The following is a 258,802-nucleotide window of genomic DNA, read 5'->3' as shown; positions in this document are numbered from 1 at the left end:
TCATCCACACTCCTGTCTCACCCTCCCCTCTTCTGTTCTCTCTTTTCTTACTGTCTGTCTCTCAGTGAGGAGTGTGGATGTTGACGGAGCAGCGCTGACGTCAGTGCATTGTCCAGATGCCTGACCTGAGGTTGTTTACCACTTTTTTGGGGGGTCTTTTTTATCACATGCACACACACAGAGATCATTAGGATGGAGAGGAGGCGGGTGGTTGCTGTGGCGACAACAGTTGTGTAACTTAAGAGATACTTGCAATGGATCTGGTGTGTTGTTTTTGTCTGTTAAAAGAGGACGCAGGGAAAACAGGACGTATGTACACACTCACTGATACACAAACATGCTCAAACAACAGTCCTTTAGTGTAAGTAGAGCTCTCATGATCTGCTGAGTGGCCCGTCGCAGGGTCAGGATCTTAAGAACAGTGTGAACAGCCATGTGTAACTAACCCTTCTCGTGCCATTATCCCCTCACTCTGCAGCCCCTAGCAACCCCACAACACTGTCTATTCACATACACACAAACACACACACGCACAACGTCTTGGCAAACCAAACACAGGCCCACTTTCCACAGACGTATCGACCAAAATAGCCACATTGACACATTGAAAGCTATATTTAGAGTCAAACTGACTGCACTTTTAGACCTCTTCAAGAAAATAAACGTCACGACTCTCAAAAGGAATAAAAACAAGCCGCCTTTAAGTCTCTTTGTGTGAGTGTCTCATGCTCCTAATGCTGCTTTCAAAGAGACTGAAGAGCTCTGATGTAAATTGTATGAGCTGTAACGTCACCAGTTGCTTTGTGAACGAGTGAATGTGTATAACTGACAATTATATCCCATTTTTCACCTTTTTTCATTCTCTGTTCATATGTGTATCCCCACTGTTATTAAATGAAATGTTTAAAAACCTTTTTTTGGACAAAATGTGGCAGTCACTGCACAATAGAGACGAGTATGTAATATATAAATACCAAGCATCACAGGTGTTGCAGGTATGATGATTACAGTGCAGAAAGAAGTGCTTAAGCAAGAGTGGAAGTTTCATTTCAACACATGGGGGGATGCATATGATAATAATAATAATAATAATAATATATTTGTATACCAGGAGGAGGAGCTTAAAATTAAATCTAAATGTAACAGGAAGCCAGTGCAGGGCAGCTAAGATGGGCCTCTGGTTCAGAAGTCTCTTGATGGTGTTTTTTTGGAGGCCAGTAAGAAGTGCGTGACAGTAGTCATGTCAGCTTGAAATAAATGCGTGAATCAATTTCTCGGCATCTTTTTCATTTAGAAATGGTCGTACCTTAGCTATGTTTCTGAGGTGGAAAAATTATGTTTTGGTCACCTTGTTAAGGTGGGACTTGAAGCTTAGATCTGATGCAAGGATCACGCCAAGACTTGTAACTCCACATTTAATCCAGGGAGTTTAATTTCCCAGATTATTAAGAAGCATTTGGTTGGTTGGTTCAGCAGAGATGTACAGTTAGTTGCGTGTCATCTGTGTAGCTACACGGACACAAACGTTGTGTTCTCTGTACAGTCAGAATAATGATGGACCAGGGCAGCTTCCTTGCGCAATCCCAAAACAGAGGTCATGTTTCTCAGACACATGATCTCCAAGACTGACATAAAAAACTTCCTCCTTTTGATGTATGTTACGCACACACAGTCACCCACACATTGCATCATCAACACACAGCTTTTCCTTGACCCGTCTTTCACATTAGGCCACGAACCAGTTTAACATATGAATATGAAATGAGAGGCTTGGGGGTCCTCAGCCTCTGCATTATGATTCATTTTTCCTTCAACAATTTGAGCCTTTTTGGATTATTCAGTTGTGTAAATCCTTTAATTTTTGTCAAAATAAAAGTCCTCTGCTACTTTCATGTTTTAATTTGGGGTGGGGGGAACACATGCATATGTTCTAAATATTGAGAGGAGATATTCCCCTGTGTGTCCCCAATTTTCCCCTAAGGATAATACAATTAAATGTTTTTATGCTTGAATCATGTACTCTATATTGAGCTGTGGTGCTGCTAATTGGTTGTTTTATTGCTACAATATTTGTGTTTGTTCTTTTAACTTTGTTCCTTTTGTACACACATTGCAAATATAGAAAACTGTACTTACTGACTTAACTTACTTACATTATGATTATTTATTTGTTGATAATGTTTTGTGTTATTATTATGGATCTGCAAAGTTACTTAAGTTATCAGATAAATGCACCTGAGCAAAAAGTACATTATTCACCTCTGAAATGTTGGAGTTTCAGTATAAAGTAGCATTAAATGGAAAATACTGACTTAAAGTAGCTCCAACTTTACGAGTTTACACCAAAAACATACAGTAAATGTTGGTCCAAAATCTAAAAAAACCCCACAAATATCTACATGACAAATAATAATACTAACATAGGCTATTAATTGGATTGGATTGGATTTTTAAGACCTTCTTTCTCATGACAGAGGTGTAGTACATGGGACTTGCTGTATAAAGTTCATTGTCTCCACCTTGTGGTACATTGTGGAAGCAAACATTAACAATTCCTGTCTGTCTGTCAGAGCTGCAGAGATTATCAAACCGTACAGTGCATTAGGACCATTCATTCTTTTAGTGGATTTCTCTACAGCCTAAACTGGAAACATTATAATTACTTAAAGCCTGCTGAACATGTGTTCTGGCATGTTGAACACTGTTTTGTCATTTTGTTTTACAAACCTTGAGGTGGGAATGAGTGTATCATCTCACCATGTGATTTCAAAACCACTGATATGATTCTTTAATATGGAAGTATAACATACAAAATGTCCAGATGTTTTTTTTAAACGTTAAAAATATGTTTGTGTTTTTTCCTACGAAAGAAAGTTACATTTCCAAGTTACAAAGTCTTAAATCACACCGTCCTCTTCTCCCTTATTAAAAACAATCTAGTGATATTATTTTAAAGTTTAAGTGTTGGAAAAAAGTGTGAGCCTGTGTATCCATCTGTCTCACAAACTACTGGACCAATCAGCCTCATATTTTGTGTGCACAAGGACAATTATAAGCTCAGGGACCTTTGATAGTTGTGGTGGTGATTCCTAATTGTTGGAAAACCTGTTTTATACGGTCATCAACTGCTGGCCCCTCGTCATTAACGTGTTTTAATCGGCCGGTAGGAGCTGCATGTTTTCCAGAAATTGGCACAGCGAAAAGCAACAAGCCTGACCTAGTCTGTTACAGGACACATTTTTGATCATTGTTGTGGCTCAGAAACTGACATCCATGGGAAAGTCTGGTCTCATTTACATGTGCAGATTAATTCCATACCTGATATATTATGATACACTAAAGTTAACACGATAAGAAATGAAACGATACCAGTCTAGCCAGGTTAGTGCCATTTGCTGGCTGCATCTGTGCCAACATAAAGGATGCACCAAAGTATGAAGGCAGCGACGTTTACAATGTTTGAAACGGACATATCTATTTGGGGGAGTATAAATGAGGCTTAACAGTGCTAATTTGGCTAATTCTGGACTACTGTGACTGACATGGACTCAGCCTAATATTTTTTCCCAAGACATTTATTTAGTTTTGAATTTTGAACATTACCCAACAACAACAAAAAACAAACAAAAAAAATCCACATGACAGCAGAGATTGAAAAAAGAAACCATCAGAGGGCAGCAGCATCACATAAAGGCAAACACATTACATGGAAAATCATTGTGTCAACATCACAGAGCCTTGATAGAATCACAGTTCAGGAGGAACACAACTATTTCAGAAAACCAACATACACAGGAGAGAGATTTAGACATTCACAGGGGTACTCAAAGGGTGCCAATCTACAGTGCCATGTCCCCTATATACTAGGTTTGCTGTGCTATTTGGAGGGTAGTTCAGGAAAGGTGCCCAAAGCTTATCAAAAGCCCCCATGTGCCCCTTTAAAAGTGAGCTGAGGCGCTCCATCTGCAAAATTTTAAAGATTTCTCCATGCCACTGGTTGACAGTGGGAGGTCTGGGCTTAATTTACTGAAAAAGAACACACCTTCTTGGTTAAGGGTTTCTGCTGGACACTTGTTAAGGGAGTGCCTCATCTGGAACATTCAACAAAAACAGACAGGGATCCATTTGAATTCCCCTATCAAAAACAGAGTTCCTTTGAGACTTTATCCCAGAAATTAAGTATTACAGGACAGTGCCAGATGCACTTGACACATAGGGGAGAAATTCTAGGTTAAAAAATGTTAAGTGACTGGGGGTGTGCTGTAATCTGTGGAGGGGAGGCCGGGGTAAGATGAGCCACTTTTCATATTCAGGATCACTACATCAAGACTATTATAGCTTTGTTGCTAACTAATATACAGTATGTGCATATATTTCAGGATGTTGTGCATCCCTACAAACAAACAGAATTGGTGTAAACATAACTGTTTTGATAATATAGCATGTCCAAAAAAAGTGGTCTCATGGCACAACTTACCCTGTGTCTGGGGTAAGTTGAGCATAGGAGTGGGGTAAGTTGAGCCATTTCCATCCTTCCTCCTTCATTTTTCTGCCCATGATGAATTTTATGAACAAATCTGTGACTGAAATGTTTGAGTTCCAGGAAATAGTCGTGTCCTTCCCCCTGATGATGTCATCCTGTTTCAGGAGGAAAACTGAAGATATTCAACGACTGAGTGTTGATTTTTATCCCTCATCTTTCTCCTTGAAAGTAAAGCTTGGTTTACCATATCCAGCTTTGCCTCTTCTCAGAAACTTACAGCTCAACTTACCCCTGTTGAAATTGCTCAACTTACCCCATAGCTACCATAGTGACTTTATTAGCCCCCACAGCTAAAATGGTGCACTTTCATGCTAGCTGTACTACCTCATTTTGTAGTTAATAGATACCACAATTGATGTATAAAACAAATTAAAAATTATCTATTTTGGTCTAAACACAATCCCCATGAAACTTATGACAGACTAAATTCACTTTAATGAGTGAAAAATGCTTTTTTGGACATAAATCTCTAACCACTTAACCCATGTGGTTCTTACCTTCACAGACTCCATAAAATGATGCCTTCCTCCTAAATATTTGGTCACATGCTCAATTTTATTTATGGTTTCCGAGCAACAAAGGGTGGCTCAACTTACCCTTTGGCTCAACTTACCCCAGTCTCCCTACTGACACTCTGTTAACCTGTTGCACCAAAAGATTTTCCCTATTGACTCCAAGCCCCCTCCACATCCCTCTCCCACGTGACTTTAATTCTGTCAGTGTTGAATGTGTTTAGGGTTTACAATTTTCCATAGAAGTGGGATATAAAATTTTTGTTACCGTGAAATTGTAGTAAAAATGAACCAATAGTTGGGACTACTGGTTGAGCGTTAAGTTGTTCAAATGTGAAAATGAAAATTTCCAGCAGATTGCTAAGAATCCTGATGCCCTGGTCTTACCTGAAACATGCTCTATTTTTAAGTGACAAAAACACAAAAAAATGTCTGTAATATTCCACAGTTGCACACAATAGCATGACTCATGATTTTATTGCACCTTGTGACCTAAAAACCTGCTGGTTTCACTCCAGAAACATGTCCCATTGTAGCATTTTTCCCCCATTTCACCTCAATGAATCTTGCAAAACTATTTCCGAATCAAAAGTTAAGTGTGTTGAAGATATTTTTATTTCCAGTCAAACAGCCAATAAAATACAACATCATATACAATCATTTTTGGTGTTCTGCCCTTCCTGTTCAAGCTGCAGAAACTCATCATCATATCTCAAAACAATGACAATGATTGTTTCAAATAGAGCACACTAATAGTGACAATGCCATAACATGTGTGATGAGTATCTGCTGAAGAGCCCAAGATTTAAAATGTGAAGATTTGTCCCATTTTACCTGATGTTTTCAACTTATCTTTCACACCTTTAAGCAACTGTTTTGACTAAAAAGTAGATTTTATCTAAAATAATGACATTAAGATTGTTTTATGTTAACAGATGAGGACGTCAGAGCCACTGATGAATGGCCATGTGATTACTCACAGTGAGCGCACGGCACACACTGGTTTGATAATCACAGAGTGCCGGCTGCTCACAGGAGGTGGGCGGGTCCCGTATGAGTAGATTTTGGCAGGCTGAACAACCAAGTGTACCTCCCGATTCTGATGAGCCGTGTGCACACCAATAACTAATAAAGTGAATGTATCAATCTTGAGGGCTGCATTCAAGTCAATATGAAAGTGATGACTTGCTGTGGGCCTCCATGTTGCTCCCCTCACTAGCCTTTTGCTCACAGATTTGGTTTCTTCTCCATCAACATCTCTACTCCTCATCCTCCCATGTCATCACTTTCCTCTCCTGCAAGCGTTGCAGGCGGCCTTGCATTTGCACACGGTGCAAACAGCGGTGGTCACAAGGCAGCATCACATATTTGTTTGCACCCTGTCTGGTTTTAGAGGATGTTCAGCCGGCGTCTGTTAACACTTCCCCAGAGGAGATTACAAGGAGGGCACGACAACAAATAGACATTAAGTGTGAGCAAACAGAGGGCAGCATCAGAAGTCTTTTTTAAATTACATTTTTTTTTTTTTTTTAGCATGTTTTTGTTTTAGTCAGGGCATTTTATCGACTTACATCTGATACTCTCCAAGAAGTCAACCATGTTCAAAAAGAAGAACGACCCAGAGAGAGTGATCCTGGTGTCAGATGTGAGGAGCTCATACACCACTCTGAGAAGGTAAAGCTTTATATTCATGTGTCAGTCAAAATTAAACAGAAAAATATGTAATTGTCTCTTTACCATGCTATTAAGAAATTCTTTCTCTATTTATGTTTATCTGAAATTGTTCAGTGAGTTTTAGTCAATTAAAAAGTTTGTCAAACCAAAGTATCCAATGTGAAAAGAAAATACTTCTAGTTTTGCTGTGGGCACTTTCTTTGCTCACGTTCCCTTGTTTGTGAAATAGTGGTTTTCCACACAGGACTGATCTGATCTGATTAGCAGTGCGCAAACCTGCAGTTTCACTCCTAAAACAACACAGGGCATCGTGCCCTAATATTTAATCACTTAAATTCTTCGCATGTTTCTCTGTATTATACGCAGTCTGTGCTTTAAGGTAGGGCGCCACACATCATAAATCAATCAGAAATTTTAGTGTTTGTATTGATTACCTATTGATTTCACTTCCCAGCCCAACATAGCTAGTGAAGGGAATCACAGAGGAGGAGCTGATCAATATATATGGTTATTAAGTTAAAAACATAGCCTATATACAGCAGGGTAATTGTCTGATTTAAACAACTGTCTGTGCAGATTAGGGGAGACTGGGTCTGGTTGGCACACTTTTAACTCCCTGCTGTATCTCTGGCATAATAAGTGGAAGAATATTTTAACCAGCAACAAATGAAAGGTTAGGGGCCGTACACATGCCGCGTTTTTTACACCCTCATATTCATTGTTTTCAATGAAGAGGTGCGTTAACATTTTTCAGAGTGCTATGGCTGTGCACTGAGATAAACAGAGTTCAACTTTGGGAATGCAGCAGCAGGCACCGCATGTCATGTGACTAGGAACAACCAATCAGAGCCGGCAGATATATTTCCCTTCTTTCGTAAATGTCAGTCTGTGAAGAGAAGTTAATCATTTTTGTGCAGGGCTACCAAGAGCGTTACGATCTGTCAATATTTTTGGCCTAATACACAAAACAGCACCTGAAAGAAAATCAGCTCTGCACTCAGGATTTCTGGTAAGTAGGCTATGGTACGGTGCTGGCTATGTTCACTTAGCAACCTCTCAGATGCAACCTGCCCCCATGCCCTTAAAATTGGCACAGAGTAAGCACAGGAGTAGCGCCCAACGCCAAACCTTGCGTTTTCTAGGTGGTTAAAGATGCGGAATATGTACAGCCCTTTTAGGATGTTTTCACACCTGGTCCTTTTCAGCCCTCTAAGCGGACTCAGAGTGGTGACTCAGCATTTTTTTTGGGCATGTGAACACTCCAAGAGTACTCAAGACCCCTCTAAAGTGACCACCTTGGGGAGTGTTTTTAAACAAACCAAAATCAGTCCTCTTAAAATGAACCAAAAAGTAGACCAACAGAAAAGGGACTCAGATCTCTCTATGGTTAACTTCAGGTTAACAGGGTTTTGTCTGTTTTTCCACTTGCCCAGGTCAACAGCATGTGCTTTAGAGGACTGAATACACTGTGAAGAGCAAAGCGAACCTGGAGCGCTTTGTGTTCACAAGGCACAGGTTAAATGAACCACACTGTAGACTTGAAGCGAACCAAACTCAGATCACCTCCAGAGGTAGAGCTAGTTCGCTTCAGAGGGGTCTGGGTTCTCCTGAAGTGTTCACGTATGTGCAAAAAATGCTGAGTCACCGCTCTGAGTCTGTTTAGAGGGCTGAAAAGGACCAAGTGTGAAAACACCCTTAAGGTCTCAGCTATAGGTGTGCTTTAATATACACAAATGTTTCCAGAATTTAGGTGATTTGTGATTAAAACCATGATGTGCATTTGTGCCATCCTGCCACATGAGGGGGTTGATTGTTGCAGTGATAAAAATACTACTAAATGAAACAACCAACTGAAACAAGTTGAACATTTAATTCAAACCAGAACCAGAAAACATGAACATTTAATAGATTATCTGCCCGTTTTTAAAACCAAACATCAATTTAAAGCAATTCATTAGTAAGAATATTTGAATAACTTTGCCATAAACATTGTATGTTATCTTTAAAAATAGTTTTAATCTCTCAAAAAGCAGTTACAATTACAACTGTTAATTTCACAATTGGTTTTTCACTCACATTTGAACCAACTTAGTGATGAAACTATGTTAGCCAGCTACAGTCATTCATCACAAACTTTTCCAATATCTCTGTCGAATACAGATTTATATGTCCACTGACCACTTATTTACTTTTGGTACTATAAAACTGAAATGTTACCCTCACTAATAAAGTTAGTCTCTAGATTAGAGCAGGTGAAGAAAGCAAACTTTTATATGTTACATTTTTGTTTCTGCAACCTTCAAAAAGCCAGAAAATTTTGCCAACTAACTTTGGTCTCCCCTACACTCCACTAAACATGACAGAAATAGGCTTGGATCATAAAAAACACAGGGGATCTCTGGTTAACAGAGATGACTGAATGAACACATCGCGCTGCTCTTTGAGCGGAAGTCTTCAAAAGTGTTGAGCGCCACACCATAAGTCAAGCTCTAGTCTTGCTGTCTGTGGCGGTATTGACTTAACCTTTACATTGGATAAATATTTATGTAAATATTTGGTGTTGAAAAGTGGGCACTTTTAAGTCACTCAAGCTGTACAGGTGCCCAACAGCAGTTTTAACAAACTCTAAGTCCAACCATGAACACTGAGCTGACTAACCTTGAGATGGTTAACTTTGAGTTTTCGGCTCCAGAACAGCGAAGCAGAGTTATTTCAGTCAACTCTGAGAATGCTTACTCTGATTTAAGCTTGTGCGAAAAAAGCCATCATCAATGGAAGTCTGATACTACGATTGACCATGGCGACAGGTAAATAAAAGGCAGAGCCTCCATTTTAATCCAAATGTACGTAGAAGTATTAATGAATAGGTGAGAGCAGGGTTGGTTGGGACATTTTTGTACTGACATGAAATAACCTTCCATTACTCTCAGACTACTTGAACAGTAATGCAAATAATTTGATCCTTGGACAGATAGAGGTGTTTGGTGACAATTTACCAAGTTTTTTAGAGCTCAACTCAAACATAACACCTTATATTTACAATGTTGCTTGTTCACACATTTCTTTGTAAAATTATTGTATTTTCCTAAATTACTGAGATATGAAATTTGATGGTCTTTCTTTAGTTGCACATAGCTCAGTGTGACTACTACAGGCTACATGTAGCCTACAAGTTAATAAAATGCGAAGAATTGTCAGATGATCTCCATTTGAAGGTTGAAAATGAAGAAGGTGTGGCTGAGTGTGAGCATGGTGAATAAAATTGTTGCTTTCTAACTTCCCACCAAGGCACTGTCCCAGCTGTCCCAACTGACCCCGCTCTCCCCTATGTGGACTGTACATATTTACCATAAAAGAGCGTGAATCAGAGCAGGGAGAAGTGTCAGTAAAGTTAACACAACGTTTTAGTAAGTGATATACATTAATTAATCACTTACCATACTTACACTTCCTTATTGGATGATTAAATGGAATCTGACTGTGAATCAGGCCTACATTACATTTTAAATATATTTGTTAAGCTAAATGATTGTAAGCTGTTTTGTAACTATGAGTTTGGGAGTCGCTGTTCGTGTCTAAAACTGTACAAAAGTTTCAGTCCCTGATCATGGCTGTGCAAAAACAAAAACGCCTTAGTATTTGTACTGTTTTGTAACTCTGTATGAACTTTCCTTACTCCATATACTCAAAGATTGGAATATCCTTTTTGTCTGAAAGAACAGTCTGTTACATCTAATTGGTCTGTGTGAAACACTACTAATGTCCTTTAACGAGTTCTTTCTAATCAACAGAATCTTAGCGTGTTGCTTTTGCTAAAATTGGTCAGATTTGTTGCCATATTAAACTAAAAACTTTATTAAGCATAAATAAGTTTATAAGTTTTGATTAGGTTTTTATCCACTTTTGTGTCGGGATCAGCTTAGAATGAGTTGACAGAAATGGCGGCCATCTTGTTTTTACATAGATTAGTGTATTGTGTGTCTGCTACCACTAGATGGCACGTAAAAGTGTCAGCAATTGAGGATAACGGGCAGAATGAAGTATAAGGTGCAGCAGTCCCAAAATGTAATGTCCTCCTATGAGGACGCAGGGTCGCAGGTGGATACAGTAAACTGCTGCTAATTAGTGCGCTTCGATTCGCACTTTGATAGGGACTGAATCAACAAGAAAATAAAACAGTGTGTCTGGTTCTGTAAGAGGGAGGAGCCAGAGAAAAACTCAGGGTTTGTTTAAGAAAACTTGCCAGCGAGCAGGTGACTCAGCAACTGACTCAGAGTTTCAGTTACCTCCCTCTCTGCAACGGAAAACCCAGAGTTTCCCTCATTTCAGGTTTTACTAGCTCTCAGTTTTTACTAAACCCACTCTAGAATACACCCCAGCTCTGACCATCTTCTGCTCGTTTATCTGCCAATTTTGCAGATTGTTATGCTGTTCTACTTCTTTAATGAACAGACATTCACCTGGACAAATAAAGTAAAGCAGAATTAGTCATCACCAACAAATCTGAGAAAAGGATATAGTCATCTGTCAAACAAAAACGCCAAATGTTTGCTTGTTCCAGCCCCTCCCTTGTTAGGACCTGCCCCCTTTTCTCAGTTTTATTGTTACTGTAAATTGAATATCTCTGAAATGTTCTGTCTGAACTTTTGATGGGCATGTTTTATAACCATTTTTTAAAAACTCTACTATTTAAAGGCTGAGCACACCCAGCCAGGAGGCATTACAGATCGACGGCACTGGTGGCATCAAGCATTGCCATGACAACAGCCGTGCCCAGGAGGAACGTGAACGAGAGAAGAAAGTCGCCAGGAGGAGGTTGTATGTGGCCTCTGCCATCTGTCTGATTTTCATGACCGGTGAAATCCTTGGTGAGTCATTGTGGGATTTTTTTCTTTTCTTTAATCTTTAACCCCTGAATCACATCTTTAGTGCCCATTTTCCATAACGAGATCATGTACTAGCACTAGCATTACTGTAGTACTAGCATTTTTTCTTTTTAGTCAAAATTCAATACAGACATTCACAGTTCCTCGATGATGATTTGTAATGACTTTGGTGGTCTTTTAAGTTTTTCCTTTAGCGCCACCATGTGGTTTTGAAAGAAGTGTCTACTATTGGATGGATTTTAATGAAGTTGGGTACAGTCACTCGTGTACATCCTGTGCTCTTGAATGCAATATCTCAAGAATGCTCAAACATACACTTGGACTCAAAAAATTAACTGTGAACTGCTGTGACCTTGCACCCATCTCAACTTTGGCACAATGACCACTTTGAGTCAAGGATAAACTGATTAGATTTTGGTGGTAAAAGGTCACTGTGACCTTGCTTTTTTCTCAGTCTCGTGAATGTGATATCTCAAGAGGGCCTTGAGGGAATTCCCTCAAATTTGGCACAAACGTCCACTTGCACTCGAGAATAAACTAATTAGAATTTGTTGGTCAAGGGTCAAGGTCACTGTGACCTCACAAAACATGTTTTTGGCCATAACCCAAGAACGTATAACCTAGTGATGACAAGATTTCCCATACTTAGAACCTCTAATATAATTAAAAAAGGCAGTGATGACAGTTTCTATCCTAAAGGTAAAAGGTCAGTGTCACTGTGACATCATAATGTCCTGCAAAAACACTTCTCTGGCTATTATTTAACTTCAGGAACAGAAGGAGAGACATTTGGATAGATACTGAATTACTGACTCTCATCTTGGGTGTTCATCTTTAACCTGAGGTGTTGTGAATTTTCTGTCATTTGTTTTTTTCAGTACTTTCCACACAAGTATCAATATATTTAAGTCATATTATCGTATAATATTTAAACAAAATCATTGCCTCTCTTTCTGCAGGTGGGTATTTTGCAGGCAGCCTTGCAGTGATGACAGACGCTGCCCACCTGCTTGTTGACTTCATCAGCTTCATCATCAGCCTGGTATCCCTCTGGCTCTCCTCCAGGCCTGCCACACACAAGCTCAGCTATGGTTGGCACCGTGCAGGTAAAGTACTGACAACATTTTTCTTTCAGTAGCTGCAGTCAGATTTTAAAGCTGCACCAGAAAAAAAATCTCATAAAAAATCTCATACTCATCATTTAAAGATACAATAGTGTAACATTTCTGCGTTAAAATGTCTAAAAAATATATATGTTGTTGACTTGCATACCTAAATTATCCCAGATGTTTCTAACAGTGTTCAAACACAGAGAAATCTTTAATGCTGTTCACAGTAGACTCTGTTTACTAATATCAAATAACAATTGACAATCAACAATGACTCATGAAATATTTATTAACAAAATGATTCAAGAATTCATTTTAAACTTTTAAAATTACACCAAAGCATCAGTGACACATCTATTTAAATTGGAAATAATATGAGATAATGCAATGTGTTACACACTCCCTCGCACGTACGTTGACAAGTATGTTCCCTGAGAAGGTTTTTTAAATTAAATTAATTTTTTTTTTTTTTTTTGGGTAGAGTTCATCTCTTTGTTAGGAAATGGATGTGCACAACATATCGATATAGTCAATTAAAAATTCAGTTGAATATTGCAATGATAATGTGTGGTTATCACAAAATCCCATGGCACACCAGTGTGCCACGGCACACCATCTGAGAACCACTGCTCTAACCTGTGTAATGGCAGCAACAGAAAGTTTGCATATCAGGCAGGACGTCCAAGCAGTCTGGGATCAAAATCCTGGCACTGCTTTTGGCTGGCTCAATTTGAATTGCTACAGGGTACGAACCAAACTGTGTACTGGATTTCAAGCAATGGTCAGGTTCACCTTCTTTATGTTATTTGAAGTTGGGAAATATGTTATAGAGCAGTGTCCTGTCAGTATATGACTAAAGTTCGTGTTGTGCATCTCCTGATTTATTTCCCTCCTCATCTCTTTTCCCATGCAGAGATTCTGGGTGCGCTGGTGTCAGTCTTCACCATCTGGCTGGTAACAGGCATTTTGGTTTACCTGGCTGTGGAGCGCCTCATCAAAGATAACTACACCATCGAGGGCACTGTCATGCTCATTACCTCTGGTTGTGCTGTGTTGGCTAATATTATGTGAGTGAAATACACATTCACCTCTCATTTATACTGCTTTCATCAGTGCACAGTGTGTCTTTGAATATTTATGATTTAATTAAAGCTAATACAGAGATAGGGTTGCAGTGATATACTGGTTTTAAGGTATATTGTCGTATGAAAATTGACGGTTATTATACTGCGTACATTTTCTTATGCAGTATTTAATTAAGGCAACTGAATGGAAAATCTAAGCTGCTGATGCACATTTAAGTCCCAATTATAGTAAAGCATTTGCTCAACCAAAAAAACCTTCTGTTTTCATTCTGATAATGATAATAGTAACTGTGTAATAATGAAATACCGTGAAACGGTGATACCCATACGGTTATTGTTCTGTAAAAATCTCATACCGTTGCAGCCCTATACAGAGAGGACGGCAAAACTGAGTACACTTTCATGGACTCTTAAAGAAGTCTGTGTTGTTGTTGTATGTTGTATCTGAGCTGTTAAGTGTCATACTTTGAAAATACTTTGCTCCTCCTCTCAAAAGCATGGCCCTCACCCTTCACCAGTCCGGCCACGGCCACAGTCACGGGGGTCTCAGCTCACACGGCCACGGCCACAGTCACGGGGGCCGCAGCTCACACGGCCACGGTCACAGTCATGGGGGTCACAAGCATGACCATAGTCACAAGAATGGAACAGGACACAATCATACCTCAAACCACTCAAACCAACATGATGATCATGCAGACGTGGAGCAAAGCGGGGCTGGTCATGGTATGTTATTTGTATTCAAGTCATTATTTGGTCACTTTCTTCTCAAATATGATTAACGTTGGCCATGAAACAATGAAATATTAATTGTTCAATCACCCAAGCACATTCTGTAGTTTGGCTGCATTTTGATGTAATATGTAATGGATTATAAGCTAATGTATTATTATCTTTAGAGCATGGATCTCACTGAACTTCTTTATTTCAGGACGGAAGGCTCAGCAGAACAACGCCAGTGTGCGAGCGGCCTTTGTCCATGTGTTGGGAGATCTTCTCCAGAGCATCAGCGTGCTTATCAGCGCCATCATTATCTTCTTTAAGGTTAGGAGTCTCTCTGGGTGTGCATAAGGTGTGGAAAGTCTTACAGAGTGAAACTCAAATCCATGAGGAGACGTGAGGAGTGTAGAGTCGGTGTGAAAGACATTTTACAAAATGACATTTTTTTTCTCATAATTACGATGATTTTAGAAATAACCTAAAATGTTCAGTAATAAATTATCTATTGCACTACTTAGTGATTATCCCAAAACAGAGTACATAACATTGTTTATTAAGGTCTGGCTGGTGGCTTGATCACCAAAATGGTTTTCCCAGATTATTTTTAAAATTGAAATAGTAACCTCAATATGAATTATACTGCATCAGTTCATGGGTGACCAATGAAGTAATTAGTTATAGCAGATTATGAAATAAATTGTCAAAATGTTTTTTTTATTAAACCTGGGGGAGGCAAAAATTTGGAAAAGGCAACAAAACAGCAGAATATGAATAATACATCCTTTTCCTTCAGCTCGCCCTTCTCTGTCCTAAGCCCCTCCCAACAGATGGTCATAGGCATATACACATGCTTTACATGGCAACCCAGTGTTTCCCAAACATTGATTTATTCAATTTTATTATTATTATTATTATTATTATTATTATTATATTGTACAGTGCACATTTGCTCAGCTCGTCCTTGCCGCCGCTGTTTATCAGACCACATATCACACAAGAGTTAGCTAGCTAGCCCATGGTTGCTCACTCACCGCTGCTGTGGACTGCTTCCCTGGAGGAGAGTGGGCAGCAGCTCTGGAGATGGACCTTCAAGCTTGAATTCAGCCAGAACAAACCCCCAAACTCCCGGTGTCACAGTGAGCTGGTGGCCATCAGCAATGCAGGATCTCACCTGTGTAATGGCAGAACCAGAATGTTTGCTGTTCTGGTGGTGAGGCTGGGTGTTTCGGTTGTCTTGAAATGGGGTTTGTGTTGGCTGAATTTGGGTTGCTGTGGCCACTCACTGGGGGTCTGTCTCTGCTGCTGCTGCCTACTGTCCTCTGTAGTGGTGGTCTGTAGTGGCAGGGAGTGAGGCGGAGAACACACTCTCTCGCTAATGTTTGCTACATAAACGTGAACTTGAAGCTGCAACTGTGAGCCTTTAGCTTCGGTAAGCAGAAGACTAAACTAGTAACGATATTTATTCTCCATCTTTAAAATGCTTTGCCAATACTGACGTGTTTTGTCGCACTCTTTTTGGGCTCTCTTTGATAAGTTCATCTTCCTTTTTTGGGTTGCTTTGCCGTGTAGGCAGTTACTGCCCATGCTGGAATAGCAACATTTTCTGCAGGATTCTCCGTCATTTCAAACAGGCCTTCACCAAAGGGAAGGCATCTGCTTTTTTACAACAGCCAACAGGAAGGCCCTCTCTGAAATGACCTGTGATTGGTCAACATGTCCCATCACAGACTAGATTTTCTAAAGCCTGAAAACAGACACAAGAGCAGGTGCAGAAGTCTAGTTTTCTCTCAGACCAGTAAAAACACAATGCACCATAATACAACATATTACAGTAAATCAATGAAGAACAGGTAACAAAAAAAAATCTTGACACATAAGTAATATAGTAATAGTCATTCATCCATATCAAGTAAAATAAGCCAAACCAATCAATTTAAGGAAAACAGAGACAAAAGATCAAATATGGACACAAAATTAAGACAAACAAACAAACAAAAACCCCATATAAATGCAACATAAATGAGGTGTCATATTCATAAAACTTCACTTTGTAATTAGTATTGGTGATTAAAAAGTCCGCTTAGATTAAAAAGGAGGCTTTGAAAAAATCTAAAAATTATTTAAATTATTTTAATTATTAGTGTTTTGGCTTAAATCTCGTTTCTGTTGGTGTGAGGCGACTGCAGCAAACAGTCCTGTAGCTCTCACTTATTAATTCCTGCATTATTTTTAGCTTACGCTGCTGTGTATTTCTCAGAGCTAAAAACACACTCACCCTTGAGGAATGTCGAACACAAGGCTGTTTGTGCAGGAAAGATGGTGCCGTATTTTCTGTCCACAAGCTGTTTTGCTGCTCAGTGTCTGCCTGCAGAATGCTCAATGATTTTCCCCGCCCCGGGCAGCAGTTACAGCAAAATGATTAGCTTCTCTTACATAAGAAATGCTAAATTAATTGTCAGTGTTCTATATCCCTTTATTATTATAACCATTACTGATAAAGTACTTACAGATTAGTCAGCCTTATTCTTTGATGCCTTGGCCAGGATCAAATATAGGTCTGTACAGATACTGTGCTGTCTGAGAGATAAGTACAGCCCCAAGACCAGACTGATTATTTATTCACTCAGATGATTAATATGTCATTAACTTTCTGCGGTTTGTGTTGCTTCCAGCCAGAATATAAAATGGCTGACCCCATCTGCACCTTCCTGTTCTCCATATTTGTCGTGTGCACCACCTTCACCATCATGAGGGATATTATTCTTGTCCTGATGGAAGGTGAGGTTCTTATTCTCAAAAACAACATACAGTGTTTGCAGCTCTCTGTCTTGCTCGTTATGACTCCTTTATCATCATGTGAAGTTTTATATTTTCCTCTTTTTCATTTATGACTTAGGTACTCCAGTAGGAATGAGGTACGGCGAGGTGCGGGATAGTCTGCAAGCAGTAAAGGGGGTGACAGCGATCCACAACCTTCACATTTGGGCCCTAACCATGAACCAGGCTGTACTGACTGCACACGTAGCCATAGGTGAGAAGAAACTGCCAGGCTAAAATGCAAACATATGAGCTGTCTGCACAATTGAACCATTTTATACTGTCTGAATTGGTGCCACTTGCTATATGCATAGCGTGCATATCAACTAACTAAGTTTCCTTATCATTCATATTGCAAGAAATTCTTTAACACTAACATCAGGCTACAATATGAATGACAGCGCGAAATAGCCTTGTTGTATAAAGTATATAATGCAAATATACATATAAATGAGCATTACAACCTCAATGGGCTGCCAGCGTGCCACGATAGCTGTGGCCAGAGGCATTATATTTTTGGATTGTCAAATTTGGCACAAACGTCCACTTGGACTTAACAATGAACTGATTAGAATTTGCTGGTCGAAGGTCACTGTGTCCTCGTCTGTGGCATTCTAATGAACAGGATATCTCAAGAACACCGTGAGTTTATTTCTTCAAACGTGGCACAAACGTCCACTTGAACTCAAGAAGGAACCGATTGGACTTCGGTGGTCAAAGGTCACTGTGACCTCACAAAACATGTTATTGATCATAACTCAAGAATTCATACATTAATCATGACAAAATTTCACACAAATATCTAATAAAATGATAAAGTGATGACATTTTATAACCCAAAGGTCAACTTCATTGTGACATCTTAATGTTTTGCAAAACAATTTGCTGTCCATTATTCAATGTCATGTCTCAGGAACAGAAGGGGAGATATTTGTTCAGATACTGAATTGGTGACACTAATCTTGGACTCTTTACTCTGACAGAAACCAGATTTGTTTGCGTAAATCTGTGTGTTTCTAAAGACGAGATGATAGAATAGGTCGGAGGATCAGGTCAAACTGGATTTCAGACGGCAACACATCATTCAGCATTGCAGAGCGCCAAAGTGTTGCAGAAGTGTTGCAAGGTGTGGCAGCGCAGAGGACCCATGACCCTTAAGTCAGAATGAGAGTTGCTTTATGCACAACAGGAATTTGACTTGGTGATACAGCATAGCACAGGCATTGGCGATGAGGCATGATGGGCGGTCGGGAGATGAAGGAAGGAACTAGGATGGGTTGTTGAGGAGAGGGATGGCCTGAGGGAAAAATCTATTGAAGTGTCTGGTGGTTCTGATGGAGCCAAACCTGTGGCTGGATGGGAGCTGAGCCAGGTGTAATGGGTCAACCATTATGCTACTGACCTGCTCTCTGGCTCTCTGGCATTGTGCAAAACACTCAGAGTCACATTTTGTTGCCCTGTGAGCTGCCTGGCTGTTTTTAAATATTCAACTTAAGAATTGTGTGCTGACATTTCACTTTACTGCTATTTAGTAAAGTTTGAAAAGTGAGTCAGATACATTTGTAGGTGAAGAAATCTTTTTATCTATCTTGGTACCGTTACAACACCAAACTGGAAGGGGTTCATCTGCAAAAACTAATGAAAAAGTAAACAACAATATTCGGTATTCGGTACTCGGTATTTGGCCAAGCGTTTAATATTATTCGGCTTCGGCCACAAATTTTCATTTCGGTGCATCCTTATTATTTGCTCATGTTTTGATTGTTTTAGTATTTACATCATCTCATCCACACTCATCACATTTTGCTGCTTGGACAGAAGCCCTGGCGTTATAATGAAGCCGGCAGCAGCCTTTTGCATTGTATCTTGATGCAGAAGGGGTCGGTGAATAGAAGGGCTCAACGGTTAGGTTTAGGCAACAAAACTACTTGTTTATGGTTTGGGAAAGAAAACGGATGTTGCTAAAAAACACCCGGCTTTGAGTTGCACAAACGCGGCTGGAAAGACAGCAGTGTGTTTAACCCTATGGGCCCTAGGCATTTTTGGGGTATTTTTACTGCCTTTACTTTTAAGCTCATATCGCAGTCATTATAAAGGCTACATACACATGCTATATCTTGTTTTTTTCAGGACAATGTGGGCTATCCAGATTTCATTCCATGTCCTTCTATGTGCCTGTATTTTATATTAATTTTTATATCAATGAAAAAAACAAATCCATGTGTCCATGTTTTTTTTCTAAATTCTTACATTTTTACATGTATCTCACCATAGCAAGTTGGAAAATGACATATACTGCCATATATGAAGTGGGGAGACTCTCTGGAATCTGGCAATATAAGAACCATGATGGTGGGACATTCTGTCACTTCACAGCTGTCCAAAACATGTGGTTTGTGCCAGGCGGACATGATTGCCAGTATTTTTTCATTATTGCAAGAAATTCCATTGACTCATTCACAAGTCAAAAATAAGTTTTATCTGAAAGAAACATGCAATATTTACATCTAAGATCATAGAAAAGTAGTCAACCAAGTGCAGTGATGTCCTCCAAGATAATATTTGCCACTTTGTTTGCAGTAAACAAAGTTTGTTGTTGTTTTTCAGTTTCATTTATATATTGGGGGGGCATTTTGGGCATTGGGGGGGACACATGTCCCCCTCAATGTATATGGTGACTACAGCCCTGTGATGCATGCATAATTAGGCTGCAGTTGTCTGGGTGCGCAAAGGTGAAGTGGCTGGTCTTGTCATACAAAGTTTGATCGAGTGTCAACTGGACAATATGGAGATATTTGCATCTCGAAAGCCGGACTACAAATTTGGATAGACAGGGAGAAACATACGCAAGCCTAAGATGTGGCAAGATACGATATTCCTCACTATATGAAGTGACAGATAACAAGATCTGTATAATGGGTTGTAAAGAAATTCGTCAGGTTTTTATTTTGTAGACAATTAATCTGTATTTGTAGCATGATGGGATGACAGCACAATGATGTGTGTGGTATCACTGGAAAGCTCTGCTCCCGAGCTTTCAGGTGATATGTGTGGCATTTCTGTGCGACCCTGCATTTGCGAGTAATCCATCCAAGAGTAATGTGTGTGCAAAGCTGTATGGAAGCTCTGTTATACATAATTTTAGTGTAACTTTATCATTGTTTTTCGCTGTGACAGCGAAACATTGGACTACTGACAAGTGTTGTCTTGTCGGAAAGCTACAATTCCGCTGTTTCACATGATATGTGTGGCTTCTCGCTATGACGCACGGTCGCGGAGAAAATCAATAGAGAAGAACAGGTGTGAATTTGGATGCACTACGCGTCATTCGGGCCCATAGGGTTAAAAAAAACTCCTCAAGAAACAGGAACGTCTATAAAACTTGTTCTAAAGAAAACTGGCCGGTGTGACAGCAGAGTGACCTTACTGGTTGGGTTAACATTTATTTTGTTTGGATCATGTCCATAGTGTTGTTTAATCAACTTTAAAATAATAGAGCAGGCTTGGGCAGTATCTATTTTTTTCATACCTTCATACCTTCCTAAAATTTCACCGGGATATACAGTACATGATGGTGTTTGTGTAAAAAAAAAAAAAAGACCAATTATAAATACATAAGGCCCATAGAACAATGCAGAGATAGGAAATTAGCGTCCTTCTTGCCGGAGGACCTGATGACACTTATTGCTGTGGTGGATACTGGCACATCAGTGGGCTGAACGGAGATGATGTATTGAATAAAATCATGTGGCTACTAAGTTGTTTTTGTATTTGGAAGAACTCATCTTAGGATTAAGTTATTTGTGGCAATACTAACAAAGGGCAAAGACACTTTTCTTTTTTAATAGTCCTGTAATGTTATCCCCACCACCTGCAGACAGCATTTTTCTCAGCTTCTCTGCTCCACCAGTAGAGACTGACCTCTGGTGGCACATGCTGTACACTACATCACCTCGATACACCATCTTCATATCAGTTTAATAGAAAGAGGAGCATCTGTATTTTTACCATTACCGAAAATTGTATAATTTCTAAATACCCCAGTATGACATAATAATTTGATACCACCCAGGCCTATAATGGAGGGCTTGTTTTTCTGTTTTTCTTTGCTGAAACTGTGTTGAAACAGTTTTTAAGGCACATTTATATACAACATAAACACACAGGGTGACTAACTTTTGTTTACTGACATTTCCCTTGCCTTTCTCTCCCCTCCACAGATGAGACAGCGGATGCTCAGACTGTCCTGAGAGAAATGACGCAGGCTTGTTTCTCCTCCTACAGCTTCCACTCTGTTACCATTCAGATGGAGAGACAGGCCGACCTGAAGCCTGGATGTACCCTGTGTGAAGAGCCCAAGTTGTGAGAACCTGATCTTAATCTGATCAGCAGAATAAGGCCAAAGTGTGCTTTAGCTGCTGTAACCTCTGCTGACAATAATATTTAGTTGTTCTGTACTGCTCGTTGGATCCAGAGGTCTTAAGTTTTTACTGTGACATTAATGCGAAAGTCATATGACTGTGCCTTTGGTGTCTTTTGTGATGACACTCCCAAAGAAATATTTATACTGAATTAAGAATGAGCATGTGGTGAATGAAATCAACCTGCTCGTGATTTAAATGATTTTAGAAGAAAAGTTCCTCCTGTGTGTGGTTTTAACTTTAAACAAGGAAAATACTCCTGAGTTGTCTTTGCTTGTGAATATATTCATGTTGAAGCAGGAATACAATGTACTGTATGAACTAAATGGTCATCCTTTATGAATCTATACCGGTTATATGACTGGGTAACTGTTAATGTTAATGTTTATCTTAAATGACATTTTACTGTGTACCATGGCACTGTACACGAAACATTCGGGCCGATGCAGAAGTACTGTTTGTTTGAGCATTATCAACCTAAGTCATACGATAGAGCCACAGTCTAGTGTGTGAATATAGATTATTAAATCTTTCTATGCATTGACTTTTACACCAGCAACCTCAGAAGCACTGTATGTTGACAACAAAAGGTATATTTTAATACAAATGTCTTTTCACTGCCTTTTGTACAGTTGTAAGGTGAAATGAATTATTCAATAAAATATTCCCTTTTTCAAATACTCTGTCCTATGAGTCTCGCTTTCAAAGTCTGATTTACAGTGTCATAAAAATCCTTCATGATGAAGCACTATCAGTTTAACCCCTCACTGCCCACTCCAGCTCCTTGTTGCTGGGCAACAAGCTCACAAATGGAGCCATTGTCTTGAGGGGCAAGTTGATCCCCATTAAGAGTCCCCCACCTCCTTGACCTTGAGGCAGTTTGTTTGATTTTTTTTATTTTTTTTTTTTTTAAATGTACCTGTGTGGCCATTTTGAGGTACCAGGGGCCTCTGACATGTTACTTGACATTGAAGTGTTTACGGCTCGTTTGAGTCTGACCTTCTTCTCCCCCGGCTGTTTTCTGCAGGAGGAGCTCTGGGTGTACTGAGCTACAGTATCCAGTCAAGGGCGTCATTAATAACAACTGACAGCTGGCTGGAGCCCACTTACTTTAAGTCTTTTATTTTGAAAATATCTACATTTTAGCAGTGGTGGATTGTAACTAAGTGCATTTTCTCAAAATTGTACTTAAAGGGTAATTTAAGTATTTTTCAACTGGACCCTGTTTTCCCATGATTTTGTGACTAATGGAGATTAATGGAGACAATTTTTGAAACTGGTCCAGTATTAGGAGAGAGTGCTGCAAAGGCCGGATCGAAACAGGCTGCAACGTAACCACCTGGGGCATGTTTGACCTTTTTAGACCTTTTTTATTGAGTAAGATGCTTTTTTTCCAGAAAGTGCCTGAAATTGCAATTGCCAAACCCATCAGACTCCATTTGAATAAAGAGTAATTTAGCGTGCATAGATCTGGCATTTTTGACATCTAACTGGGTAAATTAAAGGTTTATTTAAGGGTTTGTGTATGACTTGTAAACAAGTAGGTCCTTTTTGCAGTAAAAACAATTAAGCAACATTTTGTAATGGCATGTGGCTTTTTGGGGTTATAGCCTTCTTTGTTATAATTTCATATCACTTGCTCATTGCCAATTTGATAATTGTTATGCCACGGTTCATGGTTCCATCCCTCTGTCCTTCTGTTCCATTCTCATGAACACTATGTCCAAGAATGCCTCAAGGGAATTTCTTCAAATTTGGCAAAACGTTTACTTGTACCCAAGAATAAACTGATTAGAATTTGATGGTCAGAGGTCATTGTGGCCTTGCATCCATCTCATTCTCATGAACATGATATCTCTAGAAGACCTTGAAGGACTTTCTTCAAATTTGGCACAAACGTTCACTTGGACTGTGTTGCCCCTCCCACTGTCCTGGAGGATGTTCCTGCCAGCCTCATCAGGCACTTGGCTAACATGGGACGGTCGTTGCTTTGATTAAGCTCACCTGGGTCTTCCAGGCTATAACAGCTGCCTCATGTTTTCACTCGCTCTCTCCTTCCTGCAGCAGACGTCCACCTGGCATCATTGCTTTTTGGTTTGCACCTTCAGCACTTCCACAGCACACCTGATACTCATCCATGCATGGCTTTCATGACTGACTTTGCTGACCTACAAACTCCATTGTTTCTTTAAGTTAATCTTAGTTTAATAAATTATGTTTGTTTTAACAAAGTCTTTTGTGTGGACTCCCTACTTGTCACATTCACTGAGCCAGTTTGTGACAGGACTGATTGGAATTTGGTGGTCAAAGGTCACTGTGACCTCACAAAACATATTTTTGGCCATAACTCAAGAATTCATATGCTAATCGAGACAAAATTTCACACAAATGTCTAATAAAAAATAAAATGATCAAATGATAACATTGTATATCGAAAAGGTCAAAGGTCAACTTTACTGTGACATCACAATGTTCTGCAAAAAACACTTCTGACACTAATCTTGAAACTGTGCTGATTGTATAGCTCTTCTGCGCTGCCGGGTTGAAGATGTGTCTGAAGCATCCATGCTTTCACAGACATGGATGTAAACTATTACTGCAACTTGACTGGTTCACAGAAGCATACAACCATGAGGTGACAATTCTAGGTTGTATTATACTTTGTTATAGTTTCATATCTCATGTACATTGTCAGTTTGACTATTTTTATTACAAAGTACATAGAACTACATTTTCTAAGTAGCTTTAGTTACCAAAGTATACTTCTCCCTCCCTCCCCAGTACAAATCACATATTGAGAATAACTATAGAATTAATTTATAGACACACGTTTATGTACTATACAAGTGATTAATAGTCCAACGCACACACCAATGTCATCAAGCTACCATGCAAGGTGCATGAACATATGGTATTTACATAATACTTACGCACACTAACACTTAGCTTGCCGTCCCACCTAGTATGCACTTATGCCGCTGCCTTCAGAGCAGACCATTGTACACCCTTCTCTCTCCATCTGAACTTAGCCCTGGAGGGACCAGATCAGTGCGTATTTAATTAAAGCATGAGTAATGCACTAGGTGGCTAGATAATCCGTTTTAGTCCTGATACCCCCTCAGCTAATAATTATTACATGGTTTGTGTTTCCTCACAAGGGGTGTTCTCTGTCTGTTTTTACAGGTTTTTTGTTACTGTTTGCTCTCCAACTTTTTTCCTAGTTTTCCTCTCTGCTTTACACTTCAGCCTTCTGTCTCTCCCTGTCTCATTCTTGCTGTCTCACAATCTCATGTTCAAGGTTCACACCCATGCAGCATTGATGAGAAGATGCAGTGCCGTCAGTTTCAAGGCAATCTTTGCTGCCTGATGGGGTTTTTTTTTAAGCAAGAGGTGTCAGTGACACGCAACAGCACATGATGTAGAGTATGCGGCACGAGACACACAGAGGTAATCAGATTCATTGCCTTGTGATGAATGAAGGTCTTTGACTTAGAACTTTGAATTTACAGGAATGTTTTGTCTCAATGAGGCCTGATTACATTACCACAAAAAGTCAATGCATTTTCCATCAGCTTGCCTTGATGTGATCAATACATTCTGTTGTTCCTCTATTCACTTTGATCAGTGATGATAGATGGCCTCTCAAGTAGCTAAGGGCCTGTAGACCGATGCCTTCTCAGCCCTGCTTCCATGATGAACACACACACACACACACACACACACACACACACACACACACACACACACACACACACATATTTTCCAGCCTTTTCCATGAATATGACATGTGAATGAACTTGGTTATTGTTTAAATTCTTTCTTAATGTCAAATGTATAATTCAGCCACAGAGCAGGGATATCCATCTCACTACCTGCCACCACCCACTCACCATCACTACTCTCCCGTCCCAATTATACACACCAAGACAGGCTGGATGATTATGGAGAAACTCATTTCCAAATGGCATGCCTCAGTTGGTCTGGCTGTAAGGCAGATGGGGATTGTAAGAGTAACGCTCATTCATCCTGGCAAGCTAACCACCACTTCTTCTGCAATTAGGAAGTTGTGGGCAGTCAAGTGAACTTGACACGTTTTTTTTTTTTCCACATCAGTATTGCATGTTGCAGACAGGATGTTTTTTAGAGAAGGAGAATAAGTGAAAAGAAATGACTACAGGTTATTACTACACAAAATGTGTTCCAGATAAAAGGAAATTGAAATCCAGCCTGTAACCCCAAATTTGAATGAATAATGTAAATTAAGTAATAGGCATCCTAATCTACTTTTTCAGCCCCACTCAAGCCTGAAGGCAAAGCCTTTCTTTTTTCAATAAAGCTCTTATTTCCAGTCCCTGTAAGTTAGAGCAGTAATTCTGCTGCATGGCAGAGTGCATGCTGAGGAAGCAGCCTTGTGCAGTCATTTTCTGACACCTCTTGTATTTCAAATTTAATTTGAATTCTGATGGCTCACAAAATAATCCAAGCACAGCTGTACAGTATAAGTAATAAATAGCTGGATGGATGGATGGAGGGATGCATTGAAGGATTTAACACCAAGTAGACAACATATCCATTTATGGGATGAATTTGAATTATGCTCACTAAAAAAAAGTTATAATGACCCATGAGAAGCAATCATGTGGCGTAAATTGGCCTGAGGGCTGATGAAGTCAGATGTGTAAGACTGGACTGTTATATAAGAGCCGACCAGCATATGGCGCTGTTACCCTAAATAGCCAGAACAAATTTGCAGCGCGCTTTGCTTTACCGTAATATTTTCATTAATAGCGTCATTTGGAGGGAAGTGGGCAATTTCAAAGTTAAATACAGATTAATTTTAATCTTGAGGATTATGACAGTTCAGTCCGTGTTGATTATAATATCTTCTTCGGTCCAAAAAAAAGCATATTAATGACCAAAAACTACATTTTTGACTTGCACCCCTACTTCATCATTTACCGTAATCAGTTGCAGTTTCAGGGGGAAGCCTCGCGATAGTTGCGGTAGCTGAAATCCTAGGAGCAGAGCAGGGAACTTGACATGTCAACAAAACAGATAAATTATCACCACACAGGTAACATTACACATTATCTACTGTGCTATTTAATAAATATGAACACTCACTGTGGTGTAAAGCCTCACGTCGTGCCGGAATAACTAAGCGACACATACAAACGAATGGAGAAAAGCTGAAGTGTCGTGTGTGTGGTGTGGCTGTCCACCTAGCTTTGGTGTCAGCCGCTTCACTTTTACATGTTTGCTAATTAACCCGTTATCAGGCTGAATGCTTTTGGGTGTGGTATATAAAGTCCTGGACAGCACCTAACGGACCTGTACTGATGTAAAGGCACGTTAAACTGTATCTGAAACCCCGGTATACAACTTATATGACAGGCTACAACGTTAGCTCAAAGACTTTGACAGTGTTTAGCTAGGCAGCGCTTCTGTTCAGTTGATTTGTGACAGCTGTGAAGCTTTTAGCTGTGCTGCACTGCAGGAGTGTATAAAAGGTGTTGTACTCTATTAACCAAACTACTGTGGCTGACTTACGTCTTTGTATACTGCATTCCTGCTTATATTACAGTTTATTCCTTTTGCAATTCCTGTACACCTGTCAACCACAAATAGATAGTATTCTGTAGTTTAGATATGCTATATTTTAACTCTGTGCTGAACTTCCTCACTATTCTGTGTCTTACGTTTTCATTTTACATCATTTTCTTACTTATTTATTTGAGAAGTGTTAGAGGGAGCCTGAGATTTAGGATTTTCATAACCAACAACTGCTTGTCTGCAATTGTGTAAATGACAATAGATAAACCTGACCTTGACAGATGATACAAGCTAAACGTTATGCCATTTTTCTTTGACATTAAAGGTCCAGTGTGTAAGATTTACAAAGTGAGAAATGGAGATTGCAACCAGCTGAAAAAGCTGCAAAGGTCTCTTCCTCACCAAACCAAACAGATCATGTCATTAACATTGACACAAACACAGAATAAAACAGTTTCACATTACAAACCAGTGCCTAGCCTGAGCTGCAAGCCAGACACCTACTATTGTGTGCTCACCGTTTTTTCTGATCCAGGCATCGAAGAGGTTCTTACTGTGAGCTGAGTTATCCGCAGAGGTCTCCTCCTCTCCAAAAACACAAAAAACAAAACAATAAGCGGACCAGGTGATTTAAATTGGTAAGAATACTGAATGAAGCTCTTTCACGTAAAGAAAATTAGTGTTTTTACAATGTTGCTTGTCACTTAGGGGCTGCTAACTACAGTAACTGATGCGAAATTGCAGTTGGCCTTGTTTAGAGCCAGTGTTTGTCCATTTTGGGCTTCTGTAAAAACATGGTGATGCAACAAGTACCCACTCCTTATGTAGATATAAACAGCTCAATCTCAGGTAAGGTAAGGTTTTTGGTGATTATACATTAAAAAACACATGTACCATATTCCATGTCTGCCAATATATCCTCCTAAATACCACACACTGGACCTTTAATATGACTGCTGTTTTTATTTAGACACTCATGTCAGAGGAAACGCTATGACTTCCATGAACTTGTCCTTTTTTCCTCCTCATTGACATTTCTTCTCCTGCTCCTGTAAAACACTTCCTGTAGGCATGTAAGGGGGTGCCCGGTGTGGAATAGCCTGATAGGTAACCTCACCTGGACCTAGACCTCCTCCACCAGCATCTTCGTCTGCTGTCTCCATGACAACCCCTCCGCTAGTGTCGCCTTTTGGCGGGCAGCCTCCGCCTCCACAGCAGCAGCAGCAGCAGCAGCAGCAGCAGCAGCAGGCCCAAGCAGCACGTGATGTCAACACGGCCTCGCTGTGTCGCATCGGCCAGGAGACGGTCCAAGACATTGTCCTCAGGACCATGGAGATCTTTCAGCTCCTCAGGAACATGCAGGTTTGTCTCTCTGCCTACGTGTCTATTAAAAATGTTCACAGTCCCCCTTCACGTTCTGTTTGCCTCTCTTTTTTTCTTTCTTTCCGACTTTTCGCAGATTTTTTTTTTTACCCATAACAGTAACACCCTAACAAGAGACTTAATACCATAAGAACAATAGTATGAGAGCAGTAAAAAGTGCAACTTGATACATCATGACTAGACAGATCTGTACAAAAGATAAAATTGCAAAATATAATCATGCAATGCCAAAAGACTGTAAAAGAATATGTTAAAATGGTAATAATAGGTCTGATGGTAACACAACAGAGTGCTATTATGCAAATAACAAAACAGCTGTCATTCAGGAAGACAATTCTTTTATATTGTGTTTTGATGCAGGATTTAAAAACACGTCAGTGCCAGCAGATTGAATGCTTAATGGAAAACTGTTCCAAAGCCGAGACATCAGTACAGTCAAACAGCCAAAAGCTTCATCAACCCTTGATTTTTAACTTTAACTCAAGAATGCCTCAAAAGTTTACACCAGTGGAGAAAACAAGCAGTTGGGATTAGTAGAGAGTCTAGATTGCGTAAGGCTCTATATATATTGAGAAATAAATTTGCAACAAGTGCATAGAGGTTTAAATAGTGGGTAATTTAAGAGAAAAATGTGGTGTTAGTCAGCAGAATTCTGCTCAGGGTCCTTTTAAAATTGCTTGAGCATCACGTCAGGCAAAGAATGAGTTTTCGGTGTAAAGATTTGACCTAAATTCTCAGTAGAAAGGACAAAATTGACAAAATTGAATCTTGTATACTCCTGAAGTGGTTAAAACATAGCCACTGTCACAAATAACACCAAAAATCTTATGAGAACAATTGATGTTAGCAGTGGTTGCATTTGTGTGTGTGCATTTCTGTGTAAATACATGGGAGTAATGCGTCAAATTCCTCATATACGTACACATACCTGGCCAGTTAAGATGATTTGGATTCCGAGGGGATGCTGAAGAATAGCACCTCTTCTGTTTCGGAGTAGAACAGCAATATCCAATCTGTTACATATTCTGTACCAGGCAGCTATTCAATGTGGCCAGATTGTTGGAATCAAAGTTTTCGGCTGAATTTTATAAATGTGTGTCATCTACCTACCAGTGATAAAGTAATGTCACCTGTTTTGAGTGTTTATGATAACAATACCATCACTAGCTAACAAAGGTTTTGCTCGCTTAGGTTTCCATTGATTTTTCTGTGTTGGAAGGGGCACTACTTTCTCTCTTTGTTGTCAGAATGTAAGGAGCAATGATCGAAGCCACTGACTAACTTTGGTTCTACATTTAGTGAAATGTAGTTGGTGAAACTAAATGTCTTGTTCAAGACTACAACACACACTTTGGAATATTATTGATGTACAGTCTTTAGGAGTTAGCCTGGGAACCAGACGAATCTGCAAGCTCGTGTTTAATTTGCTCTGGCAGGTACTTTGGTCTCCCTCCTGTTCAGAGGAGATTTCCAGGGACAACTGCTCATCTTGACTGACAATCTTTGTAGCCTTTGCACTTTATGCAAAATACATGATGACATAATATTTGGGTCGTGCACCCTCAACCTGGGGACCAAGCTTACTGAAGAGGAACACTGCTGGGGTATTTTCAGAAACAACCTTTCTGTTGAAGGACTGTTTGCCAGTTCTTCTCCAAAAATTCAATTTGATCTATTCAGTTCAATAACATTTGGAAAGTCTAGAATAACCCAATGACTGAATCATTTTACCCCCATTCAGGTTAGTAGAGTGCTAAACTGGAGTGACAAAGCAGTGCCAATCATTCTGGTAGTTTTATATGTGGCAGTTGAACTTTTTTGTCCTCATAAGTCACTGTGCAACTTTAATTGAAATGAAGGGGCCCGGCCTCCAACAGTGTATCCATTTGTCTTTATACATCCATGCTCTGCACACTGTAGTCTGTGTACATTGGCCCATTGCTCAGTGCTATGTCACATGTTTCATTGCTAGGACTGGTTGTAGGTTTATCAAGTTGCGTCCAGAGGCATTTTGGTTGATTCATTTTGAAAATGAATCGAGAGGTTCCAGGACTGACTCACATCTGCAAATTGCTCTGGAGATGCCAGGCAACTTACGAGTCATTCTGATAGTATGTTTCTTACTTTTTACAAGGTAAATTAGTGCAATCAAGTGATGGTGGAAAGTTGTTGAATTACTTTCAAAGTTAAGCCAGTGGATTCCTTAAGCTTATATTCAGGATATGAGGAGTATATATCAGTTTGTTTTGCAAGTCACATGTAGTTAAGCTCTGAAGGTGTCCTGAAGACGAGGTCAGCATGAGTTTATCATGGATGTCTGCCTGCTCCTCTGAGATGCTTCTCTTGCACCTTGTTAAAATCACAGCCAGAGACGGGCCAAACAAGCGCGCCTCAGCCACAGAATGCACAAACAGCATTGTTGTGACTTGTTTTTTAGATCACAGGCTGTTTTTATACTCATAAAAATTCTTCATTTATCTTGCCTTCCCTGCCTCTCTCCCTCGGTCTGTCTGTCTCCCCCCTGTTTCTCTGTGTCTCTCTCTTCACTTTGCCTGCCCTGAAGGCAGGCTTGTTTCATGTTATGTAGGATGTTTATAATCAGACAGTGCTGCCCCAGAGGCTTGTCGATTTTCTCAGTAAAAACATGTCTTGTTACTCTTTAACATCCATTGTAGTTAAAAGCCAGTGATGCCGCCTCAGTAAGAGAGTGAGGGAAAACATTCAAAGTGCAGCAGCTGAAGCAGTTAACCTTTGATGCAGCTGAGGTTTTGTTTTGCTAGCTTAAACTGGGATTTTATTATATATTATTAAGACTAGTCACCATATTGTTGCATGAGCACAGACACATTTTTAAGGTTTCTCTACAGCTAGGTTGCTCTCATTCCTAAGTAGAAAGGAAACTATCACTTCATTCAAATGAAAGTGCTGTGCATTAGTAAGGCCTCTAATCAACTATTACCAGTTAAAGAGCAAAGGGTTTGCAGTGCAGTTAGTGGGAATCAATGGCTGTTTTTTTTTATTAGCACTAGCCAAATTGTAGGCTTGTTCTTTGCTTAACAAAATGCTTCCTCTGTGGTGTTCCTCAGCTGCCCAATGGAGTCACTTACCACCCCAACACCCACCAGGACAGGCTGGGAAAACTCCAGGAGCACTTGCGGATGCTTTCTGTGCTGTTCCGAAAGCTGCGCCTCGTCTATGACAAATGCAATGAAAACTGTGCTGGGATGGACCCCATACCTCCAGAGGTGAGACATGGTGACACTGACACTATAAAGTCTAACTGACAGCTGAGAGTCAACGAATCACGCTCACTGTCAGTGGCACCATGTTTATGTCACATAAACCCCATTAAGTAAGTGTCTGAGGATGCTGCATACAAATGAAGATCAATGAGTTTTGATTCCAAAACCTAAGCAGGAAAAATCACCCCTTCCTAAAATGTTGATTTGGACTCAAACACTTAACGTCAGACCACCACACCAACAGCATTTAGCATGTAAAAGGGTATTAATCTGAAGTCATGTGGTAAAGAGGATCGCGTACATTCAGCACAAATTAACGGAAACAGTCTTCACTAATTTACTCATTTATGTGTGCGAATACAAGAAGTGTAGCAACTTAAAAAGTAGCAGCTTTTTACAACAGAGTAGAAATGTCCCATGAAATGGATTGAAATGTCATCATGTAACAAAATAAAGAATATTTCATCAGCTTATTTAGATTATTACGTAAAACTGTTTTTTTAATGATATTGACCACTTTTTATTTTTACATATACACTGAACAAAAATATAAACGCACCACTTTTGTTTTTGCTCCCATTTTTCATGAGCTGAACTCAAAGATCTTAAACATTTTCTATACACACAAAAGACCATTTCCTCACAAATATTGTTCACAAATCTGTCTAAATCTGTGTTAGTGAGCACTTCTCCTTTGCCGCAATAATCCATCCCACCTCACAGTGTGGCATATCAAGATGCTGATTAGACAGCATGAATATTGCACAGGTGTGCCTTAGGCTGGCCACAATAAAAGGCCACTCTGAAATGTTCAGTTTTATCACACAGCACAATGCCACAGATGTCGCAAGTTTTGAGGGAGCGTGCAATTGGCATGCTGATTGCAGGAATGTCCACCAGAGCTGTTGCCTGTGAATTGAATGTTCATTTCTCTACCATAAGCCATCTCCAAAGGCGTTTCAGACAGTTTGGCAGTACATCCAACCGGCCTCACAACCACAGACCACGTGTAACCACACCAGCCCAGGACCTCCACATCTAGCATGTTCACCTCCAAGATCATCTGAGACCAGCCACCCGGACAGCTGCTGCAACAATCGGTTTGCATAACCAAAGAATTTCTGCACAAACTGTCAGAAACCGTCTCAGGGAAGCTCATCTGCATGCTCGTCGTCCGGTCTTGGGGGTGAACATGCTGGATGTGGAGGCCTTGGGCTGGTGTGGTTACACGTAGTCTGCGGTTGTGAGGCCGGTTGGATGTACTGCCAATTTGTTTGAAACGCCTTTGGAGACGGCTTATGGTAGAGAAATGAACATTCAATTCACAGGCAACAGCTCTGGTGGACATTCCTGCAGTCAGCATGCCAATTGCACGCTCCCTCAAAACTTGTGACATCTGTGGCATTGTGCTGTGTGATAAAACTGAACATTTCAGAGTGACCTTTTATTGTGGCCAGCCTAAGGCACACCTGTGCAATAATCATGCTGTCTAATCAGCATCTTGATATGCCACACACCTGTGAGGTGGGATGGATTATCTCGGCAAAGGAGAAGTGCTCACTAACACAGATTTAGACAGATTTGTGAACAATATTTGTGAGGAAATGGTCTTTAGTGTGGATAGAAAATGTTTTAGATCTTTGAGTTCAGCTCATGAAAAATGGGAGCAAAAACAAAAGTGGTGCGTTTATATTTTTGTTCAGTGTACATTTACAATTTTATTACATCATCACTTGACATACTTTAAAATAGCTTACTCTAATTCTCTTTTATTTATTTTACCTTTATTTAAACAGGGTAGGTCAGCTGAGCATACACACTCTGCAGTTTAGCAGAATAATAAAAAACAAAACTAGAAGGGCACTTGAGGACCGCAGACCTCCGCCAATGCCAAATGCCCTATGTAATATAGATGAAAGTGAAAAATACTTTGTGTATCCGCCCTGTGAGTTGGATCTGCTCCAAAATCTAATGGGTTCATGATGCACCCTTGGACTAAGTTTCATGAAAATCAGGCCAGTAGTTTTTTTTGGTAATCCTGCTGACAAACGAACAAATCAAAATCATAACTTCCGAGGCGGCGGTGATAACAACAACAGACTTACCTTACAACTGGCATCTTTGTGCTGTCAGTGCTGTTGGCCAGCACCCACAATATGTAAGTAGCACTTATACCCATCTGTGCACCCATGGACGTAATGGTCTTAAAATGCGGTGTAGTCTGGTGCATGGTTATTTGGAGGCAGCAAAAAGCAATTGTGCCATTGACCAGCAAAAACCTGGTCTAAAGTCAATGGCTGAGTATTTTCCTGCTATTTAAAGGGCGCATTATTCAGACAGTAAGATATGCCTATAGGTGGGTTCACGACTCGCATACACACTACTTGCTACACCCACAGGGACGTGCAGATGGGCTGCTTGTGAGTGAAATAAAACATGTTATGTGATTGATATTACGCCCAAAACACACCTATGTTTAATTAAAGGACTAAATAGAACGTCTGTACTCCTTGCGCTTTACTTTTCACCCAGATTATGCACCATTTAACTAACAAAAGTGGAGTTGGACACACCCTAAATTCACTTGCGCCATGCACTTCCTTTAAATAGGGCCTAGAGTCAGTAAATAAAACGTAAACCTGACAGTAAAGACGGTTCAGGCTCAGTGAGAACAATCACAGGCAGGCAGAGGAGACTGTTATATGGAGGTGATTGCATTAACAATACTTTATTTTTGACCCATTTAGAAGATCATGTCCTGAGGTTTTATGTTTATCTGTTGATTATTATATTCTTGGTTGCTACTGAGATGTTATCGTACGTCACTCAAACTCAAATAAAGTTATGTGTAAAACACATATGCAGTACATCTACTTCTGCAATTACATGATGTAGTTGAAACTACAATTTTAATTGCGTGATTGATTGATCCTTCCAGATGCATCAACTTGTGCCGTTTAGTTGTCAAGATTTTATTTTTTGTGTGTGTGCTTCCAGCCTCCGCCTCTTATAGCCCAGCTTTTCACACAAACTGCCTGCTAAATTAGGAAGCTGTTAGTTTAAAGGAAGTAGGCCATTGTTACTGCCACACACACCCCTTGCTCACACACACACTCACACACATCTTTACCCTAGGGGACTCTTATCTCACCTACTCCCTCTAGGTCTGTCTTTTCTCCGCTTGCAGCAGATTCATTGGTTGCTTCAGGTGAGTCTCCAGAGTCTCTTTACCGCTGGTTACGATCGCCATCCACCTTCAGGAACAACAGCACTTGAGCTCAGCCACTATCCATCCCCGCCTGCCTGCACACACACACACACACACACACACACACACACACACACACACACACACACAAGTACACAAACATGCATGTGGTGCACTGTGGCACGCCACAAAGGCATGTGCACTAACACACACACACGCACAGCGGCTCACTGGGCATGCTGTTTGAGGCTCCATGCAGGGCTACAGCTAGGCTATCCACCACTGTTTGATTGGATTTATGACTGCGGCAGTCCCTTCCCAATTTCTACAGATTGGCTCGGAGCTAATCTCTCTCACCAGACTCCTACTGAGGATAAAGCAGGATGTGGGAGGAGACCAGTCTTAAATTGGAACAAATTTGTGATGGCTGCCACCGTGTACATTTTCCACATTGAATAATACAGTTGCTCAGAAGCATTTCGAATGATCTATCCACTGGTTGCTCAGAATGACTCTCGTCTGCAGTTCCGCCCTTAAATCAAAGCCTATGAGGGGTTCAGTTTGACATTTTCCTCTGCTGTAATGAGTCATTACGCCATCTAGCTATTTTCCCCCCTTCTTATTTCCACCTTATTTAAATGTTTATTCATTTTCCCCTTGAGGCTGAGACCCAGTCCAGTGCTGACCAGCCAATAGCTCAGCTCACCATGTTTGTCTGGGGCTGAGGGTTGTTGATTTTGGCCCCAGCACGCATGCCATTTATCATCCCGCAGAATTCAGGTGCCCGCCTGACAGCCGCTCACTATTGGCTGCCCGAAACAGGAAGCGGAATCAATGACTCGGGCAGTGTGACCTCATCGCAGCCTAATTAGCAACAGACCCATTTAATGAACAGCTGGATCAAGTGCACACATCAGCGCTTTTCTCTTTTTCTTTCCAGCTGTCGTCCATTGCAGCTTTTTCCTCCCCTCTTTTTCTCAAACTCTCACACTTTCTCTGTTTGTTTTCCCGTCCTCCTGTCCCTCTTTTTCCACCTTTCGTCTTCTTTCTCACTCTGATAACTGCTCAATATTTGCTCACTCTCCATTTCCCTCTTTCTCTGTCTTTTTTCTCTGAATCTATTTGTTCACATTGGCTTTGTTTCACTCTCTTTCTCTGCTACTTTCCCCTCTGTTCCTCTTTCTCTGCCATTTCCTGCACTGTTCAGCCATGCTGTTTAATTTCCCTCTACTCTCACACGCTCGCCCCGCTATTTTGTTGTTATTTTTTTTCCGTTTGTCTCTTCTACCCTTTTCCTTTTTGTCTCAGTGAGGCAACCTGGAGAACTTCATTAGCCCATTCTTCTCTGTCAGGCAGGAAACCACATCCATCTTTCTGTGGAAGAGGCAGAGGTTATGACTCACACAGGCACACTCACTCACACACACACGCAATACACTCTCCATCCATGTTTCCCACCCTACTCAGCACATTTTATTTTCCCTCCAGATGCTGCCAAAATCAGCCCGCTACCTTTAAAATTCAATATGTCATTGGCTTTGGTTTGAAATTATCAAATGAAAAACGTTCCCTTTTTCCTTCTTAAAGTTTCCTTGAGCCAGAGACAAACTCATAGTTTGTCTGATATAATATCCTGCACATGTCCTTTCTGTCTTTTCTCCCTCCAGCTGTCTAGAGTTTGCACTTTGGCGTGAAGCTCGGCCTGGAAACTGACAGGAGTGCAGCAAGCGATCCAGATTTTTACATCTTTCTGTCGTTCTCTGTTTTCTCTGTTTTGACCTCTTTCTTGCTCCTTTCCCAGTCGTCTCCCTGCTCACTTCAACCTTAGCTTTTTTTTCCTCTCTGGCTATCTGACATTTTGCACATCATCTTCTAGTCCTCTCCTCTCTTTTCATCTGTTTGTCAACATTTCTCTCCGTCTATCTTCAGATTTTTTATTCCTTCTCATATTAGTCTTGACGTTGGCCAGCTCCAGTCGCACTCAAACACCAGTCAGTCATTGCTTCCAGACCAAGCAGCTTTCTCCAATCATTGTCTAGTGTCCACAGGGCCTCCGCTCCAGCTGCACAACCTCAGGTCAAACAGTGTGGAAAAGCAGAATAATCCAAAAAAACTTTGCATGATTTAGATTAGCGTTGTGCCAAGTCGTTATTGGAGCAAGGTGTGTTTTCTCACTGTGTGGCAGTTTTTATTGGCCTTTAGTTGTTTGGAGAGTCTCCTACCTAATCTGTATTTGTGATCTTGTCTGGTATGACAGTTTTTGTTTTGGAAAGGAAACTTTGGAGATAGCTTTTGGAGATGTTATTTTTTCCTTGCAACAGGAACTCCTCGCTACCAGTGTTATAAACGACCACAGTTTATTTTTGCAGTGTTAATGGTACACTGTGCAGGATTTTTGGTTACTATTTGCAAACACGGTGGTTTGGGTAATTTTATCAGGAAATATTGAGTTGCAGGCGTGCAGGTCATTAAATGGCAAAGCAGCGTTCTGAGTAGATTATTTAAAACGTGCACCTCTCTTCGCCTCTCTGCCAGTTGTGTTTGGGTCATTAATTAATGGGCGGGGCGGCTTGGCTCTCCTAACGGGCCAGGTTAGTGTGGGTTTTAAAAAAACCCTGACCTGCACATCATTAGTAAACACGCTCACCAATGAAAGTGGAAGTAAAAGTTAAGTCTCTTGGATGCCTGCTGCTTATGGTTTGGCACCCGGTTGCTACCTTTTTATAAAGCCCTGACCTCCCCTGAGCGCCGTGGAGGTACACACCCATAAATGTCCTGAACACAAAAATTAAGAAGAAAATAAGACCGGCACAGGCAGATGGCAGAGTCTCTGCAGAAAAATACACTGCCTCACACTTCCAGCAGTGATGATTGAGAAGTATTGCTTCGTGTTGCATGAGTCAACACGTTGTTTTTTTTTTTTTTTTTTTAGGAAAATCCTGCATAGTTGAACCCCAATAAAAATGGTGTCACATGTCTGAAAACAGTTTGTGGATTTTTGAGAGTGAGAAACTATAAAATTGACTTTATGTCAACATAACTGATACCATGTATTTCCTGGAAACTCTGCACAATAGCACAGGCATTTGTCTGCATTTACACTGTGTGTCCATTCAGCACCTCTACAAAGATCATCAAACTTATCATCAATCACACATTTTCCCAGTAGAAGACCCTTTACGTCCTTGTTTTACATTGTACCAGGAACAGTGTGTTCTCAAGACATCCACACACTACTGATGTGCGACTGCAGCAAGCCTCCCGCTCACCTCCTCCCCGAGGTGACCACTAGGGGGCAGTGTGATGTAAAGGAGCAGTTGGTGACCCTGTCGGCTCTCAGGAGCGCCGCCTTGCTTGAAGGCTCTCTCGCACATCAGCCTCACTGTAATGTCAAGCAGACAAGGTCAAGCACACAGAGCGTTTAAAAATGAATTAATCTCCCACTCGCTTTCTGTCTCCGTCTCTGCACTGTCTCTCTCCACGTTGAAGAGAGACGGGCGAGACTCAGCCTGTGTTTCGAGAGCTTACACAAAATCCCCATTTTCACCACTTCATGGGAACAAGATTATGAGACAGCACAGGGAGAGCTTCAGTATAGGATAGCACTCATAGGTTGAGATTGCCCATACGCACATAATTCTGACCTAACAGCACTCAGTGGGCATATTGGAAAATTGTGAATATGCAGCAGCTTGCCTTTAATGTATTTGGATCATGGTCAGAATAAGAGGGGAGAGGAACAAGAGGAAAGTGCATCAGTGAGAGAGTTTTATTCCAAACGACTGCTCTTAAAACAGAGCTGATTGCCTCAAATGTAAAACTGTTATAATACTTTCACAGTGCAGATTCTGTATACACTGTGTTACTGTAATTGATAAACCTAATGCAATCCAAATCAGTTGAATATGTCAGCATTCTGGACAGTGATCCTCTTGCAGTCATCTTGCTTACAGTAAACAGCCAGATTTTTTTTGTTTGCTGTCCCTTCCAGCAACTGATACCCTTTGTGGAGGATGACAGCTCTAAACACGAGGATCGCTCAGCCGGCCAGAGCCGCCCTGTCACCGAGGAGAGGAGAGAAATCCTGGAGGTCAACAAGGTATTGTGTTCTGTCTCTCAATAGCACGACGCCGTTAAGGTTACAGGTTTGATTCCCAGCCAGCGGTAATGAAATGAGAAGGTAGAGCTAATAAAAGAAAAATGGAAAAAAGGGATATCATGAGATTATATCACAGCTTAACATGATGTTATTTCAGACCAGTGAAGTTTCAGTTCACCTCTGAGATCCATGAGCCTGCAGACATTTCAAATCTACCCGAGCTCGAGGGAAAACACTGAGTCTAATATCATCTTAACGATAAGAAATAATAATTAGGCATGAAATTCATTACGGATTAGTAATTTTACTCACCATCATTAACCTGAAGCTTTAATAGCCCACTTCTCATTATTTGGATAGCAACCATCCGGGCTGTAAAGACGAGGTTTGTACAAAACAAAATTAAAAGGCTACACTTGATAAACTTTATTGTCTGCTGATAGAGTTTGTGTGTTTAAGGGGGGCAGCATGCTGGTGGGAAATGCTATTGTAATATCCACAGGGCTTTGGAGTCACATGTGCTGGTGTGAGAGGGTCTTATTTGTTTCCTAAGGACACCTGCCCATCTCTCCAACAGAGGTCATTAAAAGTCAGAAAGTGGCATGGTATCAGGGGTGGATGAGGTGGATGCTGAAGGCTGTGGATACTGTCGGGTGAAACTCGTCCTTAGTATCACATAGAGATTGGGCAGAGTAACTATGGACTGGCTGACTGGGCCAGTGGTTCCCAGTTTTAAAGGGTACTGGAGGATGTGCTCCCTCATCAGTGTATCACTTAGTCTTCTTAAAGCTATAGTGCGTAACTTCTGTCGCCTCCCAGCGGATAATGCGTTATTCCAATAATAAGCTTCAATAAGCGTCACTTCCACAGACAGAGAGTAACACTCACCAGTCGCCACACACCGTGTAAACAGAGTAACACTCGCTTCACACCGTGTACACAATGCTACACAACGTGGCGAACACCAGGCTGCTAACATTACATTACGTTCATAGCACCATTTCCAAGAAAATAATAAAGTACTAGGTCCAGTACATGTAACAGCAACACATACTACTCATAATATAATTATAAACCAAGTCACTTACTTATCCAACAGCAGCAAGGCAACATGCGTGTCTGCCCTCAGCCCAATTTCTTCCTTCAGGGCTCTCCACCGAGGAAAAGCGATGCCAATACAAATCCTTGTTTGCCTTCTCTGTCAGTCACTTTCCTTCTTTGCTAATAGACCTTCAGCCGAACGTCCAGGCTTTTTCTTTGTGGTAGGATCCACTTCTGAACCCTGTCTCGGCCGCTTCTCCGCCATGTTACTTTCTCTTTCTACCTGCGCTCTACCTCTTGCTATGACAAGTGAAGAAGCATTTCCTGTGCGCCAGCGCAGGAATGTCGCCGGTCGACACGCAAACTAAAAATGATATATATTGAAAAATACCGCGAGATGTTAGAGGAGCCGATCGGCTTAATCAGCATTGTGTCATCTCCTCTAGTAGTGGCTTGGGTGAAACGGACATTTACGGACCTGTAGAAGTTATGCACTATAGCTTTAAACCTTATGCCAGTGTGACAGAAAGGAGGCTCCGGTGGATTGTTGAACTTCAGATTCAGGACCTGGTAATGGAACAGTGGATCACATGGTTTCCTCTGCTAACATCAGGGGCAATCATTACATGTTTATTGAAATACAACATTAGACCAATTTCAGAGGACCTATTAAGCTCTGTCAGAGCCTGCTTTGTTTTGTGTCAATAGTTAAAGAATATTGCCACCCAGCTGTGGCCTCAGTAAACCATATAAAATGATAGGACTATGATTTCCGTGATGCTTTAGCCAGTTGATAGAAACAGGTGTGCACACTTTGAAGCTGGAGTATGCTGAGGAAAGACAATTCATTTTATTTGAGTTTGCTTTTAGGTTTTGATTGGGTTGTAAGTATTGTAAAGGCCTGTTTTCTTTGTTAAATGTGTTGGAACAATTTTGATTTATTTTGATTAACTGCATTGGACCTGAAGCCAGCTTGACCAGCCAAACAAATCATCACAACTGTGTGGAAAGCAAGCTAAATAACTTAAATAGATAATGCCCTGGAAATGTCCATACCTACAAGTCAATTTTAGAAAGCATGTATATGGAAGTCTCAACATGCTTATTTTCAGGTTCATACTTGTATTTTGGGTTTCTACCAGACTATATTTACATCCTTAAATGGTAAAAAAAAAAAAAAACAAGTCTATTTTCCTCATAATAGCTTTTTGTGTGTCTCTGTCTGTCTCTGTCTTTAAGCCCCCCTCCCGAAAAAGCCCAGTCTGCTCTGATTGCTCAGAATTTTCAGGTCTTCTAAATCTTGTCTTCCCTGTTTTTGATGATCGGGAATGACTGTAAAAGACTATTGCGGCACTTTCTACTGTGAAAAATCACCAGTAAAAACCTCTAAACCAAAGTCTATACAACAAGGTGTGTTCCAGCAGGAATATGATCCAAAATCGGGGTGAAAATAACAAAATCGTCAACCTTTTTCTTTGACGTTACCATGTAGCTACAAGTAGCAGTGTTGGCTATGTAATGTCAACACTTTCAGTAGATACATGTGGCAGTGTATGTAATGTAAACATTTGCAGTAGCGTGCCTGGAGCAGATAACCATATAATGAAATCTGTCACGAGCTGACGTCAGCTTATGTCGGAAAGAGCTTCGAAGTATTCAGAACGGTCTGAAGACGGAGGTTTAGCTCATAGGAATTACTTTTACATACATTTACCTCATTATTTGAAACTTTGGCCACGTTTAATTTGAACATCTGACGATGACAATGTCCCTTTGAAGCCTCATGGAAAACAAACTGTGGTGCTGCATCACACAGGAAGGGTCATGTATTTAATGAATAAGGCGGTTGTTTAAACTCTCTTCTAGTTACTATATCTATAAACCAAACCATCATGTAGTACAGTACCTACCTCTGCTCACCAATTTCCTGGGGATAGTGGAGGATCATGGGAGTTTTAGGGAGGACTCAAGGCATCCATCACAGTGTGCTGTGACAGGTACTGCTTAACTGGGGAATGCTGAGGTGTTTTGGTTTCAAGTCGGTATGAGTAAAAGCTTTGTTACCTATTTTTAGGGACAAAATCTCAAGGTGGAGCTGAGGATTATAGTTTGGTATTCTCAGGATTTCATTTCTGCCTTTTGCTGATGATGTAGTTTTGTAGGCCTCACTGGGCCTCGACCTCCATGACTGAATTTAGCAGCAGAGTGCTAAGTGGTGGGAATGAGAGTCACTAAAATCAAAATCTGAGGTTGTTGTACTTTACCATGAACCCGTGGATGGTTCCTGCCAGGTTGGGCCTAAGTCGTGGCCCCACGTGAGAGCTTTATGAAGTGTGAGATTGACATTCAAATTGGTGTAATGCAATCAGTGATTGGATGATATAGGCATTTGTGGTAAAAAATGTGACCTTAGCCTTAAGGTGAACCGCTCACTTCACCAGTTTATCTGTCTCAGCCCTCATGTATGGTCAAGATGATTGCGGCATATTTGGTTTATGTCACTGAGCACAGATTATAAAATGCTTGTTTTGTGTTGCCAGTATGCATAAAAGTATTCAAATCTTACTGTAAATGAGCTTACCTTTGTAGTATATATATAAAATGCACATTTCTAAGAGAATTAGCTGACCATTGGCTACAAAGAGCTTGAGCTGATGGTGTTTTGAATAGTAACACAAGGAAAGAAGAGTTGACTTTGTTTCATACCTTTTGAGTGAGGTGTTCACTTCCAGAGTGGTTTAAAGTGGCGGACATCAAACACACCTAAGAGCTTTTTCAAATGTATTCGCTGTCAGATATATTTTTTGCCCAGCTCTGATAGAGAGGCTGTTTTATGACACTCTGAAGTACAGAGCAGAGAGCTTTTCTTCAGACTGACACACTATGTTGTCACTCAAAGTCTGAAAGTTTGTTGCAGAAAGATTTAATCCTGAGTCATGGTTTAGCAACATGCCACAGACAGACATGGCGAATTTCAGCATGGAGATGCATGGAAAGCTGCTCTCTCTCAGATGTTAATTAACCATAAATAAATAAACATCATATTGTTTAATAAATCAATCCTCTCACTGCAAAAAGTTAATTGTATTTTAGTGTCATATTTCATTTTTAAAATTATAAATCCTGGTTAATTTGGTAGCTTTCGTGGTTACTGTGGCAGCAGTATGTGCACTGTCAAAAAAATGCCCAAAAATATTACATCTACATCTAACCTCGGGCACATGTAACATTGCATTTCTGGTGAGTGCTCCACAATAAAAGCCACCCTGTGTTTCAGATGCTTTGAATGTGAAGCAGCAGCAATAGGAGGTGTTCAGTTTGCACTGAATGTAAATATGACTCCAAACGGTCAACTACTCAAAGATTCGATCTGAGGAGCCTAATTTGACTGTCAGTCTTACAGTCAAATCAACGCAGGAAATGTTATGAAAAAAGGATCATACCATTTGGGCTATATGGGAGTGCTAAATATTTGATTTTACATAGAACTGCCTTCTCCCAATGAATCATGATATATAACCTGTTTTGGTATACATTTTTTGATCAGAGCAAGGGGTGGGCGATATAATGAATTTACGTGATGTATCATAGCTTGTTTCATGTGGGATATACACTGATCAGCCAAAACATTAAAACCACTGACAGGTGAAGTGAATAACTTTGATTATTTTGTTCCAGTACATGGTGTCGACCTGGCTTCTAAATTTCCCAGGTCCCAATCTGCTCAAGGATTCTTGTGATGTGCTGGTACCTCAGATGTACCCCTAATCCAAGGTGAGGCCTCCTTGGATCGGACTTGGCTCTGACCTGTCAAGGCATGGACACAGGATCTCTGGGAGTGTCCTGTGGTGCCTGGCACCAGGGCGTTGGCAGCAGATTCATTTAGTCCAGTGGGTTGTGAGGTGGGTTAATGGCACATGCCACAGATGCTCATTCAGATTGGGATCTGGGGAATCTGGAGGCCAGGTTGACACTTTGAGGTCTTTGTCACATTGCTTGGTCCATTCCTGAGCAATGTTTGCAGTGTGGCATGGTACATTATCCTGCTGGGGGGCCACTGCCAGAACAATGCATTGGAACAAAATAATCAATGTTATTCACTTCACCTGTCAGTGGTTTTAATGTTTTGCCTGATCGTTGTATGAAATGATTATATCACTAACATCGAGTATAAATGGTCACATTTTTTTAAGCCAACGCCATTAGACTTGTTCTGCTGTTTCAGCTCTCACTCTTTCCTGTGGCTCTGTCACTCTCAAAGAAACACACACTTAGAGAAAGACTCACAAACATGATTAGTCGCACACACTCCTCCGACCATTCAGACCACTTTCTCCCAAGCAACAGTGTGAGCAGGCGAGGTGTGCTTGTAATCTGCAGGACTCCAAATCACTATTATTTAGGTGCACTATGTGACCATGGAGCACCAGTGCGTCTTTTAAATGTTATTAATATGGAGAGGAGGACAGTGAATAAATCATCACTTTTAACAGTGCCATGGTAACAGTTTAACTTAATGAGATTTATGATAGCTTGAGCAGAGGAAGTGTGTGTCCTTGTACCTGTAGGGCTCCAGACTGCGACTATTTAGTCACATTTTGCCACCATGGAGCACCAGTGCAACTTAGAAATGCTATTAATATATGAACTTCCGGCTTTGATTCATTAGTTATAATAATACTTTATTCAACTTTATTATAACAGTATTTCATTTAACTTTATTATAACAATACTTTATGTAACTTAATTATTACAGTAGCTACTTTAGTTAACTTCATTGTAACGGAGTTCATTAAATTAAAATTCATTATTTTTGATATAAACTAAGCACAAAAAGTAAGAAAATTTGTGTTTGGGAGATTATTTCTTTGTTGTAACAATGCTTCTTGGCAATAAATCTTATACCGTTGGAAAGCCTGTTTATTTCACTATTAAATGGTGCCACATTTGTATGGAACATGCATTTGTGGGATGAGCAGCAGAGCTGAGTATGTGGGTTGCGCCTATGGAAAATTTGCCAAATCTTCTCTGCCAATGCCAAACAGCTTTTTTTTTTTGCTCTTTCCATCTATCAATCTCCTCTGCTCCTTTTCAGTACTGAGGACAGAGCTGCTACTGCGCCTACAAAGACACACCTACATATGCACCCCAGACACACAACAATAAGAGCTGAATGGAATATATCCTATTGTAAAATAAGTTCTGATGCCAAGTGAAGACGACAAATTGTTTAAATGCATGTTGCAGCTCTTTTGTCTGTTTCTAAAAAATGGAAACTGATGTGAAAATATGGATTAATGAGCAAAAAAAAAAAAAAAAGGGAAAGTATCATTAGCTATTAGTTGAAGACAGGCGAGACTCAACAAAATTTTTATCAGGGACACCCCTGGTAGTCTGATGAGGAGAAACACTGAGATAAAATTACAAACTGTAATGCTGGTTTACACATATGCATACTTTCTTGTGAATTCCTTGTGCATAGGAAGGAAATTTAAATCCAGTGTGATGGAATGGAAAACCCCACCACTTACCATGAGAACTATAATATTGGCTGGTAATTACTGTAATACATTGAGTGACTGTGGCAGAACATAGCAGACCATTAATAATATCACAATGGGGTTTTCATACAAGTGGAATGAGATAATCCCTTTTACTTTACTATTGCAGTTTAGGTACAGTTTATACTTGTATCATTGAAAAGAAACTTAACAGATCAATTTAGTATTATCAAGACAAAGACAGGATAAATGACATTAAGGCTGCACAATATCTTTTTTCTGACCTTCATAGCAATGTCAAATTGCGTGATAAATAAATAAATAGGGGTGGGAATTACCAGAGGCCCCATGACATGATATTATTATAATTTGGACTCATCAGACCAAAGCACAGATTTCCACTGGTCTAATGTCCATTCCTTGTGTTTCTTGGCCCAAACAAATCTCTTCTGCTTGTTGCCTCTCCTTAGCAGTGGTTTCCTAGCAGCTATTTGACCATGAAGGCCTGATTCGCGCAGTCTCCTCTTAACAGTTGTTCTAGAGATGGGTCTGCTGCTAGAACTCTGTGTGGCATTCATCTGGTCTCTGATCTGAGCTGCTGTTAACTTGCGATTTTTGAGGCTGGTGACTCGGATGAACTTATCCTCAGAAGCAGAGGTGACTCTTGGTCTTCCTTTCCTGGGTCGGTCCTCATGTGTGCCAGTTTCGTTGTAGCGCTTGATGGTTTTTGCGACTCCACTTGGGGACACATTTAAAGTTTTTGCAATTTTCCGGACTGACTGACCTTCATTTCTTAAAGTAATGATGGCCACTCGTTTTTCTTTAGTTAGCTGATTGGTTCTTGCCATAATATGAATTTTAACAGTTGTCCAATAGGGCTGTCGGCTGTGTATTAACCTGACTTCTGCACAACACAACTGATGGTCCCAACCCCATTGATAAAGCAAGAAATTCCACTAATTAACCCTGATAAGGCACACCTGTGAAGTGGAAACCATTTCAGGTGACTACCTCTTGAAGCTCATGGAGAGAATGCCAAGAGTGTGCAAAGCAGTAATCAGAGCAAAGGGTGGCTATTTTGAAGAAACTAGAATATAAAACATGTTTTCAGTTATTTCACCTTTTTTTGTTAAGTACATAACTCCACATGTGTTCATTCATAGTTTTGATGCCTTCATTGAGAATCTACAATGTAAATAGTCATGAAAATAAAGAAAACGCTTTGAATGAGAAGGTGTGTCCAAACTTTTGGCCTGTACTGTATACTGTGATGTATTGCAATTTATTACCTTTTTTTTCAACTGCAATTTATGTCCCCAAAGGAAAAAATTGTCAACATCTGTTTTATCTAATAAGATAAGGTTTTCAGTCTGTTAATTTCTCTTCAACCATTTTCATTGCAGACAAATGTGTCTAGTGAACTGAAAAAACAATTAATTGTATTATTGTAGTAGGCTACCAAAAGTTTAATTTGTATTAGCAATATTGGTAAGTTAAATGATATGAAAATAAATGCTTGGTGTCGGTGTGTTGATACAATATTACCAAGCAAAAAACTTGTGACACTATGCTGTATTGATTTTAGTATTCAGTAGAAAACTGCACTTTAAAATCTTTATGTTCAATTTGTTCAATTAAAGAATATTTAAAATATTTTCCCTTAATTTTTTGATCTGGCAAGCGATGTGTTGTATTTTTAGTGTACTGAAAGCAGCAGAAAGGCAGAACTAAGTACACTTTAATATCTGTTTATTTTACTAAGTGATGTAATTATCACAGTATTCAACAACGTTATCCTATATTTTCCTCACACCATGCAGCTCTAAACTGAAGCCTCCAAATTAAATGGAAAAATAAATGTTTAAAGTGGTTTAAGCTTTGCTGCACTGACTTTTTTGTCCCATGCGATACAGGTTCTCCTAACACTGACAAACCCTGCCCCTTGATGTTTTGGCATTTGGCTTCATAGATTATTTTTTAGTCCAGGATTAGGTTTAATCTCTCCCTGGGAAACGGGCCCATCAAGATGACATTAAAGCGCTGTGTGCTAAAATCAGCCTTGGGTCGATGAAACCTAGATCCCGCATAGATGCAGGTGAGGTATACAGCCAGAAGTCAGACACAGTACCTCCCAGCAGTTCCCATATCTCACCCCTGAGTACAGTAGTTATGGACAGTGGAGCGTGGCAAAGGTTCAGGTAAAACACATCATGCATTATTTAGGAGGCCTTTTTAGTTTGCTTCGTCTGTCACGGATTTATTTTGTTTGTGTGCGTATATTGAGTTGGAGAGAGTGAGAAAGCTTTTGTTCTTTCTTCAGAGAGAAAAGATTGTGTTTGTATTTGCTCTCACACATGCTTTCAGCGTGTGCGCGTGCTGCTGGCTGAAGCCCTTCTCTGTTTCCTCTCTTTGTATGTGCATTGTGCTGGCTCTGTACAGATTGTGCATGCCAAGCCGTCTGAGTGTGCTGCAATGATAATGGTCCAAGGTCAGGAGTGTCAGCAGCAGAGATGAGAATTGGTTATTTTTAAGAGCGCAGCACAGCTCCCCTGGCTGCTTTTAAATGTTAACACTACAGTGAAACATTGCAGTGAACCCTGCGCTCAACTGCACTCAGCCCCATCCAAAACAAACTGCATTGCCTTTTCACACAAAGCCTCCAAACCCGCAAAGAGTACGGTTAAAGCCTGCTGATATTGTGGCAGATAAATAACTGAGTGCTTATTTCACCTCTTTGAATGCAATACCAGACTGAAATACAGAAATTTAGCATTCAAAAAAACACAAGAGAAACCCTTTTCTCAGTTTTCTGTGTGAGTTTCAGTGACAGTGCATTACATACTGCACTTCAAAGTGAGTGTGGTTTTGTCCTGTTAGAGACCTGCGTATGGATGTGATAAATAACCTTGTTTATAATATGACCTTCCCCCTATGCAAAACATCAGCATGCAAATTGAGTTCCATCAAATGATCCAAGTATATAGAGATTGAGAAGACAGGCTACCATAATACGCTGAGTGCAAGCTTTCCTCACATCCTGCGATCCTTAACACATAGCGAGACCTTGTTATGCAGTATATCTAAAAAACAGCTCATTATACAGTACAGTGTGTGCAGTACATTTCAGTTATTTTAAAGTGAAATAAAAAAGGATGTGTTGATGTTGATTTTAGCCACATATCAGTTCTGAAACTAGTTTGTTAAGTTCTTATCTACATCTTTATGATTGATCTTGATTTAATAAGGAACTTTTTAAGGCATGGTATTTGTTCGCTGTTTCTTTAAAGGTGCTTCTGTGGAGTTTACATTCAGTACACACTACACACTCGTGTATCCTTGAGGCTTAACGAAAGAATTGATGTCTCCTAACACATTTGCAAAGCTAATTTTTGAAACCTGTATTGTTAACATGCATGTTTATCAGCTCGCAGTCATCTTCTTCCTTACCTGACTTTGTTGCCTCGGTGCTGCATGTTTTTTGCTGCATTACTGCCACCCGAGGAACAGTGAAGTTTCATGAAACCATTGGCGAGAATGTGTATCATGTCACCTGCATGCCCAACAACAAATAAAACTGTGATCCAATTAGTGATAAAAAACAAACAAACAGGTCTTGCCAGTCTAAATTAAGTACTAAATCAAGGGTCTTAAACATTTTTATAGGGATTTAGTAGCTTATATAAGACTCCGTATGCTTCACTGGATGGTGATCCTTCAGGCTTATTTAACAGGCTACGTCATCTATCTGTTTTGTGTCAGACTTACAGTAATCTATCTATCTAGTCTAGAATTGTCTCATTCACTCATTCACATTTAATGTGCGACTCTATTTTTCAACTTGAAACCTATTTTCCCATGTTTTTGTGTCTAAGTGACTAATGGAGACAGCAATTTTAGAAAATGGTTCCGTATTGACAGAAAGTGCTGGGGCTGGCAGCAGCAAACCAGGCAACAATTTAAACATATTTACGTCCACTAGAAGTGCTTGTTTTTGTCACTGACAGGTTCCGATTGTTATTACAAGTGTCTGACAACATTATGGAATGGATGCCTACAGAGATAGACCTTTTTGTTTACCCAGAAACAGCCTGGAAATCACTACCAAACCAATTAAACTCTATTTAAATAAACAGGAATTTTATCATCATAAAACACACTTTATTCAGAAACAAAATCAAGCTCAGAGACACCGTCTTACTGTTCCAGCAATCATCAGCTCTGGTTTAGTTGAAGTAAACCCTTCATTCACCCATTTAGATGTGAAATTATGCTCGCTCCATACACGCTGTTTTCCCCCGCAGCTTCTCTTATGTTTGACCTCCCTCTCACTCCTCTCCTGATAATTTCACAGCACTTTAAGTGGATGTACATTGAGGGTGCAAATGCCCTGAGTACTTAAATTACAGCCTGTTTTGCTGCTGTCAGTTGCAGGGGTCTCGCTCAATACTCGACCAATTTAAAAATTGTTACCATTAGACACTTCCGCACAAAAACATGGGAAAATAGGGTCCAGACTGAAACATACTGAAGTCACCCTTTAAGACAGTTGTGACAGTTGAGCTCCTTCCAGTCTAACTGTTTGACTTTTGATATCGAAACATTAGCCATATGACCGCCTTCATTGTTAGTAAGTTGTCAAGCAATGTAGCTAATCAACAGTATATTGATATTTCTAGTTTTCTTATTAAGGAGATTTTATGTCAGCAGTGTTTATTTTGTTCACATTGCCCAGCCATGCCCAGAGGCTAAAACTTGAACTTATTTGAAACACAGCTTTTCAGTCTGGCTGCCGGATATCCAGTGTATGCCTCATGTGTTTGCAGCATATTTAGCTGTGATTTTGCCCAGGCTGCCCAGCTGCACATTAAGGCCGCAGTAAGGACAGCAAGCTTTGGGGAGTTAAAGCGGTTAGTCTGATCAGCAGAGTAGAGATGCGGCAGTACAGGGGAAGCAGATGTTTGTGGCCTGGCTACATCTGCTGCAGTCACTCCAGCCAGAGAGGATAGTTCTGGATGAGAGGGGGATGATTGGGAGGAGGGTGAGGTGGCAGGAAAGAGGAAGGGAGATACATAAAAGAGGGAGAAAAGGGTAGGAAGGGAGCTAAATGGCAGAGAGATGTTAGCATGAAAAGGTTGATGGAGTGATAGATTTGTGATGAAGGGGGAAAAAGAACAGAAAGCATCCGTTGAGTTAAAGGAGAGAGAGAAATGGACTGTTGAGGTGGGAAAGGTGTTTGAAGATGGATGGGTGACCAGACAAATAGGTGTGTTGTCACACAGAATAGACGTGTGAAGCGGAGGGTGAAGGACAAAGAGGACACCGAGAGAAACAAACAGGTAGCGAAAACGCAGGTAAAAAACAGACGTGTGGTGTTTTGATATGAATTAAAATGTGTGGCAGAGAGTCAGGGATGTGCAGAAGAGAAGAGACAGGTAAAAAGATTGATGAAAGGGTGGATTGACAGATGTGTCGACAGCAGTGGATTGTCAGAGTTAAGCCTTTCCCATTCAGATAGGGTCTTCAAAAGGAATAACAGAAGACTGATGAAATTCAGCTGCAGCAGGGAAAATGGGATGCCGTCTGTAACAGGATGCAGAGGGAAAGAAAAGGAAAGAGAGAAGATTGATGCATAAGTGAAAAGATAAGTCCAAGCATGCCTCAAACTCTCCAGCTGATATGTCACACTGGTTTAGGATTGCTAGGATCATATTTCCCCTCTGAAAAGCCCAAAGTGGATATTTTTTTCTTTTTTTTTTTTCAAAAAACGACTTCTATCAAAATTTAAATTCACTCACTGCTGTAAATAAAGAAAAAAATGCATCTTCATGGGTAGAGTGTGATAGGCAGAGTGATAGCATGGCAGGGTAATAGGATTCTAAATCCATGGATGGGGATTTTTGTACGCTCTGTTCGGAGTGGAATAACCTTGGAACAGACACCACCCTTGTTACCACTTGACAGAAGAGAGTGATCTGAAGAGACCCACTGAAGTGCGTGTTCTGTGCTCACAAGAGGGAATCATGGAAAGTAGAAGTGTTGGCCCAACCCAAATGTTCACACTGTTCAATCCCTATGTAATCCTTGTCGACAGCCACGTCCCAAGTCCGCTATAGACTGAAGAAATATTGACATTGCATCTGTGACGTCAGCCTGATGTTTGCTACCATAGCCACAGAATCCAAATTACGGCTGTCACTTTTTCCAAAAAATTAAGATGAATGATTTTGATATGACATGCAATACACGCCCCCAAAAAACATATTTTGAAAAAGTTATTTCATAACATTACATTACTTGTTATTACATGCATATGACATTAGCATAGTTTAGAGCACTCTCTGTGACAACAGCTAAAACAGCTTCATGGGAGATGTTAGATTCTGCCAGCAATGCTGCCGATGCTTTCTGCAATATGGACAGCTGCGTAGCTTCTTCTGAGTCACCTGGGGCGCATTCACACCAGGATAGTCCGGGGGAGTCGGTTCGATTGGGTGGGGAATGCCAAAAAATTTCACACCTTCATTTGGTTCGGTTCACTTTCCCACTGCACTTTTTAAAGCAGACCAAACCGCCTGGACAACGTCACACAGTTACAACAGCTGCTCGTTTGGGGGCAGTTTTGCCCAAAACGACCACTGACTAGGAAGAAAAAAAGCATGAAGAAGAAGAAAATCCGGCTCATCGATTGGCCAGGACCAATCCCCTTCAGCCGGCTTGGTCACCACAGAAACACCAAAATGCACTGTGCTCCATGTCACTTCCTCTTTTTGGTTCGCTGGATAGATCGTTTGCATTTCCCACTGTAAGCAAACCGCACAAGGGTTCACTTGCACGTGAGCCGAGACCCCCAGTTTTCAAGCAGACCAGCGTTTGCTCATTTGGTCCACACCAGAGTCCAAATGAGCATTCACACCACTCCAAATGGACCGAACTATCTTTGGAAGCAAACCAGGGTTCGTTTCGGACCAAATGGCGCCAGTGTGAACATGTCCTTAGTGCACCAAACATAATTTTCAAGTTCCCATGAGTCTGAAATACAGTGAGCTTTGACTGTCTCATTAGCATGTGTTGCTAGTAATGTCTATCTGTCTGTGGTAAGAGCATCTCATCCTTAAGTATGGTCTTTATTTTCTCCCATGTCATACAGTTGCACTATGTGTTTTGAGAATGTGGTGCGACGTGGAATTTTATATCGTAACTCCAGTTCCATCATGAAATCCTGAACCCCCTCTCCCGAAACAATACCAATGGGCCGCATATCCTTCCATATAAATCTTGCTATCTTAGCAGTGATGGCATTTTTATGAGTTTCTGGCAAGGGGCCTGCTGAAGCTGTGGGTGCTGAATAGTAAGCAGTCAGACAGGGTGGTACACTTTCTGTCACTCTGCACGTCTTTGGCACCTCCGCTGCCTCACTGGAGTGTCAAGCTAACATTAGCAGCTGCTTTGTACAAAGTTGACAAACAGCCTTATATTTACTACTTACTTTTGCATCTGTGGTGCAGCACCTAAAAAACTTCCACACCCTGCTTCTCAGATGCTTTTGTGTCGTTATTGTCTACTCAGGACAGCTTTGCTCACCTGTGTCCTCCATTTTCGTAGCAAATAACAGCATTAGTGTCTTTGCTAAAGCTTAGTTTACTGATAGGTCAAGCAGGCATGCAACACTGCACACACGACACTACTGCTGCCTGTCGACAGTAAATTTAGAACTCAGACAGGTTGGTACAGCTTGAAAATGATCTACGTTCAACAGGCTCTCAAATCCAGAATAAAAAGTAACAGCTATAATCCAAATCTGTGGAGCGGGATGGAGCCATAGTGAAGTTTAGATTAGTGCTTCTGTGTTTGATAAGTCAATTAAAGCAACAATATGTAACATTTTTACCTTGAAATAACAGCTTCAACATCATTTAGATGGTACATTGACTTGTGATAGGGAGAATGGCATCTCTGTCATTCCCACAATGTGCCTTGAATACCTGTTCTTCTATGCTATGTTATGGCACACATCACCATCTAGCTGTAAGAAGCTAGCTTGGCTTTTTTACTACAACCTGTAGTCCCCTTGGTGTATTTGTAATTGTGGACTCAAGTTGTATACACAAAGTCTTGTTAGCTTGTTTTCTAAAAGAAGCTAACTTTAGCTTGGTATTCTCAGTACGACCATCACAGCAGAGGTGAAGGGACTGGAGAGGATACTGATGGAAGAACCGCTGGTGTAAAACTCCAAATCTCATACACTGTTAGCGATGCATGAATTATTCCTTATAATTGAGCAAAATGGTGCAGGTTGCAAAATGCTTATATGTCCTAATGTAGTGATTGGGAAAACCACGACAGTCCAACAGCAGAGTTCACATCCCTGCAAATGTTATTAATAAAAGATTGGGATGTAGGCTGTAACCTTATCTCATAGCATCATCCCTGTCTCGAAGAGTTCTGTAGATGATCCGGATGCCAAAAGTCACATTCGAACACTTGGCAAACCTGCAGGTGTAATTTGTATTTACAACAGTGGTTCACCACTCTTAAACTGTATGGGTGCCAGTTGCGATAATGCCAATTATTTCTTAGGAAACATGCTCAAAAACATGTTCCTGTTTAAGCGCTGATAACCTCTTGATGAAACAATAACCTTTGAGAATGCCACCAAGACACTCATTAGAACCAGTGAAATTAAGTAGTGAGACTCTAACGTCTGGTGGAAACACACTATTGATTGCTGAAGAGTAATTGGGGGTGTTCCTATTGCCATTAAGGCTGCAACTAAAGATTATTTTCATTATAGATTAATCTGCCTATTGTTTTATTTATTAATTGTATTGTCAGAAAACAGTGAAAATGTTCAGCAAAGTTTCACAGAACCTAAGGTGACTATCATGCAAGTGTACTATCATAGAAGCCCAAGAAAATTAGAAAAATATTCACAATTTAAAAGATGGAATGACTGTTTTTGATTTTGATTTAATTTTTAGCAACAGTCCACTGATTATCAAAATTGTAGCAGAGTAATTTTATTTGACTGACCAAACAATTAAGTGGCTTACCATTTCAGCTCTAATTAGTAGGTTTCCATCCAAATATAGCGCAAATTTTGAAATGTGAATTAATGCGTCGACGACTGCTATGTAAGTATCAGTGGTTGTGCACAACAAATAAATAGCGGGTGGTGCTAATTCTCCAGTCAGGTGCCATGAAATAACTGTAGAGGAAGAGCCCACAATGAGATAACATATTTTAAAGAGTTGTAGAAGTAAGGGTGTACAAAACATGATGATTTATATGGCTTTGACTTGTGTAAAAACACATCTGTTCTCACAGCAGAGGAGCAGCAGAGCAGTGCGCCCCTAAAAGTCAACAAAACATGCCAGAAACTGTCAGCACAATGTTTTATTACATAACTATTCCGGTACCTGTCAGTGTGTCGGATAGCCAGACTTGTTCTGCTGAACAGAAAATCTACCCAAATTTGGTGCTCGGCAGTTGGTAATTTCAGACCCTGGATCCAGTTGTCTTTGCCACAGCAGCGCCAACAATACCACTTGGAAACGCTAGGAGAGGAATAGTTGAAAAGTTTCCATTTTAGGTCAGAAAGGTCGTGACCTCGATCCCTTATGGTAGCTGTCACATCAGTCCAGTGTCATCCCACTCCTTAAAACCCCAGGCCCATAATCCTACCTCTTTTCAGATGAAGCCTGAAGCCCACCCCCAGAGCTGGGCGTCGAACAGGTAGTAGAAGTAAAGATCAGCGTGTGGTGGAGAGGTGGTAGAAGGGGGGAGATGGCTGGAGGAAAGGCAGATAAATGACTCCTCCATGGTAATGTCTGGCTGCTTTATGGGGTGTCCTGGCTGTGAGTGATAGCCTTGCTCTCGTTATCTGTCGATTGGGGTAATTGCTGTTTGTCGGAGTCTGGCTGACGGATGGTGATGCAATCTGCCCAGCGTTGGAGGGGGAGGAGGAGGGAGGCATCTTTCTCATCACTCTCCACAAGTGTCTTTACTTGGAAGCATGCTGTGTGTGACAATATGTATTTAAATTTGTTTGAATGTGTATATCCCCCCAGTGTCTAAATGTGATTGTGCGCCTCTTTGTCCTTGTACCCTCCACGCAGGACTCTTACACTGTATGTCATGCGTCCCCTCTCATGCATATAGTATGTACGGAGTTGCAATTTATGCAAATGTGATTGTGTGTGTATGAAAAAGTAAAGTTTATTTGAGCATGTGTGAAAGTCAACAGTGTTTGCATAAATGTTTAAGATGCATTAGCCATAATTCATTGGTGCCTAATGGGTTGCGATTGCTCAATCTCTGTGCTGCAGACCTCTGGTGCTGTAGAATGTGATTTTGCATATCAATTCAGGGTCCCCAGTCATCCACACTGTTTCTACTCCAATAAAAAAGACCGCAATTCTGTGGCACCCAAGTGACCGCAAATTACAGCCCTAATGAATATCCTACATTACTGGTCACACGCCAATTAATGAAGGAAAACAAAAAATATGACAAGCAAATTTGCCAGCAGAATCTTTCACCGAGCGCTTATTTGGACGGCAGTTTCTGTTTTCAGCGGCTTCCATTTTCGACCAGCTGTCTGCAGCAAGTGCCATCCAAGTCGGTGGGAATCAGCCTCCTTTCTGCCTGCCTGACTGACTGATTGACTGGCTGGCCGTCTGGCTGAGTGACGGTGCATTTTGCAGAATGGAGGAAGGATGATTCATAGCGGCTCTCTGGACTACTTGATAATCATTCCATCTGGGGCGTGGGACAGGCTGTCTTGTCATCGGCACATCACTCATCGTTTGTTCTCTTCATATGGCCCTTGTCCGCTCTATCTCTCCATTCTTCTGTCTGTCCCAGGGGCCTTGGTGATGACCCTCTACCCTGGTAGGGAGGTTGTAATGCTGGACCTGTGCGACACAGCAGACCCCCGCCGTTTTCTCTGCTGCACCTGCCCCCCTCCCGCCCAACCCCTCTGCTGCAGCCTGCCACTGCCACTCGCCTCGCGTTTGATTTAATACCAGCCTAAGTGTGAATAAATTCCTGTCACAGCCCATTAAGGAGGCCTTGGAGAGATCTGGCCTGTTATTAATTCTCCACAGCTCCTCTCTTTCTCTCCCCTCTTTTAGTTACTATCTCTCCCACTCTGCTGCTGCTGCTCTCTCTCCCATGCCCCGTCGCCCTCCTTCTCCTCTTCTCCCTCCCTCACTGCACACTTCTTGCTTTTTTAATACCCCGTTAATTACCGCGTCTGTCCTCTTTATTCAAATGAGAAAGGGAGAAATTAAAAGCAGGGGGATGTTTGTAATTTCAAATAGAAAAGCCATCCACTGTCTGGCTTTGCTCCCCTCTCCTCTCCAGACCTGTGCGAGCTTGCTGCCGGCTCGGCGTGTATAATGAATTCCAGTGGCACTAGCGGTTAGTTTTATCTGAAGAGCAGGCGGGGAGTCTGCCGAGGCCTGATGATAAACAAACGCAACCTCCTAACTGTAATAAGACCGGGAGAGAGGGATGCAGCTTGGTTGGCAGATGCTCTCTCTCTGTTTCATTCCATCTCTGATTCCCAGCCTCCCTTCTTCATTCTGTTTCTCTCCTCTGTTTGTCTCTCTCTCCACTCCCACAGACGTTACCCCCCTGCTGTGCTCTACTTCCTCTCCCTTTCTTTCTCCCTTCCTCCTTACACCTCCCATTCTTCCATCCCTCTTTCTCTCTACTGCTACCTTCCTATCTCCCACTGCTATGTTCAGGCTCCAGAATTAGTAGTCTGAGCACAGCAGGTGGCTGTACCTCTGTCTTATTAGCAGCCTCATATGTGGCCCATTAGAGGCTCCCTGTATGCCAAGGGCTTTTTAATTGTTTTGCGGGGGTCAGAGGGGCAGTGTAGCCGCAAAGCTCTTGCAGAGGAGGTATCAGAGCTCCCTTTTTTTTTTTGGGAGAGTACGTGTTTTCTGAGTATTGTGCTGCATTTAGTGTCAAGTGCAACCCCAATTATTTCTGTTTTGTGTTACAGTGTTTAAGGGCTATGTAAGCAATTAGTTTTTTTAAACCATTGTCTGACTGCGGCGGTGTTTAGGACTGTTGTTTACATGAAAGTAATACGTGATGCAAGTTGCTGTTTTGTGCTCAGGCTGTGCCGTGCACATAAAGCGACATAGGGAGGTCGCTTGTGTAACATAAGTAAAAGACACATCAAGGCAAGCTTTATATTTTTCTGATGCTTTTGAGACTGTGATAAAGAGGAGCAGAACTGTAGGATACAGACTTGTATTCACAACAAACCAGAGGTGAGTTCATATAAAACACCAAAGGTTTCAGTGAAGAAAGATGTTTTTAATTTAGTTTTAAAGGAACCAAACCCTTGAGCACCCGTGGGTCATCAGGCCTCCACTGGGAGCATGAGCAGTTGTGTCTGATCATAGGTTTTCACAGTAAAGAATCCACCATCTGTACATTACTGTAGAATATTTCTTCAAGGCTTTACTTGTTAGTTTATTTGTTTTAAGTCATTTCCAAGCAAAATTTTGAACCTTGCTCCAGCTTCTCAAATGTGAGGATTTTCTGATTTTCTTCATCTTTTTGAATAGACTCGATATCTTCGGGTTTTGGACTGTTAATTGTACAAAACTAGCTATTTGAATACATCACCTCCAGGTTTTAGGAAGTTGCCAGTTACTATTTCTGGACTGAATGACTAATCGATAATGACACTAATTGTTTCTTTCAGCCCTAGTGAAATGTAAAATGGCATGTTCCTAAGGTCGTGACAAAAGAAAGGTATGAAAGTAAGGTTCAGAAATACATGTAAACCAGAAAAGTGCACTCTAGACAATGCAGCAGCACAGCGATGTCCAGCAGTAATGTCCCTCCCAGCTCCCTTACAGTCAAGATGGCAGCAAAGATAACAAAAACTAAGATGTATTCGTCTTGCATCGTTCCTAACGTAAGTGGATAATAACATATCTGGTATGGAATTAATCTGCAGATGCTCCAGTTCATAATAATATCCAAACTCTTCTATTGATGTAAGTTTTAAAGCCACGACAAAGGCATTAGATAACTGGGTAAGGCATGTTGTTTTTAGCCTAGACAATTGCCTGGAATTCCTTTTTGCTCCATGCTTTTGCTACATGGTTTATTTGAGGACTTGCAGCCTCTACCAGCCAGTTAAGAGGAGTGAAGTGTCAGCAGTCAATAACGGTGTCAATAACAGTTGATAAAACAGGTTTTTCAATTGTGACTAACCATGACCATGACCATAAATGTGCTCACAAAATAATTGACCAATTGGTCCAGTTGAATGCGTAATGCTGTAATTCACACACACAGACATGCACGCACCAGACGTGACCAAACACATGATCCCCTCCATGCTTACCCTGGCAAAAGTCAAATCTACTCATATCACAGTTGCAGAAATGCTATGTGCAGAGCAGTGTAAAGGATTCACTGAAAACAATGTGCAAGACAAGGCAGGAGACAAACAGAGGTTAATGAACAGATTCAGCATCCTGATGTCCTGAGGACTGAAGCTCTGTCTTAGTCTCTTTGCCTGAAAGAAAATGCAATGCAAAGCACAAGATGTTCTAAATCAGCGTTCGGCTACATGCTAGAGAGGATAAAACACTTTTTGCAGGTTAGCGGACCCATCAAAATCCATCATATATGAAGTCTTACTGTAGTTTTTTTGATTTTCACACTTGATATTACTTATGTGTCCTGCATTGAAGATAGTGGCTTAAACATAAGGCTTTATATTGAGGTTGCCATGGTAGTAGATGTGGTGCAGCAGATGTAGAGGAGGTGGGATTGTAGAGTCGGGTGCGTGAAACATACCACGCTTTCTTCTCACTTCCTAACACAATCTGGAGTCCAAGTCTTTGTGGAAGAGGTCGGGGTCTCTGGCTTCTCTCCAGGTCTCATCCAGGGATGTACCACCTCCACTGGAGCAGTGTCAGCCAGAGTTGCATGCTCGCCTTTGTACAGTATGTATCTGCAGTGGCACTCAGCCAAGGAATTTTCAGTTAAATGCATCCTGTGGAGTTTTAAGTTGAAGCAAATGCTGTTTAGTTGAATGATTCTCACCAAAACAAACAGCATGTATCCTTGAGTTTCAACAAGCAAAGTCATGTGCCTCAGGAGTTGCAAGTTTAGTCCGGTAAAAACAATGCCACCTCTACACTGATGCAAAATGTTCTGTCTTTTTCTCTGTCCACGGAGGAAAACCCTCACTATATGTGTTTTTCTCTGCGCTTGTTTTGTTTTCTTCATTCAGTTCTCTCTTAGATCTAGTTCTGTCACACTGAGCTTCAGTGCAGAACAGTGACAGCTTAACACTGTCTTATGAGTTACTCCATCTCCCTGCTGGCTGCTGTGAGCAGCAAAATGAAGACCACTGGCTTTGGCATGTTATCACTTAACCACAGCAGATATTTTAGGAATTTTGAGGGGGTGACAATTTCAGAAATTTCAATTTCATAGCTTTGTGATGCCACAAAAGGGAGTAAAACCTTGACCACGAGACTTTACAGATATGACCCTCTTGACTCTGTAGAAATATGTGTTGTAACACATTCAACTATGGAATCGTTTTAGGATTAGGCTGCGTAGTTATTAAATACATGACATATTTGAGCTTAAAGGTGATTTTATTCCTTCACTACCATGTCACAGGATTGGCTGAACATTAGGGGTGTGATAGCACACAAAGGTCACAGTTTGGTTCATACCTCAGTTTAGAAGTCACAGTTTAATGACAGTTCGGCAAAGTGGTAGAAAAACTAAATGCATAAGGACACTTTTTTCTTTGATTTAATTTGAACAGACAGTGGTGTCTCATTTGTTTTTTGTTTTTATAAAGATTATTTTTATGCCTTTTATTAGATAAGACAGGTTTAGTGTGAAAGGGGGAGAGAGAGGGGGGACAACATGAGTTACTTGGCGCCCTGATTAATGGGATTCTATTATAAAATAAGGAACATTTCAAACACTTTTGTATAACACCATACAAACACAGACCACTTTCCTAAAAGTGTTTCAGTTAGATCCATCTCAGCTGTTTTTAAATATTCAAAGCACCAAAACATTTATCGTCCTGGTGATCGGCACATCTGGGTGATGCCGTCGAATGTACAGTCATATTTCCTACAAGAAGGAGGAGCAACACCAACAAGCTTGTCTTATACACAACTCTCTCTCCATTGCTGTTGTACCTGACTGGTAACCTGCAGTTGGGTCTTCCAGCTGTGGTGTGTCATTTGCACTCTATTTAGTGTGGCTGTATCCCACGCTGATCTGCTTTTTGTGCTCACCTCAGCATATGATGCTAACGGCATACAGCTAAAAGTTTTTGTGCAGAACTTCCACTATTCATCATGCACCAGACCGGTGGTTCGGTACGTATGCACCAACAGAAGCCCTACTGGACATAGTATCAGGTATTTGTTTTGCATTCTGCATTGTGGGTTATTGGCAGTATCTTGGATGCTCAGTTCAAATCATATGGGTTCAGGGTTTAGCATCGAGCAACAATATATATATATATATATATATCAGAACAATGCAAACAGGGAGTACACAAACAATAACAAGCTTTGTTGTGTGTTGTGTAAGGGATGTGAATGAGGCGCATTTGTTTCCAGATTTAGCTGTGGTCAGGGTTTGTTGTCAAGAGGTGATTGAGGATCCTATTTTTTATGTTTTTGATGCATTATGTAAAGCACATTGAATTGCCTTTGTGCACGAAATGTGCTATACAAATAAACTTGCCTTGCCTGTGATGTGACTGCCAAAGGGCATGTTACATCAGCTGAAAGCCCGCTATGGTTTTTTGCTTCAAAACCTGTCATCACTTTTCATTCTGCTTTTATATTCAGTAAAGGGAAAGCTGCTTGCTCAGGTGTTGGCAGGAATATTTACATTTGAACTTGAGAAAGTGCTTTGTGTGTAGGTGAAGCACAAGTAACATGCTTGTTTTCTTTTCAACCTTGCACTCAAACATATCCTGCGAGTGGTTTGGAGGCTTTAAATTGGAATTACCTCTCTTTTATCTTTAGAGAAATCTGCCTGCCTGTCTCTTTTTCCTTCTTCCCACCTACAGTACCGCTGCCTTCACTCTTAAAACGATAGAGGTAATTAGTACCAATATTACTTCGTTGGAGAGGTGCCATAGGGGAGCTGATTTAAGTGTGTGTGAGTGATTGTACCAATTTAACACATCACTGAGTCACAAGATGCTTTTTGACGTCTGAAAACTGTTGTTGGCACCTGAAGAACGTTTAAATCACAGGTTTTTTCAACCTCACAGGAAGTCTCCACTGCCCATTAAAAAAAACCCCTTGAAGTATCATGTTTACTTAGAGTGTGAGAGGAGGTGTTCATCTTGGCCTCAGATGATATAAGCTCCTGACAAACATCTCAGAGAGATGAAAGAAAGATGTCCTGTCTGCTCTGAGTTAGAGACGGCGGGGTATTGCTCTGCAAATGCTGACTTCAAGCTCTCGGCGCTCACACATACAAGTGCACAGGACATGCACAATCATACCTACGGCACACACAGATAAACAAATACACACACACTCTTAACGCTCACACATCATCTGCTCCAATCTACAAATCAGCTCTTCACTCTCTGCAGCTACTTTCAAACTGAGGGCTGCTCTCTGCTCTCTTTAGTCCCTTGCCATAAGATAGCTAGTTAGCAGCACAGATGTCAAAAAGGAAAAGACCTCTAATTAAGCAGGAAGCCTCAGCCGTTTGACACTGTTTAATACTGACTGATGTAGAGTGCAACGTGTTACAAGAGCCCGACCGGTATATCTGCAGGCTGATGTTATTGGCTATGTAAGAAATATGCAAATAGAAATTACATCATGGCTGCATTTTCAGGCATTTTTATCCTCATTTTATTGACTTTTATCCATATAAATTTGAAGGTATTTTACAAAGACAAATCAACAAAACGGGTAAGCCAGTGGGATATGGTCTAAATTGTGCAATTATTGTTTGCGGTGAGGATGAGCCATTTGTCGTTGGGGGAAAGTTAGTTAGTTTTTCAGTCACTATTTCAACTGTTTCTCTTTTTATTTTTCATAATTTAAGTTTTTTTAAAGGCTATACTAACTAGGGATGTCAGTTTTGGTTTGTATTGCACTTTATGGCTGCACAACCGTTAACAGAAAACCTGTCATTTTTAAGAAAGAAAAAAAAATAGCATGAAGTACAAGAGGCCTTTCCTTTCAGTCTGGCACTCCTTTGACTCAATGAGCTTTAGTACCACATTTTCAAGCCACTTTCAATTTCGAAGTGGTGACATTTTAATGTGTGATGTAAATGTCTTGTGTTTTGTTTTTTGTCTGTCGGCTTTACTGACAAACAGCTAGTTAGCCACGTTTACATGCACAAACATGCCGCTTACTGTCCACGCTCCATTGGTAAGCAAGCCTCTCTGCACTGCACACCGCCTGGGCACGAGCTAGCTAGCAGCGCTACTCATTTGGCAACTACTGCTGATAATGCTGTCTCAACCCACTCTGGTGTTGCTGCAGAAACATGGTGGCCCCCCTTCAGTTTCCCCCCAGGTTGGCTCAGTGAGTAAGTGGCTTAATTTTGAGCCATAAAACCTCTTTGACATTGTCCATAATGTTAGCACCATATTTCTATGTTAGGACCACTAGTCGTGTTAGGACACTGCTAATGGTGCTAACAGAGTAACAGTGTTGTGGTACAGCATAGTGCTAATACTGCAGTACAGTACAGTACAATACAGTACTACAGTAAACTGAAGAGTTGAAAAATTAACTGACGTATCAACATGCATAACCAGTCAGAAATATTTTTGGTGGTTAATTTATTAAAGGCTAATCACTGACATCACTAACTTTATTGCTTTTTGGTACTGTGAGAGTTTAGTGTTAGTAATTTACTGTCATCTTCCAATTTTACTGCCCAGCCCAATTGCCAGAAAAAATATTAGCATTGTACATTCCTACAAACCACAGATATCATCTGTACATTGTTATGTAGCAGATATGCTTAAACCCAGCATTTCTTTACATTTTAACAATGCTATGATTAACGTGGTTATGTTTAAGCACAAAAATCACTTGGTTATGGTTAGGATAAGATCATGTTTTAGCTTGAAACAACCAGTTTTGGTGGCACAATCACCGCTGGAAATGCCACCAGTGACTTGCTTAAAAAGGTCTAGGTGTCACATCTTCCACCATCCTCTCCACCTAATAATGAAAAAGTCAGCTGATATACATGTAATCAGAATTATGTCACTTTAGAAATGTTGATATGATATGTATGAAACATACAGATGTATCAGTGGTTTTCAGAAACGTACAAAAATCCAAAATCTTCTCCTAGCTCAACTATAAATGCTGTGTCCTACCTCTGTAGATTTGTCACAACTAATAACCAAATTTGCAAGACAATTGCAAAGAAATTTGTTTATCTGGTATGATGAAAATGAAATAGGTCTTACAAGTGTTTGTGTAAAAACAGAATACTGGCAGATACTTCGTATCAGTTTGTTTTTTCCGCACTTTCACATATTAATGTGGTTTTGCCTTAAAAAATCCCATATTTGTTGGGCTCTACCTGTAACTGAGGGTCTGTGCTTTAAGCTATCATGCATAAGCAGTCAAAACATTTTGAAACCCAGAAGGTTGTGATTTGAATTTCATTCTCCTTATCAGTCCCAAAGCTGCTGTAGCTAATCTGCTGCTGTGTACAAATTAACCCTTTTGCTCTCCTGAACTACGTATGAACTTAGATATGTACTCAGGCTCAAGAGCTTATTGTATGTAAAAAAGGTAATTAGTGTGACTTCTGCAGTGAAATAGACATTTCATGGCTTAATATGTCATTTAGTCCCCACCCAGTAAACACAGCTGTATTTCTTGGATTTTGCTCTGATGTGCAATTTTGCTGATGGTTAAGTCGCTTGCATGGCTGCCCATCATTGGTTTTAAAGCAACAGCACTCCAACCTTCTTGCCCCTCATTTATTATCACTGGGAACCAAATCACAAAGGAAAGCACAATCGATGGGGCTACCTGGCAGAGACTCAAGTGCTTAGGAGAGAGCGAGGGGGCGCCTAGCCTCAGATACCTCTAAAAGGCTGAATCGATCGCAGCCGTTCTGCAACAGTCGGCTGACACTGCAGGCTTTCCACCTCAATGCTGAGGACCTATTGAAAGAACCCCGTTGGTAGGTGTATGCAAGGATGACAACATGGCTATTGTATTTCTGCCACCCCTGGAAGAGAAGGCTTTTATCTGCCTTCAGAATCCCTTTAAAGGGCTTCTTTCCCCTGGGAAAGCCGATGCCAAACACTGAACACACTTGCACTTAAACCTTCCCGTTGAGAAAAAGCCATAAAGTTTATAAAGTCAATTAAGGCTTTTTTAACTGATGTCAGGCAAATTAAAGCTGCTTGGCCCGGCTCCCTGTGGGTATACTGTCAGATGGTAAACCAGGGCCCACTTAGCGTCACAGGGTTCCCCAGGCGGGGCACAGAGCAGTAAGCAGCTTACTTACCCCCCAACTCACTCACTGCTTTTACAAGTCTCCTCAGAGTGGGCAGTTTGTTTTCCTTCAAGTGACATTTCACTTTGGTGGAACATTTTTAGTGCACGTGCACTTGAGTCAAGCTGAAGTCCAGTTTGGGAGCATTCATGATTAACTTGAACGGAATCCAAATCATAATTATTGAATTAAATGAACCATGGATTAACTTCACTAGGTATTAGACAAAGTAAACAGATAAATGTGATGTTGTATCACCTTAATCTGTGCTCGCCGCTTGATCTTGAAGCATGTTATTTTTGTGTATCTCTTCCCCTGAACTTCAATCAATATGCATGTGCTCCAAAATAAATACAGCTTGAAGCATTTTTCCATAGTGTGTAAGATATTTTAAAAAGTGATTAAAGGCTACGCTCACATTCCAGGACTTAATGCTCAGTGTCGATTATTTTCCCAGATCTGATCTTTCTGCTTCAACAGTGGGTCTGCAACCCCTAGAAGGTCCTCAGAGTTAATGCAGGGGGCTACCAAATTATTGTGTGATAATTCAAGTTTTAATTCAAGGTTTTGTTTGTTTGGAAAGTACACAACATTGACTATATGCTAACTGAAAGCCTCATCTCCCAAATGCTTGCCATCGTACGGAGGTCAAATGTTGTCATTCTCTGTAATAAGTAGCCATGTGCTTCTGTTAGGGAGTGTGGATTGTATTTTTGAAGAAAAGGCCCTTTGGACCAGTGGGCGTTTGTTTTGGGGATAATGGGCTGTTTTACAAGTGTTTACTAGATCTATTTACTGCTATTGCTGGTACTTCTGTGGAGATAGAGGTGTGGGTGCGGAGATGAGTCAGGAGTGTTGGGCACGCGACGTGGAGGGTTTCACGGAGGGACAGTTCTTCCAAACCTAGGATGTCCAGGGAAACATTCCAAAATCTCTGTTGGCGCCTCACGACAGGACTGTCACGGCACGTAGGCAAGCTGTCCCGGTCAGAAAGCGTCTGGCAGTTGGGCTGTATTGGCTGGTTACTGGAGCAGCCTACTGCAGCAGCCTTCTGTAGTTTCAACTGACCACTCCAAGACTGTATGGTGAGTGATCTGTATCTGCACAGTGAAGTATGACATTGTATAGGAAACACACATGAATTCTGCTATGACCTCTCTAATAGCAGTCACATGGCCAGTGACTGGATACATATTGGGTTTAGCACCACTTATGAAAGTGACCCAGATCTGCTTGGAAAAATTTGGATTTCTGTTTCCACACAACTCAGAAAAAAATCAGATCTGTGTCACAGCAAAAACTGGATTTTGGCCACATTTGCTTGTAATGTGAACATAGCCAAGAAAGGGAAATGAACAACCCAGGTATTTGGTCCTCATGCAGTATGTGGATGGTATGGACAGGGGTAAGGTAGTTAGAGGTTAATTAATTGAGTATTGGTCTTCTTAGTTCTTGCTGTAGACATGTCCATTACAAAAAATGTCGGCCCCTTGAGTTTGGTTTGTCCCAATTCTTCTGCCTAATAGGGGGTTGCATTTCCTTGAGGACATTTTTCATTTTTGCATAATTTAGGGGATCGCTGGTTTCTGGAAAGGCACCTTTCCACATAGCTGAGGCTCCTTTCCCATTTTTTTCACACTTATTATAAACCATATAATTTAATTAAATTTGCGTTTCTGCCAAGACACTCTGTCTTACTGTCTGATGGACAGCAAGGGGTTTGGCCTCAGCCTCTGGAAACCATGTGAAATGTAAGGCATTTTAAAGAGGAGCAGAGGGTAATGAGTCTGAGGTTTGAACCTGCCTCATCTCTGGCAGTGATGATTTAGGAGATATAGGTGTGATATGGGAGATGCGTCATGTCTTCCTCTCCTCTCCATTAGGGATGGAGTTCCATAACATTTTATCGAATTCTTTCCCAAGCACTCATCCCTCTTACTTTAAGCTCTTCTACATAATGGTCGGTAGATAAATATTTAAGTGAGGGCTTTGTCGTTTCTCCCTTTGTCATGAGTGTCCTCCAGCAATTTTTGCAATGGCAGTAGGTCTTTCCAGGGCCGCCCCTCCCTAAACGCAGAACACGCGCTGTGCGTAGGGCCTCATCTTACATGGGGGGCCACATTTTGCGCGAGGGGATGCATTTGCGCATATGCGCAATGGATGCGCACATGCGCTACCGTGAGGCGTGCGTAGAATCAGTTCGAAGAAGGAGAGAAGAGACCTGACCGCCCATGCGTCGCTGCAATGATTGACAGCACTCGACATCTGACCAATCAGAGGGTGCGCCGGCAGGCACTTGCAGAGCTGCAGCAGGTGAAGAGTTGTCGACATGTCGTCCAAAAGAGCCTCGTGAGTAGGCCTATGTGTGGGGACGGGAGGGCGGGCGGGCTCCGCGGAGGGGGAGACTCGAGCCTCGGGGGTATGTGCAGGGCCGGAAGATCAGACACTCCCAGAGAGGGGAGAGGGAGAAATATAGCTAAATAAGATGAAAATAGAAAAGAATGTCTCTGTCTTTTATTTTTGTTTTCAGTGTTTAATTAAGGTGGGAGAGGCGGAGGGCTGCAGGAGATCGGACGCCTCCAGAGAGGGGAGAGGGAGAAATATAACAAAATAAAATTAAATAGGGAAAAACCTGTCTCCCTCTTTTATTTTATTTTCAGTGTTTAATCAAGGGTGGGGGATTGAGGATTGGAAGTTACTTTCTTTTAATGAGTAATTGTTGGCTATTTGTGACTCATATTTGTTTATTTATTTATTTTAGTTTGAAGTTATTTTTATTTAATATTTATTTATTCATTACAGGTTGATTTTTTTTATATTATTTGACTCATACAGCCAAACTACTGTATCTACAGTACATTTGTTATTGGCAATAAAGGTTGTCAAGTTAAATGGCAAGTTGTTGTATGGTCATTTTGTACCTATGATTACATTTGGGATGGGGGCCTCCAAATAAAAGTTCGCTTAGGGCCCCAATTTGGTCAGGGGCAGCCTTGGGTCTTTCACAATGATATATTGTCCCAAAAAACATCAGCAGATCTGCAGTCCTCGCTGCTAGACGACACGAAATACCCCTAAATCTTACACACTTGACCGTTAAGAACCATTTATGCCACTGATATAATGCTAATATAAGAGCATAATAATGCTAGTACACTCTTTCAAAGTGCAATGAACTTTTAATTCTTAAGAATACTAGACATTGGAACTGGACATTTGAAAAAAATAGAAATACTTCCCACATAAACAAAACATAAATAAACAATTTGCATATTAACACAAGGGCAGTATTGCACAATATATGAACATGACCATGGTCATTTTTGCTGACTATGATAAGTCGATATCGAAATAATTTTGATAGCTCTGTTACGCAGTTGTTTCATTGGCTTTGTTGAAGTGTCTCCAATGTTTAAGGTAAGGCCAAGGATGTCCAGATGTTTTTGTATGGGGGCCAGATCAGATAATGTGAAGATACCTGGGGAGCTGCTGCTTTTTGCATCATATGGGTTATTTAATAAAAAAAATCACAAACAGATAAGAAAAATGCAACTGTTTCATCTTTCAGTGAAAATGTATTCAACTTTCCACCACTCCTGAAAGCAGCGGTCCTGGCTGTTGGCTTTTCGCGTCTTAGCTGTGGCCATGTCTGCTACCTAGCAGGAAATTTCTGCTGTTAGGTAACTGTTTTGTTTGCTTGTTTACCATCTGTTTATGAAAACAAATTAATAATAATAATAATTATGAACTTTATTTATATAGCACCTTTCAAAACACAGTTACAAGGTGCTTTCCAAAACCAAATAAAAGACAAAGCGAACAAAACAAGATAAAAGCGTAACAGAGTAAAACATGCAATAATAAAGCAGTTAAAATCACCAAAAGTCAATTTAAACAAGTAGGTTTTCAGAAGAGTTTTAAAAGATGAATCCGAGTTTGCAGCCCTCATCTCCTCCGGCAGGTCATTCCAAAGTCCTGGAGCTCTAACTGCAAAGGCTCTATCACCTTTGTGAATTAATCTAAATCTCAACAAAAAAAAGATGCATCTGAAGATCTCATGCTGTGAGAAAGAACATAGGGCAATAAATTATCTGTTGTATAACTTGGAGCAGTGTGTCTCAGGGCTTTGTAACTAATCAGTAAAATCTTCAAATCAATTCTAAAAGCAACAGATAACCAGTGTAGGGAAGCCAGGAAATGTGTTCATATTTTTTAGTCCGAGTCAAGATTCTGGCAGCAGAGTTTAAGATAAGCTGGAGGCGTGAGAGGGAATTTTTACTGATGCCAGAGAGCAAGGAGTTGCAATAATCTAATTGACTGGTTATGAATGCAAAAAAAACAGTTTCCAGATGTTTGTTAGAAAGCAATGATCTGATCCTGGAAATATTTCTGAGATGGTGGAAGCCGGATCAAACTACTGCATTTGCATGTTTGTCTAAACTAAGGGTTTGATCAAAATTGAAACTGAGATTTCTGCAATGTGGAGTTATTGAGTTAGACAGAGAACCAAGACTGTAGAACATTCACACTGTCTTGACCTATGATATTTTGGAAGTCAAGCCAAAGGCCATTTGAATTTGGTCCGTGGGCTACGATTGGTCCTCAGGCCAGACTTTGGACATGCCTGGTTAAGGCAGTCCTTCATGTTCAGTCATTCAGTGTTGTTAACAACTGTTTCGCTGAAAAACATAACCTGGTATTTTACTTTGCAGATGTCTGAAGTGTCAGAGATTGTAAATGTAACATTTGTTTGATGCAGAGTTTTAAGAATCCTGGAACTTTGCCAGCTTGGAATTGGATCCAAAATGGAACCAGCTACTGGCACCTATCCTTACTCTCCTATCCCCTCCCTCTTTTCTTCCTCTTCTCCTCCTTTCCTCCCATTCCCCTACTGTTCCTTACTATGCATCTTGGTCTTGTATCCTATCCTATCCTATCCTATCCTATCCTATCCTGTCTTGTCCTGTCCTGTCCTGTCCTGTCCAACCCCTCCTATCCCATTCCATCCAATCCCATCTCATCCTGTCCCATCCCATCTTCATCTCTCTCCTCTCCTAACGTCTCATAGCTTCCTCTCTTCTCCTTTCTATTCCCATCCCCACACTCCTTGTTTCATCTCTTCGCCTCTGCCCTATCTCCTTCATATTCCCTCCTCTCCTGTCCTCTCCTCCTTCATCTCCATCTCCTCTCCTCTTCTCTCCTCTAAATTACCTTCTCTGCTTTCCTTGTCTCCTCTCCTCTCCTCTCCTCTCCTCTCCTGTCCTCTCCTCCTTCATCTCCATCTCCTCTCCTCTCCTGTCCTCTCCTGTCCTCTCCTCCTTCATCTCCATCTCCTCTCCTCTCCTGTCCTCTCCTCCTTCATCTCCATCTCCTCTCCTCTTCTCTCCTCTAAATTACCTTCTCTCCTTTCCTTGTCTCCTCTCCTCTCCTCTCCCCTCCTCTCCTCTCCTCTCCTCTCTAATCCCTTCTCCTCACTCACAGACACTTACACTTGTAATTCCTAGCCAGATCCGTCGGAGTCAAAGCTGCGATTTGAGTCGCCAGCGACAGGGCGGATTAGCAGAGGAATCCTGAGTGAAAGCACGTCTTCGCTCCACTTGCTATATTCCCCCTCTCTTCTCCTGCATGTGTGTGTGCGCACGCATGTATTTTTTTAATCTAAGTTGTTTCTTCCCCACCGTTATCTCAAAGCTCCTCATCAAAAAGCAACGCTAGGGTTCTTAATGTGCTCTGAGAGCACGGTGGTCATGTTTTTAATCGTAGATGAAACGGGTTAAATGGCTAAAAAGCAGATGAATACCTCATCTTATTCATATAATAATATAATTACAAGATTAATTAGATTTTTCTATAATGTCTAATAGATAAAAAAAAAACTCCTCAATCGGCTTTAATGTGGAGATAATGCAACAGAATTAATTAATATAGAGATGCCAATTATCAGGCTTGATAAGCCTGAAGACGCCCTGTTGTTTGATGGCCCACATTTGACAAATCCCAAGTGTTTACAGATTATGATGTTGTGCAGAGTTGTTGCATCCGATGTGGCACTGAACGACTTTCAAGCAGTGATGTATTGAAGTTAGAAAAAACCCCATTCACTTTTAATTGAAAGAAATCTCCAATGGGCCCATGATGTGAATGTATGAATATATTTTGTGACTAATGGATTTCAGGTCGGGGGATATCTTTTGGTGGCCTGAGCCAGGATCTGTCTTGACATGACACACAGAGATACAGCAGTCTGAGCTTCTCTTGTGGCAAAGTTTCAGTGGAGCAGAATTTTAATAAAGAGATTTCGATGAAAAATTCAGCTTTTTCTTCCTCCACTTCAGTCTTACACCCTTCTACTGAGGACAGCGTCTTTGATCTGATTTGGACAAGTAGGGGAGAAAGGGAGCATGATGAAGGGAGTCTGAGAATGTCAGACAGGGTGAAGCACAGAAAGATGGAGTAACAGACCTTCATCCATGTCATTTAAACAAACTGTTATCTGTCCTGTTAGCTAAGAGCTCTCTGTCCCTTTTCCTATTGTTCTGTTTTTTAAAGGATGCAGCTAATGATGGAGCTGCTGTCCTCCACTCCACCATGCACAACTCATCTCTATATGGATATTTTATCACTGAGACCTAAACCGATGGGGTTGTTTTAAAGTTGATGGTGAACAAAGCATCAGATACTGTCGAGATAAAAGCTGCAGATACTAATGAGTTATACTCCTCAGCATGTGTCTCAGAAGATGACTCTTTTCTATAAGGGACAGAGGAAGAAGTGTGACTTTTACACTTTCTGTGGCCATGATGGAGGGGTCCCTACAGAAAAAGAACGTGACAGATAATAATCCTACAATTTTACAGGCTTTTAATAAACCAGACAAATGAGAGTTGTGTGTCTAAATGTTTGAAATCCCAAGTCAAGTCATTAATAGAAAAAATTCAAATAGGTACTTAAAGGCCCAGTTTGTAGGATTTAAGGGGATCCTTTTCCAGAAATGCTAAATAATAGCTGATTCATAATCGTGTTTTCATTAGTGTATAATTACCTGAAAATAAGAATTGTTGTGTTTTCATTTTGAACATTGTGAAAGTGAAATTCTTTCCATTCTTGTTTGACATATGACTTCAGTTTCTCAACCATCTGGGGGCTCCATTGCTGTGCGTTGTGCTTCATAATGCACCACACTTTTTCAGTGGGAGACAGGTCTAGGCTACAGGCAGGTCAGTCTAGTACCTGCACTCTTTTACTACAAAGCCACGCTGTCGCAACATGTTTAGAATGTGGTTTGGCATTGTCTATCTGGACAGGTATGTCCTATAAAAAGACATCACCTGGATGGCAGCAAATGTTGCAATAGCCAATATCTGTATGGACCTTTTAGCATTAATAGTGCATTCACAGATGTGTAAGTTACCCATGATGCATGGACACAACACTCTCCCATACCATCACAAATGCTGGCATTTGAACTTTGCCCTGGTAACAATCTGGATAGTTATTTTCCTTTTCTAGCCCAGATGTCCATGAATTCCAAAAACAATTTAAGATGTGGACTTGTCAGACCACAGACCACTTTTCCACCTTGTGTCAGTCAGTCTCAGATAAGCTGGGGCGCAGAGAAGGCAGCCATTTCTGGGTGTGGTAATATATGTTGTTAAAGGATAACTTCTGTATTTTTCAACCTGGGCCCTATTTCCCCATGTGTATGTGTGCGTATGATTCATAGGTACAACTCGTTTTAAAATTGGTTCAGTATTGAGGGAGGCGGATGCAGCCGGGAGCCGCGAGGTAGATATGGGGGCAAATGCGTCCCGTATAAGTTTGCACATTACAAGTGCTTTTTTTTCGCCACTGACCAGTTCAGATCGCCAGTGTAATCGCTGTAAATTGCATACTAAGCGTTTCGAACATTGTTTATATAACATTACCTCCACTGTGTCTGTAGCTCTCTCTACTCGTGGGACAGCTGTTGAGGAAGAGGTGTTTTGGGATTGGATGACTTCTCTTCTTCGGCTGGCAGTAGTCATCTTGGGAGAAGTGAACACTGCAGACCCAATGGTCTGCAAGGCGCAGTGTCTGGACAGGAGTGTTAGCATCCATTTGTAGCACAACTAGCTACAACTTCAGCATCTCGCCGTCTGACAAGGGCAGCCTATGAAAGCTGTACGGGGTGTTGCGCAACATCCTATTCTTGCAATTCGGATAAGCACAAACACAAACCATTGTTTTCAGTCGATGCAGTAAAACTCTCAACTGTACTCCGGGACAACCAGCGCCACTCTGAGTGGCGCTCAGCATGGCTCCTCTGTTTTCTTCCGGCAACAAGCAAAGCATTCGCAAGATGACGTCACACACAGCCCACAGGAAGTGAAGGGTAAGGGAAACGCTTATTATGCTATTTACAGAGATAGCACTGGCGATCTGAACTGGTCAGTGGTGGGAAAAAAGCACTTTTAATGTGCAAACTTAAACGGGATGCATTTTCCCTCATATCTACCTCGCGGCTGCTGGCTGCATCCGCCTCCCTAAATACTGAACCAATTTTAAAATGAGTTGTACCTATGAATCATACGCACACATACACATGGGGAAATAGGGCCCAGGTTGAAAAATACCGAAGTTATCCTTTAATATTTGGCCTTTGCTTTGCATGGTAGAGTCTTCACTTACATTTGTAAACGCAGCAATAAACTGTGTTTACCAAACATTAGTTTTCGAAAGTGTTCCTGAAATCATGTAACCCTAACCCTAACCCATTATAAGACAAAGATAAACAGGAAATCCTCACAGTTAAGAAGCTGGAACAAGGTAATGTTTGGATTTTTTTTGCTTTATAAATTACTCAAATGATTATCATTATCAATAATTATCAGAATTGTCACTAATTGAATGTCAGCTCCACTTTTACATAAACTGGGAAAAAAAGACATCTGATAATCCACAGTTTCACAAGCTTGGAAAATTAAACTAATGTAGGTCAAACCGCAATGCAACACCAGTGACACTATGTTCAAATTTTTATTTAGAATCTTTTCCTACTGGATATGAATCAGGCGTAAATTACAGCTACTCTGACATGTCCATCAGGCTTAGCTGAAGTTACAGGGACTGGAATCGGATTTGTTTTTGACTCCCCCCCCCTCCACTGCCAAAATGTTTAATCTCTCGAGATGACAGGTTGCCAAAACTCTGTCCAGTAAACAAACTACTTATGAGTCCATGTGACTTTTGTTTACAAGACCTGGTTTGCTTGCAACGAGACTGTGTTTGAAAAACAGATCTCACCCTGGCTTGTCCTCTGCCTAGATGTGCTGTAAGTGCACCTGAGAGCTTCCTGAGCTCTTCATTTTAATGACCTTCTCTTCCGGCTCTCTGATCGCAAACACACACACCCATTCGGTGTGCACATCCACTACATTAGACATGTCAGAAAAACTTCCATGCAAGTTTTCAAAACAACCTTCCGACAAAATGTCAGGACAGTAGATGTTTTCATACCAAACAGATCAAGATCTCCCTGAGAGGAACTGCCCACTGGGGAGCTGCCCCGAGAGCTACCTACCTTGAAGTACTTTTTTTTTTCTGTTTGCATTCACACCACCAATAGAAACACTAGTGGCATCAGTTGACCAGTGGTTGGTATTGACCATATTTGGACCAGAGGGTGGAGCTGTGGATGAGCCAAGGAGGGATCGCTGTCATAGACTGTCGTGACGTCTTATTGACAGCCTGTCACTCAACCAGCCCACTCTTAATTATGCATAACTTTTAGATTCTACAATTTTTTTTTTTTTTTTTTTTTAAGATTTTTAGTCAGATTAATCTAAAATTAAATGGACTTAAAATTAATAGGACTGCAGCCCTTATTATCAGTAATGTCAACTCACTGCAGCAAATGAACTGAGCCAAACAGAAAACTGCAGATTGGTTACTCTTGGCCAATACCCATTCTGCTTAATAAGGTCAGTATTGGCGCTGATATCGATCTAATAGATTGAATCCCTAACACAGACTGATGCACACGCATAAAAACACACAGACATTTTTATTTGCAGCCACACCCCTTTTGTTCACACACAGGCATGCACATCAGACCATAAACACTTGCACAGCTGCACGCTCTTCGACACAAACACTAATGTACACACATCGCTGCATCTCCTCCATGCGTGCCAATCTCCTATTTCCACTCCATGTCGGGTCACTGTGCTTTTCCACTTTCTCCTCCGCTAGTCCGTCGATGTCTGCCAGCATCTCTGGGTTATATGAAGCAGGTAGGCAGTCTGCCAGTCTGCAGGAGGCCTTCGGAGACAGGAGCTCAGACAGCACTTCCTTGTTTACTTTCATGAGTTGTTGACTGGCCACCCTGCCGCGGCCGATGCAGTGTCAGAGCGTGTCAGAAGAGGCCTACTGCGGATTGGGACGGCATCAAAACATTATTGTGGGGCCGAGCCGCTGAGTGGCAGGCCAAGAAATGAGAGAGTGCATCCGCCGGATTCCTCAAGAGGTCTTTTTGTGTCTATATGTGTGTAAAAGCCTTGTTCTCTGGACGAAAAAAGAGATGGTTCAGAGCTCCTTTTCTCTGCTTTGTTCTCTGTAGTATACCCTTTTTCCCAAACATCTTATTATAGGTGTGAAGGATTAGAGTTACGCTAATTACAAGGTTATGAATGGAATTATATCTCCCTCAGGTTGCAGAACAATTTCTGTGATTATAGCAAGATATGCCAGAGAGCCTTTTATGATGAACGTGCCGTGAAGGCTTCGCTGCCTCCGTAGTTTTTTTTCCACTGTGAAAATTATTTATGCCGGGTTTCAATGAAAAGCTGAGAGTAGATTTTTGTGGAAGAATCTGGTTTCAAAAGTAGCAAATTCTGTCTTTGAAGTTAAATCTGCTTGAAAAATATATCTGTGATTGCAGTTTCTTTTTAAAGCAAAAAGAAATGTTTTGTTGTTAAAAAAAAAATACCAATGTTGTATACCTTGTTTAAAAAGTGTTCGACTGAAATTACAAAGGCTCACAGTATCATCTCATCAATACAGAGTAAATGACCGAGTTATTTCAAGAACTTGCTCGTCAGGGTAATGAGGCATATCCCATGCAATACACACACATCCACACACGCTGAATTAAAGTGAAAGTAGGAGAGCGACAGAAAGGGGGGAGAAAGAGAAGGGATAAAAGAGTGAGAGAGCTTGAGAGCCCCCCAGAGAGAGAGACTGGAAAGCCTCCAAATGTTCCACTCTGGAATATCTTCAAGGACAATCAGCTAAACAGTTGATATTAAGAGAGCTGTGTGAAATCGATTGCTCAAGGTGTTATCTGCGCTGCAGAAATGGCTGGTAATTAGTCATGGCTAAAGGAGTGTTACCGAGAGAGTGAGATGGATTTAATCTTAATAGATTTCACTGCACTGCAGATACAGTAGCTCCTGAGTGAAGGAGCTCTCCTCTTTCTCTCCCTCTCTCTCTCTCTGGCTATCTATCAGAAGAAAAGCAGCTGAGTAAGTAGCTGTGATGTACTGCTGTTGCTAAATTTGCCCGAACCTTCAAATGTAGATGTTTTGCCTGAGTTACTTGTTCAAAGGCAGCACACATTTGGCAGCTGTACCTGTTTTTATTCTGAGTCTCAAGCAGCAGCAGCAGCAGCTCCGGAGCCATTATTTGTTTATGTATAAAGCTTCAGCGATGTGGTACTTCAGTACTTCACTGTTGACTTAGAGATCTTGGTGGAGCATTCAGAGGCAATCAGCGGACAAAGCCCTCAGTGACTGAGGGGGGGGGGGGGTTGGGGTTATTTGCTCCTCTGTGATGTACCTGTACACCCCTGAGGCAGGCCAGATGAAGTTAATGTGGCTTTCAGACTTTTGTTAATCCTTGCCTCAAACAAACTGTGAAGGAGAAGGAATGTGTTTTTTTTTTTATATTTAACTTAAGCCCCTTTCCCACTGGACAAAATGTCCACTAACACCCACCAACATCTGGCTTTGTATTTAATAGTAAAGGTTACAATCTGCATTCATTCCTGAGATAAAAGACTCATAGGTAATTATTGGCTCCAGCTCTGACTGGCAGGGCTGGAAACATAAAACCTGGGTGGTGGACACACTCATTTTTGCCCCCTTTTTAGCATGAATGTTGTCACCTTCTGCAGCTCTTTACAGATTAGATTTGCAGTTAGTCGAGTGTAGCCACTGTAACGTTTTCATTGGCCTCCATGCTGCTTTCTGCTGTTAACTAACCGTAACGTCAAACATGACACACCAGAACAAAAAAAATAGAGAGGCATACTCACCAGCTGGCATGGTATTGGAGTCTGTTGCCCATTTTTAGCGGGTGTAGGCGGCACGGTGGTGTGGTGGTTAGCACTGTCGCCTCACAGCAAGAGGGTTCCTGGTTCAATCCCAGGAGGGAGCCCCTCTGTGCGGAGTTTGCATGTTCACCCTGTGTCAGAGCGGGTTCTCTCTGGGTACTCCAGCTTCCTCCCACAGTCCAAAGACATGCAGGTTAATTGGTGACTCTAAATTGTCTGTGAATGTGAGTGTGAATGGTTGTCTGTCTCTATGTGTCAGCCCTGTGATAAATAACAGAACTAATAATACAGTAGTCCATCTGTCTACCTTAAATCATGTGCTGTGTCTATGGTCAGCGCAATGCTTATTCACTCTGTGTTTAATTGTGCTAATGCTAATGCAAATTTTCACAAGCAAAAAAAAATGTGTCAAACCTTTAAAACCTTGTACTTTCTAGAAAAACAAAAGACCCACAGTTGAAGGTCTTTTGTACATCCAAACCCTTAAAAAGACTTTGGAGACCAGAATGTCACAGTTTAGTTTCATAGTATAGTTTGCGGAACTTTAAACCTTAATAACATCTAAACGGGTGAGTTACATAAAAGTTCATCCCCCCCGTACAGTCGTCATGACTGAGGAGAAAAGTTATAGAGACCAAAAGTATTTTTTTGTACTAGGCTGTAAACATTATTTTTTCTGTTTGTAAGATGGGCATTTAACATGGGTGCCTGTGAGGACTGACTCACTTTTGGAGTCAGCCTCAAGTGGCCATTAGAGAAACTGCAGCTTTTGGCACTTTGCTTCATTTTTCAACCACCGAGGTTGCTGCATGGCTGCCACACATATTTGACAATAGCTGTGATACTCACCTAAGAATCAGTCTCCATTCTCAAACACAGCTAAAGCAAAACAAACTCGAAACATTTGTTTAGATTGTTTTTATGACAATAAGAACTTGGACTAAATTTGAAGACAGGAAATAGAGTCTTCTGTGTCTCACACGACTTCCTGCTGAGAAAAACCTCCCTGTTCATTTTCTCATGCCAGCAGCAAAACAGCAGCAGTCATTAGGAGTGAAAATACATCTGGAACCTGTTTTTCTCAGTAATATGGTGAAGGAAATTATATTTTACAAGTACTCAGATTGGTGTAGGAAGTGTGAAGTTTATGCTAAGTTGATAACATGATGCTAAGGTAGAGCCGATGGGGAAGACTTGTTTGGTGTAGCAGCTTAAATATGACTCCATGGGACTTTTTAATACCAGTACTACAGTATGTGCAACTTTAATATCCTGTAAGCCATGAAATATGTTTTCTGCTGAAATGTAATTGCTTTGTTGTTTGCTGAAGTGTTTTGTCGGTTGTTTGACCTTTTGGTCTTTTGTAATCCTGTAGTTTTATTGTTTCAGCAGACAAAGCGGCACTCTGGCATTTATATTTGCTGTTTTTTTTTTCATCTAAAATATGTTTTGTTTTGTTTTGTTCTCATTTTCCTGCAGAAGCTGAAGCAGAAGAACCAGCAGCTGAAGCAGATCATGGACCAACTCCGCAACCTCATTTGGGAGATCAACTCCATGCTGGCTGTTAGGAGCTGAACCACACGCACTCGAACACATTCATATATAACACAGACAAATACACACACACACACACACACACGCATTTACTACAAATAATGGACGCGAAGATCTGGTCGTTAACTGGACATGTGACAGGGTACAACAGGCTGGCTGAGGCTGCACTTTACTGAGGAAATTGGGACTCCGGCAATCTCAACCCGTTTCCTGAAGAAGACGCGAAACAATAGAAGGAAAAATGAGCGGAGACACATGAAGACGACAGGGCTCAACACCACAGAGACGTGAGAGAACACCCAATAAAACACTCGGATGGAGGGTGCAGGTGACATCAGTGTGGAGGATGGCAGAAAACAACCTCAATATTCTGCATTTCAATCAAGATATTGACTAAATTAATCTGAAGAGTTGATATATTGTGTTTTATCTATTTGTAGGTACTAGCTCAATAGAGGGTTTATGCCTGTAGAGATACATTGATATATTCTATTTAATCCTCAAATTCTGCCCATGTTATTGTATTAGAACTGTGTGAAGCCCCAACTTTGAAAAGCTTTTATATGACCCCTTAAATCTTAAATAAGAAAGACATACACTGTGGCAACATCACAAGTCTTATTGTGACTATATTGATCTGCTTTTTTTAATTTGATGTAATATGTAAACACATCAGTGCTCTGTTCTGATTGGACTTGTGGTCTGACATTTCAATATGATGCCTTGTTAAGGTTTCTGCTCAAATATAAATCTGTGATTTTTAAAAAAGAGTCTGTTTTGTGCTGTGATTTGTGTTTGCTGGTTTATCTGTAGTGTATACCGTATGTATTCATCAAACATCTGAGTCACTCCTAGGCATCGCGCTAAAAGTTTGTCTCTGACTGTATATTAGCTGACAGTGTTATGCAAGTTTACACTTCACAAGAGCTAGCTCAAAGATAAGTTCACATCAATTAAATCAATTAAATGAAGTTCACAGGCCCAGGTTTTGTTTTTGTTTTTTGTTTAAATGAGCTGCTCGGAGCTATTCTTTTTAAGTAGAACCCTATGGTAGAACCTCTTCCTACCCATCTATCCCCAATCCCCAGTCATTGCCACTGCCCACTAAGTGGATTACTGTGTACTACCCAAAACCAAAAACATAAGAGTGTAAGTTTTACCACTTAAGCAATGTATCATATTATGCAGAAAGTAAATTAAGGTATACATGCAATGGAAATTTAATTCAGCCTGCATGAATCAAATTATGGCTCGGTCAAAAAAGACAAAACATAAAAATACTATACAAGCTGGTACAGTCACCACCACATCCGTCATTACAGTTGCTACAGCTGAGAGATGTGTTATGATTTCAGTTTTGAAGAGCGCATAATTTGCTAAGTCCCGCCCCTCAAATGCAGACTGGCCAGTTTTAGCGTGGCATCACCAGCCACCTCAAAAAAGGGTCTGACAACAACACAGCTGTGCTTTATAGACTCTCATGCAGTCCTTTCAGATTTTCAGGCTGTTTTTGTGGATTTCGAGCTAAACGTTGGGGCACATGATAATTACACTGGTTACGTGAAAAGGTTTGATGGAGATACGTTACTTCCTTGTTCCAAAAATCAAAATCAAACCCTGAAAAGTGTAGGGTTAGCTTGCTAACCAGCTAGCTACTAAAGGTATATCCTACTAAATGTAAACACGTGCTACTTTTGCTTTTTAATGTTTATAACAGTGAATAAAGGCCTACCCCGCTGTGCAGGAACCAGTGAAGGGAAGCAGGGAAACTTTGCCAATGTTCAACCAGCTGTGTGTCATCAAAGTATGTGCAGATGAACAGTGTTCAGCTTCCTCTGGAACTCCCTGCTTGTCCGCTGGCGTAGGTCTGGGCATTGGCAGCATGGGGGGAGGCCAAACACTCTTCATGTGCACACACTGTGATGACACGTAGCTGGTTGCAAATTGGTGAAGTTTCCCCTTATTTACATTGTCATCTGTCTTGATAACCAACTGGTGTGGTGGTTCACTTTTTCATTGTGATCTGTGCATCAGGCTTCAGCTTCTGTCTTTATCTTTTTAAACTTATTTCTGCTGAGTGAGTTTGACATCCTGGATATATCCTTCAAACACATAATGTATACCCCTCTGTCTGCTTCTCTCTGAAATACCTTGATGGTTTTTTTCCCAAAATTTGACAATATTTCTTCAGAGAGTGCGGTTAGTCACAGTTTGCGCTCCATGATTGTTCCGACAACTTGACAGACCATCAAAAAGGGGCGGGCCTCAGCGAAGGATCAATTTGGAGGAAGCATTAATGGAGGAAAAAAAGAGAGAAAAGGAGTTTGCAACTGTTGGCTCGTGGTCTTACACTTTGTTCACGATTTCTTGTGACCATCATTCACTCACAAGACTGTGCGGGTTCTTCAAATTAACGTGTAGCTCTAAACGTTGTCGATGGGGCTGATGTTTGAACTTGTGTTTTCAATTTTTATATAAAATGTAACAAATTTTTCATTTGAATACGTACTGATTTACTTGTAGTGCAAACTGATGCATACATTTAACCCTTCATGAAAAATATGAGCACATTTGATGAATTCGCTCTTTTAGTGTGTTCATGCACAACACTGCTGGCGGATAGTTATTTAACATTCTTTGTAAGGATTCTTTTGACTTGTTGTGATCAAGACAAACACAGCACGGAAAAATTTATAGTGTACAAAATCAACCTGTCAGCGCTCTGCGTTGGACAATAGTTTAGACACTTTCCAAATAATGTTAAACCCAGTTTGCAATTTCTTGTTACTTATCAGCTGTTGTACAAACCGATACTGATATTTTTGAGATAGGTTTATCCACCAATTTATGTCAACATAGTCAATTTATTGGTCAAGCTTGATTGGGAATTACACTGTAATACATAAATCAAAACTATCAAATATGGCTCTAATGAACTAATAAATCAATAAACCCACATTGTGCATAAGTTCAGCTTGTTTTTGGGGAAAAACTAAATAAATAAATCTGACCATTATTAAATCTGATTTATTACTACAGAAGTAGTTTGTTGTGACACAGATTCTGATCTTTGCTGTTGGCATGAGGTTGAGAGGATCTTTGTTTACGTGGAGAGAGAGAAAGCACCGGGTCCATCAAAGCATTATTCAATCTTAATAAGTGTATAGTCAAATACAAACATCTTTGCTTCTCTGTGAGCAGCTCTCTGCCTGATCACTTTCTCAGGACACCACTAGAGCTCTCCTAAATATTAGCAGAGATACCGAAGAAGTCGTTTTATAAGTTAGGAAAGTTGATAAAATGCTTTTCCGCTGAGGCCTAAAAGTGGCACCAAAAGTTTCCCCTTCACTCTGAGTGATTTTCTACTCTTAGATTTCTTTATTTGATAGGAGGCCAGCTAATTTAAGGGGGTGCTTTTGTTCTCTGTTTTCTAATTTATAGATGAGGAAAAAACAGACAGAGTAAAGACGGAGAGAAAGAAGAATTCATAAAAGACCTAATTCAATACAAACATGAAACGTGAGCTAAAAACTGAGCACACGTGCGCACACACAAAGACACACTCATATGGCACCGCTGCCAGGTTACAGATATGCATGAGAATATCTGATATGGGTGTGTTTAATAATTCAGAGCAAAGCCAGGGTCGTATCTAAGATGTGTTATGAGGGTATCGTCCTCAGGGAGATGCAGAAGGACAGATGCAGCATTGGAGCAGCGAAAAGGCTTTCAACAGAGTAAAAAAAAATCAATGCTCTGAGTAGTGACTAATAAACCCCTCCTCAGTAGTCTAATACAGGGGTGGTTGTTAAATCTCTGAGGGCAATGCAGCATTATAACTGTACAAACAGAGTGTGTTCTCATTCAGCTGAGGCAGAGGTCAGAGGCTGAGTACTTGTCCATGCACACTCTGTCACAAATGATGAAGTGAATAAAACTGTGCAGGGTTATACACTGATGTTTACAATGTGTGCTTGTGTCAGCATATTTTCTCCAGGGTGATTGTTCAGGAAAACAAATGAATCCTCAGACACTGTTACACACAATATTTCTGCAATTCCCTGACTTAATTTTTGGAATAGTTTTGCCCAGGCCCCTCTCTGGAAATAACTGTAAGGTGTGACGTTACTGCACTGTGTGTCAGAAAGTCATAGGTGTAGCCTCAATTCATCAATTCCATTGGTAACATCCACGACTTTTCACAGTGGACCATATTGGACTGAACCACTGTGTACTGCCTGGTGGAAATGGGACGAGGGGATAAGAGATGTCCCATCCCGCAAGTGGTGGCCACAAGGCTGCCATGGGACACAGACAGCTGGGGCCAGATGCATAAGACTCTGGATACATTCACAACCAAAACTGTATATATATGCGCATGCTCTCTTTTCATCAGATTTACAAAGATGAATGCACGCCTGAGTATACTTTGACTTTTTTTCTCATATATATGACATACTATACTTTGACTTTTTTTTCATATATATGACACACTATACTTTGACTTTTTTTCTCATATATATGACATACTATACTTTGACTTTTTTTTCATATATATGACACACTATACTTTGACTTTTTTTCTCATATATATGACATACTATACTTTGACTTTTTTTCTCATATATATGACACACTATACTTTGACTTTTAAAAATATTTTTATAACATACTTTGATGTGACTTTTTTCACATTGTTATGACATGCTATACATTTATACATTTACCTTCGTTTTAAAACTGTACTGTGACTTTATTTAAACATTTTTACAACATGCTATACTCTGACTTTTTTATTAGATTTTTGTGACATACTATACTATGACTTTTTTATTACATTTTTATGACATACTATACTATGACATTTTTTTTTTTTACATTTTTTGTGACACACTATACTATACTATGAATTTTTTGAATTACATTTTCATGATATACTATACTATGACTTTTTTTTATTACATTTGTATGACATACTATACTATGACTTTTTTGAATTACATTTTTCATGACATACTATACTATGACATTTTTTTTTTTACATTTTTTGTGACATACTATATTATGACTTTTTTTTATTACATTTGTATGACATACTATACTATGACTTTTTTGAATTACATTTTTCATGACATACTATACTATGACATTTTTTTTTTTTACATTTTTTGTGACATACTATATTATGACTTTTTTTTATTACATTTTTGTGACATACTATACTGACATTTTTTTTTTTTACATTTTTTGTGACATACTATACTATGACATTTTTTTTTTACATTTTTGTGACATACTATACTATGATTTTTTTGAATTACATTTTCATGATATACTATACTATGACTTTTTTTTATTACATTTTTGTGACATACTATACTATGACTTTTTTTTTATTACATTTTTGTGACATACTATACTATACTATGATTTTTTTGAATTACATTTTCATGACATACTATACTATGACTTTTTTATTACATTTTTATGACATACTATACTATGACTTTTTTTAAAAAACATTTTTATGACATAATATATTATGACTTTTTTATTACATTTTTATGACATACTATACTATGACTTTTTTATTACATTTTTATGACATACTATACTATGACTTTTTTTTTATTACATTTTTGTGACATACTATACTATACTATGATTTTTTTGAATTACATTTTCATGACATACTATACTATGACTTTTTTATTACATTTTTATGACATACTATACTATGACTTTTTTTAAAAAACATTTTTATGACATAATATATTATGACTTTTTTATTACATTTTTATGACATACTATACTATGACTTTTTTTTAAAAACATTTTTATGACATAATATATTATGACTTTTTTATTACATTTTTATGACATACTATACTATGACTTTTTTATTACATTTTTTTGACATAGTGTACTATGACTTTTTTTTATTAAATTTTTTGGAACATACTATACTATGACTTTTTTTTATTACATTTTTATGACATACTATACTATGACTTTTTTAAATTACATTTTTGTGAAATACTATACTATGACTTTTTTTCATTACATTTTTTGGAACATGCTATACTATGACTTTTTTATTACATTTTTATGACATACTATACTATGACTTTTTTAAATTACATTTTTGTGAAATACTATACTGTGACTTTTTTTCATTACATTTTTTGGAACATGCTATACTATGACTTTTTTTTATAACATTTTTGTGACATACTATTCTATGACTTTTTTATTACATTTTTTGGAACATACTATACTATGACTTTTTTTTTAATTACATTTTTGTGACATACTATACTATGACTTTTTTATTACATTTTTTTAACATACTGTACTATGACTTTTTTTAAATTACATTTTTGTGAAATACTATACTGTGACTTTTTTTCATTACATTTTTTGAACATGCTATACTATGACTTTTTTTTATAACATTTTTATGACATACTATTCTATGACTTTTTTATTACATTTTTATGACATACTATACTATGACTTTTTTAAATTACATTTTTGTGACATACTATACTGTGACTTTTTTTCATTACATTTTTTGGAACATGCTATACTATGACTTTTTTATTACATTTTTTTGTGACATACTATATTATGACTTTTTTATTACTTTTTTTGACATACTATACTATGACTTTTTTATTACATTTTTATGACATACTATATTATGACTTTATTACATTTTTATGACAATCTATACTATGACTTTTTTATTACTTTTTTTGACATACTATACTATGACTTTTTTATTACATTTTTATGACATACTATACTATGACTTTTTTTATTACATTTTTGTGAAATACTATACTATGACTTTTTTATTACATTTTTATGACATACTATACTATGACTTTTTTTATTACATTTTTGTGAAATACTATACTATGACTTTTTTATTACATTTTTATGACATACTATACTATGACTTTTTTTATTACATTTTTGTGAAATACTATACGATGACTTTTTTTTATTACATTTTTTGGAACATACTATACTATGACTTTTTATTACATTTTTATGACATACTATATTATGACTTTTTTATTACATTTTTATGACATACTATATTATGACTTTTTTATTACTTTTTTTGACATACTATACTATGACTTTTTTTATTACATTTTTGTGACATACTATACCATGACTTTTTTTAATTTCATTTTTATGACATATTGTACTATGACTTTTTTTTTATTACATTTTTGTGACATACTATACTATGACTTTTTTTATTACTTTTTTTGACATACTATACTATGACTTTTTTTATTACATTTTTGTGACATACTATACCATGACTTTTTCTCATATATATGACATATTGTACTATGACTTTTTTTTTATTACATTTTTGTGACATACTATACTATGACTTTTTTATTACATTTTTATGACATACTGTACTATGACTTTTTGATTACATTTTTTGACATACTATACTATGACTTTTTTTAAAAAACATTTTTATGACATAATATATTATGACTTTTTTATTACATTTTTATGACATACTATACTATGACTTTTTTATTACATTTTTTTGACATAGTGTACTATGACTTTTTTTTTTTAATTACATTTTTTGTGACATACTATACTATGACTTTTTTTTATTAAATTTTTTGGAACATACTATACTATGACTTTTTTTTATTACATTTTTATGACATACTATACTATGACTTTTTTAAATTACATTTTTGTGAAATACTATACTATGACTTTTTCATTACATTTTGGAACATGCTATACTATGACTTTTTATTACATTTTTATGACATACTATACTATGACTTTTTTAAATTACTTTTTTGTGAAATACTATACTGTGACTTTTTTCATTACATTTTGTGAACATGCTATACTATGACTTTTTTATAACATTTTTGTGACATACTATTCTATGACTTTTTATTACATTTTGGAACATACTATACTATGACTTTTTTCATTACATTTTTGTGAAATAATATACTATTAATTTTTTATTACATTTTTTTAACATACTGTACTATGACTTTTTTTAAATTACATTTTTGTGAAATACTATACTGTGACTTTTTTTCATTACATTTTTTGAACATGCTATACTATGACTTTTTTTTATAACATTTTTATGACATACTATTCTATGACTTTTTTATTACATTTTTATGACATACTATACTATGACTTTTTTAAATTACATTTTTGTGACATACTATACTGTGACTTTTTGTCATTACATTTTTTGGAACATGCTATACTATGACTTTTTTTTATAACATTTTTATGACATACTATTCTATGACTTTTTTATTACATTTTTATGACATACTATACTATGACTTTTTTTTAATTACATTTTTGTGACATACTATACTATGACTTTTTTATTACATTTTTGTGACATACTATACTATGACTTTTTTATTACATTTTTTTGACATACTGTACTATGACTTTTTTTAAATTACATTTTTGTGAAATACTATACTGTGACTTTTTTTCATTACATTTTTTGAACATGCTATACTATGACTTTTTTTTATAACATTTTTATGACATACTATTCTATGACTTTTTTATTACATTTTTATGACATACTATACTATGACTTTTTTAAATTACATTTTTGTGACATACTATACTGTGACTTTTTTTCATTACATTTTTTGGAACATGCTATACTATGACTTTTTTTTATAACATTTTTATGACATACTATTCTATGACTTTTTTATTACATTTTTATGACATACTATACTATGACTTTTTTTTAATTACATTTTTGTGACATACTATACTATGACTTTTTTATTACATTTTTGTGACATACTATACTATGACTTTTTTATTACATTTTTTTGACATACTGTACTATGACTTTTTTATTACATTTTTGTGACATACTATACTATGACATTTTTTATTACATTTTTTGGAACATACTATACTATGACTTTTCGATTACATTTTTTGCGACATACTATACTATGAATTTTTTTTATTACTTTTTTGGAACATACTATACTTTTGACTTTTTTTAATTACATTTTTGGAACATACTACACTATGACTTTTTATTACATTTTTTGGAACATACTATACAATGACTTTTTTTATTACATTTTTATGACATACTATACTATGACTTTTATTACATTTTTGTGACATACTATACTATGACTTTTTTATTACATTTTTTTGACATAGTGTACTATGACTTTTTTTTTTTTTTTTTTACATTTTTTTGTGACATACTATACTATGACTTTTTTAAATTACATTTTTGTGAAATACTATACTATGACTTTTTTTCATTACATTTTTTGGAACATGCTATACTATGACTTTTTTTATTAATTTTTTTTGAAATACTATACTATGACATTTTTTATTACATTTTTTGGAACATAGTATACTATGACTTTTCGATTACATTTTTTGCGACATACTATACTATGACTTTTTTATTACATTTTTGTGACATACTATACTATGACTTTTTTTTATTAAATTTTTTGGAACATACTATACTATGACTTTTTTTAATTACATTTTTGTGACATACTATACTATGACTTTTTTAAATTACATTTTTGTGAAATACTATACTATGACTTTTTTTCATTACATTTTTTGGAACATGCTATACTATGACTTTTTAATTACATTTTTATGACATACTATACTATGACTTTTTTAAATTACATTTTTGTGAAATACTATACTGTGACTTTTTTTCATTACATTTTTTGGAACATGCTATACTATGACTTTTTTTTTAATTACATTTTTGTGACATACTATACTATGACTTTTTTTTAAATTACATTTTTGTGACATGCTATACTATGACTTTTTTATTACATTTTTTTGACATACTGTACTATGACTTTTTTTAAATTACATTTTTGTGAAATACTATACTGTGACTTTTTGTCATTACATTTTTTGGAACATGCTATACTATGACTTTTTTTTATAACATTTTTATGACATACTATTCTATGACTTTTTTATTACATTTTTATGACATACTATACTATGACTTTTTTTTAATTACATTTTTGTGACATACTATACTGTGACTTTTTTTCATTACATTTTTTGGAACATGCTATACTATGACTTTTTTTTATAACATTTTTATGACATACTATTCTATGACTTTTTTATTACATTTTTTTGGAACAAACTATACTATGACTTTTTTTTAATTACATTTTTGTGACATACTATACTATGACTTTTTTATTACATTTTTTTGACATACTGTACTATGACTTTTTTATTACATTTTTGTGACATACTATACTATGACATTTTTTATTACATTTTTTGGAACATAGTATACTATGACTTTTCGATTACATTTTTTGCGACATACTATACTATGAATTTTTTTTATTACTTTTTTGGAACATACTATACTTTTGACTTTTTTTTTTTTTACATTTTTTGGAACATACTATACTATGACTTTTTTTATTACATTTTTATGACATACTATACTATTACTTTTTTATTACAATTTTTTTGTGACATATTATACTGACTTTTTTAATTAATCTTTTGTGAGTTTTTTCTATAGATTTTTTGACACTTTAATATGACTTATTTCACCCTGTTATGACACACTACCCCTTACTTTTTGACGTCTTTCATACTATAACACACCTATAATATAATACACTGATTTTTTTTCACAATTTTATGACATACTATAAACAACACAAACAAAATGGCAGGAGGAGATGCAGTTATCATCAAATATGAGTTTATTTTTTTTATAAATCATTCTTACAAAATTGGCATTTATCTATTTCATTTGTGACCTCTATAAAAGTCTTCTGTTAATTACAAGGTAGGAGGGAGGAGAAGGCATCAGGACAGCTGGGCTTGACCGAGTCCTTTACAGATCAACAGATATTACTGCTGATTGGTAATGTGATACAGCCAAATCACTGATAAATAATCCCAAACAGGAAGTGGTCATACGTTGTCGCGTTAGCAACAGTGTCCAAACACAAAGATGAAAATGGGGTGTTATAATAAGGGAATGGAAGCTGTGACTCATCCAGTGTATGAAGGCAGGGCTGTTCGGGGCCCTGCATATGGTGCTATTGCTGCCCGTCTACTGGAAATAACAAGTCTAGGACAGACAGTGCTCGGCATGTCAAGAACTCACATGTTGATAAAAAGGCACAAATCAAGAACAGACTAGTTTCCAGCATACACGCCGTCGCCACTATAAACACCAACTGCCTGGCACATTTTGGGTAAACCATCTTCCATCTGTTTTGAAGCATACAATGATAACTTGCATAATGTTTCCCCTGATCAAATGACAGACACGACAGGCATTTTAAGTGGATGCAAAGGTTTTCCTGGTGGCCTAAATCACATCCATCACACTCTGACAGAGCTCTGGACTTGACGATGTACTGCGCAGCACGCCAACTGAAAGATGGAGGAAGTTTCTGTTGCCAAGTTATCTGACCTGAAACCAAGCTTTTGAATGAGGCAATTTAAACACAACTGTGTCACAGCCTCAGATCCATTATTGTAATGCATGGGGGGGAAGATGTTACAGCAGAATCTGAAAATGTTTCCATCTGGTTCAGAGGACCCAGCTGCTTATTATTTTCCATGTGTCAGTTGGCGTGGTCTTTATTGGGACTTTGCAATTTGACTCCCGTGGAGAGCCAAGATTGTGCGGCCCAATCCAATTCTAGATCACTGGTGTATGCAGTCTTTTAGAGTTTAAACTCAACTACTACGACTCTGAAAATTTTATCTTTCTCTCTCTTGGGGAGTTCTGTATGAGACAGAGTGTGATGTACGTTCCCCTGAAAACCGATGCAGAGTGAAACATAAAATGAGCTGTATATCGGCATCTTTGTGGATTAATGTGCACAGCGTGTAGAAAATAAACTGAATAAATACCATTAACTCCCCTCAGCGATGCAGGATCAGTCTTATGTTCTCGCCACATCATTTCAAATCGAACACTGTCTTCTTTTTTTTGTTCCGAAAATAAATATATGCCTATGTACAGTGAGTGTCGCAGGGATTTGAAATGGGTGGTAGTTTTTTGTGTGTGTTAAGTATCTGCAAAGCTGGGGGACGCAGTTCTCTTGAGATGATCCACATACAGTATTCAAACGATCCGACATAAAAGGCTTGATATGGATTCAAACAATATAGTTCTCTGATGATGAAATAAGGACCAGATGCAGACCAAGTGAGGAGTATGCTTTTCCCAGAATCACGTTCTTTAGATGAGCGAACATTTGCTGTGGTGTCTCCACATTAAACAGATCATAAATCTCTCCTGGCAAACAAATAACACTCCAAAGCTGAAGTCCCAGAATGTAAATACAGACATGATATTTAAAGCAATGATGTGAGGGAAGAAGAAGAAGTAGAAAAAAAAAAAAGCATGATAGTCCTGCTGTATTTGATATATCCTGAAACAGAGTAGCTTTGCATTGGTAGCATTTGGATACAACACTTCATAGCATGAATGACACCTTTGTTGACACTGTAAAGGCGTTACAATACATTTTATATATTTGTAGAACAAAATGAAAACAAATCAATGAAAAAACATCAAAGTAAAAACAGTAACTGAATGTGTGACACTGATATTGATGCTGTTGATGACAGCTACACACACACGCGTACACTGAACAGCTTTGGCTGAGACATTATGCTGAATGCCTGCCCGACAGAAAGGCCACTAAAAGCGTGCTGCTCTCATTTAAGTGTCTGCAAACTAAATGTGTGAGTGGACTGCCTGTGCTCTTGGCTGCATGCTGCGTGCAGACCTACTGACAGCGCGAAGCTTCTCCGCTATGAGCCAGACATTTCCTCAGACCGCCTATCTCTTCCAAATAATCAATTAACAGTGGAAATAGCTTGTTATTTTAGCATTCTGATCTGGTTGTCCATACCAATAAGGTAATTTAAGGTGCAAAATGTCAGGCAGTTCGATGTGAATACAATTGCGATGTGAGCAGCTGGGGAGGGTGTGTGTGTGAGGGGAGAGAAAAAAAAAAAAGCTGTCCTCCCAAGGCTAGCATTAGCCAGCAGGTCATGTTTGTGGGTCACTGCTTCCACAACACAATGGTCCATAATGTTAGAGTGTTTCATCAACAGCTTGTCCCCTGGGAATAAAACAGCCCTCCAAATGAAATGGGTTTACCTAATTGAAGCCCAAACGTATCTCTGCCTGACAAATGGAGGAGAAAACCTTTTGTCAATTTAATGGCTCTAAGGTCCTCTGATATGTCACAGAGAAAACACAAAAATAAAAATAATGGTGGCAGGAGAGCCACACTGGACTGATGACTACAATATTTCAACACCAGAGCATTTAGGCATCTCAAACTGATGTAGGCAACGTGATGTGCAATAAACAATTTTAAAAGGCAGACCCTGATGTCAGAATGGCACTGATGTGCTCAGCGTTAAAAATCTCTCCACAAGCACTCCTGTGAAATGACGCTGGTCACTAAAGACCTGCTACGGTCTGAAATTTTATTCCATTTCTCCCTGTAAGGATAGTGCTGCGAGGCCATGCAGGAAGAAATAAATGGGCGAAACGAGTTTGGGTTAGAATGCAACGTTCTGCTCCATTTCATCCAGAAATGTTCATTTCGCTCATTCCAACGGAGGGAAAATGTACTCCGCTTGAGCTTATGGTTGGATGAGCCAACTTTTCAAGGCTCTGTATAAACACAGAATGCACGCACACATAAACACGCACACAGGCACACACTCACACACTCACACAGAACAGTGAAAGTACAGAGAGTTTGAAGGGGGGAATAAAAGATGATGAAAGTGAGTGAAAAAAAAAGATGAGAAAAGTACAACTGCCGTGGCGAGTATGAAAGGAAAGGGGGATATGAAACGAGATGTTTTTCTAACTTATCTCAGTGATAACAGAGGAGCAGATAGACCATTATAAAAGCCATATCAGCACATCAAGGAATGAGCCGAGGATAGGACAGACGGGATGTTTTCAGACTTCAGGCTCAAGAATGTGTGTTGATAGCTGAGAATTTCATGAAATAATGGCCGCTTTGCAATAAAAACCTTGTCGAGCCACTGTAATAACAGGTTGGACACTACTGTTTACCTTTTCTGCCTTGAGAACGAAAATATTAAACTGATGACGCTCTGATTTTAAACCTCTCAGAAAGGACAAAGGGTCAACAGTGACACCAGAGAGCTGATTTGTACAGAAATCAAACCAACTGAAGAACAGGGTGATAAAGCAGGGGTTCTGGTTGTCCAGTATTACGTCCTGATGCAGACTGGGGAGGGTTGCTAGGGGCGACCAGTAGGATTCATGGTGGGTGGGGTTGCTAGGTTTGCGATCGTGGACACCTTCCCTCTTCTACCATCCTGCACATGTGCCGAGAGAGCAGGAAAGTCATTGTCGTCCTTGTTCACGTTGTACAAAAAAATATTCTATCCAAGAGTTCTTGTCGTCAGTAGTGTGTGCTGTGTGTTTGCACATTTGCAAAACATACAGTACTGTTTGGCAAGTCCATCAGTTTGTGTACTCCTCTTTGTCTGTCTGTGTTTGCGGTTTTTGTTTGTGTTTTTTCATATCCAAAAGCCATCTGCTTGTTTCCTATTCATCCCTTCCTGCGTCAAGTCCTGGCAGCAGCGGCGCTGTGGTCATTGGCAATGTGCTGAGTGGAAGACAGAGCTGTGTCGCTCCCTGTCCATCCTGCTGTAGTTCTACTACTCCTTCTACTCTCCACAGAGTCTCTCTCTCGCGCCTCCCCCTGTGTGGGGTCTCCCCCGAGGGGGCGCCGGTCCTGTCAGAGCCTCTCGATGTCCCTGTATTTCTTGCGGAGGATGGAGACCTGGTCCTTGAACAGGACGGGGTCCAGTCTCATCTGGGAGTGGACCAGCGGCATGGCGCCAAACCAGCTGGCGAACTTGTTCATGCAGGTTTGCCGCTGGGCAAAGTGGTCCGGATCGGCCCAGCGAGAAGCCCTCGAAGACTGGTGGGAATGAAGAAGAAGAAGAAGAAGAAGAAGTAGAGACAGAAGACAGAAAAACAATTTCAGTCATAATATCACAGTAAACAAGTTTGCTTTAATCAGTGATTCACAAACACAGGTACTTGTACTGCAGGGGCTCTTGATTAGTGGTACATGGAAAGATTGTGGAGTAGCTCAATTAATTACAAGCCAAAGGTAATGGATAAACAGTTGGAATAATTAGCTAAAACTCATGAAACAGTTGGGATAGTTACCTAAGGGTAATGGATTAACAGCTGAAAGAATTAGCTAAAAACAATGGATAAACAATTGGAATAATTAGCCAAAAATCAACCGAAAAACTTACAACTGCATTAAAAAATGCAACAATGTCCACTTTTATGTTGTACTACTTTACAGCCATCTTAAAATCAATTGTAATGAACTTATTAGGAACATAACAGGTGATGTCGATGATGGGATGTAGGGGTACACCAGACAAAAACCACTGCTCTAGATCACTGGTGGGACAGAGACATTCCCATTATATGGAAAAGACTGACAATAACAATTAGCTGCCCTCTTCCAGTCAATCATAGTCATAGTTCAGACACTGTGACAAGAGAAAACCATTACTGAATGACATTAATGTTTCTCAATAAATCATCAGCTGGATCATACTCTATATTTGGGAGACTGGAACCCGACTAGAAAGAATGACGTGAGCCATAAAAACTGACATGACTCCTCTCTGTGTTTTTGTCTCTCTGCTGTACTGTAAGTAGCTTGTCCTGTTTACCCACGGGTCGTACCAGAGAATGTTAAGAGAATAATTCATGGTATTCACAAAGCAGCAAGAGTTCAATGCAGCTGAAAGGCCATGACACACACACTGATGCTGGGAAGAAAACAACACTGGCTTCAGTATGAATCACAATTTATAAAAAGGAGGACAAAATCAAAGTGGATTATATAATAAGCCTCAGACTGTTGCGAGTTCAATCATATCCTGTAATGAGTTTTTCTTTAATGCAAAGCAGTTCTCTCAACTGACAGCTGTCCTGTTTTGGTGTAACAGCTCTTTCAAAAAGCGCTGTAAGCTAATGAGTCATCCAAGTAAAATAACAATCCATAATACCTTTAAAAATGACAGGGCTCTAGTTATGAGAAGGGTTTCAATACGCTCTCACCTGTCCCATCATGGTCTCCTTGTACTGTTTCTTCTGTGTGACCTTGATGGGCGGCAGCTTGGTGACAGCAGAGACCAGGAAGTTCATCAGGATGTCCTCACAGTTGGCCAGCTGGTCCACCATGCCCTTCAGACTAGTGGGTAAATAGTTGGTGTACAGGTAATGGTAATACCTGCAAGAGAGGACAGAAAGTGTTAGAATAAGAAGATGGTACTGATCTTACTTTGTCCCCTCTTGTGAAAATTGTCTCTTTCTATTAACTAAAAAAGTTACAGTATAGTGAGCCATTAAAATGTCATGAAAAAGTCATAGTATAATATGTCATAGAAAGAAATCATATAAAATGTCATGGCATACCATGATGTTTTTCATGATATGCTATAGCATGTTATGAAAAAAAATCAGAAGTCATAGCCTATTATGTCATTAAAAAATATTAAAAGTCATAAAAATCATAAAAAACCATAGTATAGTATGTCATTAAATAATTCACAAAAACTAATACTTTAGTTATGTCAGAAGAATCTTAAATAAATCATAATATTGTATGTCAGTAAAAAATAACAAAAAAGTCATAGCATAGTATGCCCGTAAAAATCATGAAAAAGTGAATGTACAGTATGTCAGTAAATTTTTTTAAGTCTATGTTAAAAAAACCAATGGAAAAAAGTCCTAGTATAGCATATCATAAAAAAATGTCATTAAAAAGTCACAGTATAGTTTGTTATTAAAATTCATTAAAATGTCACAGAATAAAAAAAAAATAATAGAAAAGACAGTATAGTATGTTCAAAAATCATCTTAAAGTCACAGTCAAGTATGTCATAAAAATTCACTAAAATTCCATAGTAAAGTATGTCATCATCATCATCATCATCATCAGTATAGTTTGTTAAAAATAGTATGTCATTGAAATATATTAAAATATCATAGTATAGTACGTTAAAAATCATTTAAAAATGTTAAAGTATAGTATGTTACTAAAAATAATTTAAAAAATTGTATGTCGTTAAAGAAAAAAAGTCATGGTGTAGTATGTCATTTTACTTAAATTAACTGTATAGTATGATCAAAAATTAACAGAAATGTCAGTGTAGTATGGTAAAAAAAAAAGTCATAGTACAGTATGTCAATAAAAATGCCATAACATGCTTAAAAAAGGTCATAGAAGGTCTCCCCATAGTAAACTATAGCAGGAAAGAAAAGTCAGTAACATATGACAATAAAAACTGTAATAAAAAATGTCAGTCTTTAAAAAGTCATAGTGAAGTATGCCATAAAAATGTGGTATAGGAAGACTTTTTTTTAAGTAACATTTATGACATATTTATGCCCCAGGTAAAAATGAAAGGAGCCAACTGCATAAACCCAAATACATTTTGGGTGTTTGTGGGACTCAGGATGTCAGACAAATGTAGATGTAGATGTAAAGATGGAATAATTTTATATGGAAAATAAAGCAGACTGAGACTGATCTGCAGGTTAACTTCGTTGATGTACAATGGTGTCTTTTGAAAACACTTTAAAAACTGCACATCTGTGATCAAAAAGTCTGTGGTGTGATTCCATTTCAAGGTTTGTTCTTAAATTTCTTTTTACCTTTTCCAGTTCCACACATTAAAGTACACACTGACTTGCAATTACATTCTACTCCAACAATGCTGAGTAAATTCAACTTTTAAAAGATTTGTTTTTGGAATAATGCCTGAGAAGATCAAGGTGAATACTTCCTCAGTTTCAGACCTTCATAGATGGCTGAAGAGGAAGGAACTGAGTAGAGAACTTAATCTCAATGCATCACAAATTTCAGACACCGTTACGTTCCAGGTTGAAGCCTTCGAGTACAGCTCTGAGTTCATCAACAGACTGATTGCTCAAGTTCCTGGATGGATTGAGCGACTGACTTATTGAAAGTGATTAAGCGTTTGGCTGCAGTGATTGGCTGACTTCAGCTTAATGGACTGCTCCCATCACAGCTGAGTGAAGCCATATTAAAGCTGACAGGGCTGTAGTAAAACTAAATGCAGGAACTATGAAACGCTGTGTAGCAGACAAATTGACATTTTTTGGATAAAACATATCCAGTGTCAAAACACTGGTTTCCCGAGGCTGTGCAACACTGAACATCACACCTACTTTCATAATCTACAGATCACTGCATCAAAGTGTTGAATCAAAAGGAAGACGACTGAACACTGGAGAGCAGAGTAGAGCAAAGCTGTGATCCCCGTATAACAGAAGGGGAACAGAACAGATGCAAGGAGCATGAAAGAAAACGGCAGAGCGGAGCGAAACAGTGAGTCGGTAAACAGCTGTACTGAAACCAAGTTTTACAGATCAGAGGACGCTATTGTGAAGCGCGTACTGTACCTGTGGTAGATGGCGGCGCCAGTCAGCACCATCGAATAATCGTTGGTCCATTTGGATGTGTAACCCCAGCGCTCCTTGTTGCTGTCCCAGAAGTGGCTGCGAGCGGGGTAACCTACGATTCGCTCTGGGAAACTCTGCCAGACCGTGAAGGCAAAATCCACCTGGACATACACAAATACAGATTATAATATATTATGATGCAGAACATGATGTTATATGTGTGCAGCACTTACTACTTATGACCTAAAGGTACAAAGACACTTCCTCTGCTCACGCTATCGTTAACCTCATTAAGTTTAACTGTTACTGCTGCACCGTTAAATGTGATTATTTATTCACTGTAAAATGGAAACAAACTAACAGCTCTCCAGTCCATGAATTAATAATATTTGGAAGTGGCAGTGGTGCTCCATGGTCGCAAAATGTGTCTAAATAGTAATGTTAGTTGTCTTGAGCCCTGCAAATGAGAAACACCCTGCCTGCTCACTCTTTTGCTCAGGATGGACAGAGGAGTGTGTGTCATGTACTACTTTTCTGAATCTTTCTTTTTGCATGTGTCTGTGAGGGGGGAGAGCCACATAAGAGAGTGAAAGAACCGAAACTCCTAAGCAAGTCTCATACTGGTGGCTTAAAGGCGCTGTATGTAAGAATGTGGCCAAAACGGTTACTGCACTCAAATTCAAAATACTGCCGCGAGTCGTGTCTGCCCCCCTCCCCTACAGATTCAAGGTTGCTGGACAGCGGCACGCTGGAGACTGATTTGTTTGCCCATGGGCGGCTGCTGTGGCAGGGCCGCGTCACCGCGTCCTTGATCAACGGTTTTCCAGCAGACCATTCGAGCAAGTCCGGCTTCTCTGCTGCTAAAGCTGCTGCTGGGATACAGCTCATGAGGAGCCGGCTGCTAATGCTATGTACTGGGACACTGCTAATGCTGCTGCCGGGATACAGCTCATGAGGAGCCGGCTGCTAATGCTATGTACCGGGACACTGCTAATGCTGCTGGCCGTGCTGCTGTAGCTCAGTCGTAACTGTGACTGATGCTGAGACTCTACTGACTGCGTGACTGGTAGACGGCGGTGGGTGGCGCAACAGGCCAAAACACAAATTCAAAACATAAACATGATTTGCGGACCGTAAAACTTTTTTTTAAATGCGAATATTCTGGCTGTACTATTGTTGTCGGTGAGATCAGTATGTTATATGAACATTATTCCTTAGTCTTTGTGACATATTAGGAGGATTTTATGACTGTTTGCTTTAGATTTCTTACATATAGCTCCTTTAAAAAAAAAAAAGTGACCATTTAATTTAGTAATTTTATACATTGCACATGGAACAAGTTGCGTACATCGAGTATATTTGATATACTGCCTACCCCTACCTAAGCTATGTCACACCAGAGGCCTACGCTGTTGTACGCCTCTTTTTCTTCTGTGATGCCGGCATACTGTCTAAAATCACACACTGGAGTAGCATGTTGCCGCCGCTGTTCGGTGCTATGTAAAAATGCATAGGCGGCATAAAGGAGGGACTTTGTAGCAGCCCTATAGCATGATCTCTGTGTAAAAAGGACTTCACATGATGTCAGCTACTGACAGATTTCTCAATATAATACTGTGAGTATTTACATTACATAGCCCACACTGCTACAGGAAGCTACAGGCTAACCTCGGGGAAACATGCCATTTTGGTTGATAATGTAAAATTCTCAAATGGATAATAGTCTTGCAGGAACATGTCCGTATGTGCTTCGCAGCTTTAAATGGTGATTTTTCATGGTAAAAAGTGCCGCTCTTCCCTGTTACAGTCATTCTCTGCCTGCAGTGACGGTGCAGAGACATTAAGATACAAAAAACCCACAAACGTTGACCCGTCAGAGCAGGCTGGGCTTTTTCTAAAATGTGAGTGTCTCAGACGGAGGGTGAGTTTAAGTGCTCCAGGACAGAGAGTATGAGGAAAACAGTGTTTTCCAACCGTTAAAGCATGTAAACATATTCTAGTAGAAACCAAAAATACAAATAAAAACTGAGCATAACAGATCCCCTTTAAGGCATGAAATATTTTCTTTCATATGCTGAAAAAATTTAATTTAGTTGAGATTCATTTTCCAGAGTATGCATTGAGTAAGAAAGAAAAAAAAAACAAAGAGGGAAAGAAAGAGACAATGGGGAGAACTAACAAAGGAAGTGCGCTCTCAAACACACTATAGTGAAAACACAACAGAGGCAAAAACCTCATCAAACACAAAGCAGTCTTTCCTAAGCAGCTGCCTGCAGCCAAACTTCTGTGGCAGCGATCAAAGCATTCAATCAAATAATTAGATGAAAACATCAAAAAGGCCTTAGCTGCTCCACCAACAGCGCATTCTGCATTACACCACATATTACTGCACTACACTACACTGAGAGAGTGCTTATATTAATAAACACTTGTGTCAAAATACACCATAAAACACAATATGCATCATTTTTATCTTCACTTCCTGCCAGAATTTGTGCTTATGAACAAATCCTGAAGGAAAAAGAAGAGTGTTGGCTCCGCTTTGTTTTTCCATTCAATGAAAGAAAAAGGTAGTTGAATGAAAACATGGAATGGAGAACAAAGAAAGGGAAACAGGGAAAAATAGTTTAATGGTTGAACCAGTATCAAAAGGAAGTACTGGTGGAAAATGTGCATGGTGCACTGTAAAAACAAGGAAAATCATTCAGAAGAAGTGAATACTAGTTTGTATTTTATGGTGAAAGACAACTCCCCGTCTTACCGTCTTAACTTTAAGGTAAAGAAAGGGAGACAAAGGACAAAATGAGGATTTTGTTCTTGTTAAGAAGCTAGTTTGGAGGAAATGTGATGGGTGGATAGATTGTCCGGCAATCTATGATGGTATTTTTGCCTGAATTTCTTTTCTAACTTGTTCTGGCATTGATGTTTCCCAAACTTATTGTTTGTGTTCGCGATCCAACAGTCTTCATGGGAGAAACACGGGTCAATTTGGTTTTTTGGGGCTGGATTTTCCCCTCGGTGCCAGCTCTGCCTTGCCATCTTGATCCTCCGCACAAACAGCCTTTATGAGATCTAATTCTACACTGTTCAAAGCAGCATCTGGCTTCCCATGGTGCTGCGCCAAAACGTGTCCCCGGGAAAAACAGGAACAGTCCCGACAGCATGTGGAACAAAAATGCCCAGAACAGTGTGCTGCTCTCAAACAGGGGATTCAGGAGGTGCCGCATTATTACAAGCGCCAAAACATGAGGTGGAAGATGGAAAGAAATGAAGAGAAAGGCAGACGAGAAGAGGGGGAAAAGTAAAGTAAGGTACTGGGAGTAAAAGTTAGAGTAGTTAAAGCGATTTAAGAATCGAGCTGCAGAGCGATAACTTGAAAACACCGGGGACAAACAGAGAGAGAGATAAAAAATGGAGAGGAAATGCAATCAAAGAGTTGCTTTTGGGACACAGAGAGAGAGTTTGGATCTTTGTTTTGTCTCAAGAGGACCAGACTATCGAGACAGAGAAGATAGAAAGAGAGAAACAGTTTTCTATTCTACTCTGTTTTATTATTTAACAAAATACCTCTGTGGTGGACAACACTGTGTCTTCATCCAGGCTGAGGACAGCGTCGGTCACTATGGTCTCGTAGGGCAAGAAGCGACTGCTCATCACCTACAAACACAAAGCACAATGGGTTAAAATCACACCATTCGAATGAGAACAGCTGGATTCATTCATTCATTTGGTCGCCTGGAACACATAAAATGAAAAGAGGCTGAAGGAGCAAATGTAGATCTGAAAGCTGTGGAAAATGTCTGAAAAAGGAGCAAAGAAAGAGTTATTGTACATGTTGTCCCCTTTTTTCCATTCAGCTGCATATTCGTGCAAACTAACACTGCGGAGGTGTTTATTCACACAGATGACAGCTTCCATTGAATGTTACCATGGGAACATTAATAGATTCATGTCATCTTCAATCATTGCAGGTTCTTTTGAGGGTTTTGTTCCAAATTTGGTTGTCTAACGTCAAGGAATGGTTGCATTTTTAACAGTAACACCCTTTTCTCTGTTGACTGAAATTTCTTTATAGCAATTTTTTCTTAACATTTCAGGTTTTTTTTGCTGCAGAAATGACGTAGGGTTTTTTGTACGCCAACTCTGAAGTTACAATCGCCCTGGTTCTAACTTCATAGGCCTTCAGAAAGTGTGTCAGGCTTTGAAGCTAATTTTTGTAGTGGCCAAACAGTGGAATTACAACCTCTGGGTCCATTGGTGATGCCATTGGGCACATAGAGACTTTTTCCTATCGACTTACATTGTGAACAAGATGCCTGTAAATCAGTGGATTCATTTTTTGACTGTTACATGCCCACAAAATGAATCGTTTCATTCATTACAATGAAATCACAATATCCCCATTCAAAGTAGCGGAGAGCTAAATTGGAGATTAGCCGCTTGGCTTGGTAAAGACTGAAGTGCACTTGCTCTATGGGCCCAACAATGTAGAAGATGTTTTTGTACCTGGGAAGTCGAACTTTTTGGCCTCATGCGCCACTGAGCAACTTTTTTAGGTATGAATTGTGCCCCACCTGCAACACTGTATCCAGTTCTCTTTATACATCCATCCACAAAAAGCCTTTCTTCCATTGGATTTTGGATTATTGTAGAAAATAAGCTCCGTGCCAAACAAAAGTTTGTGATACTCACACACTACGCAAGATAATCTTCACAAATGAGCACCACTTTTATGATATTTGACGTGTAAATGCAATTGTCAGAGGAAACAGCTAACTTTAGTATGCAGTCGAACTACACCAAGTCACATCGTCATTGTCGCCACCACAATGAGACTGTAACAGCGATGTTCTGCATGATGACGTTTAAAATCCCTGATAACCTCTGCAGTCTCACTTAGCCACTCATTAGCAACCGCCATTTTTAAGATATCTAAATGCTTCAAAGTTCATGAGTGGGGTATTTACTGATGCATGTTATGTCGTAGAACTGAATGTGAAAATCTCTTAAGCTTGTGTTAACCATAGACCTTACTTCAGGCATCTACCCAAAAACCCACTGACTCTGAAACAAGGAAACTGGAAGTGCAAAAAAGTGCGAACTCATTTCAAGTTTTAGGACTCATTCCTGCACCACTCTATCCTCACCTGGGAAATTTAAGCGTCAAACACTTAATTTCCTGCCTTCACATGAATTTTTATGCACCAATTTGTGTCATTTAAAATTAGACAAACTGCAGAGTCTGGTGATAATTTGTTGTGTTTATCGATATATGTGACCCTTTTCACATAAAGGCAGTCATGTAATCCATAGTTAATAGAGAAATATTGATTAAAACCGCTTTAAAGATGAGGGTAGCGACCCTAACATCCAATTCTTTCAGTTACCACCCAAAGCTCAAGTTTGAAATTAGATCCACTGGTAGAGCTTTATCTTGAGATACATTTTAGAATAAAACTCTTTCGGCTTTAAATACCTACCATATACATTTTTTATGATTCCTTACAAATTCATGGGAGACAACAAGCCATCACATCAACAAACAGCAGCGCACAGAGAAGAAGAGAAAAGCCAATATCCTACGCTTTACTGCACGCTGCCCCCCCATTGTTTCCAACAGTGATAGAGTGCTGATACAAGTTTCCATTACTGCTGCAGGGTCGTCTTTCTCTTTTAAATCAATAACAACACATAAATGCTGCCAGACACATACAGCATGAGTCATGTTTCCTACATATGGCACAAATCTACCTCTCCCATCCGCCGCTGCTGAAAGCTGAATGCGTATATTTAACGGCAAATGAAACCAAACAGTATAATACATGACAGTCCTTGAATATTTACTGGCAGCGGAGAGAGTGATGGTGGCCGGGGACTGGTGGGTGGATGGAGAGACCAACATCTTGAGGATATTTAGACGGGAAGTCTTTTGGTCTGTTGCTGTGATGAAAAGCACTCGGATGAGAAAGCAGCAGCTCCTTGTTGAGGATGTGTGTGTGTTTGTTGGAAACTGGATGTGTGCTCAAACTCAAAACAACCTCCCACACAAATAAGACACAGCTCACAATGCACAGCTTTAACGGACACACAAACCCGTCCACATACACAGTATATACATATACACGCTAACAGCCTGTTATTCAGCTCTGAAGGTCAGGCCTCTGTGAGAATACTGGTTCTTTTAAAACACCACCTGCGCTGAAAAGTCATTACATTTACATTTAAGAATAGTCAGTGCTGACCTCTTTTCTCTATAAACACCTGGTGTTGTCTGCCTGCTACACTCAAGCACAGTGACCTCACTCTCAACAGGTCCTTATAACTCCTACAGCCGAGGGCAGCAACAAGCACGGAGAGAAATGCATGACTCTACAGTCAAACCGTGTGAAGCCTGTTATCCCTTCTAGTGCTGCAGCTAATGAATACTTTCATTATCGACCAACCTTTTAGCGTATAAAATGTCATAAAATATTGAAAAGTGCCCAAGGTGATGTCTTTAGAGTGCTTATTCAATCAAGACAGTCCTAAACTCAAAGATTTTCACAAGGAGAGTCAAGAAGAGGTAAATTACAAACACCTGAGATCAATAATTACAATAACTTAATAATAATTTATTGACATTATGATTGTCTGCAGAGTTTGTGATTCAGCTCCACTTAGGATTGGCTTTTGCAGACTGCTGGAAAAATGTTTTGAATTTTATGATTTATGAAGGTCAGCACTACGAAAGAATTCAAAGCTTTCTGCAACATGATATAAATTTCTTAGGCCCCGATCACACAGAGAGCGTTTGCAGGTTGAAAAATTGAGGCGCACCACATTGCATTTTTTATTTTATTTTTTAAAAATTGAATACTACTAGTAAAAAAAAAAAAAAAAAATCTTAACAAAAAAAAAAAAAAAAAAAAAGTTAATCGCGCCTTTTATTGTTTCCAGGCAACCACCCCATCATGTCCTTACAATAAGTAGCTTATTCCTAAAATGTTGAGGCAGAGGGTACTTGCTGTAGCTCTGATTGAGGGTGAGAGGCTGTCAGTCAATAGTTTGTCGGGTGCAGGGAAACGGAGATCTGTGTGGGTGCATGAGACCCTAAAAAAGAGGGTGGATCAAGGAGAGTACCACCAGTTGGTCCAGGAGCTGCGCCTCCATGATGGCCATCTCCAGACATATTTCAGGATGACTCGGGGGAAGTTTGACAATCTGCTGTCAATGGTTACCAGTAACTGTTACCACCAGTTTCTCCTCCATTGTTTACCAACTGTAAACTTGTTGTTGTAACCACCACAGAAGGCGCGCCACCTCTCAGATCACCCAATTGGACAATGGGAAAAAAGATGATGAAAAAAGAGATGACGTGGGGTGCTTTTCTGCTCTGAGTTGAAGTTTTTTCAACTCAAGGAGCTCAGAGCACTCTGGCAAAAGGTGCCTTACTGCTAAAATGCTTTCTGTGTCAGTGTGATTTCAGTTCATGAATGTTAACTGTAACATTTTGGTCCCCTAAAAAAGTCTCGTTCAGTGTATGGTTGTACTGAAGACCCTCTAAGGAGTTGGACATCCAGTTTTTCCAGTAATGTTACATTTATTAAAATGGTTTTAAGCCTGTTTTTTGCTAGTGAAAATCAGCATTAGCATTTTAACAGTTACTGTAGCTGTGAATACATGGTGCTAACCAAGCTATGGCTAGCATTAGGGTTCGTTTCACTCTCTTGTCAAAATGTGGTCACTTCTGGCTCCAATAATTGGATTTAGTGACGGCAAATGTCAAAGTCAAGGCTTCAAAATAGGAGTCCACAAACCAATGGGTGACATAACAGCCGCTTAGGTCCATTATTTTACACAGTTTATGCTTCTGCGTTGGCTACATTTTCAGCCCTGAAGGTTGTCGCTCGATGTAAACTAGAGGAAATCAGCAAAGCTTTACAAACCTGATAAAAGACAGACAAAGGATACATTTTCTCTTAGCCGATTCTTTTTTCAATGCTAATCTGTTCTAATTCATAAATGAAGGACACATTTTCTTTGCTTTTAGTTGCTTTTATACTAACATCATTTACAATACATAAAGCAGACTGAACATACACTATATTTGATTAAATGTCTATGACTTCATGGCAGCATAATTAAAAAAAAAAACAACTAAGATATTTTAATGCTGTTTTAAGGGCTCAAACTGAGATAATATTCTTTTCAGTCCTGTTTGTACACTGAGATGGATGGATTAAGCATCTGTATTCTTTTTAATTTGTATTGTTCTATAACTCATACTGGTACACCAGCCTGCATTCTAACTTTGCAAGTTATAGATCAAACTGTTCATGGGAGAAATATGGGTAAGTTTGGCGATGAGGAATTAAGAACAATAAACAAAAACCCAGACTGAACATACACAGTTGTTAAAATGTCTAAACTTGTAAGTAGGCAACCAATTAAGATTTTAATACTTTTTCAGGGGCATAAATTGGGCAGATGTACAACTTTTTCATGCCTGCAGGCGCACTGTTTTTGCAGCCAAAAAAAATAAAGTATAAAACATGGATTTCCAGAACTTAGTTTTACATGTACATCTCCCAGTTTCCAGCTCCCACCACCTCACACAGCTAAGCCCCGTCATCGCTGTCAGGCCTCGGTCAAGTGCCATCTACTCCCCCTCTCCCCAAAAGCCCTCCAGAGGCAACAGCGGCAGCTAAAAGTTACGACTGTCACTCTTACTCTAACAGGGCTGAGGAGCCGAGGAGTGTGAGTGACAGTTGTATTTACAGACAAAGGAACGGAGAGGGAAAATGAGAGTTGAGAGGAAAGAGGAGAGGCAGCACCTCCCTCTCATTTCTAGTGTCATCATTACTGCTGTAACATCCTGCGGGCATATCGAGAGAAACAAAACAACCCCATCTCTGCGCTCCATGTTTTCCGACTGTTTTTCAGCAGCACATGTTGGAGAGAATACCAGCTAAGAAGAGGTGGAGAGAGAACAAGATTGGAGACAGGAGGGGAGAAAATGACAATGAGACAAACAGAGGAAAAAGAGACAAAAAAAAAGACAAAGAGAGAAAGAGAGGATGATAGGCTGGTGTTTCCAAGCCCCAGATGGTTTGTAATGTTAGAAGTGCGACATATTAGCCTGGGGCTTCCTGGTGCTCTCCAGGAATGTGAGCTCTTACTGCAGGAATCTGCCTCCAGCGCTTCACCTCCTCTCTAAAGGACAGCAGCAGAGGAGGGAGACGCAGGAAGGAGAGAGGAGGACCACCAGTCTGTGCAAACCATATTAAGCGCTGCTGGGATTCTCACACGGCTTAAACCAACAGTCACAAACCAGCTTTTTGGCCACCGTGCCAGAGAGACAGAGAGGATGACAGAGGGAAGGACAGAGGGAGGAGAAGAAGGAACATGGTTAAAGGATAAGATTGGTGTTATTCCATGTTTTTCTAACTGTCAACAAATCCCACCAAAAGACCAAAACTAATAAAGCGACCATATCTGTGTCACTCCTAAAAAAAGGGCTTAGTTATTTCCTAAAACAGATGGGCACTGTAGTTTTTAGCAAACTTTACTCAAATTGAAATAAATAGTGACTTTATTGGGGACTATTTTCAGCTGCGGATTAATACACATATGGTGGAGGTCATGGCAGCAAGATGATGTCGGAGTGACTCAGTTTACAGTGCGAGAAAAATTCTGGTTATTATTCTCAGTTTCTTAATTTGTAAAGCAAGTATGTACAACCAGTGGTGGGAAGAATAAACAAAAACAATACTCAGTAAAAGTATTGCTACTTTAGAATTATGCTGTCTCAGTGAGAAGAAAAAGTACTCATAAAAATAGATGCTTGAGTAAGAGTTAAAAGTATCTTGTTAAAGAAAACTGCTGGAGTGGTACAGTAACTTCAGAAGATGCATCAAACAGGTCCTCAACAGGTAATGAAACATGTGAGGTTCATGGTAACTGTCATTATAGTACCATATCCAGAACAAAACTACAAATAATAATAAAAATATAATAAGAAAAAACACTTTGTGTCACTAGCGGAGCTGAAAGCCACTTCTGGGATGCCTCAGCATGTCAGGTGGAATCATGAGCCTTTTCTAAAGTGGCTGCAATCAGGAAGAAATTAATTTATTCAACAGGAGAAGCTTGGACGCAGTGTGAATCGCGTGTTTATTAGTGACGAAAACATCATTCACTGGAAAATCACTGTCATGCAAGTGAGCTCAGCTGATTATAAAAATTATTTATAGTATCAGTAAAAGAAGCAAGAAGTTCGGAGCCCAGTTTAACCGAGCAGAAGTTCAAATATCTTATCGCAACTGTACTTGGTAAGGGTAAAAAGTATTCTGCAAAACAACTACACTTAGAAGTACAATTTATTTAAAAAAAAAAAATACTCAAGTACATGAAATGAAGTAAATGTTATGTGTTACTACCCACCTCTGACCCCAGCTTGCTTTACAGTGTCTGGTGTGTTTTTTTATTTGCTATAACTTGGATTGTGCAACTTGCCAATATATATGTTTTTACTGAAGCTTGTGTTTCCTGAATTAGCAATGGACACAATTACAGGCTTTTTCCACCCTATATGCAGGTTTTTCAAACGTGGGGAAACCAGCAACCAGTTATTTTTTTCTGGTGTTATATTTGATGCCACAGATGCACCATGAAACAGGTTAGTAAACAGTAGGAAGCAACATGGAGGCCAGTGAAAATGTTACTGTGTTCGAATTCCGCTTGGACAGAGACCGATTTAATTTGGAGACACATGGCATTGTATCACACTGAAAAAGGGGCTAGTGCGTCTACTCGGGTGTCATACTTTCATCACTGTCACCAGCTTGTGACCACTGCAGAGTCATTTGACCAAGATGTAAATGCCGATTGTAACCTTTCCTACTAAACACAAAAGCCAGATGTTAGTGGGTTGTTTTGTGCATTGGGAAAGGGGCTTTATTAGACTAAGATCCACACTGAAAAAAACTTTTTAAGACTTGTTGCTTTGTCTTTTTATCAATTGTGATTTCACAGTTTTTTTTGGAGAAGAGAATCCTTTAAGTTTCTTTCCTGCTGCGAGACAACATGTTTTTCATTAAAATAAGAAAGGAAAGCCAACGACATTTGAGGCTAAGAAGATGTATGACTTGAGAGAGAGAAATATCTAAACAAAGCAAAGGATACTGAGGTCATGTACTCTGTGTTCTGTCTCCTTGAAAGGAAAGTTTTTATTATACAACTAAAGTCTTAGACGTGGTTTTTCTTGTTGGCTGAGTCTAGTATGTTTAGACATGATATATTTACATTTTACTTCTTCTAGGACAACAATGAATAAAAAATGCATAAAAGATTTAATTTGTTTTTTATTTACAGTAGTGTGGAGGTTTTGAATCTGAACAGAAACTATAGTTGAACTAAAGAAATAAATTATGGGACTTCTAAATGATTAAAAAAATTACAGGCAAGGAGTTGCATTGGGGGAACTTAGACTCAGTGTGACCTGTTTTTCTTCAATTCTGGCTACAGTCCTGAGGAGCTTATGCATAAAAGCAAATAAAGAGGAGAAAGGAGAGGACGATGCAGTGATAGAGAGAAGCAGAAAGAAGATGAGAGGAAGAGAAAATGATGAAGAGGGTAAAAAAAAGAGGATCTGTGAGTGAGGAACAGGATGAAAGAGGGAGAGGGGATAAGGAAGAAAGTGGCAGGAAAAAAGGCAAAAGGGATGAAAAAACTCTCTCTCTCTCTCTCTCTCTCTCTCTCTCTCTCTCTCTCTCTCTTTCTCTGTGGGGTGGAGGAACACAGCTTGGCTCGCCACAGTAAACACAGAACCCGCCACAACCACAACAAACCACAGGCTGCCTGGCACACACACACAACGCCAGTGCGCTAAGCCTGTTCTGCTCACTTTTCACGGACACACAGCTACACACAGAGCCCTCCCGCTGTGATTGACAGCTTGGGAGAAACCACTCAGAGCCACGGGGAGAGGTAAACCATAAACCCAGCCTACCACCGGGTGACTGACACTGATGTGAAAACCACTTCCTCTGATTGGCAGGTGAAGTTAAGTCCTTGCAAAGGGGAGGGGGGAGAGGATGTTGTTGGATGAGTCTGATGTCTCAGACTACAGACGAGCAACCAGATTCTGTTTCCTCCTACTTAAAAAACAACCGCAAATGTGAGCTTGGAGGCTGTAAATATGCTGAGCATGGATCAGCATTTTAAAGGCAAATAATCACCTTGTGTGTCCATATCTGACCTTTGACATAGACAAGGAGAGGTCCCAGGGAGGTCAAGATGAACAAAGCAACCCTTTTAACATGGAGGAGTTTTAAGCCTAATAGGGCTGTCATAATAAATGCCACTGAGGCATGCTCATGGTTCATGACTCTGGGTTATGTCTAGCTGGAGGGTTAACTTACAAAAAACATGTCTCCTCTGACAGTGTCAGTCAGAAGAACAGAGGAAACTAGAATTACTGCCTCACAGTTGTATGCCTCCGCCAATCAGTCAAGTTACAGTTTACATCCATGTCTGTGGCCATGACAGTGGACAATGCTTTCAATATGAATGTTGCTGCAAATAACCTTCAAATTTGGAACGTAGAAGTCAGCTGTTGTGAATTCTCCACCTATTCTACAAAAGTATTACCATTTCTGGAGTGTTATTTACCTGAAAACATGACACAGAAGGTGATAAACATTTGCATTTGTGTATGTGAGGGGTGAAATGAATACATATGTAATTACATGAAACCCCTGCTAACCATAACTGACTGTCGTTTGCTGCGAACATGTAACCGGGCCCGCCGAGCCCCGTAGGATGCAGGAGCAGATGGGAGCAGGCACGCAAACTTTGGGAACAAGCAGAGTAGAACACACTAATAGTCAGAGATCCAGCAGGAGTGGGATTATTAGAGCAGGCCCGTGCAGAACTCTACATAGATGCTCCACACACATAGAAACATCTTCTCCCTGGCAGCACAGAAGATCTGTACAATGAGCACAGTTTAAAACGGACACTCAAGATTAGTGTCACCAATTCAGGATCTGACCAAATGTCTCCACTGCTGTTTCTGAGATATTACGCTGAATAATGGCCAGAAAAGGGTTTTGCAGAACATTATGATGTCACAGTGTAGCTGACCTTTGACCTTTTGGATATAAAATGTCATCACTTTTTCCAGTTAGATGTTTGTGTGAAATTTTGTCATAATTAGTATATGAGGTCTTGAGTTATGGCCAAAAATGTGTTTTGCAAGGTCACAGTGACCTTTGACCTTTAACCACCAAAGCATCAGTTCATCCTTGAGTTGAGGGGGAAATTTATGCCAAATTTTAGGAATGGCTGTCACCAGCACAGAGGCATAAAAAACATTATTTTTGTGCACATTTATTAGTTTTTAGTCGTTAAACCTTTGTTTCCTGGATACTTAAATTATTCTGTGAAAATACTTTTTTTCTTTAGGAAGTAATAATAACGTTAGAGCTTAAAGGAGAGGTCAATGAATCAATTAGTCAATCAACACAAAATTTATTGTCAATTAGTCCGATAATTATGTAACTGTTTCTGTCATTTTTCAAGGAAAAAAAGCAAAACATTTCAGCTTCTCAACTGTATATGATTGTAAATTGAATGGTTTTCTTTTGGTTTCTCATTGCTCGTCGAAAACTTAAAGATATCACCTTTGTCTTTGGGAAATTCTGATGGACACGAGTCACTTTCCACTTGCTGTTAATTATTTACTTTAATCACAACTAAATATCTAATTAACAGAAGAAATACACAATAAATAATGATGTTCACTATTTTCATTTCAAAGAGCAAACAATCAGTACATCAAGAAAATAATCAGCACATAATGAAAATCTTTACTTGCATCCCTAAGAAACATAGATTTAAATAAAGATTTTGTAATAATTACTTTTAAAGGGCTGAATGAATGCAAGGATTATGAGTTATTAAACACATTAAGAAAAATCTAACCTGAAACATAATTAAATCAATGCTGTCGCCCGTCTTCTGGGCATGCATTTATTGTGTATATTCATAGTGCACAACTCAACTGGAACTTATTTCTCCAGAGAGACTTTGTCACTTTCTTCAGTTAATTAGATATTTAGTTATGATGAAAGAATAAACAGCAATAAACACATTAAGAATAAATAAATACTACCACGCATATGCACTTACCCATTATTGCCTCCTTATCTTTCCTAACAATATGCATCAGACTCTCAGACAAACTTTCCCCCCCCTCTCTGCGATGTATATTATTCCCATTACTGAGCTTTAATTGAAACCACACAAACTGTCCTTTAATGGAATCAGCGCAGCACAGATCGAAACTCATTAACTCCTAGAGACTCTCAGACTGAATGAAACATGCCGAGATACAGTGGCTTTACAGTTTGAGAAGATGCAGAAGACAAGCTCAAGATTATAAATGACAGTGATCACACCTTTGAGGTAACTCAGAGGTAGAGTGTGTGTGTTTGAACTCACCTTATTCTCTCCCTCGATGACAATGACGGGCACTGAGGTGGCGGGCCAGCGGTGCTTGGCTGGGAGAGGCTTGTCACTGTTCCACAGGACAATGATCTGAAAGAAACAGGAAGGACATTATCGCCTGCAACAAATAGCTGCGTTGCATCTAATTTGATTTTCCACTCACTAAAACAACTCGCAGCGCACTTCCCAGCTTGTTGTACATGTGATATTTACGTGACCTACGGCCGGCAAATGTCACCTTATTACAGGCTGATTGAATGTTGAAGAGCCAGAAGGGCAACTGTTGTGATAAAATATTCCCAATTATGGCTCCAGAACATTTTAGCCCATAACCAATCACATCACATTGTCAGGTTTCATTTCTAACCACAACATGTTGCTCAACACATTTTCCGCTTCATATGATCTCACGCTCAATCTCCAACCAGAAGATGGTTTACATGAAGGTCTCGTGTTTTATATGACTCGGACTGCTGTACAGCGACATGAATGTGTCACATGGAGTTAACCTTCCCCGATCACTGCACTTCAACAGCAGACCTCATTAACATTTGATGAGGAACACACAGATATACACACATGACATGACTCCTGTCTGACCTTACACAAGTAATACATTCTCATATCTCAGACTGTTCTCATGCATTTCAAAATATGACTATCCCGTAAACCCCTCCCATGGATGGCTATTTTCCAACCACTGCTAAGCTACCATAAGTAGACATGGCAGGACTGTCAAGCTTTGGATTTGTTCACATGTTGGAGGACTGCACACAAAGTGGTAGCAAGAACATTTCTTGGTATTAAAGGAGTTTAGAGGATGGTGCATTTTCAAAACTAAAAACATAATGTAAAACATGTCAGGAACACACTGAACAGTGTGAAAATTAGCATGTGTGGCTAACTAGTTTACTACCTTTGGTAGTAGCTGACCATAACTATAAAGGCCAATAGTTAGTATATCATTTGCTAACGACATTAGTTTGCAGGGATACAAATTATGTTGAAAAATGTGTGTCACTGGGCCCATAGAGCAAGTGCACTAGAGACTTTTGCCAGCCTAGCAGCTAACTTCCAGTTTTGCCCATAGCTAACTTCAATGGGAATAATACTTTTGGCCACAGAGAGTGAATCAATACAGGTGTTTTGGCAGTTTGATAAGTTGTTTTGTTTTTATTTACACTTATATGGACAGACATACTTGTTTATTTCTGTTGTTCTTTTCAGCCGTAACTGTAACATTTAAAAAATACATTTAAATACGGTGATCCAACGTATCTGATGTTGCTACTGTGGTCATTTTACGTTCTGTCTTACTTTGCCAAAGTCTGTCAAACCAAATCTACGGGCATGGGAGCTAAGAAATGTACTGCTGTGGACGTAACCACAGCAAAACGTATTTTAGCCACCTAAAAAAATCAGTGTTAGTTGAAGTGTATGCTCGATTTGGACATGCAACTCCCATATATGTGAAGTAAAATGATGATGTTTTTGTCAATGGAGTCTGGTGGCTTTGAGATACTGGCTTCAGTTCCCTGTTGGAAAGGTAACGCGATGAAAATATTTTCGATATAGCATACACTTACATTGATGTGGCTAAAACTAACCATTTGAGGCACAATTTGAGGCCGCATTTGCTCAACACCATTTCATTTAATGTACATTATGTAAGGTTTTCCGACCAGAAGTTATCGTAAACAAACTGATTTGGTTTATGCGTGTAGTTCTGGAATTGAAATCTTAACAGGTTTAACGACAGTCAGGGGCCGTATACATGCTGTGTTTTTTGTGTCCTCAAATTGATTGTTTTCAATGTAGATGTGTTGCAGGCGCTCATATATGCCAGAGCGATGCCGCCATGGCGCGCATGCATACCCGAGCGCCCATTTTTCAGGGCACGATGGCTGTGCTCTCACATAAACGTAAAGTTGAACATTTTAGTGCAGGGCTGCCCAGAGATTTACATCTGTCTCACGGACGATAGACCTACACACTTATAAACAGCGCCTGGAAAAGGATGAGCTCTGCACTCAGATTTCAGGTAAATAGGCTTGGTTACAGAGCTTGTCAATGTTGCTAAGTAACCTCAGACGCAACCTGTTGCTGCCCTCTTGAAAGGTGGCTCAAAAAAGGCACAAAAGCACCCAGTGCCCGACCTCGTGTTTCCCGGGCAGTTAAAGACGCGGCATGTGTACAGCCACTTATTAAGAGAGGCGGGGCTTAGCTAATGATCAGTCATCAAAGGGGTGTGGGAACTCCCCTTTAACTATTTTACTAGTATTACTATATAACACACAATCAGTGTGTCCAATAATACATTATGTGCTGATGTAGAAAGTCTACTATTTGTGCAGTCACTGTGCAGCTCAAACAGAGGGGAAACTATGTGGAGATGGATTGTAAATCAAATGGGAACTTCATTGAAAAATGTATTTCCAGAGTTTTATTAGTTTGCTGTTTTCTGAGCTTTGCCTAGAGCTGTAGCACCACCATCTGCCATGTGCTTTCACTTCCAGTTCCTCCAGTTCCGTTGTGCACAGCATTGTGTTGACAGTCATGTCGCTCACAACCCCGTTCAAAAATGTAACAGTTCTGGTTGGTATGCAAGCTGGCATTTTTCAGCAAACTTTTTTCCCCAAGAAAAACATCCTAAATAGTCAAAAACAGCGTAGTTAGTTTGTTACTTGAGTTTATTCTATATTGGTACAGTTCAGTGAATCTTTTAAAAAAAATCAGACATTAAGAGAAGCGATTGCAATGCAGGACACGACTAATATTAACATATTTTTTTCCCTATAGGAACTGGTGTGCCTGAATCTGTGGGGAATGAATACCCAATTACAGATAAGGAAAGTGATAGGAACACATCATCATCAGCATACCATCCTGTAGTGTTCAGTTGCTGTGTGTCAGCTAACATCTGCCCCGCTGAAATGTCCTTGAACAAGTCAGTAAATTAATCCATCCCAGTTCCACTGTGCAGAGTGAGTAGCCAACACTGCACTCAGACGTCCCTGATGGAGGCGAATTACAAGAATTTCCCTGCAGGGATCAATAAAGTTTCACACGATTCTGACATTAACTACGTCACATGCAGCAGTGGTTCCCCCTCAGCGATGCTGCACCCTGACTGGACCTGCCAAATTATGAGCTGGGAGCCATATGGATGTCTCTGTTAAGGTGTTTGCCTCGTGTCTATACAGCAGCTGTGTTTTAGTGTGTGGAAATATGTCAGTGGTCCTAAAGAGAAAAATGACACACAGCTGTTTGATGAATGGGCAGAATTATCTAATCATTATAAGCCAGTCCAGATAAAAAACAAAACACACATCACTCATGAGGCTGAAGGTGTTTGTCATTGTAAGATAACAACGGGTAAACAGTCCGGATCTCTGCAGCTGAGAAATGTGTTATTCCACTCTTACAGGGGGCTCTATTCCTTGATTAGAAAGACAGATGGTGTCTCTGTCAGCCCACCAGCCCTCTCAGGGTGCTGATGGTGGCATTGTGTATGTATGTATGCCTGCTCGTGTGTGTATATGACTGGAGGGAAAAATGGCGAAGAAACTGTTGGTGTATCTGTAGCACGAGTGGAATAAACGTTTCCCTCAAAATGCACGTGCAGGCACGCAGCAGGCGGTCTACTATGTCAGAATGCGCCTCAAAAGCTTTCTTGCGTCCAATTTAGCCTTCTCCACCCTCCGAGTTCGTTCATTCTCTCCCCCTCCATTCATTTATTTATATCCCTTTTCCTCAGCAGCCCCCCCCCCCCCCTTTCTGTCCGCTGAGAGTGGAAGAAAAAAACCCCGCCTGTGTACCTGGCTCTCCACTCTGCGTGCACGGCCTGAAGAACGCAAACACAGAAGCACCTCCATAAAAATGAAGAAGGCGGCAGAGTTTACTCATTCAACCTGCTATTATGAGAGAATGTTTCGGAGAAAGGTTGGCTGAAAGTGTGCTGATAACGCAATGTGTGGTTTGGGTTTCACCACGCAGAGGTGGGGCTGGCTATTGAACCTCAATACTTTCCTGGATGAAATGTGCCTGGAAAACACAACAGTTGGAATCGATTGCTTGCTCATACCTGTACTTTTCCTATTTTTTGATCATACAGTTGTAAAAGGTGCAGTGTGTAAGATTTAGTGGAATCTAGCTGTTATGTTAAAGAACTGAAACTTCTCCCGTGTGCCAGGGGTGTAGGAGAACTATGGTGGACGATGTTGAAATGCGATACCACGTAGAGCCCTATCTAGAGGCAGTGCTTGGTTTGTCTGTTCTGGGCTACTGTAGAGGAGGATCTGCTTTATATAGAACAGTGGACTAACTAACTGGACGAGTAACAAGAGTAAGCGAGACGGTTTGGGTGAGTTTTGTGTTGTATCGGTCGAGTTTGAATGAAGTGTGAGTTAACGAGGCAGTTAGTCCAGTGTCAGGTCCGTGACCGAGAGAAAGAAGAATTCAAAAGGTGTACAGTTGCATTTCTCTGATAAATAAGTAAAAAATATGCGAGAATATTACTTTTCTTAACATTTTGTGCATTTGTGTTGTGTAAATTGTAGTTTGATAAACCTAAGTGCCTTGCCAGTATATATGATATTATAGTTACACAGTTTCATTGTCGTATGCTTGTATTAAATATGGCCAAAGTTTCAAATAATGCAGTAACTCCATGTAAAAGTAATCCCTGTGAGCAAAAGCAAGCAATCCATTTTCTTTATATGGTCATCTGTTCCAGGCACACTACTGAAAGTGTTTACTTTATATACACTGCTACATGTAGCTACATGCTAATGTCAGGGAAACACATAATCTTGGTTACCAGTGTTGTTGAAATATCCCCGATTTTGTATCATATCCTTGCTGGAACATGTTGGATTATGACGATTCTTTTGTTGAGAGGCTTTTAGTAGGGATTTTTTCACGGTAGAAAGTGCAGTATACTCTGTTCCAGTCATTCTCTAGCTGCAATGATGATTACAATGCTAACCGTGTCACCATGAAGAAGGATGCGAGCATCTACTCATGGACGAGAAGCTTGCGAAAGTGCACAATTTAAACATTACATTTAAACATGGCATCCTCCTCTGCTGGGCTGTAATGTTAGCTTGCTCCGTGGTGCAAAAGCACATTTCCTTTTGGATACTGATACAGTTGGCGGGTGTGGTTTGGTAGAAAGAAAATAGTTCCTACTTGAAACTGCTCACAACAAGGTCTGTGGATTATCTTGAGTAAACGAGCCATGATCTCTTTTTTTTTCTCTTTTTTTTTTGGCGCTTTGAGCAACACAAGCTGAATGCCATCTAGTTCCATTATATTCAAGAGAAGGCAGACACCTCTACAGCCAATATCTCCAACAATCGGCAACTCACACCAAAACAATCTAGACTACAGGTAAGAGGGGGAAAAATATTTTTGATTTTGGGGTGAACTGTCCCTTTAAAATCTGAGAAATATTACTTCTTCTGTTATATGACAGAAAAACGCTTTGTAAAAGGATATGTTTATATTCTTGAAAATAAAGTGCTGAACAAAATATTTTTTTGGCATCAGGACTGGAGGTTTCGTATCGGCACAAGAATCAAAACCCTTCCAATAATAACCAGCCGTACACACTGGGACACGCAGAGAGTCAACATGTTACCCGCTCACATGGAAGGTATGTACGCACACATGGCCAACCACTGACACACAATGCACGCAGGCATGAAATACACACATGGACAAGTACCCTGCCCGCGCAAACACACATTCATATTGTATATTCCACTGCTCAACCAATCGCCCTCACACACACACAACTCAACCTGCTGCTCAACAAACAACCACAGACCTGCACATTCATGCAAGGCACTCACACGGAAACGCATCCCTCCTACACAAAATACAAACTCGCTTACTCATACACTCTGCTGGCCAAACAAACAAACAAAGACACACACATACACACCCACACACAAAAACCAGTCATCGGGGAGCACATTCCATTTCATTTCCCGTGCTGGTAAGGAGCAAGCAGGGGAATCAATACATGCCGTCTCCAGCTGTGCTGAAGGGGGTTTTGCTGCCATGGAGACAGATGTAGCACTGCTACAAATTGCTGCTCTAATTCAATCCACCGGAGTTAACACACACACACGGGGATGGAGGATGAGCGCCGTTGTTGCTCTGGTTGGAAAATGTGATCGCAAAGCAGCCGTATGAGCCGCATGATGCGGCGCAATTTGGGGAGTCACAAGGTGGAGATCAGTGGAGGATTTTGGGTATACTGCAATGAACATACACACACACACACAAATAAATTACCTGTGCACAGTATTGGGACTTGGCCACAGCTACCAGGAGCTTGAGTATGGGCTGCGACTGGGACACCAGAGGAGAGACAGCATGGATGACCGCTGTGAACTTGGGGTACGGTTTAATACCTGAAACACAACAGAAGGATGGTCATTCATTAATGCAGCTTAAAAAATCCAGAAAAACAATGCTGGCTGGCTGGAACAGAGCGAGCCGACTGTCAGCCATCAATGTAATTTCAGGCTCTTTGAAGAGAATACAGTTGGACGAGAACAGAAGGCTCTCATTTACAAACACTTCACATCTATTTTCAGAGAGATGTTTTAAGATGTCACAAGTAGTTCAAAAATATAGATGATATAATTGTAAGGGATGTACGTTTTAAAGCCAGTCTTAAAATATTCAACAACGGTAATGTGTTTTGAAAATGCCAAATCTCTTGATCACTGAATATTTCATTTTGGAAACTCTTCAGCTGTGTCTGGAACCCAATGAACAGGCGACTAAGTGCTGATGTGACTCTAAATTCAGTCTGACTTGATGTTGGAGTAGAGTAATCGAGGCTGAAAATGAGCAGGAAATAAGATATTGAGCAAGACGGATCATAGAGGACGTTCAACTTTTCCTAATTTAAATCTAATCTAACCCAAACCAACAAAGCATGGCGCAGAGGAGATAGCATTAGAAGAGTCTCCTTTCCGCTACCGAGCAACTTTTATGATGAGGAATATACGCAGTCTTAAAACTCGGTAAACTATCCCTGTGATGTGTCATGAAAAAGTTAAGAGTGTGCCGAGTTTCTAAACACCTGGGATGTAAATCTGTAACAAGCTTATAAACAGACTTCCATGAAACATTGAACAAAACCTGGAGTAGAATTACTGTCATGCAGCTTATTTTAGATTCTGGAGGATGTGCATGCTGTTTTCTGTCTTTAGCACATGAGTCTCCGAGGCTTTTTTATCACATCCTGCATCAGCACATTACACATCTCACCAGCTAAATGTTTATAGCAACACAAATAGCTGGTTAAGGATTGATTTAGCCATTGGAGGCTATTAAATAACCACAATGAACATGCCTGTTTACATACCTTTGAATACTTTTAATATGGGGTTCTTTTCCAGGGTTTCATTTCAAACAAGTACATTTTTAATGCTACAACATCACTGACATTTTACAGTAGTGATTTGTTTTGTGACACCTGACAACACAGGTGTAGATTTCAGAGGAATGCAGCCCTCTTTAATATTTAGAACGAGTACATTGGTCCCCTGCAATAAAAACCCGTAAGCAGCAGAGGACTTTTATTTTGACAAAATTAAAGACATTTACACCATAAACTGATGAAAACAAGGTACAAATTGGTTCACAAACATTTCAAAACAGGAAATTAAGTGTTTGATTCTCAAAATATTCTAATGGAGAACCCCCATACCCTGTTTGATATTGTTGAAACAAAACCTACACTCTTGCCGAACAGTGATCCCTTACCACCATCACAGGGAACAATGTCTACGAACTGAAAGCATTTCAGTAACTTGAAAACAGCAAACTTATGATAAAGTCCAACTAAAACAGAACTTTGTCTTTTCTTTTTTTCATGTCTTATCAATCGACACCCTCTGATTTTTATTCAAGACAACAGCGTGCTTCCACCTTTTTGGCAACAGATTGGGAAAGGCCCTTTCCTGTTTCAACATGACTGTCAGTCTGAGCACAAAGCAAGGCCTATCAAGATACTGTCTCTCCAGTTTAGTTTGTTTTTCAGTTTTGGAAGAAAGTGACCAGCCTGAACAGAGCCCTGACCTCAACCCCATCCAACACCCTTGGGATGATCGCCTGGCCTCATCACCTACCATCAGCAGTTGACCACTAATGGTCCAAAGTCTCGTGGAAAACCTTCACAGAGGAGTGAAAGCTGTCGTATTGTTTTAATACCTCTACCTAGATGTGCCGTTATCACAAACTGTTATTAATGTAACAAAATTAATGTGTCATTTATAAACTGTTGTGGATTTTTTCATTATTCTCAAGAATATTGTTGTTAAATTGTTGTTGTATTGTTTTCTTATCAGCCTCAAAAATCCAGTTTCTTTTGGCTTCCAAATGAAACGTCCATTTAACCAAAGCAAGAAAAACAATCTCCGCTCCCGCTGTGTGTGACTGAGTGTTAATATGCATGATGTGTGTGTGTCTTGTTATTGGCTCTTAGAGAACAAAAAAGAAGTGTCAGTTGGAAACAAACTCTACTGCTTTGATTTTACTCAATTACCCATCAGCGACAAGCCACCTTGTCTCCTAAAAGCCCATCCGTGTTTAATTGCTTCCTCTTTGACAAACAAATAAACTTGTTGGCGTTGTAATCCATGCCTGTCACCGTGCCCATCCATTTTAATATCAGCCCTCCACTCCTGGTGTTCCATCAACTGAATTTGTGCGTTTGTACCATCGCCGTCTGTGCGTGTATGGGTGGGTGTGTGTGTGTGTGTGTGTGTGTGTGTGGATGTGTTGTGGCAGCGCTGGATGATGATGGAGTGAAGGAGTGAGGGATGGAGAGGCTCCCGGGTCACAGATATGTGGCAGGGGAAAACTCGGTGTTGCTGAACCGTAGCAGGAGGAATTGGCCTCGCCGCAGCGGTAGCACCAGTAGCAATGCTGACTCAAAACCCAATGATGGACGGGCTGGTGTGTCAGCACGACTAATACAAACATCCGTCAAAGACCTATTCCTCCACTCCACTTGCTGCCACACACACGCTGTCGGAGGAGGGCGGTAGATCAGGGGTGGAGGCCATATTTCAGACAAGCTCCAAATCCACAGCTTTGACCAAAATCTACACAAAGTTTCTTCTCAAGTAAAAGTTGTGACAAAATATTTGGTGCTGGAGTGACGGATGATAAAGAAACTTCTCTGACCAACCTTTATGGATCAGTTCTTTGCTACATAGGTGTGTGGAAATGTTATGTAACTGCACTTTGTACAGTTTATGATGTGTCTCTGCTTTTGTGTTTGTGTCTGTGGCACTGACCCAGTGTGGCGTAGTAGAAGGGGAAGTCTCCCAGGTATCCAGAGTACTGCGGCATAGCAAAGAGTCCCCCAGGGTGACTGTTCCACATCAGGCTGCTCCTGGAGCCGTGCTCCAACACACGGTCCTGGATGATCTACACAAGGAAATGGCAAGAAAAGCCCACATTAAAATAAACTGCTTAAAAACTTCATCTTTAATTTACAAGTAAATCAAGCAATGGTACGTATCAAGCAGTGGTGTAGTCTATGTGATTCACAGGCATATAAGTATATATGCTCCAGGGTTTTCATATACCCACTTAAAAATGCGGCAGAATGGCTTATATAACAACATAGATTTGTGACACAATTTTTAATTTAAGCCATTTATTTTCACAAATACAGGGTTTGAGAGATGTAACAGCAAACTGAACTAATGCTGCAGAACATGCAGAAAGACCCAGCTAAGTGCATAGTGTGTGTGTGTGTGTGTGTGTGTGTGTGTGTGTGTGTGTGTGGATGAGCGAGAGGCGGGGATACGCTGAGAGCAGCGATCACAGCAGCGCAGAAATTAGGAGTGAAGTTGTCTACAATTAAATGTTCAGTATAGGTTTCACTTAATGCACTACTCAAGTCCAAAGTAAACCTTCTGTGTCTTGCTTCTGAACTTCTGGGTAAAGTGAAGCTGGTGAGCATCAACCTTGGCCCCAGATGCAAAACAAGCAGTGGAGCCCCTAGAAAGGGGTGGCCACTGAAAATCTTAGGTTAGCACACCAAAAACAAAATTTTATTACACTGTTGTAGAAGCCTATATATGCTAAAAAAAACTATGTCACTATGAGAGATAAGAAATTTCATACTGATATACTTTGATGTCTTATTTTACAGTTAATATTGTGAATTATCTGATTTACATAGTGTGCCACCAATACAGTTATCATTTTAAGTTCCACAACACACCTGTTTAATGTGTTGTGTGCTGTATAATTATGTTAGCATAGTCTTTTCCTTAAAAAGACTAATAAGCTGCTTTTATTTGAGTAATTTTTTTTCACTTAAATAAAAAGCATTCTTTTTTTTTTTTTTTTTTTTTTTTTAGAATTTTTGTTATTTTAAAATATTTTAGTTTGACTATTAAAAAAATCTAAATGGTTTGGCTTGTTCTCAAGGGATTTATCAGACAAGGTCCTTTTTATGCACTTTTTGGGACATAACAGCTAGTTACATCTCTTGTCTTATCATGGATAAATGACCAACATGCATAAACGGAGACAACCCCTGACAAAGCCCTGTGAAACAAAAGTGCAGCAACAGCATACTAACAGCATACTATTCAGATTTGAGATTTATATTTCTAAGATTTAATTTATTTATAATTTATCTATAGCCATTTCTCAGTATTTGCAAAAACTGAAACAAAAATCAGCCTCTGCATTTAACCCATTCTATACACTTAACAAAACAAACAAAACCAAAAATACATGTTCCAATAGTCAAATATCCAGCTCTAGGAAGCTACCCTTTAATGCAGCATGGAATACTACATTTATATTTCAGGGGTTACTCCGGTGATTTAGTACTGTAATTTCATAAAGTTGGGGGATTTGCAAGGGACAGAGAAAAACTGAATACAGTAGTAAAAATTAAAAAAGCAGATGCAGAAATCCTGACTTCAGTCCCCCCAGAACACTGGATCCTACATTTTCCATAATGTAACCAACAGCATCTTTTTGTTAGACTCTTCCCTTATGTCTTATGTGGTCAAATCCACAGTGCTTTGATTAAAATTTGTTATCACAGTGACTCACAGATAAATGCATAGACAATGCACAACAAGACATCTACAACAGTCACTGATCAACAATCAAACAAAAGGAAGTTACAGATTATAATGATGCTGACAAACTGGGTAAAAAAGGCTTGATCTAACTTTGAAGCGTTAGAATGGAGACTTTAAAGGAATTTAGAAAGATCCGTGTTGCTTTGACAGCCACAAAGAACTTTAAGGACACCCTGTCTGTTGCCAGGATCAAACTTTGATGCCTTTTTAATTACAGCGGGGTCTTTGTATCCTTCAGGCCACCGTGCCATTTGGGAGGCATCCTTTTCAATTCAGCTAGTTAAAACAAACACACAAAAAACTACCTTTAAATAACATTTCAGTCAGGTCTCGGAGGACTTGTAAGAATCAAAACTATTTGTGTTGATAGAGGAACAGACGTTTGCCTTTCAGATTATGGCGGGTGAAATATTAAGGATTTGATCAATGAGCCTTGTAATCACACCTATAAAACATTTCACACTGCGAAATGAGTTTTCTCACAAAAAAACACCAAGAAGCAGATAGCCATAAATGTGAATGAATATCAACACGGCTAATGTTCCAACTCCCAATAACCCCATTTCAATTCAGAATGATATTCAGAGGATTATTCAAAACCCAGTCAGTGAATTAGAGCAGGTGGAAAAATGTTATAAAAGTGAGTCCGCGGGCGTTGGATGAAAGTTAGAAAGCTGGCTGAGCTTTCCAAATGTTTGCTTTGTATCACCTCAATAGCAGCTATTGATCGTGTCAAGAGTGAATCGCAGTGGCACAAAGCTGAGCTGAAAGAAATCTATGTTATTGTGTAATATTTCCTCCACAGACAAACCCGGCCGAGGTCTTTTTTTTTTTGTAGGCAGAACAGCAAGTCAAAGGCATCTGTGCCGGTCAGCCACACAGACAAAGGCCATCGGGAAAAAAAGAGCCAAACACAGACAAAGTCATCAGCTGTATTTAAGCACCAGTCAGTCAGGCCGGCCCCGATCCTTTCTGCGCCCAAATAGAGCAGTCAGTCAAACGGTCAGACATGAGAACGGCCGCTATTTTCCCAAGCTGCAGCCCGCCGTCGGCCTCTGCTGAACAGGCAGGCAGGGGAAAGAGATATTGCTGCTGTGCCCTTGAGCCATGCTAAATTGCTGCAGTAAAACAGACACAGGTTTGCGGCTGTGTTTTATGGCGGCGATTGAATTGGGGAGGTGACGGCTGCTGGCTTGGCAAAAGGACAGATGTATAGAAGGAGGTGAGGAGAGTCAGGTGGGCAGCTGATAGCTTTTCGAATTGTAAAAAGTTAATAATATAGCTGGAGGGAGCTCACTGTAATAATATTGACAAAGCAACATAAAAATTCATCACAGGGAGACGGCGATGTGAAAGGAGAGAGGAGGGGGAAAAACAGCACTGGGTGAGTTTTTTTTTTTTTCTACTTTTCCAAGCTTTGTCCCTGAGGGCAGTCGATAACCATTTGCCTCAGCCGAACAGATTAACTTGAAATCCGTTAACTTCTCTATAAAAACACTGCCTGCCACCTTAAAAACCCCGAAACCTCACACCTTATGAGGGGCAATTTTGCTCGCTTGGCTGCGGCTCCTCCCCCGTCGGCAGCCCTCAGTCGGGACATGATGGACGACTCAATCTCACCTCAGAACAGCCACAATCAACCAATTAGAGCATGATAGATAAATCCTGCTTCTCTGGGAGCACACTGTGAGCTCCGCTTTAATAGGTGGGTTTAATAGGTGTACCAGCAGCACAGTCCCGGCTATATTGACCTTGTGATTGGTCGAAACGTGGCCGCTTCCTGACAGGAAACACTGCATGATAGGTTGAACTCGTGTTTCCTTCCCCTGCTTGCCATCCTCGCACACACACACACACACACACACACACACACACACACACACACACACACACAGTTTGGAGTAGATGTGGGAAGTCAATAAAAAGCAAGTGTGCTTGTGAATGTGTGTGAGGAGATTCAATCTGTCAAGATATCGGAGTGTGTGCATGTTGTGAGTGTGTGTGGATCATCACAGATCTGCAGCGAGGAGGAGGAGGAGGAGGGTGCGGGCTCGACAGGATGAATAAACCATGTCGCTCGTTATCTCGGGGGCTGCCACGGCAACGCCATTTACATATGTCACCCCTTCTCCTCTTCACCCTTTCTCCCACCACTCTCCTCTCCCCTCTCTTTACAGGACAGTCAGTCAGGATTAAGTGTTTAGCCCTTCGCTGCATTCAATGTGAACACACACACACACACAGACACACACACACACACACACACACACACACACACACACACACACACACACACACACACACACACACACACACACAGACACAGACTGAGTCACAAGCTTTTGCCGCGTCACCTTGCTCTTTAGTGTAGAGTGACAACATGTCAGCGAGGTTATGCCTGGGTGGTGCCATGTGTATCTGGGCTGACACACCTTGACATATGGAGATGTGTTTCTCACTCTGCGTGCGTGTGTGTGTGTGTGTGTGTGTGTGTGTGACATAGCGCACAGTGAGACAGGGCCAGATAACAAACAGACCAGAGATGTAGAGCGAGCTAAAAATCAGACAGACACTAGATACTGAAGCGACGACAATCTGCCTGTCGTGTGTGTGTGTGTGTGTGTGTAGAAGAGTCAAATTCAGATGTAAGATTTGGAAGGTTATACTATACGTAAGACTATAGGATTGAGGGGAATCCTGCTCCGAGGCTTTAGCGTCGTGGTAAGAGAGGAAATTAAATGCGTGATGGGATACTCCGATGAGGGAGGAAGAAGGCAGAAGAAGACATCTGCAACCACAGCATGAAGCTAGCAGTAAGCCCAGGTGTTATCCCTGCATCTATAAACAACTGGTTTAAACTGAATAATGAGGGTGGGGGATTGGAGGGAGGAATAGTTTTTCCAGTCACAACTTTTTCTAAACTGGATTGCTGTTAACAAAGTAGATGTGCATGACAAAAGGAGGTCAGAGGAAGGGGAGAGGCTTCTGAATTCTATGTGATACTCCTTCACTTTGTCCCGGATTGGATTCCAACAATGACCAGTTTTCATGACGGGGAAAAAAGTATGAATGCATATTGAGTGCTGGAAGAAAAGATGTTTTTTTTTTTTATGGTGTCAGTGGGCGTCAAACCGCCTCTCCCTTCACACCTTTCACAACAACAATTATTTTGGAACCTTTCAAAACTAACATTCCAACAGGCAAGCCAACTTTAGTGGTTGGCCAGGTGTGCAGTAATGAGTGCAACATTTTCAAACTGTTTGAAAGTGTTGCACTGTTATCCCCATGTCAACCATCATGGCACCTCGCTCCTCAGTGATGGCTTTTTGCATTAGCTTCAAGTGTGACCGTTTGGAACAGCAAAAACACTTTTGTCTTTGGTGTCAGCTGGATGATTTTAAACACAAGTCTAAGGCTGCAACTAATGATTATTTTCATTTTCGATTAACCTGTCGAGTATTTACACGATTAATCCATTTGTTGTTTGGCCTTTATAATGAAAGAAAATGGTGAAAAATGTCAATCAGTGTTTCCCAAAGCCCAAGATGATGCCCCCAAAGTGTTTTGCTTTGTCTTCATAACAAAACTATTCAGTTTACGGTCATAGAGGATTAAAAAAAACAAAAACAAAACAGAAAATAGTCACATTCAAGAAGCTGAAATCAGAGAATTTTGACTTTTTTTTTTTCAATAAATTTACACAAACCAATTAATCAGTTATAGATTTAGTTGGTAATTAATTGTTGCTGCTCTAAACAACTCATAGAGATGAACTAAAGTGACTTAAGATATGCTAAATATGCTATTAAAAACTTCCTGAATCAATATTGGAAGCCATTCTAACTGATGAGAATAATGCCAGATTTTGGGCAGAATATCATTTTAAGGCACTGGCTTCAATCCCCCAAAATCTATCCATCCATTTCAACCGTTTATCTGAAGCCAGGTTGCGGGGTCAGCAGGCCGAACAAAGCATTGCAGACGTCCCTCTCCCCAGCAATGCTTTCCAGCCTCTCCTGGGGGCCCCGAAGGCGTTCCCAGGCTGAACGAGATATGTAATCCCTCCACCATGTTCTAGGTCTGCCCCAGGGCCTCCTACCGGTGGGACGTGCCCAAAACACCTCCAACAGGAGGCGCCCAGGAGGCATTCTGATCAGATGCTGGAACCACCTCAACTGACCCCTTTCGACGGGAAGGAGCAGCGGCTCTACTGCGAGCTCCCTCCGGCTGTCTGAGCTCCTTACCCTGTCTCTAAGGCTGAGCCCAGCAACCCTCCTGAGGAAATTTGCCCGCTTGTATCCGTGACCTCATTCTTTTGGTCACTACCCATAGACCATAGGTGAGGGTTGGGACGTAGATGGACCAGTAAATTGCAAGCTTTGCCTTCATCCCACATCACTGCAGACGCTGTGCCAAACCACCGATCCATCTCAAGCTCCACTTTACCCTCACTCATGAACAAGACCCCGAGATACTTGAACTCCGTCACTTGGGGCAGTAACTCACTCCCAACCCAACTGCCATCCCCCAAACTAGACAGCAAAATTTAAGTTTACATTCTAATTTGGTGCCCATTAGCTCGATTCTTGGAGCTGAATTGCCTCATGAAAGCTGTAAGACATATTCAAGTACAACCACTACTACCTATACTAATACCACTGGCACCACTTCAAATACTACTACAACTTCTGATTATTGTTAACTTTTGCATCCATCAACAGAGACTTTGCTGACACACTGTTAAATGTTGAGAATCCAGTGTCAAAGAAACCCATAAATGGAGTCACAGTTTAAAGGAAACACCCTGTTTCATCCACTTTGAGTAAAACAGACAGCAGCTTGTGACAAATTCTCTGTGAACATGTACTGAAATGTCCTTTAACTCTCTGTAAATGACTCTGTCCAGCCTTCTGTTTTGCTTTTAGCCTGGTACCAAAGAGACCGAAGAGAGGCCTGAGAATAAAGCGAAGATTGCAGAGAGTCTGCTGTGACACTGCAGCCCTCTGAGAGAAAGATTGATGATGGAGTAGGAGAGATGAAGGCAGAGAGGCCAGAGGGGCTGGTGGTTTTGTGCATGTGTGTCTTGCATCCTTACCTCTAGTGTGGTCAGCACTATCTTCTCTACAGATGAGAAGTAGGCCTCCCAGAGGAACTGAGTCTGCTGTCTGAGGGACAGGATCTTATCCTGGTGGATGGAGCGCACCGTGGTGGGGATCTGCAAAACGACAAGCAGTAGTCAGTCATCACTCAGGACTGATCTGGGACCTAAACTGTGTTGACAGGAAGATTAAAATTGGTCCCAGAGACACACTCTGGAAATCCCATCAACCACGAGAGAAAGCACATTAAGGTGTGGAAGCCGTGTGAGCTGTAGCTGAAGCAGATATTGCAGGTTTCTGTAATGGCAGCCACAACTATTCTTAAGTAATTTAGGTCAAGTCCAAGTCTTAAGTGTTGTCAAAGCATTTATTAAGAAAGGTCTGAAGTCCTTGAGGGCAAATCCAAGTTGAGTCACAAGTTTTAATAAATAAACTGCAAGTCAGTTGCAATACTTTCAAGTCTGTAATGCTGACCATTTTGCTTACAGCAGTGTTACTGAAGGTAATGTAGTTTACACTGATGAGACCAAGTATTTTTAATTAACAGACTTAATAATCTAATATTAAAGAAGTGTTTCCATTTAAGTGTTTTTTTGTTTGTTTATATTTTCAGAATTTTACAGAGTCAGAAGACAAAAGACATCTCACCATAATTTCCACCAAACCTTGGCTGCATTCAGGCATGACAAATTTGAGCTAAACATTTATTTCAATGGAAACAACGGTGCGTCAAAAACTGCGCACTGTCTTTTGATGTGGCGGGATTAATTTCAGTTCAGAGGGACATGGGAAACATCGCTGACATTGCAAAAGCAAGTGTGCAATAAAAATGGTAAAAATGTGCTAGAATTTGTTTAATATACATGTCGCTGATGATTGGGTAACACTTCTGACACACCTGCCAAATGAAAGAAAACATGTCTCAAAGTCATTTTTGCACCATTTTTAGTTGTTTTTCAAGTGTTAAACTACATCTTGTTTCTCAGGAGCCATCTTACCAAAATGTAAGACCACACATTATTATGTGATCTGAATTTTACACTTGAGTCACAGGGTAAAAACTTAACTATCTCTATAGCCCCTTTTACACTGCCAGATTTTCGCCGAATGTTGGGCCGTTTTGCCAGCAAGCTGCGAGCGTTTAGACACACAGAATCGGACTGGCGAGTTGATCCAAGGGCCCAATTTTCCGCCTCGTAGGTTAGTCATATTGGCGAAACCCTTTTAGTTTAAAAAGACCGAGGCGGCCTTCCGCCATGGGAGGAGCTGTTGATAACATCGCACGTGCGACACACTGGCGGTGGATAAACAGGAAACAACTGATAGCAGGAATTAGTGAGCAGCTAGTAGCAAGAGGGAAACGCAAACCTGACAGACACTGTAAAGATGAGCAACTGGGGAGACAAGGAATTGCGCGCCCTCCTTGTCCTCGCAAACGAAGAGGCTATTAACCGTCAGATGACGGGAACGGTGAAGAACGGGCCGACTTACGAGAGAATTGCCGAAGGACTGACCAGCCGCTGCTTCCCTTGCACGTCACTGTTTACGTCACACGCTGAGCTACACATTTTTTTACTTGCTCACGCCCCCCATTGTCCCCCCAAAAAAAAGACTGCTGAAAAAAGACTGATTGGGCTTTCCTGCAAATTTGCACAATTCCTGTTTAAAAAGGGCTTTAGACAACTGAGCAACTCCATGCTGAGGAAGGCCACAACATGTGGTTGAAAAATCTGGAAACAAAGCAAGTTTTGTCAAACTGCCTTTCTTGACCTTGCTTTCCAAGGTCGAGGAAAAAGTCACTTTTCTTCGATTTGTATGGATCACATCCAACATGTGTGTCTATTTCCTGATGATACCTGATGCCTGCCGGTTCATCCAACACTTTAATGTAGTCAGATCCCTCTATTCCTAATTCAGGCTGTATATAATTAATCGCTTCCTGCCCTGCAGCTGAACTTCGCGTGTCATAGTAGTCACGTGTTTTAGAAATGAGCAAATTCCTTAGTATGGGAGCAAAAGATGTTATTCTGAAAAGGTAGAGTCCCAGGGGGAAAAAATAGCATTTACAGACATACATTTAAGGGAATGAAGCACACAACACAGGAATTTACGAATAATATTAAAGCAACAGGAACTATCAGTCATCAAACAGTATTAAGGATGAAAAGCCAAAATGCTGCAGCAGCTTTTGCTGAATGCTATTGTACTTTTATTCAAAGAGCTGTGTAGTTTAATCCCTGTGTGAGTTCATTTGTCATAGTAAAGGGGGGATAATGGCAAATAAACACTTTTTATCCACTCTTTAGTATATACTCCCGTATTCAACTAAGGTTTTCATTGGAGGAGTAAATATACTGTGTGTGCAGTATTTTCCAAACATTTCTCCCTGTTTAAATAGAAAGAAAACACTTCTAATGCACAGTACAGGTATCCCATATTTTGTGAAAAACATTAATATAGTGTCCTGTATGTTGTATTGTCTCAGCCCATCATACTGTTGTAAAATACATGACTCCACAGATAGATCCAGGATGGCTCAGACACACTGGTGCTGCACAGAGTTATAAAACTCAATGTCAAACAATATTATTACACACTTCATTCAAATTAAGATTTAATGGGCATATAATTACTTTTTCCCCCATGAAGTTCAAGCAATTCCAGCCAAATCCATTTGCTCATTCTATTTATTTGCCCTCTCATATAACAATGTGAGGCTCTGAGTGGCATTGTCAAGCAGTCAAGGACTTAGTATGCTGCTTACGTTTTGTTTAGCTGTCTATCACTCCAAAACAGAAAACAAAACAGGATTTGGGGGAATATAAGTGAGGACTGTGTGCTTAGGATATCGACAGCCGGGGAAAAGGTTTTGTTTTCAGTGTGTGGGACTGCAGCTGTTTCTCAGCCTGGTATAGTTTTCAGGTGATACATGGAGCATGCGGTTTTGTGTGAGTGTCGTCCTCGGGCCGTTACCTGCAGCAGGAGCCTCTCGTCGCCGATCACCGCGGCTGTGTTCCAGTCGATGATCTCGGAGAAAGGCAGCTCCCAACCGTTACTCAGCATCACTGGCACACATGCAGCCTGAGACACACACACACACACAGAGAGAGGGAAGCTTGGACATGATCCTCTACAAACACAATCACAGCTACAGCTAAACCATGACTGCTGTGCTACATATTGATCTGGATTATTAAAGCTGCAAAATGCAGCTCTTTTCATATGAAGCCTGTACTGTATTATAATTGATCAGTTTGTGTTGTCTGTGACCCTTTGTGTTCATGCCTAAATTCCCCATATGTCAAAAAATTGGATTTTCTTTGAATTTTCAGGCTTCTCTGGTGTAATGTGGATATATCACACATAAAATCACTACTGAGGCTTGTAGCAGCCAAGCAGGGGAGTCACTACAATAACACACGCAGCATAAGGCCCATTATTGTTTTTATTGATGCCAACTTTATCAGCTGCAGACTAGATGCTGTTTCAGGGTCGAAAATCCCATCAAAGGGCTGAACTTAAACAACTGAAAGGGAAGAGCAGCTGCCTTGAACTGTCATACTACAGATTTTATCAAAATTATTTGTCCTAATTACACGAGAAACACTTATTGCAGAACTTTTTTTGGACTGTATCCTGACAAATTTACAAATGACAGAAATGAATGGAAATGCACTTAGTTGTATTAACTGACTTTTGGGAAGGGCAGCAGCAGAAAAAGTTGTAAGGACAACATAGACATATTATCATCTAATAAAACTAATATGCAAGTCCAATATTCTCCTTTTAGCTTATGTTTTGCCGCTAGTTCTTGGGGGAAATATCATTTATCATATACTTATATAATACATGTAAGGGGGAGAGAGAGAGGATGACATGCAGCAAAGTGCCTCAGGCTGGACTCAAACGTGGGCTGCTGCAGCAAGGAGTCAGTCTTAATGGTAGGCGCTCTACCCAGTGAGCTACCAGGACATCCCATGTATGGGGACCTATTTTTTATGGTAATTAGATATAGGGGAAACACTGCATAGTCATTTGATATGCAATGGTCTATTTGTTCATACAAAAAAGATTTACTGCTGCTTTAATTAAAACAAAAGCAGCCTTAGTGCACAAATACAAGCTCAAATGTAACCTAAACATACATACATGTTGCTTGGATCATTGCTGCAAAATCTGAGATCAGACATGAGCTCAACACAACGCAGCTTAGCAATCAGATAAACAGAAATAAGCTTGAACACACAATCTAGATAAGGAGGCAGGCAGGCAGGATATAGTTACAGATAGCGAGGAATTCAATATAAGGATGACTGATATGAATATGAAAAAAAAAGAAACCAGCAGCAATTTGTTGGAGTTTGTGGTTGTTTGATTTCTTAAAACTTATGAGCCTTAAAATCAAAGAAAACAACCACACTGTGTCTACTTGAATTGTTTTAACTTTATTTTGAAGGTTCAGTGTGTAAGATTTAGGAGGATATATGGGCAGGAATGGAACATGATATACTTAATATGTTTTCTTTAGTGTATAATCACCTGAAAATAAGAATCACTGTGTTTTCATTACCTTAGAATGAGACGTTTAAATCTAGATAGGGAGCAGGTCCTCGTATAAGGAGATCACCATGTTGCACTGCCATGTTTCTACCATTTGCAATTTGACATTCACTACTGTGAGCTGCCCCTCCATGACTGCTTTATTCAGTGTTTTTACTGGTTTAAACCACCAGGTCAATTTGTTTTGGAGAGGAAAAGACCTTTGTGGATAATTCAGCTCCTGGTAACCCCCCCCCTGACATTTGGATCTTATGTTATAAGAGAAAAAAGGTGAGCAAAGAGTAGCAGGTGCTGGGCGTGCAGCCTGACTCTGACATGCCCCCTAAATCTTACACACTGTTACTTTAAGTGAGTGCACTCACTCCAAGTATGGCCATTTTATGCTTCTTTTTTTTCCTTAGCTGCACCTGTTGACACATCGGTGTTAAAACGGTAACTTCAGCCGCTGGAAAGTTAATTACTCAAAGGAGGCGAGCAGGAGGAATGATAAAGAGAGGAGAAAGGGGAATGTAGAAAGATCAAAAGGCAGAAGAAAGTGGATAAATAGCTGTATGAAAAAAAAGATGAAAAGAGGGGAGGCAGTGAAGCTGAATGTGACCTTTTGGCAAAGGAGTGGCAGAGGGATGGAGGGATGAGAGGAGATGTAGACGGAACAGCTGGTGTGTGTGTTTGCGTGTGTGCTCGTGGTGGGAGTTTGATGTAATGACGGCCCTGTCACTCCCAGGTCATAAAGGTGTCAGCTAAACCAGAGCTGGCCCTCAGGCTCTGCTGCTGTCTCCTCCATGAATACACACACACACACACACACACACACACACACACACACCTCACACAAACACAATCCCAGGCATACAGATATGTATACAGACACACAAACAACCTCCAGGCACACACACAAACACACACAGTTGACCTCTATTAGCAATTGCTTTCTCATGCAAAGACGAAAGCCTGTAAATACTCTCCCTCCGTCTTCCTGTAGACGGTGCGAGTCGATGGATGGAGTGAGTCAGACAAATGGAGAAAGGAGAGGAGAGGGCATTTTTCCCTCCTGAGTGAAGTGTGCCTGGTGTGTGTGTGTGTGTGTGTGTGTGTGTGTGTGTGTGTGTGGCAGCTGATAGTGAGATAAGCGCACTTATGTGGGTGCACTCTGTGGACGGTAAGGAGAGGTAAAGGACAGTGCAGTAGTAATGCGGAAGAGTGCAGTGCAGTTATAGAAATGGATGAACAGGGGTGAAAAAAAGAGACGTGGAGTGTGTAGATTTCAAGAGGTCTGAGTAGAGTGGAGGTAAAAGCAGATCCTGTATTAGAGTTTACTTCATAGGTAATAATGGTCATACAGTCTGGTGAGGTGTTACCGTACATTACAGGCAGCACTTTTAACTTAATCTATCCCTAACCTTGACAAATTGTTGTACTCAACAGCACTCAAACCTCAAGATTCTATCTTTGTAAATCATTTTAATACTCCTACATCACTGCGACATTTGTTTATTTCGTAGCTTGAGCACATGAATAGCAGACCTATAAAGATTAAAAAAAGACTTACACTTTTATCATCTTTGTGGCTGCAAATTTGATTCACCATCTCTAAAACTCGTCTTATAACATGTTGATTCGAGAGCTGTGGTTAGCTGTTAACTGCTAACAAGCTAGCCAGCTGGGAACACAAAATCTCCCTGATTTTATTTCTCTAAATTCAGTTGGTATTTATGGGAACGCCCATGGAACAAATAAAAAAAAGGTAGAGGATATTTTTTAACCTGGACCCAATTTTCCTATGTTTTTGTGTCTAGGTGTCTAATGGAACAATATTTTTTCAAAACTGGTCCAGTACTGAGCGAGAGCAGCAGCCAGACTGCAATGTCATCACTCAGGGCATGTTCCCACTGTCAATTTACATCCACTAAACATTCTTGTTTTTGCCACTGACAGGCTCAGATTATTATTCTCAATGTCTGACAAGATTATGGAAAAGATCCCTACAGAGATAGACCCTTTTAATTAACCCGGAACAGCCCCGAAATCACTATCGTCAAACCCACCAGACTCCATTTCAATAAATAGTAATTTTATTATAGTAGAACACACTTTATACAAAGTTGACAGAAACAAATAAAACTTGCCAAAACTGTCTTGGTTTGTCTTTCCATTGTTTTGACAATCATCAACTCTCTTTTGTTTTAAAATAAAACCTTAATTCATCCAGTTGGATGTGAAAATATTCTGTCTCCATAGACCCTAAAATACTGTTTATTTAAATGCAGTCTGGTGGATTTGGCAATGGCGATTTTGGGGCTGAAAAAAAGGATCTTGCTTCTTATCCAAACAGTGTTAGATTGTTTAGCCAATGGTAGAAAAGTCTCCAAAGACTTGTAGTTCTTGAGTTCCCAAATCCCTGTGTGATAATCTTATAATGGTGATGGTGTTAATGGTGTTGCATAAAGTTAGTGCTGCAATACTGTCTCAAAACACGCATGGAATTCAGTAAGACATAATGCAAGTCTATAACGTCATAGTGTTTATGGCTGTAGGGTCCTGATATTATAGTAACTTTAATTAGTCATATCTATAGTTAATGTAACTTAGTAGTGTAGCCTATCTTATGTGCATTACCCAAATCATTATCTTTTTTCTAAACCCAACAAGGTATTTTTGCTGCCTTAAACTAAAAACAAAGTAAACCTCTGTTGGTTTCAGTTTATTTTGAAGAGACTGTGTGCATGCAACGAGTAGAAACTGTACATTTCTTATGAGCGTGAAAGTTTATTTCAAAAGACAGCATGTGACATATCGTCCCTGGGCGTCCAAAACTAACCTTAGAGGGGAACTCAGAGAATCATAGTTTGAAGTGTCAGTATTTGACAGGTTGGGAGTGAGAGTGTGTTACAGAAATTTGCCCTGGATTTCTCTCTACTCATGAGCAAATCCAGAGAAATTAGGTGATTTGACCGAGAAATATATCAGCTATGTCATTATTTGCATTTATTATGGGGTTAAATAACTACAGCATGTGTTTTGCTGAGGTCATTGGCTTAATAACTACATAGACATTAGGTACTGATAGTTGTTCATCTGATACTTGATCAAAACTGATTTTTCAATAAAAAACAAAATCAAGTGTTTTCAAACAGGTTTCTATTTTTCCAGCAGCTTTTTTTTCGCAGTTTATCTGCAGTCCAGTGTTACACATAAAACACAGTTTAGAGGCAGGTAGGTGCAGCTAATCTTCACGGGCAAGATTTTGTTTGTTTTTATTAATCACACTATTAGTATGAGAATTAAGGTGGTAATGATTTAGTGATCCTTTAATGCTGTAGGTAGCACCATTACAACAAATGCTAAGTGGGAGGTTTGAGTGTGGGAAGAGATTCTTTTTCTTCGTGGTAATATTGCTGGTTCATGTGTGTGTGTGTTGCTGGGTTACCTGCAGAGCCTCGAGGAAGCGAAAGGAGCCCAGTCTTCTGCCACGGGGCACCAAACAAAAGGTGGAGTTGTGGAGCATCTCCTTGTAGTCGTACCTGCAGTAACACAACACACACACATGATGAGTTCACTGACATTAGCAAGAACATGTTATTTACGGCAACAAGCTTAGAAAAATGTGTGTAATTAGAGGAGTGGACCTGTCAGACAATCAGACAGGTTGTAAACAAGCCAACAGTTTAGTAAAATTTTTCAGAGGTAAAAACTGAAATTAAATTGGACCTATTATGTTCTACTTTATTTTCTGCCGTATATTTAATGATACAATGTCAGATGTTCAAATCAAATGTCTGTAAAATGACTGCAATGGGAAATGGACTGCATTTTATGGCACCTTTCTAGTCTTCCGACCACTTGAAGCCCTTTTTACATTTGCCGATTCGCACACTTTAACACACTGGTGGCCAAGGCTACCATACATGGTGCCACCTGCTGCTCAGTAACCATTCATATGCACTCACACAGCAGCACACAGCCACCCAACAGCCATTGTAGCAATTTGGGGTTTTGTATCTTGTTCAAGGATACTTCAACAGCGGGAGGAGCTGGGGATCGAGCCGCCAGTCTTCTGACTAGTGGACGACCTGCTTTACCTCTGTGCCACAGCTGCCCCAAATTAGCATTAGCATTAACAATTTCACAGTCAACCAAGCTAGAGTTAAGGTTCAAAATGGGAGTCTACAAACCAGTGGGTGACATTATGGAGGCTATGCCCACTATTTTTTTTTTTTTTACAGTCTGTGCAGTTTACATAACGTAAACTGCTAAATGAAGCTACAAACTAATGTCGGGGAAACGTATCATATTCCTGTTGGACCATGTCTAGTTGTGAAGTTCTGGTTTGTAAGAAAGTATGCTTATATGAAAATATCTAGAAAGCCCTGCATTACAGCCATTCTCCGGCTGTAATGATGGTGCAGAGAAACCGAGATGTGGAACACCTTAAAGAGCTGACCAATAAGAGCAGACTGAGCTTTTTTGGGAGGAGGCTTAAAGAGACAGGAGCTGAAATGGAGCATTTGCAGCAGGGGGTGAATACAGATGTTCCAGCACAGACAGTATAAGAAAATTAAAGTGATTTTTTAAGATTACAGCATGTAAACATGTTCTAGTAGAAACTTAAAATACAGATAGGAACCTGAAACTGAGCATAATAGGTCCCCTTCAAGTCCACCCAAAATGTCATTAAAGAGCATTGAAGATCAAGTATGGTAGGTCAAATTCAAACCAGAAAGTGGTCCGTTAACTGAAGCTTGTTTACAATGAACAGTTTGTGGAATAATTGTATCCTTCACCTTCACTTTTCTCCTCTAAATATGTTTGGGTAAACTAGTTTGTTTACAACCTGTCTCACTTCCTACAACGTTTGACTTCTTTTTAATGATGTGGCCACATTCCCAAATTTCAGCAATTAACTTTGTAAGCACATAATGTTATTATTACAGAACAGAAGCGATGGCCAAAACTCACAAAATATGCCCCAATTTGTCACTGATGTCATAAATCTTCATTTTACTTCTGTTTCTTTTTCACTTAACAGCCTCTCCATCCATAAACATCCCTGCACCTCTCCCTCCCTCCTTCCTCCCCCCCTTCCTATCTCACAAACCATACGCTCCTTTGCACACCCGCTCCTCTTTACTCGCTACCTTTCGGAATCCTTCTATCTCCTAAAGCAGGAGTCAGACTGCTCCCTCCCTGCCTCGTGTTCCCCCCTCCCAGCGCCTCTTTCTCTTCCTCCTGGCCCCTCATCCCTCTATCTCTCCAGTGAGGTGTGTCTTATTGCTCTCCAAACAGGGTGATCAACCCTGCCAGGGGTAATGAGCTGAGAGTGACACCTGCTTCCACCACACAGCTGGCTCTGTGTGTGTGTGTGTGTGTGTGTGTGTGTAACAGAAAACCAGAGAGACAGTGTGTATCCGAGCATCAGTCTGTTTGCATCCATGCTGCTTTTCTATGTGTTTTGACAGTTTGCCTGCACTGCTAAATACAAGCAATAGCGCCTTGTATGTCTTTAACGTAGTATTTACTTCCTCCTCCACTGCATAAACCTTTAACAAGTCACTGAACGCTCCCAATTTATTTCGCTTCTCCTGTCCTCTTCCCGTCTTTATTCCTTCTCGCTTTCCTGCGCTCTGTCTTAATTTCTCCAAATGTGGACACAGCAATGTCTCCCTGTGTGGATTATTTCTCTCTATCTCTCTCATGCAGACACACAGAGCAAATAAATGCCACCCAAAAGCTAACATGCGAGCCAACAGAGCAGAACCAGGCATCATGGGGTTGCTGTGTTGTTATTTTCTACTTTTTACACATTTTTCCTAATAAATACCCTCTAAAAAAAAAAAAATAAACAGACACAAAGGGGCAAAACTATTTAAGCTGTTTTTCATACATATTTTATGTCAACATGAACCCAAAAGTTGTGTTTTTCTGTGCAAAAAGCGGCTCCAAATTACAACAATTTAGAGTAAACTAGATCTTCTTACAACAATGAGGACAGAAAATCTGACTTACTATAGAAGGAGAGGGAGAAAACAAAAGGAGAAATAAAAGACGATAATCATGCACCAGGGTCCTTCTAAAGAAATACAAAAAAACAAACATTTAAGGGTACAAGTAAACAGATATTTCTCTCTATGTTTAGGCCTCTCGTCCACACGCAACTGAGTTTTACATTACTAAAAGGGACATTTTTAAAACGCCCTCTTAGGTGCAGATTTTTTGGTGTATTCGTGATGTGTAAAACAGAGCATTGGGAATGGATGACATCATCCTCTCAATTCACGCATGCACATTGTAGTTTGTGAAACAAGCATATGCTGAAAACAACAACAACAATGGCGGATTACCAGTTCTCTAATGTTTTTTTTTAGCACTGCTTGGTCTGATGACATCTCTACACTTGGTACTGCTGGAACACTTCACGTATGAACAGAGGCGTCTGCTGCACCCAATATTTTTGCTCCACCTTGTAGTATGCAGTTCAAAGTCTGCCAGAAACAACAGTTTGGGATCAGGCTCAGTTGAACCAGAAGATGCTAGACTCAACAGTGATGAGATCATTGGTAGGTGTTTTGAAAAAGGGGACGCAGCCTGTACACTTTACTACCTTTGTGACAAGGGAGACTGCTGAAGACAGTTAACACATCATTTTACACACAGGTTTTTGTAATATTAGTTTCTCAAATCAGATTTTTTAAAGAACAAAAATGACACCTATGATTTTTATGTGAGGCATGGAAATAATGAGCTCTCAGGTTTGTCCAGGTTGGGGGTTAAGAGACTGGTGAGGCAGAAAATCATTTCTCATTTAGCCATAGTCTATACAAGGTGAAGGTTACGGGACACACACAACACGCACACACATTCTGCTGTATTGATGGTGCCGTGGATGCACTGTAGCCTGTAAGAAGTGTGACAGTGATTGCTGATGCTGCCTTCTGTCTGTGTGTATGTGCCTGTGAATATGGACTGAGCTGACAGGGCAAAGCGAGCACTACATTCACTCACTCACTCACTCACACACACACACACACACACACACACACACACACACACACACACAAATGGTGATTGCTGATGTTGCCAGCAAGATGCTGCCTTGTCTCCTCCTCAGCCGAACTCTAATGAAGTGCCGGGGACATGACAGCCTGTGATAAAAATCCCACCCTCATTCACACCTACATGCATAACATTCTATGCAGCACATAACACAGTTATCGCATGCGTACACACTCAGACACACACCGACAGGCTCGCAGACACACATGCGGCGTGAACAAGCGACAGCTGCACGCCCTCACATTGACGTTCCGTCACCTGTCGATGGAGATGAAGAAGCTATCTTAGCCCATATTTCCACACCAGCTGTCTGCCTGGACGGTGTCTGTTTGGGCAAGTGTGCATGTGCATGTGTGTGTGTGTGTGTGTGTGTGTGACAGCTCACAAAACAGGCGAGCATCTGATGGCAGTGAATATCAATGTGTGGATTTAACGCACAGCAGCCCTGTAAAACATTTTCTGTAACCACGGGGCTGTGGTGTGTGTCAGATTGACTGTATGTTTAATAAAATGCAAATCTTTTCTGCAAATGTTGACCTAATCTGTCATGGAAAGAACTTTGAAACTTCTCAGTTTTTCAGTGTTTTCTAAGCAATATGGGGAAATTAAACCCAAGTCTCTCCTGCAAATTTCTGCTTTGCAGGATGCAGATTTTGGCTAGGTATCTCCTGAAAAACTGCCTGTAAAACCCTCCCACGTGATTCACCTGCTGTGCATCTTAACCTTATCACGACTGGGATTGTGTCTTAAAGAGATGATTTTCTCTTACCGAGGGAGTGTTAGTGGTTCAGAGATTTGAATGAGGCGAGGAGGTCGCAGGAGGAGGCCGACACGAGGACGTCCCCTGCCGTGTAAACCCGCCTCCCTCCCTGCTCCTCTCCTCGCTCCTCTTCCTTTCCTTGAACCTCCTGCTGGTTTGCACTTTACACTGGGTTCAGGGGCCACAGCTTGTTTTTGCTCTCTATTTATTCTTCTTCTCTACCTTTTCTTCTCCTCCTTTTTCTGTTCTGTCTGGCTCTCCCTCTGTTTTGTACTTGTGACCTTGAGCTGGCGGAGGGAAAACCACAGACAGGCTGCGAGCCTGCAGGCTGTGATTGTGTGTGTGTGTATTTATATTTTTCAGACATTTGTGTGTGCCTCTCTATTGTATATGTGAGTGTGTGTGCATGTGTGTTTATGTGAGACAGATAAGAAAGTGAATCAGGGTGAGAAAAAAAAAATCTGAGTGAGTGTGTAAAGGTGAAGCCAGCCGGAAGGGTGGAGTTGTGAAAACAGCAGAAAACAAAGTCATTGTGCATAAAATATTTTTCAGACAGAAAACAAGGCTTCATGTAATAAAGCACGGGAGATGACCTCTGCGCGAGCGCCCTGGTGTTTTGTATGCATACGAGAGTGCGTTCGAGTGCACGTGTCAGCATGTCCAACAACTGTGAAGCAGTTAAGAAACACTTCTCTGCCAGCCCCGATGGCAACGTCCTACACGGTTGCCGTGGCAACCTGCCATTAAGTGCCTTCACTTGCAGCAACTTAATTACATGGGATCGGTGCTTCATCCACGCAGACAAGGGGGTAAGGGGGGGTGAAAGAGGAGAGGGATGGAAACTGTATTTTTTAATAAACTCACTATGTAGCTAATGTTATCTCCATCAGCCATCCACACTGCTCCCTTCAGATCCTTTACTCACTATCAGTAGTAATACTATAATGAAAAACTACTGAGTTGACCCTTTGCTAATTCCTTCCCCTGCTGCTACACCTGTCAAGCTTTACTTTCTAGGAATGATGAAGTTTAATATGGAAGCAGATTGAGCATTTGATATTGTGGTAATTTTAACTAAAATGACCGCCCCATGGTTGTATGCCTCCTACACCGTTCAAGTTTCTCTAACAGTTCACAGCCATGTCTGTGAAAACATGGATGCTTCACACACATCTTGTCCCTGGTAATACAAAGTATGTATACAATCGGCACAGTTTCAAGATTAGTGTCACCATTTCAGTATGTGACCTGATGACTCCCATTCTGTTCCTAAGACACTGACACTGAAAAATGGCCAGAAAAGTGTTTTATGCAAAATACAATGATGTCACAGTGCAGTTGAACTTTGGGATATAAAATGTTACCCCTTCATTATTATATCCTATTAAATATATGTGTGAAATTATGTCACAATCAGCATAAGAATTCTTGAGTTATGGCCAAAAACATGTTTTTTGAGGTCACACTGACCTTAACCTTTGACCACAAAATTCTGTGGACGTTTGTGTCAAATTTGAAATAGTTCCCTTAAGTTGTTCTTTAGATATCACACTGACAAGAATGAGAGCGATGCAAGGTCACGGTGACCTTGACCATTGATCACCAAAATCTGATCAGTTCATCTCTGAGTCAAAGCGGATGTTTGTGCCAAAGTTGAAGAAATTTCTTCAAGGTATTTTTGAGATATTTTGTTCAAAAGAATGGGACAAATGGACAACCCTCAAAACATGATGCCTTCAGTCAGACAGAGGCAGAGGCATGAGAACAGTGGTTTCACAAACAAGTAGACACAATTGGACCACTCATTTTTAGCCAACAATCATCAATAGTTTTGATTTCTGTCTTCTAAAATGACAACTGTTGTTAGCAGCTGTGGCTACCTAGCTAAATAGGCCTCTTGCTAACCCCACGAGTTGGCTCAAAACTTTCATCTACAGCTCAATTTTCATTGTTTCCTGCTGACTCATTTTAAAAAACAAGAATTATGTACAGTAAATAATCACTAGATGGCTACAAATCATCATCATGAAGTCGGCATCCTCACCAGTTGATGATAGCCTTTTTGTGGAAGACATTAAAATGAGCTGCAGCATTCTTGTATTCTTAATCTTGTAGGACGAAATGATGACTTTGGGAAATAAACTGCTGTCTAAAGTGACACGTTTTGCCCGAGTTAACAGTGTTCTAACTTTTCAAAAAATATGCTATTGAATAATCATGGCTCCCACACGATGATATTGAACAAAGCTTTCTGTAGCCTCACATAATGTAGTTGGCTCATGATATTCTTGGCCTTATAAATAGGTAATGCTATAGTGTTGCTACTGTAGGAAGCATGGCAACATTTGGGGCTTAGGTTAGAGCAGACAAACACACTGTCTTGAATAAAAAGTGCAATATTTCACTCTAAAAATTAATAAATAAAGTGTAAAGTAGCATAAAAAGCAGGAGAGTACCTCAAATTGTTTTAAGTATAGTACTTGAGTAAATGTACTGCCCAGATTCCCAAAGGTGTGCACTTGGTGGGCTGCCACCTGGACTGTCTGGTGCCATGTGGGCACCCAGCAGGCGCCTGAACATGCAGCTTCAGGGTGATGAAAACACAAAACCACAACCAGCCTGAGTGTCTTCCAGGGAGCAGAGAAGAAGAGATCCAATTTACTGCTTATTGAGACTGTTGTTACATTAGCCTCCTGGACCTCTCTCCCGTCTCACTCTGCCACTCTCTCACTAATTTCTTTGTCTTCCAAAGTGGGTTTCGGTATGTCTGTGTCTGCAGGAGAGTGTGAAAGAATGGGTGTCTGGAGAACTGGAAGAAAATCCAGGGAAGTATTTTTCGACTACATTGTAGTTTGTAGTGTGTGTGTGTGTGTGTGTGTGTGTGTGTGTGTGTGTGTGTGTGTGCACGCGCGCGCGTGTGTGTGTGTGTGCTCATGAAGTTTTGTTACAGAAAAAAAAGCCCTCTACTCATCGAATTATTAATTTATAATTTATAATTAAAGAAAGCTCTAATTCCCTCTCACTGTTTCCTTCTGCACATGTGGATGAAAGTGAACCTCAAGATGTTAGAAAAGTTATTCATCATAATGGATGTCATGCCACAGATGCGCTCATTTGTCTAGTAAATAACTCCCAAACAGACTAAGGACAGATTCCAGCAGTAATTAAACAGGAGCCTCATCCTCCCCATAAACACAAGTGTCTAAGTTGAAGCATATTGTTGCGTGTGCTCCCATGAGAGAACGACAGATGTGCAGGCTAAGCGAGCTTGTGGGTAAAAAGGGGGCATCTTTGGCTCCTGACTAACTGAGATAGAGTGTGTTTGTCAGGCGGGGAGTGTGTGTAGGTTGGGGGGGGGATGTATCCACATATGCTTTTGTGTGTGGTGTGTGTTTGAGGATGTTATGATGTGTGCGCACATGCGTACAGCCACATATACGAGCTTTAGAGAAGAATCAGTCGTGTGTAACAGGAATGTGTGTGTCCCCTAACTTTCACCCTCTGTACTTATTCCCCTTGCGGCTATGTGGAGATGTATGTGCAAGCATCTGTATGTGTGCATCCAGATGTGTGCCTGTCCATTTCGTCCCATCTTACTCCTCCACCGCTGCCATAACGCCTGCTGTACACTCTGCAACTAATTCATTAGTCTAATTAGCGCTCATTAGCCAGCTTATGCTAGTTCCAATTAGCATTCTAGCATGCAATGACCCAGAGGTCTGCCTCACCAAACAAACAGGCTTTCTGTGGTCAAACCCATGACGACCCCGAGGTCTGTCCACACGCCAGGCCAATCTGATTACACTCCCTAGACTGTTAAGAGTTTAACCTGCCCTGCCCAAAGACTGTCACAGTCCTGTGCAGCTCGGTCCGACATATAAAACACGGCTGAGTGCATGTGAGGAAAGTGATGTCACTGCGGCTGATTTGACTGGTGGTGCTGGCCACATTTAAAGAGCTGTGTGTAAAACTGTGTGGCAGCAGAATAGGCAGCACAGCAGTTAAAAGCCCACTGAGGACAAATATAGGCTACTTCTGGAGCTTTAATGTGCATTAGAAGTGTCCACATACAGTGCAGTATATTTTTACATGACTGTATAGCTGAACTACTGATGCAGGCAATAGTGCTTCTACTAAATTTTTGGGGTGAGACTGGTAAGCCAACAGGGTAGAGCTGTGTGATATGGAGAAAATCAAATATCCCAACATTTTTGACCAAATGCCTCGATGTCAATATTGCGACGATATTGTAGGCTTGACTATTGGTGTGTCTACAAAGTATTTACACAACGAGATTTTTGATAAATAATTATCATCAGTAATGTGCAATGTTACCCACAGAAATAAATTCTACTTTATGTGTGGCAGTAGCTGACAGGGCAGGCACCAGATCGGCAAACCTGCGTTTTTGTGTCCGTGTCCTTGTCATTCTGTGTCTCTTCTCTGAGTCCAGAGGTTCTTGTGGGTCTGCGAACGCAGCACAGAATAAACTCTTCACAAGTTTTAATTTTATCCTCATCAGCAGTTTGTTGAGTTTGAGCTGTGGGGTGGAAAAGTGATGTACAAACTGATTTTCATCACACGCAAGACTTCCTTTTGAGATCGATCAGAGCTGATCAGATCAGATCGATGGATAAGAGGAGCAGCTGCTGCAGAGCCCAGTGAAAGGGACGCATCAGTTTCATCTGAAGTAGGTTGGAAAAATGATAGACAACACTTAAACTAATTCATGAATGGTTTAGTTTAACTTTCAGTGCACTTGGTGCTCTGCTGCTCCGTTTGTGTCCAGAGTACGCTCTACCACAAGAGAGGAAAAGAGGGAGAGAGATGCAGCTATAAAAGCAGAAAATCTAAATGTGGGGCGAATACTAATATTGTGATGGTGCACCACAAATAGATGAAGATGTGGGTAACACTGATGTGGATATAATGACTGGGAGAAAAGGTAAATAATAAAAATGCTCGAACGATCTGGTAAGTTAAAAAGTTTACATCATTTTACTGTGGGACAAGATAGCACTTATGATATCATGATATCCAAAATCTAAGACAATATCTAGTCTCAGGTCAAGATATCAATAAAATATAAATTTTTCTGCCAAGGCCTAATAAGTAGCCTAAAATACATCTGCTGTAATTTGTCTAACCTTCATTTGACTAGCAAAGTTTTGCTGAGTGTCCTTGGCTGGCTAAAACAGGCCACATCAACACTGAGTTGAAGACAAATAACATAAGACACATAACACAAAAATATTAAGAAACTCAAAATTGCATTTAAAAAAATCACCAATAAGAAAAACAGAAAAGATCACAGTCTAAAAACAAGCCAAATCCTAATCCAAAGACAACCTGAGAGCCATCTGAAACCATCAAACAATAAATTAATAAAGCAAACACATCCAGATTGTAATGTACCCTGTAACAACATTAGCCAGATGAGAGTGCATTACAGGTGGACAGCTGTTGTCACAGGTGTGGCAGCAAACAAAACACACTGAGGATGCACACTGGGATCTGACTGCGCAGGCTGCACCCGAACGTCGGTCACCTGTGGCAGTGGAGGTGTTCCTGCACATCCATCATTGAAAGTGTGAAACAATTAGCCACAGCGATTGACAACCTCTTTGAGTGTCAAAAATAACAATATTGATCCCTGCGGATGGAGCATAATTAAGTGCTGATGACAAGACTGTGATGTTTTGACTTTGATCATGAGCTTTCAGAGTCAGAAGAGGCATGTGCTTATTTGCATAATGAGTTGGGAAGTGAAAGCCAAACACAAGTTGTCACTGGAGACTCATCTGAGAGGTATTCTGATATTAGGTATGAACTCGGAAGTCCGCGTTGACTGGATTTCAGCAGAACACAGATATATCTGTGTATAAGATCTGAACAAGGGCTTAAATGTGACAGGTCTTTCTGCCCCGTCAAGAACAATTTCTTGAGGGGAATCGCTGACTGATAGGTCCACGGTAATATCTCTCTTATTCTTTTTTTCTCTCTCTCTAGCTCTCTCTCACCCTCACCCTGTGTGAATACAGTGCAACAGTCAAATAACAACCCTCGAAACATTCTCAGAAACATAAAATCCTCCCTTCAGTTTCTAAACCAAGAATCAAAAGCTCTGTTACACTGTGAAAATGTTTACAACTTGATACAGGCCTTATCTATGCTGGTGACCTGCAGCCTTCACAGCCAATGTAAATTATTATGGCCCAATCCCAATACAGCCCCTTGCCCTGATCACTTATCCCTTATGCCTTTCGCTTTCAATCAATCATTTGGTTTGTAATGCCTACATATGACAATAGAAATGAAGCTTAAGTCCAGCAGTGAAGTTGCTGCATTTGTTAGCGCTAACTCTGGCAGAGTAGGAGCATGTGTTGCTAATGTTAGCCTACAGAGCACTGCTCGTGGCGTGGTAGTGAAGCAGTATTCTTTTTATTTGATGATTCGTTTGAGGGACTGATAGCATGAAACTTAAGTTGTTGACACATTGTGAGCGTCCTGACAACCGAAAAGGTCGTCCATGGCCCACACAGGATAAATCACCACAGCAGAAGACGACATATACGCAACGTCCAGCACCACTCGTCCCGTCTGTTTACGTAAACGCCAGCATACTGATGATCATCAAGGTCTTGAAAGGTTGTTCCATTTCACAGGAGAAGATTTCAACCACCACCCCTTGTAATTCTGTTCTGAGGGCAAGATAGCACTTGAAAACGATGGGTAGGGGTAGCAATAAGAAATGGGATTGGGCTTAAACCTGCTCACGCTGCCAGCAAATGAACTGTACTTGTCAGATTTTGCCTGCGAAAGTCCCAGTAACTCAGTGTTGCAGCTTGAATTCAAAAGTAACCGGGTTTAATGCAATTTCTGAGGTGTCATGCTAGTTTGCATAACTGCACTGGATCCATATTACTATTCAAATGAGAGCTGGGCAGTAAGTATAGCTGCAGGTGGTGGGTGTGAACCACATAAGCCTAAACAACAACAACAAAAAAAAAAAACATGTCCACACATACTTATAAAGATAGGGCTCATATACATGCAGGCTCACATTCAGTGCGCTCACACAAACTTCTGAATCAGTTCAAGTCAGCAGCCTGTTCTTCCCCTCCAGCTACCTCCTCACCCCCCCCCCCCCCCCTTCACACGTGTAAGCCTGAATATTTTACAAATACCCCGATAACATGAAGTCTTCCTGCCGCGATACTAATTCACTATGACGGCTTTATCCTTGCAATCTTTTCAATTTGTCCTCTCGGATTTTTTCCACTGCCAACAGATGGAGGCAATTTTTCAGTTACATTTAGTGTCTGCGCAGTAGTCAGAGTCCCCAACTGCACACACACACACACACACACACACACATACACACATTCAACTCTCCTGAGGATGGGAAGTGAGGTCGATTTCAAACTAGGCGACACCTATTCCAAACACGTATCCAGGAATATTTGTGGGATTTGTTTTCATGGGCAGCTAGAATCATGCCTCACACACACACACACACACACACACACACACACACACACATACACTTCAAGTCAGTGATTGGCGCCTCACTGTGTGATCTTGCAGATGAGGGGTCCGGACTCTATGGATGTTCACTGGAGACCAGCTGTGCCTCGCTCTGCACTTCCAGATGGCCCTCGGGACGGCTTGCTGTGCATGTTAGTTTGTGTGTTTATATGTGTGTGTGTGTGTGTGTGTGTGTGTGTGTGTGTATGTGTGATCCATATGTGTGAGATGGTCTCAGATTTAGACATGTCAGCACATGCTCTGCTGCGGCCTCCTTTTAAACACTGACACATTTTGTCATCAGAGCCACTGAAACGAGGAGCTCAAGAGGAGGCTGGAGTTACCCCTCACTGAGATGTCCTTTCATCTGACAAACACACACCCACACACCCACACACACACACACACACACACACAGATACACACACACAAAAACACACACACACACACTCAGTCAAACAGAGAGGGAGTGAGAGAGGAATGCTTAAATTCGTTCCATCCACATTACGGTCGCTGCAGGCTCTTTCATGACAAATCAGTCTCCAAAATCTTGAAGAGCCTGAGTAACACACACACTCTCTGATACACAAAAACACACACTCACTCACACAAACCAGCATTCTCACACACTCTCCCTCATGCATCCACGTTAATATGCACACACTGCAAATACACTAACCCCCTTATTTTCAAAGCACCACAGCCATTATCGGGGTCCCATCTGCCAGCAAAGACCAGTTCCGCTCTCCTCCAATAGGTGAGAGGAGACTTAATCGCCTCTAATTTCTTGTCTGCAAACACGCTCTAATGTATTCCCTCTGAAGAGTCCTCTAAATCAAAATATAAACCCGGTCCTGGAGCCACCTGGGGTCTCTCCGCACAACACCACCAATCAGAGGATGCTGAACCCACCCAGAGCAGCGCCATGACTATCATAGTAAATGGATGGCCTGGCAAATGGAGTCAGACGGAGAGATGCATCGTCATCAGTCAAGACTGCCCCTTTGAAATATCAGCTTTGCAGGAATTTAGAGAAGCAGGCTTCTTTTTAAAACCACGGCCGAGCATTGTCTGAGTTATTTTAAAAGAAGGCTTTATAGCTGCAGGGGTCAAGAGACTTCAGCTGTTGCAAGAGGGGATGATGAAAACTTTGACTCATTTTGACAAAAAATCATACTGACTGGCGTTATGAAGGCTGTTTTGATGGACACTTGCAGAATTGTAAAGTCATATATAGGCCTAAGCAGCAGTGGGGTTCCAGATGTAGACCATGACAAACGACACAGTGAAATAAAATATATATATATATTAATTATTTAGTCATTGCTTGTTAGTAATATAATGTGAAAGTATGTTTTCATGTCTTAACAGCTTTTCTTGATTGTTTGCTCAACACTGTTGTGTATTATTTTGTATTATTTTTTCTTCTTTGCATGATGCTGTACTGTCACAATTCATTTTCATTGTGAATTACAAAATGGTCAGCAGGTCACCCAGCACCCTACCATAGGCCAGATTCCTCCCGCAGACTGTAAGTCACTGGTCTAAAATGTAATCATCACAACTGAGAGGCTGAAACAAGAGAATGGTTGAGGTTTGCGTTTATTTTTTATGATTGAAGAACCCACACTTTCCGAGATGAGCTAGAGGTCACACCAGTGGTTGGCGTTTTTGCTTGAGAATTGACCTCAACAGTTATCAAAACAGTTGCATTATCGTGCCACCATCTTCACACAAAACTCCATCTGATGGTGGTTAAAGGTAATTTTAAAAAAAGACATACAGTAGCTTTTCTCACCAATAACGATGATAAAAAAGAGATTTTTTATAGTAGCTGCGCACCAATGCAAAGTAGCGCCCCTCTTCCCAGAATCCTCCAGGGGAAAAAATGCATGTCACCCTAACCAGCTTCCAAATATATTTCTATTGTCCTCTTTTTCCAACCATTACGGTAAAAACGTATGGATTAGTTTGCCTCTTTTATTAATATTTACCTATAGTTACTGTATTTCAGTTATAATACTTATTCATTCAAAAGGGATCCTCCATCTCTCGCTCTCTGTCTCCCACACACACGCGCACACACACACACACACACACACACGCATACACAATCATTTGAGAGTGAGTTTGACATCAGCATCAAACACAGAGTATGTCAGCCCCGCACGACACTGGAGAGCAGCATGATGTCTGAGACAGTCAATGCTCCCAGGGTGTGTGTGTGCGAGATTGTGTGTGTGTGTGTGTTAGAGAGAGAGAAAGAGAGAGTACAGCTGTCAATCACGAGCAGAGAGCTAAGCAAAGCGATACGCTGCCCAGTGGGTTCATCAGTACCATGTGTCAGTCACACCCTGAGATCACATTGATTGTCTGTCGGCACCCAATTGAGAGCGTGCGAGTGTGCCTGTGATGCATGTGTGTGAGAAAATGATAGTGAAGGGGGCATATTTGGCCTTGAGAGAAGTATCATGGGGAGTGGGATACAAAGGACAAGAAAAATAATGAGAGAGAAAGAGGACGAAACGTCCACCATGATGCAATTATGATTCAATTTAAAATTAAATTCCTGCATCAATTATGCAAACATATTCAAGAGTCATGTCAAATATTGATAGGCTCTTCAACTTCTCAAACTGTATTCATTAAGGAGCCAAAACTTAACCCGGACTCTCTCATTAATCATAGATAGATGTCAGCTGGAGGTCTACATTCAAATTCTGCCAACACTCCCGAACCTCCATACCAGCAACAGCTATGCTATAAATCTGTGTGCATCTGTGTGTATCTGTGTGTGTGTGGGTCTCCATATTTGTCTGCTTATCTGTATGTGAGTTGCTACGTAGCTGGTGTCAGTGCTGACCCCTGACCCGTCATGTTTGAGTGAGTGCACGGCCATAGAGACAGTGTAGGTAGAGCAGCTGTGTTGTGCAGCCTAATATGGTGCTGAAACTGACAAGACAAAATATGGTGGAGCAGAGTGACTTATAGTATGAAAATGGTCTGATGTAAAATACTGAATAAGCAAGTCATAATGTTACACGTAGGGCTGGGTATCGGTTGAATTTTTATTAGCCATGCTAGCAGCGTGGCTTTATGGATTGCAGTGATTTGTGTTTACCACTTACTAGCAAATGTTAGCATGGTGTATGTGCAGCTAAGACGGTGAACATGGTGATGCCTCACTTACCCACCAGGTAACCTGCTGAAACAGTTGTGTGACAGGTAAAAAATACATCTATATAATTCACAGGTAAATCATGAGGGTAAAAATGAACTAAATGCAGGCAGGCAGCAGGTGAGAACAAAAATAATCACAGGTACCGGAGCTGGCTGTGAGGACGCTACCTGACAAAATATGCCCAGGATGTTCGACAAAACATCACTCTGGAGCTGAGGATGCAGCTGACTGATAGCTACGGGGCAGTTTCTTTGGATATGTGACCAGACGATTACTGCAAAATCACCTTACCTTTGTGTCACTTTGCATTATATCATCAACAAGTGGGAGCTAACTGAGCAAGTGCTTTGCGTATCTGAATGGACCAGTGTGTTATGCAAAACAGCTTGTTGAATTATGGGTCAGGTTGCGGAACTTATATTAACAGGTCGGGATGGATCAGATGAGACACAACTGATCCTATAATACTTGCAGAACATCTACACATTAGCCTAGTCATCGTGAGAATGTTAGCATGTTGACATTAGCATGTAATTCAAAGCATCACTCTGCCTGGTGCAGGGTCTCCAGTCGCCGTAATATCCCCAGCATGATCTTTGTGCACTAGAAAATGACACAATCACCCCTTGTGTGTCCAACTCGAAGGCTCAGAAAGTTGGAGCAGCACTTGGTACTTGGCTTTACTTTTCAGTTCAACAGGTTAGACTGGCCGAGAAGGTTTGGCCTGTACAGACATCTCTATGATTCCTCATTGAGAGACAATAGAGACTGTCACCACACAGGGAATAAAAAAATAAAGAGGGTTTTTGCCGCAGGGTGAGGAAGAACATGAGAAATTGCGACAGAAATAATTACAGTCTACAAATGCAATGTCTTGCGGTATGCTGGTGTTTACTGCTGCTGCCAATCCTACCCTTCTGATAACACTTGCTGACTTCTTGCTTATCCAGTGAATACTTTGTTTGTACGCCTCTGCGCTTGCTTGACGCTCCCGCACCATCTACAGAGCCCCACTCGACGGTGTCTTGCGCTTGTATTGACAAAGCGTAAATAAAGCTGCACAATGACCCAAGCATGGCTGTAAACTTCTCGTCTTGTTTCAATACAGCATCTGAGTTTCTGCACCAAAACCAAAGCCTCTCATTCAGAAACCCTTTATAATTTCTAACAAAATAAGAAAACTTGACGTAAATAAAAAACAATTTAAAATAAGCTAAATTCAAATCTAAATGAATAATATTTTGATACTCGAAGATTATGAATCTAACTCAGCATTCAATAGGAGCTTCTGACAGTAAACAGTTTTCCATTCACAATTCTACAGACACATTGTGGCTAGTTTCGAGGCTGGATGCCCAGCTCCAATTACACACAGCATATGAGATTTTATTATTCATTTATTCTCTGTAATCCCTCTTGTTTGCTTGTCACTTACAAATGGTAAAATAAATCGAATATTTATGTAAAAACTGCAATATAATAACAAACACCAAAATAACTCTTAATATAAAAAATATTAGCAGCTTTCATACAGACATGCTGATAAAATAACCACAGTGCGTCACCCCTCTAGTGTCTTTATTCTGTTGTGTCTGCATTGTCTGTCTACATTCCTTTGTATCTCTATTATGTCACCACAGGGAATGGACCCTTTGGCTACAACCGCTGCATCTTAGTCACAAGACGCACCTCTGAAGGGCGAACCTGGTCTCATATGACTGAATTTAGGCTCCAAAGCTGGCAGGGGTCACGGCACACGGGTCAAAGGTCACTGCAGTCCCCACCCCGAGGAACAAAAGGCAGGACTAAGCCTTTTAGTGAGGGTCCTGGTGGCTTAGATTTAGGCTGACTGGGGGAGTTGTGCTGTCTGTGTCTGTCTGGGCGATTGTGTTCTCAGCATAGGAGTTATATGTCAGTCCATTTGTGTGTGCAGCGGGTACACATACCTTTACTTTAGGATATATATATATATATATATAGCTTATGTCTCTGTCTGTGTGCAAAGTGGTGAGAGTTCATGTCAGACCACATATGTGTCTGTGTGTTTGTGTGTGTTGTAACTGTGATGATGAACCCAAAGTGCAAACCTACTGCCCCCACTGCAGGCTTCCCCCGGAGCACTGCACTTGGCTGGTTGGTGTGTGTGTGTGTGTGTATGTGTGTGTGTTAGTGCGTACAGGGAACAGCTGTTCTCCAGTGCTACATGGGGAGGTCAGGGGGAGACATAGACGAGCTACAGCTGTGGCCCCGGGGCTTGTGGGAACTGTGGCTTGAACAACATGGGAGAGGAGGAGGCGGTAAGAAGGATGACAGAGAGAGAAGAGAGATTCAACAGGAAAAGATAGATTTACAAGATGATACTGCTATACGAAGCCGCAAAGAAAAAAAAAGAGTGGAGAAGACATGGCAAGAGGAAGTATAAAAGAGACGACAAGAAAAAGGAAACGTCCCTCTGCACTCGAGTCATCTGGAGCAACAGAAAACCACAGAGACCAGCAGGCGAGGTGGACCACGGCATGTTTTAGCCACGAGGTCATTGCGGAGAGAAGCATGCACAACCGAGGGCTCTTCTCCAACACGCTAATCCAGACCCATCAACCACAGCCACTTAGCATTCTGAGCAAAGCCCTGATATTTAAGAAAATTAATCACGCTTACAAGCTCGTAAACAAGTTGACTTTCCTGGTAGAGAACCGTCCCGCTGGCTGAGATTGCAGAGTAACTCAAATAAAGACCCACTGTTGGAGATAATGCTTATTTCGGGACAGCACATAATGTGATAAGTCTGAGGAATCACTTTATAGTTTTGCACAGACAATCATGAGCTGCGGATGAGAGCAGAGGCCCTGCTCCAACAGAGAGAAACTAGCGGCGGAGAAAAGGGGGCTGACAGTGAAAACTAATAAGCCTTGTGCAACGGCAGAGAAATGGGCTCATCTCTCCGAGGCACCAAGAAAAACTATTGGAGCTGTTGTACACCATTTCCAAGAACAAAAAAAAAGAGAGCGCCTCATCTATGCTGAAACCCAACACTAAATCCCTTCTGCCTGACAGATTCGGCAAAAGAATAATATCTGCAGCAAGAATAATATTTGCAGCCTACATTATGGAGGCATATGACGGAATAGAGAAAGAGATGGAACTAGGCCAAAAGCCAATTTATGGCTTTTGTGGAACCCTTTAAAAAAGAGACAAAGTTGTTCAAGGTGCTACTTAAAATCCTCTCTGAAAAACTCTCTCATCCTCTCACTTGCAAGCTTCAATTAAACACCACCGATTGCCATCTGTGAGGCAACTGAACCTAAAATCATTAAAAGTCTGCAAAGATTAAAAGCGGGTGTGGGCGTTGAAGAAAAGAAACAAGGGAGGAAAAGAAATGAGAAGAGAGGAAAGTAGGTGAGTGCTCAGAGATGAATGCTAGAGGTGACCTTCATGGCGTGAGCTTCAGTATTGGGTGAACCGACTGAACTCTAAAGATGTAACAGATAACAAAACGGCTGCGAATAAGCTACATCTTTTTCTTTAGCAATATGTATATGCATGCTGTTTGTGAGTTTCGGTGGGAGTGGTGGTGCTCAAGTGTGGGTTGGGGGGGTTGGATTCAATAAACAGTATCCTAGCAACATGCTCTGACGTATCAGAGCGTAGATTTCCTGTAACTGATATCCACGTGTTCAATGTGTGAGTTTACTGTTTGTGCCGAAAGCTGTCAGAGGGTCAGACACATGGAGGAGCACACAAACAGAGAGAGGATGTAGGCAGGTCAGTTCGAAGCCAAAGTGTCATGTCTCTACCCAGAGAGGCTTTACTCAGATCTTTATACAAGAGCACTACAGAGGATGATGCACATGAGGTGGCTGTTATCCTTGTGCTATCTCATATCTGTATGCACAGTCAAAGCCGTGGCGTGTCTGTTGTCAGGATGGCTCTGCAACAGTGCCAAAGGGATTTTCTCTGCATTTACTGTGCCTGGGTGTGAACAAGTTCAACAAAAGCCAACTCTTTTTAATGCAACCCGGAATTAAAGGAACGCTTCCCTTCCCAAATGACGATTTGTTTATCAGTTACTCACCCAGTGTTGTGTTGAATTTGTGAAGAAAACTTTGGTTTTAATTACATGCCTCCACAGTGAACAAAGAATCGAAAAAAACCCGAAAATTCTCGATGAATTGCAGTTAAAGGGGTGGCAGGTTTGACAACAGCAAAACTGTATCAAAACACCAGTTTACAAACTCTCACACAAGTTTTGCTGTATAATCTCATTTATCCAGTCATATCCTGAGGACTTCCCAAACAGACAGCCCTTTCTGATGGGAAACAGAACTAAATGTGAATGCTATCTATGCTCTCTTCAAGGCCAGACTCCACTGACGAAAACAGTGATTTTACCTCACTGAACATGGGAGCTGTTGGTCTACCACTGCTGGGACTGGTAGTTTGTTTGTGTTATTGTGTGACTTTGGTGAATTTCAACTAACCGTTTAAAACACAAACTGACTGAGGTAGCGGTAGACCAGTAGCTCCCGTGTTCAGCAAGGTAAAATTAGTGTTTTGTTAATGGAGTCTGGCTTTGAAGAGAACATATAAGTTTCTCTTGTAGTTAAGTTCCCTGTCTGACAGGACTGTCTGTGGGGGTACTGAGCATTAGACTGGAAATATGAGACTTGGGACACACTCACACTGGTGCTATCTGGTCCACTTTAAACAAACCCTGGTCTGCTATCCACGGATAGTTCGGTTCGTTTGGAGTGGTGTGAATGCTCATTCAACTCTGGTGCTGACCAAACAAGCGAATCCTGGTGCGCTTGAAAACTGGGGGTCTCGATTCACTTGCAAGTGAACCCTGGTACAGTTTGCTTACAGTGGGAAATGCAAATGGACTAACCAGCTTATCAAAGAGAGGAAGTGACGTAGAGCGCAGTGCATTTTGGATAGAATAAAAACAAAGCCAACAGCGCAAACTGGGAGAAGCAGAGGTAAAAAAAGAAAAAGTTGGAAAATGTGGGCAGAAGTGGAGTAGTGAGAAGGTGCAGGCGCTTATTGACATATGGTCAGTGGACTACATATCGCAGTTGCCTGTGGCTACCCACAATGGATTTACGTTTTTGGTCCTGGCCAATCAGTGAGCCAGGTTTTGTTCTTCCTCATGTACTTCCTTGGTCAGTGGTCGTTTCGGGCAATACCGCCCCCAAACGAGCAGCTGTTGTAACTGCGTGACGTTTGGCGGTTTGGTCCACTTAAAAAGTGCAATGTTAAAGTGAACCAAAAGAAAGGGGTGAAAATTTTCAGCATTCCCCGCCTAATCAAACCAAGTCCCCCTGACTATCCTGGTGTGAATGCACCCTCGTATTACACTACAACAGATGTTTTGATATAGTTTTACTGTTCAACTCAGAAGATTCTTTGTTCACTGTGGAGGCACGCAAAAAAAAAAAAAAAAAAAGTTTTCTTCGCAAATTCAATGTAACATAGAGTAACCAATTGATATACTAATGATCATTTGGAGGATGAAGTATTCCTTTCAGTAGATACAATGAAAAGATCACTGCACATTGAACTACTGCCCTGTTTTTACATTGGTGTAAGTACCTGAGTGTTTCAAGTTAAGTGACCTATTGAGTACTTGTGCTCTCTGCTGCTAAACAGACAATACTGTAAGACTTGTAACATCCACTCCTGTCTCATAACTCATGGCACATCTCAGTCTAGGGCTGCAAGTAACATTTATTTCCATTACAGTTTATCCTGCAGTTTATTTTCTCAAATACTCAGTTAATTGTTTGGCCTATAAAATGTCAAAAAAGTGAAAAACTGCCAATTCCCGAAAGCCCAAGGTGACATATTCAAATGCTATGTCTGACCAACAGACACAGTCACAAATGAGGAGCTGGAATTGAGAATATTTAGCATTTTTCTCTCACAATTTCCTGTTGGTCTACTAATCATTACAGCTCTATTTCAAATACCATCTCTTGTCTAAGCAAAATCCAAAGATATTCCGTTTATTTTGCATCATACTGGAAGTATTTAAGCCACCTGACTGTGGATTTTGGTACTATTTGGCTTGATTTTGGTCTGAAATTGTGCTGTCATAAATGCCAGTGTGTCTGAGCCCTAACACAGGTTATCGAGTGCAAACCTGTCCAATAACTTTAAGATATTTGATTACTATCACAGTCCTTCTGCTTCTAATTTTTTGTAAGACTCAACAGCTTCTCAGAAGTAAGGAAAAGTTCATGTCCTTTGAACAAAAGCAGTATTCTTATCAAAAGCCCTCTTTTCTAATATAATATGAATGAAGCATGAATGAACATGAAGAGGCAGTTCTTGGTGAGAATCACTGGCTCAACATTTAACAATACATGCTGGAGTACACTGGAGCTGTGGGACATTCCTTCACATCCCTCTCTCATCTCTCGTTTTCTGATTTCTCTTGTCTTAATATCTGCATGTCTCTGCTAGGGACTGTCTTTCTCCATATCTGTCTTTCTCAGGGTGAGTACTTTTCCTCCATAGCTGCCTTTAGATATAACTGTCTGTGTCTCAGGGACAAGATGAAGACAACAGAGGTGAACGGTGACAAAAAGAGAGACAAGAATTTTTTTGACAGCGATGAATAGGTGCACCATGTCCAAAAAACCCCTCAAAGATCTCAAAGAGAGGAAAAGGGAAAAACCTGTTGTCACTCTTGCCTCGTATCTCAGCTTACACATGACATTCACAAGTTTCTCACCAGGGAAAGAGCACTCCTCTCTCCATGTGGACAGCGCAAGACATTTTTAATGCCAGGCATAAATGGAACGAAGGATTAATCGTATCTGGATACAATCTGGGTACCAGACAAATGTTAATGTGAGGTGTAAAAGGGGGCCTCAGTCTTTTTTTTTTTCCCACTGAGAAGCGCCGCTCTCACGCATTTCTGCAGTGCAGTGGAGCAGAGAGCCAGCCTTCTCTTCTTGTACCTGTAACAGAGGGATATTGTTGCAAAAGAACCGTGACTTTGGTTACCAAGCATTCCTGCCTCTTCATTTCAAAGACAAAAACGTTAAAAGGTAAGGTGAGGCAGGAGAAGGAGAGGACAAATAGGTACAAAATAACAAGGTGCAGAAAGGAGGGAGAGGAGCAAGGAGGAGGAAATATTAGAGCCAATTACAGCATGACTTTCTCAACTTGCCTTATACACTACCTTTGAATGTACACAAACGCATTCATACACGTCTGTGAGACAACCTCTTGCAAGTTTCTAGCAAAATGCCACATTTTACCAGATTACATTTGAACACATTATGGGAACATTATAATTTACCCTTGCCCAACACTCATTTTCACTGATGAGAGCTTGAACACATCATAATGTAGCTCAATGCAACCTTTGTTAGATGTTATTTGCAGCCAGCTGCTGCTATCAGCTGATGGTAACTCGCTCTCCTCCTGCTGATTTCAACATAGACTTGTTGCAGGCCCTCAGGAAGTGTGATGGACATTAAAGCCAATTTTCATAGTGGCCTTATAATGGAATTAGAACTTCTGAGTGTGTCACATGACACCATGGGACCCAAAAAGACTTTCCCCATTGACTTAGATGGTGTAAGGGACGTCTGTAAATCAGTGGATACATTTTTTGGAGCATCTGACTCGCAATGACTCGTTTCGCTATCAGGATTTATTCGAAACGGTCCGATAATATTTGGAAAGTCCAGAAGGGCCACGCAATTAAATTCCCAGGACAGAAGGATGCAGAAATCCCCATTCAAGTTAGCAGAGCACTAAACTGGTTCAGCCGGTGGAAGTCTTTAATGCGCCTGCTCTACAGGCCCAGTGATGCAGAAGCAGTGCTGATCACCGGGTAATTTTATACACAGCAGTTGAATGATTTTGGCTTCAAGGCTACTGCGTCATTTCTTCCCAAAGGTATCCTGCAAAAGATCTTTGTTCATCCCAAACATGTTTTGTATTGTCCCTTGGACGATAAGATGCCATTAGTCTCGAGCTCTGCTTTTCAGCCTGCACAAAATTGATGTGCCACAACAGAAAAACATCGGCCACTGCCATCAGTGAATGCCATCTTATTTGCCAAAAGGCCGATGGCAGTCAGCAGGGTGAAAATCGGCCGATACCAATGTGCAGCCGATAAATCCATGCATCCCTGACAAGAACGCTTTATTTCGCAGCGGCACACGCACTCAGAGGCATCACTTCTCCCATATTCAACAATATTTAACTTTTCCTCCGGCCAGAGAGAACGGAGGAGAAATAATCTGGCGGCTTTGATCTGACTCAGTGAGAGAATGTCATCTCCAATCCAAGCATGTAATTCTCTCCAATGGGACGCTGGGGCAGCAGCTTTGTGTTGTTAGTCACCCGCTCTGGCAATGGCACACTTTCTACTTCCTGAAAGTCATAACAATCCCACCATTGCTGCTGCATTAACCATCCGCGACAAATGAACCTCCGTCTGGCAAACAAGTCAGAAACACACTCACGCTCTTCCTACATGCACACACATTGTGCCGTATTGATGAGGCTGTGGATGTACCGTAAATGAACAAATGAACCTCCGTCTGGTGAACCAGTCTCACACACACAGAGCCTGGCTACGGTTTGATACATGTTGCACTCACTCAGCTCAGGCAACCATTTCGTTAATGTGCACACACATATGGGACATATGGGACTGCTTGTCTTAGTTTCAAAAATTATATATTCATTCAGTGCGTAATTTCATGAACACACAATCTCTCTATTACATAAACATTCCCCTGTCCCATACACACATGCAGAAAAAAGCAATTTTTAAGAGCTGGGACACTATTTAATCCCACAGTAATGGATTTACCTCCGACTGAGAGTCCAATTACAAGAGCTATAAATGCTAATGGTAGTGCTAATCATAACAATAGAGCCATGGTTTAAAACCGCTAGCTAGGACACGGTGCCTGGTTTACCCCGGCAACCGCGCAGCGCAATTACAACTAAACACATAAACTGGGGCGTCTCCAGCTGATTTAATCTGTTATCACAACAACTCCTGCCTCTCTGCTCATCACCTTCTCTCCCAGCACATGCTTCTCAATCTCTCACCTTATTTTTTCTCTCTTTTTCCATCTCTGCTGCTTTAAAAGTTTGCTTAAACCTTTATTATTGATTTTCCTGGCTACTTGGGCCAGCAAAACAAGCTGTAAACACAACACTGACATATTATTGCCTAATATGGGTAATGTGTTGGCAAAGAGTTGCCTGGTTATACATCCAGCAGACATTTATTTCTAGAGCATCACTTTTCATAATAATTTAGTCCATTGTTAATTAGGGATGCACCAGTTCTGGGCCGATACTGATACTGATGTTTAAGATAACAATATTAGCCAATAGTCGATACCAGTGTTTTGGTTGATATTCATTCTCCCTTTTGTGCCAGGGAAACAAAATAATCTTTTTATTAAAAAGTAACTGATCTATCTTGAATGTAGTCCTTTCATTATACAATCTTTAAATGAACACAAATTCAATCATATCAATTCAATCATTCAATCACATTTATGAAAGAACCTTCAAAATAACAGTCATTTACATTAAAAATGTTTTTTAAATGAATGCTTCAAAAGTCCTTTCACTATATAATTCCCTCTCTAATATCCACGTCTCCTTCAAACAGCTGTATTTATCCAAGTTTCTAGCCAAAAATTACATTCCACAAGCTTACCCGGAAGACATCATGAGAACGTTATAATTTGCCCCCACCCAAAAGTCATTTTTTACTGAATAGAGCTTGAACGCATCATAATGTAACTCAATCTAACCTCCATAAGCTGTTAGTTCCAGCCACCGGCTGCTAACTGCTAACATTACGTAGCTCTTCTCCAGCTGATATCAACATGGATTTGTTGTTCACAATGATTATCAAGAAAACAATAGGGTGCATCCTCTGACTCATCAGTAGTGAGTTTTCTGCATCCTTCCGCCTGAAGATGTCCATGACGTTTTTTGAAACAACTTTTTATGTCGGGGCTGCAGCACACTTGGATCACTACGGATGAGCAGTATGGAGATACTTTGTGGATTCAATTTTGTGCTCTTGGACGTTAGTCTGGGGAGCCGTCTGCCATTAGGTGCGCTAGCCGCTCCCCCCGCCGATCTCCACAAGGGATGTGAGGACTCTAAAACTTCACCAGGGACTCCATCGGCATATGGGTGAGTAGATAATGGCTGAATTTTCATTTTTGGGTGCACTATCCCTTTAACTGGCGGGGTCCGCCATTCCCATGCAGGACTCAGGAAAGTATGCATGGATGTACTGGATTTATGGCAAAAGACAAAAAAGTGGATTATAACTTCATATGAGATCATTTAAAATTGGAATTACTGCTCCATGTTTCTAAGCCTCTGTGCACCAGTCAAGCTGCACTTATGGTTTACATCCATGTCTGTCAAAACATGGATCTCACCAGCACAAAAGATCTTTACAATCAGCACAGTTTCAAGGTTAGTGTCACCAACTCTGTGTCTGACCAAATGTCTCCACTTCTGTTATGACGTTGAGTAATGGCCAGAAAAGTGTTTCTGCAGAACATTATGACGTCACTGTGAAACTGACCTTTGACCTTTTGGATAAAAAATGTCATTACTTCAACATTATATCCTATGTGACATTTGAGTAAGGTTTTGTTATAATAAGTGTATGAATTCTGGAGTTACAGCAAAAAAACATGTTTTGAGAGGTCACACTGACCTTGACTTTTGACCTTTGACCACCAAATTCTAATCAGCTTGTTCTTCAGTGCTAGTGGACGTTTGTGTCAAATTTGAAGAAATTCCCTCGAGGTGTTCTTGAGATATCGTGTTAATGAGAATGTGACGGACGTATGAAAAATGTGATCTTTAAGCTCTGAGGTGATGTAATGATACATATGCGCACACATACAGATTCAAAGTCACACATTAAACTTAACTCATAAAACACCATTTCCCAGTCCTGAATTAAAACACTGTACAGTAGGTAGAAGTGATTGGTAGCGTGAGTAGTGATTTCCCCTTTAAAATACTGCGACAAAAATCAGTTTTGGCCATTTGGAAAAAATAAAATGTTACATGAAAAATGTTGATCTCACAAAAAACAGCAGTGCAATCCATGACCGTATCTATCTGGTCATCAATCTAGCCTGGATCTCTCTGGCTCACCTCCCATCCTCAGTGTTAACTGGGTCATCTGTGGGGGAGGCTTGGCGCTCTCCCGAGACTTGCACTAACACACATATGCGCGCGCACACACGCACACACACACACGTGCCTTCAGTTGGAGTAGTTCAAAGAAGCCCAATAAAACATTTACAACGTGGTAAAGCCTTCTTCTGTCACCCCTTCACTCTCAATCTGCTTCTTTGGCTTGTTTTGTATCTCTCCCTCTCTCTCACTCTCCCTCCCATGATTCTCTGAGCTGTTACGAGGCTGGGCATCTCTTAGCGTCTCGTCCGTTTTTTTCTCTCGGCTCTGCAAATGACCCTGGGTTAAACACATTTAATTAGCGCTCACAGGATCTACACGCCCCCTCCTACTGGCAGCTTAGAGACAAGCCCCTTGGACCGACCAGCTCGTGCAGCGTGTGCGTGTGTGTGTATTCTGTGTATGTGGGTTTGTTTGCTTTGCAAGTAGAGCAAGAAGAGATGGTATGGTAGTGGATGATGTCAGATAGCACATGGGCACATAGACACTTTCCTCAGGCTTGATAATTACACTGGTCTGGGCCAAGGTCTTGTGGCGCTGAAAACAAAACGCACACACACACACAGACACGCAGACTCTGAGTGAGACAAGCAGCACTCTTCTCTCTCCTCAACCTTAAGGCCTTCTCCATTCCTCGCATTACACCGAGCCACAGTGGAGCCACTTGCTTTGAAACGTGCTGCTTCTGTCAAGTTTCTGCTGCGCAAGACACAGCAACGAATCTTACACAGCGTGGGTCAGCAGTGTCAATATATACACAAGCACATGGTGGTCTTTCATGTTTTTGACAGTGAGAGTGAGCAGTTATCTGCAGAGGCACATTCAATATGCTTACAGAGAATATTCAAAGGCCTTGTGGGTGCCTGGCTGCCCGCTAATGAACAGCATACAGTGCAGTGATACAGACTACAGAGGTCCTTGTAGGTACAGGAGAGCACAATACAGCAGGTCAGAGCCTTTAATGATAATGAACAGAGTGTGTGCAGACTCCAGACGGGTGGATGGGTGGGTGGGGTGGAGCAAGAAGCAGAATTTTACAATAAAAGAAAAGCAAAGAAACAAATAAAAAGCACCTCCGTTGATTTTACACATTAAGTTTAACGCACTTCTATACTTCTTGGGCTTCAGGCTAAACATGATCCACAAGTACGCATGGGTACCAAACCCCGGTTTTAACAGACCCCAAAGTTAAATTATCTATGACTGTAGTGTTAAGGCTCATCTACACTCCCTCTACATACCTGTTTCAAATGCTGTAAATGTTGCTGCCCTCATACTTCTATGCATCCTTTATGCTGATACACCCAATGAACAGCACTAGAGGACAGAAGTAAAGGAGTTCGTAATATATACCCTTAAAGAAGGCAGCATTGTAAATGACAGTGGTCTGTGAGACCTCAAAAAACATCATGGCATGTAGACGGATAATTATTTTTATTCTGTTACTGATTTGTTGCATTCCACCATTTTTTAAATTTCTTTTTATCCCCTACGGTCGTATCTCGCTTGAAATATGTTCCTCTGCCTCTACAATAGACCTTTTTCATGGCAGACATTTTGACATGCCATAGTGGGAAAAGCACAGCTGTATTCAGTAAGATTAATGGTGGCTGCATTCCACTTAGGTGAGGCACTGACATTGTGCACGCCGGCTCACAAGAACAGCTTACTGGGACTCTTAATGGAACTATGTCATCGTTCATGTTATTAGTTTCACCTGTGCTTTCCTACTATGACTAGGCAGGATATCTGCCGTGAAAAAAGTCTTTCTCCAATGGTACCACTCCGTTTCGTCCGTTTCTGTAAGCTTTCAGAAAACATGCACAAATACGGACAAAATGAACGCAGAGTACGGACAGATTGCTAGCCTTGTTTGCCATGAATGTTGCAGGCAGGGAATCACGTCAGCAGTAGTATCTTGGCCTCGACTGCTTTGACAATAATCATTCTTTTTTAAATCTGTTTCATAGGAGTACCCCAACTTTACAGAAGTGCACCATTAGATTGCTGGAGTGCTCCTTTACAAACAGTACTGAGAAAAAATACTGTATCCCGTGGTTGTCTCATTGAGAACGAGCAGCTTATCCAGGAAATGTGGGGAATGCTGTCTTTTATGGGTCTGTAATTTTCAAATGCTGTTCTAATAAATTGCAAGATATTTCCTGTAGTATATAATCGCAGGAAAAACTAGAATGACTGCCTTGCGGTTGTATGCCTCCGCCAACCAGTCTTAACTGCAGTTTACATTGACGTTTGACTCATATGTAGCCATGACAGTAGACCCTGCTGGAAAGTAGCTACAAATTCTAACACATGGATGCTTCAAACACATCTTCAACCCGTCGGCACGGAAGATCTAAACAATCAGCACAAGGTTAGAGTCACCAATTCACTATCTGACTGAATGTCCTCCCTTCTGTTCCTGAGTTATGGTGTTAAATGAGTGGAACAGTGTAGTTGCAGAACATTATTTCGTCACGATGAAGTTAACTTTTGACCTTTTAAATAAAAAATTCCATATGAATTCTTGAGTAATGGCTAAAAACATATTTTGTGAGGTCAAAGTGACTTTCAATCACCAAATCCTAATCAGTTCATTCTGGAGTCCAAGTGGACTCAAGGCATTCATGAGACATTGTGTTCATGAATGTGGGCTGGACAGACGGACGGACAAGACAGAAGTTAAACTTAGAAAAATTAATTTCAAGCATAACTTTGCTGATGTACAGCAGGTCAGCTGAAAATGTGAAATGCATCTCCAGGAAAGCATACATATTTAGAGTATTAAGTTTCTACTAATAATGAATAGGGGTTTAATGGAGCAGCTATTTCCAGAATATTCCTATTTTCCTTGTAATTAGTGATAAATTACATAGCTCTTCTTGGGAAACTTCCAAGGAAATTATTAGGAAATCATGAACCACTTGAGTAAAGTGTTACCATCACATGGAAGGAGCTAAAAGAGAAGACAGAAAGACATTCAGTCCTCCTGGTGGCAAGAAATCCAGCAATAAACAAAGTATTAAAGATAATGAATGAAGCTTCTTGGAAGTGCAGTACAGCAGATTTTCCCCTGAGGATATTCAAGACAAAAACAGGAAATTTGTTTTAAAAACAAAAAAAACAAAAAACAAAAACAACTGTTCTTCGGAAATAACAGCAGCAGCATTTTGTGTCTTCAAATCAGAATAAAACTTTCAAAAAACAAAACAGAAAATTCATGTTTTTGCCTCTGCTAGAAAACCAGAGCAGCAAAACAAATCACTCTCACTTGGTTTCGAAATGAGAAAAGAGCAATTTACCAGACAAGATGAGAGAAAATAAAGCTGTGGCGCTCTGTTTGAAAGCTGATGCAATCTACCTTGCAGTGGAACATCTGGGGAAATAAAAAGGTCACACAGATTTATATTTAGATGCCGCAGGGAGAAATACGCCTCTCCACTCTGCTCTGCACCCACAAGCAAACAATGGCCCTGCTATGAAGAGCCAAATTAATGTAGCGTTAATGGCAGCCCACTGTACGGCTAATGGCTGCTGGTTTTGTTTCTGTAAGCAGTCTGACATAAGCAAAAGGTACACTCTGGTGAGCTCGACACATGTTAGCTCTGATGCTCGGAAGATAAAAGCTCTGTATCCTAATTTGGATGCTGCTTTTTTCAATTCTTAGTTTTCTGAGATCTCAGTCTGTCTTTACTTTCAGTTATCACTGCGGGGGTAACAGTACACAGAAGACACAGTTCAGTTCATATCCCTGTTTAGGAGTCACGGTTTGGTGAGGGTTTGGTGTAGCGGGGGAAAAAAAACAAATGGATAAGGACACGTTTGTTTTTATTTACTTTGAAAAGACAGCAGTGCAAGTGTCAAAGACAGACCAAATGCTCTTGTTGAGGACAGAGGTAGCATTTTGCCCACTGGCAACTTTAGTGAACTATTTAAAACATTTGTGTATAACACTGTATAAACACTAAACAAACACTTAACCAAAAGGCAACGGGCCACGACAGGTCATACAGCCTAACTGGAAAACATCTCTTATGCTATGAAATTGAAAATACTAAATACTAAACGATAAAAAAATAAAACCTGTGCATTAGCAGGAGTGTTTCAATTGGTTCCACCTAGACTATATTTAAACGCAGTCAAAGCACCCCAACATTTATCATCCCAATGATCGGCACATCTAGGTGATGCTGTCAAATGTGTTGGCATGTGGGATGTGTTTCCACTCACATCTTCTGGTGGTATTTGGTCCGTTTCCACAGATAGTTTGGTTCGCTTGGAGTGGTGTGAACACTCTTTAGAACTGTGGCGCGGCCCAAACGAGCGAACCCTGGTCTGCTTGAAAACTGGGGGTCTCGATTCACTTGCAAGTGAACCCTGGTGCGGTTCATTTACAATGGGAAATGCAAACGGACTATCCAGCCAACCAAAGAGACGAAGTGAACCAAAGAGAGGAAGTGACATAGAGTGCATTTACATTTGTGTCTACCCACAATGGATTTCCATTTTCAGTCCTTGCCAATCAATGAGCCGGGTTTTCTTCTTCCTCATGCTTTTTTTCTTTCTGGTCAGTGGTCGTTTTGGGCAATACCGCCCCCAAATGAGCAGCTGTTGTAACTGCGTGACGTTGTCCATGTGGTTTGGTCCACTTTAAAAAGTGCAGTGTGAAAGTGAACCGAACCAAATGATGGTGTGAAATTTTTTAGCATTCCAAAACCCAGTCGAACCGAGTCCCCCAGACTATCCTGGTGTGAATGCGCCCTTATACACAACTCTCTCTCTGTTGCTATTGTAGCCGATGTTTCATTTTGCGCTCGTCACAGCGTCACTAACTCGCACACACCGACTCATTTATTATGTTAACCTAAGCATGTTGATAGCAGCTAAAAGTTTCCAGGTGAAACTTACATTTGTGTACTTTATATTCCTGCATTATTTGCATCAATCACTGCAAAAACTCCTAACTCTAGAAACACAAGATACCGACAGTATTCTTGTCAGTTCAGCATCAACATAATGGTTAGCTGCACTGTCTCAGTGGGAGGAGACTGTGGGAATGAGAGGGAAACTGTTTCAGTAAAATGATTTCTCACTAAAATATGTGTAGGTTGGTGGATCAGATATGTGCAGAATTAAACACTGATTCTTGTTCACTCGACCACTCCACCAGTTTCTCCTCCTTTTCCCCAGTACAAGAGGACCGACACTTGTTCATGTTTTTATGCCTCCCCAGAGCCCCCTCCACGTTTACTGTCTGCTGGTTGTTAACAATATTCACGTCATTAAACTTTTAGCCAAGACTAAAAATGTGCAATGATATTAAAGATGTCTGATTTTATCGAAACGTCAAGACGAGAAAAAGACTGACTGAAGACAGGTCGGACTGAGTTCAATGTCCACCTTTCACCAAACGATCGAGATCACGATGGTGAAACCCACATGATTGGTTTGATTGAAGTCATTTGGCGTCGGGCTGGCATACGCTAACTGACTGCTGGCAGCAGCTTCCTATTTACCGAACATCCTCTAACTCTCTGCAACAAGGTGAATACGCTTATTTCCCTAAATGCTGAAGTGTTCCTTTGGAGTGTTTCAATGTGGATTTATCCTTTACTGAAAAAGCTGTAAAACATGTTCCACTGCAGTTTTCTTACATTAAACACAGCTTTATTCATTAAAGCAGACTTAACACTTACTTTCTCAGATTTAAAGCTCAGCCAGTGTTCTTTTTTACTACTGAGTGCTTCATTTGCACAATCTTCCATCTTTGATGTAACATTACCCTTTCCTCAGAGCTAAGGGTAATGTTAGCTTAGGAGCCGATAACTGACATTAAAGGCTTGTTTAGCTGTAGGTACACGAACATTAGCTATTTGCTGATGGCACTGCCTGACGTTAATGTCTTCCCTCTTGCTATGGAAGCCGAGATCTCATCAGTCTTCTTTATGACTATTTGTGTTGGAAATCTTACTCCCTTGGGGACACTCTGATGCTTTGGAGAGAAGGAGAAGATACAACGAATATGCAGACGGAGAATGAGACTAACACCACGGGGACTTGGCTGAAGAGAAAGCCAAGGAACATTTCAGGCAAATGCGGGATTAATTAGGGTGCATGAAAACACCCGAGGGTGCCCACAAGGCCTTGCTTTCCTCCTCTGCTTTGAGAGGGCCTTCTCCGCTATCTCTCCAGGAAAGGCCTTGTAGACAGACGACTGTGATTAATGCTCAGCACTTGCTTCTGGGCCTCTTTTCTGCTTAAAATCCGAAGGGGCAAACTTTTAACCTGTGATTGAGCTGCACTGATTCACCTCTAATAAGTCAAAGACGGTATTCCGCCTCCCAAGATCCTTGGGCAAGGCAACGCATCAGTTGATATCAGTCATGGGATGCTGGTGGAGCGCTAACCCTGTCAAAAGCACCATCTGTCGGCTGTCCTTTATAGCACTGAGGCTTCTTCGCTGACAGACAGGGAGGTATCATCTTACTGGCACCATGGGGGGGAGTGTGAGTATACGGGAAAGGCAGAGGAAATTAATCTGTGTTTCAATATTTGTACGCTGCTGTGTGCTGTTGTATATGGATACCTGAGGAGCTGTAGAGGATATTGGCCAATGCTGATTCAGTGTAGCTCAGCCTCAAGTTTATTACAAACCACCATGGCATTAAAAAAATGTGAAATGAGATGCTTTTTTCATATAGACAGCCCGGAGTCCTTGCAGCATATAATGACAAAAACAAACAGAGTTTTAAAAATGCAGCAAAAATGTTCTCTGTTATTATTTTTTGATAAAATGCACATGTTCTTTAACATGTGGCTGGAGCAGATAACCAGTCATGGAAGAAGTACTCAGATCTTTTACCAGCGTAACATTGTAAACATCTTGGATTCAGTACAAGTACAGCATTAACATCTACATCACACTTAAAGTACCAAAATTATGCAGAATGGCTCATTTCAGATTCACATATGTTAAAATACTGGATTATAATTAGTGATGCATTGATGTGACAGCATCATTAATGTTGCAGCTGGTAAAGGTGGAGCTAATATCAGCCTGCTGGGTAGCTTAATTCCTTAATAAAGGTACATTATAATCAATAGTTGATGTATATTTTCAGGGTTTTTCCTTCACAGAGAATCTGAGGCAGTAACCTTCATCAAATTTCATGCTGCATCCAGCTCTCATCAAAACTCTGACCAGTGTCTTCATGGAAAACATTATTTTCTTATTTCCTAACAAGCATTGCATTTGGCAGACTTTTAATTTAAAGCTGCAAGTGCTGCATTACGCCAATATGGTGGAGCTAAAGTAATCAACAGAGTGTACTGAAAAAGGCGTTGCCAAAACTACTAAAGAGGGAGATCCACCTTTGTGTAAATAATACCTTGCCAGTAGCATCACATTGTTTTACAAGATATTCACTATATCTGTACATGTGGTCATGTTCTCAGTCTCAAACTTAGCTTAAAACCAGGTCATGTGATATGCTACTTACTGCAGATGAACTTTTAATATCCACGGATTCACATTATAAACAATAATTGTCTTTTTTCAGTGATGTAATTATTAGAACTCCTAAAATATGTTGCAAAAAGTGTTTGCTAACTGAAAGTACTATGAATCTGTGTGCACGTGATCAGGATGGACCACCTCTGTCTCATTTTGAGCCAGGAATAAAAACTGATTTTATATTGATAATCCAAATCTAGTTATTTGTGCATGTCTTAAAATAAAACAAAACAAAATAAGTACAATAACATAAAAATGCGTCTGGATCAGAGGGCTTGTAAAAGGACCTCACCTTATACTGAAACTAAAAAAAGCCATATATGCTTATCACCAATTTACAAAGGGACAAGTATTTATAAAAATGTTTAAAAAAAAAAAGAAAAACAATACAAATTCTAAAAAGTAATACTAAAAGACAAGAAAGAAAAAGAATTACAATGACATATTTGTGCCACTTATATACACTGTATCATAACTAATTTACAAAGTACTGCACTCCATCAAGAGAGGTTGCTTAAGATCTTTTTAAAAATTAAAAAAATCTGAAAAATAACTAGTAACTGAAGCTATTATCACTAGTAAAACGTTACTAAGAAAATAAATGAGTAAAAAGTACAATATTTGCCTCCAAAATGTTGTAAAGTAGAAATATAAAGTGGCATAAAATGGCAATACTCAAGAAGAGTATGCCAAATTGTACTTAAAGGACAGTACTACAGTAAATTTACTTAGTTACATTCCACCACTGCAGTTAACAGTTAACATGAGATAAGAAAGCAACAAGAGAAGTGATTAGTGCATATTCCAGTGTATAAAATAAATTACATGGTAATCCAATTGCATGGTAATTCTATTTGGAAATTAATTAACTAATTAATCAACTTCAGTGCAGCTTAAACATGATAAGAAGACAGAGTGAGCCAGAGACACACCGGGGGTTAAAAGTTACCGCTAACAACATGAGAGCAACATAAATTCTTAACATAAATTGTTTTAAGCCCTCCCTAAAGGTTCTTCTGTCCAGTCACTATATTGGCTTAATTGAGAACATGCTATATAAGAATACGACCATGGAGTTCATTTATCACTGCGTCCCTTTATGTTACAGTTTTACAGCCACTTAATTCACCAACGCTTTCCTCGGTTTTACAGTTCGCTCATTTGTTGTAATTTCTTTAATGTTTCAGACGAAGGTCAGCCTGAAATCATAGAATTAAAAAAAAGCCCCTAACTTGTGTCCCACTGGTGTGTGTTTCCTGCACAGACTGTATCCATATCCACATTCACACATCTGATTCCCTGTGTGCCATCGCTGCTTTCAACAAAGCTCCCAGTCAGCTTTTCCAGACGTACTTTCAGCATGACACAGTGGGTGCCGCCTGATTCATGATTCACTGTGTTATGACAATAACACTGACTTTTTTGGGGGGGATGAAGAATGACTTTGTATGGACTTGGGCTCAACTAAAACAGAACACAGAATGAGCTCATCTTCGAAGGAGGGTTTTAAAGTGAGTAATGCCAGCCTCCTCAGCTATGCTCATTACAGCCGAATTAGGCCGTATCGTCGTGGTAAGCTCCAGTAATCAGACTACCTCGGCAGCTTGGCTTAATTGGCTCATCACTCAGCCGACACTCACTCTATGCACATTAAAATGGAAGGGACTCCTGTCATTTCTCCAGCACTTGAAGCGGTGAAAAAATAAAAAATAAAAAATAAAAGGCATGTTGTTGTTTTCTAGGTGGCTTTCATGATTTTAGAAAAAGGGAACAGTGAATCTGGGTCAAAGAAAAACCAGAAAAGAATACAGATATTGTAGTCATCAAGGAGATTGTTGTATTGCTCATGTTTTAACCAGTATAATAAAGCATCCCCAGTGGATAATATTCCCCTCTGCTGTATTAAAGAGCAACCCAAGACACTTGAGAGTTAAAACAACCTTCAACTACATGTGTGAAATACAATGCCAATGAAAAACTCATTATTAAAAAAGTGCTTTAATTCATTTTCGTCTAACTCAACCTTGTAAGCCTACAACAACCTTCTGCAGCACCGCTGAAATTAAAAAGTAAGAGAAATGGGTGGTGTGGGATTTTACTGCCTGTGCATTAAAATAAACACGCAGGTTAACTCAGCGCCCTGTGAGGAAACGACTCGCCGCGAGTAAGACCAAACAGGAAACAGATGAGCGAGTGAGATGGAATCACACGGACGGACAGCGGAAATGAATGAACAAGAGTGGGAGAATGCGATAGAGGCTTTTGTTGGCCGGCTCGGGCCTCTCTGTGCCAGCCTCTCTGAGAAGCTCAGATATCCATCAGGTCTGCCTCTCTCTGTGCTTGACAGCGGGTCTACAGAGGGGCCTTTTTATATCAGGCCTCTCCTACCGCTGGCACAGCTCCAGATAAAGGCCCACTCTGAAGGGGATTCCTCGGCCCACAGACCTCCGCTGGGAAACGGCTGAGACGGACCAATGAACGCTTTTGTGGAAGGGAAGAGCAGGGCATGGCGGTCAAGGAGACGGACAGACAGAGAGGAACTAAACAGGGAATGGGGGGGAAAGAGAGGAGAAAGATGCTTTAATGCACACACACACACACACACACAAACAATCTCAGGCAGCGAGACAGAAGCTCGATAGGGGGTCCTGTGGGGGACCTATTCGACATTTGTTCAATGCGTCCTATAGACATTTGTGCCATGTATCTCAATGCTTCCCCTTTCCTCCGGAGGGGTGACGGGACTCACACTGGGAGCCGGGGTGTGATTAAGAGCTGCAGCTATGCATTTGGTATTTGGTGGACAAAAAAAAAACACCTCAGGATCCGTGACCTGGTTATCAATGACGAGTGCAATCACTTGCAAGTTGCATCCTGATGGCAAGGTCACTTTCACACCTGTAGTTCAGTTGACTTGGTTCCAACCAAAGATACAAAATGACACATTAATTCTGCTTTGTTTCATGCTCATGCTGACTGAGTGTAAATGAACCAAGAGCTGAAGACAGGTAGCTCATTAATCTGCCCCTCCAGGATCACAACACATATCACAATTTCAACCAGTGCCTGTTAACTCTGCGTGACCTTGCAATTTTGCGCAATCACGCTGACTTTTCCACAATCTTAATATATCACCGTGGTTTCCCATAAGTCACCAAACTCGCTTCCTTGTGGTTGCGAAGATGCAGACGTGTTATCATGAACATCTCCCATTTACCAACAAAGGTTACTGCTAAAAACCGCGGAGGACAATTTCATCACGTTCTGCAAGAAAGCGTGGGTCAACTGTTTTGCACAGTGCGCAAAATTTCGAAGAGCAAAAACAAAAGTCAGCGATTGACAAACATCTTTCTACAGCAAAACACACTGGGAGAAACACAACAGATAAATATTGTGGTAGTAAGAAGTAGCAGACAGGAAATTAATACTTCCTGTTTCACAAATGGTCTGCATCTGTCTGCTGTAGCCAAAACACAAGGTAAATTGACTAGCTAGATGTTTTCAGTGATTAGTTTCGGTGTATTAATTTTGCTGCTCAGGTGCAAAGAGGCATGACAGTGCACCTGGGAAGGATACCATATGACCTGCAAGTTCTACTACAATCATACGTCATCTTCCCTGTTCAGCAACAACTGTCGTTTTTCAACTTCGAGCACAAAATGAAGCTATTTGTAAGAAAATATTTGGCGAACAGTGCGGCTAAACAGCACTGTCAGGGAAAATATGAAATAGTATTAAAATGTCAAAATACACTGGAGTGTGGGCTTTGAGTCGTGTCGGTGTGGTTGCTTGCTCTGCTGCACCAGAGTCACAAAAACAAAACAGGCAAATGAACCAGAGTTTGTTTGAAGAGAACCAATCAGATCAAGTGTGAAAGCACAGCAGGACGCCAAACTCCAAACATGACATCAGTGGAAAACTGAGGGTCAGTGTGTTTTCTTATTTTACAGAAGTTTGGAGATATCACAGACATGCTACACTCTCTGCATTTCAGATAAAAAGGCCCCCGATCAGAAGCATGGAGGTCTATCACACAAAGCAAGATGGGATTAGAGCTGATTTGGGGAGTCATTCTGAGAAAAGTAACCCCTGCTCGAATGAATGACACCTGTAACACTGCTGTTAACAGCAGCTCTGTCCCTGCGCCGTGCTTATCAAGCTTTTTGGAGCAGCACTGGAAAGCCAATCTGGCATCTCTCACCACCCTTCTCCCACTATCTCACTCAATGTGACTTGTCAGGCAGCCCTGATTCTTAGATGAGCCCTCCCAAGGGATGACAAACGGCACTTGTGTTGACTGAAGCACGACAAGCCTTCGGCTGCGCCACGCTTGCTAAACAGGACACCCTAATATCCACTCGCCGCACTGGGCTACTTAACAGTCAACGTGAGCTCCAGGACCGGTTCGGTTATCTGTTTACGTCGACCAGCTGACAGCCGGTTATGCTGGAGTTAGCTCCGCAACACAATGGAGGGAATATTCAGCAGCGTTTTCTCCATAAGTCCCTCGAGAGTGTTTACTTATCAGTGGGCACACACCCCTATCAACAGCCTTGCTCCAACGCGCCGCTAGCAGAGGAGTGTCAGAGGGAGAGAAAAGATGAGGAGAGAGAAAGAGGACGAGGCAGGAAAAGAGGCCCTTCTGGAAGGTTTTGATACGTACTCCAGAACATACATGGCTACTCCACTGGCTAATGCTGCACTCCTTGAACACATCTGTGTGTGGGACGGGAGGGGGCCGGCTTATGAGCTTCGGGGAGTAAATTCCTCACTCGCTCCTGTCCCTTGAGACCCATTCTGCTGCCTGTAGATAAGTGTGGAATTCAGGCTTTGGTGGCAGGCGTGCCGAGGTGAAACGGATGCCGTGGCATCGGCTCAGGCGGACCCGCAGTGATAACCGACCACAGGCCAAGACTGAGGCGTGCCAGCGTGCGCCGACCGTGGGAGCTTATAAAACAATATTAACATTCTTATGACAAGACGGGCAGAAAACCAGCCACCTATTGTGAACTACACAGGCCAAAAAAGAAATATACGGGCTCTAACAATGTCAGGATGATCCGATGAGCTGTGTGGGTTCATTACTTGTGCTGGCCGAACTGGCGCTGGTGAGATATCCCCCAGCTGCTGAACACAATGCAGCGAGCACTGCTGACTGCTGTCTCCTCTCTATACATCTCAAACCAAAGCGCAGTCACTTCTAATTAAATTTATAGTAATGGGACAGGGTGGCTTGACAGTACATTGTAAGTGAGTGTGTGTGTGGTACAGTGGGAAAGAAGAGAGATCAACATGCAACTGAAAGGATTTGACAGCCGTTGTCCTTCAGCGATAGAGCCTGCTGAGGAAGTTCAGTCACACTGCGGAAGGAAAAGGGGGACCACCTTCCTTCCTATACAATAACAAGCCATTAAAACGAGCGTTATAAACTCCGCCTTACTTGTATAACAGTCGCCACAGCAGGAAGTGGCGATGGCGGTTTACATCATATCTCTGTGAGAATTATTTTAGAGTCAGCAACAATTAACCACCATTTGATTATTTACACAGAGATACACAACAGAAGGATGAAGGACAAAGCAAAGAAAAAGAAGCTGTATGAGAAAAAGGGAAGCAAGGTGATAGAGAAATGAGGAAAGTAAAAAAGGGTAAGTGCAAAAGCAAAATGTCATGAAGGGAACACAAGCCCTGTCATATTCTCTAATTCATGTATGTTTTTCTTGACAAAAACATTTTACAGCCTTAACTAAAAATGAATAACAAAGGTAGTTTTTATTGCAGCACTTTTCTATTGGATTTTATTAAACTGTGCGGGTGTTCCTGCTGTAGAGTCTGCCTGCTCTACATACTTCTCCTGTGTGGCAATGACGGACTCTTTGGCAATGTGAGGTTGCACATGCTAAAAAGACAAGCACCTATTTGGTCACCGCTCGCAGCAAATGTAAATCTGTATTACTGCATATTGACATGCTGATTACTTCCTTGATTAATTGTTTAATCTTTCTTGGGGTCTATGATGACAGAAAAACGTAAAAACTGTAAAAATGGCTCCCAACCCAAAGTGTTGTTTTGTGATTTGTGACCTCGCAACGAGAAGGTATGACAATTTCATCACGATTTTAACGGCCAGAATCATCACGGTTACCAGTTTTATCGCGGTATTGTTAAAATACTTTGGTTGATGTTTGACAGTGTCTATCGTGAGTTTTTCAAAGCGCAGTAAACAGACAGTTAACTGGAGTATGGAGTGAATAATTGGAGGGAATTTTACCACAGTATCATCCCTAATCTGACAAAAAATAATTTGACCAGTGGTCCAAAACCCAGAAAGATTCACAAGGATGTAAAACAGACTGCTTACATTAGGTATCAGGTTGTGTTTGGCCTTCTGTTTGAAAAATTACTTTAATGACTAATCAATTATTAAAATAGTTCATGATTAATTTACAGTCAATCAACTAATTATTCTGGCTCTGATTTATTTATATGCATTTATATATTTAAGTTACCAGCACTGTGTTGCAAATTCTCTCCTGTGTTCTCTCCTAGGTTAAGATGTAAAGTCAACACTACCGGCTAAGTAACTGTTGCTGTTAGTTTGTAACTAAATTAACTACTAAAATAAGGGTTCCCACACATTTTCATGTTGGGGGATCAAGTCAAAACTAAGGCAAGTGGCACATCATAGCAATCTGAATTGATATTGAAATATCATATCAATAAATTGGGCCAAAAATGATGTTGTGTGGCAGAAAAACTACTGTTTTATCATTAATGAGTATAATTCTGTGACACCTCTGAGTTACACCAACCATAAGGGCATCTGTAACTATTCAGCTGTTACCTAAAGTTATGTTGTAACTCACTTCCATTCCAGTGCAACAGCTTGAATTTTTGACACGTATAAATCACAGCTAATTAAGGTGACAACAATGCTAAGTTTGAGCTTACACATAACTGGTACAACAGGCTGCAGGGCAGCACAAAAAAAAGTTTGTGCCAAAAAGTACTATGTCACAGAAAAAACATCCTGTACATTTGTTGCACTGCACACTTGTAGTACGACTAAAGTGACTCTGGTTCACATCCAGCCTCTAGTCAAATGGGAAAAACCGAAGCGGCGCTGCCCTAATGCTGATGAAAAACAAGGCAGTGTGGGAGACCGAGCAGCCACTGGAGCAGGGTTAACATGGGCAAGAGCAGGGGAGGCATGTAGGAGGAGAGTGTGTCGCGGTAAAGGCCCGCGAACGTCGCCGCTACCACCTCGACCACTTTGTCTGACTGATGAGTTCAAACAGGACATGGTAATAGCCTGTCTCCAACATTCCCCTAACCATAAATCTCTCTGCAAGAAAAATGGGAAAGCAATCAGGTGGGAAGAAGGCTTTTGGTGTGTGTGTGTGTGTGTGTGTGTGTGTGTGTGTGTGTGTGAGAGAGGGAAAAAGAGAGAAACACAGAGTGAAACCAGACAATAAGAGAGCATATATCTGCATGCATGCAAGAGGAGTGGTTGTGTATTTCTGTTAAATTACAGACACAACGAGGCAACGAACGAGCATCTACTATGTGAAAGGACACAGGATGATGAGTGGGCACTCAAGCACTTGAGATATGAAGCTTGTTTTAGTGCGCATCAAAAAATGAAGCTGTCGTTCTTGCCCAGCACTTAATATGATTAAAGAGTGAGAGACAATAGAAAGCCTTGCCCTTTTCTTTAAAGTAGTTAAACCATTAAACAGGGCAAGAAGAGTTATTCTGGAGAGACTTTTGGCAGGCTGAGCGGGTGGAGAGTGGCCAAAGATTTAAGGCTTTACAGTGAGAGAGATGGAGAGTGAGCGATGGAGACGGAGAGAGATCCGCCTTGGCCAGCAGCGGATGTATATCAGAGTAGTGCCTGAGTATCGATCGGACCCTGACCCTTCCTGTTTATCATTCAACACGTTATCACGACGGGCATGAATAAATACCTCCACACTGCTGTGTCAGCCACTGGGGGGCTAATGTAACTGCTAAACGTACTGGAGTGCACACAACATGACGTGTTTCCACATGTGTGTGTGCTGAAGTCCATGATGTGTGCACACAGGCATGCCCTCGCCATCAGCAACGCATACACACAGTCGCACACGCGGGCTCTCGAGTGACTAAGATGTAGGGCCTCATCAAAAGCACAATGCAGCCAGTGTGCTCGGTGCGCTGCATTCAACCATCAGCGCTGTGCGACAGGGCCGTCAGGTCTGCCAAACAGCCTGCCGCAACACTGTGGCAAATGAAGTCGGAGTTTATTGAACGGGGAAGGAGGGACTGGGTGGGAGAGGGGTGGGGGAGAGGAAGGGAAGGGGGGAGAGTGTGAGAGGGAGATAAAGAATGAGGGAAAAGTTCATTACTCACTGCAGTGAAAGAGCGAGAAGTAAGGGAAGAAGTGAGGGAGCAGGTGAAGAAGGGGAGAGACTCGGCGGACTGCGATGACCAGCAAGACGAACGTGTTTGGAGGAGACAAGGGAAAACTTTGTCTTCAGGGCTTTCTGTCAGAAATCTATTCATTCAATGTTTTCCCTAAACTTAAAAGATAACTTAAGCATTTCCCCATGTTTTTGTGTCTAAGTGACAAATGGGAACAGCAATTTTTGAAACTGGTCCAGTATTGAGCGAGAGAGCTCCAGCCAGCAGTGGGGAAACAGACTGCAGTGTAATGTTTATGGGCATTTGCGCACCGTCAATTTAAGTCCACTGAAAGTGCTTGTCTGCCACTGACAAGCTCAGATGGTTATTATGAGTGCTGGACGACATTCCTACAGAGGTTGTTAAAGAGTAAGATCCTTTATGTTTAGCCAGAAACAGCCCCAAAATCGCTATCGCCAAACCCAACAGACATTTAAATAAACAGTAATTTTATCATCATAAAACACACTTCATTTCCAGTTAAGAGAAACAAAAAAACTTACAACAACCATTTTGGTTTCTTCTTTCTACTGTTCCTGTTAAAAAAAAAATGTTTATTTAAATGGAGTCTGGCGGGATTGCACAAATGATCTGACTCTTTCAAAAAAGGTCTGTCTCTGTAGGGATCCTTGCTGCTGTGGCATGCCTCTTCTACAGTACAAGTAAACTCGGATGGCAAGGCTACTGGAATTGGCCTAATGGTGCCAAGCAGGCCCAAAGGAACTGCACCGGGCTCTAGTGGTACTGCAATTTCTAGGGTCTGTCACGTGATGCCATTGGGCCTAAGAGGACTTTCCCCACAGACTTACATTAGAAAAGCGATGTCTTTAAATCAATGTGTAATTTCTTTTTAAGTGTCACAACCCTGATGAAGTGACTCATTCCACAAACCACAAGAATTAATTATTATTCTAATCCCATTCAAGCAAGAGTGCTAAACTGCAAGTTGGCCTCTCGGCTATGCTCTGTCGTGCTCCGTGGCCACAAGTCTCATCTCGCCTACTCCATGGGCCCATGTGGAAGCGGCGCCAATCATTGGGAAAATTTCATAACACAGAAAAAAAGCGATAAGGGCGTCATGTGCCACTGAGCAACTTCTATAGGAATGAATGGAGCCCTGCTGCCTATGCTGTATCCAGGTCTCTTAATACATCCATGGTGCCAAATCCCTGAAACAGTGCGACTGCCTTTGAAGCCAATTTTATGTCGTCACCAAACATGAAATTACAACTTTCAGATCAGTTATGTGATGCCATAGGGCTCAAAAACACTTGTTCTCGTAGATTTATTGTGAAAGGGACACCTGTATGTCAGTGAATAATTTGTTTTTGTGCGTCACAACCCGCATGTAATAATTGGTTGCACCACTGGGATTTGAATTATTCAGTCCAGTATCATTTTGAAAGTCTATAAGAGCCCCCCCATTTCAATCATTTTATCCCCATTCAAGTTAGCTGAGGGCTAAACCGAAGTTAGCTGCTCGGCCGATGGAAATTGGCCATCAGTCTCTTGTGTCCTCGCTCTATGGGCCCCACAGTGCAGAAGATCCAGGTAATTTCATACCACAGAAATCAAGCTTTTTTGGCTTCATGCACCACTAAGCAACTTTCATAATAATGAACAGTGCCACGCAGCTAACACTGTATCCAGTTCTCTTTATACATCCATAACTAATGAAGAAACATCTGTGGAAGTCTGTGGATGTTTAACAAAATGGTAATGACATTGAAAATTAGCCTCTACTAACAGCTAAACATACCACAGAAGCTCTTTCTCACACACACATACTTTCACATCCTCCCCTTCCTCGATGAGGTGAGGACGCCCGGCTCCAGTCAAAACAACTGACGCCGTGACCACAGCGTTTCCAGCAACCGGCGTGGGAGAGAGTGCGGCGGCCTTCAAAGCTTTGTTTGTCTGCAAACAGTCCGCAGAGAGCAGACCAAACACCCTCCCACTGGCAGCTATAAACAATCAACAGACCCCACACAGGAGAGAGGGGGAGGAAAAGGAGTGCAGGTAGTGTTTTGGAGGAAGGACAGGATGGATGGTGGGATGAAGGGAGGGATGGAGAGGGTGTTTTGATCTCTTGGCCTGTTATGGCGACACCTCTGAAATATCAACTCTTGCCAGGGAAACTGTTGCCCTTTCCGTTCCGTTTATATGCAAATGTATGTCTGAGTTGTTGCACCCAAACAAGTGGGAGTAAGTTAACCATGCATGAGCATAATGTGCAATAATACAGACTATTTTATTACCATTGTGTGGGCATGTAAGCAAATATGTATGTTAATTGAGGACCCTGTCATTTCCTCTGTGAGCTATGAAGGTTGTTAATTTGCAAACGGTATACAGTGCATGCATACAAATACACACAGCCGTGCTTCTACCAACAACAAATCCAAACACACACTTGTTTTCTCCAGCATGCACTCCGATATGGGATTTCCTGGTGAATCTCCGGAGCATCTCTGCAGCCGACCCATCACTGCTCCTGTTTTCAGGAGCAATCAATTTGAAGCTCACAACAAAGATATCCCAAAACAAAGAAAAAGCTTAAAACATTGCCCTGAATTATTAATTCCTAGCAGCACTAAAATATGACCTGGTGAACCCAGCTCGAAGAATGACAGACGGATCCAGACTCACAGGAGAAAGGAGAGTCGAGATGTGTTGTACGAGGAAGTGGTGATGACAGTTATGAGTTTTAGTAGATTATTTTGAAGATGCAACAGTGATACATGTTTGTGTATATTTCACATTTTTTGATTGAGCTGTGTGTTGAAAGGAGGAGGAGATTAAAAGTCTTGTTTCTAAAAAATCAGCATATATATTTAATGTTTGCCTTGACTTGTGTGCTTGTTTGGTTAAAGTTGAGTTTAATACTTCAGTTCTATCACCACATGCCTTTGACCAGCTGGGGGCCGACGTTTGCTTTTGATTTGAGCCCTCCATACTAGTGATGCCCAGGTTAACCCACAACCCACAGGTTGGGCAGCTCCTGTTAAGCTCACCAGAAAATATTGCTTGTTTCTGGTGAGCAAGTCAGTAAGTGACAAATCAGTGTTCAGAGTAAGTTATTAATAGAAGAAGCATTGTGTGCAATAGCCCACCTTCCACCTCTACCCCCGGTCTCTCACACACATGCAAGCAGCTTTAATATCAGCGCTGCTGAAAATAAAACAGTCTTTGTCCTTGTCTTAGTCTAGACAGTTATCCCTTTCTAAGTCCTGCCCATTTTTGCTCTGCGCTCCAACAGTTGAGCACGCTTGGAACCCAGCAGAACCTTGGTCAGCTTTACTATTTCCTGTACTATACTTAGAGATGCTATGTGCTAAGTTTGTCTATGTTGAAAAGAAAACCAAGGACTTAAGTCCTGGACTGAAGTCTGTGCTGTCAGCTTCTTAAAGCTACACTGACAAACACCAAGAAACAATCTAATAGATGCTGCAGCACCTGGCTAAATGGAACTGGCATCGGCACGTTTCTTTTTGTCAAGCTTGTCCGACTTAGTAACAGTTATGAAGGGGAGCAGGACTCAGGATCAGCTAATTGTGCTACGTTAATGCATAAAGTTGGTGGTTTGCATAAGTTTGCAGGTCGAGTGGATGTGGATGTTTAAAAACCCTGACCTGCACATCACTACTCTGTATGCTCCATGTCATGATTCACATCACAGAGTAACATATACAGTACTCAGGCTACAGGACTACTTGTTCCTGTGAGTTTTTACCGTCCGGTGATGTACAATCACCACATCTGGGACCATGAAGGAGAGACAACTGCTAGCTACCCTCTTTCTGTAATGCAGGACAAACACAACACTGAGTGTGTCAGAGCTGCCAATGACTCTGCAGGTGTTAGAATAACACGAACTATAAGTTCAGAACTAGTGGGAATCAATGATAGCATTAGCAAGCACAGGCTAACTAGCCTCCACTTTTTGAGTGGAACATAATGGGCTGTAATCCTAAAAGTTAAATGTTGACAGATCACTAACTGTACATAACTAGTTCCATGTGGGCTTGGTGGTAAAGGAGTAAAAACTGTCCTGTATCAAACATCAGCTCTTAAATAACAGAAAAATCCTGCCAATATCCACAAATATTTGGAAACATTTCAAACCATGCACAAGAAAGAGCTGCAGTATCATTTTAGATTTCATTTCCCTCCACAAAAAGCAATCCAATCTCCAGAAAAAATGATGACATTGTACGTTTCTGCAAACCATGGATACATTTACATTGCAACTTATTATGTAGTTGATGCGTTAAACCTTTACATTTTAACAACGCTGTGTTTGTGTGGTTATGTTATGGCACAAACCAGTTACCCGTTTTGGGGGGCAAAATCCCGGCAGGAAAAGCAGCAATGTCTCTGTAAAAAACAACCACTTTTCATGGTACTATCCTCGCCGACAGGTCACTACAAAACAGCCATGTTTGAAGCCTAAAGAGACGATGGAAACAACGCAAAGACTCACTAAAACACATCTGGTTTTGCTGTTTGTTGGTCTTGAACAGTAGTCTACAGCATCTTGCCAAGGTAACACACCACCCACTATCCCCTCCACCTTCAGATGACAAAGTCAGCTCATACTCTACATTATACATTACTTTGAATGTTGATATGATGCGTATGAAACACACAAATCTGACACATTCCTAATTTTAAGAAATGTACGATGCCAACATTTTGTTCTGGCATCTGGGCTGCAAAAAGAGTGCAGATTTCAAATCCCCATTCAACTTTTTAACAGACACAAATTTGCCCTTCCATTCACTTTCCTTTTGTCTCTAAGAGTTCCTTCTCCTTCTCTGTTCTTTCCCTCTTTACATTTGAGCAGATAATCTCTCTTTTTGGCAGACAACGAAGGATGAAAGTGTCTCTTTCTTCCGTCAGCTGAAAGAGGGCCATAAGGGGCACAACGGTGGCCCTTTGACAGGAACCCTGCCTCTGATTTACACATGTGTGCTATATGTTTGAGGGCTGTTTGTGCGTGCATTCAGGCGTCATTGATATGCCGAGCATGTTCGCTCTGCCACTCTTGCCAGTTCTCACGCCCCACCCAACCTCCCACACATTTTAAACACACCACACACACACGCACACACACACACAAGCTCTCAGGAGGAAAAAGTTCTCTTACCTAGATGGTGTTGATCAGTGTGTATGATGGGCGGCGCAGGGAGGCAGAGAGAAGGGAGAAAACACAAGGAGAAAGCTTGATTAGTGTGTGAGTTCAGCACTTGTAACCTCTCCTACGGCGAGTTAAGCTGCTCTCTCTTGTTCAGCTCAAACAGGTTGATGCCGGAGTATGCCTTAACAAATCCACCACGCACTCCTCTGGGTAAAACACCCTCTCCTTCACTTTTCCCTCCCCTGCTTTTTCTCATTTCTCTCCTTTTCACATTTCCTTATTCTTGACAAAGAAAAAACCAGCTCTCCTCATTCATTTGATTTTCATCTTTTTTCGCTCCTCTTTCCTTCACTCTCACCTTTTATTCCCTCTGCAGCCATTTCATCCTCTCATTTCCTCCTCTAATCTCCAGCTGGACCTCCACTTTTAACCCCTCTCCTCCTCTTTCTCCTCACGCTCTCCAGCCTCCTATTTTCTGCTCCCTTACCACTTGTACCAAACAGACAGAACACCCCCTGTGGGAAGGCAGGGACCGGTGAAAACCCCAATTAGAAACAGCGAAACCGGCAGGTGGGCCTTCTCGCAAGTGCTCCACATGACAGAGGTGACCCTTCACTACACCTTGCATCATTTTATTTCCTCCCCTTTCCTGTCTGCAGCCTTCCAAAGGTGCACATTTACTTCCCTTCTCACTACCCCTCGGGGGATGTACATCAAAAACCCAGAGGCACAGGTCAAATACAAGGGTGGATTGGGAGTAGGCCGGGTGGAGAGCAGAGCATGGGCTGAACTGATAAGCTAAAACTCCTGAGATGGTAACCACGGGAAATAAAATGTGCAAAGTTTTGTATTTTTTTTTTCAGATTTAAACCCACAATTTTCATAAAGCCTGTTCCTTCCTGTTGCAAAGAGGATGGTGCTACTTGCCCCGAGCATCACTGAGTGCAGTTATGTGCACTATAGCAATCTCATTATTCCTCAATTTCTGCAGTAACCTGATTTCAGAAATATAAGCAGGAAGCCTGGTTTCCTTTTACAGGTTAAGGGATTAAGACAAAACCTTGTCAACACAGATAGACTTCTGCTGGAGATTTCTGATCACCTGGACACATACTGTGCACCATAATTTGGTTTCTTTAACATTTCCTGTTTCTGAGAATGTGGATGGAAAAGAATCAATACAGAAAATAGTGCGGTGGCTGCAAATTAGGGCACTTTATATTTGAATTTCAAACTACTGCTTAAAAGTTGAAAAGAAATAGGTGTTTATTTTGTATTGATGTGGCTGAATTTAAGATTCTGTGTATCTACGTAAAATGCCATGCCTTGTACTCCAGCTGGGGTAACATGTCACTCTGATCTATTGCATGACCTGTTGCCTTCAGTTAACTAGTTATTTGCCGAGTTCAATGTTAATGCAAAACGGAGGAAAGCAGCGAGGCACCATGAGTGCGGTTAAACAGTCTTTGGGCATGGCTTATCTCAGGTTGTCAGTGAACTGACAAGCCCCTCTGCATTTCATAGCAACGCATGGGCCTCACAACTGAAACATGTTGTGGTTAACGCGGTGAAATGGTCGTGGTTATGTTCAGGCAATAACACTACTTGGTCATGTTTTGTCTTAAAATAAGTCCAAGTGTTATGTAACATGACATAAATACATCATGAGTGACTTGAGTGAACAACGACCACACATAAGTGACATAAGTAACGTTGTGTTAAAACAACATTGGCTTTTGGTTTCCCATGGGGCACGAACTGTGGTCTCCTGGGTGAAAGTCTGGGTTTGTTTGACCGATCCACCTCCCTACACTCACGCCCTACACTGACTTTCTCACTTTTAGTACTACATCAGCTGCTCTCAGCACCAACTATTGTGGCAGATGGGTTTACACTGGCCCTAGCTGAAAGCCTGGGGCATCTCATAAAGATGCAAAAGGCTGTTTTTGGCATCTCTATCACACGCCAAGGGGTGTTACAGAGCAGAAGTAGGTGATGCCCTAGGAATGAGAATGGGCTGGCACTACAGTCTGGTGCTTCACATAAAAAACATCACAAAAACATCATGTACACATTTCAAAAAAGAGACATTATTCATTTGACACTGACAACAAAGTTTTAAAAAAAGAGCATCCTCACAGTTCACTGCAACCCAATTTATAGTTTTCAAGGTGTTTCACTCTGAACCACCACCACTATCATGTGGATGCATCCTCTGGGGATCATGACTGGCTGTACCAAATTTCATGGCAAAAAAGAGATTTTGGGATATTTCAGTGTGGACCAAAGTGGTGGACCAACTGACCGACAGTCATTCATTACCGAAAATCCAAATGCAACTAAACAAATTATGCAGAACTTTACAGTTAAACTCAGTTTCAAGTATCTGAAAGATATAAAGAAATGTCTGTGGGCTCACTTCCCTGTCTGTGCCTTCAGCCCAGAGGTCCTGAAAAAAAAACTAATCAGATTTCTCATCACATTTTATTTAAAAACACCCCAAAATCTAATAATCGATGGGTTGATAGCAGCATGTATGATGGAGGGAAGCAATGTGATTACCAGCCAGCTTAATGTAAACTGTGGTTTTACAGCAATCTGACTAAAAAAAAGCACACGCTGATTATAAGATAAGAGACTGTGACGGCTTTTGATAACAGCGAACATGCTTGCCGACAAGGTAAACACATGGGTGCAGCAACTATATTATATATGTAATGTGTGAGTTGCATACATCTAACACAGTAAAAAAAACAGACTTCCTGTGAAACAGGATCAGACAATGTGAGGCTCATACACACAGCCTTTCTTTGCAACAAGTCTACTTTATTTACAGCAATTATGAAGATAATTATGGCAATATTTTTAAGATTTTAAAATGTTACACACAGCATCTTTAACACTAAGATCTCTTCAGGGACATATTAAAGCTTCTACTCTAGTTCTCTCTCACACACTCTCTCCTAGCAGTCTTTCCAGGGACCAATCGCTCCTTACTGTAAATATTCCTAAATGTCTTTTTGGGAGACGGCGTTGGCAGCGACAACTTTTTCTGAAGAGCCCTAAGCCTACCAATTACTGTAAGTTGAGGACACTTAGCAGCAGCCTAAGGTCTGAAAGTCCCTTTTAAGTCAGCCAGGCAGCCGTTCAGTCAGACATTCAGTCAGCCGTTCAGAGAGCCTGCGGCGACGGGAAAATTTCCTGCGGTTAAAACAGGAAGAAAGAAAGAGAGTCAGCTTGCTGAGGAGGCTAACGTGGCCTCATGTGGCTTACAGCAAACCCATCAGATGACATGGAACAGGCACGACGAGAAGGTGCAGCACTTTTTGGCTTCTGCCACATGCCGGAAGTGTGTGTGTGTTTAACCTGTGTGCGTGTGTGTGTGTGTGTGTGTGTGTGTGTGTGTGTGTGTGTGTGTGTGTGTGTGTGTATGAGTGTGGGGGAGGATTGTATGCCAGAGCTGTGGGTACTGTGTTGTGGTGAGCAAGCAAACAAAAAAACCTTGTGTTGCTTTTTCATTTTCAGAAAGATGAGCCAGGGATTTTCCTGAAAGCTTGAAGAGAAGCTGGGGGAAACCACAGACGATGTGCTGAAGTGATAAGTCCTTTGGCAGTTTTAATAATCAATTATTAGCTAATCTCATTCATCAAGCAAAAATACCAAATATGGTTCCAGCCTCTAAAATGTGAGGATCAGCTGATTTGCTCTGCTTCAATATCGCAAACAGAGTTGTTCCAATACTGATACAAGTATCAGTAACGCCTCAGATACTGCTGGATTGGGTATGAGCCAATACACAAGTCAATAACACTGATCCAACACCACATATTTAATTAATAAACTTTAATGTAGTTTCACACCCAGATAAAAACAGCTGTTTTTTTGGAAATCAATATCCTCTGCTGCTTTAAAACAGTCGCCTACATGGCAAGTTGCACTGTGGCAACGACTGTTTTAGAGCAGCAGAGAAGATTTTTTTTTTCCCCCGATACACAGTGTAAATAGTTAATTTAATGCACTGGTATCAGATCTGTACTTGATATCTGCCGATACACAAGTTCGGAACATCTCTAATTGTAAACTGCATATCTCTTGGGCTTGGCCTATTGTTTAGACAAAACAAACAGTTTGATGATGTAACCTTAAGGCTCTGGGAACACTATCTTCTGATACTGTAGAGACTAAAGGATTAACACTGATAGCCATTTCGACTGTAACTGATTATTATTAATTATCATTATTAATTATTTTCATTAAAGAATGATCTTTTCGCAATGAATCTATTAAACAGCAACGGAAAATCTTGTTTTTGCTTCAGTTTCTCCCCTTGCAGCAGTGATGCAGAGGTGTATTCTGGTGTGTGTCTATGCATTGTGACATGCCACTGTTGCGTGTGGGTACGGGTGCAATACAGCACTCTGTTAACCACACCCAGAGGTGCAACACATAAACATTTTGCAGTATCATCTGTGAAAGTGAAAGCCAACCCCAACCCCAGTATTATATTCTCATTTTGGAAAGAGCTTTCTCTGCTTGGTGTTTCTCTTGGACGCATATCGTTTACAGTTCAGTACCTGGTCGCTACCTTTTTATAACATCCTGACCTCATCAGCAGCTGTGCCCAAGAACGTCCTAAACACACAAAATAAGAAAATCCCGGCAGAGGGCAGAATCTCTGCAGATAAACACACCGCCACACAATTCTAATGAGTCACAAGTGATGACTAAGAGGGATTATTTTTAGGGGAAATCCCGCATAGTATATCTTAAAGGTGCTCCTTAATTACCTCATCTCAATTAATCTGTTTCTATTAAGTGTCATAAAATGGTGAAAAATGCCAAGTATAGTTTCCCAGAGCCAAGCTTGACACATTCAAATTGTTGGTTTTTACTGACAGTCTAAAAACATATTCAGTTAATATACAAGCAGTGCACCCTGCAGCTCTGCAACTGATAAGTAGCAAATCCTAACGTCTGCAAAGCTGAAACCAGAAAATGTTCGGCATTTTTTGCCTGAAAAATGACTAGCTTTTTATTAGTAATTATTAACCCGACAAACGACTTACGATCAACTTATGCCTTCATGGCCATGTTCAACATGTTTGACAACAGCAAAACTAAATCAACACATCCATTGACAACGTTTCATACAAATCATACAGTATAATCCAATGGTCATTTATCCAGTTGTATGCTCAGTACTTCCCAAACAGACAGCCCTTTCCAACTGAGAACTGAACTAGAAGTGAGACTTATCTATGCTCTATTGAAACTCTCGCTAAACAAGAGAGCTGCTGGTCTACCCTTTGTGTTGATGTGTGACCTTGGATGAATCTGAACTAAACAGTTAAAACACCAAAGTCACACAAAGACACAAACAAACTAACTTACTGAGGCCCCTGTGGACCCCTATAACCTTAATTCATCAAGAATTTTCCCATATTTAGGAATCTTTGTTCTTTAATTGATATACAAATGGTTATTTAAGGGGAGGAAGTGGTCTACATTTAAAATTTTTAACGTAATAGTTTCTGGTCAGCTGTTCTCTTTACACTCCTTGGACAAAAGGAAGGTCACCGTCTGTCTCCCGACAACAGCAAAGCACCAAACCTTAAAACGAATCACACATTATTCCCACTGTGACAAAATCACACAGGACGGCAGCAGTCTCCTGGATTAGGCCTCCCATAAATCTTTGCGAGCGGTGGGAACAGCTGCACTGAGCGTTGAACGATGAGCAGCACTTGTGCTTTAAGGCTTTGTTAAATGCCACGCCACCGAGTGCAGAGCGCGTTGTAGGGAAATTCATGGCCACTAAATATCAAGCTAGCTTCTGTCAATTAGCATGCAGAGAATATATTAGACAGAAGAAAGCCTAAAGGAGCCTTAATGGGAACTTTAATAGTTTTGCTCTTTTGAAATATGTGCTTGCCTTGTTTATTAGGGCTCTTTGGTGGTAAGTACAGTGCTGGATGGTGGTAGGGAGGTACACTTGTCACACAATTCACCAGCACACATACTATAGTGTCCTGAGGGGGAATGTGCACTGACTAAATTCGTGTTGGTGTAAAGCAAAAGAGAAAGGAATATGATTTGAAAACAAATAAAGGGCAAAGTGCTTTCTGAAAAGGTTACACAGTTATCACTGAGGTTTCCAACCAGTTTTTGTCAGAGTGTGTGAGGCAGAGAAAGGTTGATAGTTGTCAGGTCCAGGCATAGCCCTCACCCCCCTCAGGTGTTTTGACATTTTAAGTGAATTTAAGCACGGCGGTCTTCTGCTGCAACCCTACACCACGGCAGCCTCCATGCCGACAGCAGCACCAGCAGTTGTCTCCCAGAACCAGCCCTGACATTTTGTCTTCTCCTCGGCGTGAAGCGAGGCGTGTGTGTGCCTTCGTGTGTGTATCTTCATATGTGCCTGTTCAAGAGCTGATGTGCTGCACTGCTTCCTTCCACCCACCACTTTCTTTAGATAATGTAACACATGAAACCTGCACACACTCAGGTGTCAAACCGCAGAGGGAAGTCTGCGTGGGCTGCAGAATGTGAGAGAGAGAGAGAGAGGAAAGATGGAGAGGAAATCATCCTCAATACACTGGCTGTGTTTTCCAGTACAGCTTAGAGCAGAGCTGCGCACTCATAACCTGGGAGAACAAACAGAAGATGCTGGACCTGCAGTTATCTACAGGAACACAAAGGCTTGTGTGAAACAGTGTTTGTATTTTCAATTAATTACTAAAACACACAGCATTATCAGATCAAACTAACATTTTCCTTTTGTAACCGAGATGCTACATAATTAGATGAGTTTCAGATTAACTGGATTATTTTCCCACTGTAGTTGTGAAACAGCATGAAATGATCACAACCGCAGAATTTTAATGAGCTGAATCCGGAAAGTAGTGATTCAGTTTACCCACTCAGTTGCCCTTTGACCGACTTTGTATCTCTTTATTCTCGTGCGGCAAAACATCTCTGTGCTCTTTCACCCAGCAGGTCACAAAAAGTCTTCAGCAGCTGTTTCTCTGGTTGAAAGTGCACTGACAATACAAATACCTCGTGTGTTTTTCACAGATGGAGTAGGTCTGAGTATAGTTTGACAGTTCTTACAACAACATTAGTGCTGCTATTACACCTGAGATTCAGTACTTATGTCAAATAATAACATAAACATGTAATATGTATGTTATTATTTGACATCATGTCACATAGACTGTTTTTACATGGGGGTACAGAGGACTGATAGAGAGCTTCGTCACATGGTGCGACAACAATCACCGGAAGCTCAGTATCAGCAAAACCAATGAGCTTGTGGTGGACTACCAGAGGGACAGGACAGTTCTACCAATGACAGGAAATGATGCTGTAAACATGGACGTTGCTGAAAAGAAGCTACATACTCTTAAATGTGGATGCTTCACACACATCTTTGATCCAGCAGCACAGAAGATCTACAATCACCACAGTTACAAGATGGACACCCATGATTAGTGTCACCAATTCAGTATCTGACCAAATGTCTCCCATGCTGTCCCTGAGCTATGGCCAGAAAAGTATTTTTGAAGAACATTATGATGTCACAGTTAAATCGACCTTTTGGATATAAGATGTCATCACTTTATCATCTCACCCTATAACACATTTGTGTGAATTTTTTTTTTTTCATAATTATATACGAATCCTTGAGTTTTGGCCAAAAACATGTTTTTGGCTAAAACTTCTTTTTTGAGGTCACGGTGACCTTTGACAACCAAATTCTAATCAGTTCATCATTGAGTCCAAGGGACATCTGAGCCAAATTTAAGGAAATACTCTCAAGGAATTCTTGAGAAATTGTGTTAATGAAAATGAGACATACACAAGGCCACAGAGAACTTTGACTTTTGACCACCAAAATCTAATCGGTTCATTCCTGGGTCCAACTGGCAGTTTGTGCCAAATTTTAAGAAATTCGCTCAAGGAGTTCTTGAGAAATCGTGTTCATGAGAATAAGATGTACACAAGGCCACATTGACCTTTGATCTTTGACCACGAAAATCTAATCAGTTCATTCCTGGATCCAAGTGGACATTCGTGCCAAATTCAAAGAAATTCCCTCAAGGAACTCTTGAGAAATCATCTTTGAGAATAAGATGTACACGAGGCCACAGTGACGTTTGATCTTTGACCACGAAAATCTAATCAGTTCATTCCTGGATCCAAGTGGACATTCGTGCCAAATTCAAAGAAATTCCCTCAAGGAACTCTTGAGAAATCATCTTTGAGAATAAGATGTACACGAGGCCACAGTGACGTTTGATCTTTGACCACGAAAATCTAATCAGTTCATCACTGAGTTGAAATGGACATTTGTGCCAAATTTTAAGAAATTCGCTCAAGGAGTTCTTGAGAAATCATGTTTATGAGAATAAGACGTACACAAGGCCACAGTGACCTTTGATCTTTGATAACCAAAATCTAATCAGTTCATCATTGAGTCCAAATGGACATTTGTGCCAAATTTTAAGAAATTCCCTCAAGGACTTCTTGAGAAATCGTGTTCATGAGAATGAGATGTACAGGAGGCCACAGTGTCCTTTGAACTTTGACCACCAATATCTAATCAGTTCATTCCTGGGTCCAAGTGGACGTTTGTGCCAAATTTGAAGACATTTCCTCAAGGAATCTTTGAGTTATTGCACTTATGAGAATGGGACAGACAAAGCCAAACAATGTCTTTGGGCATGACTGTTGCCAGTGCGGGTTCATAACAAAAGCGTGTTTTCTGAGTCCTAATTAGAGACCTTAACAGTTTTAGCTCATGGTATGAATGTATATGTTGATAAATCGGGAATTTTATTCAAAATACAGACTTCCCGTACACCAAATTATTTGATTTAATGTCTGTTATGGCCACTGGTGTGGATTTTGTCCCCCAGTATTCTGAACATGTGCAGAAAACCTGAAAGAAGAAGAGGGCTTTTATTTTCACAAAATAACACCATAAACTGATTCAGAAAAAGTCTCCAGAATGCAGAAAATAAAGTGTTTGATGTTAAAAAATTCTGGTCCCGTTTCATAAGTGCCCCCATCTCCAATATTCAAATGAAACCAATGCCCTTAATTATGGTACAGGAAGGTTTCTCTCATTTCATATTTTCAAGTGATTCTTAAATTGCATTTGCTTATATAAAATTGTTGATTAAAATATAACCATTTAATGCCAACGTTCAGTATCTGGCAGTTTTTTGGCACTCTGTGCTACAGAAACATTTCCATCAGCTCCAAAAGTACTGAGTTTGATAGTCAACACTAAAACTGAGCATCAAACATCTGTTTTTGTAGTGAAGAAGCACATCTGAAAATGCAGAATCTTTCATCTAAGTAGGTCATTTAAACAGCAGTAGAGAACTATAAATACAAGGACATATGTAAGGACATAACCCATTTAGTCAACAAGCCGGTCGTTACAAGTGATGCAGCCTTTACAAATGCTCACCGAGCACATTGGATTCCATTTACATACAGAAAGATCAAACACTTATATGTCCAGCGGTTGGAGTCAGTGCTGCTGACGCCTCAAATTTCCCGCTTGAAGCACATCAAAGCAATGTCATATAATGTACGTCCATTATTGCTTCCATTGCATTTTGGCCTAAAGGTTTCTGTGAGCAATAGAGCGGCTTTCCGATGCTGCTGTCAGATGATAATAGTGTGCTGCGGGGTGCAGATCAGCATTCAGGACTTCTACATTTAATGTGGGAAGTTACTCTCCCGGGTTCCTTCTCTAAAACTATGGTGCTTTCATTTCTGTTGCAGCTTCACAACTTTAATGGTTTGTTAATGAAACACAGCCTCGTGTTTTGAGCTTTGTTTATTGTGTTGTTTGCTTGTACAAAGACTTAAAGAGACTCTGTGATAGCTACAGAGATCTGCACCAGCATGGATAACAAGGCTGCCAATTAACTAGTTTCCCACCTCACCTTCCTGTTGGCGCTAAAGATTCTGGGGGCAGATCCATCTCCCCTTACATCCCATTACAGTTAGGTTCAGGTGAAATTACAGCATCAGAGGTTTTAGCTGCTTCTTGATCATGATCTTCATGATCTTTAAAAACTGCAGCTTCCTCTGCTGTGAGATTCTGTACCATGAGGGAATGTTGTACCACAAGTCTGTGTTCCTTTTCTAAAGGTGTGAGTCAAGTCTAATTTGACGATAATAAATACAAATGATTATCCAAAGCCGAAAAAACATTACTTCAGTCTCTCTGGTGTCACTCCTAAAAGCTAGTCATCACATCACCCTCTGTCTGTCTCTCTTTCACTTATTTGCAAACATAGAGAGAGTGTGAAACTCACTTTTGAAAAACAGGGTTACAAAGTGATTCGCAGTTACAAAAAGATGATAAAAGCCTTTGAATAAATAAATACACGGGCCAAAACCAGGGTGAGGAAGCATCAAAATGGATAAATGATTGAAATATATAGCTAAAATAATGACTGCATGGTTGAAATAGCTGAAAGTAACAGTATCTTATATGCCACTTTAAGTGGTAAAAGCATGAATGCAAACTGTGCACACAAAGTAAAAGCAGTAGTGGTAATATTATTTACACACTTACCTCACTACCTTGTGAAGTACATTAGTTAACTGTATTTGCAGGCAACCACACCCCAAACAATTCATATCAAATTCAAATCTGCACTACACAGTTTATTTGATTTATAATCTCTTTATTTCCTTTTAGCCACACACTGTTTAAATGGAGTGCACACATTTTTACATTGTAGGGCTAAAATGACTCATTGTCTGTTATATTAATCATTTTCTTTGTTCTTTGTTTGAGTTAATGTGGTGGTGGGAGGTCTCTTCCTGGAGAGGCAAAAGGTGTGGCCAAGGGCAGACAGCTCCTAAATACTGTGGCCAGCTCATCAGACAATACCATCTACTGCCATGTCTGAGGGGGGATTTGTGTAGTTAGTTTTTCTTTGTATCAGTTGTAGTTTAACATCTATTTTGTTTCCCCCTTTTGTGTTAGATGGTTTATACCCAGTTATATACTCACTTCCAACCAAATCCCGTTTTTCTCATTGCCTCACTGCTTGGTCCCCTGACACAAACTTAAAGGGTGGCGTTGGTATTTTTCAACCTCGACCCCATTTCCCCATGTTTTTGTAACTAAATCGTGATGGAGACGATTTTTGAAACTGGTCCAGTATTGAACAAGAGAGCTTCAGCTGGCAGTGGCTAAATGGGTGCAGTGTAACCACTCAGGGAATTTGTGCACTGTCAATTCACATCCACTTAAAGTGCTTGTGTTTGCCACTGACAGACTCAGATTGTTATTATAAGTGTCTGACAAGTTATGGAAAAGAACCCTACAGAGACAGACGTTCTTGTTAAAGAGTAAGATCCTTGTGTTTAACCAGAAACTGTACCGAACTTGATATTGCCAAAAAACATCCAGGGAATCCTGAATTCTAAGTCCCTTTCACACATGTACTGCAAACCTGAAATTATGTGGACATCACATGAAGGAGCTCCATGTGAGAACACAAATGTCCAAATCAACTGGATTGGACATTAAACAAACTCTACCCTGCCAGCTCCCCAGTACAAAGTCTGGTAATGTCCGATTGAGCCCATCTGTGAATAAAGCTGTCTGGCACAAGTGGGCGTGTTAACATCGTTTCTATCATGTGGCTCGTGCAAATCCAGAAGAAATCGAACATCTGAGGTTGAAGAAGAAGGGTCAGTTACAGGAAGACGGCAATGAAAATGTCTAACTGGAGAGATGACGAGAACTTCTGTAAGGACCACAGCTGATATCGTCAGTAATGGAGAGACTCTGTTGTTTGTGACAAAATTACAAATGTGACCACGGTGCAATCCACATCATGTCTTGCCTCCTGCACACTCTGTCCAGGTGCCACCCCTCACCTAAACCAGAGTATTTCCAGTAGATGAGAGTGCTTCTGACACTGACGATCCGCTGTTGGGTGCTACATGTGTGAAAGGGAAACTCGAGACAATGTCCAGACTCGATCGTCCGGACATGGTCCAAAGTTTATATAGAAGAAGAGGTCTACTAGACAGTAGCAAAAGCCTCACTGTTGACTGCCCGCTGTGTGTGAGTGTGACAACTGCAGGCCCTGAAAAAAACCCTCACAATCCGCACAGAAACTTCTCCACAAGAAATTCTGTCCACGCTACAAAGAAGGCAAAGGTTGGCTGATTACCATTAGAAAAGAACACAGGCGCTGAAACAGAGCTGCCATCTAAGTCTGTTTAAAATTGCAAATTGGGCCGAGGCCTTTTTGAATGCAGTATCAAGTCTGACACTTAATTATTGTGTACTTTACATCTATTTATTTGCAAGTAGGAGCTTGGCAGCAAGAGGCCAACTTAATCTTGCCAGTATATGCATGTGTAAGAGTCTGTCTTTGGGTGCATACACATCTCTCACCAGGCCTGTCCTGCTACTTTGGAATACAATAGCGCACGCAAACAGGAAGTTAAGCTGGACACTTCCTGAGCTTTATCCAATCAGACGCTTCCTTTTCACCTCATTTGTGCGTTGCTGGCATCCTGCAGGGGTCAGTTAGTGAGTTCCAGAGGGAGAGTTGCTATAAAAACATCAAACAGCAGCAGCAGACAAACAGTCGACATCATGGGAGAGATGAGCGCTTCCACCCTGACTACACAAGAATCAGAAGAAATCAAAGCTTCACCAAGTTACCCTGCCTCAGCAGCAGCACTAACACACTGAACCACCATGAACACCTGAGTGTGTGTGTGTATTTGTGTGTGTGTGTGTGTGTGTGTGTGTGTGTGTGTGTGTTCCCTGCTCAGCTGTCAGTCCTCAGACACCCAGAGAGAGAGAGAGAGGTTGGCTGGTGTTTTCAAAAGAAGAGCCATGTGTGTGCTAAGCTGTTGGAGATGACCTGACCTGGATAGAGGCAGCGGCTGAATAAATAAATAAGTCAACCAGATGCGCTCAGAGCCCTCACACCTCTGTGTGTGTGTGTGTGTGTGTGTGTGTGTGTGTGTGTGTGTGTGTGTGTGAGATGATTATCGATGCAGACATTTTCTATGCATGAACGAGTGGGAGTATGCTTCCCAGGTCAAGATCAATACAAGGTAAAGATGAAGCAGTATGGAGTGTGTGTGTGTGTGTGTTCCCTTTCAATGCATAATGCCTCTGTGCCCACACATACATGTGCTTTATGTCTACACAATTTATGCTGCTTTGTGTGTGTGTATGTGTGTGTGTAGTCCTGCTACCAAAGGAGCTTGAGGGCTGATATTAATGAAGCATTTCTCTCTGCGGAGCTCCGTCAGTACAACAAGCCCCTGACGTGATTAATAACTGCCTTGGTTCCCCTGTGCGTGTGTGTGTGTGTGTGTGCATGCTTAGCCCAGTGTATTTCTGAGTGTATGTGCAGTATATGACGCAAGTGAGTGTGTGTTTTTGTGAGTGCTTATTAGCCAGTACATTGACTGTCCTGATATTACATGTATTTGCCCACACCACACTACTTCATTTAATATTTATTACAATACAGTGCTGTTTTTTATCGTTTGGATTTCTGAAACAGTTTTATGTCATGCATTTTTTTTTTTAATATTTGAGTCTTATTTTTCTATGGGGACACACCCATGTGACTTTTCCTCTTCTGATACCGGAGCTTTAATCATTAGTTGATAGTAATCACCATAAAAAATCTAGGTGGGAGTGATTTCTGTTTTTTGAGCTATTGTTTTTCCTCAAAGTCAACCTGAGATTCTCAGCTACACAATGACATCACCATGACTTCCTGTATGGAGCCTCCATGCAAGACGCTGATCAGAGCAATTTTTCGGTTAATCAAAATGTAATTTGTAACAATACACTTGTGAGTTAAATAATTTTGTGTTTTCAAAATACTCAAAACATTTTCTCCCCAATTTATAAAGCATAAAAAACAAGACTGAGTCAAAATGCTAGAAGGCTTTTAATTTGAAACAGGAAGTGGTGCATTCACTCACGTCATGGATTCACGGATTTTCACTTTAGCGCTATAGCAATGGACACGCTCTTGTGCCAAACCGATAAATTGGTCAACCTTTACCTACAAAGCTCAGAATTGACCCTCAGATCGATGAATCCTTATCTTTGCTTATCAATATCTGGCGACCTTTATGTTTATAATTGTTATTATAAATAATTTAAGTTGAAAAGTTGAGTGTTAAAATCAACTGCCAAATACAACATCAAATATTTAACCCACATATCAATACGAGCCTCAAAAGTAAATTTTGGGGGCTCTTTCACTTTTGTGAGTGTGTTGCCTGTTTTCATGTGTGTCTGTGTGCCAATGGAAAGTCAACGTTAATGAAGGGAGTACATTAGCTCTTCCTGTTTATGGCTCTGAGCTCTGCCAACCACTCTGCTGCTGCCGCCCGTCTAATAAGCTTTATATATCGGTGTTGCCTTTCTCTACAGGACGCCACACTGCTTAAAGCTTCCGCCTTTAATGAGCCAAATGGTTTAATGCAACCACGAAACAATGATACAAAGCTAAACACATCTATTTTACATGACAAGCAAAGATAAAGGCACCGTGAGGTTTCTAAAATGTGTTCCTTGCATAATGTGTGTAAACTAAGTAGGTGGCTGTAAACGTTGGTGTACGTGCGCACCCACATTATCTGCTAAGCTTCTTGCAGCCCTGCTTAGCAAGGTGCTCATCATCCATCTTCATTTCCCAAGGTGCCAGCGCTCGTGTATGTGTGTTTCTGTGTGTGCTGGGAGGGAGACTGAGCGAGAGGGGGAGGGGGAGGACATGAGATTCAGGAAAAAAAGGTGCAATTGTTTGTGATTGTCCACTGTTGACTGTTAAAGAGATCCATTACAGCCTGCGCGGTCGCACCTGATGGAATGACCTCTACTCTTTCTCACCATTTATGACTCTGTAAAGCCTCTCATTCTCCTCCCCTTCCTCCTGCGCTGAAATTAGACGTTCTATACACCCGGTTTGCAAGACGCCGTCTGATGCACTTAATTCATTCCCTCCATATGCCTGTACATTAACTCCCTCTGATGTGAAACGCCTCACTGAGCCATAAGCTCTCGTAGTGCAACAAATCAACCTCATAGACCACATGAGCACGATCAGACTTACTCTGTACTGCCAAGAGATACACGGATCCTCATAAAAATAAAAAAACACTCACACACACACAAGCAAAAGCCTGCCAGCAGAAACAAAATCAAATGGACAGGAACCAAGGCACACATCACTAGCTTTCCCTTCCACTCTGTATCACACAGCTTCCGATGTCTGACTAGAAACTCGTCGCCTCTCATCCATTTTTTACCCTCCCCATCAAACAGCATCAGTCTTGGCGTTTGCCTTAGGCGCCAAAAAATTAATTGTCTCTAATCATGACTGGTTTCCACAATTACTAATTGTAGAATATTAATGTATCAGCAAGAGTGAAATATCAAGTTTCCTGCTGTAGGTCAAAATAATCATCCTCATATCTCATGCAAAAGTGCAGTTGTTCTTTTGAATTATGATGAATTATTCTGATTGTCAATATTAATAATCAGCACAAGTATAAAAAACAATACGGAGTGCCTTTCTAAGCACAATCACTTAAATAAACACGGGCTGTTGGTGTTGATGAATTCGTTTTACAATGAAGATGCATTTTTCTACAGAGAATAGAGACCTTATCAGAAATGTTTGGGATGAATTGTCAGTGTCGTGCTGTCTTTATTCACACTGCAATTCATCCAAAAGAACATTGCTAAAAAAAAAAAAAAAAAAAAAGGGAAAGGAGAGCAGCAGTAACATATGGCCTGTCTTGGCTGGCTGGGTTTGACCTCTTCAGCCGCATTTATATCAACTGTGTCAGAGAGGATCTCAATTTTTGTGTAAGGCTGGTTTAAGCTGCTCTATACTGGTGTCTGTACAATATTAGCGTTTTGTTACGGGTGCTGATTTTTTCTCAATCAAATAATTGTTATGTGAATGCCCGCAGGTCATATTGCTTTTCCTCTAAGGTCAATGACGCTAATGCTGAAGTGCCAAAAACTACTGTTCCACTAACGGCCACTTGAGGCTGGCTCCAAATAGAGTAAATCCCCATAGAACCCAATGTTAAAAAGCCCAACTTAACAGCAGAAATAAACATGTTTACAGCCTGGTGCAAAAATGGTTTTGGACTCTGGCTAATTTCCCCCTTTATGACAACTGCATGGAGTGTGGATTTTTTTTCTAATAACTCACCCATTTACATGTTATTAAGGTTCAAAGTTAAGCATATTTAAGGGCGGGGCAGCTTGAGTGACAGACTGCAAGGCGTCTCTGCACTATGTCAGTCAAATCACTGAGTTGTTTGCATGCTCATACACATAAACAGGATAATCCAAAAACCCAATCATAAACAGGTTGTTCATGTCCACGTAAGCACATTGACTCATATGATGTTGTTACTACATTTTGGGACTATCAAAAGTTGTACAAAAAGTTGTCAGTGCTTGGCGCTTTGATACCCAGCCTTCTTCATGACGGTTCAAAGCAACATTTGTAGCTTTCAGCTGAGAGATATCTCCTTAAAAGAGCTTATCAATTAAAGAAATCTGATACAGAAATCAGTATTTCTGTAGCTGAAGTCAGCAAGAAAAAAGAAAGCTGATGCAAAGACTGAGGTCACTTTTGTGTAACTTACATCTCTGCAAGGCCTGATAGGAATTTGGGGAAATAGATATCATCCTCATATAGACATTTCATTATGATAGACATTTGTTTGCTGATCCTGCATCAGCAAAAAAAAAAACCCCCAAAAAACTGATAAATAGCCAAGTCTCTGCGTGGTCTTCCAGGAGCGAGTGACATTCTCCGGCGCTGATGCACTGCCGCTTTACCCGGTCCCAGCAAGCCATCAATCTTTATAAATCATTCAGCTCTCCTGCTCTGCCCTCCACACAAACACCGGAGGACACACTAAGAACGAACACAAAGTACACACACCTTGGTCCCAGTCTTGTTCCTCTCTTTCTCCTGCAGTGCTCCAGGATCACTAGAGTTTATGTAACCATGTGCACGGGAACAGGATTGAGCTGAAATGAGAGCTAAATCTTTAAAAAGTCCTTTTTTTAGATATGGGACCTGAAATGGCCTGTCCTGTGGAGTCTCTACAAAACCAGCATAACACAATCAGGGGATGATATAAGAGGAGGGATACTGATATTTGAAGAAGTGATCCATGAAACTTTTATATTCATTTGAGAGAGAAGTGTCTTTTCTTATACTCTCTTTGGAGACTGAGGGATCACAGTACTTAGATCAACCCATACCTGCTTTGTGAATGCTTTTATTATATTTTTTATAGTCGTTCTTTTGCATGTCTATTAAATCCTTTGTTGCTCATTAAGTGGGATGTTGGTTTTGGTTAATTTTGCTTTCGATAGCCCGACGCAATTAATCTCTGGCTAACTGGCTAATTTTTGAAAAAACAAAGCAAAACATGACACAAAATGACATGACATAGTGCCAAATTTCAAAGCGCTATCTGTTTGGAAGTGGTGACATTTTAATATTGTGGGATGTAAATGTCTCGGCTTTTATCTTATTTCCTGTTAGCTTTACTGACGGTGAGCCGGCTAGCTGTGTTAGCAGGTGGAAACATAGTGGTCAATGCCTGATCTCCAGACTCCACTGGTTAGCCAACATTAGCCTTGACTGCTCTGCACTGCACACCATCTGGGTCAGTTGGGAGTTAGCTAGCGGCACCACTCATTCAGCGATTACTGCCGGTAACACTGTCCCGCCATTGCTGTGGAAACATGGTAGCCACCCTCAGGTCTTCCCCCAGGTCACCGTGGTGGGTAAGTGGCTTCATTTTGAGCCACAAACCCCCCCCCCGGCACTGTTAACTCTGTTAGCACTATTAACCTTGCTGACGCTGCTAATGGTGCTAACAGAGCTAACAGTGATGCGAAAGGGGGTTTGCAGCCAAACATTCAGAGACCCGAGGGTGGGCACAATGTTGCCACAGCAACGCTTTTGGGTTGGGATGGTGTTACTGGCAGTAATTGCAGAATGAGTGGCACCGTTGTCTAGCTCCCACCAGACCTGGTTGGTTTGCATTGCAATGAATTGAAGAAAGGCAACATTAGCCCATAGCCTGAAATGCCTAATTGGTATATCCACTTTGACTTAAATAAAAAATATTCTTGGCAGTTACCACTGACATCCCTAAGTGAAAGGAACGCTAGATACTGAGCAGCGATGGCAGCTGTGGTCGAACAAATTGCAGACAACCAAGCAGAACATAGACAACTAAAGAAACACAAACCACCTCAGGTTAAAACTAAATAACAGGAAGTGCCATACAAGAACACCACAACGATGACCACAAATGAGGAACTGGAGAAGTAGAGCATGATACCGTTTAAGCAGCACCCACAGGTGGAGCTGAACGTATCACTTACATGGTGAATTACAAGCTTATGAGCTCTGTGAGATCATGTTCTCTACTGTCCCTGCTTGCTTTTGCTCTGCTTTGCTTCTGTGTATCTTCTGCACTGTTGCTGGAAAACAGTCATATGTGCGGCATATGATCACTTTGACCTCAAGGACTTCTCACTTTAACCTGTCGAGGTGCTAACAAGGTGTGTGCAGTGGTAGTTGATGAGGTGGGTGTACTACAAAGTAGATAGGTAGTTACTAAGGAGGAAGTGGGTAAACTCTCCTATATATTCCAATGTTTTTTTTGGCTGACAGCTGGGTACACTGTTAACAGTTAGAAAAATAGGTGGATATATTCCTTATACCTGCGCATACACTTTACTACACCACTGTGTGTGCGCCATACCTGTGTTTTAATTCTCGTATGAAAACCTGTCATCCTCTATTTCTTTATACAATGAGGGTGTCCAGCCTCTTAACAATGCCTGCCTAAAAACAAGACTCAAATAATGACGAAGGGTCAAAGGGCGACTCTGCCGAGTCTCTCAACAGAAGATAAAAGAGTAAGAATTAAGCAGTCACTTGGCCTGATTGGGACTGTATAGGGAGACAAGTGGATCACAGTGAATAATTCATCATCTCCTTTTAAAGCTCAGTTGGGACTGAAGTAAATTTTAAATATTCTGTGGGGGGAAAAAAAAAATCAAATCTCAGTATTTTGTGAGGATGTAAATCATTTAATAAGTTGTCAAGTCAAAGCTGTGAGCTAAGAAGGACTTCACGATGAGGAGTGTCATCTGGGGCCAGATAAAAAAAAGAGCCATTTTTTTTTTCTTGAGGAGGCGTGTCTTCTCTTCTGTCAGCAGCAGTGCGGCTGTCCTGACACCTCTCTGAAACCCCTCCTCCCCTGTGGTCACCTTGTATTTAAATAACATTGCGGCCCATTGATCTCCAGGGAGAGGCCATGATGGCTCCGATTTAGACTGCAGAGGAATGCTGGAATGTCTCTGGCTCTGAGCCAGCAGCCTTTTCCTGGCCCGACCTTTGACCCCTGCCACTGCAAAAGGGGGGGGGGGGTACAAGGCTAAAGTAGGCGGCGACCACCTGCTCTCCCTCTGATCTAATGACCTCGCCTCCCACAACACCAACAGAGACATCCACCAACCAACACAAGCTCAAAAACTCATTCCCTATTGTGCTCCTGCGTCCAACTCCGACCACAAACACGTGTGTGGCGGCCTGTGGACGGAGTCATGCTCTGCGGTCATGGGTAAACACACAAGCTAAGGGCTGACTGCACATGTCAACACACTGGGCTGCCTGTTCCAGTGAGGGCATAAACACACAAATACACACAGGCGCACACACAGCACCTGACTGACTCGATGCATTCAGGGATAAAAGCATCGTAAAACAAGCACCATACTATATCTATGTGTGTGTGGAGATGTGTGTTACTCATGCTTAAGACATTTACGGCCCTCATCTGGTAGCTATACATAACATCATTACCCCATCAACCCGCGTTAATGTGAAACTTGGAAGCGTGTCGGCGGCCTCTGCGTGTGTGTATTCCCTACATCCATTGCTTGTTTCCATGTGACTGACTCGTGAGGTAGGAACGCTGGAAAAATCAGCTTCATTACATCATCTGGCCTGTGCTAACCTCAGCCGCTTGGCATGGCTAAGGAATGGGCCAGGAGCGCCAATGTAAAGGGAACTTGGAAGCATTTTTTAAAAATAAACGTGGAGCGGTAAAACACTGAGTGACTAATCGGTGTGGAGGGTAAAGCCGGGCAGCGTGACCAAGGGGGAAAGAAAATAAACTCTGGAGCACGGCCGAAGCAATCAGACTGAAAAGGGGCCTTTATGCCTGCTGTGCCAAGTCTGCAGAGATATATGCGCAGAGGGACAAATAAAGAGAGAGATATGGAGGTGGAGATATAGAGCATACATGTGTGACATGAGTGTCAAGGCACAGAAGAAGTTGTAGTAAACTGTTAGAAATACAATATGTGTGTGTGAGTGGGAGTGTGTGAGAGAGAAAACAGAGACAGCAATGAGGTAGGTCAAATATATGGTGTAAGAAATAAAACCCCAATTCCAGAAAAGTTGGGATGCTGTGTAAAATGCAATGATTTGCAAATCCTTTTCCAACATACACCGGGGGAAATACACTTTTCATTAAAAATGTTGTCCATAACTGAAGTTTAACCGAATTTACAATTTTCCCGTTATAAATTTCAACTGGAACACCACTGAAGTTGAGTATCAGACTTGGAAAGTCTGAGAAACCTCACCAACCTTGATCTCATCGATGTTGCTCCGAACATCGATAGTGAAATTTATTTACAGTTTATTAGAACTTCTGTCTTACTTGTGTCTCATTAAAACAGTTGTACACAAAGTGCTGCCCAACCTTTGGACATGGGGATGTTGCTACGGTGTTTGTATGAGCAAAATACTACGTAATGCTCTCTTATCAACTTCTACTGCTAACAATGGCTAACCTGGCTAGAACTGGTATCGCTTTTCCGATCTGTTGCACTGCAACACGGTCAACTAGGGTGTAACGTCTCCCACGTCCGACTTCTGAGGTAAATGCGAAAAGCACTTAAAGTGTTCAGATGGGATTTAAGCCCATTGTTCCTCACAGACAGACTTTAAAGCTTGAAGATTTTAGGTGAGCCCGCTTGTGAATCTTGAAAAAGAACTTTCACTTTCAAAACTTCAACAATTAGTGTCCTCAGTTCTGAAATGCTTACTGAGTGTTGTTAAAATAAAAGGTGATGTAACACAGAGGTAAACATGCCTCTGGCCCAACTTTTTTGAAACATGTTGCAGGCATCAGATTCAGAAGGAGTGTATATCAACAAAAAACAATAAAGTTTGTGAGTTTGAACATTAAATATCTTGTCTTTGGGGGTTGTATATAGAGTTGTGCAGGAATGTGTCCTGAAACCATCAAATGAGTTAGCATTTTAGCACTCCCGGTTCCCTCGTCTCAAAGTCAATGGGTTTTTTGAGTGGGTTTTTGGTTAGATGCCTCAAATAGGGTCTGTGGTTAACACAAGCTTACAAGACTTTAATGTTTTGTTCTAGGACACAAAATACGTCAGTAAATATCCCACTTTTTGGGCTTTTACATGCTAATAAGTGGCTAAATGAGACAACAGAACATCATCACGCCAAACACAGCTTTACAGCCTCGGTGTGATGGTGACATTAAGTCATGTGACTGTGGTGTAGTTAGTTTATAGCCTAACATTATTTTTTTACTTCTGAAAATCATAAAAGTGGTGTTCATTTGTGAAGATTAACAAAACATATAAGTACCGTAAATGTCCAATTAATCCAAAATTCAATGGAAAAATCCCATTGGCTTTTTGTCAGAGGAACCTGGATGACGCTAACTTCTGCGTCGACCTACAAAAAACACCATCCCTGGAGCACTCTCTAAATAAATATATACATGTATGCAAGCAAGAATGACAGCGATGGAGTGAGTGGCAGGGTGAGAGACAGGGAGATAAAATTAAGGAGGAATGCAGATGGAAATAAAGTGTGTAAGTGTGCAGAGTATAGAGGGAGTCGAGGGGTAATTTGAGATGATGACAGTGCCTCCTTTCCTAACTCCAGCTCTGGCATTTCCATCCGAGACACACAGATAGTGAAATGTAATGTTATATTCGGTAAGTACAGGCAACAGTCTGACTGAATGTATGGCTGTATGTGTGTGGTGTGGAAGTAAACTGAGAGGCCCTCACTTGTGCAGGTCTGTCATAGAAAAAATGTCCGGTATTGAGAAAAAAAAAAGGCTGTGGTCTGGCTGATTGGAAGAGAAAAAAAGAGTGGATTCATATATATATATATATATATATATATATATATATATATATGTACATATACACACACACGCACACACATGCACGCACACACAGCGGTAAACACGGCAGCAGCAGCACCATCTCTGCGAAAGCAGGGGATAAACACAGGGTATTCCCTCATCGCCCCTGGCTCCCGTTTCTGTCGACGGAATGGAAATGGAGAGGAAGTCTCAAAAAAGAGTGCGAGAGGAAGAAAATTATAGATCTCTCTGTCACTGTCTGCTTATGTCATGAAAACTGGCAGACCACATAGCATTAGCCGAGGCGGTTCAGCGCACTCAGACATTGAGACATGGCATTAGCAGCATGTGAAAGGTTTTGCGCACCTACGTCACAGTACAAAAAAAAGGGAAAAGGGAAACAAACAAAACCAAAAAGAAAAGAGGCAAAGAGAGCCAGGCAGGCTGGTTTTCACTAACCGGTGAATTAAAGCATGCAAGCATTGTCGGAAAGACAGAAGACTAAACGAGCGAGGGAGGGAGACTTCCCGAAGATGACGGTGTGGTCTTTGAGTGTCTTAACCGTGCAGTCGCTCCCACCGCAGATCAAAGGCAGAGAAGTGGCTTGGCTCTCAGCGGCATTAAGTCACGTTAAGCCTAGACGGAGGCCATACACATGCTCCCACAAATAAAGCTGGCTGGGATTAGACTGACAATGGCCCACAGTGAGTCACAGGCTTTCAAACAAGGTCAGACCACAGTCACACAGGCAGCGAGTGCACAGGAAATAAAATGGGATGAAGTGCTTAAGGTGGGTTTGATTTAATTCACTGCCATAATGAAAACCTTTGTGTTTTTGCAGTTTATTTCATTGCTTCATTTGAGATGAGACGTTTGACATCCAACACCAACATTCAGCGTGCTCTTTATGTAGCGAGGCGGGGAGTAAAGGTGTCGAGGTCAAGGTGGTGATGGGATGGCAGCAGATCTACATTCAACCTTAATACTTTTAATTAATACAGTGATTTAGCTGCCGAACCCTTTGACTGTCTTGAAGTTATAATTGTTAAGACTTCACTCCTGGTTGATTTTTGTAACACCTGTGGTTACCATAGTAACAGCGAGTGTGGTTTAATACTACAGTAAACACTCCTCAAGGAGCTACTTTGTCAGACATTCAACAGACGAGCAACTGGTGCGTCTGTTTCCAGCACAACCAAACAAACAGTTGTTTTAATAAAGAGGTCATTCGAATATCATTGACCTGACTTCATTTCTTTTCCACACAACAGCAACCACAATGAAAAGAGCCCCACCTTACTGAGGGGTTGGAGGTGAGCAGCCTGGCGCCTCTCTCTTCATCTAACACAGTTTACCGTGACTGCTCCTTCTTGTTACACTACTTCTTTGCCAAAATTAGAACGAATCCACTGGCAAAAAAAACCCCATGTTATGTTTTGTCGATGTGTTTTCGATGAATGATCACTGTCAGCGCCAAACACGATGGCAAATACAAAATAAAAGTCACTGCATTTTGCCAGTTTAATGTTTTTAATGTGAAATAGCAGCTGAGGGAAATGTATGGTAGGGATGTCGGGGAGGGAGATACTTATGTTGATGAATACTTTAGCAGTAACACTGGTTTACATGCTGCATCATTCACTGTGAATCACCAGTGCCAAGGAAGGCAATTTGAATCCAGTGCAGGAATGGCGGACTCCGCCACTTGCAATGTAAACTACTATAGAGAGAGGTAATTACTGAATGTAAATATAATGTTTGAGCCAAATACTCAGTTAAAACAAGTATCCGCGATAATGTACCTTTTACCAGTACGAGTATCATCTGAGTAAAATGTGTCAGTATCCGTACTTGTGATGAAGAAAAGGCTGTGTTCAAACTCTTACTCTTGTTATCAAAAATGATCTGAAGCTCAATCCTGGGGCTGTTCAGTAACTAGTTTTCTTCTAATCAACCCATACCAATTTCAGGCTTAAAACAACTTCTGGTAAGGTTCCACCCATTTCCGGTTTAAGGCTCACCAACTTCTGGTTTAACCTGTCAAATTTTCCGACTACAGTAGAGCTGGGAACCAAACTCTGTACTTTTAAAGGGCACGGACCAAATTATGCCTGTACTACTAATGTACTCTACTGTACTAATTCATGTTAAATCCATCATTGCCAAAAGTTGTTACCTTAGAGCGCATCCAGGTGAGAACACTGGGTTTAGACATGAGGCGGAATTGCCACAACATGCCCCGAAGTCTTGAAGCCAGCCAGAGAGCTCCAAGGCTGGCAAAGGAGCTCTGTCAAGCTGCTGGGTTCAACTTCAGACAGGAGGCAAAAGCGCCGACAAGCCAGAAAGCTCAGTTGGCTTCCCAGCAAGACTAAGAGATACTACAGATCTGCTGCAATAGTTTGGGCGTCTGGTGTATTTTCTTCTCTATATTCTTTTAGTAATAGCCTAGTATCACTGCCAGACAATCAGAAGCACACACACACGCAAGCAGACAGACAGACAGAGACAGAAGATTAGCTCCATGTGTGATTAGAAAAGAGCAGAGGAGTCATCCGTACAGCTTGTGGAAAACTTCGTTTTTTTTATCAAAGAAAGTGAAGTACTGAAAAAAGGTACAGTAGGGTAACTGTTATGAATCCCAGGTAACAGTATGAGTTCAAATGTGAATAGTACTGAACCCTATACATTAACAGCAGTAAAATCTGTAATTGACTTCAAAAACAATAAATCATAACTTAAACAAACTGTAACCTCTGTCTTTTCCCTTAGCTTGAATTAAAAAATGTTGCAATTGAATGTAAAAAAAAAAAAGAAAGAAAGAAAAAGAAAAAACAGTCTAATATGACCTTGTCTGGTGACACATCATAGTTGAGTCTGCCGGGTCTGAATTCTGATAGTGTACACTGAGTTTAGATTGGGGCATTAAGGGGCCTTCAGAGACTTGGCAGGTGAAATAAAAAAGCAACAATTCACTTTAAGACCACTTTATGAATGGCTGTGAAGGCAGACTGAGGGTCACTGAGGCATAGGACAAGAGAGAAGAAAAATACACATAAAAAAACTCATACAAAACAGGTGTCAAACTGAGTTTAAGTTAATAAAAAAATCTTGACACACACACAGAGGTGCCTCTGGTGTCACTGGGCTGTCAGCCTTCGCGTTAGACACCCGAGCATGGCAACACATTTGGACTTGCCAACGCTACCTGTCAGCACCAATATAGGCTCTAGCTCACACACACATCCACAAACACACACATGTGCACAGACAATAATGCATGCACACGCTGTCCTGCACACATGAACTTATAAAAACAGAGAGCGACAGCCAGCGAAGGGGAGCACGGACGATGGCTTTAAATATCGATGTGATGAAAGGGCAAGGCTCCACCGAGTCACAGGAAAGGAAAAGATGGAGGGAGACAGACGGGGAGAGAGTTCAGAGGGGAAACATGGGGAGATCAAAGGGGTATTTCAGAGTCAATCCCTTGTTGGACTGTTTGAGAGCTGGTGGCTGTCAGCAGGCATGAGAACAAACAGACAAATATGACGCAGGGACTGGTTTACATGCAAAGCTTTGCTGCTGTACACACACAAACACACTCCTGAGTGTATACACAGGGAGACAGACACGCAAACACATCATTATCACAGATGAGTATACAAAAATAAACGTAATCAACATGCTGGCTCCCGAGGAAATCACTTGTTTTCTCTCTAATTTACATCCATCCTTCTCCTGTATCTCTGCCAGTTTTATTCCACACACCTATTACCGCTTAAGACCCAAATTTAGGGTGCTTTAATCCAAAGTGTCTGACAGTATAGTGTATTTTTTTTTTTTAGCTTGGGTGGCCCCAGTGGGAATCTCATCCTGTTCTGTGGCAGCATTAGCACCTTTTATAAGTTACAGGGTTTTAATATAGCATGAAGTTGTCCTTTCTTTCTTTTTTTAAGTTAATCTCATTTTGTGTGGTGTCCTTCTTGCTGAAAGTAAGGTGATATGAATGCATAATAAAATTAGTGGTGATCAGTGATATTGGCAGAGAAGCACAGCAGATTATTATTACAATATTAGCTAATTTGAGGTTGTGTTTGGCAAATTAAACATTCAATCTAATTTTAGCTCTTATTGTGATTTCTGTTAAATCCTGAGGGAGCCATCTGGCTCTTTAGTTGCTAAATGCTGCACTATATTCACCAGCTAGGCACTAACTGTGTCTGTCTGCTGTTTAGTGCTGAGCATGTAGCATACATTTAGGGCTGTAAGGACAACCGCACGACCGCAATATAGCGTGGCCACATGACACTGCCATGGTCATGAGGTCATCACCGCATTTTCTCTGAGCCACTATAATAAATTCACTGCCGCGGTTCTCTCTGCAGTCAATGCTCTGTAGCCTTGCTCAATGTCCCACCCACAGCACTATCTGATTGGTAAATTGGTTATCAATCGACAGCCCCACCAGGATGTTGCGATCGCAACAATTGCAGTAAATTCTGCCAATCCCTGTTGACTCTGCACACCTTTGCGTATTTGTCCAAACACCACAACTTTACAGCAAATTTGACTATTTAATCTACAAAATATCTCATTTCATTGTAGAGCTGCAAGCAGTGTATTGATTCGCTAAGCCCCTCTATGTCTGCTCTCTTTCTGTAGCTCATTTTACACAGAGATCGCACAATAGGGCCGCTACGACATCCCTATCCCAATGGCATAACATGACAATCGCAGTCATTAACTATCCCTGTATATGGTGGCTGATCTCGTCCTCTGCTTGGAGGGTAAGGAGCTCCCGATTTGTGGACATTTACGGCTGTGTTCTTCTTCTTGGAGGTAGCCGCTAACTGCTAACAACTGCTTTTTAAATCTCCCGCGGTGGGTCGCACACATAACATGCAATCAAAACGTCACACCTGTTCCACCCATGGTCACGTCTGTCTGGCTTTGTGTTTTACACAGACCTTGTTTCAGGGTTGTTACTACCTCCGTTCCCAGCCCGGAGGTGAGACAACTTTGTCCCAGCTTTCTGCGATCCTACCTTATATACAGAACGGTGAGGTGGCATAACGGTGCAAAGCCACTGCGAAATCAGGCATTTCAGGTTGCATTAATCCCACAAAAAAAAGAAAAATCCTGCAGGGACTGGATAGCCTATCAGCGCTGAAGGCTGACAGCAAAGATGGAGACTGGCAAGTGGACTCAGAACTGTGCAGTAGTGGTACTGTAAAGTATGACTGTTAAGTGTTTTAGAGCAGCTGCAGTAAGGGGTGGGGGACTGCAGAATTGAATGATTTTCTGTAGGTTTTTCTCATTAAGAACAGTCTTTTGATATACTGTAATATGAAAGTATTGATTAGAGCAGCTTTAATTCAACTGAAAGCGCTCAGTTAAGATCCAGGATAGATTGTGTCCTTGTTTAGACAGTCTATACTCAGTCAAAGATAATAACATATCTGGCAAAGCACATTAGCAGTATATAACCATACTGTGTAGGAGTCAGGGCTGCAAACTGTAGCTTGTACGTACAAAATCACTGTGTTGTTCGGTTTTGAAAAAGGTCAATATCTCATCTATTCAACTGAAGTAACAACTCAAACTCATTGAAACTCAAACAAAATGATGTCTTGGCAGGATAACAGAAAAATAACTACATCCTTGTTATGTGTTGCATCCTCTCCTGCATTTTCTTTAAACACCCACACGGATAATCAAACTGAAACCCGACATTTCCAACCTCTCCTATAGGAAAACAGTTGCAGACTGAACTAAGTAAATCAACAAAGCAGTTTGCAGAGGCTATGAGGGCAGCTATCACCTGGTTTTCCTTTTCTTTTGTCTTTTTTTTTCATGCGCTGAGGTTTTTGTCTTCCTCCTGGCAAAAACATCACCTATTGTTTCTCCGTGATTGTCCGTCTCACACCTTCCATTCACATCTGTGTGAGACGCTCTATTCAGCTGTGCGGAGGGAGGATGATTCTATTCTTGCTCTGGGCCCGTTTCTCATTGACTGGACAAATAAGTAATCATCCAGGTTATTTATCTTACATACTCTTTACAAATACAGTACACGGGAGGTGAACCATGCCATTTTTCTTCCAACGAATGACCTCCATGAAAAGCATGACTCTGCCTTTACTTTGCTTCGAGCCTGCTAAGAGAGACAGGGAGAGGGGGGAGATGGAGGAAGCAGAGAGCAGGATGTGCCCTTCCAGGATACTGACCACATGTTTCCCCCCACTGCGCCTCGCTGGCCACTTTTCCTCTGGAGGATTAGTCTGTCTATGTGTGTGTGTGTGAAGAGGTTGGCATTGGTTGATGGGTTGCAAGGCAAAGAGCTTCCCCCTGCTTTGTAGGAGTGTGGTTGGTTTTTCTCCCTCACACACACACACACACACACACACACACAACCACACACACACACAACCACACAGGCTTTTCTCAGTCTAAAGCAGGGATACATGCTGGGAAATACAGAGCACACATATAAAGCATCTCTGGCCTCATGCTGTTCAGGTCTGGGAGGAATAGCTAACACCAGCAGCAGATCAGTGAGTCTCTCATAACATTAAAAGCAAAAGGCTGCTCTGCAGATTCCTCTGGTGTCTCTGTCATGTTCAAACACACGATCACACATAATCTCCTGCCACATACACTAGAGTCAAAGTTGCTGAGGGTCTTGTCAGAGCAAAATTGTGACAAACCCTTAATATTAAGGCGGTTGACAATATACTAGAGGCGATGTGTGTACTACGAAAGTGATGGCACTGTCCGAAATCACTCTTTACTTTGTAGCCTGGCTGTACCACATAGTTCTAAGCTTCATTCACATCACTAACATTTTTTTGCATGACTATTCATTCTGTTTAAACCCTGTATCTCTGCACAGTTGCAGATAAAGATTAGGGTATAATACTATTAATACTATTATATTATTTGAAGAAGTAGATTCAAGTGGTGGCTGTTTAGGAATGATGCGCGGATTGACCCACAACCTCCGGGTCCCATGGTTCAGACAGGTTCAGGTAATCTAACTTGAAAATATCATAGATTCAGGAGGGTGGGTCAAAAAGTGACATCGCAGCGTTCTAAGAAAATTATTAATAACTTACAGCAACATCAGTGGGTGCATTTACAGGACAGTCTAGTGGCAATTTTACGGCACCATAAATGAAATGTATTCATTAAAGAAAGTTGATAGTGAAAAAAGACAAACTTGTTAAGTCCGATGATTCACTTTATTCAAATTGAGGCTTTTGTTCAAGGATTTTTTTAGGGTGATGACATCATAAAATATGGCAACAAACGTTCAAAGCTTAATTTTTAAAACCACCACATAGCCCATAATTTTTACTGTCCTGCATCTTATTCGAGTGTCCAAATACAGATTGAAATATATGCACTATATAGTTTACTAAAAACTTGCACAATGGAACAAAAATAGTCACATTTCTGCTAACAAATCCCACAATTCAATGTGCTCAAGTAACACTACACTTGTCGGCGATGACCCAAAATGATGATGATTACAAAGTGTCCGAAATCTTAATTTAGGGCCCATACACATGCTGCATTTTTAGCACCCTCACATCCATTGTTTTCAATGTAGATGCGTGAACGGCACGTCCAAAAGTGAGGGCAACGCCGACTCAGCATGGAAGCGTTCCTAAGGGCCTTTTTTTTTGAAGGCACGACGGCTGCCTCCTGAGATAATCAAAGTTCAACATTTGGAACACAGCAACAGAAACTCAGTATTTCCAGGGAGTAGGTTGTGATATGGTACTGGATATGGTCGCTAAGCAACCTCAGACGCCATCTGCCTCCGTGCATCTGAAAGTTGGCACAGACTGAGCACAAGAGCAGCACCCAACCTAGTGTTTTTCAGGCGGTTAAAGACGTGACATGTGTCTCTGCCCTTTGTGTTCCCTGTAGAGTGATCTATTGAGTGTCTATTATACAGTAAATAGTGAATGAGTAAACAAGGAGTCATTTTAGACACAGGCTTGGTGATTTCACTCCTCATTCAGATTCATCTCTTTGAACTTTGCCTCGCAGACAAGGTTTAAAATGCATATCAGGTTGTCCTATTGCCATGACAGCAGACATCAGTTAATAAGGCCAAAGAGGAAGTCATTGGCTCATTAGAAATCCCTGCAGAGGAGGCTTTCCTGTTTTGTTTGTTATGTAACTAGGCGATTTATTAAATCCCAATTACAATGTGCAGGCTGCATTGCTATTTTCTTGATTTAGTTCATTTCCCCTCATCTGGTACTTGTGGACAGGAATTGGGATGTTATGAGTTTCCCTGGGATTTTTCTTTTAAGTTTCAGCTGCTGCTTGGTGGAAATTTTAACTCCTATTTCCCTGAGTTCTTGCAAAGGCTGTACCAGACTGATACTGGTATCATATTAAAACTAGAAGACCTAAGGAATCCATTGGTACCAACCATGCCAGCTTTCTGGGAAGGGGGTACCCACAGGTCTCTCCTTTACAGACATGCCCACTTGATGCTAGTCCCATACAGTTTTGGGCTGTTTGCAGTACCCTTGCATATTTTCACCTAGTGTACTTCAATATTTCTGCATACTGGATACCATTTAAACACACAGTGTTTAAATGGGATATGACTAAAAAGTTGAGACTCTTGTGGATTCACTGAGCCTTGTTTTATTTTGTGTGTGATTATGTTAGTCCCCATAGTAGCCATTTCCTTGTAGTGAGACCATTTCTTTGATGTAGACCTCACGGTAGAAAATGACCTATTGCAACCTCTTGGATAATCACAGCTTCATGAAACTTCTCAGCCACAAACCCCAGCAACCCCAAGAAACCCCAAGCATTCAGAGGATGTATAGCTTTCATAAGTTTATTTTCAGCAGTTTCTACAACAGAACTCAAATCACAGCATGGCATATTCTAAGGTGTTTCCGAAGATCTTGGTGTCTTAATTTGGTATTTTGGAGGGCTTTTTGACCATTTTTACCTTTTCTGGAGTGGTAAAAAAAATTGCTTATATTTAGCACCAAATGTGTTTAACAAAAATTGCTGCAACAACTTATGAGACATAATTGAGCATGGGACTAGCCATCATATACTTCCAATATAATGTTCTAAGCCCTTATATATGCTAAACTTTCAAAGTTTAAAAAAACACAATGATTTGTACAGATTTATGACTTGAAAAACTTCACACAGTGCTGAGCTGCATCTTTAAATTATTCTACATGTTACCAGCTTTCAGATGATGTAAACCACTTCTGTGTTGCATAAACTGTTGACCTGCTATCCCCCCTTAAACGAGCCCAAAATGATATATGTATCATTTATATATTATACACTTATATATATATGTTTACACTTCTGGGGTTAATCTACACATATTCTCTTCAGGTAGGTGTGAAACATTTGTGCACAATTAAAAGCAGCGACCCAGCCGACCACTTCAGTAGGTCAGAGGATGAATCAGAGGGCCAAGTGAAACACGTATTTACTCGAAAAGTACACTAACCTTGCTTAAGGCTCCTGCGAGCTTGAAGAGCCTGAGGTCTGGTTATGCCAAATTAGCAGGAATTGAACTCGAAACCGCTGCAGCACTAAGTGCCCTGCTCTCTCCAATTATTACACAGAACCTTAAAAGATAATATCTACATGTGCACAATGAACCGAACCAACCCGAGCATTATTTCTGCGCTAATCAACACCCAACCCACGTGTGTCAATGAACAGCAGGGCCCCCACAAGGCACCACCATCTTCCTAACGACCTATCATTACCACCTCACCTCTGTATATTTTCTCCCCTCTCTCTCACTCTGCCTTTCCTGCGGCAGTAAAGCGTCAATGCGCGGAGACCTTGCGTTTGATCTTCTCTCCCCTTTTAAGGAATGCTGGCCTGTTGTTTGTAAGACACTGGGAGATCTTGTGGTGAGCACAGGTATCTGGGAATATCTTGCAATGCCAAACAAGCCATCAAATCAAAACTAAAAAGGGGAGCGAGAATACAAGGCAGGGAAAGTGTGAGGAAAAAGAGAATGGATGAAGCTGGTGGGTGGACCAAGATATTTAATAAAACAGGGAATGGAGGTAAAAGCGGGCAATAAATGAGGCAGGAACAGAGAGTGTGTTAAAAATGTAAGAAATGTAAAGTGGCAAAAGCCCGGAGGTGTGCTTTTACCATCTCTCTGCTGTTACCCTCTCCCCCTTGGCCGACAAAACCCAAACGCTTTTCAATGCAGCAGAAAGTAGCAATGGATTCTCATCATTTGATTATCCCCAGAGATCCATTTCTCTCCGTCTCTGTTCTCTCATCGCCAGATACCTATACATCCTGTTCTAGCCCTCCTCCACCGCCACCTGTCTTCGTCGCCTCTTCCTCACACCTCCTCCTCCTCCTCACTGCCAGAGTCCCTAATGAGGCTCCGTGGGAATGCTCTCTGGCTCCCTCCCTGAAGATAGACCTGTTCGCTTTCTGTTGTTTCTGAGGAGCTGCTGGAACGGATTGTCTGCCGTGCGTACCATATGGCCTCGCCGCCCCGGCATTCATGCAACAAACACACACACAAACAAACAAACAAAAAAAAAACACACAGGCAAGCAAACAATCGCACACTTGCATTTTAATGCACGTGCTCCTCAAGCTCACGTGCATACTTCTTCATGCGTTAATGTAGGATGGATGAACATATGTGGGCACTCAATGATGTACACATGTTTAAATAAAGATAAGGAGGATGGACAGATGCACTAGGATCCACCAGAGGCTCAGTCCGTCACTGAAACATCCCTTGTTTTCAATTCTTTGACAGTTTAAACTGCCTTCATCCTGCGCTACTCAAAATGTGGTGAGGTGAAAGCCATTTCAACAGAGAAACATAATGCTTAGTTGATTTATTTAGTGCCTGAACACCCTGAACATTTCCCGGGGCTGTGCTCAAGGTGTGCTGGTTTGTCATATCTGAATGTCAAGTGCTGCAGCATCATGTTGGGAAAACACTGCCACCATTATTGTTCATTAATTTTTTTTTCAAGTTCAAAGGAAATAGTCTGCTTTTAAGTCATGTTGGGTTGCAGCTTGCCAAGTCATGAATACATGAATACTTGCTTAAGCTCCTGTGTTTAATAAGCAGGAATCTGGAATAAAAGGTGATTGACTGGCCTATATTATCACAGCCTCCAGGCTAGCAGCCAGCTAGCTATAGCGTGCAACCGCTGGTTATTTCACAGGTTGAAGAGCAGAGGAGTGTTAATACAGCAGGAAACTGAATGCTGCAGTCTTATAGCTGTTCAAACACTGTCTTTGTGCAAACCTTCCTCTTCTCCTCTCTTCAGACATGCTGGCAGTAGTAATTGTGTTAAAACCTGTTCAATTTGTGCTGCATCCAAAATCCAAATTCTTCTGAATTGGTCATCTGACACTTCCTGTTGGCGGTACAGTAAACGGCAAATTCACAAAGAATGGATTGGGGCTGCTGACAGCTCCGTGAATTGCGCATCACTTGCAACTGCTATCTGTTTCGTCTCAAGGTCCGATTCACAACAGATATGACAGCGCCAACAGGTCAATGAAGTTTTGCAGCTCAGTGCAGTTCGTCCTTTTTTGCGTCTGGTTGCAATCATCCACGTGTATCCATGTATAAATGTTACCTTTGCACCAAAAACACAGTAGGCAGAACATCAGCAGAGAGAAAGAAAACTACAGGTCCTGACCGATGAGGTACAGAGCCTCCTCAAAACTCCAGGCAAGGAATTTAAACGTGACAGAGAGAAACTGTATTTGGGATTCAATATCCCAGTCTGTGGGTGTGCTGTAGTTACCACCAACTCCGTGAGGACGCTAGTAATTCTACTGTAACTGCTTGTGGTTATTCGTGCTGATGTTTGTGAAGTGGAGTGTTTTTGCAGTGAGGCTCATTTGCATAGAAAGGGGCCAATTTTGTACCAAAAGGCTGCATATTAACTCATCTAAATAGGTTCAAATAGCACAGGAGCACCCAGTTAAGGGTGCAACTCATCCGTTGCTGATTCTTTGTTTCTTTCTGTGTTATTTGTGCAGGTTTAAATGGTAAATGGACCTGCACTTGTATAGCGCCTTTCTAGTCATCCGACCACTCAAAGCACCCATTCACACACACACACATTCATACGCTGGAGGTCAAGGCTACCATACACAGTGCCACCTGCTACTCAGTTTTTAATACACTTTCACACCGATGGAAGCATCATTGGGAGCAATTTGGGGTTCGACATGCAGACTAAAAAAGCCGGGGATCGGACCGCTAATCTTCCGATTGGTGGATGACCTGCTCTACCTGTGAGACCATAGTGGCCACAAAAGCCACACAATAGTCTCAAAATTTTTGAGACCATTTTCAAATGATGGTCAGTGAATGTTTGCCCATAAATCATCCTTTAAACCTGACAAAACTCTGCTGGGGAAATGCACTTTTGTAAATGTGTCGAAATTAAAAAATTATGACTAAATGAAATTTCAACACTTGATACAACCTATCACCTTGGATACAGGTGCATTAGCCTAGCTGAATTAATGTTATGAGAGAAAACATTCTGACCAAAAGTACTGACTAAATGACTTTTCATTGACTAAAACTTGACGAAAACTTTTTGAGTTATTGTCAACTTAAACTAGACCACAACGCTGAAGGCAGCTGTGGCTCAGAGGTAGAGTGGGTCATCCACCAATCAGAAGATCAGTGGTTCAATCCTCTACCCTGGAAATCCAGAGTTCTCGCGAGAGCACAATTTGAATTTACTCAGCGAGTCACTCTGGCAATCAGTAATGATGCTCATTACCTATGCCCATGAAACCGAGCTACACCAATCACATCAGTGTATCTGTTATAGGCGGGCCAGAGGCGAGCTAAAAAGATGACGAAAGCGATGCGACAACGAAGTCCGGAATCAGTCAATAAACACTGCAAGATGGCTACGGATGAACACCAGTTGTTTGATACAGCAAGAGTCTAATCTACCAGTTAGCTCCGCTGGTAGCTAAGCGTATATGTCACCCCGTGTATTGTTCTGATTGGTCGTAGTGTTATCCAATTGTGTACAGTGATATTTACAAATGCATGCTTGGTGCTGCCCCTCGAGTTGGGCCATTTTCATTACTCATGGCCAGACCCTAAATCTTTCTAGATTTGGGTCTGGATTTCCAGGCTATCAATCCCCGGCTCCTCGAGTCTGCATGTCGAAGAATTCTTGAGCCAGAAGCGCTTTGAGTGATCGGATGACTAGAAAGGTGCTATGCAAATGTGGGTCCATTTACCAAAAATGACTCAAATTTGACTAAAACGATAACACAAATAAGAATAAATCTAAAATAGCTGCCCAAATTAACACTGGACTCAAATGAAGCACCACGCTCCACCAACGCAGGCCTTATCGTTGCTTTAACGCACTGCAGTTTCCTGTCTATTCCAGCACTAAATCTGACACTCCATGAATTAAGATTTTTTACCAAAGGACCAAACACACTGGGGATCAGTAAAATACATGTTGACAACCAGCTGACAGCAGGATGTACAGTATCATCAGAATTCACAAGGTAGACCAAATGTGAATCGGTATGGCTGCATTCATAACAGAATCTGGCAGCAGACCACACGGACCGACCATGGGATGACTTGCTGCTGCTGGCGAAGAGCTTAATGAGAAAATATTGGCTCGGCTGTTTCTGAATTGAATGGCAAAGATGTTTAGCTGCTCTCTCTTTCCAACAATATGCCGGTAATTGGATAATAAACTCTACCTTGATGGAGAGTTGAGAATATTGTGGTTTTTCTTTCTTCGGCGCAGTAAAGGTCTGAGTCTGATGGGCTTAACAGGCGCTAGTTGAGGATATTGAGTGCATCGTGATGGGTCAGATTCGCTCTGTTTTGCTTTGCCCTTCTCTTTCATTCCCTTCGTTTCTCTCACGTTCTCTGTCTCCCTCCATCCTTCCTCCTCTCTTTCTGGCTTTCCCTTCTCTGTCTCTGAGTCATGCAGTTAGCAAGCAGACTGTTTTGTCCAGGTCTATTTCTGGATGTCATGCTGTGGAAGAGAAAAATACGATTAAAAACAGAAGTAGAGAGACAGAGGGACGTTTCCCCACGGCTTAAGGATCTAGGAAACTTAAACCGTTTTATTCGAAAAATGATACTCAGCAAAAAGGACAGTCTGTCACGAAGGCGATATAAACACGCACCGCCTGAACAAACACACACACCAACATTAAAATGAACTTAAACCATTCCTCATCTTCCACGCTCAGCATCAGGAAGCCACTGACTACATTATACTGAGCCCACAGCTGCTTGCAGTCCGGTCGATAACTGAACCTGATAACCATTTAACAAATTGATTTTTGAAATGGAGCTTTAAATGGCGGCAGACGCACACAGATATGCATTTGAAAATGAAACCATGCAAGCTTTATTTTTATACTTCATGCTCAGTGCAATTTAACCAAGCTGTTTTTCTCTTTCTGTAATCATTCTCCGTCTTTTCCCACCTCACGCTGTGCTAATCTGAAACTTAGCGACACATGAAGTTTCAAAGTTTTCACACTTGTTGTCAGTTGAAAACATCAGAAATGGAGCTCGAAAGGCGACATGTTGAGGACTGATGGAGTTATGATCCGTATTCTTTTTCAAGCTGATGGAAGCGCAACTCATTTCTGTGACATTTTTCAAGTTATCTTGAAACTCACTCGACAGTTTGATGGAAAGGTGAGGAGACATCGTGCAGAGTTTCAATACCTGCACATTCAAAGTCCCATAATTTCTCCCCCCTTTAACTGATGACAATGAAACTTGGTGTCTGTGTTCAGGACTTAATACAAGATGTCTTCCCTGAGTTTAGTCAAAAGTGCTCCAAGATATCTTGAGTTATAGCTTAATTTCCTTCTCAGCCCACCCTTTGTAAAGACATTTTGATTGATGGTGGACATGTTTTCTTTTTATAGATTTCACTCATTCATGGTAGGACTGTGTATCTCAGTCCTGAGGCTGTAAGCCTAGTTTGGTGTTGACAGAGTAGAAATCCCCAAAAGTCTAATTATTATACTGTTAAGTTTAAGTTTAAAAGTTTTCATTCTTGTTGTCAGTTGAAAACATCAGAAATGCCGCTTAAGAGGCAGCATGTGGAGGACTGACGGAGTTATGTTCTGTATTCACAAAGACAATTTCTTCTTTTTAGTCATGCTGATGGAAGCACACCTGATTTTTGTGACATTTAAAAGTTTGCTTGAAACTCACTCGACAGTTTGACGGAATGGTGGTGAGTCATCGGGGAAAAAGGGCACAAGGAGAGAATTACTGGATAAAATTTCTGGAATCTATTAAAAAAAAAGTTTTCTAAAGTTCATTGGTCAGATTTTCAAAAACACAAATCCTCCAAGCTTTTAAAAAGTGCTCAAGGCAGCTAGACCTCTCGGCAAGATTCATCAGCGAGTACTGCAAAAGCAGATGTGAGAAATCAATGGATCTCTCAACATGAATTCTATTTTTTCCCTCTCCTTCTTTGTTCCCATTTCTTGTTTTTAACCTTGGAAACCTAACTCCAGCCGTCCTCCCTTTGATAAATGTCGTCTGCTTTGGACTCAACAGAGACTGTGGAACAAGAAAAGAAGAGTCATCCCCTCCCTTACGGATCATAACAAATGCTCAGTATTCATCATTCCTCCCATTAGATCACTCCTGACTGAGATATTCCACTGTCTATTTCTTTATATTTCACTCTTTTTACAGGTCACTAAGTTCCCCTTCCTTTTACTTTGCCAAAGAGGTCAAGGTAAGTTCAGTTCACCCCCCCCCCCACCCCCACCCCTCATGTGTGATCCTATGGGGAGTAATCCCTCGCTGGACTGACGCACACATGCACATAAACAAGGCTTTGCGTTCACTTGAAACCACCAAGGTGTGTCTGTGTGTGCATGACTCATGATTTACGGGGAAACCTGAAGAGGGCGGCGGGGGCGGGGGAGTAAGAAAAAGTGTGTGTTTTCTCCTGGACAAACGGCAGCAACAGCAGCATTTTTCTGCGAAGGCAGGTCCCCGCGGATCAGCCCAAAGCCCAAGAATGTGACTTCTCATACGACGGCTGGGCTGGGCTTTGAGCTTTGATCCTTGACTGAAGAGAAAGTCGGATTTTCCGGCACAGTGAGTGACGGGCCGGCAAAAAAGCGTTTGGGAATGGGAAAAGCTGGGCAGTTACTAAGGCAAAAGGGATTGTGTGCGTGCGGGAGGGAGGGAGGGGGGGGAATGGTACCACACATTCTCATTTTTCAACTCGCGTCTTCCACCCCCCTCCCTCTCCAACCCTAAGTCATTTCTTTCTTGGCAACTGCTGGCTAAAAAGCTTTTCTCAATGAGAGACAGAGGGGATGCGAAGGGCTAAGACTTGTCTGTAGTCTCTCTGGGGGCTTTTGCAGGAAGCACTGTACCAGAGACGGAAGGAGATAGATTCCCGGACAAGCGGGGAACAATGGCGGTGACATGGCATAACTAATCGATATGAGAAAGCTCTAACTTGGGGACGGGGGTCAGGGCTCTTGATGTGGCAGGCCTTGTCTCTCCCACCCTGTTCCACTCTTGCTCTCCAGTCCCGCCGTCCCTCCACACCCTTCATTTCCTTTCTCAGCGTACATCCTTTGAAATGCTAAACAATCAGGGCGAAGTCCACACCTCGGCTTTCCCCTGGAGACACCAAGCTAATTTTCCCCTGGCACCGCACTCCCTTAACCCAGGCTATCTGCTCTTCCCTTGCAGGAAGCTGATGCTGATGGAGGGATAAGAGCCTGTAAACCAGCAGCAGATTAAGGCAGCTAAACAAAATAAATTGTGTTTTCAATCATTATTAATAGGAGAAGACTGGCAGCTTGGCAGAACTTAAACATTTGCTTTCATTTACCCAGGACTCATTTATCCTCACTCCAATTAGATGATGCCATTAATTTGCACATGAAACGATGCAGCATCTTGTGCCTGAATATAAACTCAACTTTTCATTGATATGTTTCTTTTTATTCTGTAATATCAAAATACTGACTGTACCACAGCCAGCTGTAGTCAGTTGAGGGTTGAGCACCGTTCACATTTGAAATGACACCAACACCGGCAACTGGAATTAGATACCAATGCCCAATGGTAGGTTTTTTTTTGGCATCTTACTCTCTGTACTAACAAAAAAAAGTATTCCAGTTGTAAAAAAAAAAGTCTCCAAAAGTAGATCAGGAGTCAGAGCCTTCAGCTATCAGGCTCCTCTCCTGTGGAATCATCTTCCTGTTACGGTCCGGGAGGCAGACACCGTCTTCACATTTAAGACTAGACTTAAGACTTTCCTCTTTGAAAGCTTATAGTTAGGGCTGGCTCAGGCTTGCCCTGTACCAGCCCCTAGTTAGGCTGACTTAGGCCTAGTCTGCCGGAGGACCCCCCTATAATACACCGAGCACCTTCTCTCTCTCTCTCTCTCTCTCTCTCTCTCTCTCTCTCTCTCTCTCTCTGTCTCATTGTGTCATGTGGATTACCGTTAATTTGTTATGCTGATCTGTTCTGTACGACATCTATTGCACGTCTGTCCGTCCTGGAAGAGGGATCCCTCCTCAGTTGCTCTTCCTGAGGTTTCTACCGTTTTTTTTCCTCATTAAAGGGGTTTTTTTGGGGAGTTTTTCCTTATCCGCTGTGAGGGTCATAAGGACAGAGGGATGTCGTATGCTGTAAAGCCCTGTGAGGCAAATTGTGATTTGTGATATTGGGCTTTATAAATAAAATTGAAATTGAAATTAAAAAAAAAACAAACAGCTGTGGGGTAAATGTAAAAGGCGAGTCTGTGGATTACAACCCGGAGCAGAGTGTGCTGCTCTCTGGTTCCGTTTGTAGACAGCACACTCTGCTCAGCCTAAGTTTGTGCCTTTTTATTTGCCATCAACCTCACGTTCACGTTTGCAGCCTGAATGGTGCACTCTCTTACCCAGATGCACTTTAAGGTATGAAATTTGGCACTGATTGATTTAACGTGAATTGGTACACTGAAGTACCACCAGACTTTGGTTGGTACTCTTGAGAGTTCTGTACCCAACCTTGATCCCTGACCCTATGACTGAACAGAACAGCCTTGAAAATATGTTATTTAAACTAAAAGTCTCCCTTAAGACACTTAAATCGTTCTGGGGCGTCGGTGGCTTAGTGGTAGAGCAGGCGCCCCATGTACAAGTTGCCGCAGCAGCCTGGGTTTGAATCCAGCCTGTGGCCCTTTGCTGCATGTCATCCCCCCTCTCTCTCTCTCCCCCTTTCACGCTTACCTGTCCTGTCTGTTCAAGGCAAAATGCCCAAAAAATATCTTTAAAAAAAAAAAAAAGACACTTAAAACGTTCTATTGAATATGTTCAAGATAAAAATAATCAGGATTTTCATTTGTTGTACTTTCACAGCCGTAAATATTTGCAGGTAGATAATCCTGTAAAACAGCTCACCTTTCATCCAATAATTGCTGCCATTTTCCCCCCATTTTTGTCCACAAAGTGGATTGCATGGTGTTGTATTCTCAAGTGATTGCCACATTACCGACTGCTGGAGATTCTCATCATAAAGCTATCTCCTCAGCAATTTCTGGCTTTGCTGTGAAATATTACAGATCCATGAATCCTTTCATGTTTCCGCAGGGAACGTATATCCCCAGCTCACCAATTTATGGCACTTCATGTCTGCAGGAACTTTTCCAGGATCTCAGGAATCATTTTTGGTGCTTTGGGACCTCTGAGTATTTTCCAGAGGTCGCAGAACCATCAGAGTCATTGTCAATCAATCTGTCGATTATTTTCTCAATTAATCTATTAGTTTGGTATCAAAAACATCAGAAAGCATTGAAAAATGTCAGTCAGTGTTTCCTTAAGTCAATGAGGATGTCCTCAAATATCTTTTTTGTCCACAACCCAAAGAGAAAACTAAAGACACCAGGAAGTATTCATATTTAAGAAGCTGAAATCAGAGAATTTTGACTTTTGTGTCTTAAAAATTAACTCAAACTTATTAATCCATCACCAAATTTGTGGCTGATTAATAGTCAACAAGTAATCGATTCATCATTGTTGCTCTTATAAATGTTTAACACCATGTCAAACGTGTGAAGAGCTGCAAAGATTTATAATCATTTGACAACTATTACACTAATCACCAAAAAATCTGGTAATGGATTAATTGGTTTGAATTTTTTTTAAAGAAAAAATGTCCAAATTCTCTCATTCCTGCTTCTTCAATATCAATATTTTCTGTTTTTTTTTTTTACTCCTCTTTGACAGTAAACTGAATATCTCAGGGTTGTGAACAAAATCAAACATTTGAGACATCATCTTGGGCTTTGAAAACCTGATCAACACTTTTCGCCATTTATTGACATTTCATAGAACACACAACTGAGCAATCAATCAAAAAAACAACTGACGGATTTATCAAAAATGAAAATAACTCTAAGTTGCAGCCCTAAACTTGTGCAGCATTCATTCAGACTGCAGCCAAGCTCTGGTTTTTTGCTGCTACCCTTTCGTGCACAGATGTGAATTTTGTTCTAATGGTGTTTGATGTTACTGATATTTAAATGACAGTAATGTAGCCGACTTCCTGACTCGTCTGAAAACAAGTAAGATAAAGAGAAAGTGTGGGCGAGTGAGAGGCAGCGAGCGAGATAAACAAAACTCAAACTTAATGTTATTTGCTAATTGCCTCGATATGGTTACATACAAAAGGAGAAAAACAACCACACACAACACTCTGAAGATCATCGTTATAGAGACAGGCGTCTTGTCTCTTTGGCATTCGGCACGTCTTCTTCTTAACATCAATTCAATTAAGCAGCTTGCTGTCTCCTGAAATGCAGAAGTAACTTGTTAGACCGAGCTTTTTAAACAGGAATCAGTCTAATCTCTGAGGTCCTTGAGACATACACAAAAATGTGCTCAAGTTCCTGAAACTATTTGGTCAAAAACACCCAATAACGTCCTTACAAAGCTGGATTTCCTCTTTACAAATCCCCTCGGAAATGTTAAAAGACAGAGCATGTATTACATCTCGAGGCCATGATGCACGGGTGATATTTAACGATGACGCAGATGGGTTATTATACCAGTGATTACAGCCAACAGCGCTTGATCTTGGTACTTGTGTTCCTCCACATAGATTCTGTCCCCTTTGTGAAGCACTATCCTTGCTGAAGGCAGTAGTGCTGTTCTTCATTACCCCACAACTCATATATCATGGCCTTCAGATCAACAGTGCTCTTCTGAGAAATCTGTAATTAATATGGGCAGAGCAGGCGTGTCTGGTTCAAGTCAAAAAAAACACCCCAGAGACAGAAACTGTGATGTTAAATGAGGTCCGATCGACGCCGGGGTTAGCGCTGACCACACTGGTTTTAACAGCTGTTTGCCTGTGCTATGTTGTGGTTTTACACAAACACTGTTACACACGCTGTACGCATACATACATATTTATACACACACACAGAGCCTGACTGTTTCTGTGTTTCGGTCAGGATCGGGCCGAGCCTCTGTGGTCTGGTGGGGTTCAGAAACACACATGCTCTCTGTTTATGTTGAGCTCGCAGGCTTCCTGTGGTCTGCCTTGCTCCGGCCTGACACAATCTGTCATCCCAGCACAACAGCACTCACTTGCCTCTTTTACACAGCCTGTTCAAGACGGGAATGTTGTTTCTTTATTTCACCTTGCATTGCTGTATTAAATGTCCGATCGCAAAATGGGGGGACATCGTTGTCTCGTCTTTAAGCTGGCAGCAGTGCTGAGTTGATGTCTGTAAAGGGACAGCCAGCAGAGCAAGACAGGTCTGGGGTTTTGACAACGTTTTATGTGTGCGACCAACTGTGGTACATTCAAAAAGGAGCTAGTGGCATTCAGCAGCTAACTCAGAAGAAAAACAGCAGCTAAAAACATCTGCAAATTGAGGAGACAATGAGGTGTGGGAGCTCTTTACTCTCCAAGGTGAGGACGAGATCAGCCGCCATATAACAGGGATGGTAAATGATTTTTATTGCAATGTTATGCCATTGTTATTGTTATTTGAATGAAGTTGAAACCAAGCTACTCTATGCGAATCAGGGGCATCCGATGTGACTCGCCGCCTCTGAAAACTCCCGCAAAACTTTGTAAACTAACTACTGTCGATCTAAACTGAGGACAGATTCAGAAACTGCATATTATTTCTCAACCCAAATGTTTTCAAAAACACGTCCATTGAATTGTTTTGGTGAGATGAAGACGTCGTGATGAAGGGACTTTGTGGCGGCCTTATCATACAATCTCTGTGTAAAAGGTCTACTGTCTCCTCACTCCAAAACACTCCGTTAGCGCTCCACTTTCAAATCTCATTTTCTCCAAGTTTCGACATATTGATTCTGCTCTGAAACTATCTTGTGTTTATATTTTGGGCTGCAGACACAGGGGTAAACATGCTTTTGGATATGCCTGGGGTCATGGGTTCACTGTGTGTCTTTTTGTGTGCCTGCAGTCCGTCTATCTTGCCCCAATTTATTTCCCTTTCTTGTCTCAACCCACTTTCTCACCCTGTTAATCTCTCCTTTCCACAATCTCCCCTTCTCTCTCTCCGTCTGCCTCCCGACTCTCTGTCTGGTGCGTCTCATTTTGCAGTCTATTGTTGGAAGCCAGTGAGTTTACGGGGGAGCCGGCCGGCCTGAAAACACAAGCGGGGGTCGGCGTGGTCGCAGCCGAGCGTGACGGATACAATAACCCCTGCAGCGGAAGCACCCATGTGCTAAATTACTGCCACAAACGTTCTTCCATCGGGCCGCGCCAGGACCATCAGCGCCACTCAGCTATCTCAAGCCCTGACGCACTTTCCTTTTCCGTTACATAATTGCGCACTGACCAAGTGAGTCCAACAAGTCAAGCTCCACTTAAAGGTGGGATGAGGTTGATAGGAGGAGAATAGGGATGAGTGGGGGATTTAGAGTCCCGATAGAAAACAAATTTGGTGTGTTTTCAGACGGCTTGTGGCGCTGCAAGCAAATACCAGAATAAACATGGTGTTTCTAGGTCAGGTTTTCTTACAAGACATGAATACTAAAACGAGTATAAATCCATAAAAGTACAACCAAAATGCCCATCGTGTAAGCAATAACAGGAATTGGATACAAGCAATGGTGTAATAGGGAGGTAAAGGGATATTCATTGCTCCTTTTTGGTTGCAAAGAAGACAGTAATACATCTGACAAGCTGAACCATTTTCTATATGTTTATACAAAGTTTGACACACAAACACTGATGCAGGCCTGGATCTTGTATAAAAAAAAGCAATAAGCAGGAATTAATCTGTGACAGGATCAAGTTGTGTTTATTATCCTGTGCTTAACCACAGGACATGCGTGAGAAGGTGCTACAAACATTAAGCAGTTTGTTTTAGCAGCAAACACCATCGGCTGGGTCTCCATTGGCATTTCCCCTCATCATTCTGTGATTCAAACTTGTTCACCTTCCTGCCGGCAGTCACAACACCTATTGTTTGCGAGGACCGGCCACTTCACACCTCCCATTCACATCTCTGCAAACCCATCTATTCAGCTGTGCGCAGGAACTTGAACCGCACCCACATCCCAGTCACGGCGGCTGGAAAAGACACACGACTGCCAGCGTCACATACCGTGTCGACTTGTCACAAAAATTCAAATGATATGGGTTTCTGAGGCTGCCGTCTATTTTTAGATGGAATATTTGTGGCTGTTGTTATAAGTGCAGTGAAACGTAGCATGGAAAAGGAGGAGGACAAAACATAATGCTGTGTTGCTTCCTAACAGCTAAACTGTCTTTAAATGTGACCTTGTTGATGCCTAAAATGGAAAGTTACAATTTTGATGGGAAAGTCACTGACACAGTATTCAGAGTAGGACTGGTACTGTGGCCAAAAGTGTTCACGATATATTATCGCTATATCTATCAAAAAATTGAAGTAATAATAAAAAATGCTATCAGTCAAATTCATCTTTAACTCTTCTTATTGTGCTTTTTGTCTTTTTTTTTGGCAAATAAATTACACTCAAAATACAAGTGTAGGGAGGTGGAGAGACAAAGAGCACTTTATGGGAAGTGAAAAGGCAAACAGATGGTTTTGGGAGAGAAAGAAGAACGAAATTGGACAGAAAAGGAAGTTATTTAAAAGGTGCTGCTGGGTTATTTACACTATATTCTCACGTGTGTTTAAATGGTATATATATTTCAGTTTTGAATATCACAGTCATTGTCAATACCTGTATATCAGGACACCCCCAATTCATCATGAGACATTAAAAGTCTTTACTGCAACTGAGGGTTTTAGTGGAGGCGTCCCACCACACTTGGAATAAATACGCCTCTGCTGACATGAGAAGAAATGATTACTGATAAATTATCTTAAAATTCAAATAATCTGTTGATAATTTGGTCTGTAAAATGTCTAAAAATAGTTTAAGTCCTTCAAAAATGTCGTTTTGTCAAACCAACAGTCCAAAACCCAAAGATATTCAGTTCATGATCACAGAAGTCGAAGAAAAGCGAAAAATTCTTAGATTAGAAAGCTTCAATCGATCATGAAAGTAGATGCTGATTAATTTTCTGTCTCTCAACTTATCAGTGAATCAACTAATGGTTTCAGGTTTAAAAGGAGAATGCATACATTTGTCATATCTTTAACTTTGTTGGAAGAGTCTGCCTTACCAAGACAGTAACTGACATACACTCAGAGATGAATGGCAAGACATTACCTTTTTATGCTCTTAGCAACCACCGATATGTGCACTTGCTTATTGCCATATTGATTCAGAAATGGTCGATGTGCTCCTGCCTTTGATTGGCTATTAAGTCAGCCATTAACACAATGTATTCAGTTCCTATAATGGCTGCAGCTTGTTTGCGATGATGAAACTTTCTTGGAAAAGAAAAACTAATGAAATGAAAAGTGCCTCACAACAACAGAGACTAAACATGATTTGATTACATGCAGAAGGTCTCGTGTTCTGTTGAGAGGCTCATCCACATTCACATGGTTCAGTGAGTTAACATGCAGGCTCAGAGAGCCCCGCTACATTTCGGCACTTCAGACCTGTGCATCATCATGGCAGCAAATAAGAGCATGAATTACCATGGAATAATGAGCAGTGTCACTCTGACTGAGAAGAGAAGAAAAGAGAGGAGCTGTGAATACAACACACCTCCAAACTGTCTTGGGTGGCGACCTGTATTTCGGCAGCGGAAGAGTGTCCAGCTGTGCTCGGCACAACAGACAGCCTTATTCACTGGCAGCCCCGATTTCCAGTCTCTCTGTCCATGTTTGTTTTGTGTGTATGCACATGTGCATCCATCCATGCAGCAGCACTCTGATAAGGAGTGACAGCCTGACACATGTGGCCTTGATAAGGTTATGTTGGGTAATGTTATCTGACAATCATTAACTGACAGCGCGGTAACTACACAAGTCTGACCTGAAGAGGAGGGCACACTTCAGGGTCTGATCAGGGTGTAACAATAAGCACTAAAAGTCAAGTAAAAGTACCACAAATTCATGAGGTTAAATAAAGACAAAATATGTGAAAAAAACACCACTTTGTATTATTTAAAAAATCACAACCTGAATATGAAAGTGCAGCATATGAAATGTGCACAGCAATAAAAGCGATGCACAGTTTCCTGAGTAAACACCATGTGAAATGATGAAGTGTTTAATGCCCCGGCACTGAAGACGACAGGTGATGTGGACAGCTTTGAAGTGATTAGCCGATAATAGAGCTAGTGGATGCTAATCTTGCCTTTGCACTCTGATTAGCTTGGAAAGAGGAGCTAATGTTAACTTGGCTCTGCTTGTGCTCCGTGAAGCTAAAAGGGAAGGACAATAGTAGATGTTATATCTGCATTGACAGAACAGGATGAGGGACCGATATTGTCCCCAGTGATAAGGCCATCTTTTTTTTTATTAATGAGCTGGGAGCATTGGACACAGCTTTTCTGCTACATTTGCTCACTCCCGCGAAGCTAGCCACACTTTAAGTGTAAATCTACTGTAGCTACCAACTCAACACTTGCCATATGTTCTTCCCCATAATGCTGTGTGCCATTTACCTCGGAAGTCTGAGGTCAGAGCTGGAAATGATTCCAGTACAAAACCATGGTGCTGTTAGCAAAACCAAGTCTAGCCAGGTTAGCCATTGTTAGCAATACCAGTTGATGAAAACGTATGAGGCATGCCTATAAACACAATACCAGCATCTCCACAGATGGAAGTTGGACAGCACTGTGTGTTCGACTGATTAAACGAGACACAAATAAGACAGAAAAGCTATTAAACAATTTTACTATAGCTTTTACTACTGTTACTGTGTGGAGCAGCCATATTGGATTTTGAGGGTGTTGCTGGGGATGTCCCTTGGTCTTTCTGATTTGGAAATCCAACTTCAGGGGGCATTCCAGTTGAAATTTCCAACTGGAAACTTTGAAATTCTAAATTCCTACGTCCCATTTCAAATGGAATACATCATTAATGCATCTGACTGTTAGAGACAATTTGTGGCCTTTATATACAATTCAATTTTAGTTATATAGCCCAATATCACAAATCACAATTTGCCTCAGAGGAGTGTACAACATGAGATACCCTCTGTGCTTGGACCGTCGAAGTGGATAAGGGAAATCTCTATCCCAAAAAACTTTTTTTGTGGGTGGGGACGGAAGAAACTTTAGAGTCAGTTTGAGATATTTTATTTGGGACATAAAAGTCAAATTGTCCTGATTCCAGCTTCTTGTGCATATTTTCTGGTTTCTCTACTCCTCTGTGACAGTAAACTGAATGTATTAGGATTGTGGTCAAAACAAGACGTTTAAGGACATCATAAGAGGCTTTGGGAAACACTGTTCGACAGTTTTCACCATTTTCTGATATTTTGTAGACCAAACAACTAACCGATTATAACGAGAAAATAGCCAGCAGAATAAATTACAATGAAAATAATCGTTAGTTGCAACCCTAGACCTTAAAGACGTCTTTTTATGTGTGGATTGTTCAAAGCATGTGGATGCAAGCAAAGTTTCTGGTGGACAGACAAAGTTTTATCTTACATTTATCTATTGAGGTTAGCTGAGGTTAAACATTTTTTTGTCAGCAAGATTGTTTTGAACAGTTAAACCTTGTGTATTCTCTGAGAAAGCAAGACTTAGGAGAGCATATTTGAAAAAGAGCAAGGACAGACATTCTGTAAAATGAAATTTAGAGTAAACAGAAGCACTATGAAGGAGCTACGTTTTAGCTTGTGAGTCAAAAGAAGCAAAAGATGGAGTGACACACTGATGAAGTGGTTAAATGAGAAGGTGCAGAAGCTTTTTACAGTGCGGGCAAGCCTCAAACTCCCAACATGTAATGAAGATGATTGCGGCCCTTTTTCTTCTGTAACCATTCTGTGGACTTACAGAGGGCAGCGTGCCCAGAGCACGGACTCTGATCACAGCTGCTCACAGCAGCTCAGGACTGTTTGTAAAGTATCTGTACAATCCTGTACTAATCCTTCACTGTGGACTGTGCATGTTACATTAAATTAGACAAGTCAGATGTGTGTGTCTGCCATCAGTTCAGACATGGTAAAAATCTACATGAGGCTTTATGGAATGTGTTAAATGCAGCAACTTATTTGTTGCCGGTGCCTGCTCCACAGTAAAAGTTACATAAATTAGCTATATCAAAAACGCCTGCGACTAGAGTTGATGCAGAGGGAGACGTCTTTATCGTGAACATCAACAAGGGAAAACAGACTGATCAAACCACAGAAAAATATAAGATATGCAAGTTTTTACTGATCAAGTTCATACAAAAGATGTAATGAGAAAAGGAGATTCTTAAGATTTTCCTGCAGCTGGAGATTTCCTGATTTATTTAGGGAGATTTAAAATGGAAAATGCACAGCAGATCTGGCAGCGATGATGAAGCTACAGCAACCTCAGTAATGACAGAGCTCTTAGATCTACTTGCCTCAGCCGTCCCAAAAGATACGGCAGCTGGGAAATGCAGAGCAACGCATCTACTTTTTGGAGATGTAGTCCGTCTGTTCCCGTTCCCAAAAACCTCCCCTGTGTCGTCCTCTAAAAAGCTTATCAGCATCCAGAGATGCCGCCGGCTTTGAGGCTCATTTGGTCTCGCTTCATACTCCACATTAAATGCAATTTATTGAATAATGAATCTCCTCTGCTCCTCAGACCGTGTGAACTCAGTAAATTCACTCAGCATTCACCCCAGAAAAACAGGCCTTTAAGGTCACTCTCTGATCCTGGATGAAATTCAAATGAAATTTTCTCCACGTCAAAGCGAGAGTACAGGAAGTCAGATGCCTCCGTGCTGCTTAGTGAAAATATTGGCGAAATCCTGGGGCTGCCTGTGCCTGTTACGGAGAGGATGTAGAGGCTGTGCTGCACTGTACGACTGCATGGGTATGTGTGGACATGCTACTTAATATGAAGAGAGGAAAAAAAAAACGTGAATAAAAACTCCTCTTGCTGATACATTATTCATGTTTTGTAGCTTCTGGGGGTTCCACATGAGTGGCCACAGTTAGAGTTAGCGCCGGGTTTCGGCCAAACAAGATGCTGCTGAGTACGCGGGAGGGAGGGGTGTGTGAACGTGCATGTGTGTGTTTGTGTGTGTGGACGAGGGGGGGGGGTGTGTGAAGCTGGGCGTGTGGGTTGCCTGACGGCTTTAAAAAAAAAAAAAAAAAAGCAGAGGAAAGTGGGAATGGGAGCACACACGACTGAATCAGCACTACCTTGCTCGAGGGAACACACCAAGGCCTATCAGCATGCACATATGCAGACGTAGATGCACAATTTAACACACACACACACAGCTCAGACTGCAGTGTAAACGTAACACATACTTGTCTGCATTTCTGTCTGTCCCTTCATCGGCTACAGTGCAAACACTTTGCAAATACTCAGACAAAAAAAAAGCAATCCTTCACTGTCCAGGCCAAAGACAAAATACACACACACTATGACAGGAAGGTGAAGACAGCAATACACACAATAAACAGCAGGTATATCCAGACTTTAAAGGGACAGTTCACCCCAAAATATAAAATAACATTTTTTTCCTTTTACCTGTAGTGCTTTTTATCAGTCTAGGCTGTTCTGGCGTAAGATGCAAAATGCTGGCAATACCAGCCATAGAGATGTCAGCCTTCTCTCAAATATAATGGAACAAGATGGTGCACAGCTTGGGGTGCTCAAAGTGCCAAAAAATACACAGTCACGAGCATCAGCCTTTCATCCATGAGCAGCTACACACTTCCCTTTGTGCTGTGATACAGTTTACAGGTGCAAGTCAGCAGACAGAAAATAGTTCCATCATGAAACTGCTCACAAAAAAGGTCTGTGGATTACCTTGAGTGGCCAGGTCATGATTTCTGGAAGGAGACATTGCTGTTGAGTTTTTCAGCTGTATTTATTTGACACTTTGAGCACCACAAGCTGAGTGACATCTGGTTTCATATATTCAAGAGACAGACATCTCTACGGCCGATATCTCCAACACTCAGCAACTCACACCAAAACAATCCAGACTGATAAATAGCACTGATTTTGGGGTGAACTGTCCCTTTAAGCTCTTTAAAAAAAGTCCCAGTAGAAAATAAGTGTGTGTATAGATAGTAAGCTATGTAGCTGAGAGCAAATAGTCTCCCGTCACCAGATACCCCACATACTCCAGACTGGGCCCATGAGCAAATAGAAGAGCCTCCTTTTACACACACAGACAGACAGACAGACACACATCTGTGTTTGGGGAACCTGAGGAGAATTTGACCTGTCACCTCAATATAGAAGCAATGATACTGAAAACACTGGGAGCATATCACACAGCAGGAATAGCTGCTGATGAAATGAGCCCCAAAATCTTGTGGCATCTTCTACAGATGTCACACCTTGTGAGAGGGTCTGAGAGGGAAGTATTTCAAATTCATGCACGCATACGAACATGCAGACACATAATGAGAAAAACAGGCCTTTTGGACTTTGGAGTGGATTTGAAATTAACTGAACCATCTTACCTGGTTCAAATTAGCATTTTGAAAGTGCCAGGAAGTAGAGTATGATGAAAGAGACAAGGTACAGTCAATACCCTGATAGTCTGCCAACATATCACCAGCCCTGGGTTATAAAGAGCATTAAAGACTCTGATTAAGTTTCTTCTTCAAACTTGCCGGCCAGTTACATACACTTTATAGTATACTGGAAATATAAACGTGTGGGCATCCAGGTGATGCAGAGGCACAACGCTCGCCCACCTCTGCAGACTTCTGGGTTCAAATCCAAGCTGTAAATGCTCCAACAAACACATTTGCTGGTGTTTTTTCTAAGCAGGGAGCCAGGGTAAGATTGTGTCTTGGTGGCTGTATCATTATATACCGTCTTAAAGGAGGCAAATCCGGCTAAAGCTCAAATGATGCTCTTTGCGTCTGTATAGCCGCGAGGATGTGTACACCCCAAAGGCATGTCTAAACACATCCTACGCAGCCACCAAATTTGGAATAGACAAAAACCTACTCGTCCGCCCGACTGCCCACGTCCATGGCTGTTTTGGACGTGACATTCCTGCATCTGCAGTTGGTACAGGAAGTCTTAAACTGATGGTCACTCAACACCTCTAACAGTTGAACATTAGAGGTTTAACACAGACCCGTATGACTTCAGCTCATCAAGAATCTTCACCATTTTTGGATTCTTTGTTCATCGTGGAGGCGTGCGATTTCACTGACCCATGTATCTAAAATGTATGATGCTGCTGCTGCTGCTGGCTCAACCTGTCTATCATCAGTGCAAGTTTAATGGGACGTGACAGCCCACGTTCTCACAAAGATATCTGCTGCAATCTCACCATAGGATCCACATATTGCATAAGCCCGAGAATCTGAAACTTCTCCTCGCTCCGCTCACCTGTCTCACTTCAGACAGCCAGAGAACGTCGTGTCTAGCGAGCGGAGCTGCAAAGGCAAACAAGATGCAGACGCTTTGAAAACAAAGTGCTGTCGTGTCACAACTTTCTGGGGAAATAAACACTTCAATTCACCCCCACAAAGAAAACACACCCCGTCGAGCTGCTAAACAAAGCAGGATGCTCTGCTGCTCTTTCTGCTACACCTCTCCCATCTTTTATCCCCCACTCCTCCTTTTTCTACTTTCCTCTTCTCCCTTTACCTCAGTGCCTCTGATTCTCGACAAGATCACTGGGTTTTCCCGCTCAAGCTCTTTCTTCCTTGCCTTTTTTGGGGGGTGAGGGGGGGTTGCTTTGATGGCAGGGATGCGGTTGGATAGACACCACCGGTTAGGATGCAGCAGGGTAAAAACTAAGCCACTGAAACAGGGAAAGTGTCCTTTCAGCTCAGAGATAGAGCCACAGAAAGAAAACAAGTGCCAGAAAAAGTAGCAGAATATCATCTTGTGTCAGCCTTAAACCAAACGACTTTTCAAGCTATTTCACTGTCGTCAACAGACAAAACTCAGTCCGAGCTGTTTCAAGTCAGTCTTGTCCTTGTCTTGACGTTCTAACGAAATCAAACGTGTTTATATTCAACATAACTTTTCAGTCTTGGCTCATGAAAAGAGCAAAGAATAGCTGCGCTCTCTCCAGCACCGAACAAGCAACATACCAGGTAGACAGTAAACATGGAGGGGACTCTGGGGTGGTGCAAGAACATGATCAAGTCTGGGTTCTCTTGTACTGTGGAAAAGAAGGAGAAACTGGTGGCGTTGTGGAGTGAACAAGAGTTGGTGTTTCATTCAGCCTGTACCGTGGACATGTGATGCCTTTAATCATGTGTTTCTAGAGTTTTGAGAACACGTAAGGAATTGTTTAAAGGTCATATTTCTTAACAGGAGTTTGGAATCATAAGGAATCGAGTTGTTGTCTTAGAAAAAGTGACCCGGCACGATCCCCTGTCTTTGCAAAATCTTTAGTCTGTGGCTAAAATCTAACATTGTCTATAGATGTGGGAGTGTGTCAGACTCTAGTCTTTTAAAAGTCTTGTCAAAGTCTTCTATGTATGGTAGGCATTGCAAGTATATATATCTGACATTTATCTGGATCTGCCGTGGAAAATGTCATCAAACCACTGAATCTCTGTGGAAATGACTCACACAACAAGAAATGTCCTTATTCCTAAAATGTTTCCATCGATGACGTAATGCGATCGTACAGAAGGCTGGGGTCATGAGAAGTAACGTTGGCAGAATTAAATGGTTATGTACGTGGGCTTTTTAGGCTGTGGGAGTGTGAGACAGAACAAATGACTGAATAAAAGAGAAGGAGAGAAACTGCGAGATGGGAACAGCAAGGAGAAGAAAAGGCAGGAGGAAAAATTGAAGAGAAGGAGAGTGGGCGTTAATTTGAAATATCCAGCATTACCACCAGCAGCTGCACTTTGTCCTACATTGCCTCCCAAAAACAAGCATGCACTCCTTCTACTTTATTTGAAAAGGAGGCCCCCGTCGAGCTCATGAATAAACACCACCAAACAAACTGTCAGGGAAACTGGGAAAAACAGCAATACACCAAAACGATTCTTTCCTTCCTCTAGCTGGTCAATCATACACCCACGCTCTGGGCACACTGAGACTCTCCTTGGTGAGACCAGATGCCTTCTTCCCTTGTAGCTGTCTCCTCCTCCTCCACCACCTCCTCCTCCTCCTCCTCGATTAGATTTGGCTTAGCCGCTGATCCGTGAAGTGCCGTGGAATCTGCCAAACCAAGGCATGGTTGTCGGTGGCTGGAGTTGTGAGAGCAGCCATTGTTGTTTGCTGACGCCCCGGCATCAGAAAGCAAAAAGGTGCACGAGGAAGAGAGGCCACAGCAGTTGCAGAGTCTGGGTTGATGGAGAGGGGTGAAACACGAGGGAGCAAAAGGGGAGCATATGGGGAGGCTGCGATGTCAACAAGGCACAAGCGTTCCCTCTGGAAAGAGAGCAAACTTTAGCACAATAGGACCCCTTTGGAGCGCCTGGGGGCAGCCCCAACTTTTACACCCCATGAGTGGAAGTCAAACCGAGCCATAAAGCATGATGAACCAGACGGGGGAAAGAGCCCTTCCATCAGCCTGCCAGGCAGCCAGATCTGCTCCAACAAAACCCTCTTTCTCTCCTCGATGCCGTGGCCCCTTAAACATTGAGCCATGCACACATTCTTCAGTGACATAATGCTTTTTTAAGCTATTGCCCTCTTCAACTCCCACACTCCACCACCACCTCCTCCTCTTACCCTTACTCAGATTCCCCCCCCTTTGCCAATTACTATTTGAATATGAATACCAGCAGAGGGGTTGAGTGTTTGTTTTCGCTCCTGTGGTGGTGAGAAGTGAAGGAGGGAGGTCAGCGCGCAAGCTGACGTCAACGATCTGCCGTCCCATTGATGTGCCGGCCGCTAGGTGTTTGCTGAACGGCCTCCTGGGGCCATAAAAGCTGCCATAAAAACTACTACTCCCACCTCCCCCCTTTTCCCCAGTGGAGCTGCTGCAACGCCCTGAGGGAGTCACAGAGCTCACAGGAGGCGAGGTCCGCAACAACTGCTGACAAGGCTGCCCAACTGGGCTCTAATGAGCTTGTGTGGTTCTCTTATTTGCAAGGAAACATTCATCCGAAGTGTGTCAGTGTCCGCAGCAGATATAGGCCGGAGTTTCTGCTCACTGCCCCTCACTGATGAAATAACTGTGGTCAGGTGCTCCACAGCCCGAGGACCACAGAGTCATTCAGGAAGAGAGACAAATCCCCGGGAGCACTGGGACCAGCGGCAACCCCCCGCTCCCTTCTTCCACACACACACACACACACACACACACACACACACACACACACACACACACACACCCTGACCTCTCATGCACCGACACACGCTACTCTCCACAGTTCAGTAGTGAAAAGATGATAGGCGTATAAGTGCAGCCTTATTCACTCACAGTGCAACCCGTGGTCACCAGAGCAAACTGGAGGGAGCACAAATGTGTTAAATCAGAAATTAGAGCCTTGAATGACTGATTCATTCATGCCATTTGTTCTATAAGACTAGCAGGGTAAACTTAAAAGTTGACATTTGTCCAACTTGGAATGACGAACTCATCAACAAGCATCACTGTATCAGATTTTGTTCCCCCAGAAACAACACAGGTTTGAGATTATGCCCTCGTACATCTTATCTTCTTTGATACTATGAAAACAGTCAATACAGGTCTGAAGTTCACAGTATCTCAAACCCGCAATAATTGATTTTTTGGCCACTTTAGGGCACCATAACAAGCTATAAAAACATGTAGTTGCAAACTTTGCCTGTTTACTGCACAGCAGGTTGTGAGCTTTATTGCTGAACGCAGCTGAGACGGGAGCAGTGGATGGGAATTTAAACTGAAGTTTCGGACAAACGTTCACGTTACACAGTCAAGTTATCCAGGGTTAATATGAAATACTGATTAGAGCAGCTTTGAAGGATAATAATCATAATTAAAGTCATGATATTGGTCAAAAAACTAACACATATTTTCCTCAATTTGTTCAACCTAAGCTCAGCGTTAAAGGTCCAGTGTGTAGAATTTAGGGGTATATATTATTCAATATAATGAGTATGTTTTCTTTGGTGTATAATCACCTGAAAATAAGAATCATCATATTTTCCTTGCCTTAGAATGAACCGTTCATGTCTACATAGGGAGCGAGTTCTTGTCCAAAGAGCCATGTTGCACTGCCATGTTTAGCATCGGCTACTGAAATTAGCAGCCCCTCTACAAGCCAAACAGCATGTCAAAATACAGATTTTCTTAATGTGAAACTGCTTTATTAAGTGTTTTTACCAGTTTCAATCACCTGGTCCATCTGTTTTAAAAGGTAAGAGACCCCTGTGGATAATTTAGCTTAAAATAAAAACCTTAAGTTACTGGAGAAAAAGGTGAGCTGTGTTGAGCCTAACAGCATCAGAGAAACACTGATTTGTAAAGTGGAACTGATTTGTTCAGTGTTTTTACCTGTTTAAATCATCAAGTCCATGTGTTTTGGAGAAGAAGAGACCTCTGCAGATTATTCAGCTCCTGGTAAAAACCTCCTAAGCTATGAACACTGACAGAATCCTAACAAGGAGTTAACACTTGGCACAGGGGAGAAGTTTCAGTTGGCTGCAATCTGCATTCATCCCCACTAGATGCCACTAAATCCCACACACTGCTCCTTTAAACATCATTTATATAAAACTAGCAACTCTGCATGTTTGTAGAATTAGTGGGGTTTAAATGCAGTGAGAGACAGAAGACAAACAAGTGTTAACTCTCACACTGTCTCGTGTTGGATACTCAAAGGTTAAAAAAAAAAAAGCAGCAGCTGAACGTGGGAATGCTGGAATGATGGAGTCGGGAATGTGCGCTCAGAGCAGTGTTGCCCTCTGTCTCAGCATGCCCCGTACCACACAGAGAAAGCTGAGATGTTTTTAATACTTCGTCTCTGCTTTTCAAAAAAAAAAAAAAAGGACAGATGTCAGAACTCAGAACTCAACTTGCTCGCCAAAACCTGCAGACAGCAGCCATATTTTCCTCTCATCCGCCCTCAGCGGAGAATTTAATATGAGGCCAATCACGTGTCTGTCCTGATCATCATTTTTTACCTCAGCCAGTCACATACCTGTCGAGTTTAATTGAATTCACAAGGACCCAATCAGCTTCCTTCCCCTTGCTCTCGTTCCCTTTCTGTTCTGCACTGTCAGAGCCTTCCAAAAACTGCGCAGCTACTCACTTACCTGTCTGCCTGCAAACTTTTTACATCACCGTATCAGTACTAGTTAAGGATGAGAGAGCTTCAAGAGTGACAGAAAGAAAGGGAGAGAGAAAGAGAAGGGGATTTACAACTTTCACTACTGCGCCTCTGCCTCTTATTAATTCATTCCTTTAAAACATTCCCTGACAGTTCTGGGAAGGGAAGGGAGTTTTGATGCCTTGTTATTCCTCACTCTTTCAATTATGGTTACCGCCAGCACAACAAGCATTCGGACCTTTTTTTTTTTCTCCTCCAGGGTGGAAGTGAGCAGGTTTTAATAGAGGAAATGATTCCAGGGGCCGGCCCACTGCTGTGCTAATACTCTCATTGATTTTCATTTTGGGGGAACCCTCCCAGCTGATCAATCTCTCTCCGCCAACTAGCCAGCAGCTGGCCTGGGAGGGGGTGCAGGATGGGCTTCACTGTCTGATACGCCGTATTAGCCGAGTTCATGTCCACCCCCTAGTTCTTTCCTTCTTTTACTCCCCCCCACCGCCGCCACCTCTGAGGCCAGGGGCGGCTTGGCTGTGCTGGTAATCCCTCAATGAATGTGGGTCAGTGAGTTGGGCTTTGCCTTCGTCACTCAGCGAGGGGACAGACAGCAGGGTCACGACCCCAGTCATCCTGCGTGCACACACACACACATGCTTGCGTTCACACGCCCATGTACGAAGACAAAGACTCACAAACAGGGATGTGCACACACACAGACACATACAAAAAAAAGAAGCGGATGGATGAGCAGCCACACACTGACAAATCTCAGACAAAAAAGGAGTAGCAACACAAACCTGGAGTACGTTTGAGCAGATCTGAGATCAGTAGAGATTAAATGATTCGAAGATTAATGGAGTGGCTGATTGACAGAAAATAAAATTAACAGTTCACTTCAAAAGAGCTGATAATCGGTAATCGTATGAGTAATTTTTAAAGCAAAAGTGCCCAAAATTTGCAGGTGGCAGTATCTTAGATCTGCTCTCACTCTTCTGTAACAGTTAACTGAATGTTTCTTCTGGAAAGTTGGTGAAACAAAACAAGACATTTGATATATAGATTAGATTATAGATTATTCAGTAATGAAAAGGACCATTAGTTGCAGCCCTACACAGTAAATCCATAAACATGGTCCACAGTGCAGTGTTTGGGGTCCTCCCTTTATTGGTTTCCCTCCCTACATTCAAAAAGGATGTCGTATCTTTCGTCACCCCACTGGCTACATTACTAATATTGATCAATTTGAAACCAACAGTATCTCCCTCTCATATCCACTGGATAAGAGACAACTGTTACTTTCTTAGATTGGAAAACAAATCTGACTTTTATTAAGTGGCTCCTCCAATAAATTTGGGAAAATATGGGGTCCATTCCTTAATTCGCCAAGAGGATAATTTTCCCACTCACTCCTGATTGAAGTAACTCTTATTTGGAGGGGTATCATTACTGTCTTTGTTGTGGTGTGGGAGATGCTGACAATTTGTGTCTACTGTTCCTCTGATAAACAGCAGAGAAAAGCCTGTGCCCTTAGAACAGATACTGATCAGATACTCAACTGGCTTTTTTGATGCTACTTTATGCACACTGACACTCTATTTACGTACAAAGTTAAAAAAAAATCCCAGAGTGAATCAATTTATTTTTACTGTGAATTATAAAAAGGGTGGTGGGCCACCTGGCACCGGATTTGGCCCACTTGCCTTAAGTTGAGTATGACTGCCTTAGATAAAGGAAGTGTCTGGAGATAAAGGAAGTGTGGAAATTGGTATGACAAGATCACAGCAGAAATGCCAAAAAAAAAAGGTCCATAGTCCAGAAACAAAAACATAATAACAAACATTTTCTGGTTCTAGCTCCTTAAAATGTGCTGTTTTTCAGTTTTATATCACTGTAAACAGAATATTTGGTTCTGGACTACTGTAAAGGCATGACTTTTGCCTAGAGGAACTTGTGACAGGCATTTTTCACTATTTTGGATATTTTCAGTAATGCTTAAGTAAAAAACCTAGAAATAATAATCGTTATTAGCTGTAGTCCTCAAAAGAGGATTTTCACTAATGTTGTAAAGTTAAGCACTTGAGTTTATCACCAGAAACTATGACTGCTGACTGAGACTATACCAGCTATGGAAGACAGACGTGCTGCCAGACGGGAGCCATGACAAAAATACTCTGATGAAGCCATGTCGACTTCTCTCATGTAACGGTGACACAGTGATTTGCCCCAGATAATACCAAATGAGGCTGACGCAACTGAAATATACAAACGAGACGGTTTAAATGAAGAGAGAGAAAAAGAGAGACAGTGAGAGTCAGTGGGGACGTGAGATGTATAGATGGCCTGATAAGATAAAATAACAAACAGAGGTTTTATCTAGTTATAGGCTTAAATCTGTCTCTTACACACATGCACGCACCAAAATATCAAAGAGACCTAATTAAGCTGCACCGCATTCAAACTTATTATCCTCCACATCATTAACATTCTCCATCATGAGCTCGGTACTTTATCTAAGAGAGAGCAGGCAATCATGAAATATTCATGATTTATTAATCTGACTACAGAAAAACAAACAATGGCAACCCAGGGAGTGTGACACCCTCTCCTGCCAAGCGAGGTAGCAACATGACTGTGTTTGCTCCTCGCTCACCACTCTCCAAATCTCCAACAGGAGTCCACTATCAGGCTCAGACGCCGCCGCGCTGGCATTCAGGTGAATGCTGGTATTCCCACTCATAATAGTGTTTTACTGAGATAAGGTGGAGAGGAAGTGTTGCTGGTTTTCTTCACTTGGCTCAGATCAGCTACTGCCTCTCATTCTGTGGCATTGTGTCAACAAAATGTCAACCGCAGCGCTGTCGTAAAAAAAAACATGGGATATGGAAATGTGGCGGGGACCCATCTCAAGCCAAATCACAGCAGTGTTCCCTTGTCATTCTGATAGAGAGGGAGAGAAGTAAAAAGAACCACAGCAAAGGGAGAAAAGGTAACGGGAAATTAAAACAGGAAATACAAAGAGAAATGGGAGGATGGGAGGCTGTCCTTCTTCCTCTATTTTCCCCCCTCGCAGCCACTCACGCTTTTGAGAGGATTTTCTCAAGTGGGAAAATTTCTGCTGATGACACAGTTGTGAAAATGAAAACGCCGCAGCGCTTGGTTGATGTTACTGTCATTGACTCCTAATGGGAAAAATCCCACTACACGCGCAATTTTCTGGACTCTCCATTTCTTTCATCCCCGACTCACGCAGCACACTTCGACATACACCCGCGCACTATTATCACTCAATCTCACACCCACTTGCTCCTCTTGTTCTCCTCCTTCCACACGCACACTTTCGGGAAACACAGGCACATTTTCCATACCTCCTCTTGACTTTCTCATTCTCTGAATCTCTCCCTCTACTTCTCTTCATTGCCCTTCCACTCTCTTTCCGTTTTCAAGTCCCTCGGGCGACCTTGAGCGGCAGCTGCCAGTGAAGTAGCTAAAGTACAAAGTCAATACGAGCCAACAAAACTGGTTAAGTATTAAATGGGGGATGATGACGCTGCTGTTAGCCAGAGAAAGGCTTAACAAAGAGCAAATAAATGGAATATGTGCAGTCGAACTTTAATGGAACACTCAATAGTAATAATGATGTGCTTTAAGCAACTGACTCATGACATTAGATGCACTTCTGATTTTTTTACTGCATAATCTGTGTGCCAATGGAATAGGGAGCACTTAAAGTACTCATATTCTGGATGTAATGTTGGACCACATGTATGACTTAAAGGAATAGTTTGGATTTTTTTTTAATGAGGTTGTATGAGGTACCTATTCATAGCTGGTGTGACACATACAGTGTATGTCAGTCGGCACGCACCCAGTTTAGAGAAGCAGGCTGGAGTCTGACACGGAAGCTAACCAATTTACCGCTGCAGATAATAAAAGTCAACATAAAAAATAAAATTAGTATCAGTTTAAGTGCATGCTATTAGTATATAGTATTTTCACAGCTCTACCTTTCCGTCAGACAGCCCAGTCCAATGGAAAAGATGTTAACGTCAAAGCCACCAGACTCCATTGACAAAAATTTTAGCTCAGCTGCTGGTCTACCGCTGCTTAGATCAGTTCGTTAATTTGTGTTACTGTGTGACTCTGGTGAAATCTGAACTAAGCTTTTAAACCCCAGAGTCAAACAATAACACAAACTAACTAACTGATTGAGGCAGTGGCAGACCAGCAGCTCCTGTGTTCGGCTAAATGTTGATGTTAAATCGCTGTTTTTCTCAGTGGAGTCTGGCTTTGAAAATAGCAGCATAACGTCTTCATTTTCCCACTGGAAATCACTGTCTGACATTAAGCTAAAGCAGTGAAAACATTCTAAATCTAGCGCACAGTTAAACCAACATTGATTTTTTTTTAGGTTACTAAAGTACATTTTGTCGCTGACCCTTCTTCTGCAGCACATTGCCTAGCGTCCATGTCGTACACCAGCCTGCTTCTCCAAACTAAGAATGTGCCGACTGACTTTAACTGTTTGTAATATACTATCTATGTATAAGCACACCATACAACTCCACTTCAAAAAGTCTAAACTGTTCCTTTAAGTATGCCATAGAGAGAAAAATGTATTGGGCAAATCAGAATGACAGTTAGGAGACATAATGCAATGAATAATCCATCCCTGAAGTGATTCATTGCTGAAACAGGAACTATTGGGCCACCAATGGTGACTCACTATTTTAAAGAAATGATAACTTAATTTCCCACGACATAAATCACAAAGTTGGAAACAGGAACTATAACATATAGAGCAAGAAGTATGCGAGTTGAGGAGGTTTAGTCACCGCAAGGCATAGCATTACAGCAAAGTTCCGCCTAACGTGAAATTTTTCAATTGTCGAGGCTGTAATAGCCTTTCACTGTCCTCTCCCAGGATCATTGTCAGCAGCCCTGAAAACTCAGTGGATAATGTAGCAGTGAATGGGCCCTTTCATCAGCGCTTGGCCATGGAAGTGGACCAGAGTGACTCCAATTGAAAGCTATTGCAGCTAAGAAAATCAATTGAATAAATGTGCGGAGCGTGGTGCATTTGTGTGCGTGCGGTGTGTGTGTGGGTGGGTGGGAGCCGGTTCAAGTACCTATATACACCGGCTCCCAGTCTGCCCTCCTGCTGCTGCATTCCTTTGTAGCGCAGCATTCTTCGGGAAAGCAACGAGGTCAAAGGTCAGGAGGCAAAGATGAGCCTGGATATAGCTTAGCTCTGCAGCACCAGCCATTAAGCATGTATGTATGCAGTGTGTACATATATGTGTGGGTGTGTGTTTGTGGTTGGCATTTTGATTGTGAACAACTGGGTGGATAAGGCCGGAGCGTGCCGCGTCCTTTCTTTTGTGTTCAACGTTATGTGTCAGGCTGCATTCGAAGAGCATCCAGGTATGTACACATACTGTACAGCCAGCCGTCTTGCCTTGGCAGTGCTCCCTCCTAAACCGCTAACAGCTGCTCTGACACGTGTGTGCATTCCTGAGTCTGCACCACAGCGTCCCCGCAAGGCATCGCCTGTCCGCCCTCAGCCTGCGGACACAGAGCGCTAAGACCGGTCAGCCACATATAGATCCATTTACCTGAGAGAGCTACGTCAGGGTTTTTGCCGAGCTCGGGCTGGCACCCAAAGGGGTTTAAATTAGATTAAAATGAAAGGCATCAGTTTGATTAAATCTGAACAGGCTGCTAAATCATAACAGGGAAAAAATGCTTTAAATTTATTAGTTTCACTATGTTGCCAGATGTCAGAGCAGGCCGGCAATCTAAACACAGGTTTAAACCAATAAAATCAATTCTAAAACAAAAGAAAAGTCAACTAGAAACGGAAGTTTACCAAGCAAGTGCTTGCTAAATACTGTTGTGTAAAAATGAAATTGGATTCATTGAGTTTTAGCAGGGACAGAAATCAAATGCAGTATCGATGCTGGAAATGAAATGACTAACAGGCAGTGGTATTGATCAGAATAAATCACCCGTGAAACACACTACAGTGGAAAGAGCCAAAGCTCCGGGTTCCCTGAACTCACTGTTGTGTCAATCAGCTGATTATGGTACTCAGATGATCCCAGGACAGAGGCACCTCTGGGAAAACAAGGCCCGATCCGTCGGGAAACAGAGCCGTGAGCAGAGAAGAGCAGAGGTGGGCCGTCCAGAGACGACTGGAATGCCAGATAAAGGATGACATATTTCGCCAGGTGACACCGAGCTCAAGGCATCCGAGGAGACAACGAGGGTGTGTGAGACGGGGGGGGGGGGGGGGATGACGAATGGATAGACAAGTGCGTGCTTGTAAAGTTTTGTTAGAAATACCTTTTTTTGCATTATCAGTCTGTGAGGAGGTTCATTTAAAGTTCAAGGAGAGTCACTTCCTCCCTCGACCCAAAGTATGTTTGGTTAAAAATCTGTCTTATCTCCCCCCACAGCTCCTTTCTGTGCTTTTCTGATTGATTGAACGGGGAAAAAAAAGTGTAGGTTAACTTTCCATATGTTCCCTGTCCATCCTTCCCCTTCACCTTGACGTGCCGTGTGTACAGGTACGCACACACCCACTGAGGAACAATGTCGACAAGTGCTGTTATCACATGCCTGAGTTTATCCAGGCTTTGGAGAAGGCATGGGATCCACAGGTTGGTGAATGCAGATCAAACCAACGTCACTCACAGAGAAGTGAACCTGACAGCGGAGTTCAGGACGTAATCCAGCAAAGAAAACATCACACAAACACCGCCTTCTATATTAAAACATGCCAAGCATTCATGTACAGCTGTTGATCCCAAAGGGGGAATCATTAATTACCACCTTGACAAAAGGGAGACCTCCGAAATTAGAGGTAATCAACTGTCCCTGGGGGCTAAGTGGAAGAGATGGCACTAACTCCTGGAAAATGAAGGTGATAATTAACCCATTATGACTGATTTATTTGCACTAAATTGCTTCATATTTCACGCAAACTTGTTCCACGCCACAGAGTACATAAACTTAACTGCATGCACGTTTACAGGCAGAGGCAGCATTTTGTCATGACAAGGTCACCGGAACAGTGGTACTAATTTCAGAGCAGACTCCCACTGTCGACTTTCACTTAATTTGCACTAAGTACAGGGTGCAAATCAAAACGTGTTCCTGCATATCCTGGTAAAGGCTGCAGTGTTCCCATGGAGCGGAGCTGGAAGGTGGTGGTGGTGGTGGTGAAGGGGGGGTGAATTCCTTCATAGGAAAGGAGGGGAGGGAAGGGGGTGTCCAGGGAGCTAATAGACTGGCTGGAGAGCTTTTTCTTCATGCTTGAAAGGGAGCACGGAGGGTAAAAAGCAGTCATGTAGCGGGACATAAAAAGGTTGGTTAACTATGACCTGCAGCTAGGGGTCTTTATAAGGCGCACACTCACTGATAGTTAATCACTTGGTGGGATTTGTGGGTCTAGATTTTAAAAAGAGAAGGTACATTTGTATTATATGTTACTGGTTAATACCTATTTTTATTGAGGAAGGACAGTGTAAGTGACTCCAAACTCACACTGTGCGCCCAGGCTGAGGATGCGCGCCTGATGCTCTGATTTGGATGCGAGTGATAGCTCAATGCGCACGGATTTCGTGCGTAAAAGTTTAAGCACATTACCAGAAACAACTTTATCCCCAAATTAACCACCCCAGTGACTGCGACTTACTTGTCATACTCTGCGTTGTCCTTGTCACAGCGTGCGTCCTTGTGTTTCTGCCAGTCTTTGCCATGCTTGCAGGTGGTGAGCAGCACCACGTCCTCTGCGTTGTGGACGTGATGTAAGGCATTCCTGGTGTCCGAGCCGATACCTGTCAGGTAGCGCTTCCCCTTGAACACCAGCATGTATTTTCTAAAAGGCGGGATGGAGTTGTACTTGAGGTACCCCCTCTCTCCGCCGGTCCGAGGGTGCTCCTTGGAGAAGAGGGGGATGGACACGTCGAAGTTGGGCCTGAAGTTCTCGGTGCTGATGCTGGCTTTGGCCAACATGGCCTGACCGATGTCAAAGCCCAGGTCTTCCGTATAGTCCGGCCACGTCCCCGAGTACAAGTTAAATATGAGGTGGTTTCTGCCGTCGTTCCACAGAGGCAGGTTCTGGACCTTGGTCTTCAGGTTGTGGACGTATTGCGGGGACAGCTGGTCCCGGTCCAGAGTGTCCAGACTCAGGACGAACAGACACGCCTGTCCGGGGTCTGAGGTGTAAAACCTGGACCCCTCAATGGTCGATAAAATATTCTGATAACTCTCTGAGATCTTCTCCCCCTTCTGCTGCGGGTAAACATAAACTTTGAATCCGTTCTTCTGACACAGAGAGAAATCAAAGCATGAATCCATGCGGCACCGCTTGCCTTTGTAAACACTCGTATTGACGTCCCTCTTCTGCCTCGGAGATATGTGCAGGTTGTACTCCTCGGTGTCCGTCTGATCCCAGGGCAGGAAGAGGTGTAACGGGTCTGAGAAGTGAGGCCAGGGCTGCTCGGGCCGGTACCCATTCCGGCTGCGGTCATGCCGGCTCCTGCTCGCCGCTGGAAGTTGAACCCCTCCGAGGTAGAAGAGAAGCACTAGACATGCACCGGCGGAGAGCAGGATCAGGTAGCGTTTTTTGGCCTGCATGTGTCCTGGGAACAGGGGCGAGTTGTTTAGGAATAAGAAATGTAAAGTGGCCCGAAGTTAGGCTCTCACCACCAGCGGCTACACCGCTCCATCCTCCGGCAGCCTCCAAGGATCCCCAACCCCCCTTCTGCGTATTCGGTTCCCAAATCCAGCAATTGATCCAGTGCATGTGGGCGATTTTAAAAGTATTGTCCCGTTCTCCCTCTTCTGTAGAGTTTCACCATATCGCACAGCGCCTGCAGCGCGGCTGAGGAGCCTGAGAAAGCTCAGCGCTGCCCGGACCCTCTCGGACACAATCACATGCAGCGGCTCTCGTCCCCGGCGCTTCTTCTCAGCCTCATTCAGGCTGGCTGTGTGGGGCTGTTCAGATGGAAAACTGTCCGACAGCCGTGTGGGAACTCTCTCCCACCGGGTGAACAACGGCAGGGGTCCCCGAGGCTCTCCCAGACGGAAAGGTATACCCCGGTTTGGATGTTAAACTCGGCAACACATTGAGCAGGGAGTGTTAAAAAGCCGTCGGTGTAGCCGCTGCGCTCGGATCCAAAAGCCTCCGGGTGAATTCGTCTTATTCCCCCTCTTTTATCACTCCATGGTCCCGTGTGAGGAGAGGCAAAAACCGGTGGGGGAAGCGTCGTAGCGCAGGGGCAGCTCAGCTACAACTGTAACCTGACGAATCCCTGCATTTCTCTTCTTATTTATTACAACCTCCCCTCATTCCCTCATACGCGCCGATATTAAATAAAAACCTCATCGGCGGAGGGAGACACGCAGCAGGCGAAGTTATCCGGTCGACACGCGGCAAACAAACGCGGAGCTCAGACCGGAGAAATAGCTGAGAAAAGGTTCAAAAAGACGGGATTCCTTGATCCTAGTGTCCAATTACCGAGTGCTCAGTTGTTCCGATTGTTAGTCGGTAACATTCCAATCCCGACACGACGGCAGCTGACGTGACGTCCCATCGATGCGCACCGGCGCCGCTGATTGGTCCGTGTGTGGGAACGGAAGAGGCGGGACTTGGGGGAATGCACCCATTCATAACCGGAGTGCTCTGCATGTGCAAATTATCTAATTGTAAGCCTATGGAAGTTGTTTGGAGATGTGCCAGGGAGCAGAGCATCCTCGGTAAGAAAGATTCACACCGAGAAGTTACAGTGATAGTAGGCAGTCACATGCCTGCTTATTTTGCTTCATATTTTATTAGTTATCCATGCATCCATGGCTGATTTTATTTCCTATTTTTCTTTATTTAGTCATTTTAATTTTGAAGTTTTTCTCCATAAAGCACTTCAGTCATTATGTGTTGCTTTTATATGCATCTTGCTTTATAAATATTATAGTTAGGAGCTGATATTCACCTCACCTTTAGCCTGAAAGTGTCAATTTTTGATCTTGTATCCATTAAGTATTATAACAAAGACATAAAAAAGACCCTTCCCCTCCACAAAATGTTTCAAGAAAGACACAGGACACATTATATGCGACCATACATACTCAGCACACACTGTGAGTTGTACATTATACATAGTACACACACTTATTTATTTATAAGTATTCTCTTGATTTATATCTTTCTAAGAACCAACTAAAGGCACAGTATAAGCATGGGTGGATTATGAGACAATAGGCCCCTGGGCACAGACGTGGCGGTGGCTTTACATCTCTTTGTGGTCATTTTGAGTCTCTTCCTGGTCAGTACGTGTTACAGTTTGCAAAATGAGCTTCAGCTTCAACACACGGTGACCTTGAATGAGTTTAAAACCATGATGAAATCTAATTATTCTATGTTATTCAAATCCATGAGCTTTTATGTTAATTTTATTTGTTGTTTAAATTCTGTGTTGCTGCTGTTCTTGGCCAGGTCTCCCTTATAAAAAGAGATTTTCGATCTCAGTGGGACAGACCTGGTTAAATAAAGGCAAAATAAATAAATAAAATTTGACATTTGACATTTTGCAAATGAGGGCCAGGGGGCCCCCTGACTCTTTGGGTCTTTGGGCCAGTTTCCAGTATTCATGAGCATAAGTTAAGCATTTAGTTTTCATATTCAGCATATACTGAGTGGTGCACATATCATTTATTCATTCATTTATTTGTTAGTAATGTTCTTTCTTTCTTTGACATGACATCACCAATGAGTAGCTAGAAATAAGAAAGAAATAGTGGGCATTATATCCATCCCCATCCCTACATCACAGAGGCAGCATCAAAATAGATTAACTGGTTATATAGACAAATAACAAGGTTACTGAAAGACTGATTTACAGGAAACATACAGAAACTGGTGAAGCAGATTAAGGAAACCCTTGTAATATGAAAGATGACAGCCAAACTTTATAAAAGCACCCACCGAGAAATGAAGCATACCAGAGATATATTCACTGGGAACACACTGCATTATAAGATTGTGCCACAGCTTTTTTTGTTGGAGCAGCATCCTTGATCCAAAAGCGCAAAATATTCTTCCTGGCAGCAAAAGTCAAAAAAACTGAAGAGCCTCCTGTGTTTGATATTTATAATATGACTATCCAGAGGACCAAGTCGGAGACTAGCATTGTAATGTATGATACAGTATTGTAATAATCTGAGAAAAGACATTTTCACTATAAATTGATGCATAAAAGGCCCAAACTGGTGCATCAAAAAGATTGACCAGAATGCAGGAAATTAAGTGTTTGATGCTCAAAATGTTCTGGTAAAGGATTGCCAAACCACTCATTTCATATATGCCCGCCCCCATGTTGAAACAAAACCTACGCCCTTAGAGACAGACAGGAAATGAGGAGAGAGAGAGAAAGAGGTATAACATGGAACAAAGGGCCACAGATGGAATCAAACCGGCGATGTTACTCATATGGTATTGTGTCTCAACCACCAGACTTCCACGACGCTACATCCAGATTTTTTATTCTTAATTTTTTTGGCATGGGCTGCTGCAGACAGCCTTTCATGTGGAATCCAGAATCACTAACCCACAGTCCCGCCAGTGCAAAAAAATCAAAAGCCACAAAAGTAAGATAAGCCCTGTGCACTTTGCCTGTAACATGTTGTAACACTGATACCACCTACAAGACTCAGCATCTGCTCACATGAATGATCTCATTGTTAATTCGTACCATAAACTAACACAGCAAAACATTTAAGATGCAAAGGCATTTCATGAGTGTAACTTGCTGGAAGTCAACCCCGGACTAAAGTTTTCTTGTATCTGCTAAAAAACCCAAAGTGACACAGCAGAGGCGACCCCCTTGACAAGGAAATTAATAGCAGAGGAGTGGTTCTCGCTGAGTGTCACCATGCCTCATAAGCCCGCATAATCCTCCCCACTGCCATTTGGTGGCAAAACACTCCGGCTGGGTGAAGAGGCCATCCTCATTTTTTATCGGCCAATTAGCTCAGAAGAGGGGGACTAATTAGCGGGGCTGGCTGGGAGACAGGCCAGGATCCTGTGGTTGGCCAGCGCTCATCGTCGGAATATGCTGGTGATGAAGAGGCCTGGGTGCTGTTCCAGAGGGCTGCTTCTGTCTTAGTGGTTGTCCTGCTTAATCCAATGTCAAGAAGTCCATATAAGAAAGTTTTGTAGACTGCAAGAAAAATATAAACCCTGAATTCTCTGTCTGTTGCTATTTCTAGTAGCCTAAAGACTCATACAGAAGTAATCTCTTTCAATCATCACTTACAACCCACTACAAGTGTGTGGCAGTGTATTTACCTGCCCTCTGCCTGAATAATTCTCTTCTTACTTGCTGGGTTCAGGCAGCCCTGTCACCTCAATAAACACTGCACGTTTCTGCAATCACTAATACATTACGTTTGTAAGTTTCATATGTATCATATACAAGCTTCTCAAAATTATGTAATGTCTGAGCTGACTGCCATTGGGAGGTGGAGGGAATGGTGGATGGCATGTCACCTAGGCGACATGTTTACCAAGCTGCAGACCACTGGAGGCCACTGTTCAAGACCAACCACAAATCTGGTTGGTTTTAGCGAGCCCTTGCTGCGTTCCCACCAGCTTTTTAGCCAAAAAATGGGGGTGTTCCTTAGCAACCCATCGCTGTGTTTCTTCCAAAGATAGTGACACACAAAGCAGTTGTTCTTCACCAAGCCATTGCTGCATTTCTTGCCAGCATAATTTCACGAAAAGTTGGGTTTTTTTTTTTTGCTGAGCCGTCTCTGCCTTTTCTGCTGGAATAGAACCAAGAAAAGCTGTAATTTTTTTTACCAAGACATGGCTACTTTTTCTGCTGGGATAGTGCCACAAAAAGTGATTGTTTTTTACCAGGCCATCACTCTGTTTTCTGCTGGGAAGGTACCATGAAAAGCAGTTGTTTTTTGTGGCGCCATTGATGTGTTTTCTGCTGGGATAGTGCCACAAAAACCACGTATTTTACCCCAAAGTATGATCTTTCCTAACCATAACCAAGTGGTTTTATTGTTCAAACCTAACCACCCATTAACCACAGCATTGTTGAAATGCAAAGAAATGTAAAGTTTCAACAATGTATGTAAAAAATGTGACATATCTAAGGTTTGCAGAAACTTAGAATGCTTGCGCAGATAAGGTCAGAACCAGGTGCCAGAGTGTAAGCAGCATGCATCCAAGAGAGTGCTGTGAAAATCGCAGACACAGCGCTGAAAAAACTACAGTTATAGAGAATGAGAGTGAGTCTGACGTTGGCTTTCACTTTCTGTTTTGCTTATGACATTGTGTACAAACAGTATTGACATTTCCTGCATAGTTTACCTTTGATTCTGCACTCTGCTGAAAATGCCACACAACTGGCAAACTCATCACCACTGCATCTCTTTTGAGAATCTTGTTGTTTATGCCTGGGGGACTTTTCTTGTAATTGCTGTGCAACTGGGAGTAATGTATGGTTGCTAAATGACACTTGAAACCAGGATTGTGTTAACCAGGAGAAGATGGTGTAATCTGAATAGAGTTGTTCTCCTGAAAAACAAAAACAAAACGCTTGTGTCGTGTTAATGTATTGCGGGTTGTTCACATCATTAAGCATTTACTGATTGCAGGTGAGAAGCAGAGACACAGTAGAGTGCGAGCAGAGACTGCAGCTTTAACTACTGCACCATCAAAGGCACCATATACCCTCAGTTTATCCCCTGTGTATCCAGTCTGCTTTGGAACATTTTGGAGCTGTGTGGTCTCTGCATGACAGCGGTGAGGACTGGGAGTCATTCCAGTGAGCTTCGCCTCACTCCCTTCCTTCATCCTTCCTTGTGTACACTTCTAATATTTCCAACCCAGAAAAATTCCCCTCTTCAATCACGCTTTGGTCTCGCTCCTTCACAGGACTGTAGCAAGTCTGAGATATGAGGAGATGAGAAAGCCTCGCCAGCTGTGAAACGTTACAGCTGGACTAAGCATGATTGTTATGTAAAATGCACCTTTTCATTGACAGAAAGAGTGGGATTGAATTGGCAAACTGTAGATTCTCCATTTAAACCCAAATTAAATGCTGCTGGTGTCAGCATGGTCATGTGTAGATAATTGCCCCGTTGAATAAAGAAAAATAAAAGCAAAGTTGAAAATTCTCACATATGGGGAAAAAGCTAACACTCTGCCCAAACAGATCATTAGTGTTCTTTGATATGAGGCCGTTACACACTGGCTGGGATGGTACACATCAGCATGTTGATGTCACGCTACATTAATTTTGCTACCTACAGTGTTAAAGTTTAAAGCTTTTGAATAAATCTCCCAATGCCGATGTGTGAAGTTAAAGTTGAAATAAGAAAACTCATAGCAAGATGACTTAAATTGATAACTTGCTTTGATATTGCCCCAGTTTGAGCCTCTCACATATTACCATTATATTTGAGGCACACAGCTAAGCATTACAGTTACAGAAAAATAAATTCTCAGTGAGCTTTGAAAAAACCCAGAAGGTCATCTGACAACAGTTACTGCTGTTTTGAAGGTATTTCCAGACTCCTCAAAGACTCTACGAACCATCTGGATGAAAAAAATATTCTGTCTGCTGTGCAATAAAAAGAAGAGTTTTAACCAGTTTTCTATATTGAGCCTCTTTTTCCTATGCTGGTTTGAAAAGGGCTATATAAATAAAGTTTATTATTATTATTATTATTATTATCCAATTTTGTATATTTTCATACAGAGTAACATGCTAATATTTGGCTTTTATCTTTTTTGAAAATCAGAGGCTCAGCTCTGTGACTTGAATACAACGGTGATAAATGAGTGGCACAGATTGTGTGGCTACCGCAGTGTAAAAGTAATGAGATGTTTTTCATGTCTATCATCATATTTGAGAGAACATGAAAAGCACTGTTGCAATATAATACATCCAGGTTTTTATGTCATTTGTTTTTACTTAAAGGTATAGCCTCATATTTTCTCTTTTGTTTCTTCATACAAGAATACAATGCAGGATTTTCAGGAAAAGCATGCACAGACTCATACAAAAGTAATCCCTCTCATTTATCACTTATGACCCACTGGAGGTGTGGTGGTGTCTTAACCTGCAGAGACTCAGCCCTCTGCCTGGATTTTCTGATTTTCTTTTTATTTTGCTCTGTATGGGACGTTCCAGGACACCGCACACAGGTGAGTTTGGGACTTTATAAAAGGTAGCGACCAGCTGCCAGACCATAAGCAGCATGCATCCAAGAGAAAGCTACAAAAATCATGAGCCCTTTTTAAATAGGAGTTGTGCAAATTTGCAGGAAAGCCCAATCAGTCTTTTTTCAGCATTGGCAGTATAAAAACAAAATCGGGGAGTGCGGCAAAATGCCGCCTACCTACTTTTGTTTATACAGAATGTGCCTTTTTCGGGGCAATGGGGGGCGTGAGCAAGTAACAAAATGTGTATCTCAGCATGTGACGTAAACAGTGATGTGGGAGGGGAGCCGCGGCTGGTCAGTCCTTCGGGGATTCTTTCATAAGTCGGCCGGTTCTTCACCGTCCCGTCATCTGACAGTTAATGGCCTCTTCATTTGCGAAGGCAAGCAATTCCTTGTCTCCCCAGTTGCTCATCTTTACTGTAGTGTCTGTCAGGTTTGCGTTTCCCTCTTGGCACTAGCACTAGCTGCTCAGTCATCAACAGCCCCTCCCATGGCGGAAGGCTGCCTCGGTCTGTTTAAACCAAAAAGGTTCCACCAATATGTCTACCCTACGAGACGGAAAATTGGGCACCTCAGATCAACTCGCCAATTCGGCTCTGTGTGTCTAAACGCTCACAGCTTGCCGGCAAAACGGCCAAACATTCACGGAAAATCTGGCAGTGTAAAAGGGGCTATAGACACAGTGCTAGAAAACCCCCAACACATTTTCTCTTCCAGCTCTTCAAACGCAGATCCTTGGTCAGTGGCCTTATGTGTCAAAACTGTGACCGTCTCCCTCCTGCATCAGTTTTAGACGCTCATGGACAGCATGTCAATTTATGTTTGTTACATGCATTGTGTCTTTCCGAGGTAAACTTCCATTTTCACAGGAAATTTAACGGTTTCCGCTTGTTAGATGCATACTCTCCCTTTTTTTTATAAAAAAACAAAACAAAAACAAAAAACTTATAACATTTCTTTTTTTTTTTAGGTTTTTAGGTTTACTTCCTTACATTTGGGCAAAATAGATACTTGGTTAAGTTTAGAAAACGACATCATGGTTTAAGATAAGTAAGTTTGTTACTTACATAATGTAACATCACGTTGCATTTCATATGTCACTACACGTACCAGCACATGGTGTTGTTATTAAAATAGCTAGACTGACTTCTGCTTTCACACGGGACACAGGCGAAAAGAGTTTGTTGACTCATCCTGCCTCCCCTCCCTACATGCACTTTCTCGTTCTTCTCAGGCAGTTACTCGAAGCAGGAGGCAGCTGTCGTGCCTTCAAAAAAAGGCCCTTAGGAACGCTTCCATGCTGAGTCGGCGTTGCCCTCGCTTTTGGACGTGCCCTTCTCAGGAAGTTACTCGAAGCGGTGGCATGTGACACACCCGCTGGGTGTGTCACATGCCACCACTAAAGGTTGCCGTAATGCGTCGGTATCTGACGCTGGGGAATGCTATTGGTATTTAAGTTGGGCGTGAGACCAGGTTGAAAAAATGCAAATAAAGCAAACTTTCACTTTTGCTGGTGATACTGTTTACAAACGATAACTGACAATACCTTCCTAGTATACCTTTAAAATTCATTTCTATGAAGCAAAAAATCTTGTTTCTGACCCTCATCTGAACTCAAGAGGGGCAAACATATTCCCTCTCTTTCACATTTTGGGTTCTGGCTTTCTTTTTACCTGTTGGTTATTATTGATAAGGTAGTTTCAGCAGATTGAGTCATTCATGGGTAACCCCCCCCCCCAAAAAAAAAAAAACCAGGCCTCAAAGATGTTTGACATAATTTAGACACGAGGTGAAACTCGTGGCAAATGGATGACTTGGGCTACTTCTACACTTTATGTGGACCTGATCACTCATTTGCCATTTAAATTAAATGATAAGATCATAACCAGTGCCAAATAATACAGTCGCTTTCATAGTTATTATTCCTGACTGAACAAACAAACAAAAATTTGGTAAGACTTGATAAAAAACTTGAATTACCTGTGTGCTTCTTCTCCTCCTGGCGCTGATACACTGCCTGTAAAGCACTTCCCCTCAGTGACAGCAGGCAGCCATGATAAAGACTTGCAAATTCAGGCCACGGTAAACAAATACCCATGGCTGGAAGGTAATCTGTGGGTTCAGGGAGTTTCAGGCAAGAGGAAGACAAAACAGCCTTTGAGAGTCTTCAGGCTTCTGCTGATCAGTTGCTGATAAACTCCCCTCTGGATGATGTAACAAGCTGGGCTCCTGCAAACACAAAGGGCATGTGTGTGTATCAAGGTGTGCACAGACACTCATGCCCAAAAGTACTGTATCTCGGTGGTGCTTTGTGTGTTTGGGTCCATGCACCTGGCTTGGTTATGCACTTGAGACAGCATTTTATTGTGTGTGTGGATGTTGTGAGAATAACGAGTCGCAAATCCAATTGAGTTTACTTTTTAAAGGCTTGTGAAGTTCCTCCTAAAACCTGAGAACAGAGTTCCACTGATGTAGTGTGCAATCTCGCCTGCACGGTCTCACAGGGAGTGTGCTCCCTTCCTCTCTGACAATACTGTTTTTATTTGGTAGATTCAGG

At 41.2% G+C, this 258,802-nt stretch overlaps 3 protein-coding genes across 4 annotated transcripts; 2 read left to right on the top strand and 1 right to left on the bottom strand.

The window, feature by feature from the left end:
- The first annotated feature begins 6,257 nt into the window (after positions 1 to 6,257).
- On the top strand, positions 6,258 to 22,319 carry slc30a8 (solute carrier family 30 member 8). The gene is made up of 9 exons (XM_049602839.1): positions 6,258 to 6,729; positions 11,425 to 11,597; positions 12,575 to 12,721; positions 13,638 to 13,791; positions 14,306 to 14,535; positions 14,741 to 14,853; positions 17,202 to 17,307; positions 17,426 to 17,560; positions 21,567 to 22,319. The coding sequence occupies exons 1-9, from the start codon at positions 6,653 to 6,655 to the stop codon at positions 21,710 to 21,712; spliced, it is 1,281 nt and encodes a 426-aa protein (XP_049458796.1). The 5' UTR covers positions 6,258 to 6,652; the 3' UTR covers positions 21,713 to 22,319.
- Positions 22,320 to 26,745: 4,426 nt separating this feature from the next.
- Positions 26,746 to 79,964, top strand: med30 (mediator complex subunit 30). Of its 2 annotated transcripts, XM_049602840.1 has the most exons (6): positions 26,798 to 26,841; positions 27,856 to 27,958; positions 28,390 to 28,682; positions 31,790 to 31,948; positions 39,145 to 39,252; positions 79,120 to 79,964. In XM_049602840.1, the coding sequence occupies exons 3-6, from the start codon at positions 28,482 to 28,484 to the stop codon at positions 79,213 to 79,215; spliced, it is 564 nt and encodes a 187-aa protein (XP_049458797.1). In that variant the 5' UTR covers positions 26,798 to 26,841; positions 27,856 to 27,958; positions 28,390 to 28,481; the 3' UTR covers positions 79,216 to 79,964. The 2 variants fall into 2 exon arrangements, with proteins under 2 accessions (XP_049458798.1, XP_049458797.1); XM_049602841.1 differs by lacking the exon at positions 27,856 to 27,958 and having other exon boundaries at positions 26,746 to 26,841.
- Positions 79,965 to 89,979: 10,015 nt separating this feature from the next.
- On the bottom strand, positions 89,980 to 250,579 carry ext1b (exostosin glycosyltransferase 1b). Its single transcript, XM_049601923.1, has 11 exons — positions 248,699 to 250,579; positions 136,510 to 136,603; positions 131,496 to 131,603; positions 128,519 to 128,638; positions 121,606 to 121,738; positions 118,583 to 118,701; positions 112,274 to 112,369; positions 101,357 to 101,446; positions 97,790 to 97,950; positions 95,420 to 95,591; positions 89,980 to 94,250 (listed from the first exon to the last, which is right to left on the bottom strand). The coding sequence occupies exons 1-11, from the start codon at positions 249,640 to 249,642 to the stop codon at positions 94,065 to 94,067; spliced, it is 2,223 nt and encodes a 740-aa protein (XP_049457880.1). The 5' UTR covers positions 249,643 to 250,579; the 3' UTR covers positions 89,980 to 94,064.
- Between the last annotated feature and the right edge of the window lie 8,223 nt (positions 250,580 to 258,802).

The sequence above is a fragment of the Epinephelus fuscoguttatus genome, linkage group LG17 (assembly GCF_011397635.1).
Source record: "Epinephelus fuscoguttatus linkage group LG17, E.fuscoguttatus.final_Chr_v1".
NCBI classification, from domain to species: Eukaryota; Metazoa; Chordata; class Actinopteri; order Perciformes; family Serranidae; genus Epinephelus; species Epinephelus fuscoguttatus.
Note: the sequence above shows the minus strand (reverse complement) of the source record. Positions and strands in the feature narration are given on the sequence as shown.

Coding starts and splice junctions, on each gene's coding strand:
- ext1b (XM_049601923.1), bottom strand. CDS start 249,642: ATGCAGGCCAAAAAACGCTACCTGATCCTGCTCTCCGCCGGTGCATGT. Junction 136,604..248,698: donor GACAACGCAGAGTATGACAA/GTAAGTCGCAGT, acceptor GTGTTACTGCAG/GTACGACTACAAGGAGATGC. Junction 121,739..128,518: donor TAGTGCTGACCACACTAGAG/GTAAGGATGCAA, acceptor TTCCTTGTGTAG/ATCATCCAGGACCGTGTGTT.
- slc30a8 (XM_049602839.1), top strand. CDS start 6,653: ATGTTCAAAAAGAAGAACGACCCAGAGAGAGTGATCCTGGTGTCAGAT. Junction 13,792..14,305: donor GCTGTGTTGGCTAATATTAT/GTGAGTGAAATA, acceptor TCCTCTCAAAAG/CATGGCCCTCACCCTTCACC. Junction 17,308..17,425: donor TATTCTTGTCCTGATGGAAG/GTGAGGTTCTTA, acceptor TTTATGACTTAG/GTACTCCAGTAGGAATGAGG.
- med30 (XM_049602841.1), top strand. CDS start 28,482: ATGACAACCCCTCCGCTAGTGTCGCCTTTTGGCGGGCAGCCTCCGCCT. Junction 28,683..31,789: donor AGCTCCTCAGGAACATGCAG/GTTTGTCTCTCT, acceptor GGTGTTCCTCAG/CTGCCCAATGGAGTCACTTA. Junction 31,949..39,144: donor TGGACCCCATACCTCCAGAG/GTGAGACATGGT, acceptor TGTCCCTTCCAG/CAACTGATACCCTTTGTGGA.